Consider the following 274,549-nt stretch of genomic DNA (forward strand, 5'->3'; position numbering starts at 1 on the left):
ACTGATCTCCTTTGAATCACACCATGTCAGCTTCAAGCAGCACGCCATATCAATAAAGCCTCAATGTAATTTCTTATTGGATCAACGTCCCTGTCATTAGTTTTTGCTTGTTTATTCCATGGACCACAGAGGATTGCTTTGCAGCTTAAAGGTAACATTGACTGAGATTCCTGTTGAAAAGTACCAGACAGAAAGGCAATGTCCACTTCAAGCTCAGCTCCAGTGCTGAAATACGTAAGAATTACAACATGAAAATAGGCATTTTGTCTAACTGTCTTTAATATACTACACGAAGAAACAGTTTGAATAAAGTTTGCCATCCTGCTGCCATTTCTCTTTATCCACATATCCTCACGAATGAAGTATTAATATCGCTTATACTCTGATCACTAACACTGAAAGTAGTTCCATGAGCTCATGATTCTTTGTGTGAAAAACTTGCTTTTCATCCTCAGTTTTATCATATTGCTCCAGATGTCCAATCCCACATTCCCAAACCATGTAACTAATCTGCTTCTACCAAGTTGTTCCATCATTTTGTAATTTTCAATTGCCTCTGTCGCTTTAATGAGACATTATATAATGGACAATGTTACAGATGTTAGCTACTAAATTTGGAACAGAGCTATTGCTGGAGGCTACTTCGCCTTTCATGTTTCATCCTTTCCCTGTTCACCTCCCTCTAACCCCTCCCCACCCATTTGATGTTGCTCCAACCCATACCCATCTCCATTTATCCCATCCCATCATTCCCTTCTGCTGTTACCTCTTCAATCTGTGTACCAACCTGTAAGGTGATTTAACTGCTTCTATTCTTTCTTTCCAACAAGATTTTGGAATGGTATTTTTTTCAAGCAATCAGATATGTCTCACTTTGTCAACTCTTTTTCAGGTCACTGTTAAAAAACATGGAAATTCGAACGATGACCAGGATTGTCAATAATGCTAGCACCATAAGAGATTCCCACATAAAACTTAATTGGACCAGCCTTGTAAATACTGTGGCTCCAAGAATAAGTCAGAGGCTGGGAATTCTGAGATGAGTAACTCAAATCCTGTCCACCATTTACAAAGCACAAGTCAGTATGACTCTCTACGTGCAGTTCCAACACATTCATGAGGTTTGACACCATTCAGGAAAATGCTGCCCACGTAGTTGACACCACATCCACCACCTTCAACAGTCTCTCACCCCCAACCCCTGATGTACAGATGCAGCAGTATGTACTAAATACTAAGGTGGACTGCAGTAACTCACTGAGGCTCCTTTCAGATTCTACCATATCCATTACCTCAACCACCCAGAGGACAAGGGCAGCAGCTACATGGGAATGCCACCACGTGCAAGTTCCCCTCCACCACTCACCATCCTGCCTTTTAACTAGATCACCACTTCTTCACTGATGTTGAGTCAACATCCTGAAGCTCCGTCTTGAAGCTTCCAAGATGGCGGTGGGAGCTCTCCAAGATGGCGGCGGGAGCTTTCCAAGATGGCAGCAGCAGAGTAGCCTGGGGCTCGTCTGCTCCTTTCTTCCGTGCAGTTTTCTTTTTTACATTTTCTCAATATGATCTTTTCTTTAACCTTTTTGTCCACTTTGGGGGGCTTGGTTGCGGTGGCAGCATTGGTGACGGCAGTAGTGTGGGCTCAGAGTGGGACCATGGTGGCAGTAGCGTCAGCAATGGGATGGTTACCTTTGCTCCAGCAACAGTGACGTTAGTGAGTCCAGAGCAGGCAGTGGCTGCAGCAGTGGCATCTGCAGGTGGAGGAGGTTCCAGGGCCTGGCCAATTTCCAGCATCAGAGAGTCATAGAGTCATACAGCATGGTAACAGTCCCTTTGGTCAAACCCCCCCATGCCGAACATAATCACGAACTAAACTGGACCTATCTGCCTGCGCCTGTACAATGTCCCTCCAAACCTTTCCTATTCATGTATTTATGCAAATGTCTTTTAAATGTTGTAATTGCATACACATTCACCACTTCTGTTAGGAAGTTCATTCCACACATGAACCACCCTCTGTAAAAAGTTTGCTTCTTATATCTTTTTTAAATCTCTCTCCTCTCACCTTAAAAATGTACCCCCAATCTTGAAATTCCCCAATCCTAGGGAAAAGTCAACTACCATCAACTCTATCTATACCTTTCACTGTTTTATAAATTTCTATTGGATCACCTCTCAACATCCTACACTCCAGTTAAAAAACAGTCCAAGCAAATCCAATCTTTCTTTATACTCAAATCTTCCATTACCAGCAACATCCTGGTAAATCTCTTCTGAACCAACTCCAGCTTGATAAATTCCTTCCTATAACCGGGCAACCAGAACTGGACCAGAAAAGACCTCACCAATGTTTTGTACAACCTCAACATGATTTCCAAGTCCTGTACTCAAAAGACTGAGCAATGAAGGCAAGCTTGACAAATGCCTTTTTAACCATCCTGATTATATGTGATGCAAACTTGAATAAATTATGTACCTGAACCCCAAGGTCCCTCTGTTCTACAACACTACCCAATTGTATCGGCCCTATCTTTGTTTTATCATAATGCAACACCTCGCATTTATCAAGATGGAATTCCATTTGCTGTTTTGCTGTCCATTGACCCACTTGATCAAGGTCCCTTTCTAAACTTTTAAAACTTAAGGAGGGAGAGCCAGAAGCTGTTTGGATAGATCTGTACATTCCTTTTGCTTTCATTTCTATTTCTTTAATTTCTGCCTTTTATGTTGTATTCTAAAATAGCGCCGGGGTGTGGTGAGTTTTCATCCTTTTCACTGTGTGCCTGTATTCCTGTACTCGGGCACCTGTGACAATAAAAACCCTAACACACTGAAATAGATTATCTGCTGTTTGTGAGAGGTTGCTGTACAGAAATTGACTGCTGCAAAGTTTCTGTATCACAATTGTGACTACAATTCAAAGGCCATTTCGTTGCTCATAAAACTTTCTCGATCATTCTATACTCATGAAAGGTGTGATTTCACTGCTAGTTTTCTTGCTATCTCTAACAAGCAAGACAAAATGTATATATGTGTGAAGTAAAATAAAGAGATGATGCAGGTAAAATTTTTTTATTTCAAAAATATACTTTATTCATAAAAATATTTTGATGATCTGTACAATTGGTCATGCCATACATACGTAAACATTCCATTTCTTTGCATACAGAGATAGAGTAATCATTCATACATGTAGGTCTGTACGTTTACTATCCATACATTCAGCTGAGGCGTCAGTGGAGCCCACTTACTGTGTGGGCCCCTTGTTCTTAGGCAGGCAGACGCTACACGGTGGTCTTTCCCCACCGCGCCTTGGCGGCAACTGCCCCGAGCTTCAGTGCGTCCCTCAACACGTAGTCCTGGACCTTGGAATGTGCCAGTCCGCAACACTCAGTCGGGGTCAACTCCTTCAGCTGCAAGATCAACAGGCTTCGGACAGACCAAAGGGCGACTTTCACCGAGTTGATGATCCTCCAGGCACAGTCGATGTTTGTCTCGGTGTGCGTTCCAGGGAACAGACCGTACAGCATGGAGTCCCGCGTGACAGCGCTGCTTGGGACGAACCTCGACAAACCCCATTGCATTCGTCTCCAGACTTCCTTTGCGTAGGCACATTCCAGAAGGAGGTGTGTGACAGTCTCGTCCCCCCCGCAGCCGCTTCGGGGGCAGTGTGCGGTGCGGCAGAGAGTCCGGGCCTGCATAAAGGATCTCACAGGCAGAGCCGTTCTCACCAGCCAAGCCATGTCTTGTGCTTGTTGGCACCCTGACCAAACCTGTGCTTGCAGGAAGATCGCTGAGAGTCTCGCACTCCTCAGGGATACGATCGCCCATGTGCAGGACAGGAGCTTGGACACGTGCCTCATCAGCCTGGACCAGGAGAAAGCCTTTGACAGGATATCACATACGCATATGAGAGATGTTCTCTCCAAAATGGGCTTTGGGGAGGGAATCTGTAATTGGATCAGACTGCTCTACACCAACTTTGTCAGTGCAGTCTCAATCAATGGGTAGGAATGAGATAGCTTCCCAGTCAGATCTGGAGTCAGGCAGGGCTGCCCTCTCTCTCCTGCCTTGTTTGTGTGCTGCATACAGCCATTTGCCGAGTCCATCAGGAAGGATGCGAGCCTGAGAGGGCTGACTATTCCTGGCAGCAGGGGGCCTGTCTGTACATGGACGATGTCGTTATTTTCTGCTCGGATCCGCTGTCCGTGCGCAGATTCATGTGCATCTGTGACCAGTTCTAACGGGCCTCGGGCCAAGGTCAACCGAGGCAAGTGCGAGGCTATGCTCTTTGGGAACTGGGCCGACCCCCACCCTCGATCCCCTTCACCGTCAGGACTGACCACCTGAAGGTGCTGGGTATTTGGTTCGGAGGGGCTGGGGCATGCACCAAGTCTTGGGGGGAGCGTATCAAGAAAGTGAGGCAGAAACTAGGCAGATGGAAGCTACGGTTGCTGTCCATCGTGGGTAAAAACCTAGTCATCAGGTGTGAGGCACTGTCAGTGTTGTTATATGTGGCACAGGTCTGGCCTAATCCCAGAACCTGTGCTGCCGCAGTCACCCGGGCCATCTTCCATTTTATATGGAGATCAAAGATGGCCAGGGTCCGAAGGGACTTGATGTACAAAGCTCTGGGCAACGGGGGACAAAACACACCAAATGCTACCCTCACCCTGATGGCCACCTTTGTGTATGGCTGCATCAAGCTGTGAGTGGATCCCCGGTACGCAAACACCAAGTGTCACTACGTACTGAGGTTCTACCTGTCCCCGGTGTTGCGAAGGATGGGCCTGGCCTCGCTGCCGCGGAATGCTCAGTAGTTGGTCCGTTCCGTATCACCTGTCCTTCGTGGAGAAGTTTATGAAGAAAAACACCTTTGAACACAAGTGGATCATGAAGTGGTCAGCACGTAGTGTCCTTGAGACCCTTCGGGAAAAGGAGAGGGCGGATCCTGTTGAGCGGTTCCCTGGGCAGACTGTCAAAGCCATTTGGATGATGCATGTAAATTTGATTCAACAAAATGAAAAGTTATCGAAAAGCAATACAAGGAAGATGGAAGAATCTTGCTTCCTATTTTGTTCTATTACCTTTAAATATGTGGTGACTAAAACATCTTGCATTGTAGCTCAGGCACACCACAAGAAACAGGACAAATCCTCGCTGGCCCAATTATTACAATGGCCTGCTCATATTGCTGGTTTGGTCTCTGCAAGACCACACAGCTCCTAACCTCATTACACCTTGTTCCAAGCATGAACAAATGAGCTGAGTTCCAGAGATGAAGTAAAAGTGACTGCCCTTGATGTCAAGACATTATTGAACTAAGCAAAACTGAAGTCAATGAAAATCAGGAGGGAAACTGGTTGGAGTCATACCTCATGCATAGGAAAATGGTTGAGGTTGGTGGAGGTCAGTCATCTCAACTCCAGGACAACTCTACAGTTCCTCAAGGAAGTGACGTGGGCCCAACTATCTTCAGCTGCTTCATCAATGACCTTCCCTCCATTATAAGGTCAGAAGTAGGAAAGTTCGACGATGATTGCACAATGTTCAGCAGCATTTGTGACTCCTCAGATACTGAAGCAGTCCATGTTCAAATGGAATAAGACATGGGCAATATTAAGATTTGAGCTGACAAGTGGCATGTACCACTTACCATCCTGACTTGGAAATGCATCACCATTTCTTCACTGTTGCTGGGTAAAAATCCTGGAACTCCTCCCTAACGACATTGTGGGTTCACCTACAATGGTACAATGCCAAATAGATCACTGCCATTCAACAAGACAGCTCACCACCACTTTCTCAAGGGCAAGTAGGGATTGGCAATAAATGCTGGCCCAGCCATTGAAGCCCAGATTCCCTGAATGAATCAAAAATACCCTGGGCCAGATGGGCTGCATCCCAGAGTTGAAAGTAATGGTGATTGTCATTCTGAATTCTATATATTCGGGAAAGTAACAAATGTAACTCCGGATTTGAAAGGGAAGGACAGACAAAAATAGAAAAATGTCAAACTAACAGGTCTGTAGAGTCATAGAGTCATACAACACGGAAATAGGCCCTTCGGTCCAACTCATCCATGCTGACCAGGTTTCCCTAACTGAACTAGCCCCATTTGCTTGTGTTTGGCCCATATCCCTTTAAACCTTTCCTACCCATGTACCTGTCCAAATGTCTTTTAAATGTTGTAATTTTACCCACCTCTACCACTTTCTCTGGCAGCTCACTCCATGTACACACTATCTTCTGGGTGAAAGACACTAGAAGATGATAAAGAATGTGGCAACTGCACACATAAATATTAATGATACGACTGGGCAGAGGTCACAGGATAAGGTCCCACACAAGACGCTAATAAAGATAACTCGTGGGATTAGATAGTGAGTATGGAAAGAGAATTGGTTAACAGACAGAAAGCAGAGCGCAGGAATAAATAGATTGTTCTCAGGATGGCAGGCTGTTGCCAGTGGGGTGCTGCAATGTTCAGTGTTCAGGTCTCTTGTATTCACAGTCAAGATAAATGATTTGGCTGTGGGGGTTAGTTGTTATTTATGTTCCCTGTAATTGTTATTCTGCTGCACCTTGTCTTCCAGAAGTCAATGCAAAATCTCCACCTTAGAGGAAATGTTGGTTGCAATATTACCTAACTTTCTAATACCACAAAACTAGGTGGGAATGTAATTTGTGAGGAGATTGCAAGAAGATTGTGAGGGCTTGAAGAAGAGTTTTATTTTATAATGTTCTGTAGTAGCATTCTGAAGAAGAAGCATACCAGATTTGAAACGTTAATTCTGCTTCTGTCTCTACAGATCTACTGAGTTTCTCCAGCATTCTTTGTGTATGTTTCAGATTTCAAGCAAATGTGGCACAGAGGAACCTTGATTATCTGGCATTCGATTACCCGGCAAGATCGCAAGGTCCCATTGCTTGGCTAAACTATGTTACCCGGCCTTTGATTGTCCGAACATTCTATTATCTGACAAAATGCTCCCTGCCTGTGTCTTTGGGATAATTGAGGTTCCTCTGTATTTTATCTTTGTCTGACAGTATGTATGCAAGTTGTTATCACCGGTGACGGTGGAGATTATCTGTGCATATCAGGATACGTAGTGATGTTGCTGCATGCATGAACACAATAATCAGAAAAGTATGCAACAAATATTTAGTAGTTATAACGGGATATTTACATTTTCACAGATGTGGAGAAACAGGCAGTTCACATTGTAAAGACAGCAATTTGTTAGATTGTATCAAGGACTTTTTTTAATGGCGACAATGAGCTGGGTTTTGCAAGAGTCAGGCACTTCTTATCGCATCCTATTGGTTAGAACTGTTCAGCTCAAAACTAGTTTGTGTTGCACCTTGCTCGAAATGTGAGCTGATATTGTGTGGTAAGGACAATGGGACATCTGGAGATACATATTCCCTTAACCAGTGCAATCTATTGAATCAGGAGAAAATCTTTGCTTTGATTTGATTTATTGTAGTCACATGTACCTCAGTACAGTGAAAAGTTTTGTTTTGCTAGTGGTACAAGCAGATTATAGCAAACAAGGATAGGGTGCTTAGACAGAGCAAGGCACACATGGCTACAACTGTATAGGAGGAGGTGCACAAAGAACAATCAACATTAGCAAGATCAACATTATTTGAAATTAGAGAGTCCACTCAGCAGTTTAATAACAGCAGGGAAGAAGCAGTTCTTGAACCTGTTAGTGAACGTGTTCAAGCTTCTGCATCTTCTCCCTGATAGAAGAGGTTGGAAGAGAGCATTACCAGGGTGGGAGGGGTCTTTTCCGTGGCAATGAGAAGTGTAAATGGAGTCCATGGATGGGAGGTTGGCTTCCGTGATCGTCTGGGCTGTGCACACAACCTTCTGTAGTTTCCTACAATCCTGGGCAGAGCAGTTGCAGTACAAGGCCATTATGCACCCAGATAGACTGCTTTCTATGGTGCATCTGTAAAACTTAGTGAAGTTCCTCATGGACATTTGGAATGGTTGAGGAGGAAGCTGAATAAGATCCAAATCAGGAGTGCAAACAGAAATAAATAGGATAAGAAAGATTGAATTAAGTGACAAAGAAAAGAAACTAAAAAGAAAAGTCAGAAAAATCTCAAATTTAAAACTTGACATGTTTAAAAATCTCTGCATACAACTGAACAGCTAAGTTAATTCACTCCCACTGTTGTAGATTTTTGTCTTTTTGGACCAGCAAGTTGACCAACATTGCATTAGCTATTGTTTAAAAGGTGCTACACTGTCAATTACCAGACCAATCTTTCTGTGGAAAGTTTTTTGGGAAATTAATATGCGAATCCTGCAAACTATTGAAAGCAATTTTGAAGCTAATGGCAAGATATTGTCTTGCACATTCTGAAGATCCGCAACTCATTAAATATCTTTAAACTCTTCAATTTGTTGGATGATTTGCATATAAATGATGGTGTGTATCATGAATCCAAATACTTTAGGGTAAACAAGGGAACAGGCTATAGTCAATTTAATGATAAGCCAAGACAATAGGATAAAGGGGAAAACATTTTTCAAACCGTGAGCATGACATCGTAACAAATTGAGAGAGAGCTGGGAGTGTCAAAAACGAAGGTTTGAAATTTAAGGACAATATTGGAGGTGAGAGAGTGCTTTAACTAAGATCAATGGGTTAACCAATAGACAGCAATTGGTGGCATTCAATTGGTGCAACACATTGTAGATAGACCTAAAAAATCTAAAAACTCCACTTGTACAGGTAAGTAACTGTGGTCACCGAGTGCGGTTAAGAGACATTATCAAGCTAACAGAAAAGGATCACACACACACTCAAAAAAAAACAAAGGTAATCCAGCAGACTGGGAGACATATAAAAATAACAGAGTGACACAAAGAAAGCATTAAGTGTTTCAAAACGGAACAGAGAAAAACTTGCAAGAGATGATATCAAGGCTGAATGACCGACCAATTGGATAAATTTGTACTGATCAGAGAATTAATATGGAATGTAAAGGGTACATCATTCCTGCATAATTAGTTACAATTTAGTGATGAAGTCACTAATATGGTGGATAAAGGAAAGGATGTGACAGCATTATGACAATGCAACAACTGGACTAGTAATCTAGACATCTAGACCAGTAATCTGGATACAAGAAGTCAGAAGCCACTTGTTGTCAACGGCAAAAATTACTTGCTAACGAATCTGATTGTTCACCGAAAAAATTTCATGTCACTGGTCATGAGCTCTGTGGGTCATACGGTTATAGAGTCATAGAGATGCACAGCACAGAAACAGACCCTTCGGTCCAATTCGTCCATGCTGACCAGATATCCTAACCTAATCTAGTCCCATTTGCCAGCACTTGGCCCATATCCCTCTAAATCCTTCCTATTCATATACCCATCCAGATGGTTTTTAAATGCTGTAATTGTATCAGCCTCCACCACTTCCTCTAGCAGCTCATTCCATACAACACTCTGAAAATGTTACCCCTTAGGTCCCTTTCAAATGTTTCCCCTCTCACCCTAAACCTATGCCCTCTAGTTCTGGACTCCCCGATCCCAGGGAAAAGACTTTGCCTATTTACCCATCCATGCCCCTCATGATTTTATAAACCTCTATCAGGTCACCCCTCAGCCTCCGACGCTCCAAGGAAAACAGCCCCAGCCTATTCAGCCTCTCCCTAGAGCTCAAATCCTTCAAACCTGGCAACGTTCTTGTAAATCTTTCCTGAACCCTTTCAAGTTTCACAACATCCTTCCAATAAAAGGGAGATCAGAATTGGCATTTATCTGTTCTTGTGCTGTGAGCTCTCCCGCACAGCTTCCTCCAAGGTCAGCTGTGAATTTTGCTGTTTGTTAATTTTCCCAGACGAACTCCAATGTCCAGAGATATATGAACTCAAACAGCAAAGGCAGTAACTGTGCAGATTCACTGCTGTGTCAGTTAGCAGTGCAGGCTTCTTTCTCTCGCTCCCTCCCTGACCACCTGGTTGCTACCTTTTGTCTGTCTTCCTGCTTTTAAAAGTGTCATTGTTTGGATCTTTTTTCTCCAAAGTTTCAAAACAATTCAACAGTTTATAAAACAGTAATTGCTGCTCCCAGAATTCGAGGAAATCACCTCCAACATCTAAAATACTTCAAAAAAGGAGCAGCTCTTACAGCGGCAATTTTTTCTCATCCTCCATCTTGGTCTTTGCGGTCCTAGAATCTGATGAAGCAACGCTCCGAAAGCTAGTGCTTTCAAATAAACCTGCTGGACTATAACCTGGTGTTGTGTGATTTTTAACTTTGTCCACCCAGTCCAACACCGGCTCCCCCACAACATTTCTTGAGGGAAGTCTTGTTTTTTAGATTAGATTCCCTACAGTGTGGAAATAGATTCTTCGGCCCAACCAGTCCACACCGACCCTCCAAAGAGTAACCCTCTCAGTCCCATTTCCCTCTGACTAATGCACCTAACACTACGGGCAATTTAGCATGACCAATTCACCTGACCTGCACAACTTTGGACTGTGGGAGCACCCAAAGGAAACCCATGCAGACACAAGTAGAATGTGCAAACTCCACACAGACAGTTGCCCGAGGCTGGAATTGATCCTGTTCTCCTGGTGCTGTGAGGCAACAGTCTTCAGGGAGTCTTTGAAATACTTCCTTCTCCTCCTCTCATTTAAGGGTCTTCCTTGAGCTGGGCAAAGAAGATTTCCTTTGGCATTTGGAACTCAGGTATCCTGAGCACACGGTCTGTCTGGAGTTGGTTTCAGTTGATCATGACCCTGATGCTGATTAGCTGCTTCAAGGACGCTGATGTTAGTCACTGTAGGCTACTGGGAAAGTTAAAGTCAGTTAATTAAATAAATTCCAAATATTCTTTTGAAAAGTAGAATCTGTCTTGTGAGCCATATTTGTCATTAAAATCCATTTTGGCTTGTAATTGGCCTTTAGGGAATGAATCCTGCCACATTTACTCAATGGGTATGTACAAGAATTCAGAGAGCATTGGGGCACAAGACACTCACTTATATCCCAAGCACCTTCTTAAGGGGAAAGTGGTGATGGACAATAAACATGGCTCTTGCACAATAAATGCTGTACTCACCCGTCACATCACCTCCCATGATTGAACAAAATCAAAAATGCAAAGGGATTTAATAACAACATAATCATGAGGGCAAAACTGGCAAATGAAGCTCAAGGTAAGAAAATGTGAGGTTGTTCACTTTTGATCTGAAGAAGATCAATCAGGGTATTTTCTAAATGATAAGGAATTGGATGTAGGTTCGCTCGCTGAGCTGAAAGATTCATTTCCAGACGTTTCATACCTTACTAGGTAACATCTTCAGTGGACTTTATGCAAAGCAATGCTGAAATTTCCTGCTTTCTATTGAAATGTTTGGGTTTCTTTGGGTTGGTGATGTCATTTCCTTTGGTGATGTTATTTCCTATGATGAAGTCACTTCCTGCTCTTTTTCTCAGGGGGTGGTAGATGGGATCTAACTCGATGTGTTTGTTGATAGAGTTCTGGTTGGAATGCCATGCTTCTAGGAATTCTTGTGCATGTCTTTGTTTGGCTTGTCCTACGATGGATGTATTGTTCCAGTCAAAGTGGTGCCCTTCCTCATCCGTACATGAAGATACTAGTGAGAGAGGGTCATGCCTTTTTGTGGCTAGTTGGTGTTCATATATCCTGGTGGCTAGTTTTCTTGGGAGAAGTAGAGGAGGGGAGCAGCGAGGAGGGGGTTTAGCAGGGTGCGAGTTCACCAGATTGATCTTGGGATGCTTAATTAACGGGTTAAGTTTGCATCAACTTGATATCTCGAATAGTAAAAGGGTTCAATGGGGTAGTGCAAACAGAAACTATTATCGGTGAGTTCTAAATATAGAAACATCACCTTAAAATTACAGTTAAGCCATTCAGAGATGATGAACTCAGATAATTGGAATAACAGTTCAATATAGGACCAAATGAGTATGGTTTGATCCCCTTTCTGACTCAGGATAACAAGTGGCTTGTCTCCTTGCTCTATCCTGTACCACGATCACAGTGGAGGCCATGATTCAGTGATCTGGAATCGTCAAGGACGCTATCTGGAGAAGCAGTCCTTTTCCCACAAAGGGAATTAGAAATCTGGATCCCTTCCTCTTAAAAAGCTGTGAAAACTGGGATAATTAAGGTCTAATTGTGTTCAGTAAACGGAGTGAGTAAAGGCAGGTAAAACTGGCTCTGTGGATCCCTTCGTTGTCTTGCTGTCATTTTTTTCTCATTCTGTTGTCACATCTCTGGAGCAGTGAAGCACGCCAAATCCAAAAACATGTTAAAAGTATCAAGCTGCTTCTGTTGTTAGCCTTTAGGGCACTGCCAAAAGGTAGCAATCCCTCTTCTCTCTCCTTGCTTTCATCACTTTTCCCTTCTGATTTTCCTTCTCTTCCTTTTGCTCTCTGGAGTGTCTTATTAAATGAGAAAAAAGATTAGAAGCAGCAGATTCATCGCTGACCTATGCCACAAATTGAACTGGGTTGAAAGGAATTGCTCCTTATTTCCTGATGAAGGTCAGTTCTGATGAATGTTTTCTGCACAACACAACATGACCTTTCCACTTGACAGACGCAGGAGGACATGCACTGTCGTTCCAGTTATTGTTTTTTCTCAATCGTCAATTTTCTTTTCTCTTTTGATGTCCTTTAACAATCTCAGATTTAATTTACCTGGGCAGGACAGATGGTCAGGCTGCTCAGTTATTGGAATGATTTGATCGTACTAGTTGGAAGGTCCCGTATGTCACTGGATGTGTTACATGTTAAGCTGAGGTAGATTTCTCTATCATTGTGACAGCTTATTTCATAGGGAGCTATCTCATTTTAAATGAGCAGTCTGTTTATCACAAACCCATTCACATAGCATATTGTAGCAGCCGTTTTCATTGAGATATAGACATGTGCTCTGCAATTAGCTGAAATCCACTTTAAACTGTGATGTCGATAAAGTGTTGCGGCAGATGTTACGAATGTAAATTGCGATCTTAATATTTGATTTGTAGCAACCTGCTCTGCTGAGATGGTCAACTCTCTAACACAGTGTTTAATTTATTTTACAATGCATTATTTTCCCCCCACCAACTTTCTCCTTCCACTTCCCTCTAAATTTACTGAGCAACAATTCATCAAGGTGATTGCAACTGATGATGTCCTTATCTTGACCTAACCTCCAAAGACATTAGATTGCAATCTGCAGTAGGAATCTGGAATGTTGTTCTTTTCACTCCTTAAAGGAGGGAGCTGACACCAGTAGTGGGCCTCACAGGCCCAGGTAAGAAAACCTAACACAGGCACTGTGCAAAGAATGGAACCACATACTAGGATCATAGTGGTATTATTACTGGACTAGTAATCCAGAGATCCAACTAATACATGGCTTTAAATCCAACTACAATAGGTAGTGGTATTTGAATTCAACAATATCTGGACTTGAAAGTCTAATGACAAACAGGAAAACATTGTCAATTATCAAAGATAAACCCATCTGATTCACTCATGTCCTTAGGGAAGGAAGTTTGATGTCCTTACTTGGTTTAGCCCACACGTGACTCCAGGTCCACAGTTTACCATCTCTCTGAAATGTGAGAAAGTGAGAACTGCAGATGCTGGACATCAAAGTCAAAAAGCACAGCCTGTCAGACAGCATCCGAAGAGGAGGAGAGTCGACGTTTCAGGCATAGGGTCTTGATCAGGAGTGTGGGAGGCAGTGGAAAAAGGGGCTGAGAGATAAATAGGAGGTGGGGGTGGGGCTGGGGGGGTGGAAGGTAGCTGGGAACATGATAGGTAGATGTGGGTAGGGGTGATGATGATAGCTCAGAGCAGAGCATGCAGTGGATAGGTGGGAAGGAAGATGGACAGGTAGGACAGGTCAAGAGGGTGGTGCTGAGTTGAGGGATTGGATCTGGGCTGAGGTGGGGAGGGGGGAGAGGAGACGCATAAACAGGTGAAATCGACATTGATGCTATGTGATTGGAGGGTCCCAAGGTGGAAGGTGAGGCGTTCTTCCTCCAGGCGTCGGGTGGCTAGGATTTGCCAGTGGAGGAGGCCCAGAACTTATCCTCTGAAATGGCTTAGCAAGCCTTTCAGTTATATCAAACTGCTATAAAGTCTCAGCAGGAATGAAACCCAACAGATCACCTAACATTGAGCACTGGAAATGACAATGGACCAACATCCAATAGATTGTGGCAGATTAAGAAGCAGCTCCTCAACACCTTTTCTTAACGAATTTATGATGAGCAATAACAAATTGGGATAGAGACATAAGCCTCAAAATGCAGTGGGATGGGAATTCTGCTCACTCTCCAAGGTCTCTCAAAGACTGATCCAGAATCTGTATTGGGTTGGTACCACTGGTGCATCCACTGCATGAGCTGAGTGGGAATGAATGAATGCCCAGCCAGCAAAGTCCATAAATGAAAAGCAGGTTTGGTTCACTTTCAAACCAGACAGTGGACTTAACAATGGAGCCAGGAGGATATTTCTGATTAAATATCTCAAAGGAACAATGGTGAGTAAAGTTGCATGGACTGGAGTTATTTTGAACCCCACCTGGTCCTCACCTTCCACCCTACCAACCTTCGCATAAACCGCATCTTCCGCCGACATTTCCGCCACCTCCAAACGGACCCCACCACCAGGGATATATTTCCCTCCCCACCCCTTTCCACTTTCTGCAAAGACCGTTTCCTCCGTGACTACCTGGTCAGGTCCATGCCCCCCAACAACCCACCCTCCCTTCCAGGCACCTTCCCCTGCCACCGCAGGAATTGCAAAACCTGCACCCACACCTCCTCCCTCACCTCCATCCAAGGCCCTAATGGAGCCTTCCACATCCATCAAAGTTTTACCTGCACATCCACCAATGTCATTTATCGTATCCATTGCTCGCGATGTGGTCTCCTCTACATTGGGGAGACTGGACGCCTCCCAGCAGAGCGCTTTAGGGAACATCTCCAGGACACCGGCACCAATCAACCCCACCGTCCTGTGGCCCAACATTTCAACTCCCCCTCCCACTCAGCTGAGGACATGGAGGTCCTGGGCCACCTTCACCGGCGCTCCCTCATCACCTGATGCCTGGAGGAAGAATGCCTCATCTTCCGCCTCGGAACACTTCAACCCCAAGGCATCAATGTGGACTTGACCAGTTTCCTCATTTCTCCTCCCCACACCTTACCCCAGTTCCAACCTTCCAGCTCAGCACCATCCCCATGACCTGTCCTATCTGCCTATTTTCCTTCCCACCTATCCACTCCACCCTCCTCTCTGACCTATCACCTTCATCCCCACCCCCATTCACCTATTATACTCTATGCCACTTTCTCCCCACCCCCACTCATTTATCTCTCCACCCTGCAGGCTTCTTGCCTCTATTCCTGATGAAGGGCTTTTGCCCAAAACGTCGATTTTCCTGCTCCTTGGATGCTGCCTGACCTGCTGTGCTTTTCCAGTATCACTCTAATCCAGACCTGGAGGTACTTTCAGTACAAGAATAAATGGGGACTCCACTCCGACAAGTGGCAATTAATCCAAGAGGAATTTGGAAAGGAGTCAATTATCATTGATGTATCAACATTCTGTTTCAACAACTCCTCTGAGGAACAACAAATTGGATGTAACAAGGCCAGAACATTCATTCCCACTGACTCAGCTCATGCAGTGAGTGCACCAGTGGTGCCTACCCACTACATACCTTGTATTAATCTGTGGGAGAGTGAGCAGAATTCCCATCCCACTGCATTTTGAGGCTCATGTCTCTATTCTAGTCTGTTATTTGCAGATAGAAATCATGACCATAACTCGTTTATGCTTTTCTTTTGCTATTTGCAATGAAACTATAATCAAGTATATTACCACATTTCAGATTTGGGTTCGTTAACATACAGAGAAAATCGCTCCCCTCATCCATGATTAAAAGGTGAAATCAAGATTGTCAAGAGAAGTGTTTTTGAAAATGAATGAGTGCAATGGTCTGTAACTGAAAATTGGTCTATTATTACATAGTTACCTAACAGGAGTATTGACCAAACATTATGAATCATAACTATGGTAACGACATTCATAAATAGTGTTTTTATTTATGTAATGAAACATTCCGAGATGCTTCACATGCATCTTTGCACTATAAAACAAAACAACAATGACAGCAGAGCATTACTCTTGGATGCCACAATGGTTAGTGCTAGGACCAGAGAATTCAAAATCAATAGAACTGATTTAAATTTGGGGACATTGTCATACTTCTAAATATACTAATGTCACAAAACTGGGTGTATTTGAGGCCCTCTCAAGGCACATGGTAGTGTCCCTACCTCTGGACTGAGATACTCGAGGTTAAGTCGCACCTTCTCCAGAAGTGTATAATAATATCTCTGAACATGTTGATTAGAAAAGTATCAGGTAATGTTTAACAGTGAGCAACAGGAGATGAGGTTGATTATGCTAATTAAGCAGCTGGGCATCATGGTCGAGTAGTTAAGGTGACGGATTTGAAATCCATTTGGGTCCCTCCATGTCAGTGTGAATCTTGCTGACTGCGGTTGTATATATGTGGAGCTTTTGTGATGTAGTGGTAGTGTCCCTCCCTACCTCTGACCAAGAACGTCTAAGTTCAAATCCCACTTGTCATAACATGTCTGAACAGGTTGATTAAAATACCTACCACAGTTTGATGCCAAGTTCATTGATGCATGTTTTGAGTACAATATGTCGGGTTCTTGTAGCACAGTGGTAGTGTTCTTACTTCTGAGCCAGGAGGCCTGGGTTCAATTTGCACTGGCTCAGGAGATGTGACATATCATGTTTGCACTGATTGATTTTAAAATATCTACATGTAAAGTAGTTGTGGAACATGGGATGTACGTTATGAGGACAATGCAGCAAGATTTCAGGAAGACTTGGATGGCTAAGTCATTGAGCTGGAACATAGCAAATAGAATATAATGTCAAGTTATTCAGATTGGGAGAGAAAATAGACACTTCTTACATGATGAGAGGCTGGGAAGTGCAGGTGATCTTGTTGGTGAATCTTTCAAAGTTAGCATGTGGGTGCAGCAAGCAATCAGAAAGATAGATAGTATGTTGGCCTTCATTAGAATGGCAATGAAGAATAGAACTTGCTTGCGGTGTATAGAGCCTTGGTGAAATCTTGCTTAAGTCTTGAGTATAGTTTTGATCATTTTATCTAAGAAAGGATTTACATAGCGTCATAGAGATGTACAGCATGAAAACATACCCTTTGGCCCAACCCGTCCATGCTGACCAAATATCCCAATCCAATCTAGTCCCACCTGCCAGTACCCAGCCCATATCCCTCCAAACCCTTCCTATTCATATATCCATCCAATTGCCTCTCAAATGTTTCAATTGTACCAGCCTCCACCACTTCCTCTGGCAGCTCATTCTATACACGTACCACCCTCTGTGTGAAAAAGTTAATGGAAATGAGATGCTTTGTTGAGAGAGAAAGAGTGAGAACACTGACCACAGTGAGAAGTGAGCTGCAGAAACAGTTGGGAAATATCAGCAGGTCTGTGGACAGAAAACAGAATTAACATTCGGGTCCAGTGACTCTCCTTCAGATTTTGCGGAGTGAAAATCAACGAGCACTTAGTGAAAATGGGAACACACATGAACGATGAAGGTGTCCTGTGTTGTTTGACTTAGGAAGGCGGAGGGTGGGCAAGTGCACAGGGAGCAGAGGAGGTACCTGCCTTTAGCAGCCAGCCGGTAACAGCGAGCTGGCCTCTGATAGGCTGGTGCTGCCGGGGAGGCAGTTCCCCGAGCAGCGGCGGAGAAGTGACTGGAGCCGGCTGCTTCCAATCCTTCCCCGGACAGCGCCGGAGGAACCCAGCGTGGCGAGCTCTGCAATAACCCCCCCCCCTGCTCTCCCCGGCTGAGCTCTCAGCAACTCTCAGCACAATGAACGGTGAGTGCACGGCTCCCTCTTTAATCCAGTTTCTCTCCCCCCCCCGGTTAACAAAAGACAATGTCTTGGGAACACTTTCTCCAATGTGTAGCAGCTTCGCTGCAAGTGGGAGATTTAAGTTGCTCCTAAGTTTAGCGGCGAAACTCTGACTGAGGAACGGCTGCAAAGCTGTGATAGGTGGAAGGCGTTAAGAGGTGTGAAATATATGCACAGATATTCAGGGAGGGAATCAGACCCGTTTGCAGGGGTTGTAAGTTGCACGCACATTTACCCCTGCTGAATGTGTGCATTTTACCCAAAAAAAAAATCGTTGCTGTGATGGAGACAAGGAAATGCAAAGATTGGATGCAGCAGGTAATGCATGGTTTATTTCTAATGTGGTTGTCAAATGTATATGAGGTGAAGTTTGGCTAAATGCCTCGGTGATGTAAGCGGCTTGTGTACGTGATATGATTTAAAGGACTCTCAACTTCTTCATTGCCATTTCGGGAAGGGGAGGGGTTGACTGCACTGCACCAGTAACACCGCTGGCTTGAAAGGAAAAAAAAAGCTTGAGTTTGTCTTTTTTTTTCCATATCAATCGTTCCTGAAGATTGTTCTGTTGTTGCAGCAATTGTTATTGCTTTGGGCTGATCCTCCTCCAGTTTTGTAAATATATAAACCAGAGGTTACATCAGGTAACAGCAGTAATTTACTACTCTTCTCTCTCTCCCCCCCCCCCCCCCCTTTGGGAATTAAACTAAACTAAGGAAATTAAGCTGTCTCTTTGATAGTAAAATAAAGTTGGGACTGTGACCATTTCCTCGTCTCCTTACCGGTTTTGATGTGCCTGAAATGTTGATTTATTGGGAGGGGCTGCAGGTTTGGAGTGACGTGAGTTTGGCGGCTGTCAAATCCGACAGCGAAGTCAGCCGACCGTGTGGAATCATTTTTCAGGAGGAAAAGAAATCTAGGGCAAGATTTATTTTCAAAATAGAAATTTAGTTAATTCATGGAATGTGGGTTGTCTTTGGCAAGTTTATTACCCATTTCCCCCAGAATGGGGTGCTCTACTTTAGAAAGTAGCCAAGGATGGAATATTATAGGGAGGTCTCTCAGTGATGTGGGCTAATGGTAGGAACAGGCAAGAAGTCCTTTCTGATGCGAGGAGCAACTCGTTGCATGTTTTGGTTATGATTTGGAGATGCCGGTGTTGGACTGGGGTGGACAAAGTTTAAAAACCACACAATACCAGGTTATAGTCCAACAGGTTTAATTGAAAGCACTAGCTTTTGGAGAGCAGTAGCCAGTGCTTCCAATTAAACCTGTTGGACCATAACCTGGTGTTGTGAGTTTTAACTTTGTACATTTTTAATCATCCTTTTAAGACACGCAGGGAGGGACGTGAACAGAAATCTTCTGGCTGAGAGGTAGGGACACTACCACTTCACCACAAGACCATACCTAAACTACAGTATGGGGAGGTGACTGTCTAATGGTATTATTGTGGGACTGCTAATGCAGAGACCCAGAGAATGTTCTGTAGATGTGGGTTGGAATCCCGCCATGGCAGATGGTGGAATTTGAAATCAGTAAAAATGTGGAATTAAGCATCTAATGATGATCATGAATCAATTGTCAGAAAAGCCCATCTGATTCACTAATGTTCTTTAGGGAAGGAAATCTGCCATCTTTACCTGGTCTGGCTTACATGTAACTCCAAACCTGCAGCAATACGTTTGACTGTTAACTGCCCTCTGGGCAACTAGGGATGGGCAATAAATGCTGTCCTAGCCAATGACACCCTCATCTGTGAATGAGTATTGAAAAACATTACTGTGGTGCCATTTGAACTCATGTCCCCACAGCATCGCTTCATCTTTATGAATGGTGAGGTGGGTTTCTCACTGTCAGCAGTGAGCTGCTAATTCAGTCAACTTATTGCTTGTTAGACACCTTGTTGATGGTCCAATTCACCTCATTATTAATCATTGTTCTATCCTACCAAAATTGCCAAGCAAGGCACATATTAAGCAATCTCAACATGGAAATCAGAACAGATACCTGGTGAGCTCAGCTAGCCGCTTCCTCTGATCATCCTCCATGTTGGACACTTGGCACCAATATCTTGGCAAGAACCATCTGCATCAGCTATGTCCATAGACATTTGCATCTGCTATCAGCTGGTCTCTAAGAATCCTCATGGCTCATCATCAGTTCACTTTTACACTTCAATCATCAGTTATTGTTGTAATGCTCCAGCAATGACACTGACTGCACAGGGACGTGCACCCAGCTTATGGACTGGACCAGGCAGCATTTTCAGATATAGTGCTGTTTATGTGCTCACTCTCGCTGAGTTTGCACTTCCCTGCTTTGCATTGTCTAGCCTTGCCTTTCTGAATCCACAACTCTGACTTAGCCAAAACCAAAAGCTGCAAGGTTCAATATTAAACGTTCAGCAGATCAGTGTGGGTCTGGAGTCTTCCTGAATAACAGCATAGACTCCCTTCTGTACATAACATTAGTGAACCAGATGGGTTTTGACAATCCAATAATTTTATGGTTACCAATATTGATATTGACTTTTTAAAATTCTGAATTTTTAATGGTTGAATTGATGTTCCTAGTTATGGTGGGATTTAAACTCATGTCTCTTGGGTCATTAATGAAGGTTTACTCAGGAGCATAACCAGTCCTCCAAGTTCATATTGTAGTTTCTTCAGTGAAAATTGAAATTGTGGAACTTTCTCACGCAAGTCCACATTTGTCAAGGATTATTTAAGGTGTAAAATTGATTTCTTTTGACAAATAGGTAATGGCTGGGCGAATATATTTCAACTGCATTCTTGCCTTTGGTGTCACTTTGACTTGGCACATAATGTGTTCTACATATTGACAATCTCTGTTACTGTTGAAGTGTGAACATTCAGCTACTGAGGAACATCTTATTTTTTAATGTCAAGGAAATCAGTGAGATAGGAATATTCAGTAAAATTGGAGACAGACAATGGTATGTCTGGTTTGAGCAGTGTTTACTTTCAACTCATACTTGAGAGAGTTGAGGAATAGAAATTGTTTAGGTGGAAAATGCAAGAGGATTATGATGTCTTAAAATATTTGCTTTGGACACTAAAAGTTTTGACGTGTGGCTGAGATCATTGGTTACTTAGACCTTATAGTTTTCATGGCCAACTGACACTGAAATATCTGCCATGGATTTCATTTGCTTTCCTCTCCTCTACCCCCTCCAACCAGCCCTTCATCGGGATGCTACCTGGCCTGCTGTGCTTTTCCAGTGCCACACGTTTTGACTCTGATCTCCAGCATCTGCAGTCCTCACTTTCTCCACATAAGTCTTCCCCCAACCTTCTTCATCAAATCTCATCAGTTCAATTTTCTACCCTACTCTCACTTGTGCACTTATCTAGCTTCCCTTTAAAGGCTTGTGTTCCAATTGCCTGAACTGCTCTGGGTAGTAGCACATTTCAAATTCTAACCACTGTCTAGGTGAAGAAGTTTCATCTGAATTTCTTACTGAATTTGAGTGTTTCCTCTTATAAGAGAATCTCAAAAATCCAGAATTTTTGAGACCACTACCCATGCAAGTAGAAGGTCGTTAATGACTAAATCTGTTTGAATAGTTCCTTTGTACTTGATATCATATTGCTCATTGCACATTACATTGATACTTCTCTACATATATTACCAACGTTATAACGATCCGTAGTCAAGTTATCTTCTATATTGCTTTCCAGTTTTGGGGCTTTCTGTTTTAAAACTGCCATATGTGACATGATTGCTTTCATGGTTTTAAATCTTCTTTTCTCATTCTTTTTTTGTGTATACTGATTTATATAACAACTTATAGCCAGCCGACTACTTCATCTAACCCTATCAGTCCCCTTATTTCTATCTCCTTTTGAATGTTTATTTACATCACCCAAAATGCTTTTGTGCTCTGTCTCCACTACTTTGTGTTAGCAAATTCCAATATTTTCACATTGAGTAAACCTGTATGCCCAGTTGAATCTATAAACAGCTTTCTGATACTTATGATCCCTAGTATGCTCTCTCCCTACAAGTGGAAACATTTTCTGTACATCTACTCTATTTATGACTTATAAGAGCCCCTATTTTGTCACCTCACAGCTGCCTGTTTTCTCGAAGACTATCATGAAAAGCATACCATTTACATTATGGTATTGTTCCTGTGTATCATTTTTGTATCTTTTGTATTCACTATCTCTATATCCTTGTAAAGTAAGATGGGAGTGCTGGATAGAATATCAAGTGCTGTCTAACAAAGGTTTCGTACAATTTTAACATCACTTCTTTGGTTCCTATCTAGAGGGTTAGAATGTAACAAAGGCAGTGCTGGTTTCCTTTCTAATTTATTGCCTTATTAATCTGCACTGTTACTTTTGTGTATTGATATTCCAGATTCATTTCTCAAACACCCCATCCAGGCTGTCATTTTCCACACAGCATGTGGCCTCCTTACATTTATAACAGAAATAAACTACTCTCAGTTATCTATGTGGAAATTAATTTACCAATAACGTAGCTGTTCTCCAAGCTTATTTATAACTTTATACATTCTATTACAACCATATTTTCTCTTAAATATATGCCCCAATTTGAAGTCATTGACAAATTTTCGGTCTTGATCCCAAAGACCAAATCATTAAATTTGAACAATGGTGATCCCAGTACCAATTCCCATTTATACAGAAGCTATTTTTAGTCTCTTGGCCTTTTATTTTGTGTTGAAGCAAGCTTGCCATCAATTCTGCTATGTGCCTCTGACTACAAGTGCACTGGCCATTATAAGATGGTGCATAGTAGACTCATAACTAATGCTTTTTGAACACATTTGAAGTTTCAATCTCTCCCCCGTCAACTTGTTCTGTTTTTACTTTGAATAATTCAATAAGGTTGGCCGAGAATGATCATCCCCTTCAAATCCACATTGTTTACTTCATTTTGGATTTTCTATTTTCTGTTATGTGTTTGACATTCCTACCGTTGGCACTAATCGTTTGATGATTTCCTGAAAGTTTTCCTATTTTTAAATATTGGAACCTCCATTAGCTGAACAGCTTTACAAATGAATTACTTAATTTGTCTTATTCCTGGCATCTAAACCAGCATTTATAGCATGTCCCAAGTTGCCCTTGAGAAGGTGATGGTGAACAACTTTCTTGAACCCCTGCAATCAACATAGATCCACAATGCCATTAGGGAGGGATTTCCAGGATTTTGACCTAATGACCGTGAACAGTGATGATATATTTCCAAGCCAGGGTGGTGGATGGCTTGGAGGGAAACTTTTACGTGGTGGTGTTCCCATGTATCTGCTGCCCTTGTCCTTCTAGTAATGGTCATGCATTTGGAAGGTGTTGTCTAAGGAGCTTCAGTGAATTTCTGTAGTGCATCTTATGGATGGTATACACTGCTGCTACCGAGGGTCAGTGGTGGAGGATTGGATGTTTATGGATTGTTGCCAATCAAGTCATGTGTTGGTGTCCTCGATGGTGGTAAGGTTCTTGTGTTGTTAGAACTGCACTTATCCAGGCAAGTAGTCCTTCATACTTCTGACTGTGTTTTGGAGATGGTGGACAGGCTTTGGGGAGTCAGGAGGTGAGTTAATTGCTGTAAGAGTCCTAAGACTCTGACCTGCTCTTGTAGCCACTGTGCGTATAGTTGTTCATTTTCAGTTTCTGGTCATTAACAACCCCTGAGAAGTTGGGGGGTTGATTCAATTATGGCATTGCCATCACTGAAGACAAGGGGAGGGTGGTAGTTAGGTTGTCTGTTATTGAGATGGTCATTGCCTGGCATTTGTGTGGCGTGAATGTTACTTCTCACTTGTCAGCTTAAGTCTGGATATTATCGAGATGTTGCACTTAAGCATGAACTGCTTCAGTATCTGAGGAATCATGAATGGTGCTGAACATTGCACAATCATCACTGAACAACCCTATTTCAAACCTAATGGAGGGAAGGTCATTGATGAAACAGCTAAAGATAGTTGGTCCTCCGGCACTATCCTGAGGAACTCCTGCAGAGATGTCCTGGAGATGAGAGAGAGTCATAGAGACGTACAGCACGGAAACAGGCCTTCTGTCCAATCCGTCCGTGCTGACCAGATATCTCAACCCAATCTAGTCCCAACTGCCAGCACCAGCCCATAGCCCTCCAAACCCTTCCTATTCATATACCCATCCAAATGCCTTTTAAATGCTGTAATTATACCAGCCTCCACCACTTCCTCTGGCAGCTCATTCCATACACGCATCACCCTCTGCGTGGATAAAAAAGCTGCCCCTTAGGTCCTTTTTATATTTTTCCCCTCTCACCCGAAACCTATGCCCTCTAGTTTTGGACTCGTCCACCCCAGGGAAAAGAATTTGTCTATTTATCCTATCCGTGTTCCTCATGATTTTTTAAACCTCTATAAGGTCACTCCTCAGCCTCCGATGCTCCAGGGAAAACAGCCCTAGCCTATTCAGCCTCTCCCTATAGCTCAAATCCTCCAACCCTGGCAACATCCTTGTAAATCTTTTCTGAACCCTTTCAAGTTTCACAACATCTTTCCAATAGGAAGGAGACCAGAATTGCGCACAATATTCCAAAAGTGGTCTAACCAATGTCCCATACAGCCACAACATGACATCCCAACTCTTGTACTCAATACTCTGACCAATAAAGGCGAACATACCAAACGCCATCTTCACTATCCTATCTACCTGCGACTCTACTTTCAAGGAGCTGCACTCCAAGGTCTCTTTGTTCAGCAATAGTCCCTCGGACATTACCATTAAATGCATAAGTCCTGCTAAAATTTGCTTTCCCAAAATACAACATTTATGTAAATTAAACTCCATCTGATCAAGATCTTATGACTGACCTCGAATAACCATAACTGGCTTCCTATCTCTCAAGTCTCCAATCAGCAGTGAGTTTTCCCCATGATACCCACTGATTCCAGTTTTGTTTCTTGATGCCACACTTGATCAAAGGGTCAGTCACTTTCTCCTCACCTCTGGAATTCTGCTCTTTTGTCCCTGTTTGAACCAAGGCTGTAATGACGTCAGGAGCTGAGTGGCGGAACCCAAGCTGGGCGCCACTGAGCAGGTGCTGCTGGATGGCATTGTTGATTATATTCTATTACTTTACTGATGATCGACAATAGACTGGGGCAGTAATTGGCTGGTTTGGATTTGTCCTGCTTTTTGTGTAAGGACATACCTGGGAAAATTTCCATTCTGTTGGGCAAATGCCACTGCTGTAACTGTACTGGAAGAGCTGGATTAGGGGAGCAGCACATTCTGGAGCACAAGTCTTCAGCACTATTGCTGGAATGTTGTCAGAGCCCATAGTCTTTGCAGTATCCAGTGTCTCCAACCATTTCTTGACATCACATACAGTGAGTGAATTGGCTGAAAACTGGTAACTGATTTGGGGACATCTGGAGGAGGCCAGAATTCTTCAGCCTTGTCTTTACTCTGAAGTGTTGGGCTGTTCCATTATCGAGGATGGGTATATTTGTGGAACCACCTCCTCCAGTGACTGTTTCCAGATTCCAATTATTGAAATAAACTCACAGAAAAATTCCTTTACGTTTATTAAATCAAGAATTAAAGTGCAGGGGATTGCTTTAGTACTCCACACAGAAATAATCAGGAAATTAAAGATGACAACAGGTGATGAGATTAAAGAATCATAGAATCCTGACAGTGTGGGAATCAGGCCATTTGGCCCATCAAGTCCACATCGACCCATTGAAGAGCATCCCACCCAGACTCAGTAGCCTTCCCTATCCCTGTAGCCCTGCATTTCCCACGGCTAAGCCATGTAGCCTGTACCTCCCTGGACACTGTGCAGTTTAGCATGGCCAATCCACCTTCTCTGTCTGTCTCTCTCAACATTGGCAAAACTAAAGAACTGATCATTGACTTCAGAAAGAAAGGAGGAGAACATGTCCAATCTACAACAATGGAGTGGAGGGTGAGAGGCTGGAGAGCGTCCTGTTCCTCAGAGTGACGATAACCAACAACATATCCTGGCCTTCCCACATAGATGAAACAGTCAAGAAGCTACAACAACCTCTCTGAAATTTCCTGAGCTGCCCAAGGAAGCAAACTTTTACAGATACCCATTTGAAATCCAGGTGCATAGCAGCTGCGGTGTCCAGGACTGTACAAAACTACAGAAGGTTGTGTGCACAGCCCAGACCATCAGGGAAGCCACCCTTCCATCCATGGACTCCATTTACACGGCTTGAGCTGTAGAAAGGCTGCCAACATCATCAAAGACTGATCACACCCAGTAATGTTCTCCGACTACCTGCTCGATCAGGCTGAAGATACAGAAGTCTAGATTAGAGTGATGCTGGAAAAGCACAGCAGGTCAGGCAGCATCCAAGGAGCTTCATTCCTGATGAAGGGCTTTTGCCTGAAACATGGATTTTTTTTTTTTTTTATATTTTTTTTCTGCTCCTCAGATGCTGCCTGACCTGCTGTGCTTTTCCAGCACCACTCTGCTCTCCAGCATCTGCAGTCCTCACTTTTGCCGAGAAGATATCGAAGCTTGAACACAAGCACCAGCCATTCTTCCCTCTCATTAGACTGATGTATGGACTCTCTAACTTCTAATAATGCTGATCTTGCTAATGTTGATCTTGCCTGGCGCACACACTGTGCGATGTAACCTGTATGCTTCTAAGTTTTTTTTTTCCACCCTATGCTCTGTACGTTCGTGCTTACTATGATCTGCCTGTACTGCTCGTAAACAGAGCTTTTCGCTGTACTTAAGTACATGTAACAATAAATCAATCAAATTGAATCAAACCAAATCAGAGCATCCAGAGGAAACCCACACAGACACTGGGAGAATGTGCAAATGTCACAGAGTCGCTCGAGACTGGAACTGAACCCAGGTTCTGTGAGGCAGCAGTGCTAGCCACCGAGTCACCTCCAGCCACTGTGCCACACCTGGATAGGTTATAAATTACACGTTTAGATAAATCGATTAGTTTAGGTGAATGGCAATGTCCTGAGGTTTTCAGTCTACAATAATAGTTTCCTCAATGAGCTGGGCCCATTAGTTTCCCGTCTCGTCGACAAAGCGTAGGCTCCTTTCCAGCTGGTGACTTGGAGACAGAGATCGACGTTCTGGGATGGACTGCCAACTCTACCTGAAGTCCTGCTCTCCCTCTGACGATCAAACAGCAACTGATTGAGAATCCCTGAATTGTATATTGAAACAATTCAGCAAGCTCAGGTCTGTCATATGACATTGCCAGGTATTTCAGCCTGTCACTCTGTGCTAAGTGGGGGGTCATTAAGCTACAGACCTTTACCCATCTCTCTGTCCCACCCAACTAATCGTCTTAGCACCCATTTTAGCATGATGGATGTTGATGTTATGAAGAAGGGTCACTGGGCCTGAAACGTTAACTCTGCTTTCTCTCTACAGATGCTGCCAGATCTGAGCTTTTCCAGCAATTTCTCTTATTGTTCGTGAGTGTTGATGTTCTCCTGTGCCCAGAATTGACTGGAGGTTGACACCTCATCTCCAAGTTCTATGTCTTGCTTTAGCTGGAATGCAATGGGTTCAGAAGTTTCTGGAAAGGTGATCATGTGATCAGCTTCAGCCATTTTATGAGTTTGGCACGGGTTAACATTTTTAAAGGAAACAGGAATTAAACATAGAAATGGAGAAGAAGGTACAGTATTCTTTGGGAGTTCTCTTCAACCCTGTTGGCCACGACACATCAAAGAAATAACTTTTATATTTACTTAGCGCCTAATTGTGCGGCAACTTTAAATTGTGGTCGATGGTGTCAAGCAGGTAAAGCAGCAAGGTTCTACAGATAGAAAATTAATGAGTGTTATGTAATAACATCTCTGAACAGGTTGAGAAAATATCTACAATTATTGACGGTAACAGTTGGAGAATGAGTGTTGTCCTAGACTACAGACAAAACTCTTGAACATGGGCACTGCCACATCCCCCTGAGTAGATAGCTGAAAGCTTGGAGGAAGGCCGCACCTGAGTGATAGTAGCTTTCCCTCCCCCAACAAAAACATTGAGGCGGAACATGGAACATTATAGCGCAGAACTGGCCTTTTGGCCCTCGATGTTGCACCGACCTGTGAACTATTCTCAGCTTGTCCCCCTACACTATCCCATCATCATCCATATGCTTATCCAAGGATTGTTTAAATCTCCCTAGTGTGACTGAGTTAACTACATTGGCAGGTAGGGCATTTCACGCCCTTACCACTCTCTGCATAAAGAACCTGCCTCTGACATCAGTCTGAAATCTATCAGCCCTCAATTTGTAGTTCTGCTCTCTCGTACAAACTGACATCATCATCCTAGGAAAAAGACTTTCACTGTCTACCCTATCTAATCCTCTGATCATCTTGTATGTCTCTATCAAATGCCGTCTTAGCCACCGCCTTTCCAATGAGAACAGACCCAAGTCTCTCAGCCTTTCCTCATAAGACCTTCCCTCCAGACCAGGCAACATCCTGGTAAATCTCCTCTGCACCTTTTCCAATGCTTCCACATCCTTCCAGAAATATAGTGACCAGAACTGTACACAATATTCCAAGTGCGGCCGCGCTAGCATTTTCTATAGTTACAGCATGATATTGCGGCTCCGGAACTCAATCCCTCTACCAATGAAACCTAATACACCGTATGCCTTCTGAACACCACTATCAAACTGGGTGGCAACTTTCAGAGATCTATGTACATGGACTCCAAGATCCCTCTGCACATCCACACTACCAAGACTCTTTCCATTGAGCCAGTACTCTGCCTTCCTGTTATTCTTCCCAAAGTGCATCATCTCTCAGCCACCTCTCAGCCCAATTCTGCAGTTTATCCAAGTCCCCCTGCAACCTGTAACATTCTTCCAAACTGTCCACTACTCCACCGACTTTAGTGTCATCTGCAAATTTACTAATCCATCCACCTATGCCTGCGTCTAAGTCACTTATAAAAATAACAAACAGCAGTGGTCCCAAAACAGATCCATGTGGCACACCACTAGTAACAGGACTCCAGGCTGAATATTTTATATCAACCTCCACTCGCTGCCTTCTTTCAGAAAGCCAGTTTCTAATCCAAACTGCTAAATCACCCTCAATTCCATGTCTCGATTGCATTTTCTCCATCAGCCTACCATGTGGAACCTTATCAAAGTCCATGTACACCACATCAACTGCCCTACCCTCATCTACATGCTTGGTCACCTTCTCAAAAAACTCAATGAGGCTTGTGAGACATAACCTGCCCTTGATGAAACCATGTTGACTATCTGAAATCAAATTGTTGCTTGCTAGATGATTATAAATCTTATCTCTTATCTTATAAATCTTTCCAAAACCTTGTCTACAACAGAACATTGTGCAAAGCAACAAGTTTTATTATGTAATGACTCCAGTAGATGCTCAAATTCATCATCATCATTTGATTCAGAGAATAGAAGAATGCCAAGAGGTGAGGTAGATATCTACTTACAGGATGTAAATCCTATAAAAGCCAATCCTACACCAATTTCCTTTCTTTTGGTTTGGTTCATAGAATCCCTACATTGCGGAAACAGGCCATTCAGCCCATCAAATCCACACCAACCCCTAAAGAGCACCCAGACTCACTAACTTACCCTGTGCCTGTATCCCTGTATTTCCCATGGCTAATCCACCTAGCCTGCACATCTTTGGACTGTGGGAGGAAATGGGAGGACCAGGAAGAAACCCATGCAAACACCGGGAGAACATGCAAACTCCACACAGACAGTTGCCCGAGGCTGGACTTGAACCTGGGTCCATAGTGCTGTAAGGGAGCAGTGCTAATTATTGAGCCACCTGCTCTGAGGTCGTACCTTGAATGTTAATCCGTCAGATGCTGCTTTACTTTTCAGTGTGCACTTTTGGTATTTTCCAATATCTATATCATTACAATCAACCCTGTATTGCCACTTCTGATCAGAGCTGAGAGCAACATAACTACAGAAACTCAAAAATTATTACAGAACAGCAAGAGATAAATATATAATTTTAAACCATCATTAACTTGCTACAATGCGCAAGTTCAGTAGTAAGACTGAAATATATTCAGAACCAGTTCAGGAATGTTTGTGTGGGTGATAGAATTGTTTGACCACTAATACAGTAATAGACTGTGCATTTGGGTTTGAAACAACTTACTCATTTTCCAATAATGCAGAATAAAGTGCATTCTTTATTTTGCTCTTAAATGGCCCTTCAAATGTAAATTCCTTCGATAAGATCCATATCTAATTCCTCCTTGAAAACATGCAATGTTTGTCCTCAGCCACCTTCTATGGCAGAGAATTCCACAGGCTGCACACTGTCCGGCTCAAGAAGTTTCTCCTCGTCTGAGACCTAACTGGACACCTATATCCTTCAAGCAGTTCTGGACTCAGCCACCATCAGAAATATCCTTCCTGCATTTACCCTAATCAGAATTTTAGAGACCCCTCCACCATCACTCTTCCAACCACTAGTGACAGTAGTCCTAACTGATTCAGTCTTGCTTCATAAGTCATTCCTGCTATCCCAGGAATCAATCTGGTAAACCTTTGTCACACTCCTTCTATAGCCAGAACATCCGTCCACACATAAGGAGACCAAACTGCACAATCTTCCAGATGGTGTCTCACCAATGCCCTGTCAAAGATAAAGTTGCCACGGTCTTGCGCTTTCATTCAAGAGAGAGACAGTTCGTGGTGGTTTAACCAGAGAGTATCTATGCCTTTGAGATAGAGTCTGTTTTGGCAACTTCAGCTGATGCAAGAATTGAAGCCACACTGGCATCACGCTGCATTGCAAACTAGCTGTCCAGCCAACTGAGCTAATGAAAACTATACAATTGCAGCAAGACATCGCTGCTCCTGTACTCCAATCCTGTTGCTACGAAGGCCAGCACACCATTTACCTTCTTTACCACCCTGCTACACCATGCTTACTTTCAGCGACTGGTCTACAAGAACACACAGATCTCATTGCACCTCCCCTTTCCCTGTCTATCGCCATTCAATTTTTGTTCCCAAAGTGGAAAACCTCATATTTATCATTGTTCTAATCCAGCTGCTTTGCATTTGTCTGTACACTCAAGTTTTCCGAAATGTTCCCTACTTTTAATTCTTTGGGCTCTGATTCATTCCCAGTTTGTGTTCTTCCTTTGTCTGTCTATTTTTATGTATTGGGTTAGATAGGAGTCCTATACAGAGGAACCTCAAGTATCTGAATGAGATGGGCGGGCATTATTTCATTCGGGTAATTGATTATTCGGTTAATTGATTCAAAGCCTCTCCTGCAGCTTGGAGTTTTCCATTAAGTCTGTTCCCCGTTCAGGAGACCAGGTAGCAGCACACAGTGCATGAAACCCCCCCCCCCTCGGTCCAACACCCCGGCCCTCCAAAATGGCCACCCTCCCACCCGCCTCCAACCCTGTCCAACACTACCCCTATCCCTGTGTGCCCTTCCATCCACCTCCATCCCCACACCCTCTCCGGGGCAGTCGGACTAGACACTAACAGCAAAACTGCTGCAGTTGCTGCCTTTTGTGGGGGGGGGGGGGGGGGTCTCCAAATAGCGCATGTGCACGCACACACTCCTACACACACACCCTCACTCACGCAGATCCTCACAGACACTCATAAACCCCCCACCACCACCCCCCCGACATGCAAACATACACTTATAACTTTGTGGGGTCAATTTGTACTTGTAGAATTACATTTCACTTTACTCAAAAACTGCACGAATCCATGTAAGATTCTGTAAATCCATTTGTTAGATTAGAATCAGTATGGTTAAAAACAATGACTGCAGATGCTGGAAACCAGATTCTGGATCAGTGGTGCTGGAAGAGCACAGCAGTTCAGGCAGCATCCAAGGAGCTTCGAAATCGACATTTCGGGCAAAAGTCCTTCATCAGGAATAAAGGCAGTGAGCCTGAAGCATGGAGAGATAAGCTAGAGGAGGATGGGGGTGGGGAGAAAGTAGCATAGAGTACAATGGGTGAGTGGGGGAGGGGATGAAGGTGATAGGTCAGGGAGGAGAGGGTGGAGTGGATAGGTGGAAAAGGAGATAGGCAGGTCAGACAAGTCCGGACAAGTCATGGGGACAGTGCTGAGCTGACAGTTTGGAACTCGGGTGAGGTGGGGTAAGGGGAAATGAGGAAACTGTTGAAGTCCACATTGATGCCCTGGGGTTGAAGTGTTCCAAGGCGGAAGATGAGGCGTTCTTCCTCCAGACGTCTGGTGGGGAGAGAGCGGCGGTGAAGGAGGCCCAGGACCTCCATGTCCTCGGCAGAGTGGGAGGGGGAGTTGAAACCTTGGGCCACAGGACGGTGTGGTTGATTGGTGCGGGTGTCCCAGAGATGTTCCCTAAAGCGCTCGGCTAGGAGGCGCCCAGTCTCCCCAATTGTTAAAGTTCACTTAAGAATGTAACTTTTATAAAAGGTTTTGCGATTTACATATAAAAGAACTAAAACCAACATGGTCATTCTAAAAACATGAGAGACTTAACAAACAATCTAGGTCTTTTTCAATATTTAATTTCAGTTACGTCACTGTAAACTTTTGCTATAAATTCTGTCTTACAAGCTTATTCTCCACAAACACCTAATGAAGGAGCTGCGCTCCGAAAGCTAGTGCTTACAAATAAATCTGTTGGGCTATAGCCAGGTGTTGTGATTTTTAACTTTCTACCATTTGGTGTGAGCATTAAATATCACCTAAATTGAAAAGTCCTTAATCTCAGCCTTGTCCATGTCAAAGCTAAACTAAACACGAGAGACAGACATATTCTCCTAGAGCGTGGCAATAGACCCTTTGGTCCAACCAGTGTATGCTGACCATAGTCTCAAGGTAAACTACTCCCACCTGCCTGTGTGTGGTCCATGTCTGCTTTCTACACTCAATCTTTTCAATTCTATACTTATTTTTGTCCTTTAGGGAAGGAAACCGCTGTCCTTACCTGGTCTGGCCTATATCTGACTTTAGACCCGCAGCAATGTGGTTCACTCTTAATTGTCCTCTGAGCGATTAGGAATGGGACTCAATGCTAGTCGAAGCAGTGATACCCACATCCTATGAAATAATAAAGAAAAGAGCAAAGTTCTGTGGATACTGGTGTTCTAAATAAGAGAAAGTCCTGTAGAGGCACAGTCGATCTGGCATTATTGGCAGAGAGAGAAATGGAGTTACATTTTGACTCAAGTATCACTTCTTCAGAACTGCTGCCACTCTTTTTCTTTGTTAAGGATTTTGGATTTCAAAACCTTAGAACACAGAACATGAGAGCACATACAGGCCCTTCAGCCCTCAATGTTGCGCCCATCTAACCTACACTATTCCATTTTCATCCATATGTCTATCCAATAACCATTTAAATGCCCTTAAAAGTGGCAAGTTTACTACTGTTGCAGGTAGCGTAGTCCACACCCCGACTACTCTGAGTAAAGAAACTACCTCTGACATCTGTCCTATATCTATCACCTCTCAATTTAAAGCTATGCCCCCTCGTGCTAGCCACCGCCATCTGAGGAAAAAGGCTCTCCTTGTCCACCCTGTCTAACCCTCTGATTATCTTATGTCTCAATTAAATTGCCTCTCAACCTTCTTCTTTCTAATGAAACCAGCCTCATGTACCTCGGCCTTTCCTCCTAAGACCTTCCCTCCATACCTGGTAGCATCCTAGTAAATTTCCTCTGAACCCTTTCCAAAGCTTCCATATCCTTCCTATAATGTGGTGACTAGAACTGTACGGAATACTCCAAATGTGGCTGCACCAGAGTTTTGTACAGCTATAGCATGATCTCATGGTTCTGAAACTCAATCCCTCATACTAATATATGCCTTCTTAACAACCCTATCAACCTGACTGGCAACTTTCAAGGATCTGTGTACCTGGACACCGAGATCTCTCTGCTCATCTACACTACCAAGAATCTTGCCATTAGCCCAGTAATCTTTATTCCTGTTGCTCCTTCCAAAGTGAATCACCTCACACTTTCCCACACTAAACTCCATTTGTCACCTCTCATCCCAGCTCTGCACCTTATCTATGTATCTCTGTAACCTGCAACATCCTTCAGTACTATCCACAACTCCACCGACCTTAGTGTCATCCGCAAATTTACTAAGCCATCCTTCTATGCCCTCATCCAGGTCATTTATAAAAATGACAAGTAACAGTGGTCCCAAAGCAGATCCTTGCGGTACACCACTTCTGGGCAGCACGGTGGCACAGTGGTTAGCACTGGTGCCTCGCAGCGCCAGAGACCTGGGTTCAATTCCCGCCTCAGGCGACTGACTGTGTGGAGTTTGCACGTTCTCCCCGTGTCTGCGTGGGTTTCCTCCGGGTGCTCCGGTTTCCTCCCACAGTCCAAAGATGTGCAGGTCAGGTGAATTGGCCATGCTAAATTGCCCGTAGTTTTAGGTAAGGGGCAAATGTAGGGGTATGGGTGGGTTGCGCTTCGGCGGGTCGGTGTGGACTTGTTGGGCCGAAGGGCCTGTTTCCACACTGTAAGTAATCTTAAAAAAAAAAAACCACTAGTAGCTGAACTCTAGGATGAATATTTCCCATCAACCTCCACCCTCTGTCTTCTTTCATCTAGCCAATTTCTGATCCATATCACCCTCAATCCCATGTCACCGTAATTTGTGCAATAGCTTATTGTGGGAAACCTTACCAAATAACTTAGTGAAATCCATATACACCACATCAACCGCTTTACCCTTATGCACCTGTTTGGTCACCATCTCAAAGAAGATTTTAAAGGATTGGTAGCAAAATGCTCTCGCCCATTAGCCTCATTGCTGCTGTGCATCAAGGTGAGCTTTAGATATGCTTTCTAGCATTTTTTTGTTTTCTACTGGGTTACTGGCTATTTGAGAATTGTGTGAAAAAGGACCTGGTAGGTGAGGCACTTAAGCCTTCCAGGTAAAAACAATGACTGCAGATGCTGGAAACCAGATTCTGGATCAGTGGTGCTGGAAGAGCACATCAGTTCAGGCAGCATCCAACGAGCAGCGAAATCGACGTTTCGGGCAAAAGCCCTTCATCAGAACTGCTGTGCTCTTCCAGCACCACTGATCCAGACTTTAAGCCTTCCAGGCAGTCCATGGAAGTTGATTTTGAAGGTGTTTTGTCTGGATGTTATTGAAGCCAGCTTTGAGAAAGTCACTAGCCTTTGTCCAATTAAATCTGGATGATGTAGGCTAATTATGTCATCTTTATATCTACACTTTGGCACTCGAGCTATGTCACAGATAATATAAGTTATCAACGATATGTTTGTAGTAAAAATATTTGTAAACAGTGCAGTGACCCGATTCAGAAGCAGTGTTTATGTTGTTTAGTTGCTCCTGAAAATCCAGCCTGGATTTAATTATGTATGTCCAGAGGGGTTTAATTAGCTGATATCTGCAATGTTACAAAGCTGCTGTTTTTGGCAGTCTAGTTAATGTATTCCTGAGACTGTACCACAGAGTGGTCATCCTCATTGAACTGCTAATAAATGCAGGGACTGAAAACTGAATAAGTTTGATTGGTCATGAGCAAATATGGGCCTAAAATCTATCTCAAAGTAACTCTTCGAGGGATACCACATACTTAAGGGTAGATTTTACCAAATTCTGCTTCTGGGGTGGGCTTCCAAACACAGCCAGCAGCAATCATAACACCAGGTATTTGTGTGGGATGCTTGGCACATTGTGTGCAGGTCCAAAAACACACCAGGAACTATATGCACATAGCAGACCTGAGTGTGCATGCCACAACTCACCCCTCTGCCCAGACCTGTGTTTGCTTCAGTGCAATCATATACTCATTTGTCTCTTGGAAAACTACAGTCTGTCCAACAAGAGGCTCAGAGTATAGGAGTGACATTGTAGTGATATTCTTCCCACCATTGGAGTCACCAATCCAGGAGGAATGCTGCTTGGATTGTGCTGGCAGGTGCTGTCCAGACTATGGTTAGCATTGGGTGCAAGTGAGGCCTGCAGATGCTAGAGACTAGAGTGGAGAGTGTAGTACTGGAAAAGCGCAGCAGGTCAGGCAGCATCCGAGGAGCAGGAAAATCGACGTTTAGGGCAAAAGCCCTTCATCAGGAATCATGTTAGCATTGCCTGCTTTCTTCTTCCTAGGAATATCATACAAAAGGAGAAACAAACAGCTAATGGAGAGGAGTATCGCATGGAAGATATCGAAAAGGATAAAAGCAGAGGTGTATAATTATGAGAGGCTTAGATAGGGTGGATAGTCAGAGGCTCTTTCCCAGTGAAAATGTGGAATACTAGGGGACATAGGTTTAAGATGAGAGAGAGAGAGTTTAAAGAAGATATGCAAGGCAAGAATAAAAGGTTGATTAAGGTAGGAATAGGGCCAGTCAAAGACAGAAGTGGGAAGTTGAGTGTGGACACTGTAGAGATTGGAGAGGTGCTAAATGAACATTTCTCGTCGATGTTCACTCAGGAAAAGGACAATATTGTGGAAGAGAAGAATGAGGTACAAGATATTAGACTAGAAAGGATCGAGGTTAGTTTTGCACAGGTGTTATCAATTCTAGAAGGAGTGAAAGTAGACAAGTCCCCTGGGCCAGGTGGGATTTATCCGAGGATTCTCTGGGAAGCTAGGGAGGAGATAGCAGAGCTGTTGGCTTTGATATTTGAGTCATCATTGTCTACAGGTTTAGTACCTGCAGACTGGAGAATTGCAAATGTTGTGGCATTGTTCAAGAAGAGCAGCAGAGATGACCCAGGTAATTATAGACCAGTGAGCCTTACTGCTGTTGCAGGAAAGGTTTTGGAAAGGATTATATGAGATAAGATGTATAATCATCTAGCAAGCAACAATTTGATTTCAGATAGTCAACGTGGTTTCGTCAAGGGCAGGTCGTGTCTCACAAACCTCATTGAGTTTTTTGAGAAGGTGACCAAGCATGTAGATGAGGGTAGGGCAGTTGATGTGGTATACATGGACTTCAGTAAAGCCTTTGATAAGGTTCCACATTGTAGGCTGATGGAGAAAATGCAGAGGAATGGAATTGAGGGTGATTTAGCAGTTTGGATTAGAAACTGTCTTTCTGGAAGAAGGCAGCAAGTGATGGTTGATGGAAAATATTCAGTCTGGAGTCCAGTTACTAGTGGTGTGCCACAAGGATTTGTTTTGGGACCACTGCTGTTTGTCACTTTTATAAATGACTTAGATGCAGTCATAGGTGGATGGATTAGTTAATTTGCAGATGACATTAAAGTCGATGGAGTAGTGGACAGTTTGGAAGAATGTTACAGGTTGCAGGGGGACTTGGATAAACTGCAGAATTGGGTTGGGAGGTGGCAAATGGAGTTCACTGCAGCTAAATGTAAGGTGATGCACTTTGGGAAGAATAACAGGAAGGCAGAGTACTGGGTCAATGGAAAGATTCTTGGTAGTGTGGATGTGCAGAGGGATCTTGGAGTCCATCTGCATAGATCCCTGAAAGTTGCCACCCAGGTGGATAGTGCTGTTAAGAAGGCATACGGTATGTTAAGCTTCATTGGTAGAGGGATTGAGTTCTGGAGCCGCAATATCATGCTGCAACTATACAAAACACTGGTGTGGCCACACTTGGAATATTGTGTACAGTTCTGGTCGCCCCATTACAGGAAGGATGTGGAAGCATTGGAAAAGGTGCAGAGGAGATTTACTAGGATGTTGCCTGGTCTGGAGGGAAGGTCTTATGAGGAAAGGCTGAGAGACTTGGGTCTGTTCTCATTGGAAAGAAGAAGGCTAAGGGGGGATTTGATAGAGACATACAAGATGATCAGAGGATTAGATAGGGTAGACAGTGAAATACTTTTTTCTAGGATGATGACATCAGCTTGTACGAGAGAGCATAACTTCAAATTGAGGGGTGATAGATTTAAGACCAATATCAGAGGAAAGTTCTTTACGCAGAGAGTGGTAAGGGCGTGGAATGCCCTACCTGCTAATGTTGTCAACTCAGCCACATTAGGGAGACTTAAACAATCCTTAGATAAGCACGTGGATGATTTGGGGATGGTGTAGGGGGACAAGCTGAGAATGGTTCACAGGTTGGCACAACATCGAGGGCCGAAGGGCCTGTTCTGCGCTGTGTTGTTCTCTGTTCTAAAAATTTTTTTAAAAGGATGGTAGGTGCCTGGAATGCACAGCCAGGAGGGGTGGTAGAAACAGATATGATAGCGACATTTCAGAGGCTTTTAGACAGACACATGAGCAGGCAGGGGATAGAGGAATGTGGGCTATGTGCAGCCAGGTGGCATCATGGTCAACACAGACATAGTGGGCCAAAGGGGCTGTTCCTATGCTGTGTTGTTCTACATTCTGTATTCTAAGGTCTGTGATATCCATGCAGTCAGTGTTGCCAGGAAAACAGGAACTGAAAACTACATCCAAGAAAAGACACCACCTCCCACCTACAGTACCATCTTTTATCACATTCTCAGCCTCAAAGTAGTGGTTGCTTCACAAACACCATATTCACTGATGATGTGCTAAATTGGCAATTTGCTTTTTGCTGCTGAGCTTATAATCTTCCTACAGCTATGCTTTCCCTTGGTAACCAAAACCTCATTTGTAGATGTATTCCTTCCTGACAGATTGCTCAGGGTGTGGAGTGCTTTGGAGGCCGTGATATCATTGAGTCTTAATCTTCTGAATTATAGTTACCTGGTCTGTTCTTATTCCCTTCCTGCCACTTCATGCAGCTTTGGCATAATAATGAAGGTATTTTCTTCAAGAAACATGTTTGCAGCCAAAGGATGAATTGCAATGTGACTTCCATTGAAAATTTCATAATTACACTAAGATGTCAGGTTAACATGGTTCAAATATGTGATAATCATACAATAACAGAAATAGACTAGCAAATTCAAAAGGTAACAGCGTGGTTGGGATATTTATAAGAAGAAATCTTGAATAAAGTTATATTAAAATTACAGATCAATACAACATCCCATGTTATAGATAATTACATGCATATAAATGTCATGATTTTAAGTATTTCACTGAGGACCCAAAAGTCTTATGAGGTTGGATATAGTTATACCTCATAGAGGTTTATAAACTCATGAGCATCCTGGATAGGGTGAATAGCCAAGGTTTTTTCCTTGAGGTGGGGGGAGTCCAAAACTAGAGGGCGTAGGTTTAGGGTGAGAAGAAAAAGATTTAAAAGGGACCTAAGGGGCAATGTTTTCACACAGAGGGTGGTACGTGTATGGGATGAGCTGCCAGAGGAAGTGGTGGAGGCTGGTACAATTGCAACATTTAAAAGGAATCTGGATGAGTATATGAATAGGAAGGGTTCACGGAGATATGGCAAACTGCTGGCAAATGAGATTAGATTAATTTAGGATTTCTGATTGTCATAGGCGGGTTGGAGTAAAAGGTTTGTTTCCGTGCTGTACAGCTCTATGACTTTTGAGAAGTCTTGACTTCACTGGGCTTGATGGTGGTAATCCGTTCTGAAATTGAGTAGTCTGCCTAGACGAGTTAGTTCAAGTGCTAATTCTTGTTTGTGTGGTTTAAAATGTTGAGGCTTTCACCACTGTCAGGGTGTAATTGCTTAACATTATAGCAAGGGGTGCCTGTTCCTGTCCACTCAGGTCCACCAGCGTGGCATTCCATTCAGGAGCATTTACCTGCATAATGTTTACATGCCATGGTATCTGACTCTGTCAGCAAAGATGTGAGCAATCCATAGGACAGAAATCTCTTGTACTTTGAACTTAGTCAATTTCTTAACTACATCAGAATGATCAACAATGCCAGACATCTTTGAAAATATTGTTGTACTAAGGTTGAGGTTGTGCACAGCTTGTTGGTGTTTCTGCAAAAGGATGTTCACAGCCTTGATCAGACAGTGGGCTGTCAATCATCCTGACAGGCAAATAGGCCTTTGATGTCTGATAATCACTTAGTTGTAGGCTGCTGCACAGTCTTAGCTCAGTGACCAGTCAGGATGATGGGATGGCATTGTCCTTTGTTGTTGATTGTTGCTTTGGGCTGGATTTGCCAGTTGCTTGCTTCATTTGACATGGAACACTGGCTAGCTATGACTCCCCTGAAGTCTTGTTTTATCACTGAATGCTGGCTTAATAACAAATCAGTTGAATCCTTTTCAATCAATGGGTTTCTTCGTTTCTCAGTGTTGCTGTGCTCAAGAAGTGTAATATTGTGCTAGTACAGCATTCAGGAACTTGCATAATCAGCAACTCAATCCTGCCTCACTCAACAACCCTATACATTTCTACCAGATCTATGAGGGAGTCTGGATCCATCTCCCCCCATTAGCCCCGATATGTCTCGGGAATTATTTGCATGCACTCAGCCCCTAGTAACACGAAGGAATCTGAATTAATAGAGAACCTGATCAATATAAATCAGTGAAATTCAATTTCACCACCCAGAAGATGGGTGATTTCAGTCAAGTGATTGGTGACCTGGTAGGTAGCAATGTGAGCTGTCAACAGTTAGTGGATTAACCTTATGAGATAAGTAGCATCTATCACTCCTATCTGAAGGATGTTGTGAAACTTGGAACGGTTCAGAAAAGATTTACAAGGATGTTGCCAGGGTTGCAGGATTTGAGCTACAGGGAGAGGCTGAATAGGCTGGGGCTGTTTTCCCTGGAGTATTGGAGGCTGAGAGGTGATCTTATAGAGGTTTACAAAATCATGAGGGGCATGGATAGGATAAATACACAAGGTCTTTTCCCAGGGGCGGGGGAGCCCAGAACTAGAAGGCATACGTTTAGGGTGAGAGGGGAAAGATATAAAAGGTACTAAGGGGCAATGTTTTCATGCAGAGGATGGTACGTGTATGGAATGAGCTGCCAGACGAAGTGGTGGAGGCTGGTGCAATTGCAATGTTTAAAAGACATCTGAATAGGTATATGAATAGGAAGGGTTTAGAGGGATATGGGCTGGGTGCTGGCAGGTGGGACTAGATTGGGTTGGGATATCTGGTCGGGCATGGACGAGTTGGACCGAAGGGTCTGTTTCTGTCCTGTACATCTCTATGACTCTATGACTGTGATTCTCAAACTTTACACCTCCCTCTAGTTATGACAACTAACACAAAACTTACCTTCAAACATGCCTAAATGTTATACTTTTGTTTAGATAACCCATTGTTGAGTCCTTTCATTGATTTTTAATTCTTTATTCATTGCTCTCCCCCTGTTCTGTACCTCACTTGGGCTGCTTGTAATAACATGTGTTTAAAACACTTATTACTGGCTGCTGGGAATCATTGGATTTATGAGGCAGTGACAAGTTATTTTGTTGATAAATGAAGTGAGTTGCCTTCGATGCTTTAGCAGTGTTATTGAAAGCCTCATCCAGTTTGAATTATGTCACTTCTTGTCTACGTTTTCATTCGATGCATGGACTGGTCCTTAGCTCGGGTGGGGAGTGACATCTAAACCTGCAACTGGTTCATTTCTCAGCGGCACAGAATCAATATGCAGACACAACATTCCAAACCCGTCAATCAGCTGAAAACCACCACAGCCAATGTAAGGAGTAACTCCTCTGGTATTGGGGCGTTTGTATTGCAATAAACTGCTTCCACTTAATCTGGCTAGAATTGTTAGCATTGTGCAAGCAGCCATCCCACTACAAATTCAATCCAATTTTTACATTGAGCAGACTATGGCTCAGTTCCCAAACCTGTGCTGGTGTCCTGCTGCCCTTCAGTCTGCTTCCAGGTCAGTTGGAATAATGTGCAAATCTCAATGTGTTGTTACTAGCGCACCACCTTGGAAACATAATCAGACTTAATTTAAATAGAACAGCCCTGTTTCTTGAACAAAACTGAATAAATTGCTGCAGCAAGACACTCTTGCTTTTATTCCTGATGAAGGGCTTTTGCCCGAAACGTCGATTTTGCTGCTCGTCTGATGCTGCCTGAATTGCTGTGCTCTTCCAGCACCACTGATCCAGAATCTGGTTTCCAGCATCTGCAGTCATTGTTTTTAACTCTTTCTTCTGTGTTTGTCCAAGTTCAAAGGGGGAGGGTGGTTGCTGGACAGATTACAATTCCGTTAATGCAGTGTATTCACTGGCAGCCCCTAAGGAACTGATAGTCAATATGACAGGTTGACGACTGTATCTCTCCCCACAGGTGCTGCATTTCTTGTTTTTTTTTCAGAATTCCAGTGTTCACAGCATTTTACTTTTATCTGAAACGTGTCTGATTCAGTTTTCCAGTCAGTGCGATGGTATCGAACATGATGTCCCCATTATTCTAACTAGCCTGAAGGCAGATTCAAGGGAAGTGGGACCAAAGCAGATCAGGGGATTTGTACCTAATTTGTTATCAATACCAAATCGCTTTATACAAGATGATCTTTATAAATCTGAGCCCTTCAAAGAATTAGGAAGCATTAACACAAACTGCACAGTTAAGGTCTCTAAAAGTCAAACATAAGTGGTACTCAAACAGAACATTTGCCTGGTGTTAGGGACAACAGCAGATTAATCACCCACATAAATTGAAATATTGACGCTGATTTTCAGATGGGCTGCGGTACAAATTTCCATTGATTTATCGATTAAGCAACAGAAAAACAATTGCCATAATTATTGACGAAATTGTTGTAGTCCATTACTGATTCAGTCACCATTAATAGCCAACAAAACCGATAGGTGATGTATTGACCATCACAAATCTGTTAGGTCCTAAGCTTCAGACCAAACTACAACAGTTACTGCTGTGTTACTATTGTAAGACTAGTCTGAGATTGCAGTACCTGGTTTATGCACCACAAACGAAAGGTGCAGGATCAGACTGTCGTTTTATTAATTGTAAAGGGACCAAACTTATTAAGAAACCCCTTAATATTACTGATTAGTTTTATATCACATATTAGAGATGTTGAACTCAACTTGCTTCACCTTCCAACTCCAATTACAATCTCACCCCTTTTTAGGTAGAACAACATTTTATTTCTCCACCTTCAGACATTTTGCATCAGTTCCTTTAGTCAAGCCATTTGAGTCCAGTGACAAGACTGACATTGAACTTGTGGTGTGGAAAACTGCTCACTTGTATTCAGTGTATAGGGTTGTTAAGAAGGCATACAGTATGTTAGCTTTTATTGTTAGAGGGACTGAGTTTCGGAACTGAGGTTATGCTGCAGCTGTACAAAACTCTGGTACGGCCACATTTGGAGTATTGCATTATAGGAAGGATGTGGAAGCTTTGGAAAGGGTTCAGAGGAGATTTACTAGGATGTTGTCTGGTGTGGGAGGGAAGGTCTAACGAGGAAAGGCTGAGGGTCTTGAGGCTGTTTTTGTTAGAAGAAAGTTGAGAGATGATTTAATTGAGACATATAAGATAATCAGAGGATTAGGTCGGTTGGACAGTGTGAGCCTTTTTCCTCAGATGGTGATGGCTAGCATGAGGGGACATAGTTTTAAATTGAAGGGTAATAGATATAGGACAGATGTGGGATGTAGTTTCTTTACTCAGAGTAGTAAGGGCGTGGAACGCACTGCCTGCAACTGTAGTAGACTTGCCAACTCTAAGTGCATTCAAACGGTCATTGGATAGGCACATGGACAAGAATGGAATAGTGTAGGTTAGGTGGGCTTCAGATTGGTTCCATGGGTCGGCGCAACATCGAGGGCCAAAGGGCCTGTATTGCCCTGCAATGTTCTCTGGTCAAATCTAATTCCAACCATTGCCGCCCCAGGAGTCTACCGCAATCGTTACCAAAGTCATGGAAAGTTTCATTGGCACCAAGAAGGTAGGATTGAAGCATGAGCAGAGATTGGGTCAACTTAGCCAGTTCTCACAGGAGTGCAAGGAGACTGAGAAGGTATCTCATTGAATCTTATAAAATTCTAACAGGGCTGGACAGATTGAAAGCAAGGATGATATTGCCCACTATCTGGGGTCTGGAATAAGGGATTCCTTTTCTTAGAATATAGGTTAGGGCATTTTGGACTGAGATGAGGAGAAATTGCTTATCTCCAAGGGTGGTGAACCTATGGACCTCTCTACCACATAAGACAGTGGAGGCCAAGTCACTGAATATATTTACGAAATAAATAGATTTCTATCGGGAAAAGGAAATTGGAAAAGAGAAGGAGATACAGGTTCAACCAAGATCATGTTGAATGGGAGAACTCACTCAATGGCTAACTCTTGCTCTTTGTGTTTTCATCAAGTAGCACTTGCTCAGCAAGAGCCTGCTCCATGATGCTCAGTTTGGGTTCCACCAGGGCCACTCAGCTCCTGACCTCATTACAGCTTTGGAGAATACATGGACAACAGAGCTGAATTCCAAAGGTGAGGTGAAAATAATTGCCCCAGTCGTGAAGGCAACATTTGATCAAGTGTAGTACACAAAGAGTCCTAGCAAAAGTGTAGACGATGGAAATTGGGGGAGAATCTGTGCAGGTTGCTGGGGTCCTACCAGAATTGAGAACACAAGGGCACAGATTAAAGTTAATTTGCAAAGAAGCAATGGCATTATGAGGCTGAATGCAGTGCTTGAAGAGTGTGGTGGATGCAATTTTATTGGAGGCATTCATGAGGGAGTTATTGAATATTAGCAAGGTATTTAGAATAATCCTGTAGCTTTGTGGTAATTATCAATGAAATCATCAATTTCTCTGAGGATTAACTGAATGTAAATCCATTCCCCACCTCCCCACCCCAGCCAATACAACTCCCAACTGGCTGTTGTGGTGAGGTTTGAACTTGTGGCTAATGGACATTAATTTGAGCTTCTGGATTGCTAAAGTAAAGCGGAGTGTGGATGCTGGAGATCTGAAACAAACAAAAAGGAGGTGTTGCTGGAGAAACTCCGCAATTAACTTGAAACATTAACTCTGCTTCTCTCTCCATAGAATTTGCCAGACCTGCTGAGTTTCTGCAGCAGTTTCTGATTTTGTTCGCTCACCTGCAAACATCATAACGCTGCTCCTTGGGATTATCTTGGCAGCTACAGCACAAAGTCACTTTCATCCTAAGCTTGTGTGGTAGAGATCCCAACTGTGTTTTTGTAGAACTTGAAACATATTTTGAACATTACAAGAAGATACAGTGTTGAATTTTGCATAAGGTGACATTTTCTACTGCTGGAATCTGTCCATAAGGCTTACAATCAACAGAGCAGTGAGTGTTATGCTGAACCAATGTGGACAAAGGGACAGTCTGTCTGAAAGAATGTGTGTATCAAGAAGGTTTTATTGAGCTAATGTCTGGGATCTATGCTGTTGTATATTTTACATCTCAGAGCTGTGCATTGATTTTTACTTGTCCCACTGGATTTATTGTGTTTCAAAATGTTTACTGCATTTCTTTTACTATTCTCTCATGGGACACAGGAATAATAACCTGGGCCAGCATATAGTGCCCTTAAGGAAGTAGTGGTGACCTCCCTTCTTGGATTGCTTCTGTCCACAGGCTATAGGTAGAACACAGGGAGGGAGGGAGTTCCAGGATTTTGACCCAGTGATGGTGAAGGAACAGCGATATATTTCCAAGTTAGGATGGCAAGTGGCTTGGAGGGGAACTTGCAGGTGGTAATGCTCCCATGTATCTTTGCTGCTCTTGTCCTTCTAGATGGAAGTGGTCGTGGGTTTGGAAGGCGCTGTCTGAACTTTGGTGGACTTCTGCAGTGCAACTTGGAGATTGTACACGCTGCTACTGCATGTTGGTGATGGAGGGAGTGGATGCTTGTGGATGTGGTGCCAATCAACTGGGCTGTTTTGTCCTGGATGATGTTGAGCTTCTTTAGTGTTGTTGGAGCTGCACCCATCCAGAACAAGGGGGAAATATTCCATCACGCTCCTGACTTGTGCCTGTAGATTTGGAGAGTCCGGAGGTGAGTTACTCGCTGCAGTATTCCTAGCTTCTGACTGGCTCTTGTCCAACAACCACAGCCATTTAAAATAAAACAAAGAACTCTGGATGTTGGAGATCTGAAGCAAAAGCAGAACTTGCTAGTGAAACTCAGCAGGTCTGGCAGCATCTGTGGAACGAAAACAGAGTTAACATTTCGAGTCCAGAAGGGTCACTGGGCCCGAAACATTAACTCTGCTTTTTGTTCATGGATGCTACCAGACCTGCTGAATTTCTCCAGCAATTTCCATTTCTAAACAGCATCCACCTTCCTATGTGCCAAGCAAGTCTCAAACGTCCAGCTTAATGGCTTTAATTTTCCTCCGTCCAAACCTGGGCTTAACCACTCAAACATAGTGAACACCAACAGACTTGCATAATCAAAGACAGAACAACTGATCACTACAGAAGGACCAAGAAACGGTAATGTGATCCAACAAATCCATTCCTTCTTCAGCTACTTTGGCATTGCAAGCAGCCTGTATTATAACAAATCAAACTCCATAAACTGCTGAGGAATGTTTGTACAGGGTTTGACTCTGCTGCCTTCTTTTCCACACACACTGAAAACTTCTGAAGATCATTAACTTAGTGCTTTTTTAACTGGCTGTCTTTCTTGGCATGGAATTTCATGAGGCGCATGACTGTGCAAGTTGGCCAGCACATAACACCAAAACCAAATAATGTTTAATCTCTAAACAGACCAGTTTGATTTTATGATCTTCCACAGATTGGCTGGTTTTCTTACACTGGATCACAGGTGATTCTTCCTGAAGTATCCACGAGGTGACCTGTGTTCTATTTCATTCCTTAGATGGTCAACTAGGTTGATCTTGTGCAAGGTCCGTTTGGCCTACATGTGGTATATCTGAGGCCAGCATTCCTATAAGTGCCCTTTGAAATTGTAGTGTTCCACACAGTAACAAGAGTTAGGCTATCCCCCTCCCATACTGTTCTGTTTGTAAAATCTTCGGTAGTGTTCTGTTTTAACTTGTGATTAATCACTCTACCTTAATTAGTTTATAGTTTTTGATTGTTACTTTTTGGTTAGACCCTCACCATGTGGCTCTTACACCTATCATGTTATTTCAGCCATTTGGTTTGTCTCCAGCACCATCTTGTTTTTGATTTTTTTTTCTCTCATTATCTCTCTGCCTTCATTAATTGGATCATGGTTATCCCTTCACTTGCTATTCAGCTGTTGACACTTTTCTCACCATCTGACACTCTTGATCACCTGCACTTGTTATTCAGCCTGTTGACTCTCCACTCACACCATTTGTACTTATCTGTTGATACTCTTAATTACCTGGAATTATCTTGCCATTCTCTCCCTGCCTATATATTCTGCGCCTGTGCGCCTCCTTCCACTTCACCTGGTCAAAGACCGGCACTCCAAATCCTGTTGGACTATAACCTGGTGTCGTGTGACTTCTGACTTTGTCGGCCCTAGTCCAACACCGGCATCTCCACATCATCCCCTCCCACCTCATCAAGCCTGATCTGTGATTAGTTCAGATTGTAGCTGATCTTGATCTTAACTCTCTTTGATCCCTCTATGTCCCCAGAGCATTAAGCTGGACCTTTGATCCCCGAACAGCATTTGACTTTTGCAAAGGATTTCCGAACTTGGTATGAAAATCCATGCTGACTCCAGCACACGCAAGGACATCACTGAATGAAAGACAACAAAATTGAGTGTTTAATGTAAATCTTTGACCCCATCAGCCTGGATTTTGTGCTCAAGATAGAGGTAACTTGGATATGAAACATCCAGTGTACTAAACAGTTTCTTCATAGTCTGCGCTGTTTACTGTACCGTTCTTACCAAAGACTGCTGACTGTGTGTGTGTGTGTGTGTGTGTGTGTAAACACACTATGCTTTGCAAACCTTGTAGTGTACGGAGCTCGAAGCTGTGACCCACAATCAGTTCACATATTCCATCCAGTTTAAAAATTGATTTCTGATCTTCCAGAATACAGAGGCGTCAGCCATGAAAAACAACAGGTCGTCTACCACCAAAAGGTAAGTGTTCTCTTTACAGCTGAATAGATCTGTACTGACTTTCAGTTGGAGTTATTCAGGCACAGCAGATAGTGTCATGTGCTTGAACAGACCTGTCCTTTCCTTGGAACACTGAACAATTTTTAATTTCTTTTGAGCCGTTTATGTAAATCAGACCTGCTGAACACATTTGTTTGACTGTGGGCAACAAGGTTCTGGTTTCTAAGAATGAGCTGGGCTCGGTAGATCCAGTATCAATCAGCAACATTCGGGCAATAGTGATAATTATGTCATAAAGTTTAGGTTGTCCATTGAGAATAGAACGGGCAATCCAGCAACAACTGCTTTCCTGATGAAGGGCTTATGCCCAAAACATTGATTCTCCTGCTCCTCGGACGGTGCCTGACCGGCTGTGTTTTTCCAGCACCACACTCTTCGACTGCAACAACGACAGTCAAGGTAGGTTCCTGCAAAGGTTGAAAGCTGGAGCAAACAAATCAAGAATTCCCTGCCAAAGGAGACAGACGTTAAAATGATACTCATTGGATTTCAGAAGAATAAGGGTGATCTTATAGAAACATGTAAAATTATGAAGGGAATCGATGAGATAGAAGTGGGGAGGTTGTTTCTACTGGTGGGTGAAACTACAAATAGAGGGCATAGCCCCCAAATTAGGGGGAGCCGGTTTAGGACTGAGTTGAGGAGGAACTTCTTCACCCAGAGGGTTGCGAATCTGGAATTCCCTGCCCACTGAAGCAGTTGAGGCTGCTTCATTGAATGTTTTTAGAACAAATATTTTTGAACAGTAAGGGGATTAAGAGTTACGGTGAGAGAGTGGGTAGGTGGAGCTGAGTCCACAAAAAATGGGGGTTTAGATTAGAGTGGTGCTGGAAAAGCACAGCAGGTCAGGCAGCATCCAAAGAGCAGGAAAATCAACGTTTCATGCAAAAGCCCTTCATCAGGAATGAAGGCAGGGACCCTCCGGGGTGGAGAGATAAATGGGAGGGGGGGTGGGGCTGGGGAGAAGGTAGCTGAGAGTGCGATAGGTGGATGGAGGTGGGGATGAAGGTGATAGGTCAGAGAGGAGGGTGGAGTGGATAGATGGGAAGGGAGATTGGCAGGTAGGACAGGTCATGAAGATGGTGCTGAGCTTGAAGGTTGAAACTGGGATAAGAGGAAATGAGGAAACTGGTGAAGTCCACATTGATGCCCTGGGGTTGAAGTGTTCCGAGGCGGAAAATGAGGGGTTCTTTCTCCAGGTGTCGGGTGGTGAGGGAGCGGCGGTGGAGGTGGTCCAGGACCTCCATGTCCTTGGCAGAGTGGGAGGGGGAGTTGAAATGTTGGGCCACAGGGCAGTGTGGTTGATTGGTGCGGGTGTCCCAGCGATGTTCCCTAAAGCGCTCTGCTAGGAGGCGTCCAGTCTCCCTAACGTAGAGGAGACCACATTGGGAGCAACGGATACAATAAATGACATTGGTGGATGTGCAGGTGAAACTTTAATTGATATGGAAGGCTGCTCTGGAGCCTTGGATGGAGGTGAGGGGGGAGGTGTGGGTGCAGGTTTTGCAGGTGGCAAAGGAAGGTACCAGGAGGGGAAGGTGGGTTATTGGAGGGTGTGAACCTGACCAGGTAGTCACGGAGGGAACGGTCTTTGCGGAAAGGGGTGGGGAGGGAAATATATCCCTGGTGGTGGGGTCCATTTAGAGGTGGCGGAAATGTCGGCGGATGATGCGGTTTATGCGAAGGTGGGTAGGGTGGAAGGTGAGGACCAGGGGGGTTCTGTCCTTGTTACGGTTGGAGGGGTGGGGTTTGAGGGCGGAGGGGCAAGATGTGGATGAGATGCGTTGGAGGGCATCTTTAACCACGTGGGAAGGGAAGTTGCGGTCTTTAAAGAAGGAGGCCATCTGGTGTGTTCTGTGGTGGAACTGGAACTAGTCCTGGGAGCAGATACGGCAGAGGCGGAGGAATTGGGAATACAGGATAGCATTTTTGTGGGAGGTAGGGTGGGAAGAGGTGTAATCCAAGTAGCTGTGGGAGTCGGTGGGTTTTTAAAAAAGGTCAATGTCAAGTCGGTCATCATTGATGGACATAGGTCCATGAAGGGGAGGGAGGTGTCAGAGATGGTCCAGGTGAATTTAAGGTCGGAGTGGAATTGGTGTTGGTGAATTGATGAACTGCTCAATCTCCTCTTGGAAGCATGAGGTGGTTCTGATGCAGTCATCAATGTAGCGGAGGAAGAGGTGGGGAGTGGTGCCGGTGTAACTATGGAAGATGGACTGTTCTATGTAGCCGACAAAGAGACCGGCATAGCTGGGGCCCATGCGGGTGCCCATGGCTACCCCTTTGGTCTGGAGGAAGTGGGAGGAATAGAAGGAGAAATTGTTAAGGGTGAGGACCAGTTCAGCCAAATGAATGAGTGCGTCGGTGGAAGGGTACTGTTGGGGATGTCGGGAGAGGAAGAAATGGAGGGCTTGGAGGCCCTGGTCATGGCGGATGGAGGTGTAGTGGGATTGAATGTCCATGGTGAAAATGGGGCCAGGGAAATAGAAGTCTTGGAGGTGGAGGGCGTGGGTGTCTCGAATGTATGTGGGGAATTCCTGGACTAGGGGGGGATAGGATAGTATCGAGGTAGGTGGAGATGAGTTTGGGGCAGGAGCAGGCTGAGACAACGGGTTGGCCGGGGTGATCAGGCTTGTGGATCTTGGGAAGGAGGTAGAACCGGGCAGTGCGGGGTTCCTGGACTACGAGGTTGGAAGCTGTGGGTGGGAGATCTCCTGAGGTGATGAGGTTCTGTATGGTCTGGGCGATGTTGGTTTGGTGATGGGGGAGTGGGGTCATGGTCGAGGGGGTGGTAGGAGGAGGTGTCTTCAAGTTGGCGTCTGGCTTCAGCGGTGTAGAGGTCAGTACGCCAAACTACCACCGCACCACCTTTATCGGCTGGTTTGATGGTGAGGTTGGGATTGGAGCAGAGGGAGTGGAGGGCTGTGTGTTGTGAGGGTGAGAGGTTGGAGTGGGGGAGGGGGGTAGACAGGTTGCGGTGGTTAATTTCTTGACGGCAGTTGGAAATTGAGATTGAGGGCGGGTAATAGGCCAGCGCGGGGTGTCCAGGTGGATGGAGTGTGTTGGCAAGAAGATCAGCCATGATCTTATTGAATGGCGGAGCAGGCTCGAGGGCTGGATGGCCTCCTGCTGCTGTGCTTATCATCTTATGATGCATAAAAATGATGCTTGTGACAGTCTTAAGATAATAGACAATAGGTGCAGGAGTAGGCCATTCTGCCCTTCGAGCCTGCACCACTATTCAATATGATCATGGACCATCATCCTTAATCAGTATCCTGTTCCTGCCTTAACTCCATAACCCTTGATTCCACTTTCCTTGAGAGCTCTATCCAACTCTTTCTTAAATGAATCTAGAGACTGAGCCTCCACTGCCCTCTGGGGCGGAGCATTCCACACAGCCACCACTCTCTGGGTGAAGAAGTTTCTCCTCATCTCTGTCCTAAATGGTCTACCCCGTATTTTTAAGCTGTGTCCTCTGGTTTGGCACTCACCCATCAGCGGAAACATGTCTCCTGCCTCCAGAGTGTCCAATCCTTTCATAATCTTATGTCTCAATCAGATCCCCTCTCAGTCTTCTAAACTCAAGGGTATACAAGCCCAGTCGCTCCAGCCTTTCAGCATAAGGTAGTCCCGCCATTCCAGGAATTGACCTCGTGAACCTATGCTGTATTCCCTCAATAGCCAGAATATCTTTCCTCAAATTTGGAGACCAGAACTGCATACAATACTCCAGGTGTGGTCCAGAATGAGACCCAATATAAACTCCCAAGGGAATTTGGAAGAAGCATATAAGAGAAGCAAAGAGAGTGAGAAGAGACTGGCTAACATAAAATCATGGAGAGATGTAGAAATCATTAAAAGGCTCATTAAAAAGGAGAACTGTAGTCAATTAGGAACCAGAAAGGAGACTTGCGCATGCAAAGCACTTCGACACGCAAAGGGTCATGTAGGCTTGGAACACTCTTCCAAAAGTGGCAGTGGATGCTGGATCAGTTGTTAATTTTAAATCTGAGATAGATACATTTTTGTTAATCAAAGGTACTAAAGGATATAGGCCAGGGGATATGGAGTTAGGCCACAGATCAGCCATTGAATGGTGGAATAGACATGAAGGGCTGAATGGCCTACTCCTGTTCCTGTGTTCCTATAAGAAGTGGACGTGAAATTAATACTTTGCTGAGGCAAAGATTAGATTAGATTAGATTAGATTACGTTACAGTGTGGAAACAGGCCCTTCGGCCCAACAAGTCCACACCGACCCGCCGAAGCGCAACCCACCCATTCCCCTACATTTACCCCTTACCTATCACTACAGGCAATTTAGCATGGCCAATTCACCTAACCTGCACATTTTTGGACTGTGGGAGGAAACCCACGCAGACACGGGGAGAATTTGCAAACTCCACACAGTCAGTCGCCTGAGGCGGGAATTGAACCCGGGTCTCTGGCGCTGTGAGGCAGCAGTGCTAACCACTGTGCCACCGTGCTGCCCACGATCCTGCCTAGGTCATAGCCTGATTGGTTAGATCCACATCCACAAATATCCACTCCCACTGCCACTGACACTGAGTAGCAGCAATATGTACCATCTAGAAAATACAATTCATCAAGGCTCCTTGGACAGCACTTCCAAACACGGCCACTACCATCTTGAAGGATAAGGACAGCAGATAAGGACACCACCTGCAAGTTCCTCTCCAAGCCACCTTACGAATGAATTTTTAAAAAGTAGGTCCGACCTTCAACTATAAAATTAATGAGGAAGGTATATTGCATAGATTTTCTGTACTTAGTGGACAAAGTACCAGGACTGGATGAGAATGCTGTGAGAATGGAAGCTGTCAAGGCACTGGCCATAATATTTTAATCCTCCTTAGACAGAGTGGTGGCGCTAGAGAGCTGGAGAATTGCAACTGCTCCACGCTCCTTCAACAAAAAATAAAGCTCCACGACTCCAGGCTAATCCGTTCAATGCCATGGTGAGGAACCTTCTAGAAAAAAATAGTTTGGGACAAAGTTAATAATTATTGAGAAAATGTGTCATTTTAAAAAGAAAAAGCATGGAGTTGTGAGGCCAAACTGTGTTTAACTAACTTGCTTGTGTCTTTTTGATGAGATAATAGTGAGGGTTGATGAAAGTTTGCTATTGGTATTTGTGTACCTGGACATCCAAAAAACATTTGATAAAGTGCTGCACAATAGACTTGGGAACAAAGTTAGTGCTTATGGAATAAAAAGGATCAAAGTTAGCTGAGTGACAGGAAATTACAGCCTGAATTTTCATAGTATCTCGCCATCTTTGCAAAAATGGTCTGGAGGCCATTGGAATCCAGAAGCTGCGTCCATAAATCTGGCAGCAGACATTTTCGAGGGTAGGGGCCAGAGGGAAATATGGGAGAAAGAGGGTGCATTCCAAATTGTACTTGCGTGGTTCACAGAGGGCCACTGCTGTATAAAACATAAGCTATTCCCAATCCATTAGCTTGAAGTGGGGAACCTAACATGCACAGATTAGACCGGATAGAAGCATATCTACAAGGAGTTGCTTAAAATCATAGAATCCCTACAGCATGGAAGCAGGCCATTCAGCCCATCAAGCCCTCACTGACCCTCCAAAGAGCATCCATCCTGTGCCGCCCCCACCCCCACCCCCACCCCCAACCATCCTATCCGCATAACCCCACATTTCCCATGGCTAACCCACCTAGCCTGCACATCACTGGACATTGTGGCAATTTTGCATGGCCAATCCGCTTAGCCTGGACATGTTCAGAATAGGGGAGAAAATCAGAGCACCATGTGGGCATGGGTAGAACAGGCAAACTCCACACAGACAGTCGCCCAACGGTGGAATTGAACTCTGCACTGTGAGGCAGCAGTTCTAATTCACTGCCACCATCCCACGCATTGTGCTTAGATAGGTGTGTTATGCTTTTGGAGAGGTAAAGTATACTTTTGATGACCTTTTGAAATTATTATAACTAGACATGAATGTGTATATAAAGAGGAGAAATACATTGGATCTGTTAATGGGAGTTGTCAAAGGGAACTGTCAAGTCATTCAAAACTCAAATGCTTTAAATATGTGAAAGCAAAAATCATTTTAACACTGTTTAAAATAAAATCAGTGCTTGCTGTTTCGCTGTATCTAATGCTCAAGGATTATTGATGCTGGGTGACTGCTGCATGACTGACTTTAAAAGTTACAGTGGAGTCCCTTTCAGTTCATAGTTTGATGGACAGTTCCAAATAGTTGGAAACTTAAATTCCAATATGAAAACCAAATGGTGGAGAAACCCCAGGTCTGCCAGCATCTGTGGAGAGGGAAACAGAGTTCACATTTTGAGATTGCTTGGAATCTTCTCTAGAACTCTGAAACTTGGTTTTTCCCGCAGCAGCTTCAGTGTTTGTTTCATATTTCCAGAATCCAACGTATTTTGCTTTTATATGAATTCCAATGCTTTTTAAAAAAATTGAATCAGAAGGATTATATTGACTGTTATGTTCCCTGTTTCAAGGTAATGAAAATTAGACATGACTGGAGATAACTTTTATTTTGTATGGACACCATGGAGTGAAAATTCAAGCTAGGGTAGCAATTTGGTATTTTAGTTTTTTTTAAACAGAGGGCGATTAATACTGGAATTCCCTAGGGATCAGCGTGAGGACCTCTATCATCTTCATATGTATGATGGTCTGCAGAACACAAATTCAAAATGTGCAGATCGCATAAATTTTGGAAATATTGTAAACTCTGAGGAAGATAATGTCAACATTCAAAAGGTCATAGACAGGTTGGTAGAATGGGCAGAGAAGTGTGAAGTGGTTCATTTTTGTGGGAGATTGCAGAGGGAAAAGGTTTGTATGTGTTTGAGAGGGAGCAGAAAAGTTTCAGAAGAATGGTTTCAGGGATGTGGAATATCAAAACGTTGGCAAAGTGGGAAGAGTTGAGAACCACAAGGCACAGATTTAAGGCAAACACATCAATAGTGACCTGAGGAGAGATGTTTTCACACAGCTACTGCTCAGCACGGTGTAATGCTTGAGAGAATGGTGAAGGCAGGATTCGTTGAGGCTTTCAGTGGTGATTTGTGGCATTGGGCTGAATTTTCCAAGTTACTCACAACTCTAGCCAGCTGACTTCTCCCTGCCGTTCTATGTCACGGCTTCCAGTGACCTTTGAAAATGGTTCCGGGTTAAGCTGACCTTTCCAAGTGTGAGGTCATCAGCAAGGTCCAACATGGCAACTCCTTATTCCTTCACCCTCCAGGCATCCTGTTAGTTATGATCGCTTCTGTTGAATTGAATATGAGTAGGAGTTAGCTTGACCTCTTGAGCCTGCTTCGCTATTCAATGTGATCATGGCTGATCATTGAGCTAAATACTCTAATCACACCCTCCCCATATATCTTGATCTCTAGTCATAAGAGTTATATCTACATCCTTATTGAAAACACAGCATGTTTTGGCCTCAGTGGCAGTGTATTCCACAAGCTCACCACTAGGTGAAGAAATTCTCCTCACCTCAGTCCCTTATCACTAAACAATGACTCCTGGACTCCTCCAGAATCAAGACCATCCCTCCTATATCTAGCCTGTCTAGTCCTGTCACAATTTTATTGGTTTCTGAGGGCCACCAGATTCTTTTAAACCACAGCGAATACAATCCTAACCAACTCAATCTCTCCTCAAACGTCAGGCCTGTCATCCCAGGCATCAGTTTGGCAAACCTTTGCTTCACTCCTTCTATATTAAAATCAGATAAGGAGACCAAAACTGCACACCAAATTCCAGGTTTGGCCTCACCAATGTCCTGCATAATTACAGCAAGGTATCCTTGTTCCTGGACTCAAATTCTCTCGCTGTGACAATCCGTTTACCTTCTTTACTGATGAAGGGCTCCGGCCTGAAATGCCAATTTTTTTCCTGCTCCTTGGATGCTGCCTGACCGGCTGTGCTTTTCCAGCAACACACACTCGACTCTGATCTCCAGCATCTGCAGACCTCACTTTTTCCATACCTCCTTTTACTGCCTGCTGCGCCTACATGCTTACTTTCTGTCTCTAGTACATAAGGACACCCAGGTCTTGTTGAAGATTCCTGCTTCTCAAGATAACAACCATTCAAACAATCCCCTGCCGCCTTAATTTTGCTACCAAAGTGGATAACCTCACATGTATTCACATCGTACTTCATCTACTTGCCCATTCACTGAGCCTGTCCAAATCACACTGCGACATCTCTGCATCCTCCTCACACCTCACCCTTCCACCCAGTTTTGTGTCACCTGCCTTGAGATATTACATTTAGTTCTCTCGTCATTAATCATTGTGAATAGCTGGGATCCAGTGACCGGTGCCTGCGGTACATCATGAGTCACTGCCTACCAATCAAAAAAGACCCATTTGTTTTTACTCTTTGTTTCCTGCCTGATAACAATTCTCTATCCATCTCAATATACCACCCCAAACCCAGTGCTTTAATTTCTTATGTGGGACAGAACAGCAACTCTCAGAAGCTTTGACAACTAACTAGAAGCTCATCTTCCGCCTCGGAACACTTCAACCCCAGGGCATCAATGTGGACTTCAACAGTTTCCTCATTTCCCCTTCCCCCTCCTAACCCTAGTTCCAAACTTCCAGCTCAGCACTGTCCCCATGACTTGTCCGGACTTGTCCTACCTGCCTATCTCCTTTTCCACCTATCCACTCCACCATCTCCTCCCTGACCTATCACCTTCATCCCCTCCCCCACTTACCCATTGTACTCTATGCTACTCTCTCCCCACCCCCACCCTCCTCTAGCTTATCTCTCCACACTTCAGGCTCACTGCCTTTATTCCTGATGAAGGGCTTTTGCCCGAAACATCGATTTCGAAGCTCCTTGGATGCTGCCTGAACTGCTGTGCTCTTCCAGCACCACTAATCCAGCAATCTTTCTTTAGCCTTCTCCGCTTTAACTACTTTGTTCTAACGTACAGCAAGAGGTCTTTGTTCCTCTTCCTGTGTGCTGTGTCAAGGTGTGAAAATTCACTTGGTTTCAGTTGCTTTCTGCTCTAATTGTTTCCCCGCAGCACCAGACCACGTGGGTTTGCGCTGCTCCTGGGAATTCAATTATTTGAATTGAAATGTTGTGCAGGAATACAGGGAAAAGGCAGGATGTTGGCATTAAGTAATAGCGGGGGCTCAAAGTCTCCTGCAACATAACAATTCTGGGATTCTCTGGTAAGTGTTGTGGGAAAAAATATCGGGGCACGGGGACACTTTGCAGAGAGGATGGTGGCATCTATCAGCTTGTTGTTTTCACTATTTAATATTTTGATAATTTAAAAGAGTACGTAGCTTCAATTCCATTCCTAAAGGGGTGCTGTACTATTAGAAAGGACACCTCTCAAGTTCCACATCCAAGCAATGCCTTGTTGGCCCACCTAGTTGGATAGAAGAACAATCCCATTATACCATTTTGAACAAGGAATTAAGAAGAAGAAAATATATCAATACAATGAGAAACAAATTATACCTGAAACAAATTATCTGGTTATTATCAAATTGTTTTTAATAGGAGCTTGCTATGTGCAAATTGGCTGTTGTACTTCCCATATTACAGTCACCACCCTTTTAAGGTATTAAATTCTCTATAAGACTCTTTGAGATTCTGAGAGGTTGTACCCACACTCAATACTCCCTTTTCTAGAGGTACATTTCGACAAATATATTTTTTAAAAACCCAGAAAAACATATTGGAGTGAAATATTTCAGATGCAATCTAACAGCTTACCAGTTTACTCTGCATCCTTAAAAATATGAGGTTGTTTTAGATTTCTGCTTGCCCTGGAAATGCTACCAGCAAGTGTTGTCCATCTTGGAGATGGCAGTAGGCCTTCTGTTGCAGTTCCGGTGCTGTAATGGTCAGGGAATCTCTGGATTTCTTTCACCCAGTAAAGAGAAAGGAGGTGTAATTACATCTCCATATTGGAGTGGTTTATCTCCGAGGAAGATCACCGGCAATACCGTGTTTACTCTCTGTGGCCACCACGTTTCTGAGGTGACAACAGTGAGTTTACTTCAGAAAGGACCTCTTTAGTTATAAATTATTTTGAGAGACCCTGAGGTCATGAATGAATGCAAGTAATTCAAGCCACCTTCTCTAAGTCAGAGGGATATTAGAGCAAGTTGTCCAGATAATAACTTAGGAAATCTATCTGCGTTCAGCTCTTTGCTTTAATCTGTTTAGTCAACTTGATCTATAACATTCATGCATTGCCTTTTACATGCCAATTATTGTGAGCCTTTGTGTTCTGAATAATGAATAGAAAACAAAATGGGCAATTTGACAGCTGATGTGAAATGGTTAACTTTGCAAAACTTCACTTTCTATTATTGATTGTTTAAGAGAAGATAAAATAACATGACAAAATAAACTGACCTTAGCACATCTGTGTCCTTCGTGAGCAATAGAAAAATACTTTATTAATATAGTTCTGATGTAACATGCTCTAACTCTGCTTGAGGACAAGTAATCTTTGAACTATTATCATAAACACAGAGTTTTATAAGATTTTAATGTGCTGAAATGCACCTTTTAATTGCAATGAAAACCAAGAATTCATGGTAAATGTCTCTTAACAGACTTACGCATTTAATCCAGTTACATTAGGGAGAGACATTCAAACAGAAACCTACTGAAATGTGATGATCTTTGAACTAGGAGCAGCAAGGAAATGTTTTAATACTTTAAAATAGTTGTAAAGGGCTTCAAAAAGTTTGTATCACCTATAAAAGCATCTATTAAATATTTTGGATAATAGGAAACATTGATCCATGACCCTTGAACCTAAAATTAGGACCAACAGGAGAGAAGTTAAAATATGGAGGTACTATAGCAGACAAATGAGAGCTGGTGTCAGAAAGCAATCAGTGCAGAGATGCAGACAGAAGAGTATGTATGATTTATAGTTCAGACTGTGTATTAACTCATGTTAAATCTAACCAGAAAGCTCAGAGGGGGGAGTTTGGAGTGTTTTTCCATAGATTCCTGAAGGCAGCACAGAGGTTAACAGTAGTTCAGAAGACACATGAGAGACTTACCTTTATCAGTCATGACATGGATTATAAGAGGAGGGAGGTCATATTGGAGCTGTGCAGGACTTTGTTTGTTTAGGCCATAGTTGGAGCACTGTGTGCAGTTCTGGTCACTGCAATATAGGAGCGATGTGATAGCACTGGAGAGGATGCAGAGGGGATTCACCAGGATGTTACCTGGCCTGGAGCAGTTTTGATATGAAGAAACGGTGCAAGATACTTCAAACATTTCATTAATGCTAAAGAATAAGGGGAGGAATTAAATACCATCACATCACCGAAGAACGTGTGGGGCTCAAGGTAGGTAAATTCCCTGATGCTGATGATTTGGAGATGCCAGTGTTGGACTGGGGTATACAAAGTTACAAATCACACAACACCAGGTTATAGTCCAACAGGTTTATTTGAAGCACTAGCTTTTGGAGCGCTGCTCCTTCATCAGGTGGATGAAGGAGCAGCGCTCTGAAAGCTAGTGCTTCCAATTAAACCTGTTGGACTATAACCTGGTGTTGTGTGGTTTGTAACCTGATGCCGATGGTTTGCATCCTAAGATCATAGAAGAAGTAGTTACAGAGGTAGTGGATGCAATTTTCTGAAAATCGATGGATTATGGAGAATTCCAAAGGATTGGGAAAACTGTTAATGTGACACTGCCATTCATAAAGGGAGGGAAGCAAAAAGCGGGTTTCCATAGACTGATTGGCATAACATCCATTGTTGGAAAAGTCTTGGAATCAATTATTAAGGAAGTAAGAGCAGAACAGGTTGTAACGCAGTGTCAGTATGGCCTCATGAAAGGAAAATTGCATCTGACTAATTTATTCGAGTTTTTTTGAAGAAGACTCCGGCAGAGTGGATAGAGGGGGACCAATAGATATTTGTGTTCAGATTTGCAGAATGTATTCGACAAAGTATCTCTCAAAAGTCAGAAGAGCTTACGGTGTTGGAAGTAGCACAAGGAGTGAGAATTGGCTAATGGGCAGGAAGCAGTGAGTGGTGGTTTAAAAGGGGATGTGAGGGAATTAATTTTACCCAGAGGTTGGTGGGAATTTGGAATGCACTGTCTGGGAGAGTAGTTGAGGTGGGAAATCTCACATTTAACAAGTACTTGTATGAGCACTTAGTGTTGTAACACTCAAGGCTAGGGCCTAATGCTGGAAGATGGGACTAGTGTAGATTTAAAGTAGTTTTTGTTAGTGCAGACTTAAAGTCATAGAGATGTACAGTACGGAAACAGGCCCTTTGTTCCAACTTGTTCATGCCAACCAGATATCCCAAATAACCACCTGTCAGCACCCGGCCCATAAAGCTACAAAACCCTCTTATTCCTATGCCTTTCCAGATGCCTTTTAAATGTTGCAATTGTACTAGCCTTCACCACTTCCTCTGGCAGCCCATTCCGCGTATGCACCACCCACTGTGTGGCCAAAGGCCCTCTTCTGAGCTGTGTGGTTCAATGATTCTGACTCATGATTAAATAAAAGATATCAAATTTGAAATTTTATTCTGATTTCATCAGGGGTGGGGTGATTCATAGGGAAATTTGGTTATTTTAGGAAATACTAAATATAGGTTTGTATGTCTGTCTACTAAACTTGGAGCACTCTGTTCATTCTTTAGGATCCTCGATGCATCCATTTAATTACATAGCTGTAAAAGAATTCTTATACATGTCCTGAAAAGAAGTAAGTGGGTTGATGAATCTTTGAAATGAAGCCTAGTTTCCAACTGGAGTAAATTAGTCAGGAAGGTAATCCAATGCATTAAAATAAATTCTTTTCTCTCTCATCTTATTGGTTAAATCTGTGTCCTCTGGTTACACATCCTGCCATCACTGAAAACATTTTCTCACCATTTATTGAGTTGAAATGCTTCATAAATTTGAACAGCTTTATTAAATCTACCCTTGACGTTCTCTTTGATACTTGCGTAACTGAAATCCTTCAGTGCTTTCACCAAACTAGCACATTTTCTTCGTGTCCACCAAAGCCTTTAGGTTAGACCAGGGAAACCCAGTGGATGTGGTCTATCTCGACTTCCAAAAGGCCTTTGATAAGGTGCCACACGGGAGGCTGCTGAGTAAGGTGAGGGCCCATGGTGTTCGAGGTGAGCTACTGGCATGGATTGAGGATTGGCTGTCTGACAGAAGGCAAAGAGTTGGGATAAAAGGTTCTTTTTTGGAATGGCAGCCGGTGACAAGCGGTGTCCCACAGAGTTCAGTGTTAGGGCTGCAGCTGTTAACGTTATATATTAATGATCTGGATGAAGGGACTGGGGGCATTCTAGCGAAGTTTGCCGATGATACGAAGATAGGTGGACAGGCAGGTAGCACTGAGGAGGTGGGAAGGCTGCAGAAGGATCTAGACAGTTTGGGAGAGTGGTCCAGGAAATGGCTGATGAAGTTCAATGTGAGCAAATGCGGGGTCTTGCACTTTGGAAAAAAGAATACAAGCATGGACTACTTTCTAAACGGTGAGAAAATTCATAAAGCCAAAGTACAAAGGGATCTGGGAGTGCTAGTCGAGGATTCTCTAAAGGTAAACATGCAGGTTGAATCCGTGATTAAGAAAGCGAATGCAATGTTGTCTATCTCAAGAGGGTTGGAATATAAAAGCACCGTTGTGTTACTGAGACTTTATAAAGCTCTGGTTAGGCCCCATTTGGAGTACTGTGTCCAGTTTGGGTCCCCACACCTCAGGAAGGACATACTGGCACTGGAGCGTGTCCAGCGGAGATTCACACGGATGATCCCTGGAATGGAAGGTCTAACATACGAGGAACGGCTGAGGATCCTGGCATTGAACTCATTGGAGTTTAGAAGGCTAAGGGGAGATCTAATAGAAACTTACAAGATAATACATGGCTTGGAAAGGGTGAACGCTAAGAAATTGTTCCCATTAGGTGAGGATCCGTGGACACAGCCTTAGAAATAGAGGGGGTCAATTCAGAACAGAAATGCGGAGACGTTTCTTCAGCCAGAGAGTGGTGGGCCTGTGGAATTCATTACCGCGGAGTGCAGTGGAGGCCGGGACGCTAAATGTCTTCAAGGCAGAGATTGATAAATTCTTGATGTCGCAAGGAATTAAGGGCTACGGGGAGAATGCAGGTAAGTGGAGTTGAAATGCCCATCAGCCTGAACACGCACCAGTCAGTTTCGTAACAGTTTCTACCCTACTGTTGTTAGAATACTGAATGGACTCACAAACTCTTAACATTCGCCTGTACCTGTGTTTTTTGTTTTTGCCGCTGTTTTCCTATTATTTACTATCTATGCTACTTAACTCTGTGACCTGCCTGTATTGCTCGCAAGACAAAGCTTTTCACTGTGCCTCGGTACATGTGACAATAAATTCAATTCAATTCAATACCTGTACATGTCCGCATGTTCCCTCTCACTGGTCAGGGAGCAGAGGGGGGAAGATACTTGCCAATGCTGGTAGGCACCAAGTGCAAAACAAACCTCCAGGTTTAGCACAATTGGGGATTAGATGCAATCTTCCTGGGAGCTATAGGTATGGACTCCTGACATACGTTTCCAATATTGAACTGGTGTAGGAGATCTGGAGGAAGAGGATGTGACCTCCTTGTAACTACGGTGGGTGAGGATGCCATTTGCTGATGCCCTCCGGCGAGGGGGTGGAGTCCCGTGTATCTCCATCCACACTCCATCACAAGTGGCAGCATCGGAAGATGAGCCAGGACCCCATCGGATGACTCCGAGCCAGGACCCAGCTGATGGATGTCCAGTGGTGGAGGAGGTGTGGGACCCGTGCAGTGTGACCATCTCCAGGCAACAGAAAAGGATCGTATTGTCAGGATCCTGGGGGACGATGTCCGAGGAGCAGTGAGGGTGAAGTGTATGGACAGGGAGAGATTAACTTTTTAAAGCTGATTTAGGAATATCAACTTAATATTAATTTGTTCAGTATTTTACCATTTGAAGCACTTATTCAGTCATTTATTGATGAGCGCCAGACTGTGGCAACATTATCCACTTCTCATGTACCTAGGTGCGAATGCACATTGCTAACGTTGTGACCCACTGGGAAGATGGATGGGTAGTATTTGTGTGAGCGGGGCTGGCTTATGCTATGGAAGAGAATTTGCAGGCATAGGGTCATATCTCTCCCTTGTCCTTCTCTGTGGTAAAGGTGATCCCAAAGCTCACTCCAGGGGTGCACATTCTTAACATGATGCACTGGTTTAAAACCTCATGGACAGTGTGGAGTAGTGCAACTAATTCCTCTTGTATCCTTGGCAATCTAGCTACATCATGAGCTGAAACTTATTATTATTATTATTATTATTATTATTATTATTATTCCACTCGTTTTTCTTGATGGAATCTTGCTGTGCTTGGTTTACTTACTGCATTTTATCTACAGCGATACATAGTTCATTTTGTTGTTTGTGAAATATCCAGGGATTGGTTGGAATAGATAATGTTCCATTAGTTTGTTCAATTTGCATAAGGGATCTGTGGCTTGACCTCTTTACAGCCAGGCGAAAGTGAGGACTGCAGATGCTGCAGATCAGAGTCCAGATTAGAGTGGTGCTGGAAAAGCACAGTAGGTCAGGCAGCATCTGAGGAGCAGGAAAATTGACGTTTTGGGCAGGAGCCCTTCATCAAGAGTTCAATCAGAATTTCCTGATGAAGGGCTCCTGCTCGAAACGTTGATTTTCCTGCTCCTCGGATGCTGCCTGACCTGCTGTGCTTTTCCAGCACTACTCTAGTCTTGACTCTTTGACCGCTGATATTGCGTGGCTGTAAAGTACTGTCATGACATTTTGTTCAGGCTTAAGGTGTACTTTTCTGACATTGTGTTCCTACTGGGGAATCTCATTCCTTGGGAGTTCACGATAGAAACCCGTGCATGGGTTGCAATTTAATTGTACGTAAGATGGTGTGAACAGGGACTTGTGTTTCTGATCTGCTCAGATTCACCGCTGACACTAACAAATCCAAAAAACCAGTCAAACTGGACTCAAAATTCTAACTCTGTTCCTCTCTCCACAGATGCTGCCAAACCTGCTGAGTTTCACCAGTACTTTCTGTTTTCATTCCAGATATCCAGCAGCTGCAGCATTTTGCTTTTATTTAAGTCAGAAAATGCCGATTTGAATCCTCCGTGTGGACGATAGGCGAGTTTCATCCTGCTTCCTAAACTGGCATTTAAGGAAGTGGGCAGATCAGTTTTTCCTGAAGGAGTTGCCGCTTTGCCCCGAGCTTATTGTTAAAGGGCCTCGTGTCTGCTTTTTGGGATTGTGTGAAAATCATGGGAAAGCATTTCCACAACCTGTCTGCTTTCACAGATCGACTGAAATCAACTGTTTTCAAGAAGGAGCTGGGTATTGTTCTTAGGGCTAAAAGGATCAAAGAGAATGGGGAGAAAGCGGGAACAGGGTCTTGGGTTACATAATCAGTCGTGATCATCATGAATGACAGAGCAGGCTCAAAGGGCTGAATGGCCTACTCCTCTTCCTAGTTTCTATGATTCACTTTAATATGCACACATTCTGCAGTAATCCAAATAAATGATAATCGGAAGGAAATAGTCATAACAAGCAGCGTGTCCATACCAAGCCCAGCATGGAGATAAAGAGGTGATTAATGATGATAGGCCTGTCTCAATGTTCAGTGTCAATGTACATTTCCTTCTATTTGTGAATAAAAATGTTTTTCAAGAAGGGCTCACATGATACCAGATTTGGTCATGTCCTGGATCTTTGAAAGAACTGCAATAATTTAATCTTCTTGAGCATTTTCTTTAGCTCTGTAATATCATTTTAACTGAAATTAAACTTCTTACAGTTCACCTGGAAAGACAGTATTCATTGATTGTGACAAAATGCACACACTGTATTTTTGAATGTGTCCTGGATTAGAGTGTTGTTCGATAGGAGAGAGAGTAGTCTACCCTGACTCTTGCTTTTTAACGTCAAGTTTACACCAAGTCCGGATTAACCCCTTCCACCAGAAGCAGTTCTGAAGACTACGTCATGCCTCCAAAGTGTAATGCTGATCTTTTCTCCTCAACTTGGTTTTGTTTGCCAGTCACTCAATTATTCTTCTGTTCCTGAGCCACTCTGACATGTCAGAACCTAACGGGACTTGGGGCAGGCTTTATGCTGAGGTACGTGACATTGACTTGCTAGCTGTCTGGGATTGCCCTTTAACCTTCAGGATTCAAAGCTGAAAATCCAGGACTTTAATGCAAGGAGCCCAAGATAAAAGAGGCAATGTGTTGTTTGAAAACGAAATAAATTCTCGCAATAATTTTGTTAGTTGGTTAGAAAAGTGAATCAGGGGGAGAAATGGCTGTTTGATTGGCAGTCTGGTGGTTGGGTTGGAGTGGGAGTGGTGTGAAGTGTGGGTCTGGATGTTCCGGAGGGGAGAGGGGGTGGGGTGGGCTAGATGGAGGCAAATGGTCACGTAACCTGTTGGGTGGCCTGGACATCAAACTATCTGGACTGAGAGGGGTTGATAACCTGTCTATCCATTTCCGTAGGGGACTTGGAGTGCAAATTGATGGGAAGCCCTGATGTCATGATAATGTCACTGGACTAGTAACCCAGAAATCCAACTAACTCTCCGAGGGCATGGGTTCAAATCCTTAGCTGACAGCTGGTGAAATTTGAATTCACGAAGTGTCTGGAATAAAACAAAGAAGATTAGTGTAATGGCGACTGTGTAATCATTGCCAGTTGTATGAAATCCCATCTGGCTCACTAGTTCCCTTTTGGGGAAAGAAATCTGCCATCCTTACCTGGTCCAGCCTCCATGTGACTCCAAACCCATAGCAATGCAGTTGACTGTGAAGTGCCCTCTGGGCAATTATGGGTGGGCAATAAATGCTGGTCTGGCCAGCGATGTCCACGTCCCTTGGAAGAACAGAGAGAGAATGTCCTCTAGTGGCTACACTTCCAAACCACTTCACTGCTTTGTTGTGTATTTTTGGGGCATTTGTGAAAGGTGTGAGAGGAAGACAACAACATTATCCAGACTACTATCTCCAAAGGCCTCACACTGATTCAACGCTCACTTTGTAGCGATTGTGAATGTGTACTTAGAATGGACCACGATAAAAATGAACCTTCTGAATAAATTTTAAACCAACTTATTTATATGTGTCATGGCTCACTCCTGGGACTGGTGGGCCTTCAATCTGGGTCTTCCATCTCGGAGGCAGGGATGGTAACACTCTGCCACAAAATTGTAAACTGATATTTACAGGCCTAAGGCCTGCTCTCAGCTGTCCTTAGAGAGGTGGGTTGCTCGCCCAGTTGGAGATGTACCACGCCAGGCCTGCTCTGCTTCAATTTGCTCCTAATGGCAAGAAAGGGGCAGCCAACAGTTGACAGTCCACCCTTGGCCTGTTGTTTAGGTTGACATGTGACTAATTAAAAAGAAAACCAACCCTGTTCAGTCAAAAGAATGCTTTGTGAGCTCTCTCCTCCTCTGCTGATAAAAATGAGATCAAGAAAGCCATTTCTTCTTTCTAAAACAATTAAACCTCAATCTGTTGAGTGGCCATGTGACCTCATTGCTGTGAGAAAGAAGGATGCAAAGTCTTTCACACATTGTTAAATTCCAAGTTGCTGTCCCCAAACTTAGATCCAGTTTAGAGTCATAGAGATGTACAGCACAGACACAGATCCTTCGCTCCAACTCGTCCACGCCGACCAGATATCCTAAGTTAATCTAGTCCTATTTGCCAGCACTTGGTCCATATCCGTCTAAACCCTTCCTATTCACATACCCATCTAGATGCCTTTTAAATGTTGCAATTGTACCACTTCCTCTGGCAGCTCATTCCATACACGTACCACCCTCTGCATGAAAACATTGCCCCCTAGGTCCCTTTTAAATCTTTCCCCTCTCACATTGAACCTATGCCCTCTAGTTCCGGACTTCCACCACCCCAGGGAAAAGACTTTGTCAATTCATCCTATCCATGTCCCTCGTGATTTTATAACCTATAAGGTTACCCCTCAGTCTCTGGAACTCCAGGGAAAATAGCCCCAGCCTATTCAGCCTCACCCTGTAGCTCAGACCCTCCAACCCTGGCAATATACTTGTAAATCTTTTCTGAACCCTCTCAAGTTTAACAACATCCTTCCTATAGGAGGGAGACCAGAATTGCAGAAAGTATTCTAATAGTGGCCTAACCAATGTCCTGTACAGCCGCAATATGACCTCCCAACTCCTATACTCAATGCACTAACCAATAAAGGCAACCATACTAAACACCTACTTCACTATCCTATTGACATACAACTCCACTTTAAATTATGAACCTGCACTCTAAGGTCTCTTTCTTCAGCAACACTCCCCAGGACCTTCCTCTTAAGGAAGAATTTCCCCTCATTTCAGTGTGAATGGACAACCACTTATCCTTCGAATGTGGGCTGGATTCTCTGTGTTGCAAAGACTGTGTGTGCCTTTGAAAATGGCGTACCAGTCCCTGTAAGATGGAAGGCCGGCAGTGTAAGATAAGGCAGCCGCTCAGTTAGAATTTAATGCCCAAAGCCTGATGCTACAACCTTTGGGCTGACATACAGTGAAATGAGTGGCCATTCTGAACAGGGGTGATTGTTAATGACAGGGAAGAAGCAACAAAAAAAAGTAAGAGATTTCTAAAAGGGCGGCACAATGGTTAACACTGCTGCCTCACAGTGCCAGAGATCCGGGTTCAATTCCCGCCTCAGGCAACTGTTTGTGTGGAATTTGCACATTTCTCCCCATGTCTGTGTGGGTTTCCTCTGGGTGCTCTGGTTTCCTCCCACAGTCCAGGTGGAGGTTAGGTGAATTGGCCATGCTAAATTGCCCGTAGTGTTAGGTGAAGGGGTAAACGTAGGGGAATGGGTCCTCAGAACTGCCGAGCAGAAACTGATCGCCAAGTTCCTTACTCATGATTATGGCCTCAACTGTGATCTTGTGTCCATGTTGTGCTATGTGTAACCCCCACCACACTACTGTATCTGTAAAATCTTCCTTACTGTCCTGTTTTGACACCACCACCTTGATAACTTGTTATGATCTCTCTAATTTGTACAGTTTTGGAATGCAACTCTTATATCGTCATATTATTCCAGTCATTTGGTTTGTCTCCAAGCACCACATTATTTTTAATTTTTTGAAATTATCTCTCTGCCTCATTTAATCAGATTATCGGTCATCCCCTCACTTGTTGTTCAACTGTTGACACTTTACTCACATCGTCTGACACTTTTGATCACCTGCAAAGACTTATTATTCAACATTCCACTCACACCATTTGTATGATCTTTTCAACTCTCCGCCTATAAATTCTGTCTGTGTGTTTCTCTCTCACTTCACCTAATAAAGGGGCTTCGCTCAAAAAGCTTGTGATTTCAAATAATTCTGTTGAACTATAACCTGGTGTCATGTGACTTCTGACTTTGTCAACCCAAGTCCAACACTGGCACCTCCATGTCATAAATTGTAGTGTGTTGAGGTTCAAGCACTTGCCACTGTGGCACAACACTTGTGACATCCTACAGGACCCACTTATTCCTCCTTTCTGTTTCCTGTTAGCAAGCTAATCTGCTATCTGTGCAAAATGTTACCCCCTACCTCATGAGTTTCTATTTTCTGCAATAACTTTTGCTGTAGTGCCTTATCAAATGCCTTCTGGAACTCAAATACAATACTGTATATCCACAGGTTCCCCTATTATCTACAACACAAGTTGAACTCCAATAAACTAGTTAAATATGATTTCCCTTTGACAAACTATGTTGACTCTACCTGATTACCTTGAAGTTACCTAAGGGTGCTGTTATAAAATCTTTACGAGCTTCTGACATTTTTCCTGTGACACATGTTAAGCTAACTGACCTGTAATTTTCCATTTTCTGTCTCACTTTTTGAATCAAAGCTATATTTGTGATTTTCCAATCAAAAGGAACCTTCCCAAAAACTAACGAGTCATGGAAAATTAAAAACAATACATCAGTTCTCTCATTAGTAACTTCTGTTTAAGACTCTAGCATGAAATCCATCAAGATCTGGCAACCTGTCAACTTGTAGTTCCAACAACTTACTGAGTACTACCTCCCTGGTCATTGCAATTTTCTTGAGTTCCTTCCTACTTTTCATTTCCTGATTTGCAGCTATTTCCAGGCTGCTGCTTGTATTCTCTCTAGCAACGATTGATGCAGAATATTTGCTCAGTCCATCTGCTATTCATCCTCCATTGCAAATTCCCTAAACTTATTTCCATTAGAGCCAACACATTACCTTGTTAAATATTTTTAAAATAACTGAAGAAATTTCTCCTATAAGCTTTTATATTTTCTCTCATCCTCTAGTTGTTAATAAGATTGTTAAAACATTGGTTTCAATTTTCCACAACTTGTTAAATTTGGGGAAGTTTCCCTTAGATTGGAAAATAGCTAAGGAAACTCATTCTCTAATTTTTGGCACTTTACCATTCTTTTAGTAATCGTTTGCTTTCTTTATATTCAGTCTAATGTTTTGATCTGCCACCTATATTGCACACTGGGGCAGCACAGTGGCTCAGTGGTTAGCGCTGCTGCCTCTCAGCACAAGCGACCTGGGTTCAATTCCAACTTCTGGTGACAGTTTATGTGGCGTTTGGACATTCTTCCCCCTGTCTGTGTGGGTTTCCTCCACAATCCAAAGATGTGCAGGTTAGTCCAAAGATTGCTAAATTGCCCATTGTGTCCAGGGATTTGTAGGCTAGGTGGATTAGCCATTCGAAATGCTGGGTTATGGGGATAGAGGAGGGGTATGTGTCTAGGAGTAATGCTCTTTGGAGGGTCAGTGTGGACTCGATGGGCCGAATGGCTTGCTTCCACATTGTAGGGGTTCTATGATTATGTGTCTTTTCTTTGAATTTGATACTATCTTTGACTTTCTTAGCTAACCACAGATGATGGGTCCGTCCCTTAGAATTTTTGGAATTTTGCACTTTCTAAAATATCCCCTTAAATGTTTGTGATTGCACCTCAAGTGACCTATCACTTAACCGAAATTGCCAGTTCACTTTCACTAGCTCTGCTTACATGCTCTCAAAATTGCCCTAGTTTAAATTCAAAATAATGGTTTAATCGACCCACACTTCTGTCCCTTAAACTGTATGTAAAATTCAATCATACTGTTTTCACGGAGGTTAGTCATTAATCCCATCTCACTGGTGAAAACCAAGTCTAGTATAGCATGCTCTCTATAATAAAATAAAGCAAACAACTGCAGATCCTGAAAATCTGAAACAAAAACAGAAATCGTTGGCAAAACTCAGTAGAAGAGTTAGCGTTTTAAGGTCATGCTGCAGCTGTACAAAACTCTGGTGCGGCCACACTTGAAGTATTGCGTACAGTTCTGGTCACCGCATTATAGGAAAGATGTGGAAGCTTTGGAAAGGGTTCAGAGGAGATTTACCAGGATGTTGCCTGGTATGGAGGGAAGGTCTTAAGAGGAAGGGCTGAGGGACTTCAGGTTGTTTTCGTTAGAAAGAAGAAGGTTGAGAGGTGACTTAATTAAGACATACAAGATAATCAGAGAGTTAGATAGGGTGGACAATGAGAGCCTTTTTCCTCAGGTGGTGATGGCTGGCATGTGGGGACATAGCTTTAAATTGAGGAGTGATAGATTATAGGACAGATGTCAGAGGAAGTTTCTTTGTTCAGAGTAGTAGGGGTGTGGCACGGCCTGACTGCAACAATAATAGACTCACCAACTTTAAGAGTATTTAAATGGGCATTGATAGACATATGGATGAAAATGGAATAGTGTAGGTTAGACGAACTTCAGATTGGTATGACAGGTCGGCGCAACATCGAGGGCCGAAAGGCCTGTACTGAGCTGTAATGTTCTATGTTCTATGATCTAAGTACAATGACTCTTCATCAGAACTGATAGGAGCTCAAAAACCATGGTATTTATGCTGATGACGAGGTTGGGGGAATAAGGGAAAATGGGTGGAATCAGAACCCAGAAAGATATGAAACAGGTAAACAAAGGGATTGTAGCCTGCTCTGTGGTTGGTGCCATAACATGCTGGTCTAAGAAACTGTCCTGAAAACATTTTCAATGAATTCCTCATCCAGATGACTTTTTCCCAATCTAAATTTTCCATATTGCCTGGGATTCAAAATGCCTTTGAGACACTTCTTAAAACCTGCCTCTTTGACCCCGCTTTCTGAATATCTCTTTATCTGACTCATATTCTTTGTAAAGCTTTGGGATTTTTTTTAGTGCACAAAAGTGATTATATCACTGCAAATTGTTCTGTCATTGATACAGCATAATGTAGATTCCAAATTCAGTGTTACATTCCAAGAAAGGACAGACTCACGTTGTAATGAAAACGTCTTGACGTCCAATACTTGCGCAGTCTTTCAGCACATTAGCTTGTGGGAGGTCCTGGATTCAGCATGGGAACAAGCTCTGGTGTGTGACTTCCTTTATCAGTGGTGTGGAGGTGCCGGTGTTGGACTAAGTTAAAAATCACACAACACCATGTTCTGAAAGAGCAGCGCTCTGAAAGCTAGTACTACCACCTGAACCTGTTGGACTATAACCTGGTGTTGTGATTTTTAACTTTGTCCTCTTATCAGATTAGCTGTGAAGTCAGGATCTTGTGGTGCACTGATAGTGTGGTTCTGAGTTAAAGGCCCGAGTTCAAGTACCACCTGCATCTGAGGTGTATTGGCACACTTCTGGACAGAGTGATTAAAGTAGCTGTAAAACATTATTTCCTATATTTAATGTATTAGACAAGGTGATGTTTCAAATGAGTACTGGGGGAACGCAAACTATTGGAGATGCTACTTTCAGGTAGGATAACTATGAACACTATTGGATTATTTCCATTGTGTTGTACAGTGATTGTTATAGTGTCGGCACACAGAGCAGCCATTTTGTATGCAGCAAGATCCCTCAAACAGCTATAAGTAGCTATTATAAGTTTGAAGCACCATTCTAAATTATGTGTTGAGCACAGGATGGTGGTCTTGAACCCACAGCCTAATTGCTGAAAGAGCTGTACTGAGACAAACATTTTAAAACGATTTTCCTTTGTTAAAATAGTCACAAAAATACTTTGGCTGCTGCTATGTTTATCTTTCCAAGTCAGGAGGTGAGTGTCTTGGGGATGGGACTGATGACTTCCACTTGCTCCAAGCCAGCATCCCCCAACCAGATTTGGAAATATATGGCTGGGTCAAAAATCCTGCAATTCACTCCCCAGTGTCATTGTGGACACAAAGGCAGCTCACCACCACCCCCTCAAGGGCAACTAGGGGTGAGTAGTAAATGCTGACCCAGCCAGCAATGCCCACATCCCGTGAAAACACTTTTCGAAAAGTACTTTAGGTCATTAGTGGTATAATGAAGTAGCGACTATTGTAGTTAAGTGTCGTGATGTGCCCTGACCAACAGGAGATCCATCCAAATAAGTGGAGAAAGTGTCGATGAATGTAGGTGGAGTGCTTGACCACTCTGAAAAGCATTGGCACCAGCTGGGGCATTGTGAAGGTTCTGACAATTCACTTGTCTCCTCTGTGTAAAGACAGCCAGAGACCGAGGGCTGTGGGCACTGTATGTGCAGACTGCCTTCCAGCAGCATTTCAGCCATTTTATATTCATCACAGGCTGGCCACCTGGGTTGTAGTCAAAGAGCCCACACAATGTGTTTTATTTTCCTCTCGTCGAGCCCACTATTGTGGACCACTTGGATGTGATCCTCCAGCTAACAGGGATGTTAGTGCTGAGAGATTGCTCCATTCAGTTATAGGTTTGTAGAGTGCTGGTATCAACCAGGTCACACTCAATGCAGCAGCAAACTGCTCCAAACTGACCTTACTACCAAAAGCTCGCCATTCGTTAACCTTGTTTCTACTGTTATAACTAGTAGTGCAGTTAGTTCCTGACGTTATTAAATGGCGATATCATCGTTTCTGTGCCTCGTCATATGAAGACCCTCGGGCTCAGTGAGTTGAATAGAGTCAGGTGTGGTGAACTGAAATAACCCTGAAAAAGGGTTCCACCCAAAACGTTCACTTCTTCACCACCTGATGCTGCCTTGGCTGTGTTCTTCCAGCCTCCTGCATGTCTACCTTGAAATACTGTAACTATAAGCCAACCTCCTATCCATGTAAGAGAATGATTTGCTATAACTATGAACCTTCCCCTTCTTTATAAATCATTCTCTATACATTACAGCCAGCTAAAATGGGTACAGGGAAACATCTCATCACTGAGTTATGTTTGGCAAGGGCCCATTTCCCCATGGTCCTTCCACATTGCCAGTGAATATGAAACTTTAAGAAGCGATCTGCCTGGCACATTCTGTTCAGTGAAATCCCAACATTGAGGAAATGGAAATAAATCCTCTGACAATTATGTCCACATTGGCGAGTGGCATGAATGATTGTGGGAGTATGGTTTTAACTGGCTAGAACGCTTAGCCAACATCCAGCATAAGTCCTCCAAATAAATATTGGGAAGACTAATTCCATTGTTTCCAATGCTCATTCCCAAAGCCTGATCCATATTGACTGACTCCACCACTCTCCCAGGCCCCCAGTCTGAGGTGAGGCTAGTCTGTACAATGACAGAAAACTTCGAACACCTCCTTTGGCTCTGTCTTTATAGAACAGGACACAAGTATGTTAGGGAACCAAGTGACCAGTGAGAGGGCAGAACTGAAGGAAACCAGTATTCTTGAGAAAATGGTGCTGGGAAAATTGATGAGTTAAAACTGACGAATCGTAAAGACGTGATAATCTACATTCCAGAGTGCTAAAGGATATAATGGATGCATTGATGGTCATCTTCCAAAATTCTACAGATTGGTGTGAAATTTAAGAAAGCTGGAAGAGAAAAACAGAACAGCGTTACAAACTAGTTTGTCTGATATCAGCAGTGAGGAAAATGCGAGAGTCCATTGTAAAAGGAGTGATTAAAAACAATGACTGCAGATGCTGGAAACCAGATTCTGGATTAGAAGGGTGCTGGAAAAGCACAGCAGTTCAGGCAGCATCCGAGGAGCAGGAAAATCGACGTTTTGGGCAAAAGTGCTTCATCAGAAATAGAGGCAGACTGCCTGAAGGGTGGAGAGATAAATGAGAGGGGGATGGGGGTGTGGAGAAAGTAGCATAGAGTACAATAGGTGAGTGGGGGTGGGGATGAAGGTGATAGGTCAGGGAGGAGGGTGAGGGAGGGTAGCAAAGAGTACAATGAGTGAATGGGGGTGGGATGAAGGTGATAGGTCAGAAAGGAGGGTGGAGTGGATAGGTGGAAAAGAAGATAGGTAGGACAAGTCATGTGGACAGTGCTGAGCTGGAAGTTTGGAACTGGGGTGAGGTGGGGGGAGGGGAAATGAGGAAACTGGTGAAGTCCACATTGATGCCTGGGGTTGAAGTGTTCTGAGGCGGAAGATGAGGCGTTCTTCCTCCAGGCATCGGATGATGAGGGAGCGGCAGTGAAGGAGGCCCAGGACCTCCATGTCCTCGGCAGAGTGGGAGGGGGAGTTGAAATGGTGGGCCACAGGGCAGTGTGGTTGATTGGTGCGGGTATCTCAGAGATGTTCCCTAAAGCGCTCTGCTAGGAGGCGTCCAGTCTCCCCAATGTAGAGGAGACCACATTGGGAGCAACAGATACAATAAATGATATTGGTGGATGTGCAGGTAAAACTTTGATGGATGTGGAAGGCTCCTTTGGGGCCTTGGATGGAGGTGAGGGAGGAGGTGTGGGCACAGGTTTTGCAATTCCTGCGGTGGCAGGGGAAAGTGCCAGGATGGGAGGGTGTGTTGTTGGGGGGCATGGACCTGACCAGGTAGTCACGGAGGGAACTGTCCTTGCGGAAGGCGGAAAGGGGTGGGGGGGGAAATATATCCCTGGTGGAGGGGTCCGTTTGGAGGTGGTGGAAATGTCGGCAGATGATTTGGTTTATGCGAAGGTTGGTAGGGTGGAAGGTGAGCACCAGGGGCGTTCTGTCCTTGTTACGGTTGGAGGGGTGGGGTCTGAGGGCGGAGGTGCGGGATGTGAGATGCGTTGGAGGGCATCTTTAACCAAGTGGGAAGGGAAATTGCAGTCGCTAATGGAGGAGGCCATCTGTTGTGTTCTGTGGTGGAACTAGTCCTCCTGGGAGCAGATACTGCAGAGGTGGAGGAATTGGGAATACGGGATGGCATTTTTGCAGGAGGTAGGGTGGGAAGAGGTGTAATCCAGGTAACTGTGGGAGTCGGTGGGTTTGTAAAAAATGTCGGTGTCAAGTCGGTCGTGATTAATGGAGATGGAGAGGTCCAGGAAGGGGAGGGAAACTGGTGAAGTCCACATTGATGCCTGGGGTTGAAGTGTTCTGAGGCGGAAGATGAGGCGTTCTTCCTCCAGGCATCAGATGATGAGGGAGCGGCAGTGAAGGAGGCCCAGGACCTCCATGTCCTTGGCAGATGGTCCAGATAAATTTAAGGTCAGGGTGGAATGTGTTGGTGAAGTTGATGAATTGCTCAACCTCCTCGTGGGAGCAAAAGGTGGTGCCAATGCAGCCATCAATGTAGCGGAGAAAGAGGTGGGGAGGGGTGCTTGTGTAACTATGGAAGATGGACTGTTCTATGTAGCCAACAAAGAAACAGGCATAGCTGGGGCCCATACGGGTGCCCATGGCTACCCTTTGGTCGGGAAGTGATAGCAGTAAAAGGAGTGATAGCAGAATATTTAGAAAGCATTAATAGAAATGGGCAAAGCCAGCATGAGCAAATGAAATGCAAATCATCTTGAACCAATCTAATGGAGTTTTTGGAGGTTGTAACTAGTAGAATTGATTAGGGAGAACCAGTGGATGAGGAGTATTTAGATTTTCAGAAGGCTTTTCGTAACATCTCTCACAAGGTTAATGGGGAAAATTAATGTGGAATAGGGGTAATATATTTGTATGGATTGTGATTTGCCTGACAGATAGGAAACAGAGCAGGAATAAATGAGTCTGATTTACAGACTGTGACTAAAGGGCTGCTGTGTGCATCAGTGTTGGTCCCCAGCTATTCACAATACAGGTAGTTCTCCATTAACATCGTCATTGTGTTCCAGCAAAACCTTGCTGAATAGAAATAATGGGGCCTATGGGAAAGCTGGGATTAGGGGCAGACCAGCAACAAAAAAAACTCTCAATCGCTCAAAAATCACCCAAAAGTCTAACACAAAGTTTGGCACTGCCTAATCATATTTATTGACAAAACAAAAATAAATTTAACACAGTATATTTAAAAAAATATAAGAAAGTTGCTCTCTGTACTCTAGCTCTCACAGAAAGCTGCTCTGACTGTAGCTTACATCGGCATATGTGCAGGACTGAGCTGACATTGGCACATGTGCAGGACAGCACAAAGACTGATGCTGACATTGTGCATGTGCAGAACAAAGCTGACATCAGCACATGTGCAGGATGGAGCTGACATCAGCACATGTGGAGAACAAAGCACACGAACCGATTCCCGCTGGAATCACACTATTGCGAACGGAGGTAAGCCTTCTCCAAAATACCACTCCCTAATTTTTCAGTGACATTACAGCCAAATCGAGCTTCTGAAACACATGTTATCCCAGAATGACCTGTATATGTAAATGAGCTGGTTGAGGGAACTAATTGCACCATTTTCAGGTTTGCTGATGACACAAAACTGTGTGAGATTGAGTTATGAAGAGGATGCAAGGAGGCTTCATGGTGATTTAGACAAGTTGAGTAAGTAGATAAAGACATGGCAGATGTAATACAATGTGGTTAAATATGAAGTTATACATTTCAGTGTAAATGTAAATAAATGACACATAGGGAAGTGTGGATGTACAAAGGGATGTCAGTGTCCTCATACGCCAGTCAGTGAAAGTAAACAGGCGGGTGCAGCAAGCAATTAGGAAGGCAAATGATATATTGACTTTCATTGCAAAAGAACTGGAGTCATTGAGTTGTACAGCATAGAAACAGATCCTTCGATCCAACTAGCCCACACCAACCATGTTCCCAGACCAAACTAGTTCCACTTCCGTTTGGCCCATCTCACTCCAAACCTTTCCAATTCTTCCACCACTTCCTCTGGCAGTTCATTCTACTCTCTGTGGAAAGAAAAAAAGATGCCCCTCGGGTCCTTTTTAAATCTTTCTCCTCTCGCCCTAAACATACGCCCCCTGGTTTTGAAATCTCCCACCCTTAGGAAAAGGCCCTTACCTTATCTATGCCCTTCATGATCTTATAAACATCTATAGGTCACCCCTCAACCTCCTACGTTTCAATGTAAAATGTCCCAGCAAATCCTGTCTATCTTTATTACTCCAACCTTTCATTTCAAGCAAGCTCCTAGGTACTTCTTACAGACGTTATGTAGGGCCTTGGTGAGACCACTAGGAATATGGATTAGAGTGGAAAAGCACAGCAGGTCAGGCAACATTCGAGGAACAGGAAAATCGATGTTTCGGGCAAAAGCCCTTCATCAGGAATATTCCTGCTCCTTGGATGCTGCCTGACCTGCTGTGCTTTTCCAGCACCACTCTAATCTAGACTCTGGTTTCCAGCATCTGCAGTCCTTGTTTTTACCACACTAGGAGTATTGTGTGTAGGTCTGATCTCCCAACCTAAGAAGGGATATTCTTGCCATAAAGCAGTCCAGTGGTGGATTGTTAGGCTGATGCTGGGGTTGGCAGGACTGTCCTGTGAGGAGAGATTGTTTTGACTGGGCCTTTATTCAGTAGAGATTAGACAGAAAGAGGGACTCTGATTGGAGTGTAAAACATTTTAATAGGTTGGACAGACCAGATGCAGAGAGGATGTTTACTCTGTGGAGTCTAGACCCAGGGGACACAGTCTCAGGATACAGGGTAGGCCGTTTCACACTGAGATAAGAAAACAATTCTTCACTTAATGAGTAGTGAGTCTGTGCAATTCTCTATCACAGAAGACTGTGGGAGCCAAGTCACTGAATATATTCAAGAAAGAGATTACATAGAACACTATAGCGCAGTTACAGGCCCTTTGGCCCTCGATGTTGCGCCGCCTGTCATACTAATCTGAAGCCTATCCCATCTACACTATTCCATTTACGTCCATATGCCTGTCCAATGATGACTTAAATGCACTTAAACTTGGCGATTCTACTACCATTGCAGGCAAAGCATTCCATACCTTTACTACTCTCTGAGTAAGGAAACTACCTTTGACATCTGTCTTCTACCTATCTCCCCTCACTTTAAAGTTGTGTCCCCTCGTGTTTGCCATTCCCATACTTGGAAAAAGGCTCTCTCTGTCCACCCTATCTAACCCTCTGATTATCTTGTATATCTCTATTACGTCACCTCTCAACATTTTCTCTCTAACGAGAACAGCCTTAAAGCCCTCAGCCTTTCCTCGTAAGACATTCCTACCATACCAGGCAACATCCTAGTAAATCTCCTCTGCACCCTTTCCAAAGCTTCCACATCCTTCTTATAATGCGGTGACCAGAACTGTACACAATACTCCAAGTGTGGCCGTACCAGAGCTTTGTACAGCTGCAGCATCACCTCCTGGTTCCGGAACTCAATCCCTCGATTGATAATGTTTTAGATTTTAAAAGTATTAAAGGGTATCAGGAGAAAGCAGGAATATGACGCTGAGAAACACAACCATATTGAATGACAGAGCAGGCTCAAAGGGCTGAATGGCCTACTTCTCCTCGTAGTTTTTGACACTTTTTAAAATTGACCTCTTTTAAAGGCCAGCTAACATACTAACCACATCGGAGGGTAGATCTGAATCCAGCTGTGATACCTGCAGCCCAGTATAATACCTGCATAATTGAGACCAGCACCAACCCACTGATTCTAGCCCACCTCACCATACTGTGGACAATAAATTAATTTTGATTTGCAAATTAAAATAAATGAGAGCAAGTTGATACCTGTATGTTCAATGAATGTTTGATAACATCAGTGATGTTGATGGCTATCTCCGTATCATTTTCAAAATATGAAAAATAGACAGGTTCTTCATCATTCCTTTTGATTAAATCAAAGCCTAGGGTGAACAGAATACAGCTAACATTCCAATCATCTGCACAATAGGCCCTGCTTACACAGACTCACTTCACCCATTGTTAGTAGATTTATGAAGACTGGTGAAAAGTTGTTCTTTGTTAGAAGAATGAAGGAGGAGCTTTCTGGCTCTGAATTCTAAAAGGATTTAAGTGTTCCATTGCGATGAGTGAGGGAGGTATGTATGATTACTGTAAATGCACAGAGCAACCTTAATTATTAACTAACTCAATGGAATTGCTTGGCAGACAACAGTGACAGCTATTCAGCATGTTATATTTATTCCACTTGAACTTGTTTCTTTTTGTGTTAGGTTTTGTACAAAATAAACACAAATGTTGTTATCCACTTCCCATCAATACGGGCTTGAAGAGATTTAAATGAGTAACTTTGATGCCTATTGGCAACATGTCTTGTTGTTGTCTTTGTTTTATAGAGGTCATTTAACCCACTTCACTAAGCTCTGAGCAGGGAGGCGTAGGAAAGCAGTAGATCATTTCCACAGGGTATGGATGCATTTAAGGGAGAGTAAGATAAACACGCAAGACAAGAGTCTCAGTGCAGCTGGATGAAGAGGGGTGGGAGGAAGTTAGTCTGGCCTGTTGAGCTGAATGGCATCTTGCTGTACTGTAAAATGTTTCTAAGTATCTCTGTCTTGCACCACTGCTTAAATTCTTAAGAATGTTCGAACATTTCATTGCAATGGATATATCTGGAGGACAGTAATAATGGGAGAAGTTTTCAACATGTCTGTTTTAGCTGGCACATGTCGATGAAACCTCTTTAATTGGAGCTAAGATAGACGCAATCAACTTTCACATCCTCATTCCAATATTTGATATGTAGAGCACTGTATATGTTGACTGCTGTACTAATAGGAGAAAGTGAGGACTGCAGATGCTGGAGATCAGAGCTGAAAAATGTGTTGCTGGAAAAGCGCAGCAGGTCAGGCAGCATCCAAGGAGCAGGAGAATCGACGTTTCGGGCATCCAATATATCAGTCAGACACTCTTCATATGTTCACGTCTCCTCGGGCCTCAGAGCAAGGCCATTTCTGACCACTCATTGTCCTGTGGTAGATATTGCATGCTTTGTGAGGGAGTTTTGATAGAAGTGATTCGCTGTCTGAAAGTTCAGATGGTCCTGTAACTGTGTTGCAGAAAATCATAAGAAATGGGAGCAAGAATGGGTCATTCAGCCCTTCAACAACACCCTGCTGTTCACCAAGTCTTCTATTTCACTTTCACATGCTGCACTATCCCCAAATGCCTGAATTTCCTTTGCACACAAAATCGATCATCTTCTCTCTCAAATATACCCAATGACTGAGTAACCACGGCTGGCTATGAAAGAGAATTCTGAAGATTCACAACCACTTAAATGAAGAAATTTTTCTTAACTCAATTACATAAATAATTTAATTATTTAAAACAGGGAGGCAGAGAGAAAGCCAGTAATTATAGACCAGTCAGCCTGACATTGGTAGTGGGGAAAATGATAGAATCCATTATAAAATATTTAATAACAGAACACTTGGAAACAGTGACAGGATTGGACAGAGTCAGCATGAATTTACGAAAGGACAATTATGTTTAACAAATCAATTACAATCCTTTGAGGATATAACGGTTAAAGTTGGTAAGGGAGAGCCAATCGGTGTGGTTCATGTGGACTTTCTGAAGCTTTTGATAAGATCCCGTCTAAGGGAGTAACGTATAAAATTAAAACATGTGGAATTGAGGCTAGTGTACTGACATAGACAGACAGCAAACAGAACAGGAATAAATGGATCTTCTTCTGAGTGGTAGGCAGTGACTAGTGGCACACCACAGGGATGCTTGGACCCAGCTCTTTGCAATATGTATTAATGATTCAGGTGAGGGAACTAAATGTGATGTTTCCAAATTTGCAGCTGACACAAAGCTGGGTGGGCGGGTGAACTATGAGGAGGATGCAGAGATATTTCAGTGTGATTTAGACAAGCTGAGGGAGTGAGAAAATGCATAGCAAACGAAGTACAATGTGGATAAATGCAAGGTGACTCATTTTGGTTGCAAAAACAGGAAGGCAATTAATTATCTGAATGACAATGATTGAGAAAGGGAGATGTGCAACAAGACCTTGGTGTCTCCATACACCAGTCGCTGAAAGTGAGCATACAGGTGCAGCAGGCATTAAGAAAGTAAATGGCATCTTGGCTTTCATAGTGAGAGGGTTCAAATACAGGAGCTGGAGTATCTTGAGGCAATTGTATCGGGCCTTGGTGAGACCACATCTGGAGTACTTGGTCTCCTTATCTGAGGAAGGATATTCTGGATATGGGGATAATGAAACCAAGGTTTACCACATTGATGATAGGACTGATGTAAGAAGAGAGAGTATATTAATTTGAACTACATTCACTGGAGTTCAGAAGAATAAGGAGGGATCTCTTAGAAACCTATACAGTAGCAAACAGGCAATAGCCAAGTGGTATTATCGCCAGACTATCAAACCAGAGATGCAGTGTTCTGGGGATGTGAGTTTGAATCCTGCCATGGCAGCTGGTGGAATTTGAATTAAATAACAATCTGGTAATTAAAGTCTAATACTGACTGCAAATCAGTTGCTAATTGTTAGGAAAAACCCATCTAGCTCACTAACACCCTTCAGGGAAGGAAATCTACCATCCTTACCTGGTCTGGCTCCATGTGACACCAGACCCACATGTGGTTGACTCTTAACTATTGCAAATGGCTGGATCACAAGTAAAATAGTGCTGAAGACAAGCTTTTGACCAAGCTGAATGTCAGTCACCTTTAACTGGTGCATCCTCCATAGCAATGCCTCTGCCAGTGTCATCCCATTTCCCACCTCTGTTAAAGCAAAATGCTCAGAGACACAGTATAGTTTTACCTCCTTCATCTTTATTCAGGGCCCTGGATGGAGACGGATCAATTGCCCACGTGTACAGGGACATGAGTTCACGGTCTTCTCTGGAAGAGCAGTTTCTTAATGAACTATATAGTAATTTTACAGGGAGAAGCATCCAGACAAGGCAACATACATATTAATTGGGTGACTATTACAATCAACGAGTATCAATAGCAGAGATCAAGCTCTTTACTGTTATACAATGAATGTTCTTAACCTTGTCAACTGGATTCATACAATGGATACTTTTCCCCTTGTTAGCTGACCTTGCATACTGAACGCTTCAAATATTGTTAAATAGCTCTACATAATGACTGCTTTTCCACCTTGTTAACCCATTACCCTTGCCTTCAGCACCCCATTGTTAACTGTAAGTTCTTATCTGATCTGAGTCATGCTTAGCTGAACCTCTTGTTTCACAAAACTCAGAACTTAACTCTTTCCCTGTCCGATACACATTCTCACCAGAGTTCACTTACCAACTATTGTCTTCTCATACAGTATAAATGTTGTTTTCTATTCACTTTGGTATTCTTGCGAAATGTCCTGATGAGTGCAAGATAAAAAAGTTTTGACAACATGTGCCTTTATCAGCAATACTCCAATTCTGTTTGTTCCAATGACTACAAGTTACTGCAGAATAGAGATAAGCATTCATTCCAAACATTATTTTGCATCAAGATTCATAAACTATGGCAGGCAAAATAACATAGAAAGGAAGATATTAGATACAGTCATCAGAATCTGCTTTAGCCTTACGTTGTTCATCTAGGCTTTTCCAACATGGCTTTCTCTGTGACTCTTATATGACTCCTGGTCTCTTCACTTAGCGATGTTCACAGGTTGGTGTGTGCAAGGTTTCCTGGTTTTTCATTGTGAAACCATTTCTTCACCATATATGGCAGATTGTGTCTGTCACCTTTTCATATCCTTCCTTTTGGTTGGGTTGGCAGGCTGGTGAATGAACTCCAAGAGCACTCCCTGCAAAAATGCCAGATGTTTGCTTGGCCTTTCCAGTTTAGATTTTTAACCAGCGAGTTTGGTGAACGAAACAGTTTGCCTGTCCAAGGGATCCTTTCTTGATTGTTAAATTTGTGAATATCACGGTTGTACCTGAGAGCAAGTTGATCAGTTCCCAGTAGAAGTCACACTACCGACTGATTCTTGCTGCAGGTAATGATGTTGTGTGTCAGGAAGTAAAATTTGCTCCATTTGTCGCCGATAAGAACAGCACATAGGGATTCACCAGCTCTTGTCTACAACTTGTCCAAGTAAGAAAAGAAATACTGCACTTCTGCAAAAGTTAAAGATTATGTTAAGGTATCCTTGTGTCATCATAACAGTGTGAGGATAATGTTAATAAACGCATTTGGAAGCTGCTGAGCAAAGTGGAATCCTTTCCCTGGGAAATGGTCTGTGAGCTGGTGCAAATTGCACTTTGAAATAAAATGCCTTATTGACCCCAGCCCTCAAGTGTGCTGCATTTCTCCCTGACATGTGTTTAATGGTACCAGTTCTCATCTCCTGAGGCAATTATTTTGATATTTGATGTACATGTGGCACCAACATACGTGTGAAAAACGGCTAAAGTAGTTAACTTATAGCAGCTTCCAAAGATTGATCCCGTTGAAGAATTGCAGAACTCATCCATGGTGTGCAGAAGTGAGGTAGGATTCCTTTTGTATACCAGCAGGAAATTGTCTAGAAGTTTTGTTTTGATGTTCAATGTTATAGGGTCTCTGCCCGCTGCATTGTCAAAAATGTAGAGACATATGTCAAGGATTGAGAAGATCAGGCAGAACATTCAACCTATAGGTGGGTGAGCCTACTTCACATGTTGGTGCTTTTTGAGTGACGGTAGCATCTCGCCGAAGTGATTTAATTTGATGACTAACTACAGCTTGGGGCAGTGCTGTCTGCTCCTGATACTTTCCAGCAAAGCTATAATTAGACCATTAAGTTTATTGTGTTCATTCAATTTGCATCTGGCATTGTTTGTACTGAGCATTCCAGCTGTGTTCAGATTCCCCAGGGAAGAAAGCCTTTCTGTGTTGTATGCCCACACAAATGCATTCCCGGTATTTCACTTTTAAAACTTCTTACCATTTTAAGTTGAGTAATTAAAAGAAGCGAGCATTTTGATTTCTCTGTTCATTGTGTGGGTGTCATTGTGGAATCAGTGTTTATTGCTGATGCCTAATTGCCCCTGAGTGGGGTAACTGAGCTGTACCCCTGTAATATTGTGGTGTTGATTATTCATAATGAGGTAAGGAAGGGAGTTCATTTTAAATATTTTGAATATTTTAAGTTTTGAAATATTTAGGGAGGTGGGCACCTCCTGTTAGGCCATCGCTTATTGCCCATCTCTCATTTCCCAAAGTGCAGTTGAGTGCATCACCCACATTGCAGTGGGTCTGGAGTCACACGTAGGCCAGACCAGGTGAGGATTACAGCTTCCCTTCCCCCTAAAGGATCTTAGTGAACCAGACTGTTTTTTTAAAGATGATTAATGCTGGTTACATGGTCACCATTAGACTAGAGTTTCATTCCAGATTTTAACTGAATTCTCATTTCACTCCCTGCCGTAGTGGGATTTGAACCTGCCCGCGGAGCATTACAGACTCTCAGCTGCTTACAGCACAGAAGAAGGCCATTCAGCCCACCATGTCCAAATCAGTCCACAAAGTTCTGAATCACACTAATCCCGTTTTCCACCTCTTTACCTGCAGCCCTGGAGATTATGACAATGCAAGTGAACACTTAAATACTGCTTAAATGTTATTGAGAATTTCTGACTCAACCAGTCTTTCAGTGAGTGCTAGGCTTCCACCCCCTCTGGGTGATTTGACTTGATTTGATTTGTTATTGCCACGTGTACTGAGGTACAGTGAAAAGTTGTTGTGCTATTTAGGCAGATCATACCATATATCTGGGTAATGCAACAGATCCAGAATATAGTGTTACAGCTATGGAGAAGGTGCAGGGAGAGATTGTGGGAGAAGCCGATCTTGAATCTATTGGTACGTGTTTTCAAATTTTTTAATCTTCTGCCCAATGGAAGAGGGTGGGAGAGTACAGCCGGGGTGGGAAGAGTCCTTCATTATTTTGGTTGCTTTCCCGAGACAGTGGGAAATACGGACGGACCCAATGGATGGAAGGCTGGTTTTTGTGATGATCTGGGATGCATTCACAACTCTGATTTTTTGCGGTCTTGGGCAGAGCAATTGCCGTACCAAGTGATGCATCTAGATAGAATGCTTTCTATGGTGCTTCTATTAAAACTGGTTAGAGTCCTTGTGGACATGCACAATTTCCTTAGCCTTCTGAGGAAGTAGAGGCCTTGTTGTGCATTTTACGCTGTTGCATTGATGTGGGTGGACCAGGATGGATCGTTGGTGATCGTTACTCCAAGGAAGTTGACTCTCATGACCATCTCCACCTCAGCTCCAATGATACAGAGGCAAGTCCTCCACTCAGCTTCCTGAAGTCAATGACCAGATCCTTCATTTTGCTGACATTAATGGTGACTTTATGCGGTGCTCTCTCTCTTAATGACTCTGTCTCGTCATTGTTTGAGATTTGATTTACTATGGTGGTGTTGTCAGCAAACATGAAAGTATTTGTCCTGAACTTTCTTTGAAGCCTTCTGCCACTTGCCTTAAATCTATGGTACTTGGTTTTTGACCACTCCAGGAGTAGGCCATTCAGCCCCTGGAACTTGTTCCACCATTTAATGAGTTCATGGTTGATCTGTGGCCTAATTCCATATATATGCCTTTGACCTATATCCCTTAATACATTTACTTATCAAAACTGTAGCAATCTCAGAATCAAAATTAACAAATTTAAAATTCCAAACCTCTACCATCCTCTGTTATGCAGAAGTACTCCCTGACATCTCTCCTGAATTGTCTGTCCTTAACCTTTAGACCATAATCCCGCCCCACAACACCCTCCCAAGTTTGAGACTTTCCATCAGTAGAAATAGTTTATCTTTATCTACCCTTCCTTTGCTGGTACTATCTTGAAGACTGATCAAATTATCCCTTAACCTTCTAAATTCTATAAAAATGTGCCTTATTTGTATAGTCTGACCTCGTAACTTGATCTCTGAAACTCAAACAGGGGAAAAGAAGCCCTGACTGATGAAGGGCTCTGAAATGTTGATTTTCTCACTGCTCGGATGCTGCCTAACCTGCTGTGCTTTTCCAGCAAATACACTCAACTCTGAAGATCAGATATCATTCTTGTAACCCTACTTTATATTCCCTTCAAGGCAATTATATCCTTTCTAACATGGTACTCAGATCTGCTGACAGTGCTCCAAGTGGCATCTAACTAAGCTTTGTATAACTTCAGCATTACTTCTCCATCCTCATACTCAAGTCCTCTAAATCCACTATTGTATTGAGTTATTTCCTATTCACACTATCTCTGCCTCGGATAACCTTATGCATATCTCTTGAGTCCCTCTCGACCTACACTGCGCCATGAAAGACAATCCTAGTCTTTCCAATTATTACTTATATCTCTGATCCTCCAGCCCAGGCAGCATCCTGGTAAATCTCCTCTGTACCTCGTCACACTCCTAGATAGCTCCTCCAAAAATTCAATCAAACTTGTCAAATATGACCTTCCCTCAACAAATCCATGTGGACTATCCCTGATAAATCTGTGTCCTTCCAAGTGCAGATATATTCTGTCTCTCAGAATTCTTTCTAACAGTTTTCCCACCACTGAGGTTAGACTGACTGACTTGTAATTACCAGTTCTATTCCTTCCACAATTTTTGTTTTAGTATTAGGACAGCATTAACAGTCTTCCAGTCCTCTGGGACCTGAGGCCAGAGGGGATTGGAAAATTACTGCCATGTCCTCTCTGTCTCCGTCAACAGCTTCATATACAGAGGAACCTTGATTATCTGGCATTTGACTATCTGAATTTAGGATTATCCAAACAAGATCGCAAGGCGCCAATGCTTGGCTAAACTGTGTTATTCAGCATTCCATTATCTGAACATTCGATTATCCAAACAAAATACTCCCTGCCCTTGTTGTTCGGATAATCGAGGTTCCTCTGTACATCTCATGTGGGCCTGCAGATTTATCTACTTTTAGGGCTGGTAAACCCATCAGTACCTCTTCTGTCTCTGTGAAAATATCTTCCAATATTTCACACAGTCCTCCAGCCTGATGTCTGTACCTGCATTATCCTTTTCCATCTAAAGTTTTTATTGAGAATTGTGCTTCCATCTGCTGGATCCACACAAAATGAATGATTGATTTATTGTCACATATATCTGGGGAGATACAGTGTAAGGTGTTCTGGCATCACAATCTGGTACCATTTTAAGGTATAAAAGTACTTAGGTAGAGTTCACCTTCATCGGCTGGGGCCCCAGTGTGGCTCCAGGACTTACACAAGGTCTCTGCAAGGTTGCTGCTCTAGGCCTACCACAGCAGGAGTACCCGCCCTGCCATCACCGCAGCTGTAGCCTCACTCCCAATTCCTGGAGTGCACGCATTAGGCCTGCGAAGCTAGGACTGCCCACTCTGGTCACCGCAGACACAGCTCCAGCCTCCCCGTGACATCAGGAAGATGAAGAATAAAAACAAAAGAAACAATGAAAAGGATAGAGAAAAGAAAGAAAGGAATAGATGGTCCTACAGTGCTGGTGCAGCCATCTTCAATTTTTCTCTATGGTTTCGAATGCGTTCTATTCTTCCACAGTTATTCTCCTGCTCTGTATATATTTAAAAACCCCTTTGAGTTTTCCTTTATTCTATTCACTTCTTAGCACTCTCTTAACTTTCCAATTTATTTTTTGAACTTTCTTTTGTATTCCTGTAGACAGTCTGCTCTATTGAGATCTTGGTATCTGTTATAAGTTTCTATTTTTTTTTCTGAATGTTAACCTTTATCGTTCTTGGCATCCATGTTCTCTAGTCTTGGTCCAATCCTCTGTCTTTATGGGATTATTTTTGAAATGTATTTTCTCCCTGAATGCCTCCCACTGGTCTGACAGATTTAATTCCAAGTAACTGTTCCTTGTTCGCTAGGGACAAATGTTATCTTGTGTCAGAAAATTACTCTTTCCCCAGTTTAGAACTTTAATTCCTGGCACATCCTTATCCTTTTCTATAATTGTTCTAAATCCAACTGAGTTATGGCCTGTTCACTGTCTCCAAAATGTTCCCTTACTGATGCACCTCCTGCCTCTCAGGCTCAGTCAGTGGCGACCTCCGTCTGTAGCTCCAAGCCTAGAGCTTGACTTGCTCCAGCTGGTGGCATCTCCTCATAGAGTCATAGAGATGTACAGCATGGAAACAGACCCTTTGGTCCATGTAAAAACATGGACTGCAGATGCTGGAAACCAGATTCTACATTAGAGTGGTGCTGGAAAAGCACAGCAGTTCAGGCAGAACCCGTCCATGCTGACCAGATATCCCAACCCAATCTAGTCCCACCTACCAGCACCCGGCCCATATCCCTCCAAACCCTTCCTATTCATATACCCATCCAAATGCCTCTTAAATGTTGCAATTGTCCCAGCTCCACTGCTTCGTCTGGCACCTCATTCCATACATGTACCACCCTCTGTGAGAAAAAGTTGCCCCTTAGGTCTCTTTTATATCTTTCCCCTCTCACCCTAAACCTAAGCCCTCTTGTTCTGGATTCCCCGACCCCAGGGAAAAGACTTTGCCTATTTACCCTATCCATGCCCCTCATAATTTTGTAAACCTCTATAAGGTCACCCCTCAGTCTCCAGCAATCCAGGGAAAACAGCCCCAGCCTGTTCAGCCTCTCCCTGTAGCTCAGATCCTTCAACCCTGGTAACATCCTTGTAAATCTTTTCTGAACCCTTTTAAGCTTCACAACAATGATCCCACATTGCAAAACAAAGAATAAATATGACCAGAGGATCAGGATCTTGTTGACGGCACTAGAGAACGCTGACCTTACAATAAGCGGGAAAGGAACCATTGTCCAAGAACAAGGCATTGGCGGTAGATCCAAGGAAGGATAGAGTCATCAGTGAGTTTCTGGCATCAACATGCATAAGGCCTGCACAATGCTTCTTATGCATGGTAATCAAGTGGTAAACTTTATTGCCAAGTTAGCCTGCCCCACTCAACCCATAGAAGAGAACTTGAGGAAAAGGCCAACGATTCATGTCAGGAACAGACAGCAGTTTTTCAAATTTTTAAAGGGTGGCTACTTTTCACTCATATTTTAATGCTTGATAATCCAGGCCAACTCAGTTAGTAGCTTCAGATACATCACCCACAGAACTAGACGAAGTGTTTATTCAAATTCAAACTGACGGAACATGAAACCTAGTTAAAATAAATTCCAGAGCTTTGCTGGGCACTGCACACAGGCACACAGCCATAGAGAAGGAAGTGTTAGCAGTAACATGAAGATGTGAAAGGTTTGCAGTCTATTTTACGGGACTTAAGTTCCACAAAGTTCCTTCCCTTAGGTTCATTCGAGCCACTTGTATGTTTCTTCTCAGTGTACTGTGTAAATGAATAGGAAGTGCTAATTTAACAAGACATGTTCCCAAACTTATAATCTGTTATTTATATATACACTGATCTATACTGGCTGTTCGACTTGGGCATAAATTTACTTTTTCTTGTGAGCAACTGTACTAGACCTGGACCTTGTGCTAAATCAACAATAAATTGTCATCAGTTTAGTTTCTGACAAGTTCAGTAAACTTTTTAACTGAATGCAAGTTTAAAAAGACACATTGAAATCAGAGTAAAATTGTACTTATATGCCAGTGTATTTATTTTTCAAATCAAAGACTTATTCAAATTTTGAATCTTACATAGAATACAACTCCACACATTAGTCATTAGCTACTTAAGGTCAAAGAATTATTCATTCATTCATCAGCCAACCTGAGTACAAAATATTAAATGCCCTGGCATTGAATTGGTCTTTCAGACAATTTCATCCAACTCCATGAAAGAAGTTTGGTTTTGTGCTGTTTCATTACTTAACAGATTAACATTTTCAGTGTTCACATCCCTTCACTAGATGCCTTAGCTGTTTAAGAAATTTGAGGCTAACATAATTATAGGTATTCTGTGATTGACCAACTTGTTGTTGTTATGGTCCTTCTGGTTTATATCATAAATGGCTGATATTCAGATTGATTACCTTTAGAATTTACTGAGGCAATTAAAATTGACTCCTTGAACAAAAGAGAAAATATGTATTCTGTTGCCTGATTATTTGCAATAGTTGATGGTTGTACAGTGTGTGAAATGGAGTGAACAGAATGTACACTAGTTTTTCATAGTTGGCATTTGATATAGATTTCTGAGTATTAGCAACATCGGTAATGGCATCTCAGGAGATTAATCTCATTAACCATCTAAGGCCATGCAGAGACTTACAAAAAATACTCAAGCCTCCTAAGGAATGAAACTGTTTGTATGATATTGATCAAAACTGATGGCCCCAATCGTGCTGCTTTATAAATTTAGCACAGTGTGTACTCAAGTCCATTGTTGGCTGCAATTTATTAAAAGGCCGTTGTCTTAAAAAATGGACTTTTCCCAATGATTTACTTTAATAGTTATAGGATTATAGGAATTAAAATCTGATCTAACTTCCAGGTAAATATTTAACAAATCCCCATCCCAACCCCTTGACACCATACCGACATTCAAACCCATTCCATTGGAGCTGACCTAACTCCCATCCCCACCCTTCCTCCCTCTTGACCTGACTCCCCATGACCTGATCAGAAGATCTGGCCTAATATTTGTGCTCCTAAACCCACTGTGATACTGTCACCTGCACTAGGAGAAGGGACAGCTGTTGTGTTACTCGCCTGCGTTGTCACTTGTCCTGCTGAATGATTCACGGTGGCCCACCAACTTTGAGAATGGATATACATTGACAGCTAATGTGCAGAAACAGCTCATCAGAGTTCACTGGCAGCTTTAGCCCACTGACATCATCATTCATTCAGCCCCTGGAACCTGAGCTTAATTGTCATTTGGAAAGCAGTTAACAAGACCTATCCATGGTCACATAAGGAAACATAGAAAATAGGTGCAGATGTAGGCCAAGCAGATCTTTGAACCTGCTGTTTGACCTTATTCTCCTGTCATGTGTAGCTGAGTTGTGAATATTTGTGGGATGTGGGCGTCGCTGGCAGGCAGCATTTATTGCCCACCCTAGGTGCCCTTGAGCAGGTGGAGAAGATACCACATGACCAGAGGCAGGGGTGACTAGGGATCAGCTAAGTCATGGGATTTATTTAATTTAGATTTTACATTTATTCCCTTGCTTCCATTTTCTGGGATGAGATGAGGGATGGGAATTTTTCCTGTTGCAATCAGTCCACGACTTTTACTTTGGTGAAGTTAAGATCTGATTGAGGTGAAAGGTCAGAGAGCAGGAGGTTAACACCAGCACTGACATGCCTGAGTCAGTTATAGCACAGGCCACAAGACCAGCTCCCACTTGTTCACCTCCAGGCATTTGTAAGCAAGCCAGAAACATTTGGTATTATTCAAGCCAATGAATAGCTTGATTTAATGACCGCCAATAAATGATGTAAGACCCAGCAAGATTCTCTCATTGGAAATCACCATCATTTCTTTGGTATTCACAGTGCAATTTATTTTGATGCAACTTACTAAAGTTCAGAACAAAATATTGTGAGTATTGCTGACTTTATGTTTGCCAATGAGTTGGAAGCAAGACTGGGACTAATGACAGACTGACAGCAGATAAGGTCTGTTTCCAAGTTGAGTCTATTTAAAACAGAATTCACCACAGAATCACAGAATTGTTACGTTGTGTCTGCACTTGCTCTCCATCGAGCATTGTGGCTTAGTGTCACTCTGCTTTTTTCCAGAGTCCTATGCACTGTTTCTGTTTAAATAACCATCTGTTGCCCTGTTGAATATCCCATTTGAATCTGCCACCAGCAGTGCATTCCAGATCCAAACTACTATCTGTGTGAAACGGATTTTCTTACATCACTCATTGTGTGAAAATATTTTTCTTGCATACACTATTTACAAACCTGATTGTAAATATTTACAAATTCACATTTACAAACCTGTGCCCTGTCATTACCCTTTTATGACTGGCAACAGTCTCCACCTGTCTATCCTATTTAGACCACCATTTTGAAAAGTTCAATCAGATCTCGCCTCAGACCTTCTTCCTTCGAGAAAAATAGTCCCAGACTCTCCATTCTGTTCTCATTGCTGAAGTTCTCAATCCTGGAGCCATCTTTGTCAATCTCTTCTGTACTCTTTCCAGTGCATTCACATTTCTTAGAATGAGGCCTAACAAGTGTCTTCTATAAGTGCAACATCATCTCTTTGCTCTTGTATTCTATTTTCCTACTAATAAAGCTGAGGATTTTTCCTGCTATATTAACCTCAGTCTCTACCTCACTTACTCTCCTGCTCCTCGCATACTGCCTGACTGGCTGTGCTTTTCCAGCAGCACACTCTTTGACTCTCACTCTCTACCTATCTTGCCACCTTCAGTGATCTATGCATCTGTACAACCAGGTTCCTCTAAAGTGTTGGGCTAGCTATTTTCCATTGTCTGTTCATGGTTTTCATACCAAAATGAGAACCCAGCAGGTATGGTTAGTAAGTTTGCAGATGACACCAAGTTTGGTGGTGTAGTGGACAGTGAAGAAAGTTATCTGGGAATGCAGTGAGATCTTAATCAACTGGGTCAGTGGGTTGAGGAATGGCAGATGGAGTTTAACTTAGATAAATGCAAGGTGATGCATTTTGGTAAGGCAAATCAGGGCAGGACTTACACAGTCAATGGCAGGGCCCTGGGCTGTGTTATAGAACAAAGAGATCTAGGGATAGGAGTTAATGGCTCCTTGAAAATGGAGTCTCTGGTAGACAAGGCAGTGAAGAAGGCTTTCATTGGTTAGAGCATTGAGTGTAAGAGATGGGATCGAGGGTGTGGTACTGGAAAAGCACAACAGGTCAGGCAGCACTGAGGAGCAGGAGAATCAACATTTTGGGCATAAGCCCTTCATCAGGAATCTGATGGATGTTGGGATATTTTATTGCAGCCGTGCAAGACATTGGTGTGGCCACATTTGGAGTACAGCGTGCAATTCTGGTCTGGTCACTCTACTATAGATCGGATATTACTAAACTAGAAAGAATGGAGAAAAGATTTACTAGGATGCTACATGGACTGGAAGGTTTGAGTTATAAGGAGAGGTTGGATAGGAGGAGATGTTTTTCCCTGGAAGGTAGGGGACTGAGGGATAACCTTGTCGAGGTATAAAATAGTATGAAAGGCATAGTTAAGGTAGATAGCCAACAGCTTTTCCCCGTGGTAGGGGAGTCTAAAACTAGAGGACACAGGTTTAAGGTGAGAATGGAGAGATCCAAAAGAGTACAGAGGGTAATTTTTTCAGACCAAGTGGTGAGTGTCTGGAACAGGCTGCTAGAGGTAGTAGTGGAAGTGAGTGCAGTCTTATGATTTAAGAAACATTTAGACAGGTACATGGATGAGATAGGTATAGAGAGATATGGACCAAACACAAGCAAACAGGACGAGATTAAACTGTGAAAACTGGGTGGCAAGTTGGGCTGAAGGGCCTGTTTCCTTGCTGCAGAGCTCTATGACGCTATATATCACATCACACTTCACTGAATTGAACTTCAGCTGCCATTTATCTGCCCACTTTACCAACTTGTGTCCCACTCGTTTTGAAGTTCTATACTGTCTTCCTCACAGTTTCCAGTGTATCTAATTTTCATATCATATACAAACTTTTGAAATTATTCACTGCACACCAAGATCCAGGTCAATATATATCAGGAAAAGCTAGAGTCCATATACACCACTACCAATCTTCATTCAATCGAAAAATATCCATCAACATTACTTTCTGTTTCCTATTACTCAGCCAATTTTGTATCTGTGTTGCTACTGTTCCTTTTATACATTCCTGATGAAGGGCTTATGCCCAAAACATCCACTCTCCTGCTCCTCGGATGCCACCTGACCTGCTGTGCTTTTCCAGTGCCACACTTTTTGACTCGAGAACTTTCCTCACAAGTTTGTTGCATGACACTGTATAGAATGAGTATGAGAGAGATGAGTCCACAACCTCCATGTCACATTTCAGCAGAGCCTATTGCTTATTGTCATGTTTAGGAATGCAACTATTTTCTAAAACCATTCTCGAAATGATGGTAATAAACCCATCTCTATAGTCAGTCAGCTAATGTTACTTCAGGTAGTGAACAAAATAGGGTGCAGCATGATGGATAACATTCTAACGGATACACTTTCTCCCCAACAATTCATATTCCATCAAAATCGAAAGAATGGATTTGGGTCATTCACTCAGGAACCATGGCATATGGTCGCTAACCTCCAAACTATTTATATGTTAATCAGATCAACGTGACGGGGTTGTGAATGGTGAGAGTTTTTTTGTGTATTTGGGCCAAGGCTTTCTTATTCCTGCTGGTTAATGTTCAACTGCAGGAATGCACAAAAGGTTAAAGATTGTCAAAGGACTAGGCATCGAGAGGGAACTATTCTAAATCACTTTGATTATCTGAAAGGTCACTTTTGTATTTGCATAAATTTCTGACATGAGAAATGAAAGTGATTAATGGGTTCGAGTGCAGGTAGGACATGCTAAATCCTGTTTTGTAAGCCTTTGCTGTTATGTTCTTGTTAGTGCGTCGATCTTCTTTGCTGAGTATCCCTTATCGAGGACAAGGAATGTGTGTATCAGCTAAAAACTGACCCAACTGAATACAATTATACAACATTGTGTCTACAGTCTCAGATATTTGAGGCTGCAGTCTGTTCTAAGATTTCCAGTAACAGGTAAATCATGATTTATAGTGTTACATGAAGCCTACAAATTGGATTACTATTGACACAAATAAATCTGTTTTTTCTTGTATAACTGCTTTTAGGATAGAACATTTTGTTATTGTTTGTGTCTTGGATTTAGCATTTAACTTTGAAGGGCCTTAGTTTCTGCAAAATGTTTTCTGACGAGTTTTTCTGTCAGGCTGGGATACTTTATCTTCGCCAATGGCTTGTTTGCGAAATGTTAAGGATGTTTTTCTGTGGCTGTGTTGGGTGTGCTTTCGATGTGGATAGACCAGGATAGATCGTTGGTGAAATTTACTTGTAGGAACTTGAAGCTCTTGACCACTATGACTATTTATCAGAACTGAAGAGGTAGAAAAATGTTTTTGTTATAAATAGAAGTAAAAGGCAGGGAGGAGCATGAGGAATAAAAGGCGAGATCAGCAGACGGTTAGAAGGCGAGGGGATTAGAGATCACAGGTATCACAGAACAAAAAGCAAAGAGGATGGTCATGGTTATGGAGAAGAGTGCGAGGTGCTGAATGGGAGCTCAAAATGAGGAGTGGGGGGACATTGTGGCAGACTGTTTCACCCCTCCCCCCTGCCAGGACACCTGATGGAACCTGGCTGCATTTTGCTCGAGGGTACTGGGTTAGGAATGCTTACATATGGCGAGTGAGCTGCCGACTTTGGAGCCTCCCGCCCTCTGCGTGGGAATGAGCTCTGAGAGGGAGTGGGCTGGTCACCTGACACAATGTCCCTCCCCCCCCCCCATTGGCCAAATTCACCCACTGGGGGCACGTAATGTCTCAGCTTTGGTCTTACTAGCATAATTGACTCTATAAATATGGCTTAACCGTGCCATAAGCTAAGTCAAGAAAAACAGGTACTCAGAGAGTTTGGGGGTGTTGGGGAATGTCAAAATAGAGGACAGCATTCCTCCTCTGACATTGTTGAACTTGATGTTGAGTCTGGAAGGCTGTAAAGTGTCAGATTTGTAATTGAGGTACAATCCCTGCAGCTTGTACTGGCCTTCACTGGAACACTGCAGCAGAGAGCATGATGGGACAGTAAGCAACTGGAAAGTCAGACATACTGGCAGACAGAGCAGAGACGGTCTGCAAGGTGGTCACTCAGTCTGGGTTTGCTCTTCCCAGTGCAGAAGAGGCGGTGATGTAAGCAGTGAATACAGTAGACTAAATAAAAAACAGAAAGAACTGCAGATGCTGTAAATCAGAAACAAAAACAGAAGTTGCTGGAAAAGCTCAGCAGGTCTGGCAGAATCTGTGAAGAGAAATCAGAGTTAATGTTTTGGATCGAGTGACCCTTCCTCAGAACTTCCAGTTCATTAAACTCAAAACAGATGCTGCCAGACTTGCTGAGCTTTTCCAGCAACCTCTGTTTTTATTTCTGGAATACACTAGACAAGATTGACAAAAATAACAGCCGTATACTGCCTCAGCTAGAAGGCATGATTCGGAGATGACAGTGTTGGACTGGGGTGTACAAAGTTAGAAATCACACAACACCAGGTTATAGTCCAACAGGTTTAATTAGAAGTACACTAGCTTTCGGAGCGACACTCCTTCATCAGGTGGTTGTGGCGGACACAATTGTAAGACACAGAATTTATAGCAAAAGTTTACAGTGTGATGTAGCTGAAATTATACATTGAAAAATACCTTGATTGTTTGTTGAGTCTTTCATCTGTTCAACCACCTGATGAAGGAGCGGCACTCCGAAAGCTAGTGCTTCCAATGAAACCTGTTGGACTATAACCTGGTATAGTGTGATTTTTTTAACTTTTCAGCTGGAAGGAGTGCTGTGCCATTGGGTGGAAAAGCATAAGACACAGGAGCTGAAGTAGGCCATCATCGAGCCTGTTCCACCAATCAAATCCAATCATGGCTGATGGGATAATCCTCAACTTCACATTCCTTCCTTTTCCCAACAATCTTTGATCCCTTAGTGACAATGAGAAGGGAGTGAGGGTTAAAGGTTTATTGCATGGGAAGGAGAGGCTTTGTGACCTCTGTCAATGGTAACGTGGCAGCAAAGTAGAAAGTAAATGCTTTACTGGCTGTGCCTGGTTGTGCCTCATCAGCTCAGAGTGTGAGACAGCAATGGGTTCTTCAGTAAATAAGAAACTGGTATTTTTAGCATCTCCCACGTGTTAAGTCACTCATTTTCTCACCTTTCTTATTGTTGGTCTGGCTTGAGAAAGCACTAAATGAGGTTGTTTGACATGTTTAACCTTGTTTGTTTACATAGTGACTACTTCCATTGACACAACACTAAAAGTTAATGAACAGCCTGTCACGGTAGCACTAAATGTGTTGAGAATTACCAACCATCAGTGGGAATTCTCACAAGAAATTTGTGAGGTTTTTTAAAAAAATGTTTACGTTTAAGACTCTTTTTTTACCTCATCCGTTCCCTGAATCAAAAGTGAAACAATAGTCCGTGAAAGATTACAGATTTTAAAGGGACATTGGCTAAAAGAATCAAAAAACTTTGAGACTTTGAAACACGTTGAGAACTTTAAACACAATTTAGGATGCTGTTGTGTGACTCCATCAAAGATGTTAGTCGGTAGCTGTCCTCCTACTCCAAACAGTTTACATTTCTGCCAAACAATTTTATTTCGTTTAATGTAATACCCCTTTAAAATCTGTGAAAACACACCTTAAATAAGTAAACCATTGCTTATCTCAATTCCAAATCAGTACCTTGAGTTTCATATTTACTTTAATAGATAGGGTGAACAGTGCAGTTATTATTTAATCAGATTATGTTAGTGCTCAGAGACTAAAGCACAATGAGGACACATTCTCAGGGTTGTGACTATAATCACTCGTCCTTTCAGAGTTATTTATATTGTATTGAAGGTCACAGTGAACCCTGGTCAGACCCGTCTTTTACTGCACTATTTTTATCCCAGTGCCTCCTTCCTTCTCCCACTCCTGCCCACCCCGAGAGTTACATAACAATGTGAATGAGTGTCTTGCAATAGACTTTTGCAGCTGATCACTAGAACACTATTTCACTATGGTGGAGGTGTCAGTGTATAAACACAACGCTGTATTCACAATGAAGCTATTATGTTTAGAATTATTTGGGCTATCAGATTCAATGTTAACAATTTTGCTTGTTAGTGGCGTGTGATGAAATTTAATAAATTTGAGGAAGTGATGGCCTTATGGTATTATCACTGGACTGTTAATGCAGAGACCCAGGTAATGTTCTGGGGGCCTGGAGCGGCCCAGTGTCTCAGTGGTTAGCACTGCTGCGTCACAGCACCAGGGATACATGTTCGATTCCACCCTCTGGTGACTGCCTGTGTGGAGTTTGCACATTGCCCCTGTGTCTGCATGGGTTTCCTCCCACAGTCCGAAGATGTGCAGGCGAGGTGGATTAGCCAGGGGGAATACAGGTTTAGAGGGATGGGGTGGGGGATGGATCTGGGTAGGATGCTCTTCGGAGGGTTGGTGTGGACTTGATGGCCAAATGGCCACACTGTGGAAATTCTATGAAATCCCTCCTTGGCAGATGGCGGATTTTGAACTCAATAAAAATGACCATTAATCAGTTGCCAATTGTTGGAAAAACTATAGGGTTCACTAATATCCTTTAGGGAATGAAACTGCCATCCTTACCTGGTCTGGCCTACATGTGATTCCAGACCCACAGCAATGTGGTTGACTCTTAACTGCCCTCTGGGATAATTAGGGATGGGTAATAAATGCTGGATTCTGGATTGGCGGTGCTGGAAGAGCACAGCAGTTCAGGCAGCATCCAAGGAGCTTCGAAATCGACGTTTCGGGCAAAATCCCTTCATCAGGAATAAAGGCAGTGAGCCTGAAGCGTGGAGAGATAAGCTAGAGGAGGGTGGGGGTGGGGAGAAAGTAGCATAGAGTACAATGGGTGAGTGGGGGAGGGGATGAAGGTGATAGGTCAGGGAGGAGAGGGTGGAGTGGGTAGGTTTAAAAGGAGATAGGCAGGTAGGACAAGTCCGGACAAGTCATGGGGACAGTGCTGAGCTGGAAGTTTAGAACTAGGGTGAGGTGGGGGAAGGGGAAATGAGGAAACTGTTGAAGTCGACATTGATGCCCTGGGGTTGAAGTGTTCCGAGGCGGAAGATGAGGCGTTCTTCCTTCAGGCGTCTGGTGGTGAGGGATCGGCGGTGAAGGAGGCCCAGGACCTCCATGTCCTCGGCAGAGTGGGAAGGGGAGTTGAAATGTTGGGCCACGGGGTGGTGTGGTTGATTGGTGCGGGTGTCCCGGAGATGTTCCCTAAAGCGCTCTGCTAGGAGGCGCCCAGTCTCCCCAATGTAGAGGAGACCGCATCGGGAGCAATGGATACAATAAATGATATTAGTGGATGTGCAAGTAAAACTTAAACTGGCCTAGCCAGTGACACCCCGTGAATGAATAGATAAAATTATCACCTTCTAAGTTAGGCTGCTACAGACTGGGCTGAGCTTTACCAGAAATCGGCTAAGTGTCAATTTCAGGGAGTTTCACTTCATGAGCCGTAGTGAGTTTTCTCACACATTTCTCCACTGCTCGCCTCTATGGTGCTGCTTTCATGCTTTCTTGTACTCACCAGAAGCAGAGGTAGTCACTACTGCCAGGACCTTACAGGGATTTCTTCCAATAGTACCATATTTAAGTCTTGCTGTGCATCAGGTCAATTGCTGCTAATGAAGAATAGCTGTGGTGTATGGGAACTGAAGAAGAAAAGCTTCTAAAGGTGATGGTGACAAGGAGGATACACCCTAGTGGAAATAAAATGTCACATTGGCAAATATTTTATTTTACATCTTCACCAACTGATCAACTCTCATTGTAACAGCAACTACATGAATCAGACTACGCAGGCTGCTGGCCTTACCACTATCCCATATTAGAACACTGAGGGAGTCCTAATGCCTGGCACTGCCTAACACCTTGTCATTGTTTAAAGTGGGGGCATTGCATCCTGGAAAGCCTTCAAACTGGTGAAAATGTGAACCTTGTTTTGAACAGCGGCAAAAGTAAAGAAGAAAACAAATCAAAAAAAAATCTGCATTTGGTCTGGAAATGAATAGAGGCTGCTCCTTTGTCTTGTAAATAAATGATGAGTCAGTGACAAAATAAATCACTGAGAAGGAAGCTTGTGAAAATTTCAGTCAAGGAATGTTTTTCCTTTATGCACTTGTGCATTCAAGTGTTAGAAAGGCTGGCTGTTAGAAAGGCTGAAAGTTGGTAATTCACCAGAACCTGATCAGATGCATCTGAGAGAAGTAAGGTGGAAATTATGGAAGAACTGGCTGTAATTTTCCAATCCTCCTTGTGTACAGGCCTGGGGACTGGAGAATTGCAAATATTACTCCCTGTTCGAGCAACGTTACAAGGATAAGATCAGCAAGCCATTCAATTTAATCTTGGTGGGGGTGAGGAAGCTTTTTAAAGTAGTATTCCTGGATAAAACAGCCTCATAGACAAATGTTGCTTAATTGAGGAAGGCTTGGCTATATTTGTTTTATGCTGTAGATGTGGTACACATTGTCTTCCTAAAGGAACCTTGCAGGGGCCACAAAACAGGTTTGTCAACAAAGTCAAATCCTTTGCTGTGAAAGAGTGACAGGAAAGCTATGAGGTTGGCTAAGTGTCAGGAAACTGAACATGGTGGGGAGTGCGTTGCAGGGAATTTAGGAGAACAAGAAGAGACTTTTTTGAAACAAGTCTTTTTACTGAGGATTTACTGTTGCAGATAGAAGATTGTCAAAGGATTCAGCAGGATATAGATACATGGCAGAGAGATGGCAGGGGGAGTTTAATCTGGACAAATGCGAGGTGATGCATTTTGGAAGATCACCTTCAGGTGCAAATTGTACAGTAAATGTCTTAGGAGCATTGACACACAGAGAGATTCGGCTGTACAGATCCACAGATCCTTAAACGTGCCAACACAGGTGGATAAGGTGGTCAAGAAGGCATGCTTGCCTTTATTGGCCAGAACATCGAATATAAAATTTGGCATGTTATGTTATAGCTGTACAAAGCTTTAGTTCAGCCATATTTGGAACATTGCATGCAGTTCTGGTTGCCACACTAGCAGAAGGGCTTGGATGCTTTGGAGAGGGTGCAGAGAAGGGTTGCCAGGGTGTTGCCTGGTCTGGAGGGTTTTAGTTACAAGGAGAGGTTGGATAAACTCTGATTGTTTTCACTGGAAAAATGGAGGCTGAGGGGTGACCTGACAGAGGTCTACAAAATTATGAGAGGCATAGATAGGGTGGATAGTCAGAAGATTTTTCCCAGGGTGGAACGGTCAACTACAAGAGAGCTCAAGATCAAGGTAAGAGGAGGAAAGCTTAAGGGAGAAGTGCAGGGAAAAGAGGGTGGTAGGTGCCTGGAATGCACTGCCAGTGGAGGTGGTGGAAGAAGGCACGTTACCAATGTCTTTATAGACACATGAATGGGAGGCAAACGGAGAGATAGAAACTGCGTATGGGCAATATGCAGTGGGTCTAAATAAGGAGCAGGAATCGGCAGGCTGAAGGGCCTATTCCTTTGCTGTATTGTTCTTTGTTCTTCAAAACATGAAAGATTCTTATGAGGCTTGACAGTGCGGGCACAGAAAGATTACTTCCTCTGGTCTAGGACCAGAGGGTTTAATCTCAGACTAAAGGGTCACATATTTAAGGCAGAGATGAGGAGGAATTTCTTTCTCTGAGGGAAGTAAATATGTGAAATTCTTTACTACAGGGGTCTGCTGAGTTGTCATTAAGTATGTTCAAGGCTGCGATAGACAGATTTTTAATCAGTAAAAGGAATCTAGGGTATTGGGGAAAAGACAGGAAACTGGAGTTGAGGATTATTAGATTAGCCATAATCTAATTTGAATGGTAAAGCAGACTTGATGGACCAAATGGCCTACTTCTGCTGCTTATGATCTTAATTGAGATGTTTAAGGTGCCTTTAGAAACAGAGAGAGAAAGCCTGGTCTTATTTCTTCCTATTATGGCTGAAGGGATTTATTAAACAGAGACATTTGTGTCACCATTAACTGAGCTGCTTCCAAAAATGCAAGAAAAGGAGGAAGAGGACAAAGTGAATGTTTGATTCAGATGGTGTGCAGATAAAACTGGAAATCAAATTGGTAGTTAATGAACTTTTATTGCTGGGTCATACCTTTTCTGAATCAAAACGTGTGGTGCTGGAAAAGCACAGCTGGTCAGGCAGCATCCATGGAGCAGGAGAGTCGATGTTTCGGGCAAAAGGAATGTGGAAGTGGCCCAAGGGGGCTGAGAATTGAATGGGAGAGGGCTGGGGCAAAGGGAGTTAGGACTGTGGTAGGTGAATGAAGGTAGGGGAGGTGGTAATGGTGATAGGTTAGAGTGGATGGTGGAACGGATAGATGGGAAAGAAGATGGAGAGGTAGGACAGTTCAAAAAGGCGGTGCCGAGATAGAAGGTTGGATCTGGGACGAGGTGGGGCGAGGGGAGATGATGAAACTGGTGAAATCGACATTTATCCCATGTGGCTGGAGGGTCCCAAGGCGGAAGATGAGCTATTCTTCCTCCAGTGGCTCGGATTTGGTGGTAGAGGAGGCCCAGGACTTCCATGAGGAGTTGAAGTGATCGCGCACTCTACATTGGGGAGACAGGATGTGAACCATACCTCCTTTAAAGTAGATAAGAAGGAGTTACAGCTAACCCTGGGGCATGTCTAATATGTCACTGGAACATGGAACCTGAAACAAAAGAGGCTGAAGCAAGGCAAGTCTGTGAAGAAGGCCCGAGATACAATGGTACTCACTGTTTTCTCTCTCTGAACCAGGCACAGTCAAAGGCTCTGCCAGAATTTGTATGATATAAGGGCAGGAACCCCCTCCCAGGCCCAGTGTGATTCTACAGGCAGTAGCTGGCGGGGGTCCTGCTCTGAATGCCTTGTGTTTTGACGCAAGGAACTGTCCTATTGTCTGGCTGCTCTCAGGCCTTGGGCTCTGGTTAGTGTCCCCAAGTGGCTGCATCAGGCTGGCCTGGCTGGTTTCCAGCCAATCCTTGCCACCCATGACCACTGTGGTCACTCAGGTCATCTAGCCCACTACCAGAGTGTGACTCTGCGCCAGGCCGAGGCTCCCTAAAGGTGAGACAGCTCAGCAAATGAGAGGTCAGCAGGAGGCTGAAACCTGGCTGTAGTAGCAGCACAGACCAGCTGAAGGCCGTGCAGCTTGGCCTCTGGAGACTGGAGATATCATCAGCATAAAGGACTGTCAGTTCACTGGGCAGCGCATCAGAAAAACACAGGCAACTGTGAACGTGAAACTAGATACTGGGATCCTTCTGATGGGAGATTTGCTCGAGCTGTTCAGGAGGATTTAAACCAGATTGGCAGGTGGGTGAGAACCAAAGCTATGGATTGGATGATGGACTAGGTAGTAAACAACCAGATACAGCATACAGAGAGTCAGTGAGAAGGGATAGGCACTTGATAAGCCAAAGATGCAGTCAGTGTATGAAGTATGCAAGAAGTATCAGGAATAAAGGTGATGAACTCAGAGAATGGATCAGTACTTGGAACTATGATATTGTGGCCACTGCAGAGACGTTGGATGTTCTGGGATTTAGATGTTTCAAAAGGAATATGGTGGAGGTAGGGGTTGGGGTTTGGGGGGGGTGGTGGTGAGGGTAAGAGAGCTGGAGGAGTGGCATTGCTAATCAGGGATAGTATCTCAGCTGCAGAAAAGGGGATCGTCAAAGAGGGTTTATGTACAGAGTCAATATGGGCGGAGTTAGAAACAGTAAAGGAGCAGTCACTTCATTGGGAGTTTTCTACAGCAACAGAGACATGAGGAGCAGATTAGGAGGCAGATTTTGGAAAGGTGCAGCGGTAACAGGGTTTTTGTCATGGGTGACTTTAACTTCCCTAATATTGATTAGAACCTACTTAGTTCAAATAGTTTGGATGGAGCAGTTTTAGTCAGGTGTGTCCAGGAAAAATTCCTGACTCAATATATAGATAGGCCGACTAGAGTGGAGGCCATATTGGATTTAGTGCTTGGCAGTGAACCATGCCAGGTGTCCGATCTCTGTGGGAGGGCATTTCAGTGATAATGATCACAACTCCCTGACATTTACTATACTCATGGAGAGGGATAGGAGCGGATGGTATGGGAAATTAATTAATTGGGGAGGGAGAATTACAATGCTATTAGGCAGGAACTGGCGCTCCTCAATCGGGAACAGATGTTCTCAGGGAAATGCACAACAGAAATGTGGAGGTTGTTTTGGAAGCACCTGCTGATGGTGCTAGGCAGGTTTGTCCCACTGAGACAGGAAAGGGATGGTAGGTTGAAAGAACCTTGGGTGAAAAGGAATGTGGAACATCTAATCATGAGGAAGAAGGAAGCTTGCTTACGGTTAGGGAGATTCAGATCAGACAGGGCTTTAGAGGTTTACAAGGTAGCCAGGAAGAAACTGAATAATGGGCTTAGGAGAATTAGAAGGGGGCATGGAAAAGCTTTAGTGGATAGGATTAAGGAAAACCCTAGGGCATTCTACACTTTGGTGAGGAATAAGAGTGAAGGTAGTGCCAATCCAGGGATAGTGGAGGGTACTTGTGCCTGGAGTCAGAGGAAATAGGGGAGGTCCTTACTGAATACTTTACTACAGTATTCACTACTGAGAGGGACCTTGATGTTTCTGAGGACAGAGTGAAACAGACTGATAAACTGGAATAGGTTGATGTTAGGAAGGAGGATGTGCTAAACATTTTGAAAAACGTATGGATAGATAAGTCCCCTTGACCAGACGGGATATATCCAAGGTTACAACAGGGTAACCTGTTGCACCTTTAGCGATGATCTTTGCCTCCTCATTTCTAATGGAGTAGTACCAGATGATTGGAGGGTGGCAAATGTTATTCCCTTGTTCAAGAAAGGGCATAGGGATAACACTGGGAACTATAGACAAGTCAGTCTTCGGTCAGTGCTGGGCAATTTATTGGAGAGAATTCTGAGAGACAGGATTTATGATTACTTGAAAAATCATAGTTTGATTAGAAACAGTCAGCTTAGCTTTATGAGGGGCAGATTATGCCTCACAAACCTTATTGAAATCTTTGAGGATGTGACAAAACACATTGATGAAAATAGAGCAGTGGATGTTGTGTACATGGATTTTAGCAAGGTGTTTGATAGGGTTCGAGGAGAAAGTGAGGACTGCAGATGCTGGAGATCAGAGCTGAAAATGTGTTGCTGGAAAAGAGCAGCAGGTCAGGCAGCATCCAAGGAACAGGAGAATCAACGTTTCGGGCATGAGCCCTTCTTCAGGAAAGATAGGGTTCCCCATATAAGGAGGCATGGGATACAAGGAAATGTGGCTGTCTGGATACAGAATTGGCTGGCCCATAAACGACAGAGGGTTGTAGTAGATGGAAAATATTCAGCCTGGAGTGGTGTTCCTCAAGAATGTGTCCTGGGACCTCTGCTCTTTGTGATTTTTATAAATGACTTGGATGAGGAAGTGTAAGGGTGGGTTAGTGAGTTTGCTGTTGACACAAAGGTTGGTGGAGTTGTGGATAGTGTGGAGAGCTGTTGAAGATTGCAACGAGACGTTGACAGGATGCAGAGCTGGGCTGAGAAGTGGCAAATGGAGTTCAACCTGGATAAGTGTGAAGTGATTCATTTTGGATGGTCAAATCTGAATGCAGAGTACAGGGTGAAAGCCAGGATTCTTGGCAGTGTGGAGGAACAGTGGAATTTTGTGGTCCTTGTTCATAGATCCCTCAAAGTTTGCCACCTAAGTTGATAGGGTTGTTAAGAAGGCATATGGCTTTCATTAGCAGGGGGATTGAATTTAAGAGCCGTGAGGTTATGCTGTGGCTTTATAGAGCCCTGGTTAGACCGCACTTGGAATATTGTGTTCCGTTCTGATCGCCTCATTATAGGAAGGATTTGGAGGCTTTAGAGAGGGTCCAGTGAAGATAAGATTAGATTCCCTACAGTGTGGAAAAAGGCCCTTTCCCAACCAGTCCACACCAACCCTCCGAAGAGTAACCCACCCAGCCCCATTTCCCTCTGACTGATGCATCTAACACTGTGGGCAATTTAGCTCAGCCAATTCACCTGACCTGCACATCTTTAGATTGTGGGTTGAAACCCACGCAGACACAGGGAGAACATGCAAACTCCACACAGACAGTCGCCCGAGGCTGGAATTGAACCTGTGACCCTGGTGCTGTGAGGCAGCAGTGTTAACCACTGAGCACCATGCTGCCCACCAGGGTGCTGCCTGGACTGGAGGGCATGTTTTTTTAAGAAAGGTTGAGGGAGCTAGGGCTTTTCTCTTTGGAGCAAAGGAGGATAAGAGTGACTTGATAGAAGTGTACAAGATGATGAGAGGAATAGGTAGGGTGGATAGTCAAAGACATTTTCCCCATGGCGGAAATGTCTAGCACAAGGGGGCTTAATTTTAAGGTGATTGGAGGAAATTTTGGGGGAGATGTCAGAGGTCGGTTCTTTACACAGAGAGTGGTGGGTGCGTGAAATGCACTGTTGGCAGTCGTAGTAGAGTTAGATACATTAGGGACATTTAAGCGATAGGCACATGGAAGATAGTACAATGAAGGGTATGTAGGTTAGTCTGACCTTTGAGTAAGATTAAAGGTCAGCACAAAATTGGGGGGTGAAAGGCCTGTACTGTTCTATGTTCTTAATGCAGGTCCAGTAATAACTTGACCATCGTGCTAAATCAGAAATTGAGACCATGGCCTGCAGTCCTTTCAAATCCCTTACTTTGTCCTCTAGCCTCTCAATGCAGTGCATTTCATCTCCACTTTATCATGCTCAATGGGGTCTGAATGGCCTACTCCTATTCCTCTGTTCCTCTATTCAGATCTCCATCTCGTTTGATAGCTACACCTTCAGTTGTCTAGGCCCCGTGCTCTTTCTCTAAACCAATGCTGGAGATCTGAAATAAAAACAGAAAGAGCTGCAGATCTTCAGCAGGATTGGGAGCTCGCTATTTGCCTCTCTATTAGGTCATCTCACCCAACATCTCCTGATGTGATTCTGTGTTATGTATTGCTTTAAAATACTTTTGCGAAGCATTTTGAGGTATTTTGTTACATCAAATACATTATTTAGATGTAAGTTGTTGTTGAGTTGCCAATTAGCTTTTATTGCAATTAAATTAAAATGACTGAAGGAGTCACATGACAGATTACTGTAACATGGAGAAATGCTCCAGCAGTGGCATGGTGATAACATCTCTGGGCTAGGACCCCAGCGGCTAAGAATAATGTTTGAGAGGTAAGAGTTCAAATCTCACCACAGTCCTGTTGATACAAATATCCCCCGCTTTATGCCTCTTTGCAGTTCCTGTTTTCCTATAAATCCAAAGAGGATTTATGCTTTTATGAAAAACGACAAAATTTTTGCCACATAAATCATGCATCTTCGCATTACGCCATTTTCCATTTACGAAAGGTTTCCTGGGAAAGCTCCACTTTCGGATAGCGAGGGGTATCTGTGTTAGAGTTTGATTAATAATTCTTTTAGTATCATTATTGGTTGTCATCATGAAAGAAAAATCTGGTTCACTTCTATCCTTCGGAGATTGACTCCCAACTACTCTCTGAGATAAGCTGAGCATGCCACTCCATTTAAGACAAGTAGGAATGGCCAAAAAAAATGCAGGCTTTGCCAGTGAGGTCCACATGGCATAAAACAAAAAAAAAATCATAAAATCTCATTTGAGAGAAAAATTCTCCTGTTTCAAAGCAGAAGAAAAATCTTTTTTTGTGTGTGGAGAATCAAATTATGTGGATTCAATTAAATACCTATTAAGGCAGAGCTCGTGAACAGTAATTATATGTTCCCAACCTTTAATTTGTAATGTAAATGAAAGAGGCAGAACATTACTCATACTTTCTATGTTTGAAAATCTGTGCCACCATTTAATATTTTCTCTATTCTGACAATAAAATTAACCTGATAATTTTGGTTTGAATTATCGCGGTGTACGGATTAGATATTTAATTATTTTATCTTTTCAAGGCCTCTCACAGGAATGTTATTTTTTTAATAAAAACGCAATTTAAGATAAATGTTGTGAAGCAAAATGCATAAATAGGAATAATTCAGTGAGTTGGACTGACTCGATCTGCCTGAATATATTTAGAGAGTCCAGCTGGCATTCTGTACTTTCCGCATCGATGCTGTGATCTGCTCAGGTAATGCTAGGAGCTGCCAATGGCCTTGCTCAGGGATCTGAGTCTAAACTCTGGGCTCCCATTTCTGCAGCACAGAGGCTCTGACAGAATTCTTAACGAGAAACTCTTGCTGCTTGGAGAAGATTTCTAACTAACCATAGTTCACGGTTTCAGATAATTGGCAAAAACTACCAGAGGACTGATGTAGAGGATTGGTTTTACGTAGCGAGCTGTTACAATGTGGAATGCACTCAATCTTGCTGCACTCAGACCCCATGCTTCTAATCTTGCCACTTGCCCCTCAATGGCCAAGATCACCCACTCCACCTCCTATCCAGCTGCTATATAGTCTGATAGGATGATGCAGTCCATTCCTCCACACGGCCCAGAAATAGGTAGGAAGACCCAATTAGTGAGACTGCCACTAAGGCTGGAAGCTTATTAAAGTCCGAGTGAAGTGGGCTACGGCAGGAATTGTTGATGAGAAGTCCAACAAGGCCTGTTTCAATGTTGGCAGCAGATTGCTCCACCTTTTATACCTCTTCCAAGTGGTGAGGCACGTTTCTTGCTTCATAGTGGCGAGTTACCAAGTAAAGGAGATTATAGCTCATTAAGTGCATTGTTAATGGCACAACCCCACCTTGTTAATATCCAGCTTCATATCTCACCAAACAGACCAACAATCTCAATGTTGAGAACTAACTGGAAACCAGAGCAGTTAGGTGGAAACCAAAGTGGATACTTGGAAACCAGAGCAGATACCTGACAGATTCAGTTCACCACTTGCTCCAAATGACCTCCATGATGAATATGACCATACAGCATGTGAGGGCATGACCCATGAGCATAGACTGCCTGCACACCTTGTCTCAAATATGGGCATCTAGCACTTGGCAATCCCTCACGACCATCATGGCTCCTCTCTGATACACTAGCGGTCCACTCTGGAAGCACAGAGTTGCAATGATGCACCAGCAATTAGCTGCTCCAGGGCACTTTATTCACAGGGACAGGGATCCAATAGCAGAATTAGAATAGGCTCCATTTCAAGGCACCTTGTTTGCTGTCCTAATGCCCACTCTCTTAGTACCTACCTACCTGCATGCTTGCACCATCCATGCCTTGTGCTAATTAGTGCAGACGTACAAAGCAGGCAATTTTATCAGGGGGGCCATACATCTTGCGACATCAACCTCAAAGCTGCAACATGTGTTATTAGCTTCCACAGCTAACACACGGCATGGGCAGCAAGCAGGGGGCTGTGTCTCACTGTCTCGGGGAGCAGTCCTCACCAAAGTCCGTGGAGACACGCACCAGTGGAGGGTGCCAACACTGTAGGCTCAGCACAGCCTCAGATACCAGTCCAGGGGACACAGTCTGATGTCTGCACATAAGAAAGATTACAACCACTTGTCTGGGGTCCGACAATGTGGTGTTTGGAAAGTTTGCTTCAGGGTTGTGCTGTGGTCAGTCCGTTGGGTCTATCCACAGAAACAGAGGGGAAAGAGGTTAGGATTAGGAGGGTAAGGTCAAGGGAGAGTTAGCAAGTTATTCTTCAGGACTGGGGCTTGCTGGGAGGTGAAAACTGTGAAGTGTGTCTGCAAGGCCAGGATAAAGTACAGCATGGATAGCAAGGCAGCCATACAAGAGGTGGTTTGTCCGCAGACAAAACTGCCTGGCTTCAAGGTGAACACACTGTACGACCCCAATTGGCAGAGTGACCTTGTCTGCCAAGGCCTGGGAGAAAGGTGGGCAGGGACAGGCTCATGGAGATGGGTTGGGTGGGAACCTGGAGAGGTGTGAAGCCTATGGGCGCCACAGGAAGGGGATCTGATTGTTGGGATCTCATTAACATATAGCAGCGGAACTTGAAATGATTGGCCGATGAGTGCTCACTGCCTCCTTCCATTGTGCTGGAGAGTGAAAGTGCACACTGGGGAAGGAAATGGCTGTAACACACTCAGAACAAGGTGGGGTGGAGGTAAGTGATTCAAGCTGTGCAAGACCCACTGACATGAGGGCTTTTAAGTGGGAAGTGCGTTGCACACAGATCCAGGAGACAGGCCTGCGGGGTCCCTAATCCCTGGTCACCCTCATATATCTCCCCACTGAGTACTCAGAAAGTTCTTACCTAAGATGACACTGACCAACCCCCTCACACCAACAGTTGAGGCTGGGGAAGAAGACGGATGATGTAGGTGGGTGGCAAAGGCATTAGCAGGACCCATTGGCCTCGAAGAATCTTGTTGCTCAGGCTTCCAGATGATTCCAGCAGATTTCCTGAATGTCACTGATGCATGGTCCACCCTGGGTCTAAACCAGAATGTGTAGCTTCACGCTGGAACAAGGTCATTTGGGGCTACAACAAAAATGTAAGCTGAAAGCAGTGCACTGCAACAACTCACAGGGCTCCTCTGACAGCACCTTCCAAACCTGGGAAACTTGATGGCATTGAAATAAATATTTGTGTGGTTTAATAGTCTAGAACCCCCAGCCTCGAAGAATCTTGTTGCTCAGGCTTGAATTGGGTTTGAATTCGAGGGCAAATTCAATAAAAACCCAAAGTTAAATTAGCCAGTCTAATAGCAACTGTGTAACCACTGCCAGTTGTCATAAAATTCCATCTGGTCCTTTGGTGAAGCAAATCTGCTATTCATATCTGGACTGGCTGACGTGTGACTCTTAATTATACTCCGTACATTAAAAATCGATCCAGTGGAAACCAAATTCATGAATGAATAAAGCAGAAAAAATTGTAAACAATTAAAGGGGCATGTAGAAACACTGATGCTTTCTTTGTACGTTGTCTTAACTTGCCTTTCAGATGCTGTGTTAAGAAGCTGTTGTAACATCTGCACCTTTGCAGCTTTTGTGATGGCAGTGGTGGGAAATTTCCCTGGGTAACTTCAGGTTCAAAGACAATGTGAATCGTCGAGAAACACAATAACCCATTGAGTAGTGTGGATAAAGAAGAATGGCCCATAGCATAAAGTTAACTAAAAATTAGGGAAGCTGAAAAATGTGATGCTGGAAAAACATAGCAGGCCAGGCAGCATCTGAGGAGCAGGAGAATCGACGTTTCGGGCATAAACCCTTCTTCAGGAATGCTCATTCCTGAAGAAGGACTTATGCCCGAAACATCAATTCTCCTGCTCCTCGGATGCTGCCTGGCCTGCTGTGTTTTTCCAGCATCACATTTTTCAACTCTAGTCTCCAACATCTGCAGTCCTCACTTTCTCCTAAAAATTAGGGAAGTAAGTTTTGAATTACTAACTGGGTTTAAAAAGCCTTCAGATTGTAGGGGGAAATGGGGGGAAACAAACAGTTGAAGTCCCTGGTAAAGAAAGAGTCAAGCAAGAGACAGTTGGTGGATTGTGCTGACTGCACAATGAGGATTCATTGGGAATGAAGATCTGGACACTGGAGATCTGAAACAAAAATAGAAAGTGTTGGAGAAAATCAATAGGTCTATGGCAGAAAAAACAAATTTAATATTTCCAGTCCAGTGACTGGAATCTTTCCAGCAATGTTCGTTTTTGTTTTAGATATTCGTTATTTCTACTTGTGCTACAGAGTCTAACTTTGATTCTCTGATGGCAAACAGCCTCACAACTTGCTAGCTGTGTGGTCCATTTTATTTGTTTTTCGTTGATATCATTGAATAATGTCTGACTGGCATAGACATCAGTGAATTTATTCCCCATATGTTACATTGTCACACCCGAACTGCACCAGCTACATCAGCACCACATAATATCACATGTGAGATACAATGCATCACCATTAACATTTCCCATATTAGATTTAATTTGAATGATGTGATGTATCTTTCAATGAGTAATTAAATTGGGTTTAACCCTGACATGAGACAAATTATTGCTGAGCTAATTTCTGCTAAGGTGTGTTCATCTAATGGAAAATTAACCAGTTTTGAAAACAGTTGCTAAGTGCTTTGCAAGCCGTGATTGCAGCTCTTGCTATGGCAGCCCAGCTAATGGAATCTCACTTAAATAGTACCTGATATCAGAGGAAAGTACTTTGCTCTGTTGGACCTGATCTCCAACAGAGAGTAACCTTTTAAAATCATTCTCAAGTCTCGTTGGAATATATCCAAGGAACTGCATCTTGATTTTAGCCAGCTTGGATGTAAAGCCAAACAATTCCAGACAGGAGACTTGGCCACCTAATTATCACCCTGACAAAATTAAAAGTGGTAGAAACACAAAATAAATTGGACGTGATCCGATAAATTGTTGAATTTATCCTTCAGTTTGGATACACTGGTTCTGCTTTCTGCTTTAAATAAAAAGGAGCTTTGTTTAATCTAAAATTTGATGCACTCTCTTAAAGGAAAGTAATAACAGCAGACTAAACTTTTAGAATTAGGGCTTATCCTTGTTTGACCAGGAGCCAATATAAGACAGCAAGTACAGTCGTGATAGATGAATAGGACCTGGGTTAATCTGGACATGGGTAGCAGAGCTTTCAAGTTTACCGAAGGTAGAGTGTATGAGGCTAGACAGGGGTCCGTTGGAATAGACAATGATCCACATTTGGTATAGATTCAAACTAAGGAAGCTACAAATGCTGGACTTGCAGGAATGCAGATACCTAGAAGATTGTATGTTTTCGGAAAGCAAAATAAACAAAGCATTTGCATTTATACAGCACTGACAATGTCCTAAGAGTGCCCCAAAGCACATTATTCTCAATGGAATAATTTTGAAGTATAGTCAGTGATGGAAAGTGCAGCAACCAATTTTCATGTAGCAAGTTCAACCAGAAATGTGATACTCTCCAGAGACTCAGTTTGTTCTTAACTTAATTCGAGGATAAATATTGATCAGCATACTGTGGAACATGCCCATTCTCTTCTTCAAAATAACGATGTGCAATTTTTCAGTCTACCTGAAAGGACAGCCAGCATATCTAATAACCCTGTATACCTTCATGTTGCACTGGAGTATTTCACCCCTTTGTGTTTAGGAAGTCTCAGCTTAGAGCTGCCGAACAATCAATAGGAAGGTCAATGACCTTTTAGGTCTTCCAGTAGGCCTTGGGGACCCATAAAGGAGACCTTCCCATTTGCCTGAGAAAATGTGAGAGAATCAATTTTGGCAGGAAGAATGGAAAAGCAGAATATTCTTCGAAAGGAGAGATAATGTAGAATGCTACCGAGGAATCTAGGTGCCCGATGTGTGAATCAGAAAATGTTAACGTGAAAGCAACTAATGAGGAACACAAATGAAAATTGACCTTTTTTTGCAAGGAAGATGAATTATAAAAGTGGAGAAGCCTTGATAAACTCTGCACAGCACTAGTAAGGAGAAAGTGAGGACTGCAGATGCTGGAGATCCTGATGAAGGGCTTATACTCGAAACATCGATTCTCTTGCTCCTTGGATGCAGTCTGACCTGTGCTTTACCAGTTCCACCCTCTTGATACAGCACTGGTAAGCCCTCATGAAGGGTACTGAGTACAGTTTTGCTTTCCTTCTTTATGAAGGGATATAATTCCATTGGAGGAAGATTAAGGAATGTTCACAAGGTGGAACAAGGTCCTGAGATGAAAGATTATCGTATGTAGAAGGGTTGAACAGCTTGGGTCTAAATCCATTGGCATTCGGAAGAATGAGAGGTGAGCTCGCTGAAATGTAAGATTCTGTGGGAGCTTAACAAAATCGATGCTGTGAGAGTATTAGTCTTTATGGAGGGATCGAGAACTGGGGGGAATTGTCTGAGTAAATGAATAAATGATTTATTGTCACGTGTATTTTGAAGCTACAGTGAAAAGTGTTTTATCGTCACAATCCGCTGCCATTCTGAGATACAGTGGGATAAAAAGAAATCACTGAAATAAGAGTTTGTCTTTTGTTCAAATCACATTGGGGTTTCGAGCACGGCTTCAGGACTCTGTAAGATGTAGGATCTTGCATTTAGGGTGAGGACAAGTTTCTACTCTCAGGGGGCCTTAAAACTCGAACATTCTTTGCCCCAGAAAGCAGTGGGAGCTGAGTTGAGTTTATTTAAGACAGAGTCAAACAGATTGTGATCTGCAAGAGAATTGAAAGTTATGGAGGACAGGCAGGAATGGAGTTGAGGCCCTAATCAGACCTGCCATGATTTTATTGATCACTGAGGCAGGATTGAGGGACTGTATGGCCTCTACTGCTCCTGATTTTATTTTTGCCAATGTTATGAAGGAGTGATAGCACATTGCAGACAGCAATTTCTGGATTTTTATGTTTTCCACTGGTTGCAAGCTGTTACCTTATTTACACATAAATTGGGTGGTTGTGGGTAACCTCGCTGTCATTTTCAAAACAAATGCTCTGGGACATGAATTCGAACGGCACAATGGAAAATGGTGAAATTTGAACTCAATACAAAAGGACAAACTGAGAAACAAAGCTAGCCTAATGGTAATCGCTGTCATGAAAAACTCACCGGTTTCATTAATGTCCTTTAGGGAAGGGAATCTGCCATCCTCATCTGATGTGGTCTACACGTGACTCCAGATCCCCTTTGTTGCTGACTCTGAACAGCCTGCAGGGTAATTAGGGGATGGGTAATAAAATGCTAGCCTAGACAGTGATGCCCGTAATCCCATAAAAGAATAAAAAAAAGACAAGGGCATTACATACAACTTGGACAATATCTAATACTCCAGCTATGGTCGAACAAATGTACAAGATAATTCTGGGTGCCATGCTAGAGAAAGATGTGAATGCATTGGAGGGAGTGCAGGAATGGTTCCAGGATGAGAAACCTCAGTCACTGGGATAGATTGAAGAAGTGGAGAGGAGAAGACTGAGGGGAGATTTGATTGAGGTTTTCAAAATCATGAGTAGACTGGATAGAGTAGACAGTGAGGAGTTGCTCCTGTTTTGAAAAGATAAAAGAATGAGAGGCACCGATTTAAAATGATGTGCAAACAAAGCAAGGTTGACGTGCAGAAGAAGGCTTTTCACACAGTGAGTGGTTAAGAGTATGAAATGCACTGACTGGAAATGTGATAGAGGCAGGTTCAGTTAAGACATTCAAAAGGTCACTGGATAATTATTTGGATATTTAAAATTCATTTGTGGGATGTGGGCATCACTGGCTGGCCAGCATTTATTGCCTGTCCTTAGTTGCCCTTATCGAGACAGTGCAGCAAGTGAATGGGGCTTGCTTGACCATTTCAGAGGGCAGTTGAGAATCAACCACATTGCTGTGTCTGGAGTCACATGTAGCCCAGACCAGGTGAGGATGGCAGATATCCTTCCCTGAAGGATATTAATAACCCAGATAGGTTTGTCCGACAATTAACAATGGTTTCATGGTCATCGGTAGATTCTTAATTCCAGATATATTTTTAATTGAATTCAAATTCCACCATCTGCCGTAGCAGGATTTGAACCTGGGTCCCCAGAACTTTAGCTGAGTTTCTGGATTAATGATCTAGCAATAATACCACGAGGTGATTGCCTCCTCATCGAAATGGTCTACAAGAATGTGAGGAAAGGGCAGGAGATTGGCACGAGATAGTAGAACTGGTGCAGGCACGATGGACCAAGTGGCTTTCTTCCAGGTCATAACAATTCCGTGATGTTCGATGTTCCCGACTATAATAACCTATGCTATAGTGTCTCTGACTTAGAGGAAAAATCTGCTCATCTGGTTACTTGTAGACCACATCATCTGGCACCAATGAATAAACAGCTTTCACTGTTCTAATCAAGACTTGCAGCCTTCTCAGCCTTCAGTGCTAAGCAGATGTCAAAACGTTTGATTTGAGTTTGAGTAAGAAACCACCATGTGTTCAGCTTGAAAATATTGATAACTTCTGCTTAGCAGCCAGTACAAATGTATCCTTTATTGTAATTTTTGTCAAGTTCACACAGGAAGCTGCTTTTGCAGTGCTAGCATTTTGGAATCTCCAAAAATTACAGGTAAGGAAAGGTAGAAAAATAACACTGTCTCAGCAACTTCTCAGTGCAGTAACCTTCAGGCAGCAACATTTTATTTCTGTAATATTTCATACTTCTGTAATATGGCCTACCACAAAAATCAGTGCTGGGTTCCATTCTAATTGATGATGTATATAACCAATATAGATGAGAGTGTGGTTGGGTGTTAAGTAAGTTTTTGGATGACACAAAGACTGGCTGGGAGTTGACAGCGAGAGAGAGGTTACAGGAGGATATAAATAGATTGGTCAGATGGACAGATCAGTGGAATTTAACCCTCCCAAGTGTGAGATGATGTACTTTGGAAGAAGTAACAAGAGTATTCAATGAATGGCAGGGCACGGTCAGCTAAGAGGAATAGAGGGATCTTGGGGTGTTTGTCTGGAGATCCTTGAAGGCAGCAGGACTGGATAATAAGGTAATTAAGAAGGCATATGGAACACTTTCCTTTAATAGTCATTGCATAGATTGTAAGAGGAGGAAGGTTACACTGGAATTGTAAAGGACTTTCGTTGGACCACAGCTGTGTGCAGTTCTATTCTGTGTACTATAAGAAGGATACACTTGCACTGGCAGGGGTACAGAAGAGATTCACCAGGATGCTACCTGAGATAAGCATTTCAATTATGAAGAGATACTGGATAAGCTCAAGTTGTTTTCTTTGGAGCAGAGGTGGATGATGGGGGAACCTGATAGAAGTGTTTAAGATTGAGTGGCAGGGACAGCATGGATGGAAGGCATCTGTTCCCCTTAGTTAAAGTCAATAACAAGCACGCATAATCTTAATGTGAAAGTTAAGATTTGTGGAAAAGGAATTTCAGCCAGAGGGCAGTGGGGATCTGGAATACACTGCCTGGGTAGGTAGTTGAGGAGAGAAATCTCACAACCTTTAAAAACTTTCTTGGATGAGCACCTGCAATGTCATAACTCTGAAGGCTATGGACCTTGTGCTGGAAGGTGGGATAGATATAGCTTTGGCAGTACAGACCTGATGGACCAAAGGGCCTCTTCTCTGCTACGTGATTCTGCGAATTTATAATACATGCGAAAACTGGACTGATTGGTTGACAATGCCAACTGTGATTGATCAAAGTGCTGTCATGGAGAATGTACCAGAATGTTTTGTTTTTATGTATAAGGTGTCGAAATTGGACAGCATGTCTCCTTTATTCCAGTAATAGTCACATTCTGTGCTACCAAGCAATTATTTCTGATTATAATAACATCATGTTTTAACTAGAAGCTGACAAATAAAAGTGGTTAGTGCAGAAATTTGCTTTTCACTCTTATTGGCTGATACTAGATCTGACCTCTGGAGTAAATGGTTTTTAACATAATCATATTTATAGGTACAAAGTGGGCGGCACGGTGGCACAGTGGTTAGCACTGCTGTCTCACAGTGCCAGAGACCCGGGTTCAATTCCCGCCTCAGGTGACTGACTGTGTGGAGTTTGCACATTCTCCCCGTATCTGCGTGGGTTTCTTCCGGGTGCTCCGGTTTCCTCCCACAGTCCAAAAATGTGCAGGTCAGGTGAATTGGCCATGCTAAATTGCCCGTAGTGTTAGGTAAGGGGTAAATGTAGGGGTATGGGTGGGTTGCGCTTCGGCGGGTTGGTGTGGACTTGTTGGGCCGAAGGGCCTGTTTCCACACTGTAAGTAATCTAATCTAAAAAAAAATGTGAACTTAAAATTCCACAGGATATAAAGCACAGGAACGAGACCATTTGTCCCAACCAGTCCATGCTAGCTTCCCCGTTCCACTCATTTAAATTTAACATTGTGAACCTCTTCATGTTTTCTTATACTCCTCTAACTCACTCTAAGATGCATCTGTATAATTTATTTCAACCACTATGGTAACAGGTTCCATCATCTTAGTTATTCTGTGGTAAAGAGTTTTCTTCTGAATGAGCTAGTGAGTCGTAGTCATACTATCAACCTGATTAAAGTAATCTATTAGAAACAGAATGATTCACTGAAACAGTCTCAGATGATAGTCTCAATCTCATTGTGATAAACAAGGTGAAATCCACACTAGAATTACTCTAGCATCATGATGCGAACTGAATATCTTAATCCTCATTCACAGGAATGTAGGGACAGGACATTCAGCCCCTCTAGGCTGTCACCATTCAGTTAGCTCAGAGTTGTTTCTTACCTGATGCCAAATAACGTGAAGAAAAAAGGCCATGCTGATAAGCCCTGCATGTTGTAGCCACGTTGATGAGGCTTGTCATGTTGTATTGCTAACTGAGAGCCTGAAGTCACAATTCAACAATCAGAGTGGGGGCGACATAGAAACTTAGTAAATTAACTCTCCCTCAAATAAACTAGCCTTGATTGTCAGTTTGTAACATTTCCAATTCTCTCTCCCTCTCATGCCGGATTAAATATCTGTTTCTCACTGAAGCATTCAAATCTGAACACCCTGCTCTTTAAATGGTGGTATTCATCATTTAGTTTTGCTTTTAAACCCAGATCTTCCATCTGTTCGGAACCACCATTCTGTATGTGACCAGGAGCTTTCAGTGTAGTCCTATGTTGCACAACCTAGACTTAAAAAGTTCTCTATGCATTCTGAAAGAGTATTCTCATTGTTTCCATGTAATCATATAGCACGAAAGGAAACCATTACTTTGTTAGAGAAATGCAAAATAAAGTGAGCATCATTTCTGACACAGTGGTGTCAAGTACAAATAGCAACTCATTTTTAAGCAATGTAGATGACACTCATGTTGGCTCGCTATGAGGGCTCTGTTGAAAATGTGGCTCATTGTCATATGATGCTTAACCCTGAGCTCCTTACTCAGCACTTTTTTTGTTAGTGGTGATTTGCGGTCATATTCAACTCTAAAGGACACAGTGAGGAGGCAGATTCCTAGTCTATCTCAGCTAGAATGGGAATCGATGCCATCCTCTTTGCTATATTCTGAAACACGTGCCAGCCAGCCAGCTGTCTGAGTTACCCTATTCTCACTGTCACAATGTGTGTTAGATTGGAATAGAACCATTACAGTGTGGAAACAAGCCATTCAGCCCAACGAGTCCACACTGACCATCCAAAGAGTATCCCACCCAGACTCACCCACCCCACTCCCAACCTCCCCATCCCTGTAACCCTGCATGGACTCATGACTTAACCAACCCAACCACCCTGTCGCTCAACACTTCAACTCCCCCTCCCACTCCACCAAGGATATGCAGGTCTTTGGACTCCTCCATCGCCAGACCACAACAACACAACGGTTGGAGGAAGAGCGCCTCATCTTCCACCTAGGAACCCTCCAACAACAAGGGATGAACTCGGATTTCACCAGTTTCCTCATTTCCCCTCCCCCCACCTTGTCTCAGTCAAATCCATCGAACTCAGCACCGCCTTCCTAACCTGCAATCTTTTTCCTGACCTCTCCGCCCCCACCCCAGTCTCACCTATCACCCTCACCTTGACCTCTTTCCACCTATCGCATTTCTGACGCCCCTCCCCCAAAGTCCCTCCTCCCTACCTTTTATGTTAGCCTGCTGGACAAACATTCCTCATTCCTGAAGAAGGGCTTATGCCCGAAATGTCGATTCTCCTGTTCCCTGGATGCTGCCTGACCTGCTGTGCTTTTCCAGCAACACATTTTCAGCTCTGATCTCCAGCATCTGCAGTCCTCACTTTCTCCTCATGACTTATCCGCCTAACGTACACATCCCTGGACACTATGGGCAATTTCCCATGGCCAATTGGCCTGCACATCTTTGGACTGTGGGAGGAAACCAGAGCACCTAGAGGACACCCACGCAGACACAGGGAGAATGTGCAAACTCCACACAGACAGTCACCCAAGGTTGTGAGGTAGCGATGCTAACCACTGAGCTACAGTGCCACCCTTATATATACTGATGGGCAGTGTAGAAATTAAAAAAATACCTAATGGTTTCCAACTGGCCTTGTTCTTCAGTATTGAATAAGGAATTCTGACCCATTCATTCTTTTTGTATTTAGTTGATCGCTGATAGCTTTACTCATGTGTATTGGTGTCTGGGTTAAAGTTGTAATGCTAAGCTATTAAGGTCTGGCTTGACATTTATGGCATCTTGTAAAACCTTTGCCCCTAAGGAGAGACCACATTAACAATGAAAATACAAGCCATTCGGCTGTGAAGGATGCTAAATGCTGACTTTGCCTTCTGAGTCCATGCATCCCATGAGGTAATAAAAACAAGATGATGGTGGGAGTAAAAAAGTAATTGAGCAGAATGTAATTTCAGGTTGGATGTGGAATTTCACTCAAGTTGAAATTTGTGCTGTAAGAATTTGGGAGAGAGTTTGGGAAAAATCAAACCAGACGTAACAACGATGTGGTTGAGAGAGATAGTAGTCCTGGATTTGCGAGAGTTGGCGATACTGCAGCGGTGGAAACAGACGGTCTTGGTGCGGAATAGTAAATCTTTGCAAGTCGCACAGGATAAAGAGTTTACTGCGTGATTGATATCCAGAAATTCCAGGAAATTTACAATTCCAAAATTTGAAGTTACAGTAAATCCCTTACCATTTCCTAAAAAAACTCAGACACTATTGCCAGTCTTACATCATGAGGAATTGCTTTCACTCAATGAACCATATTTCCTATCCCCACCTTATTATTGGCTCCATTATTAACAAAACAGGCCCAGCATTCTCTTTGCTTTGCTGCCTGGCAAAGTATTTGAAGTGCACATGAAATCTTAGAAAACCTCTCGCATTGCAATTTCCAGTTAACTCTCTGTGAGTGAGATTGACCATTAATGCAGAATTGTGGGAAATTGTGCGCTGTGTCAATTGTAAACCTGACTAGAACTGCCCTAATTGCAATTACTTAAAATCTCTTTCATCTTCATTGGGTGGAAATTACAATCGCATGAGCTTTTGACGTGAATTGAGCTGGAGACTTGAAAGTCAAGTGTTGTAGCTCAGTACATCACCCAGATCCCAACCCATTCCACTCTCTACATTCAAAGAGGCCACATACCATTGTTAATCCATTCCCTGGGACAAAAGCAGACTCATGTCTGAACAAACCATATTTCAGGCCGTAATAACCTTTGATTACTGTTTGTGTTGCTATCTGCTTGTTCTAGTTGCACCAATATTACACCTATTCACTGATAAGGCACAACATGAGTCTTGTCTTATCTACATTCAGCAGCTGTGTTTTATATTTCTTTTGCATTATTATATCAGTGAACAAAATCTATTCCTTTGAATGTGCTTTATTATATCGTACTCCACTACCAAAGTATTGACTACAAATGATACCTTGAGAAACCTATGGTTACCAACACCATTGACACTGCAATGTAAATATTATGCATCAACAGAGTACTTGCATTCACTGACTGCACAAAGGAGCCACTCCCCAAATAAAAGCAGTAAATCAGAATGGGATTGATCCTAACATTAAAGTTCATTCGGAACTACATGATTGCCTTTTAGTTGCTCGTGTGATGACATAATGCCAACTCGCTCGACTCTCCCTGTTCTGGATCTGTGATGGCGTTATCCAAATGGATCCAACTCACATCCCCATGACCTCCACTGTGGGCTGGGCAGGGAGATAGGGCCTGGCACTGTGCCAGCAGAAAGGAGCTCCGTACTGTTGTCATCAATTCCACAGAATCATGTAAGTTTTACAATTCAGAAGCCCATTGTGCCTGCATCAGCTCATTAAATGAGTATCATTACCTAACCAAGAATCATAGATTACTACAGTGCAGAAGAAGGCCATTTGGCCTATCAAGCCTGCACTGGCTCTCTTATCCAGTCTGGCTCTATTAGCTAGTGCCAATCTCTTGCCTTCAGTCTCAAAGAGACCTTGGAGTGCAGGTTCATAGCTCCTTGAAAGTAGAATTGCAGATAGATAGGATAGTGAAGAAGGCGTTTGGTATGTTATCCTTTATTGGTCAGAATATTGAGTACAGGAGTTGGGAGGTCATGTTGTGGCTGTACAGGACATTGGTTAGGCCACTATTGGAAAATTGCGTGCAATTCTGGTCTCCAGAAAGGATTCAGAAAAGATTTACAAGGATGTTGCCAGAGTTGGACGATTTGAGAGGCCGAACAGGCTGGGGCTGTTTTCCCCTGGAGTGTCAGAGGCTGAGGGGTGACCTTATAGAGGTTTATAAAATCATGGGGGGGCATGGCTAGGATAAATAGACAAAGTCTTTTCCTTGGGGTGGGGGAGTCCAGAACTAGAGGGCATAGGTTTAGGGTGAGAGGGGAAAGATAAAAAGGACATAAGGGTTAACTTTTTCACACAGAGGGTGGTGTGTGTATGGAATGAGCTGCCAGAGGAAGTGATGGAAGCTGATATAATTACAGCTTTTAAAAGGCATCTGGCTGGGTATAAGAATAGGAAGGGTTTAGAGGGATATGATTCTGGATTAGTGGTGCTGGAAGAGCACAGCAGTTCAGGCAGCATCCGAGGACAGGCAAAACCTGCTGCCTGAACTGCTGTGCTCTTCCAGCACCACTAATCCAGAATCTGGTTTCCAGCATCTGCAGTCATTGTTTTTACCTTAGAAGGATATGAGTCAAGTGCTGGCAAATGGGACTAGGTTAGGTTTGGATATCTGGTCGGCATGGACGAGTTGGACCGAAGGGTCTGTTTCCATGCTGTACATCTCTGATTCTTACCATTTGATCAAGCCTGGTTTCCACTTACTGCAGAAACATGCACTTTTACATATACGATGCAGCTGAGGACTATGGATAATAATGGTAGGTAAGGACAGCAGATTTCCTTCCCTAAAGGATCCTAGGGTATTTTATAAGAGTCAATGATAGATTCATGGTCACCATTATTGGTAACAGGTACCTAATAAGTTTAGCTTTCAAGTCCAGAATTAGTTTCTTGAATTAAATTCTACCAGCTGCCATACTGGCAGGGCCCTCAGGAATTCCAGTCCAGAAACCTTACTAGTGTGCCACAATCTCCCCTGCTTTGAAGCAACTTAATAGAATTACATAGAAATAACAGGACAGAGACAGGCCCTTTGGCCTATCAGGTGCATGCTGGTATTTCAGTTTCATCTGTACCTCTTCCCATGCCTCTCCATCTGATACTGTCAGTGTGACATCACAAAAGGTTTCTTCACCTTCTTGGGCAGCTCCTTGAGATTGAGGTTGACTTGTATCGTTCCAGATCTTAAGAGCTTTTGTGGCACAGTTTTGGTGTTTGTACGTCTGTGCTGGGAGGCCTGGGTCCAAGTCCCACCTGCTCTAGAGGTGCGTTTGTACCATCTCTGAACAGATAAATTAGAAAATATCGCCATTCCGGTTCTCCCATAGCATCTGAAACAGGTGGATGAAAGGTGCCAGTGTGTGATTTATCTTAATATGGAGAGTTTATTACATGCCATAGTCATGATGGAACAGGACCTCAATCCAAAGGCAAAGTTTGAGAGGCTTGGAGGTCAGAATCTGAGGTGAAACTTTAGCCTGGTGTGTGTGTGTGATAATATATTAGTGCTTAACCCTCTAGTGTACTTTGGGATTTATGTAAAAACCCACAGAGTTCACAAATCATTATTTAGGAAAGACTATCTGTATCCTCAGCCAGTCTGACCCATGTGTGACTTCATGATCAATGCAATAAAGCTCTCTGAAATGGTACAGCAAACCAAAGGAGAATTGAATACAAAAATAGGGAGATAATGCTTCAGTTATAAAGGGAATTGGTGAGACCACATCTGCAGTACTGTGTACAGTATTTGTCACCTTGTTTCAGAACAAAAGTCTAAATGCATTGGAAGCAATTGACAGATGGTTTATTGGACCATTACCTGCAATGTCTTTATGAAGGAAGGTTGGACAGGCTCAGCTTGTATCCACGGGAGCTTCGAAGAGTAAGAGGTGACCTATTTAAAATGTATAAGTCTGGGAACGGAAGGTGTACAGAGGGTGGATCCTTTTGTGGAAGAGTCCAGAACTTGGGTCACTGCTTAAATGTCAGCTGTTGACCACTAAAAACTGAAATGAGGCATTTTGTTTTTCTCAGAGGGTCATGGGCCTGTGGAATGGTCTCCCTGAAGCAGAGTTATAAGGCTGAAGTGGATAGTTTAAAAAGGGCTGAAAAGGTTATTAGGGGCAGGGAATGCAAATTTCAAGCTTACATTCAGATCAGCCGCCATTTTATGGAATAGTGGGGCAGACTGAAGGGGCTGAATGGCCTATAGCTGCTCAGGTGTTCTTTTCCACCCATTTTGTATCCAATGGGATATTAATTCATCCCTGCCCTATAATTCTTTTTGCCACTGAAGAATGGTTAGTTGAGGATGTTAGTTGAATTGGCCATTTTGTATGTGAGCCCAAGGTATCAGGGCACCGTTCAACCGCAGAAAGCTTTGAGCCAAACTATATCCCGTTCATATACATGTGCTTCCAAGAGTGACTAGCTGGATCAGGAGGGGGGAGAAACAAACACAGAAACATAGAGAATTGGTGCAGGCGTCGGCCATTCGGCCCTTCGAGCCTGCACCACCTTTCAATCTGATCATGGCTGATCATACAATCTCAGTATCACATTCCTGCTTTCTCTCCATACCCCTTAATCCCTTTAGCTGCAAGGGACATGACCAGCTCCCTCTTGAATATATCTGTTGGAGAGAATTCCACAAGTTCACAACTCTCTGAGTGAAGAAATTCTTCCACATCTCAGTCCTGAATGGCTTGTCCCTATTCTTACACTGAGCCCTAGTCCTGGACTTCCCAACATTGGGATCATTCTTCCCACATCTAACCTGTCCAGTCCCATCTGGATTTTATATGTTTATATGAGATCCCCCTCATTCTTCTAAATCCAGCGAGTACAAGCCTAGTCAATCCAGTATTTTCCCATCTGTCAAGCCTGCCATCCCGGGAATCAGTCTGGTGAACCTTCACTGGACTCCCTCAATAACAAGAATGTCCTTCCTCAGACTAGGAGACTAAAACTACACACAATACTCAAGATATGGCCTTACCAAGGCCCTGTATAACTGCGGAGAAAGTGAGGTCTGCAGATGCTGGAGATCAGAGCTGAAAATGTGTTGCTGGAAAAGCGCAGCAGGTCAGGCAGCATCCAGGGAACAGGAGAATCGACGTTTCGGGCATTCCTGAAGAAGGGCTTATGCCCGAAACGTCGATTCTCCTGTTCCCTGGATGCTGCCTGACCTGCTGCGCTTTTCCAGCAACACATTTTCAACCCTGTATAACTGCAGCAAGACATCTCTACTCCGAACCTCAAGTCCTCTCATTCTGAAGGAGAGCATGCCATTAGCTTTCCTCACTGCTTGCTGCACCTGCATGCAACTTGGGACTGTGCCTGATTCTTTTCGTTCCCATCTTTCACTGTCTAATCAACCGAAACATGCCAATTAGGGGAGGCGACAGCCTGGCTTGATAATCCAGAGACCCTGGTGATGTCCTGGGGACCCAGATTTGAATCCTGCCAAGGCAGATGGTGGGATTTGAGTTCAATAAATATCTGGATTTAGGATTCCAATGATGACTGGATTTAGGATTCCAATTGTCGATTGTTGGAAAAACCCATCTGGCTCACTAATGTCCTTTAGGGAAGGAATACGCAGGCATTACCTGGTCTGGCCTACATGTGACTCCAGACCCACAGAAATGTGATTGACCCTGACTCTGAACTGCCCCCTGGGCATTAGGAATGGGCAATAAATGCTGGCCTAGCCAGTGACACCCACATCCTGTGAATGAATGAAAGAGAGCAGTTATCAAACTCCTGCTCCAATTGGGACCAGTCCACTTTGTAAAGGTAGCAGGTCAGTCTTTGGGTCAAATAGCACTGTGCAATAGCACACTATGGGCTTTGCGATAGCTACAGTCTCTAAAACCGGGCTTTGCGATAGCTACAGTCAATTACCTACGAAAGGCCCAAATAATGCAGTTTCTGCCTGATTTAGCACTGCTTCCAGCTTATACATAATTGAAACCTGCTTATCAGTAAAACAGATCCTTGAATTTCTTCTGGACTGTATAAATCACTTCCAGATAGATGTTAGGACCATGCAGTACAACAATGATTCAGTGTCACTGCCAAGAAATCACTTTATAAAAGGTCCTTCTGTGTCAGGCTGGTTGTTTGGACTCGTGCCCTCAGCTGCCAAACTGAAGCAGTCCGAATTAAAGCAAAATGCCAAAGGTTTTAATTCAATAATTTACGCGTGGTGCCAACTCCCATCACCCTGGCACAGGCAGTTCCAACATTTCAGCACTTCACTGTTCAGGCCTCTTGGTGCCAGGAACCCGCAGGTGACAACAGCAACACTCTCCATTTATGTAGCTCCTTTTATAGACTGAAACAGCCAAGGTAATTGGTAGGAACATTAATCAAGCAAAACTCAATACTGAGCCACGTCATGAGATGTGACCAAAAGCTAGTCAAAGAGTTGTGTTTTAGGGCGCCTTTGTTCCGATATTGTTGAGGCACAAAGTTGAGATGTGTCCTTTATTTTGCCTCTGGTTTTTGTCTTTGTGAAGCCGATAACTGATCTGCATTGCACAGTTTAAAAAGTACAGCAGGGAAGGAGCTACAACAAGGCTCGATGGTTTTAATACCCTCTCAAACTAAAAAGGTGGAAAAGGGATGGGTTTAAAGACAATCGCAAACTGGAAGAGAATGAGAATAAAAATCAGATTCAAGTTTGGTGGAAGTCAGAACCACAAGAAAGGTGAACTGCACTCCCTGAGGGTTGATGTGCACACATTGGGAAGAGTGCAGGAGGTCAGGCACAGTGCCAGAATGTTAAGCTGGGGCTGATCCACAGCAATGTAGGAATCAGGCCTTCGGACTGAGTGTCTGACAATGCTGTCAATAGTTCACTCAGGAGGAAGGGGTTTGAATGGCAAGTCTGAAAGGAGATTGCACTTTCTTCCTTTCAAAGAAGTAGCCTCTCCAAACTGACGACTAATCCTCTTTCTGCTTGTGTCCTTCCCCTGGAGAAGCAAAACAAAAGATAATTGGGTATATCACAGAGGCATCAGGCTTCCTGGAAGCTGAGTTTGAATTCCAGCTGCGACTGGCAATGAACTCAGCTGGCCCCTTGCAGGAGCATTGACAGATCCAGGTCAAGTTGCTCACATTGCTGCCCTCTTCAACAGCAGACAGCAGGTTAAGTGCAAGGGGGAAGCTGCAATGCTTCATCTGTGTTTATGTACAAGTGCAATCAAATTTGAATCATGCCTGTACTCTCCTTTCTTTAGTGCCCTTTAAGGTATTTAAAAACCTATTTTCTGCCATTTCCAAGGACGCTCATTTGTCAGGTTGGAGGTACTTCACAATCATTTGGAGAGACAGCTTTCCTGCTGATGAAAATGATGCTTGGAGTTCATTCACCAGAAGTGCTTTGATAAGTGCTGTATGAGTGAGATCTTTCACTGGCTGATTTAAAGGTTCAGTGATAGAATGGCTGTTACTGACAGAAGGGAAACAGAAGAGGAATGTGCCATGATTGCATGTTTGTTCCTTTTAGATATTTTTAATTAATCTGTTCAGACATGTGATGGACACACCTCTGGAGCAGGTGGGACTTAAGCCCAAGCCTTTCTGGCCTGGAGGTAGGGACATTACCACTATGCCAGGAGATTGCTACCCTTTGTTTCCTTTAATACTTAGGTAGATATACCATGTCTCACATCTTCACCCTTTTTAAACATAAGTACAATCAAAGTTGCTATCTGTGTCCTAAGTTCCACAAAATCCCATTAACCCATCATATTTGTGATCAATGATGACATTAGCTTTCAATCTGGAAATGCCTCAAAATTAAACCCCCCTTTTCTAATTTCAACTCCCTTTTGGCCTTGCCCTTCTCTCTCGCTGTAACTTGCTTCAGCTCCACAGACACTCTCCAAGAGCTTTGCACGCCTCCAGCACTCTTGTGCATTTCCAGTTTTCTTTGCTTCATCATTGGTGGCTGGGATTTTAGTTGCCAGAAATTTGGTCTCCTCGCCTCTTGACATCCTGCCCTCTGCTTCCTTGACCCGACATTCATTAAAACCTTTATACGTTTTTACACACCTACGTTTTTTTGACTTCCGACAACTTTTTTTTTCTGAATGACGCTCTTGTGAAATTAAGACGTTTAGCTACGTTGAAAGTGTTATAGGAATAGAATTTATTTATTTGTTGTTGCGGGTCCTGCTACCATATTTACTGATGTAGCTGGACTTGAAGCCCCTTTACAATGTGAATGTGGCAGTGTTGAAGAGCTACACAGCACAAAGTGACCTGTAAAACAGTTGAAATATTACTACGCTCCTTCCTGTTCTTCTCTCCTGTAATGAGAAATGCCAAAGATGTGTGCTGTTGTGAGCTGTTTAATTCTCCTGCAGTGAAACTAATTAAGCATTAGCTTTATTTCTTAAATGTTCCAGATGCTGCTTCATTTAACTTTTTCAGTAAAAGTGTGTTTTCTACCAACGGCACAAGCTGCTCATAAAATTGGATGGTTCCAAAACAATCTGCAATTGCTTTGAAGCAATATCTGCTTAAAGCTGACTGACTCTTCAGAGCATACCAACTTTCTGAGACATTGGGTTCATTTTCACTTTGGTAGGAAAGGGATAATGGAAATCAGGAATTTTCTGCCCTAGAAGATATTGAGGTTTGGTCATTGAAACTTTAAAATCTGAGACTGAAAGGTGTTTGTAATTCAGGGAGACAGAATATGGGTCGATGGGAGTTCACAGAATTACAGAATTGTTATGGTATAGAAGGAATCCTTGCAGCCCATTGTTTCTGCACTGACTCTCCAAAAGAACACCATGACTTAGTGCCTATCTGTCATATCCATGCACATTGTTTCTTTCTAAATAACCATCTTGAATGCCTTCAGCCTGCCTCCACCTCACATCCAGAAAGTGTGTACCATAGCCGAACCACGAACTGTGGGATTAAGGTAGCTAAGATGCAGATCAGTGAAGGGATGACCCTTTTGAACTGAGATGAGGAGGAGTTCCCTTTGCCAGAGGGTGGCGAATCTGTGGAACTCATTGCTGTAGAGGCCAAGTCATTGAGTGACTTTAAGACAGAGATAGATAGAGTCATAGAGATGTACAGTACAGAAACAGACCCTTCGGTCCAACTTGTCCATGCCGACCAGATATCCCAACCCAATCTAGTCCCACCTGCCAGCACCTGGCCCATATCCCTCCAAACCCTTCCTATTCATATACCCATCCAGATGCCTTATAAATTAGGCTTTGGATTGTTGAGGGGATCAAGGACTATGAGAGGAAGTGGTTGGGAAATATAATTAGCCATGATCGAATGGTGGAGTAGATTCGATGGGCTCAATGGGCTTCTATAACTTATGGAGTGCTGTAATAAACTCAAGGGGCAGACTAGCCTGTTTCCATTCCCATGTTCAGAAAAGTTTTATTTCTTACATTCACACCTGACCAGCCCACCTATATGGTCTGAAATGTTTCCTCCTCACTATTTACCACACCACTGATTTTCATGCTAGCTGCAAGCTTGCTGACCATTCCTCCTATATTTATGATTGTTAATGATCATATATAGATCATTAATGTTCTTTACAAATAGCAAAGGATCCAGCACCAAACTGAATACAGGCTTCCAGACACAATCAACAATGCCATTAAGCCAATTTTGGATCCAATTTGCCAATTGCCTTGGTTCCCATGGGCTCTTACCTTCTTGTCCAACCTCCCAAGCGACACCTTGCCAAATGTTTTACTAAAGTCCATGTCAATTGCACACACAACTAGTTACTTCATCTGAAAACTCAGCCAAACCTGTCTCCCCCTGACTAAGTAATGCTGGCTATCATGATTTCTCCTTGCTCCTCCAAATGAAGATTAAATTCTGTCCCTCAGAAGTTTTTCCAATAGTTACCCTACCTCTAACTGGCTTGTGATTCCCTGATTTATCCTGACCACACTGTTGAATAATGGACCCACAATAGCTGTTCACCAGTCCTCTGGCACCTCGCTTGTGTCCAGAAATGATTTGAAATCTAATGTTAGGGTTTTTGCAATCTCCCCCCTGGCCTCCACAGCAGCCTGGGATAGACATTGTCTTGGCCTGGGGTCTTATCCAATTTTAAGCCCTCAGTACTGTTAATACCTGCTCTGCTGCAGTGCTAATTTGTTCAAGTGCATCACATGATTTCTATACTTACACCATTCTACTCTATCATGAACACAGATATGATGCACTCATTTAAAATCTCACCAATGTCTTCCAGCTCCACACACACTTGCCACTTTAGCCTCTAATGGACCCTCTTCTTGATCTGATCCTCCTGATCCTAATCTACTGAAAAGTACCTTTTGCTTTCCTAATGTAATTTTTACACAATTCCTGCACTTTCTATGGTCCACCTTGGCCTCCTGCTGAAGAGGATGATGTTTTTCCATCACTTTGTAATGACCAAGAATGAATCGGATCAGATTGGATTTGTCCATTTCCTGTTCCTGCAAATATGTAAAATTGCATTTAACATTAATTATATTACACATAGCAGACTGTTTTTATGACAATGAACATGAACAATTGAAGACTCTCTAAATATAATTTAGTTTGAATATAATATACATCTTGATCTGTCTCATCACTCAGTCTACTACTTTTTGAACCATGATATTTTGCATGTCGGATATGATCTCAGGTTGTTATGATACGTGACCTCAGGCTTTTATGAAAAGAATTAAAAAGGGCATTTAAAGTGCTGTTAGTCTACTCCTTGTGATTTTCTACTGGTGTCAAAAGAGGCATCTAACCCACTGTATAAGAAATTGAAAAAAACATGACTCTGATTGTCCCACAGAGCATGGTGTCAGAAAGCATTTAGGTGCAAAAGAACCTGGTTTTGTTTATTTTTGTCACCTCCTCCCTTAGAAATAGCCTAGCAAAGAGGATGATGGATGCCATTTTGAAATACCATTGCTACCAAAGGGGTGGCCATCTCTGATGTTGTTGCCCAGATGCAAACCTGTGACTGCGAGACAGCATCCTCAGATAGGGGCATAATTTATGAGCGGCACGGTGGCACAGTGGTTAGCACTGCTGCCTCACAGCGCTAGAGACCCGGGTTCAATTCCCACCTCAGGCGACTCTCTGTGTGGAGTTTGCACATTCTCCCCGTGTCTGTGTGGGTTTCCTCTGGGTGCTCCGGTTTCCTCCCACAATCCAAAAATGTGCAGGTTAGGTGAATTGGCCATGCTAAATTGCCCGTAGAGTTAGGTGAAGGGGTAAATGTAGGGGAATGAGTCTGGGGGGGTTACGCTTTGGCGGGTCGGTGTGGACTTGTTGGGCCGAATGGCCTGTTTCCACCCTGTAAGTAATCTAATAATTAAACACCTTAAAACAACCCACTTTGATAAGAATGTAAGGCCTTGAAAGGGACAGGGAGCAGAAGTCCAAACTGAGAGCTGTGGTTATCAGATGGGAACAATTAAATCCACTAGGACAGTCCAGAAAACCTTCTCTTCTCAGAGAATGCAGAGGATCTGGGAGTCAGCACCATATGGAATCAAGACAGATTACATTGGTTCATTGAAAGTGTGAGGTAGGAGCCTTTTGTAGAACAACATAGCATTGGCCTATAGAGTCCAATGATAATGTCTCCTGTGGAAGGAGTACAATTTAATTCATTAGGTTTAATTAATTTAATTGTTGAGTAATCTTCTGGGACTGCTCCACAGTGATCTTCTGACAAACTTATCGTGGCATTATTAAACCGTGGAGGGAGATCAGGGTGGAATTTTTCACCATTTATAGTTTACTTTTTCCAGTTGATGTAAACACAACCATGGCTCGAGAAATCAACACTGGAGCTCTTTGTGTTTTAGGGGCATAACTAATGAGTTGGCAAAGAGAGGTCTCCAGGGACTTTCATGCTGGGCACAGGTGATAGAAGGTGTTAAAAGGAATGTGAGAGTTAAAGTCGCTGTGTGTTTCTTGTTTTGCTGTTTGCACTTTGGTAGGAGAATGACCCATCCCTATCTTTAGACTTTCTGATGAGCTATCCGAAAGGGTGGGTGAGGATTGACTGTTGATGTGTGGTGTGGCATGGATTTAAAGGGTTATCTGATCGAGTGCCATACAGAAGGTGAAGCAGCAAAGCTGAAGCTCATGCTATGAATACACAGCTGCCTGAGTGACAGAACACAAAATTTTACTCGTGTTAACCCCACCGTCCTGATTTATTAATCGATGAAGAGTCCACCCAGGAAATAAATGCGGCCCCGCTGACAGCTGACAGTTGATTGGCTGAGAATAGCCTGGAGGCAGGATTTCTGCCCCTCCCAGAGACAAAGCCATGCATTGGGGAGTTGCAGCCAGTTTGATGGTCGGCAGTCACAGCAGTGCCATGGAGGAACGGTGGCCACTGTTGGGACTGCAAGCAATCGCCATGGCGCCTGTCATTAAGGTCCAGTACCAAGGAAAGTGGGGGACTTTCGACAGACCTGGCCTCAAAGGCCCCAATGAAGGAGAGAGGATGACGGTGGTGGGGGAGGGGTGGCTGTGGAGGGTTTTCTTGGGATTCCCCAATGGGTGCAGCAAAGACATTTTGCTCTCAGCAGTCACCCCCGACCATGATGTTCCCATTAATTGGCTGAATAAGGGGTTCAGTGGGCCCAGTGATGTGGTGTGGCCATGCACTGGATTTTACAAAGCACTCCCCTTCAAGCATACTACCAGAGAAGCATAAAACAGACCAAAATGGTGAACATTGTTTTTCAGGTTGGCAGCAGATATATAATGGGATTGCCCATGACGCAATACCGGGATCTATAATATCTCTTGCTATAGTATAGTAATCAATAAGACTTGGGTATAGGGCACAATGTGCAGAACAACAAAGAAGGATAGTGGTAGATTTCACATGAGCTAGTTAGATGGACAGACAACTGAACTGTAGAGAAGGGAAGTGTGGAGTGTCACATTTTCACCCAGAGGATGGTACGCATTGGACGGAAGGGTCTGTTTCTGTCCTGTACATCGCTATGACTCTATTAAGTTAAATTTGGCATGTGGGCTGCCAGTTTTGGTACCGAACAACACCCCCTCCCCAGTGTCTTTTCTGAGTGAGCTGAGGGGTGTGTGGGCATGTATTGACTAGCCCCGACCTACTTTACATCCCCTTCCCACTGAAACAACCAATGAGGGATATTTAAAAGTCAGCTCTTTGTGTCCAAACCTGAGCATCACGTTTTAGAAAGGATGAGAAGGCATTGGAGAGGGTCGCGAGGAGATTTATGAGAATGGTTCCAGGGTCTTCAGTTACTTGAATAGACTGGTGACATTGTGATTGTCTTCCTGAAGGGAAGGCGATGCTCTGTTGGTATTATTGCTTGATGATTGATCCAAAAAACTGAACTAATGTTCTGGGCACCAGGGTCCGAATCCCGCGACGGCAGATGGTGGAATTTGAATCCAATATAAAAAAAATCTGGATTAAGAATCCACAGATGACTATGAAACCATTGTCGATTGTTGGAAAAATCCATCTGGTTCACTATTGACCTTCAGGGAAGGAAACTGCCATCCTTATCTGGTCAGGTCTATATGTAACTCCAGACACAGCAACGTGGTTGACTCTCTTAAGCACTCTCTGAAATGGTCTATTTAGCCACTCAGTTGTATGAATCTCTTCGAAGTCTCTGCAAAGAAATGAAACCGGACAGATCACCTGGCATCCACATAGGCACTGGAAAAGACAATGGCAAAAACAGCCCTGACCACCCTGCACAGTCCTCCTCACTAAAATCTGGGGCCTAATGCCAAAATTAGTCTCACAGACTAGTCAAGCAACAACCTGTAGTCATTCTCATACCTAACAGACAGACAGACTGTCCCAGACACCATGATCACCTTCTCTGGATATGTCCTGTCCCAGCATATATTCAGGACCGAGTTGCTTTGGGATCCTCAATATTGACTCCGTACCCCATGAAGTCTCAAAGCATCAGGTTAAACATGGGCAAGGAAACCTCCTCCTGCTGATTACTACATACTGTCCTCCCTGTGCTGATGGATCAGTGCTACTCCATGTTGAACAATACTTAGAGGAAGCACTGAGGGTGACAAGGGCATAAAGTGTACTCTGGGTGGGGGTTTTCAATATCCATTACCAAGAGTGACTCGGCAGTAGTATACAGATCGAGCTGATCAGCTCCTAAAGGACATAGCTGCTAAACTGGGTCTGTGGCAGGTGGTGAGGGAACCATCAAGAGGGAAAGATAAAGTTGACCACATTCTTAGTAATCTGTCGGCTACAGATGCATCTGTCCATGACAGTATCAGTAAGAGCGACCACTGCACAGTCCTTGTGGAGACTAAATCTCCTCTTCACGTTGAGAATACCCTCCATTCTGTTGCGTGGTATTATCATTGTGGTAAATGGGACAGACTTCAAACAGACCAAACAACTAAAGACTGGGTGTCCATGAGGCGCTGTGGGCATCAACAGCAACAGAATTGTACTCCAGCAGAATCTGTAACCTCATGACCCATCATATCCCCCACTCAACCGTTACCATCAAGCCAGGGGGTCAACCCTGGTTCAATGGAGAACACAGGAGGGTATGCCAGGAGCAGCACCAGGCATACCTGAGGATGAGGTGTCAACCTAGTGAAGCCATCAAACCGTATTACTTGTATCCCAAACAGCATACGCAGCAAGTGATAGACAGAACTAAGTGATCCTACAACCAAAAGATCAGATCTAAGCTCTGCAGTCTGCCACAACCAGTCCTGAATGCTGGTGGATGATTAAACAACTCACTGGAGGAAGAATATCCCCATCCTCAATGATGAAAAAACCCAGCACATCAGATAAGGCTGAGGCATTCGCAGCAATCTTCAGCCGGAAGTGCCAAGTGGATGATACATCTTGGCCTGCCCCAGTTGTCTCCAGCATCACAGATATCAGTCTTCAGCCAATTTGATTCACTCCATGTGATATCAAGAAACAGATAGAGACACTGGATACTGCAAAGGTTGCATGCCCTGACAACATTCCGGCAATAGTACTGAAGACGTGTGCTTCAGAACCTGCCGCTCCCCTAGCCCAGCTGATCCAGTACAGTTACAACACTGGCACCTACCCGATAACATGGAATGTTGCCCAGTATACTCAGTACACAAAAAGCAGGACGAATCCATCCCGACCAATTATCACCCCATCAGTCTACTCTCAATCATAAGGAAAGTGATGGAAGGTGTCAACGGTGCTATCAAGCTGTTTAGCCTGCTCAGGTAATGAATGAATGCGTGAATGAATTTAAATGAATGATTTTATTGCCGTGTGTGTTTTACAGTGAAAAATATAGTGAAAACTTCCACCCCATTGTCATGATCAGGTGCAATTTTGAATAGTTTAAGAATAATTCTTTTAGAAAATTATAGCTTAAACAGTGTCCATAACATTTCCACCGTTGGTTCGTCACCGCGAACGCTGGACCCAACCAACGTCGAAGTTGCCGATCCTCAGATGCCACCTTTCGCTGCTGGGCCTACCCTCCCCATCATTGCTTCCACCGATGTAGCAGCTGATACCTGCTCCCATGCTTGGCCCTCAGCCAGCTGCCTCCTCACTGCTGTCTACCAGGGTCCTGTTCCGGGCTGATCAATCGAATCACCACCGTCTACCAGGGTCCCGCTCCGGGATCAACAATTACCCCACCACTGTCTACCATGGCCCTGCTTTATATTCACCAATCACCTCACCACCATCTACCAGTGTCCCGCTCCGGGATCACCAATCACCTCACCACCGTCTACCATGGTCCTGCTCCAGGATCACCAATCAACTCACCACTGTCTACCAGGATCCTGTTGTGTGATCACCAATCACCTCACCACAGTCTAACAGGGTCCTGCTCTACGGTCACCAATCACGCTCCCACTGTCTACCAGGGTCCTGCTCCGGGATCACCAATCACCTCATCACCATCTACCAGGATCCCGCTCTACGCTCACCAATCACCTCACCACCATCTATCAGGGTCCCGTTCCAGGATCACCAATCGCCTCATCATTGTCCACCAGGGTCCCACTCCGGGATCACCAATCACCTCATCATTGTCTACTAGGGTCCTGCTTCGGGATCACCAATCACCTCACCACCGTCTACCAGGGTCCCACTCTACGCTCACCAATTACCTCACCACCATCTTCCAGGGTCCCGCTCCAGGATCACCAATCGCCTCACCACCATCTACCAGGTTCCCGTCCGGGGATCACCAATCGCCTTGCTGGGATTTGAAAGTTTGAGGTCTTCTCGCTGGGATTTGAACAGTTTGAGGTCTTCTCGCTGGGATTTGAACAGTTTGAAGTCTCCTCACTGGGATTTGAACAGTTTGAGGTCTTCTCACTGGGATTTGAACAGTTTGAGGGTTCCTTGCTGGGTTTTGAGCAGTTTGGGGGGTTCCTTGCTGGGATTTGAACAGTTTGAGGGGATTCCTCGCTGGGATTTGAACAGTTTGAGGTCTTCTCACTGGGATTTGAACAGTTTGAGGTCTTCTCGCTGGGTTTTGAGCAGTTTGGGGGTTCCTGACTGGGATTTGAACAGTTTGAGGATTCCTTGCTGGGATGTGAACAGTTTGAGGGTTCCTTGCCAGGTTTTGAACAGTTTGGGGGTTCCTGACTGGGATTTTAACAGTTTGAGGATTCCTTGCTGGGATTTGAGCAGTTTGAGGATTCCTTGCTGGGTTTTGAACAGTTTGAGGGTTCCTTGCTGGGTTTTGAATAGTTTGGGGGTTCCTTGCCGGGTTTTGAGCAGTTTGAGGGTTCGTTGCTGGGTTTTGAACAGTTTGAGGGTTCCTTGCCGGATTTTGAGCAGTTTGAGGTCTCCTCACTGGGATATGAACAGTTTGAGGGTTCCTTGCCGGGTTTTGATCAGTTTGAGGGTTCCTTGCTGGGTTTTGAGCAGTTTGGGGGTTCCTGACTGGGATTTGAACAGTTTGAGGTCTTCTCGCTGGGATTTGAACAGTTTGAGGTCTCCTCGCTGGGTTTTGAGCAGTTTGGGGGTTCCTGACTGGGATTTGAACAGTTTGAGGATTCCTTAGTGGGATTTGAATAGTTTGAGGTCTCCTCGCTGGGTTTTGAGCAGTTTGGAGGTTCCTCACTGGGATTTGAACAGTTTGAGGTCTTCTCGCTGGGATTTGAACAGTTTGGGGGTTCCTTGCCAGGATTTGAACAGTTTGAGGTCTTCTCGCTGGGTTTTGAGCAGTTTGGGGGTTCCTTGCTGGGATTTGAACAGTTTGAGGTCTCCTTGCTGGGATTTGAACAGTTTGGGGGTTCCTTGCTGGGATTTGAACAGTTTGAGGTCTCCTTGCTGGGTTTTAAGCAGTTTGGGGGTTCCTCGCTGGGATTTGGACAGTTTGAGGTCTCTTTGCTGGGATTTGAACAGTTTGGGGATTCCCTGCTGGGATTTGAACAGTTTGAGGTCTCCTCGCTGGGTTTTGAGCAGTTTGGAGGTTCCTTGCTGGGATTTGAACAGTTTGAGGTCTCCTTGCTGGGTTTTGAGCAGTTTGGGGGTTCCTTGCTGGGATTTGGACAGTTTGAGGTCTCCTTGCTGGGTTTTGAGCAGTTTGGGGGTTCCTTGCTGGGATTTGAACAGTTTGAGGTCTTCTCGCTGGGATTTGAAAAGTTTGGGGGGTCCTTGCCGGGATTTGAACAGTTTGGGGGTTCCTTGCTGGGATTTGAACAGTTTGAGGTCTCTTTGCTGGGTTTTGAGCAGTTTGGGGGTTCCTTGCTGGGATTTGAACAGTTTGAGGTCTCCTTGCTGGGATTTGAACAGTTTGGGGGTTCCTTGCTGGGATTTGAACAGTTTGAGGTCTCCTTGCTGGGTTTTGAGCAGTTTGGGGGTTCCTTGCCGGGATTTGAACAGTTTGAGGGGGTTCCTCGCTGGGATTTGAACAGTTTGGCGGTTCCTCGCTGGGATTTGAACAGTTTGAGGTCTCCTTGCTGGGATTTGAACAGTTTGGCGGTTCCTGGCTGGGATTTGGACAGTTTGAGGGTTCCTCACTGGGATTTGAACAGTTTGGGGATTCCCTGCTGGGATTTGAACAGCCATTCATCTTGAGCCTATTCTGCCATCCAGTGAGATTGTGATTGATCTGAACAACTCAGACCATATAAAACAACTCATTGAGATTTGGACTGAATTGTAGCCCTGTTTCTTTGCTTCATATCTCTCTGTATGCACCTACCCTTTGCTTGCAAACAGCATTTGCTGGAATTATTGCTGTGAAATCAATCATGACTTATAAACACAACAGCAATACTTTTTGGAACAAATACCTCAATCACTTATCTTGATTACAAATTGAACTAAAATCATTCCTCTTTATTCCAATATAAGGAAGAGTTTAACAGGGTCAAATTCTCCATTACAGTGAGCAATAATCTTTCACAAAACCACCCACATGATTTTTGGTTCAGTTAACATTTGATCAAACTCTGGTAGTGAGGGTAGCACAGTGGTGAGCACTGCTGCCTCACAGCACCAGAGACCCGGGTTCAATTCCCCGCCTCAGGCAGCTGTCAGTGTGGAGTTTGCACATTCTCCCCGTGTCTGCATGGGTTTGCTCCGGTTTCCTCCCGCAGTCCAAAAATGTGCAGGTTAGGTGAATTGGTCATGCTAAATTGCCCATAGTATTAGGTGAAGGGGTAAATGTAGGGGAATGGGTCTGGGTGGATTGCTCTTCGGAGGGTCGGTGTGAATTTGTTGGGCCGAAGGGCCTGTTTCTACATTGTAAGTAATCTAATCTAAAAAATTGTTCCTCACCCTCCTGCAACCTGATCAAAGGGCCATTGGCTAGAATCTCTGGGCCATTCTGTCAAACAAATTGAGGGTATGTGGGGGCATTAGACACAAAGTTGAGAGTGTGTTGCTGGAAAAGTACAGCAGGTCAGGCAGCATCTGAGGAGCAGGAAAATAGACGTTTTGGGCCAGAGCCCTTTCTGATGAAGAACAATTGAATCAAAACAGCTGAGAAGTAAGTGAAGGGGATTGATTTAATTAGTTACAGAGATAATTACAAGAACATTAAAAATAAGATGGTGCTGGAGACAAACCAAATGACTGGAATAACATGCTAGGTATAAGAGTCGCATGCTGAGGGCCTAACCAAGGTAACAAGTAATCTAAAACTGTACAAACTAATTAAGGTAGAGAGATCATGACAATTTGTCAAGGTGATGGTGTCAAAACCGGACAGTAAGGAAGATTTTACAGATACAGAACAGTGTAGTGGGGGTTACATGTAGTGCAACATGAATCCAAGATCATGGTTGACACTGTCTTCATGATAAGGAACTTGGCTATCAGTGTCTGTTCGGCGATTCTGAGTTGTTGTGTATCTCAAAGGCCGCCTTGGAGAATGTTTACCAGAAGATCGCAGATTGAATGTCCTTGACCACTGAAGTGTTCCCCAACTGGGAGGGAACATTCCAGTCTGGTGATTGTTGCGCGGTGTCCATTCATTCATTGTCATAATATCTGCATGGTCTTGCCAATATACCATACCTCGGGGCATCCTTGCCTGCAGTGGATGAGATAGACAACACTGGCCGAGTCACATGAGCACCTGCCATGTATGTCGTGGGTGGTGTTCCCATGTGTAATGGTACTATACTTGTCGACACTCTGACATGTCTTGCAAAGGTTGCCATGGTAGGATTGAGTGGGTGTCATGAGCAATGTTCTCCTGAAGGCAGGGTAGTTTCCTGTGAACAGTGTTCTGTTTAAGATTTGGCAGTTGTTTGAAGGTGAGAAGTGCGTGCGTAGGGATGATCTTGGTGAGATTTTTGTTGTCATCAATTTTATGTTGAAGGCTATGAAGAACATGGCATAGCTTCTCTGCTCTGGCAAAGTATTAGATGATGAAGGGTACTCTATCGGTCATGTCCTGTGTCTGTCTTCTGAGGAGATCATTGCAGTTTTGTGCTGTGGCACATTTGGCACTGATGACTGATGGGTTGAGCATTGTATCTGGTTCTTATGAGGGTATGTTTCAGCATCTGTAGGTGTCCATCGCATTCCTCCTCGTCTGAGCAGATCTTGTGTACACTCCGGGCTTGTCCAAGGGGATGGCTTCTTCAACATGTTTAGCATGGAAGATAGTGAAGTGCAGCATTATGAGGTTATCTGTAGGCTTGTGATAGAGTAAGGTACTGATGTGTCCGTCCTCGAAGGAGATGTGTGTATCTAAGAATGAGACTGACTCTAAAGAGTGGTCTATGGTAAGTCTGATGGTGTGATAAAACCTGTTGACATTGTTGTGAAGTTGTTTCAGTGATTCCTCGCCATGAATCCAGAGGAAGAAAATGTCATCAATGTATCTGGTGTATAAGTGTTGTTCGGAATTCCTGTGCAGCAAAGAAGTCTTGCTCGAACTTGTGCATGAAACTATTGAAGTACTGGGATGTAAATGTTATCCCTATGGCTGTTCTGTGTGTCTGGATGAAGAACTGGTTGTCGAAGGTGAAGTCATGGATGAAGAGAATGAGTTGTAGGATGGTGTCTGGAGATTGGCAGTTGTTGGTATTGAGTACTGAGGATGTTGCAGTGATGCTGTCTTCATGGGGGATGCTGGTGTAGAGTGCCAAAATGTCCACTATCACGATGAATGTTCCTGGTTTGACTGGTCCATGGGTGCTGAGTTTCTCTAAAACATCTGTAGTGTTACAACAGATCTGCCCATTGATATCTCTGCCTATAAATGCTGTACTTTTCTTCACTTCACCTGATGAAGAGCCAGCTATGAAAGCTTGTGATTTTTAGATTAGATTACATTACAGTGTGGAAACAGGCCCTTCGGTTCAACAAGTCCACACCGACCCGCCGAAGCGCAACCCACCCATACCCCTACATTTACCCCTTACCTAACACTACGGGCAATTTAGTATGGCCAATTCACCTGGCCCTGCACATCTTTGGACTGTGGGAGGAAACCGGAGCACCCGGAGGAAACCCACGCAGACACGGGGAGAACGTGCAAACTCCACACAGTTAGTCGCCTTAGTAAACATGTTGGACTGTAATCTAGGGTCGTGTGACTTCTGAATTTATTCACCCCAGTCTAACACTGGCACCTCCACATCAGATCGAAAAATGAAAACTTAGACCAAATAATTCAGTTTCTTCCTCCAGAGATGCTTCCTGACTTACTCAGTGTTCCCCAAAAGTTCCCCATTCTTGTTTCTGTTTCCTGCATCCACGATATTTTGGTTTTATTTTACAGGAAACAAAAGCACTCTGTTTGTGTTCAAACAGAAAATACAATTCCACTTTGTTTCTCCAAACTTGAAAGCACTTTCTCACCATCAGCCTGACACTGCTGTCTTTTTTCAGTTTCCCCCATGGGAGCTGCACCCATTCCTAGTTGCCCTTGAGAAGGTAGTGGTGAGCTGTCTTCGTGAACTGCAACAGTTCTTTGGTGCAGCTATAGCCACAATGCTGTACCACAGGACCGTTGGGAGACTGGGCGATTGAATATAGTCAAGACTGACTTAGATTGATTTTTGATCAGAGGAGGCAGGAGTTACTGGGGGACAGGCAGAGAAATGGAATTAAAACCACAACAGACTAGCCATCATTGTATTGACGAGCGGAAAGGGTTCCTGGGGTGGACTGGCCTTTCATTCTGGTGTATTGTGCTAGTGTGATACCAATAACAATGTCAATTCCGCATGTCAAGTGGTTATAATGCTGAGCATTGTGAACCAGTGAAGACGAGGGTTGGTATGTAAACCTATCTCAGTGCAGGCACTTTGCATCTGCAGTCATTGTTTTTACCACTAAGAAGAGCTGTGCAATTGGTGGTGAAACTTGAGCAGATCAGTTCCCCAGTGACGGAGCTGTTTGAAAGGAGAGCAGAAACAGGCTGTCACCAAGTCTCTCTTGGACGTTACTGCCTTCAATGGAAACCAGGGCTTTTTTTTCAGTTAAATCTGAATGCACTGTAATCCTTCCTGATCCTGATCGACGAGCAGGGTGACGGAACAGCGTAATATAGGGTTGGAGTTTTGTTTTTAAACACAACTTGAAGTGGGGATCCCACGAGTGAGTGCAGCGACAGTAGTAAACAGGGCTGCTGGATGCAGATGAGGGTGGGGAGGAGAGCCAATAGCGTGAGGGTGAGCGCATCGACATGGAGAGAGCGGGCCAATGGGAGAGTATGAGGGCGGGGCTGGGGCGCTTGGGCTGTGTGTGTCCAGGTGAGTTTCTGTTCTCAGTGCGGGAGCCGGTGCTGGCAAAGGGCAGCGCTGGGCTCAGGCTGAGACTGACACACAGACACAGAGTGGCACTGAGGGTGGGAGAGCGCTGCTCAAATTGACCGCCTGCCTCACACTCCGCGAAGATGTTGCAGGTACCGCTCCTCTATAATGTGATTTCTAATCTAAATCATTGTTTGGAGCAGATTTTTAAACTCACCACTCAGATTAACATTGGCTTTATTGTATGGATTGGCAGTCTATTGCGGATCGTATCTACTGTATGCATTTTTGCTTTTCTTTGAACATTTCTGATACCTTCCGCTTGCCTTGCTCATTTCATAATCATATTTTTTAAAAAAATAATTGATTGTCTCATCGCTGGTTTTCGGGAGGTGCAAAGCACTGCTGCAGAAAGCTGCAGGAATTTTAAAAAATCCTGACAGACTGACCTAGGGGCAATGTGACACCAATACCCTTCAGATAGGGAGGACAAGCAGAATGCAAAAGCTGCAACCGACGACAAATCTGAAGACTAATTTTCATAGGAAGATATGGAGTATATTAGGATTTTAAAAGTTTAGTGTCTTATGTTTTAATAAAAAGGTTGCGAATAAGGACAGCGATCTGAAAATGAAGCTAGAATCCAGCCGTAAAATCTGTGCTGGAATTGATGTTCCAACAGTGTTCACATTTGTAATATTGACGACGTGCATTTAAATAGCACCCCAGAATGTCCCAAAACGCTGTGCAGCCAGTAGGGTCTTTTGAAACATACTCGTTGTTGTAATGTAGAATATGCAATCACCAGCGCAAATGCAACTAGCTCCCACAAACAGCAAATATCAAATAATATTTTTGATGATATCATAAAAACAGAGTGCTGTCGATGCTGGAGATCAAAAATTAAAAAGACAAAAATTGTTGTTAGGCCGGTGCACAGCATCTGTGGAGAGAGAAACCGGGTTAATGTTTTGCGTCTACTGTGACCCTTCTGGACGATTGTGGGGATTGAGTGGCTATGTGAACTTGAAGTGGAAAATCAGCCACGTATTGAATGGCAGAGCCTGCTTAAGGGGGCTGATTGGCCCAGTCTTGCTCCTATTGAATATGCTGTCTTGTAACCCACAAATGTTTCACTCAGAGCTTGAGAGTGTTACTTATAGCTGAACTTTGACCCCTGTCTCAGGGGTCAATATTGTCAAATGACTGCTACAGGCAAAGGATATAAATGTGCCTGAGAATCAGTACTTACTGTGGATTTATAGTTGCTGAAGTGAATTCTGTAGCTGGTGAGGTATCTTCCTTTGAATGCACAATGGCCTGGTTGCCCCAGTTGGTTGGGTTCCATGGGATAGTGATGAGCAGTGAGTCAGAGTAATGGCTAATATTTCAAACAAACGGCATCCAACTCTCCTGTCATCAAGAATGATTTGTTTCTATTACGAGGCTTACTTGCATTGGTACACCTGTCAATGTATTTGTATTGTGGTCATAAATGTGATGATGATAATGTAGTGTGCAGCAAGTTAAGTTACTTTATTATTGATTCATTTGATTTATTTATTGCCCTGCGTATCTTGTTACAAAGTACGGTGAAAATTGTTGACAGAACTGCTCAATGGGAGGTGCTTAGTGTGTCTCAGCTATATGGTCAAGTTTATTTTTAGCAAATCAGAGTAAGCAACTAAGGATAGGAGAGATTGAAAACAAAACCAAACAGTGCAGTTTGCACCTGCTGGCTGTTGGTCCTGTTGCTGCTATCCATCATCTTCACCAAAGAGGGACTTCAGACTGAAAAGCAAATCTTCAATTCCTGAATCCTCTGGGAATATCTGGGAAGGTTTGCAACCCTATCCAGGACTGAATTCAATTCGGCCAATGATTTGAACTGAAGTAAACTGCTAAAATCCATCTGTGTCTTCTTCCTTTGTTGCTGCCGAGTATATTCTGCATTATTTCACATCTGGAAGGGTACTATTTGCTTTGACACAGTTGTCGTGGTGATGCCTGTGGTAACAGATAGGATCTGAGATGATGAGGCTGCAGGAGCAAGCAGGAGAATGTTGAGTTGGATGGGGGAATAGGGTTTTGGGGCTTTGGCAGCCACCAGGTGGAGAGAGGAGACTGAGAGAGTGGCCAGGAATCCAGGGAGGAGGCTGTGTTTCTGCAGTGGAGCCTTTACTGTCAGCAGAGGCTGTTTACTGAGCAATGGGGTTGCAGGAGCTGAATAATGATTTCAGATCCTTCAGCTGGGTGGCAGCTTCCCCTTCAAGCCCAATGATGTAACTAGTTTGTATTTCTAGAGATGGACCCCTATCCCAACCCAGAATCTGAATTTCAGGTTGAGTAGGTTAGTTGCATTTGCCTGATATTGAATTTCTTGCTCAATTTACTCTTGAACCTTAGACTCTGTTTATGGAAAAGAGAGGTGAAGGGAGAGGTACAATAAGATTGATGGCTAATTCACCAACACCCACATGCCATCATCCCGATGTTAAAATTGTCCTTACTGGGTTAGTACCAAAGGTGGGATTTGCACTCTCTTTCAGTCTGTATGGCACCATTGGATCATTAGGAGAGAGAGTCACCAGAGCATGATATTCTGTTCACCACCTTTCATTGTATTTCTCCCTCTAATGACGTTGAGGTCTTTGTTCTGATCAACTGCTTTGTAAACACCAAACAGCAGTCAACACCAGTGGTAGTGTCCCTGCCTCTATGCTAGGAGATCTGGGTTCAACTCCCACTTACTCCAGAGGTGTTTCATTACATCTCTAATCAGCCTGATTAGGAAAAAATACACAAACCATCCACCGTGAGACCTTGCTAGACCTGTGTGGTAATTCAAGATACAGTATTATATGCCTGGGTATGTGCTCACACCAATGTTTAGCAAGGTGTTCTATCCTTAAATGACATGGCATAGTCCAGCCAGATTGAACAACTGTTCCTGCAGATTAAATTCGGTTTTGTTGCATTTTCACTGAAACAACCTGAATATTCAATTATTTTGCTGATTGGATCCTTACAACCAGTACAGTAAAGAAAAGCTCACACTTGTCCAATAAGCATTAACTTTAATCAGTGTTTACACAGCAAAGGTACCATAGTTACAGAGAGCTGCTGTCTCTTTTGAGGGTTCTGACTGGTGGTGTTTTACCCTGAGGGGGAGGGGTGGGGTTCAGAAGACAGGGCCTTCATGGTAACCTCCGCTTATGGGTGGCACGGTGGCTTGTGGTTAGCACTGTAGTCTCACAGCTCCAGGGTCCCAGGTTCGATTCCAGCCTCAGGTGACTGTCTGTATAGAGTTTGCACATTCTCCCCGTGTCTGCATGGGTTTCCTCTGGGTGCTCCAGTTTCCTCCCACAGTCCAAAGATGTGCAGGTCAGGTAATTGGCCATGCTAAATTGCCCATAGCGTTTAGGGATGTGTGGGTTAGGTGCATCATTCAGGGGAAATGTAGGGGAATGGATCTGGGAGGGTTACTCATCAGAGGGTCAGTGAGGACTTGTTGGGGCCAATGTTCTTTTCCACACTGTGGGGTTTCTGTGATTCAGCTGGGGATGTGGGAATTGAACCTGCATGTTGGCGTCACTCTGCATCACCATCTAGCTAACCAGCCCAAATAATTTTGAGTCACCCTGATCAGAGATGTTATTGCACACCTCTTAAGCAAGTGAGACTTGAACCCAGGTCACCTGGCTCAGAGATAGGGACACTACACAGCACCACAAGAGCCCCCTGCTAACAAGTCCAAACAATACAGCATGATTGATAATGTATGTCATGCTTTTTAATTTATCACTTTGAATAATTCCTGTTACTATCACCATTACTGGCAGACTGACTGATAACCACTAGTATCACCCGAATGGTATAGAGTTCTGATATTTGCTCAGACTCAATAAAAAGACTCTTAAGTGGATGTTTTTCCAATTTATTTTTTAGTTGTGGGCCTCACTGGAAAGGTCAGTATTTATTGCCAATTTCTAATTTCCCTTCAGAAGGTGATGGCTTTTTTTTCCCCCTGGAATGGCTACATCCATGTGGTGAAGATACTTCCACATTGCTGCTCACATTAGGAAATTCTTGGGTTTCGACCCAATGATGAAATTGGAATGATTTTCCATATTTTATGAGGGCATAGTAGAAACATTTCACACCCAGTTACGTTGTTAGGGATATGCTAGTGACGACATTGGGTTGAGTTCTAGAGAATCTGGTGTTTCGCTGCAGCAGAAAGACAAAAGCTGATTCATTGCAATGTAAAAGCTGGAAGTTCCCCATCCCTTCTATTATGGCAGTCCTTATTCCACAGTAACTGCTCAGTTTTCTGGCTACTGACAATGGCTAGATTCCTGTTCCCTCTTCAGAATGTAAGGAGCATTTCTTGCGCTACTTTAAAAGGAAGGCTCATTGTATAAACTGTATTGCTGTTGCTGCTCATGTTTCATCCACCTTGTCCTGACTTCAGTCATTTGATTTTCAGAGTTACTTTTTTTCAGGAATAATGCTGTTCCTGCTATTATATGAGCTGTTTGCATGAGATCTTAGTCTCAATCTTGGCTTTGTGATGATTTGCCAGAGCAGTGAGCAAAGTGACAATAGTATTGAGAAAAAAGAATACATTAGAAATAAGGTCGATTGAAATTGATGGTGTCACACTGGAACAAATAGATCAAATTATCTATTGAGGACAAATGATGTAGAAATTGGAAGAAGGATGGAGATGGCCAAAAGTAATTTTATGAAAATGAAGGTTCTGTTAATAAGATAACTCAAGCTTGTAAAATAAACAAAAAGCTCAGAGGTGCTATATTCTATTTACTTGAGCCTGTATGTCTCAGAGACCTTACACTAAGTAAAGATCTATGAAAGAAAAGAGAGGCATTTGAAAGCAGATGCTAAGGTGTATTCTAAGAATTTCATATCACAGAATATAGAGAACATTAGACAAATGAGGTCTTTGCGATTACAGGAGGAAAGTGATATCCAGAAAATGTCCATATTTCACCATTGAACTCACGGAAAAACAATCTCTTCTAGAAGACAAAGAGAGGGGCAGCTGAAAGATGGATTGTGATGGAGCAGTTCGATGGTGGATGTCACAGAGCAATTATATATAAGCTGCAGTACATGTGTGAGGATAGCATAAGACGTATGACTCTGGTATACTTTGACAGCAGATCCCCTGGCCAGAGCAGTTACATATAGTAGAAGAACAAGCAGAATTCGGGAATCCTCATCCGTGAATCACAAGAAGCTAACATCCAAGTTCGGCGGGTAATAGGGAAGACAGATGGAATGTAGCCCTGTATTTTAGATTAGATTAGATTCCCTACAGTGTGGAAACAGGCCCTTCGGCCCAACAAGTTCACACCAACCCTCTGAAGAGTAACCCACCCAGACCCATTTCCCTCTGACTGATGCACCTAACACTACAGGCAATTTAGCATGGCCAATTCACCTGACCTGCACATCTTTGGACTGTGGGAGGAAACCCACACAGACACGGGGAGAATGTGCAAACTCCACACAGACAGTTGCCCAAGGCTGGAATCGAACCTGGGACCCTGGTGCTGTGAGGCAGCAGTGCTAACTACTGAGCCCATTTCCAAGGGAATAGAGTATAAAAATAGGGAGTCAAAAAGTGTGGTGCTGGAAAAGCACAGTCAGTCAGGCAGCAAATGAGGAGTAAGAGGGTCGACATTTCGAGCATAAGCTGAATTCCTGTTGAAGAGCTTATGCTCGAAACGTCGACTCTCCTGCACCTTGGATGCTGCATGATCAGCTGTGCTTTTCCAGCACCACACTTTTTGACTGATCTTTATTGCCTGCAGTCCTCACTTTCTCCTACAAAAATAGGGAGGTTTTGCTAAAACTACACAAGGCATGAATCAGACCACAGCTGGAATATTGCCAACAGTTTTGGGTCCCTTATGTAAGGAAAGATATGCTGGCAACGGAGGCGGTCCAGAGAAGGTTCACTAGGCCAATACCAAGTTTGGAGGGACTGTCTTATAAGGAGAGGTTGCACAGATTGGACCTGTACTCACTGAAATGTAGAAGAATGACAAGTGACATTATTGAAACATTCTGGGTTTTTGAAACATGCTCTTGCTCACCTCACGACTCGAGTATGGACAAATCCCCAGCTGACAGTGAAGGCAAAGATGTCAGTCTACAAGTCTGCGTCACAAGCACACTGCTGTAAGACAGTGAAATGTGGACTACATATTACCAGACAGGAGATAAGACCTTCCACTTGAGGAGTATCTGCCGTATCCTGGGCATATCTTGGCAAGACAGAGTGTCCAACACAGCAGTCCTATCTCGCATTGGTCTTCTCAGCATGTACACTATACTCAGGCAGTGGAGATGGCGTTGGCTGGGCCACGTCCACCGCATGAAGGATGGATACATCCCAAAGGATATCCTCCATGGAGAGCTTGCATCCGGGAAAGACCCACCGGGTGTCCTCAGCTGCACTACGAGGACATCTGCATGAGGGACGTGAAGGCCTTTGGTGCTGTTACGGAGTCCTGGGAAAGGCTTGCAGCTGACCGCACGAGATAGAGAAGTACCCTGAACCAATATCTCAAAACAGGGCAAAATAGGCCCTGATGAAGGGCTTTTGCCTGAAACGACGATTCTCCTGCTCCTCGGATGCTGCCTGACCTGCTGTGCTTTTCCCGCCCCACACTCTTGTCTCTAATCTCCAACATCTGCAGTCCTCACTTTCTCCTAGGGGAAAAGAAGCGGATGAGCGCTGCAGCAGACAAGCGGGCTCGAAGGAAGGAGTGCAGCAGCTCTAGCAGATCAACGACCACATACAGGTGTGACCCCTGCAACCAGGACTGTCACTCCAGCATTAGTCTCTTCATTCACAAGCAACATTGCTTCAGGGAAGCAGAAAGGCAGAACAACGAGGATGTAACCCATGGACAGCCATGACCGAAAGGGGCCTCACACACTCGCTCACAGGGTTTTTAGAGGACTCACAGGGCAGATGAGGAAAGATTGTTGCTCCTTGAGGGAGAGACTTGGACCATAAGACCATAAGACATAGGAGCAGAAGTAAGGCCATTCGGCCCATCGAGTCCACTCCGGCATTCAATCATGGCTGATGGGCATTTCAACTCCACTTACCCGCATTCTCCCCGTAGCCCTTAATTCCTTGTGACATCAAGAATTTATCAATTTCTGCCTTGAAGACATTTAGCGTCCCAGCCTCCACTGCACTCTGCAGCAATGAATTCCACAGGCCCACCACTCTCTGGCTGAAGAAATGTCTCCGCATTTCTGTTCTGAATTTACCCCCTCTAATTCTAAGGCTGTGTCCACGGCTCCTAGTCTCCTCGCCTAACGGAAACAATTTCCTAGCATCCACCCTTTCTAAGCCATGTATTATCTTGTAAGTTTCTATTAGATCTCCCCTTAATCTTCTAAACTCCAATGAATACAATCCCAGGATCCTCAGCCGTTCCTCGTATGTTAGACCTACCATTCCAGGGATCATCCGTGTAAATCTCCGCTGGACATGCTCCAGTGCCAGTATGTCCTTCCTGAGGTGTGGGGACCAAAACTGGACACAGTATTCCAAATGAGGCCTAACCAGAGCTTTATAAAGTCTCAGTAGCACAACAGTGCTTTTATATTCCAACCCTCTTGAGATAAATGACAACATTGCATTCGCTTTCTTAATCACGGACTCAACCTGCATGTTTACCTTTAGAGAATCCTCAACCAGCACTCCTAGATCCCTCTGTACTTTGGCTTTACGAATTTTCTCACCGTTTAGAAAGTAATCCATGCTTCTATTCTTTTTCCCAAAGTGCAAGACCTCGCATTTGCTCACATTGAATTCCATCAACCATTTCCTGGACCACTCTCCCAAACTGTCTAGATCCTTCTGCAGCCTCCCCACTTCCTCAGTACTACCTGCCTGTCCACCTAACTTTGTATCGTCGGCAAACTTCGCTAGAATGCCCCCAGTCCCTTCATCCAGATCATTAATATATAATGTGAACAGCTACGCCCCCAACACTGAACCCTGCGGGACACCGCTTGTCACCGGCTGCCATTCCAAAAAAGAACCTTTTATCCCAACTCGCTGCCTTCTGTCAGACAGCCAATCCTCAATCCATACCAGTAGCTCACCTCGAACACCACGGGCCCTCACCTTGCTCAGCAGCCTCCCATGTGGCACTTATCAAAGGCCTTTTGGAAGTCTAGGTGGACCACATCCACTGGGTTTCCCCGGTCTAACCTACTTGTCACCTCTTCAAAGAACTCCAACAGGTTTGTCAGGCACGACCTCCCCTTACTAAATCCATGTTGACTTGTTCTAATCCGATCCTGCTCTTCCAAGAATTTAGAAACCTCATCCTTAACGATGGATTCTAGAATTTTACCAACAACCGAGGTTAGGCTATAATTTTCCATCTTTTGCCTTGATCCTTTCTTGAACAAAGGGGTTACAACAGCGATCTTCCAATCATCCGGACTTTCCCTGACTCCAGTGACTTTTGAAAGATCTCAACCAATGACTCCGCTATTTCCTCAGCCACCTCCCTCAGAACTCTAGGATGTAGCCCATTGGGGCCAGGAGATTTATCAATTTTAAGACCTTTTAGCTTTTCTAGCACTTTCTCTTTTGTAATGGCAACCATACTCAACTCAGCCCCCTGACTCCCTTTAATTGTTGGGATATTACTCATGTCTTCCACTGTGAAGACTGACGCAAAGTACTTATTAAGTTCTCCTGCTATTTCCTTATCTCCCATCACTAGGCTTCCAGCATCAGTTTGAAGTGGCCCAATGTCTACTTTTGCCTGTCATTTGTTTCTTATGTTTTGAAAGAAACTTTTACTATCATTTCTAATATTACTGGCTAGCCTGCCTTCATATTTGATCCTCTCCTTCCTTATTTCTCTCTTTGTTATCCTTTGTTTGTAGTCTTCCCAATCTTCTGTTTTCCCAGTGCTCTTGGCTCTAGGATCTCTCTTTGATAGATTTCCTGACTTCTTTTGTCAGCCATGGCTATCTAAGCCCTCCCCGGATAATCTTTCTCTTCTTGGGGATGAACCTCTGTACAGTGTCCTCAATTTTACCCACAAACTCCCGCCATTTTTGCTCTACTGTCTTCCCTGCTAGGCTCTGCTTCCAGTCGATTTTCGTCAATTCCTCTCTCATGCCCTCATAGTTACCTTTATTTAACTGTAACACCATTACATCCGATTTTGCCTTCTCTCTTTCAAACTGCAGACTGAACTCTACCATATTATGATCGCTGCTTCCTAAGTGTTCCCTTACTTTAAGATTTTTTATAAAGTCTGGTTCATTACATAGCACTAGGTCCAGAATAGCCTGCTCCCTTGTGGGCTCCATGACAAGCTGTTCCAAAAAGCCATCCTGTAAGCATTCCATGAATTCCCTTTCTTTGGATCCACTGGCAACATTAATTACCCAGTCCACCTGCAAATTGAAGTCTCCCATGATCACCGTGACCTTGCCTTTCTGACATGCCTTCTCTATTTCCCGGTACATGTTGCGCCCCTGGTTCTGACCACTGTTAGGAGGTCTGTACATAACTCCCACTATGGTTTTTTTGCCTTTGTGGTTCCTCAATTCCACCCACACAGACTCCACATCATCCGACGCTATGTCATTCAGCACCATAGATTTAATTTTGTTCTTAACTAACAAGGCAACCCCGCCCCCTCTGCCCACCTCCCTGTCTTTTCGATAAGTTGAAAACCCTTGGATGTTTAACTGCCAGTCCTGACCCCCCTGTAACCACGTCTCTGTGATGCCTACCACATCATAATCATTCACGATGATCTGTGCCATTAGTTCGTCTGCATAATGCAGAAGGCATAATCTCAGAATAAAAGGTTGCATATTTAAGACAGAGATGAGGAATTTCTTCTCTCAGAGGGTTATGAATCTGTGGAATTCTTTACTACAGAGGGCCATCGAGGCTGGGTCTTTATTTATATTCGTGGATTTGTGGAGATCAAGGGTAATAGGGAAAAGGCAGGGAAGTGGAGTCAAGGATTATCAGATCAGCCATGATCTCAGTGAGTGGTGGAGCAGGCTTAATGGGCTGAATGGCCTGCTTCTGCTCCAATGTCTTTTGCTCCTATGGTCTTCAATAGTTAGGCATGGTCACTTAGCCAACCTCCACCCCATGTCTGTTCCACCTTTCACTGAGATTATGGCTAATTTGTAAACTAACAACACCTATCACCTTGTTACACCTTAATGCCTTTGCTGAGCGCAAATCTATCATGCTCCATTTCAAAAGTCTTAACAATGGATCCGGTGAGCTTAAATTGGTTTCAGAGCAGCAAAACTAGCGAGGGACAAAAGAAAAATTACACTATGCGCCTGCTTCTGATTGCAAGGCCACAAGATTCCCCAGATTTGATAGAGGTTGACCAGAGGGAATGAGACTCATTTATTCCAGAAAGGACAGAGAGACAGAGAAAACAGTTAGCTTAAGATTTAATGCAGCTAAAATTTTAGAAGCTACTATTGAAAGGCACTTGGATAATTTCAAGGTAGAACCAATGTGGTTTTATAAAAGGGGACATTGTATTTAACCAACTTAATTATGTTATTTGAAGAAATTAGCATCTGCTGTAGATAAAAGGGTGGATGTATCACCTTTAAATTTCCAGGTGGCATTTGTTAAGGTGCCACAACAAAGGTTACTGCGGAAAACAAAGGCGTATGGTATCCAGGGTGATATATGGGTGCAGATAAAAGCTTGGCCAGCCAATAGGAAACAAAGCATAGGCATAAGTAGGCAATTTTCTGGCTGGCAAGATATAAGTGGAGTGTCACAGAAATCAGTGCTGGAGCGTTTTTACAATTTGTACAATTTACTTGGATGAAGGGGTTAAAGGTATTATTGCTAAATTTGCATACGATATAAAAGCAGGTCAAAAAGTAAGTTGTGAAGGAGCCCTAACAAGACTACAATGGGGTATAGACAGATTACATGAGTGGGTAACGATGTGGAAAATGGATATATTACGGGATAATGTGAAATTGTCCAGTTTGGCAGGAAAAATAAAAAGAACATTTTTAAATGGTGGAAGATCTGAGGTGCCGATAGATTTGGGCATCTTAGTGCATCTTTTGCAAAAGATTAGAATGTAAGTATGGTAAGTAATATAGAAGGCTAGGAGAATATTAGAGTTAATTGCAAAGAGAATTGAACATAAAAGTAGAGAAGTTGTGAGTCAGATCTGTAGATCACTGATGAGACTGTATCTGGAGTATTGTGCACATACAGGTACACAGTCCTTTATCCAAAATCCAAAAAGCTCCGAAATCCGAGATTTTTTCGTGGAGTGTGGAGCGTCATTTTGGCATGTGAACAGGTGACCCAAGTCCACACCCACATGAACCACTTCACTCAGATGTGACATGGTGGTGTGGCCTAGCACTGGCAGGCGTTAATTCTGTCTTAGCACTTGTACTATTCACACATGCATCTGTTGTTAGGTAATTTTTTAAAAATTCGCTATGAAAATGTCATTTATTCTGAAATCTGAAGAATTCCTAATTGCGAGAAACAACTGGCCCCAAGGATTTCAGATAAAGGATTGTGTACCTGTATTGGTCTCCTTATTTAAGGAAGGCTATAAATACATTGAAGGTAGTTCAGAGAAGGTTTACTAGAATAATACCAGGAATGGGTAGATTGTTTTATGAGGTGAAATTGGACAGACTAGGTTTGTGAACATATTCTCTGAATGGATGGTGAGTCTTTGGAAATTTCTTCCTGAAAAGGTGGGGGAGGTAGAGTCCTTGAAAATTGTTAAGACAAAAGTAGATAGTCATTCCACCCCTTGCTTATCAATAATCTCTCAGGGATAGGCAGAAATGTGGATTTGAAGTTACAATCAGGTTAGCCGTGATCTTACTGAATGGTGGAACAAGCTCAATAGGCCAAGTGGTCTCCTGCTACTCTTAATTCATATGTATGTTTGAGTACTGGATACAGGCTGGCATCTGTGGGTTGAGCAGAGAACAATGTCAGTGGTCTCTCAATGTCTAGGTTAACACATGCTATCAGGTGACAAATACTGCAACACTCCCAGAAGAAAGAAAATGCCATAAATCGAGAAGAGTCAGTTTGTGTGAGTGGGAACATGGTAGGGAATGACATGAGGGTGGATAAACTTCAGCAGGGCCAATTCTGGCATTTGAAACTTTGGAAGAGTCACATTCCCTTTGTGTTGTTGCTCTAGTGCAATAACCAGTATGGTACGCTGGTGCAAAAACAGAAATTGCTGGAAAAGCTCAGCGGGTCTGGCAGCATTGGCGGAGAGAAAGCAGAGTTCGTGTTTGGGGTCCAGTGACCTTTCCTCAGAACTGGTGTTCTGTTCTGTGCTAGGAACACCTTCTTACGGTTAGTAAGCAAGCTGCCTGAGTGAAAAGTCTCTCTTCTAGTTAAACACAATTTCCGAGCCCTGATGTGCATGCTTTGTAGCTCTGCTCTCATGTAAGTCACTTTGAGTCCTTTACTTAAACAAGTACTTAAATTTTAGCCTCACTAATGGCTAAACCAGAAAGGCATCATTGCATTGCTCATCCTTGGAATTGACCACAGTTAGATCCATTATTACAGCAGCTTCATAAATCAGCTACTCTGTATATAGATAGGTTGCTGTGCAAATGACATTGGCTGCATGTTTGGGCAGCCTAGGTGGTAACTAAATGTTTTACTGCTGTCACACTAAGATATTCCACCAATATGCTGCCCCAAAATAGTAACATGTTGTAAACGGGAGGGATATGCAATTAGTTACAGAAGTTAGGGAAGGAAATTCGAGTCTCCAAGAATATGCAAGTATACTTTGGCTTGTGGGGTGACTCATTTCGGATATTTTGATTCGCCAACAATAGATTGAAAATTAAGTGTGTAGAAAACGATGCCAGGCTGTGCTGCCTTTTACTTGTAAGACATTTGCAAGCTGTGAGTACGCTTACATGTGAGAAAGTTCCCAATGAAATCCTACCTTAAAGATAAAGTCAGCAATGCATGAAAGTCTCATGACATCTATCCAGGGTGGCACACACACGCTGATTTTGTTGACTGTGTTTCTTTTGGGGGGGTGGGGGGGGGCTGCTTGTTTGGTAGCAGTTTCTCTTGTTTAACCTGATGACATGAGAGCTCATGTGGAAGCTTGGGAATAGCAGGGGGCAGTGTGGTGAGGGTGAGTGTGCAATGAGGGGTTAGGAGGCGTTGTAGAGAAGCTGGTGGTGAAGGTAAGAAAATAAGGGGCCTAAAAGGCCAGTGTCAGTCCTGTTGAAATGGAGGAGCTTGCATTGTGACAATTATTGCTGTTGCATGTGCCCTCCGATAATATCCTTCACAGCATGCTGAGTGTCAGCTGAATCTGAAGGTTCAGTCACTTCCCACCAAGTGGGCAGGGCAACTCTGGACACTATCAGAAATATTTAATAGAGAATTAACCAAATCAAAAGCGCAATATTACTTCTTCCACATCAAAGAAATGTCCCAAAGACCCCTGTAACCATCAAAGTGTGCCAACCATGAGGTATGATGACACAAGGACAGGTAGGAAGGTTAGTTGTGAAGAGTACATAAGTTACAAAGAGAGGTTGATAGGTTGAGTGAGTGGACATAAATCTGTTAAATGGAGTCTCGTGTGGGACAATGAGAAATTCTCTATTCAGCAGGATAAATAAAAAGGAAGCATATTGACAGAATGGTGACAGATTGCAGATCTCAGGTGCAGAGGGATCTAGTGTCCTTGTGCATGAATTGTAAAGGTTAGTATACTAATCCACCAAGTAATTAGGAAAGTTATTAGAATGCTGCATTTATTGCGATGGGAAATTGGATATAAAAATGGGAGGTTATACTTAAGTTTAATAGGGTGCCAGTGAGGGGACTGTTGATACTGTATCTGGAGTACTGTGTACAGGATTGGCTTTCTCTATTTAAGGAAGGGTGTAAATGCACTTCAGAGAAGGTTTATTAGACTAATTCCTAGAATAAATGGGTTGATTTACAAGAAATATATTTAGGCTGGTCAGTATCCACTGGAGGGAAAAGTAAGAGGTCACTTGATTGAACTACATAGGATCCTGAGGTTTTCTTAGAGTATGTGGGAATCTAGAAGACGTGGTCATAGTTTTAAAGTAAGGGATCGCCCATGTCAGACTGAAATAAGGAGAACATTTTTCTCAATAGGCCTGTGAGTCATTTAACTCTCTTCCTCAAAAAGCAGTGGAACCAAAGTCCTTGAATATTTTTAAGACAGATGGAGATAAATTCTTGATAAACGAGGAGGTGAATGGTGGCTAGGAATGTAGAATATTGAATGGCCTCGTGCTGACTATACAAAGTCACTTTCTTTATCCTGTCTGTGTTGATTATACCTGCATTGCAGCCTCACTGATTATTCTCATTATCTCTCGATCTCATCTCCCTTTCAAATCACCTATATTTGTCTTTTGACCTCATTTATGGAATTAGGAGAAAGTGAGGACTGCAGATGCTGGAGATCAGAGCTGAAAAATGTGTTGCTGGAAAAGTGCAGCAGGTCAGGCAGCATCCAAGGAGCAGGAGAATCAACGTTTCGGGCATAAGCCCTTCTTCAGGAAGAAGGGCTTATGCCCGAAACGTCGATTCTCCTGCTCCTCGGATGCTTTCTGACCTGCTGCGTTTTTCCAGCAACACATTTTTCAGCATATGGAACTCCTTGGTAACTGCTTGTACATTTCCATAACTGACCCACTAAATGAGACAGATTCCCCCTCTTCTCTGTTTGTCTCCTAACTTCCTAATTGTGAGCTTAGCCCTGCTATTTGACCTCCTTTATCACGCCAAATGCATTGCTCGGACTAACTTTGGCAATGACCTTTGTTCTCTCGAAAACATTCTCTTCAAAGTCCTCGTGATGAAAAAGCCCAGCTTGTCCTTGCACAGATGTAAACTCCTGTGGGTTGGGAATCTGAAATAAAACAGCAAATACTCAGCAGTATCTGCAAGCTAACCAGGATCAGAGTTATTATTTTAGGTAGCTATTGCTCCATGCCCAAAGGTTCCAGACCTAACATAAGAGGCTGGATTAGAAGTCTTTTTAATCAACCAGTCAGTCACATTATGACACGTCTCTTGAGCAGGTAGGATCTGAACCCAGGCTTTCTGACCCAGAGGTAGGGGCACTACCACTGCACCACAAGTAGAGACCTCTTGGGCTGGATGATATGCTGAGGCCAACCTCCCTGCAGCCCAGTGTAAGTGTTACAGTGCCTCTTCCTGGCTGGCTCATACTTTAATTAATTTTTCACCCCTTTAATGTGTGTGACTTGGGATATCTGTCAGGCTTCAGAAGGATTTCCTATTTACAAAGCTCGCAGTCGGAGGTCAGCAGCTCTGTGCTGCTCCAGGATCGGTGGACACTGCCAGTACTGCAGGTGGTCCACAGGGAAGTGTAGCCAGATGCTTGAAAAACGGAGGGAAGTCCAGGATCTTGTTGCGTGGACTCTCCCACAGGGGAAACAATCTTTCTACATCTACCCTGTCAAGCTCTCTAAGAAACTTGTATGTTTCAATAAGGGTGACTTCTCTTTCTTCTCATTTCTAATGAGAAATTCCCAAGATAGGTGTGTTATTGATTGTTAAGGGGTTCAATGTTTACTTGGAGAACACAAGAGAATGGGGTTGAGAAACATAACATGATTGAATGGCAGAAGGTTATTGTTCAAAGGTGGGGAGGAACAAGTGTCCAAAGGGACCAGGGTGTCCTTGTTCATGAGTCACTGATAGCCAGCATGCAGGAGCAACTATCACTAAAGAAGGCTATTGGTATGTTGGCCTTTATTGCAAAGGGATTTGAATACAGGAATAATGAGTTATGTAGCAGCTTGGTGAAACCTCATTGAGTGTATTGTGACCAGTTTGCTCCTGTTATTTAATGGTTTTCTCCACAGGGAGAGTGCAGCAGAGGATCACCAAATCACTGTGATTGATTTCCAGAGTCTAATGAGTCAAGAATACGAACATAGCACAGGAAAGCAGTGTTGGGGTAGTTGATCAATCATGATCTAATTGAACAGTAGAGCTAGCTTGATGGCCTGCTCCTGTTCCCATGTTCCTATGATTGTGTACCTCACACAAAATTCATTCAGTGTTTAGCATTTTGGGAAATAAACTACACAAATGCAAATTCTTTCTTTCAAACAGACATGGTAAAGGATGCCCCTCTCAGTAAAGGACCTGATCAGGTGTATCCTAGAACTCTGTGGGAAGCTAGGGAAGTGATTCCTGGGTCCCTTGTTGAGATATTTGTATCATCGGTAGTCACAGGTGAGGTGCCGGAAGACTGGAGGTTGGCTAACATGATGCCACTCTTTAAGAAGGGCGGTAAAGACAAGCCAGGGAACTATAGACCAGTGAGCCTGACATCGATGGTGGGCAAGTTGTTGGAGGGAATCCTGAGGGACAGGATGTACATGTATTTGGAAAGGCAAGGACTGATTAGGGATAGTCAACATGGCTTTGTGAGTGGGAAATCATGTCTCACAAACTTGATTGAGTTTTTTGAAGAAGTAACAAAGAGGATTGATGAGGACAGAGTAGTAGAGGTGATCTTATTGACTTCATTAAGGCGTTCAACAAGGTTCCTCATGGGAGACTGGTTAGCAAGGTTAGATCTCATGGAATACAGGGAGAACTAGCCATTTGAATACAGAACTGGCTCAAATGTAGAAGTTAAGTGGTGGTAGAGGATTGTTTTTCAGACTGGAGGCCTGTGACCAGTGGAGTGCCACAAGGATCGATGTTGGGTCCACTACTTTTTGTCATTTATATAAATGGTTTGGATGTGAACATAGGAAGTATAGTTAGTAAGTTTGCAGATGACACCAAAATTGGAGGTGTAATGGACAACGAAGAAGGTTACCTCAGATTACAATGGCGTCCTGATCAGATGGGCCAATGGCTGAGAAGATTAGATTAGATTACAGTGTGGAAACAGGCCCTTCAGCCCAACAAGTCCACACCGACCCACCGAAGCGCAACCCACCCATACCCCTACATTTACCCCTTACCTAACACCACGGGCAATTTAGCATGGCCAATTCACCTGACCTGCACATCTTTGGACTGTGGGAGAAAACCGGAGCACCCGGAGGAAACCCACGCAGACACGGGGAGAACGTGCAAACTCCACACAGTCAGTCGCCTGAGGCGGGAATTGAACCCGGGCCTCTGGCGCTGTGAGGCAGCAGTGCTAACCACTGTGCCACCGTGCCGCCCATAAAAGAGGCAGATGGCAGATGGAGTTTAATTTAGATAAATGCGAGGTGCTGCATTTTGAGAAAGCAAATCTTAGCAGGACTTATACACTTAATGGTAAGGTCCTAGGGAGTGATGCTGAAGAAAGAGACCTTGGAGTGCAGGTTCATAGTTCCTTGAAAGTGGACTCGCAGGTAGATAGGATAGTGAAGAAGGCATTTGGAATGCTTTTCTTTATTAGTCAGAGCATTGGAAATAGGAGTTGGAGGTCATGTTGCAGCTGTACAGGACAATGGTTAAGCCACTTTTAGAATATTGCATGCAGTTCTGGTCTCCTTCCTATCGGAAATGATTTACAAGAATGTTTCCAGCGTTGGAGGATTTGAGGGAGAGATTGAATACGCTGAAGCTGTTTTCCCTGGAGTGTCGGAGGCTGAGGGGTGACCTTATAGAGGTTTATAAAATAATGAGGGTCATGGATAGGATAAATAGTCAAGGTCTCTTCCCTGGAGTGGAGGCATCTAGAACTAGAGAGCATAGGGTTAGGTTGAGAGGGAAAAGATATAAAAGCGACCTAAGTGGCAATGTTTTCATACAGAGGGTAGTATATGCATGGCATGAGCTGCCAGAGGAAGTGGTGGAGGCTGGTACAATTACAGCATTTAAAAGGCAACTGGATGGGTTTATGAATCCGAAGGGTTTAGAGTGTTATGAGCCAAGTGCTGGCAAATGGAACTAGATTAGTTTGGGATATCTGGTCGGCATGGACGAGTTGGACTGAAGGGTCTGTTTCCATGCTATACATCTCTATGACTGTGATTACCAACAGTTGAGTGTCAAATGTTTGTGTTTCTTTTCTTATGATGACTGGTTCCCTTTAAGAGAAAAACTGGGTGTAATTGTGAATGCAGATGGGAGAGCTATCTCTCCATTGAACGTTTTTACATGGGTTGCTAGAGAGCCAGCACAAATAGACAGTCGAGCACTATTGACAGCTTTGACATATGTGCTGCAGTGTCCTTTAACCACTCCAAGGTTTTGCGTGTGTTTGTGTATTTGTGTGTGCGTGTGTGTGTGTATGCATATATGTGCATGTATCTGTGTTTGTGTATATATATATATGTATGTTTGTGTGTGTGTGTGTGTATCTGTGTGTATATTTGTTTGTGTCTCTGTGTATGCCTATGTATGCATATATATTTCTGTGTATATATATTTGTGTGTGCACGTGTGTCTGTATATTGTGTGTGTCTGTGTATATTTTTGTCTTTGTGTATGTGTGTGTGTGTTCATATATCTTCCTGCATTGCAGTTTGCCACTTGTACAATGCAAAGGTTAGCAGGTTGTGAGAAAATCCTTCTAGAGTAAACTCCCCAAGTTTCTTCATTACAAGGATGAATTCCAAAGTTGAGCAGTGCTTGCCAGCTTCCCAGGAATCTAATTTTCCAGTCTAACCCTAAAGATACCTAAAGGTGAGCTGCATTTTGGTTTTCGTTTGTCATATACTTTTTAAAATAGTTTTGTTACCCAAGAGCTGAAATTACAGCTGCCAGTTGGTAAAGAGATACATCTTTATTACTGGCTTCAAGAACATTAATGATGTTGTCCACTGGTGTGTGGAGTTCTGTGTGTAGATGCTGCAGCTTGTGTGGTTTCCCCCTGGCTAACCTCTGATAGGTACTTAGGAACTCTCTCTCCAGCCCTCAGTCTCACTAATCAATAAGATCACAGCTAATCAACATCTGAACATTTCATTTACCGTCATGGTGCTGTAACCCCTCATCCCCTCACCCAATAAAACTCTGCAAATCCCTGAAGTCTTGAGTTCAATAGGTAGCAAACCTGCAAGTGATTTGTTTCTGCAATTTTTTCAAGAACAAAATTTGATGGGAAAAAATTCCCTGCTTAAAATTTGTATTGAGGTGGCACCTTTTTATTGTGGTTCGTTCATCCCAAGATGCTTCAGTGATGTTATCAAAGAAATAATTGGCACCAAGCCCCATACTGATATGTTTCAGCGGGTGATTAAAACGCTGAGTCAAAGGAGTGTGTGAGAACCAGAGGAAGGTTCTGTATGGATCTTTCAGAGTTTGGGCCCTGGGAGTAGAAGCCTCACCACTGAGTAGACATCACAGAAAGTAAGGCCTGCCCATCCCTATACCCAAACCACTAGAAGGAATAGTAAACTGGAGCAGAGCGTTGTTTGTGATTCTGCTGTTTCTCACAGCTCTGTGATTGAGAGCAGCCTCTCCAGTGCAGTACTGAGGGAGCACTGCAAGGTCACAGGTGCCACCTGACAGATGAACCTGGAAACCAGTCCTTGTCTGCTCTCTGAACTCATCAGAGATATTGCACAACGTTCATTGGCAGAAAAGTGAAGCTCTCCCTGCTACCCTGGCCAATCTTTACCCCTCAAACTATATTGTGAGAAGGATATTATCACACAGTACATTACACATTGTTGATTAGAACAAAAAGGACAAAGAACATTACAGCACAGGAACAGGCCCTCCAGCTCTCCAAGCCTGCGCCAATCCAGATCCTCTATCAAACATTGTAGGGCTTCAGCCTTCTTGTGCTTTAGAGGTCATAAAATGTCGATACAAAGGTTCTTAATATTCCTGTTTTCCTTATATAAACTGCAAAAAGCAGTCCTGTTGCCCTGACTCCAAAGTCAAACTCACATTGGTGGATTTCTGATGCTGTTGGCAAGCCAGAGGAATCAAGGGAGATAATTTGGGAAGCTGACATGTCAACATGGTTTTCTCATAGCCCCAACTAGGAAGCCCAAAATACAGCCTTTATTTTGTCACATCACTCCGAAACATCAGCATGCATTCAAGTTCCATTAGACTCTATGAATTGCAACAACTGGCTTCATTTAGACTTAACACAATGGCAGAAACAGCCATGTTGACCCTCATTAACATCTCTGGGCTAGTGCCAGAATTGGGAGAGTTGTCTCACAGACCAGTCAAACAACAGCAACCATTTGACATGGTTATACTCACAAAATCATACCTTACAGAGAATGTCCCAGACATCACCATCACCATCCCTGGATATGTCGTATTCCACAGGCAGGTCAGACCCAGTAGAGGTGGCAACACAATGGTATACATTCAGGAGGGAGTTGCCCTGAGAATCCTGAGAATCATGGCTTTAGGTTAAACATGAGCAAGGAAATCTCCTGCTGATCACCACATACCAACCTTCGGTACTCCTCCATATTGAACAACACTTAGACTGGATTTTATTTGATTTAGTATTCATCACATGTACCGAGATACAGTGAAAAGTATTGCTTTGCGAACTAACCAGACAAGCCATACCTTACATATGTATATCAGGGTTATTGAATAGAATGCAGAATATAGTGTTACAGCTACTGAAATGGAGCAGTGTATCAATTCTAATACACGAGAGGTCTGTTCATTAGTCTGATAACAGCAGGGAAGAAGCTGTTCTTAAATCTGTTGGTATGTGTTTTCAAACTTTTGTATCTCCTGCTGAATGGAAGAGGGTGGAAGAGAGTATAACAAGAGTGGGATTGGTCTATGATTATGTTGGTTGCTTTCCCAGGCAGCGGGAAGTGTAAATGGAGCTAATGGATGGGAGGCTAGTTTTCATAATGGACTGGGCTGCGTTCACAACTCACTGTAATTTCTTGCGGTCTTGGGCAGAGCCGTTGCCGTACCAAGCTGTGATACATCTGGATAGGATGCCTTCTATGGTGTATCTATAAAAATTGGTAAGAGTCCTTGTGGACATGCCCAATTTCCTTAGCCTTCTGAGGAAGTAGAGGCATTGGTGTGCTTTCTTGACTGTCATGTCAATGTGAATGGGCCGGGTCATAGTTACTCCTCGGAACCGGAAGTTCTCAACTACCTCCATCTCAGCACCATTGCTACAAAGATGCCACTAAGCTATCTATCGCTTTCTAGTATTCTATCCTGTTGTTATTTGAGATTCAACCTGCTATGGTGGTGCCATCAGCAAATTTGTAAACGTATGGTAAGGGGCTGAATATGCAGCCATGTAGAGCTCCAGTGTTGAGGATTATTGTGGAGGAGATGTTGTCGCCTGTCCTTACTGATTGCGGTCTGTGGGTCAGGAAGTCGAGGATTCAGTTGAGAGCTAGGTCTCAAAGTTTGGTTGGAATTATGGTGTTGAAGGTGAAGCTAAAGTCAATAGACAGGAGTCTAACATGGGTGTCCATGTTAACCAGATGTTGCAGAGTTGAGTGTAGGACTAGGGAGATGGCATCTGTTGTATGACCTTTATGACGGGAGGTGAATTGAGGTGGATCAAGGTAATCTGGAGTAAATACAGAGGCTGATGAGGGTACTCTGGCTGGGGGATTTCATTGTCTACTAGCAAGAATGGCTCAGCACCACCAGCACGTCCCCTGCAAGCCAATCACTATCCTGACTTGGAAACATATTGCCGTTCCTTTGCTATGCCTGGGTCAAAATTCTGAAATTCCATACCTAGGGACACTATGGGTCTACCGACAGCATAAGGAGTGTGGCAGTTCAAGAAGGCAGCTTACTACCACCTTCTCAAGGGCACTGAGGAATGGGAAATAAATACTGGAGCATCCAGTGCTGCCTACCACCTACATGTGAATTAAAAATAAGAGCAAATGTTTCAGTATTACAAAATATAACCTCTTAATATTAACAAGAACTAGTACCTGTATACTGTCACAGTGTTTAGTGAAATGTCTTGAGGTGCTTCACAGGAGCATTATGTTGGCTATTGGAGCAGTCACCAAAAACTTGATGACGTTTTTATGGGTTTTTATGAGCATGGTTAAAGGAGGAAGAGAGGTCAAAAGGTGGAAAGGTGTAGTCAGGGAATTTTGATCATTGTAATAAGAGATGAATTATTATTGAAGCTGGGAAAGAAATGCTTGCTTTTGTGATGAAATTCTGGTTTCAGTATGAGCTCATTGTGCGGGTGTTTTAGGGATTCGATCCTGAGTCATGGCCCTCTGGCTATCACTCAGGCTCCAATATATTGTCTATGGAATGTACACATGGGAAGTTTCTGCTAACTTTATGTTATGCATGTTTCCCATTCTTAGAAGTATTGTTTTATAATCAGGTAGTGAAATGTGTGAGTAATGGTGGTAACAGAGCATGATTTTTCTGTCACACTCAGCAGCTCTTTGACTGGTGGGACCATACTTACCTCTTTATCAGCACCAATAATAAAAATCAAAACTGGTTGTTGTTCTGCTGCTGTTTGTGGGATCTTGCTTTGATTAAATTGGCTGCTGTAATGGAGTATCCAAATGCCTCATCCTTGCCACCATTCGCTGAGTCAAAACCCTGGAATTCCCTCCCAAATGATTCAGCACCTGGACTGCAGCGGTTCAAGAAGGCATCTCACCATCATCTCCCCAAGGGCAGTAAATGCTGGCCCAGCCAGGCCCATGAATTTTTAATAAAAAACATTCTTGTAAACATTTTCTGCATCCTCTTCAGAACATTCAAATCCTGCCAATAGCATAACACACAGAACGTCGACACAATACTCCAGCTGAGGTCTTACCAGTGTCCAATGGATGTTCATTGTGAACCTGATGATCTATGCCTCTATTTATGAAATCTAGAATTCTGAATGCTTCATTGACAGTTCTTGACCATTCATACCATCTTTAAGGACTTGTGCACAGGTACACCCACATCCGCCTGCTCCTCTCTGTAGTTCAGAATAGAACTCTTTATATTATACTGCCTTTCTATGATCAATGCATCAACTCCCACTTCTCTGCACAGAACTTCATCCACCACCTATCTGCCCACTCCACCAATGTGGCAATGTCTTTCTGAAGCTCTATATTGTCCTCCTCACAGCTTATAATTCTTCCAAGTTTTACATCATTCACAAGCTTTGAAATTGTCCCTACACCTTAAGTTCCATGATATATATCAGAGCGGAAATGGAGCTGAATCTAGGGGTGGAGCTCTGGAGGTGATATCACAACTCAAAACATGACTTGGGCTTGGCTGCTCAAGAACCAGGTTTGCAGACTGAGTGAGTAGGATCTGGAGAGAGATAAGCTACTTTTTGTCGTTGTAGTTTGCTAGGTATAGAGCGCGGGAGAGACCTGAGTTTAGTGATGAGTGTTTAAGATTATGTAATCAGTTCCTGGATTATTGTCTATAATTGATAATGTTTATAAAGGCAGGAGAACTGGGCCCTGTAGATAGCGTCTCCTGCAATATGTAGGAAATCTAGGACCTTTCCAAAGTCTATGCTGACTATATTTGCACCAAGCGTGGTCAGCTACAGCTCCTGCAGCTCCGCATGGAGTGCCTGCAGCTGCTGATGGACTCACTATGGAGCATACATGAGACTGAGAATTTCATTGATAGTACGTTTAGTGAACTGGTCACACCACCAGGAAGAGTTACACAGACAGAGAAGAGTTGAGTGAACCCCAGGAAGATGAGTAAGCGCGGACAGGCAGTGCAGGATTCCCCTGTGGCCATTTCCTCTCCAGCAGGTATACCATTCTGGATTCTGTTGTGGGCAGGATGGACCTCTTGGGAACAGCCAGATCAGTGGCACCATGACTGGCTCGGTTTTACAGCAGTAACGGTGGAAATGTAGGTGAACAGTAGTGATAGGGGACTCTATAGTCAGGGGGACTGATAGGCTTTTATGTGGCTGCAAGTGAGACTCCAGGTGGTGTGTTAGTTCCCTGGTGCTAGGTCAAGGATGTCTCTGAGCAGGCACAGGATATTCTGAAGGGGGATGGTGGGCACCCAGATATTGGTATCAACAAATTTGGCAGAAAGAGAGATGGTTCCTGGAAAGTGAGTTCAAGGAGTTAGGTAGGAAGTTGAAAAGCACGACCTCTAATGTTATCATCTTGGGAAACTATCCTGGACTACATGACAGTGAGGCTAGGTATAGGAAGATAGTTTAGTTAAATACGTGGCTAAAGAGCTGGTGTAGGAAAGAAGTTTGCAGGTATGTGAATCCTTGAGAGATGGTCTGGGCAGGTGGGACCTGTACAAGAAGGATAGCTTGTATCTTTATAAGGATGGCTTATAGAGGAGCACTAATATACTGGCAGGGAGGTTTGCTAGTATTCTGTAGCTTTACTGCAATCATTTTCCATTTATTCAGCTCCTCTATTTTACATCCAAACTGCACAACCTTCACATTTCCCATGTTATATTCCATCTGCCAAGGTTTTGTCCACTCCTTTAACCTGTCTATGTACCTCTTCAGACTCTGTCATCCTTACCGCTTGCCTTCCAATTGATTTTTGTCACTGACTGACTTGGCTATATTACATTACTTTCCTAATCTAAGTCATTCATTTATATTCCAAATAATTGTGGCCCGGCCCAATAATTTGGGACAGCATTGTGGCTCAGTGGTTAGCACTGTTGTGTATAGCACCAGGGACCCAGGTTCGATTCCAGCCACAGGTGACTGTCGGTGTGGAGTTTGCACATTCTCCATGTCCCTGTAGGGGTTTCCTCCCGCTGTTCCAGTTTCCTCCCCCAGTCTGAAGATGTTCAGCTCAGGTGGACTAGCCATGCTAAATTGCCCCGTAGTGCCCAGGAACGTGCAAACTAGGTGCATTAGCCATGGGAAGGATTATAGGAATAGGATAAGGGGTGGATCTGGGTGGGATAATCTTGGGAGGGTTGGTATGGACTCTATGGGCCAAATGACCTGTTTCCACACTGTAGGGATTCTGTGATCCCTGTAGCACTCCACTGGTTATAGATTACCATCCTGAAAAATACCCTCTTCTGTCTTCTATTAGTTATACAACCCTCTTGCCATGTCTTTATACTACCTCCAACACTCTCCGATCTTATTGCATAGCTCAACGTGTGGTCCTTATTAAACACCTTTTGAAAATCCAAATATATTACGTCCACTAATTCCCCTTTATCTATCCTGCCTGATAACTCCTCATGGAATTCTAGTAAATTTATCATTGTCTGATTTCCCATTCATGAAGTCATGCTGACTCTGTTTAATTATTTTATGTATTTTTGAACAGTCTGTGATTAAATCCTTTATTGGTCAGTGCATTGAGTATAGGAGTTGGGAGGTCATGTTGCAGCTGTATAGGATATTGGTTAGGCCACTAATTCTGAGTTCAGTTCTGGACTCCCTGCTATACGAAAGATGTTGTGAAACTTAAAAGGATTCAGAAAAGATTTACACGATGTTGCCAGGGTTGGAGGACTTGAGCTATAGGGAGAGTCTGAATAGGCTGGGGCTGTTTTCCCTGGACCGTCAGAGGCTGATGGGTGACCTTGTGGAGGTTTATAAAATCATGAAGGGCATGGATAGAGTAAATAGATATATCTTCTCCAAAATTGCATAGCCAAGGTCTTTTCCCTGGTTGGGGGAGTCCAAAACGAGAGGATTTAACGTGAAAAGGAAAAGATTTAAAAGGGACCTAAGAGTCAACCCCTTTACACAGAGGGTGGTGCATGTATGGAATGAGCTGCCAGAGGAAGTGGTGGAGACAGGTACAATTACACCATAAAAGGCATCTGGATGAGTATATGAATAGGAAGGGTTTGGAGGGATATAGGCCAAGTGCTAGCAAATGGGACTAGATTAGGTTAGGATATCTGGTCGGCATGGACAAGTTGGACTGAAGGGTCTATTTCCGTGCTGTAAAACTCTATGACTCTATAATATGCTCTAACATTTTCCCAACAACAAATATAATTATAATTACATATATTTTTCCTTCTTCCCTTTTCAAATGATGGTATTACATTGACAGTTTTCTAATCCTCTTAGAAAACACAAAAAAAGGGCCATTGTGCTGCTCTCTCATTAAAGAGAGACGACTGGAGCTGGTCTAACCTGAGGGTCACCACGCCTCAGGTGAGGGAAGAGATTGGGAAGGAGAGTCATTCATGGTAACACAGCTGGTGTGGGAATTGAACCCATGCTTTTGGTATTACTTGGCATTGAGCTCACCCCAGGAAAATGCAGTTCTGTGTTAGTTACTTGGAATGGTCAAAGGAATTGAGTCTACACCTCAGCAGGTTTTAGATTAGATTAGATTACAGTGTGGAAACAGGCCCTTCGGCCCAACAAGTCCACACTGACCTGCCGAGGCGCAACCCAGCCATACCCCTACATTTACCCCTTACCTAACACTACAGGCAATTTAGCATGACCAATTCACCTGACCCGCACATCTTTGGACTGTGGGAGGAAACCGGAGCACCCGGAGGAGACCCATGCAGACACGGGGAGAACGTGCAAACTCCACACAGTCAGTCGCCTGAGGCGGGAATTGAACCCAGGTCTCTGGCGCTGTGAGGCAGCAGTGTTAACCACTGTGCCACCGTGCCGCCCACCAGTTATTAAGCCCTTTAACAGAAGGTCTGTAACACAGCCTTCATCTTGTGTGGTATGCTGAGTAATTGTAATCTTGAGGACACTGTTTTAAGCAAACCAGGAGATCAGGGAACAAGGGTTTTGCTCTTTGCTTTTTTTTGTTTATTTAAAAATGAATGGAGATTGGGAAAGCCTATTTCTTTGTTTCCATAGTTCCCCTTTCAATTGGCCACTTTACTGGTCTGCCTTATGAATAGAGGGGTAGCTCTTCTAATGCTGGGTTATCAACCTCGAAACATTCACTCTGTTTCTCTCTCCACGGCAACTGCCAGACCTGCTGAGTATTTCCAGAATTTGTTTTGTTTTTATTTCGGTTCCTGCCATCCACCATTTTCTGTTTTTAATAAGATCACGAAACAAGTTGCCATTGACATCTCTGATGTTATTTGGAATAAAACTATGACAAAACCAGTCTGACGAGAGACTCATTTCCTGTCTGTGAATGCCCCAAATTTCCAAGTTAAACCAAGACAATTTGTTCCTTGTCAGTCAGATATGATAAAAAAAAGGCAAGACACTCAACATCTTTCTGAAGTTTGACTTTGATAGGTTGGATGCAAACAACAAAAAAGAGCAATGTTTTTATTTTGCCGAAATAGCAACAGGTTCAACCTGTTTCTGAGCTATCAGCTCCTGCGGTGAATAATGTAAATGTGATGGTGTGTGCTTAAGTGGCTACACAATGAGCCTTTTTCTGTAAGGATGGAGAACAGCATCGATGTTCTATTGTTGTAGCAACTCAGCCTCATTAATAGATGGAGAAGGTGCTGTAAACAGCCAACTTAGAGAAAAATAACAGAAGAAAGCAAAGAGGGTTCACAATGAAACAATTACAGAGAATGCTGGGGAAACTCAGCGAGTCTGGTAGCATTTGTGGAGAGAGAAAAACCATCAGAAGTCACATGACACCAGGTTATAATCCAACAGGTTCTTTTTGAACTCGCAAGCTTTCAGAGCGCTGCTCCTTCAGGTCAAGCGACGATGAGGCTGCGAAAGCTTGTGATTTCACATAAACCTGTTGGACTACAACCTGATGCTGTGTGACTTCTGACTTTGTCCACCCCAGTCCAACACCGGCACCTCCACATCACATCTACCATCGATGAGAGAAACAGAGGTAATGTTCTGAGTTTGATATGACTGTTCAGACAGTGTATAATGTTTCTGTCAAAACCGGCCGATATTACAGATGAGAAGTAACGGAAGTGAACCAAAGAGCATTTGACGTATTTCCCTTGACTTTTTGCTGTTTGTGGGACTTTGCTGTGTGCAAATTGAAGAACCCATTTCCAACATTAATAAGTTGCACATTGTAAAGTCCTACTTGTTGCAAAGCACTTTGAGAAATCCCAAAGTTATGGAAAGCACTATCTATATTCTATTCCCTTTCTGAACAAAACTTTATCAACCTTCATCTTTTTCTGTTCCTCCCTGTATATGGGCAGCCTTTTGGAAGCTGTGGCCCAATTGGTAGCACTCTCAGCTCTTGAGCCAGAGTATTGTGCTCTCACGGCCTACTCCAGAAACTTGGGACACGATGTCCAAAGCTCACTGAGGGAGTGCTGCACTATCTGGAGTGTCTTTCAGTTGAATCTGTAAACCGAGGTACATCTGCTTCTCGTTGTCAGCAATAAACGCAGCATCATCAATGTCTTCTTCTGGTCTAGTGAGACCAGACACAGCCTGGGTGACCGCTTTGGGATCTGTCCATAGAGTGACCCAGACTTTCCAGCTGCTTGCTATTTCAGTAAACCACCTTGCTCCCGTGCTACCATGTCCAACCTCAGCCTGCTTCAATATTCCAATGAAGAACAACATAAGATTGGGGAACAACACCTCATTTCCCACTTGAGTACTTTACACTCTCTCGGGCCTTGATATTGTCTTCAACATCATCAGAATGTGACCTCTGACCTTCATTTTTATGCATCCACCCCCACCTCGCTACGCTTCCCAGGCTGTGTTTTATTTATGATTTGTGGATTTTGTTCTCAGGAGACTGGAGTCATCTTCTATTTAATTTGCATCCAATGTATTTCTCTATCTCTCGCTTACCATCATTAGCAACCCATTCTTCTTTTGGAGGGGGGGAGTTCCTCACTATCTGTTCCACTCACTCTTCCTCCTGCTTTATCAACAGCATACAAACCATCACTTTCCAAACCCTTTCAGTTCACAGGAAGAGTCATTTCAGACTAAACATGAACCCTGTTTCTTTCTCCACAGCTGAAGTTGCTGAGTTTTTCCAGCACTTTGCTTTGCAGCCTGGACTCTTGGGTGAATGTGAGAGATCCAGTGAGAGTGTTTGTGAAAAACCAGGAGAACTCGTCCTGATGTCCTGACTCATATTCAACTCTCAACCAAGAGTCCCAAGGCAGAATATTTGATCATTTTTACATTGGGATTTGTGGGAATCCATTGTGCACAAATTGTCATTTTCCGATATTACAACAGTGACTAGAAGTCAAGAAGTACTTCATCTGCAGTCACACCTGCAGTTTGGGAATGACCTGAGGTTGTGAAAGTCAGTATATAAATGCAATTCATTCTTTGGAAAAAAATTCTGCTACTCTTTGCAAATTCTTACTTCTCTGGTGACTAGGATTTTAGGATTTTAATCCCTGGTTCATTATTTCCCCAGCAGAGGAAATCTACGTTTTAGTGTGAAAAATTGCCCAGTTATGTCCTGTACACAAAAGCAGGACAAATGCAACTCGGCCAATTACTGCCCCATCAGTCTACTCTCTATCATCAGTAAAGTGATGGAAGGTGTCATCAGCAGTGCTATCAAGCAACACCTGCTCAGCAACAACCTGCTCAGTGACACCTGGTTTGGGTTCTGCCAGGGCCACTCCATTCCTGACCTCATTACAACCTGTTTCAAACATAGACAAAATTCCAGAGTTGAAGTGAGAGTGACAGCCCTTGACATCAAGGCTGCATTTGACCGAGTGTGGCATCAAAGAGCCCTGGCAAAACTGGAATCAATGGGTATCAGGGCAAATTCTATGCTGGTTGGAGTCATACCTGGCACATATGGAAGTGATTGTGGTTGTAGGAGGTCAGCCATCTCCGCTCCAGGCCAACTCTACAGGAGTTCCTCAGCATAGTGTCCTAGGCCCAACCAGCTTCAACTGCTTCATTAATGACCTTCCATCTATTATAAGATCAGATGTGGGGATGTTTGCTGATCGTTGCGCAATGTTCAGCACTATTCGTGACTCTTCAGATACCGAAGCAGTCCATGTTCAAATACAACAAGATCCGGACTGTATCCAAGCTTAAATTGACAAATAGGAAATATTATTTAGAGTCATAGAGTCACAGAGATGTACAGCATGGAAACAGACCCTTCGGTACAACTCGTCCTCACCGACCAGATATCCTGACCCAATCTAGTCCAACCTGCCAGCACCTGGCCCATATCCCTCCAAACCCTTCCTATTCATATACCCATTCAAATGCCTTTTAAATGTTGCAATTGAACCAGCCTCCACCACTTCCTCTGGCAGCTCATTCCATACATGTACCACCCTCTGTGTGAAAAGGTTGCCTCTTAGGTCTCTTTTATATCTTTCCCCTCTCACCTTAAATCTATGCCCTCTCGTTCTGGACTCCCCACCCCAGGGAAAAGACTTTGTCTATTTATCCTATCCATGCCCCTCATTATTTTATAAACCTCTATAAGGTCACCCCTCAGCCTCCGATGTTCCAGGGAAAACAACTCTCCCTATAGCTCAAATCCCCCAACCCTGCCAACATTCTTGTAAATCTTTTCTGAACCCTTTCAGGGTTCACAATATCTTTCCGATAGGATGGAGACCAGAATTGCACGCGATATTCTATGTATAGTGTCCTATACAGCCGCAACATGACCTCCCAACTCCTGTACTCAATACTCTGACCAATAAAGGAAAGCATACCAAATGCCTTCTTCACTATCCTATCTACCCGCGACTCCACTTTCAAGGCGCTATAAACCTGCACTCCAAGGTCTCTTTCGTTCAGCAACACTCCCTAGGACCTTGCCATTAAGTGTATAAGTCCTGCTAAGATTTGCTTTCCCAAAATGCAGCACCTTGTATTTATGTAAATTAAACTCCATCTGCCACTTCTCAGCCCATTGGCCCATCCGATCAAGATCCCATTGTAATCTGAGGTAACCTTCTTCACTGTCCACTACACCTCCAGTTTTGGTGTCATCTGCAAATTTACTAACTATACGTCTTATGCTCCCATCCAAATCATTTATATAAGTGATGAAAAGTAGTGGACCCAGCACCGCTCCTTGTGGCATTCCACTGGTCACAGGCCTCCAGTCTGAAAAACAACCCTCCACCGCCACCCTCTGTCTTCTACCTTTGAGACCGTTCTGTATCCAAATGGCTAGTTCTCCCTGTATTCCATGAGATCTAACCTTGTTTATCAGTCTCCCATGGGCAACCTTGTCGAATGCCTTACTGAAGTCTATATAGATCACATCTACCGCTCTGCCCTCATCAATCCTCTTTGTTACTTCTTCAAAAAAACTCAATCAAGTTTATGAGACATGATTTACCACGCACAAAGCCATGTTGACTATTCCTAATCAGTCCTTGCCTTTCCAAATACATGTACATCCTGTCCCTCAGGATTCCCTCCAACAACTTGCCTACCACTGATGTTAGGCTCACTGATCTATAGTTCCCTGGCTTGTCCTTACCACCTTTCTTAAATAGTGACACCTCATTAACCTCTAGTCTTCCGGCACCTCACATGTGACTATCGATGATACAAATATTTCAGTAAGAGGCCCAGCAATTACTTCCCTAGCTTCCCACAGAGTTCTAGGGTACATCTGATCAGGTCCTGGGGATTTATCCACCTTTACCCGTTTCAAGACATCCAGCACTTCTTCCTTTGTAATATGGACATTTTTCAAGATGTCACCGTCTATTTCCCTACATTCTATATCTTCCATGTCTTTTTCCACAGTAAATACTGATGCAAAATACTCGTTTAGTACCTGCCCCATCTCCTGCGGCTTCACACAAAGGACACCTTGCTGATTTTTGAGGGGTCCTATTCTCTCCCTCGTTACCCTTTGTCCTTAATGTATTTGCAAAAACCCTGTGTATTCTCCTTAACTGTATTTGCCAAAGCTATCTCATGTCCCCTTTTTGCCCTCCTGATTTCTCTCTTAAGTATACTCCTACTTCCTTTATACTCTTCTAAGGATTCACTCGACATATGCTTCCTTCTTTTTCTTAATCAAACCCTCTATTTCTTTAGTCATCCAGCATTCCCTATACCTACTAACCTTTCCTTTCACCCTAACAGGAACATACTTTCTCTGGATTCTCGTTATCTCATTTCTGAAGGCTTCCCATTTTCCAGCCGTCCCTTTACCTGTGGACGTCTGCGCTTGTGCCACACAAATGCCAGGCAATGACCATCTCCAAGAAGAGACAATCTTAACACTGCCCCTTAACATTCAATAGTGTTACCTTCACTGAATCCTCACTATCAACATCCTGAGGGTTATAATTGATCAGAAACTCAACTGGACTCACCACATAAACATAGTGGCTACAAGACCAGATCAGAGGCTAGGAATACTGCAGCGAATAAATCACCTCCTGACCCCCTTTTGCCTGGATCAGTGCAACTCCAATAACACTCAAGGAGCTTGACACCATCCAGGACAAAGCAGCCATTTGGTTAGCACTACATCCATAAGCATCCACTCCCTCCACCACTGATGCTCAGTAGCAGCAATGTGTACTGTCTGCAAGATGCTACTGCAGAAATTCTCCAAAGACCCTCAGACAGCACCTTCCAAACCAAGGACCACTTCCATCTAAAAGAACAAGGGCAGCAGATACATAGGAGCAGCAGCACCTTTATGTTCCCCTCCAAGCCACTCACCATCTTGATGTGGAGGTGCAGGTGTTGGACTGGGATGGACAAAAGCAGAAATCACATGACAACAGGTTATAGTCCAATAGGAGCAGTGCTCCGAAAGCTTGAGTTCAAACAAACCTGTTGGATTATAACCTGCTGTCATGTGACTTCTAACTTTACTCACCATCCTGACTTGGAAATGTATCACTGTTCCCTCAGTGTCACTGGATCAAATCCTGGAATTCCCTCCCTAAGAGAGTTGTGGGTCAACCCACAGCAGGTGGACTACAGCGGTTCAAGAAGGTAGTTCACCACCACCTTCTCAAGGGCAACTAGGGACGGGCAATAAATGCTGGCCCAGCCAGCGACACCCACATCCCACAAAAAAATAACTTAAAAAAAGGAAATGGTTTCTGATTATTTACCATGTCCAACCGATTTATCATTTTAAATGCCAACATGAGATACTGTCTAACCATCTGCTCCACAGTAATTGGTCAGCAAGGACCATGTGGTCTAAGCATCTGAAGAGCAGGAGAATCGACATTTGGAGCATAAACCCTTCATTAGGAAGATTCCTGCTCCTCGGATGCTGTCTGACCTGCTGTGCTTTTCCAGTACTACACTCTCGACTCTGATCTCTGGCATCTGCAGTCCTCACTTTCTCTTAGTTTTTATCTTCACTTGCCTTTTTGCCAGTAGAGACGTTGCGCTCTATTTTACATGGGCTTGTGTTTTCCCTTCCTTTTCTGAGTTTTCAAGCAAGCATGTAGATACCTCAGCACTGCCAAAGTATAGGCCTCCGTTTATGTGCTCAATAATATTCCCAAATGAATAGTTGCAAAAATACTTCTGCTGATTTTACAAGGATACAGGAAGGTCAATGCACAAGTTCTGCTTGTCGGAATGACAAGACTTTAACTTTCAAATTACACTGTACTGCATTTGAGTCATATGATCCTCAGTCCGTGGAATCGAGCTGTCCATTTACTTTCATTATTCTCTGTTATTTTAAAAAGCCAAGTTTATGGGTTTTACTTCCATCCCTGTTACTACCCAGAAATTATATTTCCTAAGAGCTCTCTGTTCAAAGGAATTTTCCCTGACCCCACTCTCTTTTCTATTTCAGAATAATCCTCCATTTATTGCTTACATTTTCAGAGTTAGCAACAGGTGGAACTCAATTTTCTCCCTTTGCTTTATGAAACTTTTATCGATTTGAATGGCTCTATCCAATGTCCTCATGATCAGTACCTCAAAGCTCCAGCCTCTCTACAATGCAATAATAAGTGTCTTATTCCTGTATCCACGATGTTTGCTGATTGTTTGTTTAATGAAGGCATCAATCTGTTTATGTTAACACGACCATAATTCTATTCGTTTTAAAATAGTGATGGAAAAGGATAGACCAGATCTAAAAGTTGAAGTTCTAAATTGGAGAAAGGCTAATTTTGACGGTATTAGGCAAGAACTTTCAAAAGCTGATTGGAGGCAGATGTTCATAGGTAAAGGGACGGCTGGAAAATGGGAAGCCTTCAGAAATGAGATAACAAGAATCCAAAGAAAGTATATTCCTGTCAGGGTGAAAGGAAAGGCTGGTAGGTACAGGGAATGCTGGATGACTAAAGAAATTGAGGGTTTGGTTAAGAAAAAGAAGGAAGCATATGTCAGGTATTGACAGGATAGATCGAGTGAATCCTTTGAAGAGTATAAAGAAAGTAGGAGTATACTTAAGAGAGAAATCAGGAGGGCAAAACGGGGACATGAGATAGCATTGGCAAATAGAATTAAGGAGAATCCAAAGGGTTTTTACAAATATATTAAGGACAAAAGGGTAACTAGGTTCAGAATAGGGCCCCTCAAAGATCAGCAAGGCAACCTTTGTGTGGGGCCACAGAAAATGGGGAAGATACTAAATGAATATTTTGCATCAGTATTTACTGTGGAAAAGATATGGAAGATATAGACTGGAGAGAAATAGATGGTGACATCTTGCAAAATGTCCAGATTACAGAGGAGGAAGTGCTGGATGTCTTGAAACGGTTAAAGGTGGATAAATCCCCAGGACCTGATCAGGTGTACCCAAGAACTCTGTGGGAAGCTAGAGAAGTGATTGCTGGGCCTCTTGCTGAGATATTAGTATCATCGGTAGTCACAGGTGAGGTGCCGGAAGACTGGAGGTTGGCAAATGTGGTGCCACTGTTTAAGAAGGGTGGTAAAGACAAGCCAGGGAACTATAGACCAGTGAGCCTGACCTCGGTGATGGGCAATTTGTTGGAGGGAATCCTGAGGGACATGATGTACATGTATTTGGAAAGGCAAGGACTGATTAGGGATAGTCAACATGGCTTTGTGCGTGTGAAATCATGTCTCACAAACTTGATTGAGTTTTTTGAAGAAGTAACAAAGAAGATTGATGAGGGCAGAGTTGTAGATGTGACCTATATGGACTTCAGTAAGGCGTTCGACAAGGTTCCCCAAGGGAGACTGATTAGCAAGGTTAGATCTCATGGAATACAGGGAGAACTAGCCATTTGAATACAGAATGGTCTCAAAGGTAGAAGACAGAGGGTGGTGGTGGTGGAGGGTTGTTTTTCAGACTGGAGGCCTGTGACCAGTGGAGTGCCACAAGGATCAGTGGTGGGCCCTCTACTTTTTGTCATTTACATAAATGATTTGGATGCGAGCATAAGAGGTACAGTTAGTAAGTTTAGTAAGTAAGAACAAAGAGACCTTAGAGTGCAGGTTCATAGCTCCTTGAAAGTGGAGTCGCAGGTAGATAGGGTAGTGAAGAAGGCATTTGGTATGCTTTCCTTTATTGGTCAGAGTATTGAGTACAGGAGTTGGGAGGTCATGTTGCGGCCGTGCAGGATATTGGTTTGGCCACTGTTGGAATATTGCGTGCAATTCTGGTCTCCATCCTATCGGAAAGATGTTGTGAAACTTGAAAGGGTTCAGAAAAGATTTACAAGAATGTTGCCGGGGTTGGAGGATCTGAGCTGGGAGAGGCTGAACAGGCTGGGGCTGTTTTCCCTGGAACGTCGGAGGCTGAGGGGTGACCTTTATAGAGGTTTACAAAATTATGAGGGGCATGGATAGGATAAATAGACAAAGTCTTTTCCCTAGGGTCAGGGAGTCCAGAACTAGAGGGCATAGGTTTAGGGTCAGAGGAGAAAGATATAAAAGAGACCTAAAGGGCAAGTTTTCCACACAGAGGGTGGTGTGTGTATGGAATGAGCTGCCAGAGGATGTGGTGGAGGCCGGTACAATTGCAACATTTAAGAGGCATTTGGATGGATATATGAATCGGAAGGGTTTGGAGGGATATGTGCCAGGTGCTGGCAAGTGGGACTAGATTGAGTTGGGATATCTGGTTGGCATGGGTGGGTTGGACCGAAGGGTCTGTTTCCATACTGTACATCTCTATGACTCTAAGAGAGAAAGAATGCTTTGAGTTTGGATGGTGCTCATCATCAACACTAGATGTCCCAGAGCACATTTGAAATGTAGTGACAGCTCAAAAGACAAAGGATGTTCATTAAGCTCTTTAAGCATCTCGCACTAGTTAATTCCAAGATCATTTATACCTACCATTTTATTGATACCTCCTTCCCCTATCCCAAACCTACACAGTTTTTGATTATAATGAATAAAAACAAAAAAAGTAAAAGTCAATATTCCAAGTCCATTGGGTCTTATTCAGAACTGTTGGCACACTCATGTTGGACTTGGAACATTAATTGTTTTTCTCTCTCTGCAAATTCTGCCAGACCTGCTGGGTTTCTCCAGGATTCTTCCTGTTTTACTTCAAATCTCCAGTGTCCCCAGTACTTAGCTTTTGTTTCACCCTGTTGATTGTGACTGGGACATCGCTGATTCCTTTGCTTTCATAGTGGGTCAGGTCACTTTGACCAAATAAAGTGGCTGGCACACAAAGATAACCGGGCCTTGTAGGTACCTGACCTCACATGCCACTTGTCAGCTTAGCAAAAAAAAGCAGGCAATAGTGTAACCAGCTTCGACATGCCTGAGGACCTTGTTCCTCCTCATTCGATGTTACTTTCATGTTGGTGAGGAGGCACTAGGCCTTCCTGTTTCACGGATCATGATTTTGCCTGTGGAAAGAGTCGCAAGCATACATTTAGGAATTTGGAATTTCGCTGCACTGTATGATCTTGTCCAGTGGGTTTGTGCTTTAAACAGCAGGAGGAACGGACTAAAGTAAGAAAGCATGGAATGAGAATCAACCATTTGATCCATCAGAATCCATTCTTTCCACTGACTCCTACAATCTAACCTGTCACTGACTTCAACCCTGAGCATTTCATCTCTGAAGAAAAGGCTGTCCAAACTCTCTCCCTGTTCCAATTATATCTAGTCCGACATTAATCATTCGTGACTAGTTGCTTTTCTTGGCATGACATTGAATCTAGCAACTGAGGAATCATGTTCTACAAAGCACTCAGTCATCTCAAGTTCCTTAAATGCTTACAAGTCATTGGTCTATCCCCTGACCATATGTTCGGTGACTGAGCTCTGTTTTGTTTTAAGAGGTGTTAATCAGCCAAGTATTAGCTGCTTCATTGGGAGTGCATTCCACATTCTTGTTCTTTAGCAAGAACACTTGCTCAAGTCTGATACTTCTCCAGAATCTGTGGATGCAACCACAGATATGTAGTTATCGCTAAAAGGCCTGAGGAAAGTGCACGTCTGTATTGGAGCAGAAAGAGAGAGATTCCATAATAGTATTCTATATTATGAACAGTCCTGTGATGATAAATGGACTGATTTCACCATTTGCTGAAAATGTGTTGCTGGAAAAGCGCAGCAGGTCAGGCAGCATCCAGGGAACAGGAGAATCGACGTTTCGGGCATAAGCCCTTCTTCAGGAGGGCTTATGCCCGAAACGTCGATTCTCCTGTTCCCTGGATGCTGCCTGACCTGCGCTTTTCCAGCAACACATTTTCAGCTCTGATCTCCAGCATCTGCAGACCTCACTTTCTCCTCAATGATTTCACCATTTAACGGGCGTTAGGAGTCAGTTTTGTTTCTGGAGGGATGAAGAGAAAACTCAGAAGTTAATTTTTCACAAAATAGGTTATTGCACTCCAGGAGAAATAATTGAAATTTAATAGGATTCACTTCCAATTATTGGTGAATGGAGAATCTGAGGTTGGTAAGAGTTGTAATGGAATGGCTCAAGGAGATGATAAACTAAGATGTGGCTAAGATCAAGTTCAGGTTGGGAAAGAAGAAATACAAAAAAAAAATTACAGATTGTGAAATTTATATTACATTAAAAGAATTGTATTAATAATGAATTCTGCTCTTGTGAAGGGAGGGGCATCAATCCTGTTCTGCTTATTTTGTCCTTTTTTTCCCACCTTTACTGCCTATGGTCCAGCTGCCAAGTCCCGAACTCTGGAATTCTCTCCCTAAACATAGCTGCATCTCAACTGCTAACCCCTCTGTAAGACGCGAGTTAGAACCTCCCTCTTTGACTAAGCTTTTGTTCACCTGACCTAGTATCTCTCTACCAGGTTGAATTTCCTAAATCTTATCTTTACTGCTGGATCCATTCAACCAGCCGATGTGGCTCAGTAATTACCAATCAGTAATTACATTCACATGAGGTACTGGCAACAGAGGTGCTGTACAAATGCAACTTGTTGTTAGAGATGTGGTTGTGAGAGTGATGAGTTCATCAGACTGAACTCTGAACATTCGGGAGACTGACCAGAGATTTTCTGTGATCTTTGGGAAGTGAGAGAGGGAATTGCAGAGGCCCCAGTAGATATACTTTGGGGCTCTATTGAATGTGGAAGTGTGCCAAAGAAATGGATCACCACTAATGGACATCTATATTTAAGGAGGGAGAGTGTTACTGCTGGTAATTAAGGGCTAGTTAGTTTAATATCTTTGGTAGTAAATAAGTTGGATACAAAGCAATTGGGATTGGCAACTGACCCCAATACCAGGATGAGTAGACAAAGTTAAAAATCACACAGAGATTCAACATCAGCTATAGCCCTTACTGACCCATCCTTTGGAGAAGCCGGTGTTAGACTGGTGTGTACAAAGTTAAAAATCATACAACACCAGGTTATAGTCCAACAGGTTTATTTGGAAGCACTAGCTTTCGAAGCGCTGCTCTTTCTTCAGGTAGCTAGTGCTTCCAAATAAACCTGTTGGACTATAACCTGGTGTTGTGTGATTTTTAACTTTGTCCATGCCAGTCCAACACCGGCTTCTCCAAAGGATGGGTCGGTAAGGTCTATAGCTGATGTTGAATCTCAGGCCTGGTTTAGATATGGGCAATGAATAGGCCTAACCAGACACTCTCTGATGAATTGGCATTGAATTTCAGAGAGGAGTGTAGCTAACAGTGGCCTTTTGGTGATCAGGAATGGGAAGGAACTGAGACAGGCCAGCAGGAGGGAAGATGGTTCGGTGAAGAAGGTGTTGGTTTGCAGATCAAGCTGAAACCAACAAAAATCTTTCAGCTCCAAAACCAAGCTTCTCTTTTTAAAAAAGACAGTACCTTTTTCTGATGCCCACCTCCAGTTTGGCCTCTTTAAAATGGCAGTGGTTTCTCAAAAGGATTTGATTTCCTGCTGTAACTCCAATATATAACCTGGAATATTGCAATCTGGAACACTTTACTTCAGGATGTCACCGAGAGAGTCTGTAATATATGTTAAAATGGAATGAGGTATGGATTCGAAAACAAAGACAGGATGTGGAAAAAAGTGCAAGGTAGAGTTCAGGCAAAATTAGTCAGACTGCTGCCTTCTGTATTCACAGTATCACCGAAATATTATAGCATAGGATGAGATCATTCAGACCATCACGTCTGTACTGATATCCAACGAGGGCAGCACGGTGGCTCAGCAGTTAACATTGCTGCCTCACAGCGCAAGGGACCCGAGTTTGATTCCAGTTGTGGGCGACTGTCTGCGTGGAGTTTGCGCATTCTCCCTGTATCTGTGTGGGTTTCCTTCAGGTGCTCTGGTTTCCTCCCATGGTCCAAAAATGTGCAGGTTCGGGTGGATTGGCCATGCCAAATTGCCCGGAGTGTCCGGGATTTTGTAGGTTAAGTGGATTAACCATGGAGAATGCAGGATTATAAGGTAGGGTCTGGCTGGGATGCTCTTTGGAGGCTCAATGTGGGCTCTATGTGCCAGTTGACCTCTCCCTGCAATGCAGGGATTCTATGAATGGGCAATATGTCTTAGTGCTTGCTTCTGCCTTTTTTCCTTGTCCCCTTCCAATCACTCTTATACTGTGACTCTGTTTATAGACCAAATGAAGGAGATTATAATTAGAACCTGGAGTAGTATCATTCAAGAAGTGTGATCAGAGATTTGAGTTTACTGCTTTAACTTTCCGGATCATTGCAAGGAGCTTTGTTATGCAGTGTGATAGGTACAAGGTTTGGAGTGGGGCTTGCAAACTGATTTGTTTAAAATCAAACCGCACTGTCAGGTTGGGGAAGCTAGAAGCAGCACCTGTTATTTGTACAGAGAGAGCATATTCAGCAGGGAGATGGAGGGGAAAATATGAGTGATGCAATTGCTTTGGAAGCAGATGCTTTGTAAAATCCCACAGGAAATTTTAAGAAAGAGAACCTTGATGTTTTATTTCAAATAGAAACATTACACACAGATAAAATACACAGTGGAAAAGTTTCCGTCAATCTGTTGACTGTCTTCGTGTTTGTTGATGGATCTTTTGATTGTCACATAAGTACATGACAGCACGATGTGCTTCAACGCTACTAGTTTGTTATTCTGAAGCACTCTACTTGGTGATTGCCGTGTTCCAAATGTTGCTTTCGGTGTCCTACAATCTCTCAGTTCTCTGTGTACAGACAGTTCACCAGCCCCTGCTCTGAAACGTTTACTCTTTAAGGTGTCAGCTGGGGCTCAGCTGATGTACTCTCCCTTCTGAATCACGAGGTTCTCAGTTCAAGTCCAGCTCCAGGTGAAGAGATGAATAGAAAGAAAATCAAAGTTAGATATTCATCAAAAGACTCATCAAAATTCATGAGCTCCCAGAATCAGTTCTGTGCTTTTTATTTTCAACTTATAAGTAACCACAACTTGAAGAAAGGAGAACAAAATGAGGAAATAATTGGAGCATGCTTTAAAAAAAACGTAAGTCAACCATGATTGAAAACATCACTATGAAAACGTCACTATCGTAATTGGTGAGGGATGTACCTGAGTTCAGAGTTCACCCTTTCTTGAAAGTGGCATAGAATCAGCTGCTGAGTTACTCGGTTACTGTCTAAATACCACATGTCCACTTTTGTTAGATCCAATCGCTAAGCTAGATGAGCAGCAGCCTGTATATATACAGATATTCTGGCTTCACAGAAACGTAATCAGGCTAAAACTGAGAGTGGATTAAAGGCAGAGACTTTTGGACAAGTGATTAAAAGCTTGGATGAAAATGTAATTTTTAAAGAGTCCATTAATTTGAAGCATTCAAGCATGGTGAAGCAGCCCCCAGGCTTTGAGAGGGAACTGCAAATCCAGCCCTTGATACCAATGGAGCCCAGGTTTTCGTGGCTTTACTAAGAGCAGTAAACACTGGGTCTGGGGCTTAGCCCTCTTTACCAAACCCAATATGTTACTGCATTCTGGTGGGCCCCTAGCAACAAAGTAGTGCCTGGTTAATCAGTACTTAGATGTAAAACATGTCCTATTTATATCAATGGCTTGGAGAAACAGATAGAGTATATGGTTTCTATGTTGGCTGAAGATATGGAGGTAAGAAATTGTGAAGAGGTCAGAAGGAATCTGCAATGTGTTTTTAGATAGGTTAAACAAATAGGCACACATTTGGCAGCTGGGGTATAGTGTGCGAAAACGCAAACTTTTGTCCACTATGGCAGGAAGAATAGAAAAGCAGCATATTATTTAAGAAAAGAGAGAATGCAGAACACTGAGATGCAGAGGGATCTAAGCGTCCTGTTATGTGAATTACCCCAGGTTGCAGCAAATGTTCAACAAGTTAAATGGTATGTTGTTAGTACTTACCCCATATAAAAGTGTTGGAATGTAAATGTAGAGATGTTTAACTGTAGTGCACCATGACTTGTCACCAATGGATAAAGTACAGACCTAATGCATATGCAAACTGGGGTCAAGCAAGGCTGTGCCACTGCACCAACGCTATTCATTATCTTCCTCATTGCAACAATGCACTTCTCCATCCCCATGAAGCTCATTGCTGAAGGGCGACTGCTCGACAGGACACACAGGAAACTATTCAGCCTGTATCTCCACCAGTCCAGAATCAGGACCACCCCTCATCAGACTGCTGCACACAGGTACACTTGTTTGTGCACACACTCGGAGGCCAAGATCCAAACCATTATCTGTGCATTCATAGCGATTAAGCCTTAGGCTGAATGCTGGAAGACAAATATGCACCACCAATAATGAAAATAGAAAATGCTGGAGAAACTCAGCATGTCTGGCAGCATCTGTGGACAGAGAAACAGAGTTAATTCCACTTCTTCAGAAAACCACTACTTTTAATATTACATTAAATTTGCAATCTTGTTGATTAGATTCCCTACAGAGTGAAAACGGGCCATTTGGCCCCACCAGTCCACTCCGACCCTCCGAAGAGTGACACACCCAGACCCATTCCCCTCTGACTAATGCATCTGACATTATCGGCAATTTAGCATGGCCAATCCGCCTGACCTGCACATCTTTGGACTGTGGAAGGCAACTGGAGCACCCAGAGGAAACCCACACAGACACGGAGAGAATGTGTAATCTCCACACTGACAGTTGCCCAGGGCTGGAATCGAACGTGGTCCCTGGTGCTGTGAGGCAGCAGTGCCAATCACTGAGCCACCATGCCAATCACTGAGCCACCATGCCAATCACTGAGCCACCATGCCAGCAATCTGATTCCACCACACAGCACAGCTCCCTTGACGATTGCACAGCAAGCCTCTGGATAACATGAATCTATTGCCATACATTGGAAGACTTCTCTCGATGAGGGGAACACATTGAATGGAAGCTGATGGTTCACAAACCAGTAATCAGCTCTCCCATGTGCGCCAGTAACACGGACAATGCATAGCAGATATCTCCAATCCCTTATGATGCCTGTGCAGAATTCTCCAAATCCAGCTTTAGAATAGGTGCTCCATTATCAGTGCCCTCCGTTATCAGGCCAACGTGCCCAGTTTCAAGGCACAGCTTCGGGGCAAGAAGCAGCCCTAGGCAGGTTACATCATTCAGATACCTGACACCAGATTCTGAGCATTGTCATGGCACATGGTCACCAGGAGGGCAGAGGTAGCACTTTACAGGACGTCCTCAAAGCTTCCCTGAGAAAATACAGCATTAGGAACAACTTGTGGGATCTCTTGTCCAAGACCACCCAAACCGGAGAAGAGCATCCATGCTGGTGAATTTTGAACTTCTCTGACAAGCCCAGATGGAGGCCAAGCACAGACACTGCAAAAACCTGAGCATCTCACCCACCCACTTCAACAACAAGCACCAACTGCCCAACTTTGGCAGGGTGTGCTGTGCCAGTATTGAACCATTCACCTCCTTAGCACCCACAACTCCACATTGGAGGAAAGTCATCCTTAATCAATAAGGATTACCTCCCAAGAAGATGACCATCTATTTCTGACACCACACCTGGAGTACTTTGTACTGTTTTCATCTCCTTCTTTAGGGAAGTAGTAGCAACTCCAAGAATGCTCACTTGCCTGGGACTTTTGTGATGTTTCCCTTGGGAGGAAAGGTTGGATAGGCTGGGCCTGTATCTGTTGGAGTTTAGAAGAATGTGACACAATTTTACTCAAACATACAAGAACCTGAGGGGACTTGACAGAGTAGATACAGAAAGGATATTTCCACTTGTGAGAGAAACTATGGCTACGGGTTTAAAAATAAGTGGCCTCCCATTTATGACAGAGATTAAGTTCATTTTTCTTTTCTGCAATTGGTCAGCATTCAGAACTCCCTCCCCAAGGAACAGTGCAGGCAGACTCATCGAATATCTTTAGGGCATTGATTACTTGAGAAGCAAGGGAGTTGAGGGGTATTGAAAGTAGGTAGGGAAGTGAAGATGAAGTCATAAACAACTTCCCCATCACCTCATTAAACAGTGGAGTAGCATTGAGGATCTAATGGCCTGTTATGGCTCCTAATTTGTTTGTTGATATAAAAGTTAAACTTTTGCCTCTCTCCTATCTGATGTTGTGCATTCCATTTCCATTTAGGGCAGGAGTAGGCCATTCAGCCCCTTGTGCCTGTTCCATCATTTTAGACACCTTTCACACCTCACCTTTAATTGGGAGGAGATGACAGTGTGATGGTTGTGTCACCGGGTTAGTAATCCAGCAATGATTCTCACATCATTCTGGTTTTACACTTAGTTGGAGAAGTTGCTTCTGAATTGCAGAGTAGAATTATTGGTGACTGCAGGAGAGGTTGAGTGGTTTGAGAGATTAGAAGAGTGAGATACAGCCTTGTTGTACAGCGTTTGTTACAGGGCATGACAGGATGGAATTGGGAGGGTTTTTTCCCTTTGAGGGAGAATCTGGGACCAGAGGGTCACACATTTAGACAGAGATCAGGAGGAGTATCTTCTCTCAGACGGCAGTGAATCTGTGGAATTCCTTACCACAAAGGGACATCATGGTTAGGTCATTAAGTTATTCAAGGCTGAGGCAGATGGATTTTAAATCAGTCAGGGAATCGAGGGTTATGGGGAAAAGGCAGGAAAATGGAGTTGAGGATTGTTGGATCAGCCATGATCTCATTGAATAGCAGAGCAGACTCGGTGGGCTGAACGGCCTACTTCTGATCCTGTATTTTGTGGTCTGATGATTTAATGCTCTGGGGAGAGCGGTTCGTGTCTCACAATAGTAACTCTTGGAAGTTAAATTCAATGAATAAAATCTGGAATTGAGAGCTCAGTGATGATATTCATGCCAACAATTGTTTTAAAACCTCCATCTGATTCACTAGTGCCCTTTAAAGGAAGGCAGGCTGCCATTCTTACCCAGACTGACATACACGTGACTCCAGACCCTCAGCAATGTGGTGGACTCTGAAGTCCCCTCTGAAATGGCCTTAGCAAATCACCCAATACAACCTGGAAAAGGGATGAGAAAATGACAGGTGAGTAGGTTACACTATTCACTGTGGAGTGCTGGGGTTGGAGTTATACAGTGGGTGTGTAGGGGAGTCACCGCAAGTAGGTTTCCGTGCTCATTCGCAAAACTTCAGGATCCTTGCTGACCATAGAACAAAGGTCTCCAGTGTTCAACTCTCCAACCCCCCCGGCCACTATCCCATTTTGATCATCACAAAGTGGATGTAGTATTGGCATCAGCCATCATTTCGCTGGTAATGTTACAGAATGGAGGAGGAGCTGGCTGGCAATACCCCTGTCCTCCCTGTGTGTTTGAAAATGTGGCATTTGAAAATTTCCTTTCATACTTTTAACCACTGAGTCCAGTCATGACAAACCAGGAAACTGCCTCAGAGCTAAAGACATTCCAGCATCTTTTGTTAATCAGAATAGAATGATAGAATCCCCACAGTGTGGAAGCATGCCATTTGGCCTATCGGGTCCACACTGACTCTGCAAAGAGCATTCCTCCCAGACCAACCCATCCCTGTAACCCTGCATATTCCATGGCCAATCCACTTAGCCTGCACAGCCCAGGACACTGTGGGCCGTTTAGCAAGGCCAATCCACCTAGCCTGAACAGCCCAGGACACTATGGGCCATTTAGCATGGCCAATCCACCCTAACCTACACCTCTTTAGACTGTGGAGGGAAACTGGAGCAACCAGAGGAAACCCATGCAGACACAGGGAGAACATGCAAACTCCACACAGTTGCCCACTGCCATTATACTCGCTCAGAAGTCTCATGACACCAGGTTATAGTCCAACAAGATTCACCCGATGAAGGAGCAGTGCTCCTAGAGCTTGTGATTTCAAATAAATCTGGTGTTGTCTGACCTTTGACCTTGTCCACCCAGTCCAACACCGGCACCTTCAAATCATAACATTCACTTCCATTAAGAGAGAAAAAAATCATTTTAGGTGTCTGTAGCTGTCCCCTAAATTGTTTGTTTAAACCTCTGTTTTAAATAATTCACCAACAATTCAGCTTTCCTGATCCTATCCCAGGGTAAAGGTCAGCAGAGCCAGTACAGGTATGATGGGCCAAGTGGCCTCCTGCACTGTAATGAGGACAGGCCTGTTTGAAGAGGCAGTCTGATTGATGCAGCCCACAGTATTCATGCCATTCAAGGCCTGGAAATGTGCATTGTGCCGTGGCTGCAATTGGAGGTCACAGCACAGCGAATGTTAGACCACATGCTGTACGGGAGTGAATCACTGTCAGGAAGAATCAGACCAGGGCTGTCCACCCAGTGAGGAGAGGGGTTAGGGGCGTATGTCCGATCTGACCTGAGGTTTGCAGTCACCGTACCCCTTCCGTTCCCCAAGACTTTGTTGAACTGTCAACCGTTCTGTGTGGCTGTGGGCACTTACTGGTTTCTCTTCACCTTTCAGTGTCACTGACCGATGTCACTCCACTTCTGCTGAGGCAACATGGCAAAACTGCAAATGCTTTCGACGACCAGTGAGGCCGGTTACCACGGCTACGAGGTGTACCCTGCATTCTCCCCCCGATCCGCTGACCCAGGCTACACCCAGGCCGTGATGGGAAGTGTTGGCAGTGGCGTGGCAAACGAGCAGGAGTTTGCGATGAAATGCGTGAACGGCAATAATCGAGCAGGGCACAGCCAGATCGCTGGGCGGCAGCACGAGGGACTGAGGAACGGCTACACTTCCCGGGAATTCTCCAAACGCTACTCGGCCGACGACCAGGGCTACAAGCCCGAGAAGGTGTCTAATTCCTTGTACATTAACGGGGAGCATCGCATAGGCGACCGGACAAAAACAGACGTGACCAATAACAACGAGAGGAACCTGCCCCCCCAGTACAAGGAGCCGAGCAATCCACCAAAGATACTGCCCGTATCCGGCAAACTGGAACAGGTAACAACGCAGGGTGGGACCTGACTAACACGAGCAAGACCAGCCTAATGCAACGCTTCTGACAAAAAGAGGCTAGACTCCATCAGAACAGACTCTCTCCCACACCCTCCACTACCCTGCCCCCCCTCAAAATGAGCCATCAGTCCACTTGAGGACTTCTTTGTTTAGCACACTTTTCCAAACCCGAAGCAGGAACGCCGTGGCTGCGCTCACTCAAATTCCCTTTAATATTGTTTAATTATTTCTTGTTGAGGGCAACCGTGTAATGATTTTGAATCCTTAACGATTTGTGAAGACATTGTATCAACCACAGAGTGTGAGCTTGGAGTCACATCTCGGTCAGATATCTCTGAACCGAAGGGTTCCTGCAGCATTCCATTGACTTTCGTGATTATTTTAATGCATTTAGCATGTTCTTGTCAGTCTTATTGAACTCGATTTCATAATCGGGATTCTAAATGCATATAACTTTCAGGTCTTTATCCCAATACTACGATCACTGTATTGCTAAAGATCAACAACAGTTTGCACTTACCCAGTGTTTTTGAACCTGTCGTAGCTCATCGATGCCAGAATTTGACACGGAGCCGGTTGATACCCGGACTGAGTAGGTTGTTTTATTGGAAAGGTTGGACAATCTGGGCTTGTTATTGTTGGAGTTTAATAAAACTGAGGGGTGATTTGATTGACGTGTATAAGATCCTAAACAGTCTTGACAAGATGGATTTAAAAACAATGTTTCCTCTCATGGGTAACTCCTAAATTAGGGGACAGTGTTGTAAATTTTAAAAAATAACATTGAGGACATAGACGAGGAGAATTTATTTTCTCTCTGTCTCTGAAGGCAATTGTGGCAAGGCAGTGTCAATGTGAAGGTGGGACCTTGTCTCCACAAGGACTGTGCAGTGGTCTCTCTCACTCACTGATACCAATCTGCTGGCTGCAGATGTAAGGATGAGGTCAAGTACATTTTACCCTCGTGTTGGTTTCCTCACGACTTGCTGCAGATCCAGTCTAACAGCCATGTCCTTGAGGATGTGGACATAGCAGTTCAAGAAAGCAGCTCAATATGACTTTCTCAAAGACAGTTAGGGATCGGCAAGAAGTGTTGGCCCAGCCAGAGAAGGTCACATCCCACGAATGAATTTAACAAAAAAAGCACTCAACTAATTGGTCAGTCATGGTTCTGCTGAGCCACATTTGGTGATGGATGTTGAAGTTCCCTGCCCAGTGTACATTCTGCACTTTAATAGCTTCAGTGTTTCCTCCTAGTGATGCTCATCGTACTGACATCAGCCAGGATAGGGGTGCAGAAGGTATGTGGTGGTCAACAGGAAGTTTCCTTACTCATGTTTGGCCTGATGCCATAAGACTTCAATATTGAGGACTCGCAGGGCAACTCTGTCCTGACTGAATACTGCTGTGCAGCCACCTCTACTGTCTGTCCTGCTGGTGGGACAGAGCATATCCAGGAGTGTTGATGGTGGTGTCTGGGACATTGCCTGAAATGGGAATTTAAAATTTCTGTTCAACGCAGGAAAGAGCTGTTGTTTTGTTTGTGGGATCCTCCTATTATTATGTGCTTGAGGTCAAATATTTATTCAGTAATTTATCTTCGAGAGCATATGTTGTCAAGTGTGCAAAGCTTAAGCAAGTCTGTTTTCGTGCTGTTAAGCCACACATTGAGAGGCAGGTGTAAAGCAAAAAGAAATGAGAACAAGTGGCAAGAATCCTTCAGTAGTCGGGTGGCCAGGGATGGGATCTGTGCTAAGTCACTAAATATGAGATGAACCTGAACCCATCATTCACCTTTTCTTGGATCAGGAGCCATTTTCACTGTGGCTAATTCCTGAATGCCAACGTTAAATTAATATTGGAATGTGGGCAACTGAACAACAACTTGCATTTGTAAAGTATCTTCAACATGCCAAGGGTTTCTCACAGGTGTGGAATGAGACAAAATTTGACAAACGGCCAAAGAGAGAGAGATATCGAGTGAATCCTTAGAAGAGTATAAAGGAAGTAGGAGTATACTTAAGAGGGAAATCAGGAGGGCAAAACGGGGACATGAGATAGCTTTGGCAAATAGAATTAAGGAGAATCCAAAGGGTTTTTACAAATATATTAGGGACAAAAGGGTAACTAGAGAGAGAATAGGGCCCCTCAAAGATCAGCAAGGTGACCTTTGTGTGGAGCCACAGAAAATGGAGATACTAAATGAATATTTTGCATCAGTATTTACTGTGGAAAAGGATATGGACGATTTAGACTGTAGGGAAATAGATGGTGACACCTTGCAAAATGTCCAGATTACAGAGGAGGAAGTGCTGGATGTCTTGAAATGGTTAAAGGTGGATAAATCCCCAGTACCTGATCAGGTGTACCAGAAAACTCTGTGGGAAACTAGAGAAGTGATTGCTGAGCCTCTTGCTGAGATATTTGTATCATCGATAGTCGCAGGTGAGGTGCCGGAAGACTGGAGGTTGGCAAACGTGGTGCCACTGTTTAAGAAGGGTGGTAAAGACAAGCCAGGGAACTATAGACCAGTGAGCCTGACCTCAGTGGTGGGCAAGTTGTTGGAGGGAATCCTGAGGGACAGGATGTACATGTATTTGGAAAGGCAAGGACTGATTTGGGATAGTCAACACGGCTTTGTGCATGGGAAATCATGTCTCACAAACTTGATTGAGTTTTTTGAAGAAGTAACAAAGAAGATTGATGATGGCAGAGTAGTAGATGTGATCTATATGGACTTCAGTAAGGCGTTCAACAAGGTTCCCCATGGGATACTGATTAGCAAGGTTAGATCTCACGGAATACAGGGAGAACTAGCCATTTGGATACAGAACTGGCTCAAAGGTAGATGGAGGGTTGTTTTTCAGACTGGAGGCCTGTGATCACAAGGATCGGTGGTGGGCCCTCTAATTTTTTGTCATTTACATAAATGATTTGGATGCAAGCAGAAGAGGGACAGTTAGTAAGTTTGCAGATGACACCCAAAATTAGAGGTGTAGTGGACAGCGAAGAGGGTTACCTCAGATTACAACAGGATCTGGACCAGATGGGCCAATGGGCTGAGAAGTGGCAGATGGAGTTTAATTCAGATAAATGCGAGGTGCTGCATTTTGGGAAAGCAAATTTAGCAGAACTTACACACTTAATGGTAAGGTCCTAGGGAGTGTTGCTGAACAAAGAGACCTTGGAGTGCAGGTTCATAGCTCCTTGAAAGTGGAATCGCAGGTAGATAGGATAGTGAAGAAGGCATTTGGTATGCTTTCCTTTATTGGTCAGAGTATTGAGTACAGGCATTGGGAGGTCATGTTGCAGCTGTACAGGATATTGCTTAGGCCACTGTTGGAATATTACATGCAATTCTGGTCTCCTTCCTATTGGAAAGATGTTGTGAAACTTGAAAGGGTTCAGAAAAGATTTACAAGGATGTTGCCGGGGTTGAAGGATCTGAGCTACAGGGAGAGGCTGAACAGGCTGGGGCTGTTTTCCCTGGAGCATCGGAGGCTGAGGGGTGACCTTATAGAGGTTTACAAAATTGAGGGGCATGGTTAGGATAAATAGACAAAGTCTTTTCCCTGTGGTCAGGGAGTCCAGAACTAGAGGACATAGGTTTAGGGTGAGAGGGGAAAGATATAAAAGAGACCTAAGGGGCAACCTTTTCTCACAGAGGGTGGTACGTGTATGGAATGAGCTGCCAGAGGATGTGGTGGAGGCTGGTACAATTGCAACATTTAAAAGGCATTTGGATGGGTATATGAATCGGAAGGGTTTGGAGGGATATGGGCCTGGTGCTGGCAGGTGAGACTAGATTGAGTTGGGATATCTGGTCGGCATGGATGGGTTGGACCGAAGGGTCTGTTTCCATGCTGTACATCTGTATGACTCTATGACTGTAAGTGGCCAAAAGCAAGGTCAGAGGTAGGTCTATCGCATGGAGCAGAGAGACACCGAGGAGTTTAGGAAGGACCTCCCAGGGTTATGCGACTATAGGCTGAAGATCCCCTTGGCATTAGTTGGTAAAGGTTGCCAGGGGCACAAGACTAGAATGGGAGGCATTTGGAGCTCTCAAAGGGTTTTAAGGCTGGAGGAAATTCGAGGTAAGGAAGAATTTGAACATGAGGGTGCAAATTTTAATGTTGAGATGTACAATGACTGGGAGCCAGTACAGACCAATGTGTATCCAAAAATACAAAATAGGTATCTAATCCTTTCTGGATTAGTTTATTTCTTTGGCTAAATGTTTCTATGCTCCCAATAGTTTGGGTGTCACTGATGTGTTTGTTGTCTGCTCTTATATCCCAAGTGAACTAAATATCCTCCTGACTCCTTTCTCAAAAATGTATTCACCAACCCAGCATCAGGTGTAACATTTGGAAGTTTGTAGCATATGTTCCTGTTTTAGTCAAAGCTCAAGCTCATCATCTTAATTCCTGCTGGATGCTGGTCAACATATCATGTCCTCTAACTGTCTGCCTAAGGTTAAAAATCACACAACACCAGGTTATAGTCCAACGGGTTTAATTGGAAGCACTAGCTTTTGGAGCGCTCTGAAACTTGTTGGACTATAACCTGGTGTTGTGTGATTTTTTAACTTTGTACACCCCAGTCCAAAACCGTCATCTCCAAATCATGTCTGCCTAAGGTTCAAGGTCCTCCGCCTCCACCGTATCTGCACCCAGGAGGACCAGTTCCACCACAGAACACACCAGAACACACTCCTTCTTTAGAGACCGCAATTTCCCTTCCCACCTGGTTAAAGATGCTCTCCAAAGCATCTCGTCCACATCCCGCACCTCCGCCCTCAGACCGTAACAAGGACAGAATGCTCCTCGTGCTCACCTTCCACCCTACCAACCTTCGCATAAACCTAATCATCCGCCGACATTTCCGCTACCTCCAAAAAGACCCCACCACCAGGGATATAATTCCCTCCCCACCCCTTTCCGCCTTCCACAAAGACCGTTCCCTCCGTGACCGTTCCCTCCGTCAGGTCCACGCCCCCCTACAACCCACTCTCCCATCCTGGCACCTTCCCCTGCCACCGCAGGAATTGAAAAACCTGCGCCCACACCTCCTCCCTCACCTCCATCCAAGGCCCTAAAGGAGCCTTCCACATCCATCAAAGTTCCACATCCACCAATATCGTTTATTGTATCCGTTGCTCCCGATGCGGTCTCCTCTACATTGGGGAGACTGGGCGCCTCCTAGCAGAGCGCTTTAGGGAACATCTCCGAGACACCCACATCAATCAACCACACCGCTCTGTGGCCCAACATTTCAACTCCCCCTCCCACTCTGCTGAGGACATGGAGGTCCTGGGCCTCCTTCACCGCCGCTCCCTCACCACCCGATGCCTGGAGGAAGAACGCCTCATCTTCCACCTCGGAACACTTCAACCCCAGGGCATCAATGTGGACTTCAACAGTTTCCTCATTTCCCCTTCCCCCACCTCACCCTAGTTCCAAACTTCCAGCTTAGCACTGTCCCCATGACTTGTCCTACCTGCCTATCTTCTTTTCTACCTATCCACTCCACCTTCCTCCCTGACCCATCACCTTCATCCCCTCCCCCACTCACCTATTATACTCTACGCTACTTTCTCCCCACCCCCACCCTCCTCTAGCTTATCTCTCCACCCTTCAGGTTCTCTGCCTTTATTCCTGATGAAGGGCTTTTGCCCGAAACGTTGATTTTACTGCTCCTCGGATGCTGCCTGAACTGCTGTCCTCTTCCAGCACCACTAATCCAAAATCCATGCCTTAGGTTCAAGTTAAGTCATGTGTAGGAATCTTGCTTCTTAAAAGTCAGATTATGACCACTGCTGCTATGAATAGAGACCGGATTTTGTAACTCAGAGTTCTAAATGCTGAATGATTGCAGAGGAACAGTGTTAGTATTTCGGCGGTCCACAGTCCTTTTATGTTTTCCTTTGAAACCCTGAGTGTTGGTGCCTGGAGGGGAAATGAGCTCTATCAATGCTGTCACAAAGGGTCCCTTTATAGCTCCATGGCACTTAAAAACAAGTCCACGTTGAAAGCAAATTGTGTTCATTCAGCTCAAAGATTGAACTGAGGTGTGATTTCCTGTAATCTCACCTGAGTCAGAATACGATCCTTTGCTTGACCCTCACTTCCTCTAATTTGACATTATTTCCAAGCACTAGTCTAAGTTGGAAGGTACTGACTGCATTTAGACATCAGCAGTTTTTATTTGAGATTTTATTGAATTCCAATTTCACTTGCCGTGGTGGTATTTGAGAATGTTAGCTTGGGAATCCAGATTACTAGTTCAGTGATTTTGCCAGAATGCCGAAGCCTCTCCTTTTGCTGCTTCTAAGTTGCTTGCTAGGCTCTCTGAGAGGGGAGCTGGAGTCACTTACACATACACACACCAGGCTGGGTAAGGGTGGCACTATTCCTTTCTGAACGGACGTTAGTGGAGCACTTGAGTTTTTAACAACAATTCCATATTTTCTGCAGAAGGGAAGAATGAAGTCCTTTAATGGGAAGTGGATGAAGCAGAATTAGAAACCAGTTAAAGGTTCATCATTACTGTCATATTCCGCTATTGCACTTCACATACAGAGTTTGGCCACAGATCAGCCATGATCTCAATGAGTGGTGATCGAAGCGCGAGGGGCTGAATGGCCTACTTCTGTTTGTGTTCAAGGTTAAAAGATTAATCTCCTGCCCCCTGCTACAAGCAAACCATGGGAAAAATCATAGTTGCATTAAAAATTGTGTTTTTCTTCCTGTTTTTTTCAAACATAAAAGCCGTTTTATTGGTTACGTTAATATTGGAGATGGAGTTAAAAAGGTTGTTTGACCTGCTGGGAGGTCACATGATTCAAGGACCTGGAAAACATATATGGAAAGTTGGGAGTGATAATGAATCATCGGTTTTTCCAGCTTCCCTGTAAGAATGCTGAACAAACTCGTCCAAAAGCTACACAAAGGGCTGTGTTAATTTAGCTGTTTTATTATTAGACAATGAAAGTACGCAGCCCACATTATGTATGGAATGCAGCAATTGCAATACATCTCACCAGACAAGTTTGACAGCATGTATAGCATAGTCTGGAAGTGGTTATTAATTGCTGATATGCCAGTGCATGCAAATTTGCCAATTGTTCAGTATTTGTGGATGGATTTACAGTTTGACGTGGCGGTTGGTCTAACCACTGGAACCAGAGGCTGGTTCCTATGGTAAACATACTGATAGTAATGCCTCTAACTCTCGAGAAACAATGCAGTGGGTTGCAGAAAACAAAGAGTAGCTCCTGTAAGACATCAATGATGCCATCAATCGAAATAGTCTGAAAAAGCAGAGACAGGAACTAAGACCACAGGTGTCAAAGGTCCTTCAGTCTACCGTGTATAGGGAACAGACTGACTTGTAGGGTGCAATTAAGGAGATCAGATAAAATAATTCCATGCACAAACTGACAACTCTCTGCCTCACTTTCCTCCTTTTATAAACCTTCTTTCTCCAAGCTTCCTGTCATCTGGCATTGCGGAATGCTGTCAGACTTTGTTTGATGACTTTCCTGTGTCTAAGGCTTTTGCTGTGCAAAAGGTGCTATCTAAATGAAATGTTTTTTGTTGTCATTTGCACACTGGGGCAATTGTATCTGAATAAGTCTTTATTTGCTCTGTCAAGCGGGTGCGACGTAACTGGGTGTGAGGGTGAGCCAGTGATAGGAAAAGCAGGAATAGATTAGCAAAGCAGAGGTGACAGGGGAGTTTATAAACTAACCTCTTTGTGTGGTAAATGATGGATGGGCAGCAGTGCTGGTGGGAACACTCCATCCAATTTTTATACCCCACCCGAACCTTGCTCACATTTGTCGTCAATGAACAGTCTCATTGTGCAAGGTGTAAGACAGACATTCCACACAAACCTGTGGGTTTCCCACCCAGCATGTGTGCTGGAAGTTAATCCCATATGTTTCTGGCAGTCTGCAAAAGCTGCCTACTGTGTGTAGGGAAGTAACTGCAGAGCTGATAAATTCAGCAGTGAAGCCTAACAATAAGTCCATCACTGTTTGAAATGAAGCAGATCTTTGGAAGAATTCCAGGTTTGTGTTAAACGAAACGATATTAATTCTTGCAAACCAATGTACAGTTTAATTAATTAATCAGGTGCCACTGTAATTAACTAACTAGTTTGGATAAGTGATGTTCAGGTAGAGACATCCAATTTTAATTGTAGCCAATGCATCACCCTCAGTGCTTTTCCATAAGGGAATAATGAGGGAATTCCTATCAACAGAGCATTTACATTAAATCTGGTCACCAGAGATCTTCAGAAACTGGCATTCTGATCTATCATGCTAATGGATTATTTGGCAGAGAAGAAATATTTGCATTGTCAAAGCACCAAATGTGATCACATTCCAATGAACCTCTGGTCACTGAAGTACTTGTGTAGTGTAGTGTCAAAGTGATGAAGGGCTTTTGCCCGAAACGTCGATTTTCCTGCTCCTCGGATGCTGCCTGACCTGCTGTGCTTTTCCAGCACCACTCTGATCTAGACTCTGGTTTCCAGCATCTGCAGTCCTTGTTTTTACCTACTAGAGTAGTGTAGCCACCGTTGTGATATCAGCACATGGTAGCCACTTTGTCCACAATAAGCTCCTGCAGAAAGCAGTGTAATTTTTAATTTACTCATGGGATATGGGCATCACTGGCTGGACCAGCATGTTATCACCACCCACCATAAAACGGTCAATTGCTCCCAGACTTGTCCAGAGCCATGGTAAGCTAGGAATAGATAAGAAGACAATTTTTCGACAGAAAATACGGTGCACAAAGGTTAGATCCTTCGATATGGAAGGTTGGTATTAAATTTCATTGCAAGCTGTTCATGAAATACTAAAGCTAATTGATTCTGCGAACTGAATTTGATGGCTGAAATTTAAATTGATTTGAGAATTCCAAGTGCCATGTTAAGTGCCTGTTCAGTCTCAGTCAAAGCAAGAAGCTCATCGACAATTGTAAATTTGATCATCAGGACTGTTTTTTTTAAATCATCAGATATTTTCTATCAAATGGATGGAAGTAGCACCATCTCCTGGGAGATTTTATAACATATTTAGCTGGGACTGGAACTACTGATGGAGGGCATTAATTTCTGAAACAGCAATAAAAACAGACTGGATCAGAGAGTCATATCTACAAAACAGGACTTCACTCCTTAATCACAAAAATTCAGTGTTAGCCTGGATTAAGTTCTCGAACCTTGAGTAGTAGCCTCTGAGTCAGAGAGCTATCGGCAGGCAAGTGAGTGCTGAGGTGCCATCTTTCAAACATGTTTTTAAACCAGTCAATGCCTCCACCTCACAGGGTCCTAAAACATCCTACGTGGTTAATCTTTATCCCTCAATCAGCATCACAAAAATAAACAGATCATCTGGTCACTATTATATTGCTGTTTCTGGGACCTTGTTTGGTGCTGATTGACTGCTGTGCTTCCAACATTTCAACATGTTCCACGTTGACTGTAAAATAAATGCCAACTTGAGATTGTGACCAGCCCTATATAAATGTAAGTTGTGTCTTTTTTATGTCTTCAATCAGTGCCATTCACATCCCCGAGGAGTGACGTAGTATAACACTTTACAAAGTACCTCAATTACATTAAACAAGGAATACAATCAACTAAACAAACAGAAGTTCATCACAGAACTAAAACTTGTTACTGCCCCTAGCTCACTTCAGCATTTTGGAGACCCTCTTGCTCTGTATGAAATCCACATTCACCTGCTTGTACCTGAAAAGAGCTCGCTAACTGGCATAGCCACCATGTCTTCGGCCGAGAGGTAGCTGTAGTTATTTTGGCATTGAGGAATCCTCGACTGTCAGCACCAGCCCAGCATATTTGTGATGGCAAGTCATACAGCACGGAAACAGACCCTTTGGTCTAACTTGACCAAACATATATCTTATCTGGACTAGTCCCATTTGCCTGCATTTGGCCCATATCCCTCTAAACCTTTCATATCTGTGTACCTGTCCAAATGTCTTTTAAATGTTGTAACTGTACCAGCTCCACCATTTCATCCGGCAGCTCATGCTATATACGAGCCAATCTCTGTGCGAATAAGTTGCCCCTTAGGTCCCTTTTAAATCTTTCTCCTCTCACCTTAAAATTAAGCCTTCTAATTTTGAACTCCCCTACCCTAGGAAAAGACCTTTGCTATTCACCTTATCTATGCCTCTCATGATTTTATAAACCTCTATATGGTCACCCCTCAAACTCTCATGCCCCAGTCAAAAAGGTCCCAGTCTCTCCTAATAACTCAAACCCTTCAGACTCTGTAACATCCTTCTAAATGGTTTCTGAACCCTCTCCAGTTTAGTAAAACCCGTCCTATGGTAGGGCAGCCAGAACTGTCCACTCTACTCCAAAAGTGGCTTCACCAACGTCCTGTACAACTTCAACATGATGTCCTAACTCCTGTACACAATGGTCTGAGCAATGAAGCCAAACATGCTAAATACCTTCTTTGTGGCAGCTGTAATGCACAGGAGACTTCTTTATGTGTGAAATGCACATTAAGGATGTGAGTAAAACAGCTATTTCAGATGAAGCTTTGATGTAAAGGGCAGGTTCATTCATTCGATCTAGCACTACCCGAAGTGACCGTTCAGCCCATCATCCCTGTGTCAACTCATTGAAAACTAGACCTTTGCTCTTTCCCCACAGCCCTGCAAATCCTCCCGTTTCAAACTTTTGAAAGTTTTTGTTGAAACCTGTATAGTCACTCTTTCAGGTAGTATGTTCAAGATCATAACTTGCTATGATTTAAAAAAAAGGTCCTCATCTCCTGACTGGGTTTTTTGCAAAGAGTTTTTAATCTTTATTTTTAAACGTTTGCTCTCAAGCTGTGGTCATTGTTGTCAAGGCCAGTATTTTGTTGTCAGTCCCTCAGTGTCTAATGGTCAATTGCTGCCTTCAATTGCTCTAGTCAACAGGGTGGTAGCTACCACTGCAGTGCCCTGAGGGGGGGGGGTAGTTCTGGCATTTTGACCCAATGACAGTGAAGGAGCAGAGATATATTTCCTAGTCAGGATGCTGAGTGACTTAGAGGGGAACTTGCAAGCGCTGGTGTTCCCAAGTATCTTGGCCTTCTAGATGGAAGTGATCATGGGTTTGGAAGATGCTGTTGGAGATGATTTAGTGAAATTCTGCATCTTGTAGATGGTGCTCACTACGGCCACTGTGCTGCAGTTACAGCTTAAATCATAAGATTCCTCATCCACTATAGGGATAATCATTGTCCTTCCCATCCCATGGGATGGTTTGAGCTGTTGTTTGTTGATGTGTCTAAACCGTTCCTAAGAAATCTTTCCATTCATGGTTTGAAAAGTATGGTGGGGTAAGTAGGACATTTTCCTTGTAAAGCCTGGGCTTCAGTTAAAGTGTGAAGTAGAGCAGAATCCCAAACGGGGTCCAACCTGAAACTGGGGTAAAGTGGAATCTCTGTCTTCTGATCCTTCCTGACTCAAGGCATACATTCACTCTGCATATCTACTCCAGGAGTTTACAGTAATGTAAAGGCAGTCCTCCTGCATGATGATACTAGAAGTGTATGGTTAACATGATAGTGCAGTGAGGAGCCTGTCGCTTTGATATTTCTCTCCATTGGAGGTTACATTTGCCAATTTTTGTCCCTGACAATGAGACTGCACACCCGCAATGCAATGCACAAAAATAACCTTACGGTATAAAGGCTAAAGAAACACCCGTGATGATTGACCATGATGGGTTCAAGGTGAATGGATTCATTCAGTGATAGAAAGTAACAATGTCTCTAATCTTCCTCTACAGAACAGTGAGTCATTGATTCGACCCTCTGCATTCAAGCCTGTTGTCCCCAAAAACTTCCACTCTATGCAGAACCTCTGCCCACCACAAAGCAATGGAATAATAGACAGTAGGAAAAGCCTTAATGCCCATCATATCAGTAGCAGCAGCCCTTCAGCTGGGAGAGTCGGACTGGAAAAGGCAGGTCACAGCAGGACTATAAACCACGGAGGTGGAATGTCCGATTCTGGCCGTAACTCACTGACCAGCCTTCCCACGTACGGAACGGGCTACAGCCAACACATCGGGCCAATGAGTGCTTCGACAAGCCACATAAACCGTCTAGGAACCTCGTATGGAGAGAGGGGAATGCTGGGCTATAATGGAATATCTACCTCCGATAGTGGACGGTCTTCCAGCAAAAGCGTGGCCTCTTTCAACAAACTCAATCACCTGCAGGAAACGCTAACCTATCACTCACCATCGAACGACGATATCATTCAGGACCTTGAAGACCGGCTGTGGGAGAAGGAACAGGAAGTTCTCCAAATGAGAAGAAGCCTCGACAAGAGCGAGGCGGCCATAGTGCAAGTCTTTGAGGAGAAGCAGAAAATATGGGAGCGTGAGATGGAGGACCTGAAGCAGAATTATGCCAACAAGCTCCAGCAGGTGTCCAAGAAGGCCCAGAGAGCTCAACAGGCCTTACAGCTTCAAATCTTCAAACTCCAACAAGAGAAGAAGAAACTGCAGGAGGATATTGGGCAGCTGTTGCAGCAGAGAGAAGACCTGGAGAAAAAATGTATGACTTTTAAGAAAGAGCAGTCTGAACTTCTGCCCAAACTTGAAGAGACCAAATGGGAGGTAAGGTGCAGTTATCTTGAAATTCCTTTGACGTTGTTAATGATTTCTCATTATATGTTCATGTACTCTGATTGATGCCCTCACTGAGGGCCATCCATGCCTGAAAGTGCCATTGACTGAGTGACTGCAGGTGCTTTACTTTCTGAATTCTCCTGATATAAAGGTAATAACTGAGAATGATTGACCCTAGTTTTTTTTATCCACTTGTGGGACATGGACGTCACTGGCTGGCTAGCATTTATTGCCCATTGCTAGTAGCGATTGATACAATTGAGAGGCTTGCTGGGCCATTTCAGAGGGCAGTTGAGAGTTGACCACGTTGCTGTGGGTCTGGAGTCATAAGTAGGCCAGACCAGGTAAGGACAGCAGTTTCCTTCTCTGAAGGATGTTAGTGAGCCAGATGGGTTTTTCCACGAAACACTGGTTTCATGGCCATCAGTGGATTCTTAATTCCAGGTATTTTTATTGAATTCAATTTCTACCATCTGCAGTGGTGGGATTCAAACCTGGGAGCCCAGGACATTAACTGAGTTTTTAGATTAATAGTCTAGAGTTAGTAGCTTCCCCATTACCTCTAACTAGTGCACTGTTTCATCTTCTAGCAGGCTACACAATGCAATAAACTAGAGAGTGGCTGCTATCAGTGTAAGTATGAGATTCGTACAGTTCCATGCTCCATAAGATTGGTGTTGTTGGTAACTGCATTATGAAGACTCAATCCATTTGCTCATCGCATGAGATTGATGCTGAAATAGGCCAGCAAAGCCATCCAGCAAGACAAACTCTTCCTTGATTAGATCAGTACCCTCATTATATATTATGTCAACTCATGGATAGGCCTAAACCCACCAGCTTTGGGAAAGTGCCCACCTCCCTCTGATGACTGTGGGCGGGACAGCTATCTCAAAGTTGCAGCAGCAGATGAAACTAGCTGTTTCATTCCTGTCGCAACAGGAGTGGGGTTCACCAATAACAGGACCCTAGCATCAGGTGCCAACCACACCAATCAGAAATTTAATATTTAATTTTCAAGGGTTGTTATTTTGGTGCATAACGGAGTGACTATTCACAGTGAATGGACATAAAATGGGAAATCAGTGTGGAAGCAAGCCATTCAGCCTATTGAGTCCACACCAACCCCTCCAAAAGGCATTCCACTGAGATCTGTCCCTCCCTTACCCTGTAACCCTACATTTTCCTATGGCTAATCCACCAAACCTGCACACTATGGGACAATTTTGCATGGCTGATCCATCTAACCTCCACATCTTTGGACTGTGGGAGGAAACTGGAGCAGGACTTATACACTTAATGGTAAGGTCCGAGAGAGTGTTGCTGAACATAGAGACCTTGGAGTGCAGGTTTATAGCTCCTTGCAAGTGGAGTCGCAGGTAGGTAGGATAGTGAAGAAGGCGTTTGCCCCAACCCCCCCCTCCCCCTCTCTCCCACCCCCTCTCCCCCCCTCCCCCTGTCCCCCCTCCCTCCCCCCCCACCCCCTCCCCCTCCCTCTAGGCCACTGTTGGAATATTGCAAGCAATTCTGGTCTCCTTCCTATCGAAAAGATGTCGTGAAACTTGAAGGGTTCAGAAAAGATTTGCGGGGATGTTGCCGGGGTTGGAGGATTGAGGCTATAGGGAGAGGCTGAACAGGCTGGGGCTGTTTTCCCTGGAGTGTCGGAGGCTGAGGGGTGATCTTTTCGAGATTTATAAAATTATGAGGGGCATTGTTAGGGTAAGTAGGCAGAGTCCAGAACTAGAGGGCATAGGTTTAGGGTGACAGGGGAAAGATATAAAAGAGACCTAAGGGGCAATGTTTTCACGCAGAGGTTGGTATGGGTATGGAATGAGCTGCCAGAGGATGTGGTGGAGGCTGTTACAGTTGCAACATTTAAAAGGCATTTGGATGGGTATATGAATAGGAAGGATTGGAGGGATATGGGCTGGGTTCTGGCAGGTGGGACTAGATGGGGTTGGGATATCTGGGTTGATATGGATGGGTTGGACCGAAGGGTCTGTTCCATGCTGTACATCTCTATGACTCTATGACCTGGAAGAAACCCGCACAGACACAGGGAGAATACGCAAACTCCACACAGTCAGTTGCCCGAGGCTGAAACTGAACCCAGGTCCCTGGTGCTGTGAGGCAGCAGTGCTAACCACTGAGTCACTGTGCCTCCTATAAGTCATTACAAACTCAATGAGAATCAGACCTCAATCAGATTTTTCCTCATTTTTCTACACTTAAAATAACCCAAAGTTAGAAAAGTACAGTACAGAGTTTAGAGAAAAAAATTACTGGGCAATATTATTGAAGATTCTGAAGGGAATTGATAGGATAGACACTGAGAGATCATTTCCTTGGTCAGGGCATGTAATTTTGGGAGCATGTTTTCATGATAAGGGGCCAAACACTTAGGACTGAAGTGAAGAGAAATTACTTCATTCAAAGGGTTGTGAATCCTTGGAATCTATCACTGAATATATTTAAACATGGAATAGACAGAATTTTAGTCTCTTGGGTATCAGGGACAAGTGGAGTGGATAGGGATATAGAGTTAAAGATCAAGATAATCTATGATCATATTGACCAGAGCTCATGACTTGGCAAGCATGGTACAACACAGAAAGAGCTCATTCAGTCCATAGTGCCTGTACTGTCTCCTTGAAAGAACTATCTAATACATCGCACTGCCTCATTCTTTTAGGTTAAGGGATAGTTCAGTAAAATGCAGTGACAGACACTTAAAGGGATATTTCAACAGGATATTTCATGATCCATGGTTAATTGAAAGGGTTATTTATTATTTATACACAATTTGAATATTGCTGAAAAAACACCTTTTTTGCAGTGTACTGTGATTGGGAGACCATAGCCATAGGGAGTGTACAGTTAATGAGGATTGACAGTTCCAGGTTTTGTTTAAATTTTAAACTAAGCAGGATTGACTTGGATTGGTCAGGGCATTGCCTCGAGAAATCAACCAACGAATGGCTGTCATACATTGTGTTCACTTGAAACAGGTGTATGACATGCAAGTATGCTTTCTGTCAGCAGAAAACAGGGATCTGTGTATTAATTTTTAGAGCTTCCAGGATATACGTGTGTCACACTGTAAGCCCAATTGGCAGCCTGAAATTGGTTTTCAACTTGATTGTAATTATTCACAGACTCAGGATTATCCAACTGCAGAATTACATCTAATGTTAGTCATAGCTACAAATTTAGCAAGGATGGGCCAGTTGGGTATAGTCAGTACCTTGCTTGATGCAAACTGTTCTAACCAATTAGAGTCAACCTGCCTCATTTAAAATCATCATTAATTGATGCATTCTCCATTGCGATATCTCCACCAATCAGTTCATTTGCCAACCAATCAGCACTCTCTCTTCATGCAGTATGAATGTCCATTTTCCTCTTGAAGGGATATTCTGGAAAATGTCCTGAAGAGTACAAGCTAAAAAGCCTCGACAAGATCAGCTGTACAAAAAGCATGTTACCGGGCAAAGTTGGGTGGCAGTTTAGGAGATTGGACTAAATATAAAATACAGCAAAGATTGATAAAAAGATTTAATGAGGAAGGACAGTCTAACATGAGAAAAAAGCTAACCAGAAATATCAAAACAGGCATTAAAAATGCTTCAGATATTTAAAAAGTAAAAGAGTTAATAAAGTGAAGTTTGGACCTATACAAAGTGAATAGCGACTAAATAAGGAAAATTAAGGAGATGACAAATTAATGAATCAGGTAGCTTAGATTGGTTTTCACGACAGAACCTATAAGGAATCTTCCAAGCATAGCTGTAAATCAGGAACTAGAAGGGAAAGAGAACCTCAGGAGTGATACAATCACCAGGGAAGTGGGACTGAGCAAACTGTTGGAGTTACATTCTGAGCAAGTCCTCAGTCTGATTCACTTCATTCCTAGGGTCTTAAAGGAAGGGGCTAGTGAGATAGTTAATGCAATGAGATTATTTTTGTAAAATTCCCTCTTTTTCTGGAATGACCACCTTAGAACGTAGAAAAAGAGCAGTACAGCACAGGAACAGGCCCTTCAGCTCACCACGTCCGTGCTTACCACGATGCCATTCTAAACTGTATCCCTGTATTCCCTGCCTGTTCATATGTCTGGTCTAAATGCCTGTTAAGCATTGCTATCATGTCTGATTTGACGTCCAGGCTGCACTTGTCCAAGGCGTCCCAACAAAAGTTGTAAATGGGAATCGGGGAAGGGGGAAAGCTTTCAACTGATTGGAGTCATACCTGGTATCAAAGGAAGATAGTAATGTTTGTCCGAGGTGAGCCATCTCAGCACATCACTGCAGGAGTTGCTCAGGGTAGTGAGGGAAATTTGGGGAATTGTAGTGGAGCTATGCTAGTGGATGTAGCTGTACATCGAGTGCAAGACTGATAAGGTGACGCTTTCAGAGAGATTTGTTCTATCTTGCTTCTCTTGAAAGGAAGTGTTGTGAACCTGGCGCTGAGCGGTCTGCTCTGTGCACAGCAGTTCAGCTAGCTTTGGTTTTTATTCAAGTAGACAGAAGAAGCAAGAGTGGATGGAGTCAGACTCGCACAGACCCAGGGCTTCCAGGTTTTGCTTTCAGTTGGTGAAGCTAGGATTGTGAAAGAAGGCACAGCCCTCTCTCTCTGCTGCTGCAAAAGCTTACGTTCTTTCCTTACTGCTGGCTTCATGTTTTCGACTTCTCCTTTCAATTTGCCTTTGCCAAGCGTTTCTATGTAAGGCCTTCGACAAAGTTCTGCATGGCAGACTGGTTAGTAAGGTTAGATCACGTGCAATCCGGGCGGGGGGGGGAGGGATCTAGCCAATTGGAGCACAAAATTGGCTTGAAGGTAGGAGACAGGAAATAGTGGTGGACGACCGGACGCCTGTGACCAAAGGTGTGCCACAAGAATCGGTACTGGGTCCACTGCTTTTCGTCATTTATAGAAATGATTTGGATTGAAATTAGGAGGTATGGTCAGTAAGTTTGCAGATGATACCAAAATTGCTGTGGTGGGACAGTGAAGAAGGTTTCTTCAGAGGGGTATGGATAAGTTAAATAGACAAATTCTTTTCTCTGGGGTGGGGGAGTCCAAAACTAGAGGGTATAGATTTAAGATGAGAGGGGAAAGATTTAAAAGGGACCCGCGGGGCAACATTTTCATACAGAGGATGATGCATATATGGAATGAGCTGCCAGAGGAAGTGGTAGAAGCAGATATAGTTACAACATTTGGACAGGTATATGGTTAGGAAAGGTTTAGAAGGATATGGGCCAAATTCAGGCAAATGGGACTAGTTCAGTTTAGGAAACCTGGTCAGCATGGACAAGTTATAGAGTCATAGAGTCATAGAGTATAGAGATGTACAGCACGGAAACAGATCCTTCGGTCCAACCTGTCCGTGCCGACCAGATATCCCAACCCAATCTAGTCCCTCCTGCCAGCACCCGGCCCATATCCCTCCAAACCCTTCCTATTCTTATACCCATCCAAATGCCTCTTAAATGTTGCAGTTGTACCAGCCTCCACCACTTCCTCTGGCAGCTCATTCCGTACATATACCACCCTCTGAGTGAAAAAGTTGCCCCTTTTATACCTTTCCCCTCTCACCCTAAACCTATGCTCTCTAGTTCTGAACTCCCCCACCCCAGGGAAAAGACTTTGTCTATTTATCCTATCCATGCCCCTCAGGATTTTATAAACCTCTATAAGGTCACCCCTCAGCCTCTGACGCTCCAGGAAAAACAGCCCCAGCCTGTTCAGCCTCTCCCTATAGGTCAAATCCTCCAACCCTGGCAACATCCTTATAAATGTTTTCTGAACCCTTTCAAGGTTCACAATATCTTTCCGATAGGAAGGAGACCAGAATTGCATGCAATATTCCAACAGTGGTCTAACCAATGTCCTGTATTGGGCTGGAAAAGTGCTTGTTTCGTGCTGCATGACTCTCTGACTCTCTACTAGGGGTCACTAGTTCAAAGTGAGAGAGGGGAAAAACTTAGGGGAGATATGTGTGGAAAGTTCTTTACGCAGAGGGTGGTGGATGCCTGGAATGTGTTACCTGCAGAGGTGGTAGGGGCAGGAACGATAGCGTCGTTAAAGATGTATTTAGATAGATACATGAATGGGCAGGGAGCAAAGGGATACAGATCCTTAGAAATTGGCGGCAGGTTTATAGAGAGGAATTGGATCGGAGCATGCTTGGCGGGCCAAAGGACCTGTTTCTGTGCTGCAATGTTCTTTGTTCTTCTAGGTAACTATTGGCATGGGTAGAACTCTGGCTCGCCAACAGGAAACAACGTTTGCACTTGAACGGGTCATTTTCTGATTGGCCAGGTCTAATGTGTGGTCAGAGTGACAGATCAGTTCTGGGGGCTCACCTTTTTTTAATTGATATCAGTAACTTGGATGAAGGGATGGAAGGCATGGTTCCTAAATTTGGTCATGCCACAAAGATGGGTAGAAAAGTAAACTTTGAAGAGGACAGAGGGAAAGCTACAGAGAATGACTAAGTGAGTGAACATCGATCTGTTAAATGGAGTATAATGTGGGAAAATATGATATGTCAGCAGGAAGAGTCTAAAAGAAGGGAGTTTATGCTTCAGTGAAATGGAGTATTGGTGAGACCATATCTGGAACACTGTGTACAGTGTTGGTACACTTATTTAAGGAAGGACATAAGTGTATTGGCAGAAGTGCTGAGGAGGTTTACTGGACTACTTCTGAGGTACAGTTGGGCAAGCTGCGTCCCCAGGAACTTTGAAGATAACTCGATTCAACATACAACACCCTGAGGGATTTTGACATGGTGGTTGTGAAGAGGATGTTTCCTCTTGCTGGACAATCTAAAACTAGTGGTCGCTGTTTGAAAATAAAAAGTTGCCTATTTGAGACAGCGATGAGGAGAGGTTTTCTTTTCTTTTCGATTAGATTAGTTTACTTACAGTGTGGAAACAGGCCCTTCGGCCCAACAAGTCCACACTGACCCTCCGAAGAGCAACCCACCCAGACACGTTCCCCTACACTTGGCAATTTAGCATGGCCAATTCATCTAGCCTGCACATTTTTGGACTGTGGGAGGAAACTGGAGCACCCCCACGCAGACACGGGGAGAATGTGCAAACTCCACACAGACAGTTGCCTGAGGCAGGAATTGAACCCGGGTCTCTGCTGCTGTGAGGCAGCAGTGCTAACCATTGTGCCATGCGAGGATCATGTGTCTTTTGAAACTGTATCCCACAGAAGGTCTCAGAAAAGAGTCCTTGACCATTTTAAAGGCAGAGGTAGATAGTCTCTTGATATGCAAGGCAGGGGGCAAAAGATTATTGGGGTAGGGGTGAATGAGCAGTAATCGGATCATCTGTGATCTTACAGAATGATGAAGCAGGCCCGAGGGGCTGAGTGGCCTAAATAAGTGTCCCCGTTTATATGTTCGCTCATAGCCCAAGAAATCTTTCCATTTCTGATATTTATCTGATTTCCTTTTGAAAGTTTAAATTTGTTTCCAACAAGCAATGCATTCCAGATGATACCTTCTCCTTCACACTTCCATTGTGAACACCACCCAGGCAGGAGTGATTTATATAGGGACAGGCCCCCCTGTACCTTTCAATATGATGCTGCCTGATTCCCCACTTCAGGGCAAGGTGTGGAGGCTGGGGTTCAGCTCACTCTGTTGTTTAAATGACCAGACTGTAGTTCAGAATGAAGCTAAGAGGGTGGATTCAGTCATTGTTCTGACTGTGGTAGCTCTGCCTCCTCACCATACCAAATTCTTGTGGAGTGGTAACCCTCAAATCATTCATAACCATTCATCTCTCTGTAATGGAGAGAGAGATCATAAATCATAGAAATCATACAATCCCTACAATGTGGAAGCAGACCATCGGCCCATCGAGTCCACACCGACCCTCTGAAGAATATCCCCCCAGGCCCACCCCTCTACCCTAGCTCTGTAACCCTGCATTTCCAATGGCTAATCCACCAAGCCTTTGGACACCCTGGGTAATTTAACATGGTCAATCCACCTAACCTGCACATCCTTGGATTGTGGGAGGAAACTGGAGCACCTAGAGAAAACTTACGCAGACACAAGGAGAATGTGCAAACCCCACACAGTCATTTGCCCGAGTTGGGAATTGAACCTGGGACCCTGGTGCTACCATGCAACTCCTGATAATAGAACCTTTAAACATAATGTAACAAATAATCTGTGATCCTTTTAGTTTACCTTATTCCCCTGACTCAAAATAACAACAAATTTCCAATTTATATAACAATCAAAGTCAAGGCATTTCACATGAGGGTTGTGATGCAAAATTCAATACCAAGCCATCTCAGGCAATATTAAGATATGTGACAAAAGTTTTGATTGAGGGAGGGGGCTCTGGTGGTGTAGGGTTGAACATCTGAGAGGCAGAGAGGTGTAGGGAGCAAATTCAAGATCTCTGGGTCCACACAGGTACAGGCACAGCTGTCAAAGGTGGAGCTAAAATAGGCCAGCGTGGGATGAGTATAGATATCACTGAGGACTCGCTGGAGGAGTTTGCAGGGATAGGGAATGGGAAAGTTGTGGAGGCATTGGCAAACAAGGATGGGGATGTTTATAAGATTGAGGTATTGCCCGGACTGCTGTTCTCACATGTTCTGTATTTGTCTGGTAGGTGTGTCAGAAAGCCGGTGAGATCTCCTTAATGAAGCAGCAGATGAAAGATTCCCAAGCTGACATGGCCCAGAAACTGAATGAGATGGTGGCTCTAAGGACACAGCTGAAAGAGGCAACATCAGCGTTGAGGGCCAAAGAGGAGCAGGTCCTCGTTCTGAAGGACTCTGTCAACGCCAAGGGCATTGAGCTGGAAGTGTGCGAGAATGAGCTGCAGAGAAAAACCAGTGAGGCTCAGCTCCTGCGGGAAAAGCTAGGCCAGAACGAAGCAGAGATTTGCGGATTAAAGCAGGCGCTGGCCTCCAGGGCTAACCAGAGCTGGGACAGCCAGGAAGCAGTGGAGGAGCCCAGGGAGGAGGTGGCCTGTGAGAGCGACGAGGCGAAAATGCAGCGGCAGAACGAGGATGCGGTCAAAGCGCTGAAGAAGCAGATCGAGAGGCTGCAGGGAGAGCTGAGGCTGGAGAGACAGCAGCATGAGCAGCAGGTGGCGCAGTTCGAGGAGGAGAGGCAGACGTGGCAGGATGAGAAGGAGAAAGTCATCAAATACCAGAAGCAGCTGCAGCTGAACTATGTGGAAATGTACCAGAAGAACCAGGCGCTGGAAAGCAAACTGGGCGAGATAAGCACAAAGGCTGGTTCACCCACCGCCGACGAAATCAAGCAATGGACACCATCGAGACTCGAACGGATTGAATCCACTGAAATATAATTTGTGATGCTGACTGTACTTTATGTTGATATACAAAGTGGGACTATTGCCATGTTCTGTCTCAACCTATTTGTCTGTTTAATTCACAGGCATCCGGTAGCTTGTTTCCGTTTTAATGCAACGTTGAGGTTGAACACCAGAAATTTAGCCTTCCTTTTCTTTGAAATTGGTTGTGGATTAAGTCAAATGCTGTTCTCCCTCCCCCAACACCTACCCAACCATCCTTTGCAGTAAAACCTCATTATGGTTCAGTTTCTGTTCCACATTGTCTGCTGACATGGATTAGAGGGGTCAGGCTACCTCTGGACCACTCCATCTTGGTTTGTACCAGTGTTCCTGGTGGCATATACCAGTGCAGTCATTTCCCTGCTTGGCACTCTGCCAGTGTTGAGGTCGGAATCTCACATTCTGTCACAATAAAACAAAAGAATGTGGATAGCAGAAAGCTGACAAGCTGCTCCTTGGGCAGATAGCGTTCAATCCATCTGGCAGTGAATCACTCCTGCCCCTGCTGGTCTTCCCCTTTCGTTCAGTCCTCCAGCAGCTCATCACACTTTCACATCCACTTACTGTGCAGTCGTTTAATAATCAGTTCATTCTCTAACATCTTCTAACCCTGGTAAAAGAACCATGAAACTTTAACTCAGTTTTCCTCCTGCTCAGATGTTGCAGCTTGCACTTCTGAACTTTTCTAAACTGTTTCTGTTTTTATATGATGAATTTCAGTCAGGTCTTCCAGTGACTTGTAGACCAGAAACATTGTTGAGGCCCTAAAGTGGTCAATTAATAGACACTGACAGGCACACTTCACTTGCTGCTGGTATTTTACCAACAATGCAAGGAGACCCATGCCATGTTACCAGGCCGCTGGGTAAACCTGTTCCTGTGAGCTTATGGTTGATGGGGGTGGGGTGGGGGAGTCCCTCAAGTTCCAGCAGTGCCCTCATCTTTTGTCCCCACTCCCCGGCCTCTCAATTGTGGCTCACCATCCCCCTTAGGCCTACCTGACAGGTCTGGGCAAAACTGTCTTTGTCTTGCTTCCATGGGGGACTTGCTGCAGTCCCAGCTCTGGCCACCACTGCTGGTGGCGCTGCTTTGACTGGAGAACTGCTGGGAATCTGCTATGTCCATAGCTGTTGGGACAGCCTCCAAGATGGGATGGTGGAGGCTACATCTTGAAATCAGTGATGTTTATAACTAAGCCATTCCTTCTTGGCCCCCTAGAGATGTGCTCACTCCACACCACCCCCACCCTAGGTCCCAACTGGGAGGGGAGGGGTGGGTGCAAAGCCATCAGCTCCATGGAGACTTGCAGCCAACGACAGAGGGCCTCACACTCAGCTCGTATCACGGAATGTCTCACTTCTGGATGGTCTCACTTTCTATTGTCATGTCTGACCACGGCAGACCAATGAAGTTAGAGATCAGCTATGATCGAATTGAATTGTGAAATGGGCCCAAAGTGCCAATTAGCTGACTCCAGTGCTCCCTGAGCACAGTGGCTGGGGCATGCATCCTGGGCCCACGTGCAGCCAGTCAGGAAATGAAGAGGCAGCTTGAGATGACATGGATCTTCTACCTGTAGCACTTTCTGTGTGAATGACCCCTTGCACACTGCAGCGGGGAAGTGCAGCAACTACCTGTACAATGCATTCCATTTCTGTGAAGGTGACACAGTGTGTCATAGAACCAGATACAGCACATTGCTCCACAGTGAGGTGGCACATCCATCAGTTTCCCATCTTGTGAATGCTGCCATGGAGACTTTAGATTTCAGTCAATGAAAGCTGTTCAATTAATCCTGGAGCTCACGCCTTCATTTAGAACGTCAAGACAAATTTCAGATCGAAGCATCAAGCTACAGTGTACTTTGCAAATACTACCATGTTGTGCATTAACAATCTCTGAGGCTTTAACCATTCAGTTTCCTGTGTCCTGTTTAGTTCTTCTGTATGTTTCCTATGAAAAGTTGCTTACTAAAGATCTTCATCCTGATTTTGACACTTCAATCCTAATTTCTGCCTTTCAATACATCTCACCAAACCTTTACCTTCCAGAAACAAATCTAATTATCTCCTCAGCCCTATGGCCATCTGCTTCAATGGCCTTCACTGGGAGGTTTCTCACCAAGTCTGTTCCCCCTCTGAGTAGAAAGGAACAAAGTTCCTGCTGTCATTCCTTCCTTCTAAGTTCTCCCTCTACCATGATGAAGAATTTCACTGGATCAGTTTTGTTCACAACTCTTGCTATGTTGAAAGGTCAATACCAAATTTCATATCAGAGTTAAAAAGTCCAAACCATTTTTCCAAATACAAAAGCCTTAATTTTTTTTCCAAAATGTAAAAATGTGCATGCAAGTCTTATAAAAAAGGATCAGCTTTAGTCCCAATGTCCTGCCTTTTCTTCATATCCTTTTTTAAAAATTTTGCCGTCTCTAAATATACACAGAAAAACATAGAAATTAATTCTTACTTCAGTTATATTTTACTCTATATTACATGAGAGATAAAAGTGTTTGAGTAAAATCTGGAGATAACAGCATATCTGATAATCTCTCAGACAGGAAAACAATATCACCTGTGCCTCAAACACATAACCAGCAGGTTTACCTGGCTTTGTAGAATGATATTAGAATTGTGAAACTTAACCCAGGCTGTTCTAAATTGAGTGGAGCCCTAAACTTTAGTAGTTTTCTCTCATCTCTTCAATTTCCCCTCTCAGAATTCTTCGTGGTAAAAGAGAATTGATCAGAATCACCCAACCTTTTAATGGAGAATTAATCTGGGAAATGTATAGCATGGGAAGAGGCCATTCAGCCTATCGCACCTATGCTGACGTTAAAGACAGGGAAGGAGTTAAGAAGCAAAGAATTGTGGTTCAATGATATGCATTCAATTTGTATTACGGTACCAGCAAGAACAAAAAAATGAAACCCTATCATTTAAAAACTGTGCATCACTACATCAGCCTTCAGAGAATCACTGGCTAATCACTGTTATTGTATTATCCACTTGAACAATGAATTTTCCATTAATTTGTTCATTTGTAAATATTGAGTCGAGCTTGTGTAGTTTCGTGTAACTACGTGTGCCTGTGCTGTGTTTAAAGGTAAACATTATCCATTCTAAAGTTACATGAATTCTAAGGATTTCCTGTACAACTAGACAATGCAAATTCTCAGTTGCTGCACATCTTTCTCCCAGCACTGTGTAACAGTTAATTTAATGCATCACCAGGTAACAGTGATCCTTACCTGGTAGAACTTAATAAGGTCATTGAAGAAACTGTTGGATTTATAAGACATAAAGTACAATTTGTAGGTGTGTGACTAAACATTTAAAGCTGTACAACGTCACCAATCACTCTTGTTTTTGCTTTACCTAATTCCCTCCTAAAGCAATGGGTAAGATGCTATGAATAGGGAATGCTACAAGATCAAGAATGGTTGTGAAGGTTGTGTGCACGTTGGCGGGTGCTTGAATGTAGTGGTGGGCTTTGCATTATATCTGATACACTGTGACTTGTTTTAAAATTGCGATTTTCCTATTTGTTGTCATGCCAGTGGGTCACAGAACAGGTACAGAGCCTGAAATTCTAAACAGACCTATTTTGCGCATCGAAGTGGGGAGAGCCAGAATCTGTCCCACACTGTGGGACTGGGGTAACTTGAACACTCAGGACTGGGGCCCATGTATCTTTAATGGTGTTCTGTTCGATGTCCAATGCAATCCATTTTCAACATATGCGGAATGTACCTATGAGACCTCACTGGAACACTTGCAGGAAGTTAGACCCAGGGTTTATGGTGAATGTTTGCTGGTGAGTTTACACACATAATGTGAACTATAAAAAGAGGTAGGCCAAACAAACCAGTGAACCTGCTCTATTATAGAATCCCTACAGTGTGGAATCAGGTCTTCAGCCCAACAAGTCCACACTGACCCTCCGAAGAGTAACCCACCCAGACCCATTCCCTTACCCTATTAACCGTCATTTCCCCTGACTAATGCATCTAACCTATACATCCCTGAACACATGGGCAATTTAGCATGGCCAGTTCACCTGACCTGCACATCTTTTGGTTTGTGGGAGGAAACCGGAGCACCCAGAGGAAACCCATGCAGACTCAGGGAGAATGTGCAAACTCCACACAGTCGGCTGAGGCTGGAATCAAACCCGGGTCCCTGGTGCTGTGAGGCAGCAGTGCTAACCACTGAGCCACCCATGATTCAGTAAAATCATAACCAAACATTTACATTGACCCCACTCTTCCCCTTGACCCATATCTCTTGATTCCCTTAATGGTCACAAATCTGTCAATTTTAGTCAAGAATCTGCTCATTGATTGAGCATCTACAGCTCTTAGGTCTGAGAATTCCAAACACTCATCATCCTCTCAATGAAGAAATTTCTCCTCATCCTCATTTTAAACGGCTCCATTTTTATCCTGAAGCATGAGCCCTCGTTCCTAACTTTGTGACCAAGCAAAGCAGCCTCTCAACAATTTCCTGACTCATTCACAGGATGTGTGCATGGCTGGTTAGGCCAGCATTACTGCCCATTCCTAATTATCCAGAGGACAGTTAATAGTCAACCACATTGCTGTGGAGCTGGAGTTGTATGGAGGCCAGATCAGGTAAGAACTGTAATCTCCTTTGCTAAAGGGCATTCATGAACCAGATGGGTTTTTTCCGACAGTCATCATTAAACTCTTAATTCCAGATCTTTAAATTGAATACAAGTTCTCCCATCTGCCACAACAGGATTCGAACCTGGGTCCCCAGAACATCGCCAGGGTCTCTGTATTAATAGTCGAGTGATAATACTACTAAGCTATTGCCTCTACAGACCACTAACAAATTTATCAACTTTATAGGCTTCAATTAGGTAATCTCTCATTCTTCTAAATTGCTGAGAATATAGAGCTATTCTACTTAATTTCTCCCTGTTGGACAGAATTCGTATCCCAGGCACTGATCTTTGTTGTTCTCCCTTTTGAGCAAATCTTTCTTCAGTAAGGAGAGCAGAATGATGGACATTACTGAAGTGTGGTCTTACTGAAGCCATGATATAGTTTATCTGCCACTACCTTGAGCAGTTGTTGATCTTTGCAGCCTTGTTATGTCATCCACATCACCCGCCTTTCCACCTAGCTCTGTCTCTCCAGCAAACATGAATGCTCTACACTCTATCCTCTTGATGCAGATTTTAAAAAGCTGAGGTCTAAGCATGGATCCCAGCATGAATTATACCCTGACATCCTGCAGATGGTCCCTTTACACCTGCTAATTTCTTTCCAATAGGCAAATCTCATTTTGGTAGTTCACGGATCCTGTCTCACTTTGGGATAACGTTATGAGTAGTTAGCTGGCAATTCACTTTACAGCATTCGAAGCTGACACAATGTCCAATTGTTTCTGCAACTCTGTATATGTTCTGTGCCTATTAGTAAACCTTATTTTCTAAAGTATTGATTGTTGACTCTATGGTAAGTTACATAAAAGAAAAAAAACAGTGGACTATCCATACTGCAAGTATGTTTCTGGATTCTTTTGGGTTCTCCCTCTTGAATTATCTTGAGCACTTTAGTTTATACCAAAGTTTATTTAGTTATGTCAACATGTAAAAAGAACTGTTTTTCCCCATTGATGCCTCAGAGCCATTTGTTTCAAACATTAGGAATCTAGAGGACCCTTTGAGCCATGTGCACATGCATAAGATGTTCTGTACTTCAGAAAACTTAGCTTTGGCTGTCGACCTGGATGTGAGTGTGGCTACATTGCCAGTTTTGCACTCACCCAAAACAGCTTTGGGTGAAAATCGATGCCAGTAAAACCCGGAAAGCGACTACTGCCTGTGAACCATAAGACTTACGTTCTTAAAACCCACTTAAGTTTACATTGGGTGCCACTCAAACCTATGGCACTGCCAGTGCTGAACTTGAAGTCTACCTTCCCAGAGGGGAGAATATTTTGTAACGACACAGCCAGAGTAGTCATCTTAGAAACAAAGCAATAAGCATATAATGGCACACTTGTAAAAATACTATTTATTAGCCGGCAGTGTCTACTTTTACAGTAAATCCCTCAGCATAGATCTTACAAAGTTGCTCTGTGATTGTTTTGCCATTTTGTCCAGAATTGACTGCTGTATTTTTTAGATATCTATGGTTAGGAGGAGCTGCATGAGGATCAATGAGCTGTGATGTATAGTGAAACAACTTTTCATTTGGAAACTGATGAAGAAACACTTTTCAGTCAATATTCTTCCAGTGGGTAATGACATTTAGGTGATCAAATCAAGGTCCCACACAACAAAACATAGAGATAAACTTGTTCAGCAGGAGCTGTTAGAATAATTGTTGCTGGAAAGTTTGTTATTTCTCCCATGGTGTTTTGGTACAAACTATGTCAAAACTCAGGAGAGATATTTGGAACGTGGTGAGTGTGAATCTAGTTAAAAAGCTAATGCTTAAATTTAAAGACATGTGGCAACGGATGAGGGTTCCAATCTGCTATAACACATAATTGATCAGATGCAGGTTTGTCCCCTCAATTTCCTCATGTGATTGGTGACATTGGAAGGTAGCTGCCTTCCCACAGAATAATAAAGCACTGAAGCAGGCCATTCAGCCCATTGTGGCTGTGCTGACACTTTTAAAGGATTATCCAATTAGCCTAAATACCCTGCCCGTTCCCCAAAACCCTTCATTTTCTTTTCACCTGGTATGCACTTTCCCAACTCCCTTTTTCCAAAATACTATTGAATCCGGGACCACTTCCTCGTCAGGCTATCTCCACCTAAGGAAACAACTCATTGATTAAACAAAACTTCCTCAGACTCTCCCTTCTGAGTCTTTTGCCAACGTTCTTCAATCTGTGTCCTCTGTTTATTGGCCCTTGCTTGTGGAAACAGTTTCTCTTTAAATTGTATAATAACACTCATCCTAATTTTAAACATCCCTCTTCAAAACAAAAGGGCAAGTTTAAGGAACAGCTTCCCGGCCACTATTGGACTGTGAGCGGGACAGAATTTTAGTTTGAAGCAGGGACGATTGAAAAGAGAGAAGTAAAAATGTGTACACAATGAAACCATCCTCAATCATATGTGTGGTAAACATTACCATGACAGCTGACATGTTGTGGAGCCAGTCGATCTTGCTGTGTGAAATTAAAGCAGAACAAAATGGTTTTATTGAAAAGCAGTTATCCAGTTTCAAATATTCCTCCTGATTTCTTTTTTGTTGTATATGAGCTTGACGCGCCTTTGAGAGTACTCCTCCAGAGGTCACATTTACAAAAATGTCATGTTTTAATTTTCTGAACGTTGACTTATCTGTATAATATATTAAATTAAAAGTTGATTCTTTTGTATCATAAAATACTCTTGTATACTGTTCATGAATTAAATTTTAAAACAATAAACGTGAACATATAATAGTTCTTCCCAGTGTCTTGATGATTTCCCACTCTTCACCTTTAGTTAATGTCAGAATTCAAGCAGAAAGTGGCTATAGTGATCGATGCACATCGTCAGAAAAGCACATGTATACAGGACCTTGGGTATCATCTACAGGACACTGTTGAGCTGAGAATATCCTTTGCTGAAAATGTGTTGCTGGAAAAGCGCAGCAGGTCAGGCAGCATCCAAGGAGCAGGAAAATCGACGTTTCGGGCATGAGCCCTTCCTGAAGAAGCTGCCTGACCTGCTGTGCTTTTCCAGCACTGATCTCCAGCATCTGCAGTCCTCACTTTCTCCTGAGAATATCCTTTGGTGTATTCAGGATGAACATCTGGCCAGGATCCTATTTGTAGCGATTTGAGGCTATTTGAATCCTAAAGGTGAGGTGGCAAACAGGGAATCAGTGAGCTTGGGTTGACTGATGCCAACAGTGTTAATTTCAAAGTCCAAATGTCCCTGCTCTTTCCCCATGTCTTTCACATATTTAAACAATTCTCTACTCTGACAGGTGCTTGTTCTGAAAAGTGGAACACAATGTATGCAGATCAGTGAGCTCGGTGAGGGGGGGATGGTGACAGTGAACAGAAGCTGGTGTAAGTCAAGATGTATACACAAAACACTAGCCACCGGAGGAGCACGAATAGACCACCAAGACTGGTTTGTCCAGCAATACAATATTGTAGGTCAAGGATTCAGTTCCATTTTCCATATTCCTCAGATAAAAGCAAATTATTGGAAATCTGGAACCATCACAGACAATGCTGGAGAAACTCAGCAAGTATGGCAGTGTCTGTGGGGAGAGAAACAGAGTGTCAGAACAAAGAACCATTGTCATTAGCAACTCATTTGTCTTTTGCATTAGACTTCAATGCAGTTGGCCCTCCTCTATCTCTGTTGAAAGTATAAAACATGCCTGGTTTCCAACAGCTTTCCAATTTCAAGCACTCACTGTGTTTTCGCCATCAGCACTGCCATCCCTCTGCCACTGTTTCACTGCTGTCTACACCAGACCCAACCAACATCGAAGTCGCACATCCTCAGGCGCCATCTTTGCCACTGGGCCGATTCTCCATCATCACCAGCGCCGGACCCAAACAATAGAGAGGTGTATTAGAGACATTAATGAAACACAGACATGTGAGTATTAAAGCAGTAAAAGTCAATGGAATGCATGAAAATAGCAAAGAAACAGAAGCTGCAGCAAAGCACAGTTAATTCACAAGCTTCCAAATGAGAAGAAATGCATGGAGTCCCATTTTCCATTCCAGGCATTTACATCAGGAGTGTATGAGCATGCAGCTGCTCCCACTCACCTTTAACATTTCATTGTGTGGCTAAAATAATGAAATTGACCTTTGATGGTTCCTGACACTTCCACCTTATTTGTGCCGTGGAGCTGAAGTGTTGATCAAAGAAGCAAAAGGAAAAACATATTCATTAAAAAAGGGAACCATTGTGATTTGGAAAATTGTAAGTTCCAGAGAAACAGTAAAGGCAGGACACAGGTTGAAATCAAACACTAGAACTGGGATCCACAAGGCATTGGGAATTATCAGTATTTTTATACATATATACTGTACTGTTCTGATAATATACAGTGAATTATCCAAATAACACATATGAAAGGACACATTGAAAGGTTTATTTACTTGGAATCTCATCTGAATAAAACATGTGGAGACGTATGTCCATCCAAATTCCAAGATATTAGTTACAGTCATGAGATAGGGACAAAGAAAATCAAATCAGATCTTCAACAATTAAATTGCTTTTTGTGGCTATTATGCATTGATTTAATTGAAATGGCTAGACTGTTGTTTCTCAATAGCGGGCTCCTGCCCGAAACGTCAATTTTCCTGCTCCTCAGATGCTGCCTGACCTGCTGTGCGTTTCCAGCACCACTCTAATCTTGACTCTGATCTCCAGCATCTGCAGTCCTCACTTTCGCCTTGTTGTTTCTCAATAACCAAATCATCATCTTCAAATGTGAAGCAATGGAGGAAAACAGAGCTGTGATTGCAGAAATGAATTGCTAACGGTTGGAGAGAGATTTGGTTTTCTGGACCAAATGAATTATTTTCCAGTACTTTAGTTTGAAACACTGATATTTATATTAGTGGAGGTTGGCAATATCATCACAATACAGCATATACCACCACAGTGATTTTTCAACAAATCAATAAACTCACTACCTAACAGGACAAATGAATAAGAGCCTGTTACTTCATGGAGATGTAGATGTCCATCAAAGATTCTTTTCGTAAATGTTAAGATACAGTCAGGATTGGTGTGTAGTTTCATCACATGTATATGTGCGCGCCTGCGCTGAGCAGTTTTCTGTGGTGATTAGCCTTCCCCGAATTTAGTACTTTCACCCGAGAGCTACACTTATTCTTATCTATCAGTAACTTAAACCTTACAGACTTATGGGCCCTGATCCCGAAATGCACCCCCACTGAAACTACAATCACCTAGCTGGGCTCATTATCCAATACCAGGTCTAGTGTGGCCCCTTCCCTAGTCGGGAACTGTCCTGGACACACACATCAGCTCCCCATGCCCCATCCAAACCCCTGGCATTAAGCAGGTCCCAGTCAAAATCAGGGAAGTTAAAATCACTCACTGCAACAACTCTCTTGTGTTTACATTTTCCATAATCTGTATTCATATCTGTACCTGAATCACCTGTTAGCTGTTGAGAGGTGTGTAATCCAATCCCATTAAAGTGATTGCACCCTTCTTATTCCTGAGCTGTACCCATATGACCACTATGGATGAGCCCTCCAAGGTGTTCTCCCACCACACAACTGTGATAGTCTCCCTAATCAGTAACATAACTCCCCATTCCCTTTACATCCCTCTCATCATGCCTGAGACATCTAAATCCTGGCATGTTAAGCTGCCAGTCTAGTCCTTCTCTCAACCAAGTCATTGTTATAGCTAAAGAGCAAGTCGGGCAGCATCTGAGGAGGAGAAAAGTCAATGTTTCAGGCATTTGCCCTTCATCAGGAATGTGGAGGGGGAAGGGCTGCAGGGATGGTAGGTGGGAAGGCAATAGGTGGATGCAGGTGATTGTGATAGGTCGATCAGGAGGATGGAGTGGATAGGTGGAAAGGAAGATGAACAGATGGGACAGGTCAAGAGGGTGGTACCGAGTTGGAGGGTTGGATCTAGGATGAGATGTGGGGGCGGGGAGGGGAGATGACCGGCTACAGGAAGGTCAGAGTCTTGCTTGCGCATAGACCGGAGGTGTTCCACAAAGCGGTCACCCAGTCTGTGTTTGGTTTCTCCAAAGTAAAGTAGCTCGGTCAATCCTGCTCTTTATTTCTAACAAACTACAACTACAAAAAGTAAGTTCTTTAACACTCTCTCTATTCACTCACTCTCAATTCCTTAGTCAAATTCAAATTTCCTCATCTCACAGTGGGGCTCTGAACTTATATCCTGCATGAGAGAGAGAGAAGTGGGTTCTTTGCCGAGAGTGATTTGTGTGTGTTTGTATGGAATGTTTGGATTACACTACAAAGACTTTCAGAGCCCTCAGTTTAACAAATAAAAGCTGCGCACAAAACCATAGTCTGAGAAACGTTTATAAATCACTCACTCGCCCAGGCACCAGCTGATATAATCTAGCCAATCAGGAACGACACCCTGTGGGAGAGAGGTATCGAGGCTTTGCAGAGCCTGCAGAGGCGATGGACGAGAACTTGGCCAGTGATGAGGTTCCTTGGTTACAAGGAAAGTCTCTTTTTTTGTTGGAGCACGAAGGATTCCGGGATATTTAACAGGGGCGTTCAAAATCATGATGTGTTTTGATGGAATATGTGAGGAGAAATGGTTTCTGGAGGAGACAGATTGAAAGGAGGTAGGAAAATAACTAGAGGAGTAATGTGGGGAAACCATTTCCTACTGTGAATTCTTGTAATTGTAGAAATCACTGCCTGAACGGTGATTGAATCAGATTCAACGATAACTCTTAAAAGGGAAATTGGATAAATATTTGGAGGGGAAAAAATAACTTAAAGGCTGTTGTGAAACTTCATGGCAGTGAAACAGAGAAACATAGAAAATAGAAAAAGGAATAAGCCATTTAGGCCTTGAGCCTGCTCCACCATTCAATATGATCATGGCTAACCTTTCAACTCAATATCCTGTTTCCATTCCATTTTTCTCCTGTTGATTCCTTTAGCTCTAAAAAAAATTCAAACTCCTTCTTGAAACATAGAGGTAATTGTTTGACTCTTTCAAAGGACTGGCACATGGCAATGGGCTGAATGATATCCTGCCATGCTATGCCACTCTCGGATTCTGTCTCTCCCAGTTATTCTCAGAAGAGTGCAATGGATTGTTACATCCTCCTGCAGGGAGCTTTGCTTAACCCCCCCCCCCCCTCTCCCCCCCCCCCCCCCCCCCTCTCCCCCCCCCCCCCCCCCCTCTCCCCCCCCCCCCCCCCTCCTCCTCCCCCCTCCTCCCCCCTCCTCCTCCCCCCTCCTCCCCCCTCCTCCTCCCCCCTCCTCCTCCTCCCCTCTTCCCCCCCCCCCCCCCCCCCTCCTCCTCCCCCCCGCCGGCTAACAGCACATCACTCTCAAAGCAGAGTATTACAGTCTCAAAATAGATTACAAACTCAGTACTCGCCTGGGACTCGAACCCATGACCTCAGTGGTGAGAGTGCCAGCAAGACTGACACCTTGGAGTGTGGAAAAGGTGGAGGATTAATAATGCATTTCAGCAAGAAAGTGGATCCTTACCTCAATGCACTCCATTTTAGGAGCATTAAACTAACTTGTCCCTGAAGTGAACTTGGCCAATTTCACAGTCTCATGCCTTATGTGCTGGAGACATTCATGTCAGATTGCTGCATTGCCAGACATTCTCTGCAGCTGTCTCCCCAGTCCTATGTCAAACACATGCACACTTTCCCAAGCTCCCTGATTCCCCAAGCTGATACATATTTTAGTGTATATTTCTAGCATTAGCCACTGAAGACAAGTATTTGCTGTGCAGCCATTGACAGTTACGCTTTGTGACAATAACATAAGACTTTCCACCAGCACTGCAGAGTTAACTTTCACTTCTGCAAGGGGAAGAAATTCCAAATGTTGGAAATTTGAATCATAACCAGAACATTCCACAGAAACCTGACAGCACAAAAACAGGCTATTTAGAGTCATAGTCATTGAGTCACATAGAATGAAAACAGACCATTCGGCCCATTTCATCAATTGAAATGGTTTCCTGAATTGAACTAATCCTATTTGCCTGCATTTGGCACATATCACTCTAACTTGAAAAGTGTGGTGCTGGAAAAGCACAGCAGGTCAGGCAGCATTGGAGGAGCAGGAGAGTTGATGTTTCGGGCAAAGCTCTTCATCATATCCCTCTAAATCTTTCCTATCCATGTACCTGTCCTATTGCCTTTTAAATGTTGTAATTGTACCAGCCTCCACCACTTCCTCTGGCAGCTCATATACTCACCACCCTGTGTGAAAAAGTTGCCCCTCAGGACCCTTTTAAATCTTTCCCCCCTCACCTTAAACCAATGCCCTCGAGTTTTTGCCTGCCCTGGGGAAAAGGCCTTGGCTATTCACCTTACCCATGGCCCTCCTGATTTTAAAAAACTCTATAAGGTCACTCCTTATGCTCCAGGCTATCAGGCCTCTTCTTACACCTCAGTAAGATCTTGGAAAACGTTTTTGCACCCTTTCCAGTTTAATAACATCTTTTCTACAGCTGGGCAACCAGAATTGTATGCAGTACTCCAAATATGTCCATATCAATGTCTTGTACAGCTGTAACATGATGTCCCAACTTCTGTACTCAATGACCTGACTGAAGAAGACAAGTGTGCCAAATGCCTTCTTCACCACCCTGTTTACTTGTGACACAACTTTCAAGGAACTACGTATTTGCACCCCAGGCATCTCAGTTCAGCAACACTTCATAAAGCCCCACTATTAACTGTAAAAGTCCTGCCCTGATTTGCCTAAACAAAATGCAACACTTCACATTTATATGAATTAAACTCCATATGTCATTCCTTGGTCCATTGGCCCAGTTTATATAAATGACAAACAAGACTGGACCCAGCACCAATCCTTGCAGCACACCGCTGGTCACAGGCCTCCAGTCTGAACAACAATCCTGTACCACCACCATCTGTCTTCCACCATCGAGTAAATTTTGTATCCTATTGGCTAACTCTTCCTGGATCCCATCTTACTAAACAGTTTACTTTGCAGAACCTTGTTGAAGGCCTTGCTAAAGTCCATTACACAATGTCCATCGCTTTGTCTTCATCTGTCACCTCTTCAAAAAAACTCAGTCAAGTTTGTGAGACATGATTTCCTACACACAAAGCCATGTTGCTCATCTCGAATCAGGCCTTGCCTTTCCAAATGCATGTAGATCCTGTCCAGGCCTTTCTTGGAATACTGCATTCAATTCTGGTCTCCCTGCTGTAGAAGAGATGTGGTGAAACTTAAAAGGGTTCAGAAAAGATTTACAAGGATGTTGCCAGGGTTGGAGAGTCTGAGCTATAGGGAGAGGCTGAACAGGCTGAGGCTGTTTTCCTGGAGTGTTGGAGACCTTATATAGGTTTAAAATCATGAGGTGCATGGATAGGGTGAATAATCAAGGTTTTCTTCCCAGTAGAGGGCATAGGTTTAAGGCGAGAGGGGAAAGATTTAAAAGGGACTTAAAGGGCAACATTTTCATGCAAAGGGTGGTGCATGCATGGAATGAGCTGCCAGAAGAAGTGGTGGAGGCTGGTACAACTACAAAATTTAAAAGGCATCTGGATGGGTACATGAATAGGAAGGATTTAGAGGGATATGGGTCAAATGCTAGCAAATAGGTCAAGATTAATTTAGGATATCTGGTTGGCATGGATGGGTTGAACTGGAGGGTCTATTTCTATGCTGTACATCTCTATGACTCTCAGAATCCTTTCTAACAACTTAGCCATCACTGACATCAGGCTCACTGGTCTGTAGTTCCCTTTTCCTTGCAGCCTTTTTAAAATAGTGGCACTATACTAGCCACTCTCCAGTCTTCCGGCACCTCACCTACAGCAGTTGCCAATGCAACAATTTCTGTTAGGGACCCCGCAATCTCTTCCCTAGCTTCCTACAATGTCCTTGGATACACTCGATCAGGTCCTGAGTTAGCCCAAGGGGTCCACACTGGTGTTTCTGCTCCACAGTACATTACTTAACGTGAAATGAAAACAGAAAGTTCTGGAAATACTCAGTAGATTGGGCAGTATCAATGGAAAGAGAAACAAGAGTTAACATTTCAGGTCAATGACCTTTCTTCAAAATGAAATATTTTCAGCATTTTCTGATTTTATTTCAGATTTCCAGCATGAATAACATTTTGATTTTTGCATTCCACACCGAAGCTGATGTGCGTAGTTTTACATTCATTTTCTCATCTAGCTTCCTCTTAAACAGATGGATATGCTTCTTCTTGTCTAGCCTATAAATTCCTCAATCTAACTACTCTGTTTTGATATATCTTTGATAATGTGATGTGACTGGCTGAATCAGCATTTACTGCCCATTCCTTTATGGTCTTTTAGTAACCATTTTCTCTTTACAGCATCTCGTCTTGGAATCCCCCACAAGAGGAATTTTCTGTCCACCTTTGAAAACAAGCAGAATAAGGGCTTAGATTTCAATGTAGTTCTCTGGAGAATGGTTACATTGACCTCTGCCTACAATGTGACACTCCCTCGCAAAATGAAATGAGGCAACTATAGGCTGATGAGCCTAACATCTATTGTTGGAAAAATGTTAGAATCAATTATAAAGCAAGTGATATCAGAACATTTGTAAAATCATAATCTAATCAAGCAACTGAAAGGGTTCAGAAAAAATTTACAAGGATGTTGCCAGGGTTGGAGGATTTGAGCTATCGGGAGAGGTTGAATAGGCTGGGGCTGTATTCCCTGCAGTGTCAGAGGCTGAGGGGTGACCTTATAGAGGTTTATAAAATCATGAGGGGCATGGATAGGATAAATAGATAAGGTCTTTTCCCTGGGGTGGGGGAGTCCAGAACGAGAGGGCATAGGTTTAGAGTGAGAGAGAAAAGATATAAAAGAGACCTAAGAGACAACTTTTTCACTCAGAGGGCGGTACATGTACAGAATGAGCTGCCAGAGGAAGTGGTGGAGGCTGGTACAATTGCAACATTTAAAAGGCATCTGGATGGGTATATGAATAGGAAGGATTTGGAGGGATATGGGCCAGATGCTGGCAGGTGGGACTAGATTGAGATGGGATATCTGGTCGGTGAGGACGGGTTGGACCAAAGGGCCTGTTTCCCTGCTGTACATCTCTATGGCTCTATGACCAAGCAGAGTTGACATGGCGTCTGACTAACTTATTGGAGTTTTTCGAGGAAGCCTCAACTAGAGTGGATAGAGGAGATCCAGTAGGTGTGTTGTATTTAGACTTTCAGAAGGTGTTTGGCAAGTTACCTCACAAGTAGGAAATTCAGGATACAGGGTAGAGGGGGTGGTCTGAGTGGGATGCTGTTCAGGGAGCATGTGGACACGATGGGCCAACAGCCTGCTTCAATACTGTAGGAATTCTATGATTCCATGAAAGGTTAAACCTATGGTGCTGGAGGTAGCATATCGGCATGGATTGTGAATTGGCTAGTGAGCAGGAAACAGCAAATGGGGAGAAGAGATTCTTTTTCAGTTTGGTGACCTGTGACCAGTGGGGGTTACGCAGGGATCAGTGCTGGGACTGCAACTATTTACAATATGTACTCATGACTTGGAAGAAGGAATTGAAAGTACTGTAGCCAAATTTGCAGATTGCACAAAAATAGGTGAAAAGGGAAAGTCATTTTGGAAGGGAGAATGGAAGAACCGAGTACTATTTAAATGGAGAAAAAATGAATGGAAAGGCTAATGGAATGTTGGCCTTTATTTCAAGGGAGTTGGAGCATGAGATTAGGGAAGTCTTACTGCAACCGTATAAGATGCTTGTGGGATTCAATGGAAGCCCACAGAACAAGAAAGGGTTAAATTGGACCTTAATCAGATCAGAGAAAACATAATGTGACTTGATTAGATCAGGGATGAGTTCTTAGCAGATTCTTACAGTACAAAGAATAGCAGTTTTATATTGTTAAATGGGCAACTGATTATAAAGGGAACATGAGACCTTTACGATGGTTGAAGCACTGAACTGAACAGCAGGGGGTAACCGCAGAGATCAGTTTCAAGTGCCACTGCTATAGAAATTGACATTGCTATAAAAATTAATATTGCTATAGAAATTGACATTACTACAAACTGAACAAATACAGTTACACTCAAAACCACAGAAATACAAGGGTATAAGAATGTGAGCTGTGATTGGACCAGAGCAGCTGCCTTATAACATCTGTGAAACTGTCACGTCTTTACAGCAGTTGTACCATCTATTTAACTGCCACACTTTAGAATTAGATTCCCTACAGTGTGGAAACATGTCCTTTGGCCCAACAAGTCCACAGCAACCCTCTGAAGAATAACCCACCCAGATCCATTCCCCTACCTTTACCCCTGACTAATAACCTACACTATGGGCAATTTAGCATGGCCAATTCACTTAACCTGCACATCTTTAGACTGTGGGAGGAAACTCACGCAGACACAGGGAGAATGTGCAAACTCCATAGATAGTTACTCGAAGCTGGAATCGAACCCGGGTCGCTGGCGCTGTGAGGCAGCAGTGCTAGCTGCCGTGCCACCCTAAATAAACTTCTGCAATAAAATTTAAAGAAGACATTGTGTAGTTCCAGTGCTTGATTATTCTTATAATCGGAGAAAACAAATACCCAACAGTGTTGGTGAGACTAGTGCTGTGGGCTGGTTTGTCACTTTTTTAAGACATGATATCATTTCACTGGAGACAATTCAGACAAGGAAGATCCCGAGTGTGGACGGATTATCTTATGAACAAAGAGATAAACAGGTTGGGACTCTACTCATTGGAGTATGAAAGAATGAGAGATGATCTCAATGAAACATCTAGGATTCTTCAGGGGTTTGACAGGGTAAATGCTGAGAAGACGTTACCCCTCCTGGGAGAATCTCGGACCAGGGGCACAGTCTCAAAATACTTTAAGACTGAGATGATGACTATTCTCAGAGAATAGTCTTTAGAATGCTTTGCCGCTGACAGGTGTGAGGTCAGGGTCCTTATGTATATTTAAGATTGAGATAGATAGATTCATGATCAGTCGGGGAATCAAGGGTTATGGGGAAAGTGTGGACGTGAGGATAAGCCATGATCCTATTGAATAATTGGACACACTTGACAGACCGAATAGCCAACTCCCGTTTCTTTTCCTTATGGTCTTACAGCCTAAATTTTCCTTCTTCCCCAATGTTGAGAGATTTTCACATTTTCTGTCTCTTATCTTTACAAGTCTTTCCATTTGTCTAACGTTGAAAGGATTCAACATAAGCTTGAGGAACAGCATCCCAGTCTCGTATTTCCGTAAACTCAATACTGAGTACTCTGTCCTCATTTTGATTCCTTTTCTCTCAAACCTCAGTCTAATCTTGTTTTTCTGGTTTCTGTAGACAGACGGTAGCTGTTTACACATCTCTGGACATCTTGTTTTACTTGTCCCACTCCTTTTGTTTCTGACTTTGCAATTTGTCTGTGATTTAATGTCACCCATCATCCACCCTATCAAAGAACGAAGAATACAACTAACCCACATTCTCACTCTTAGCTTTTACTATCTCTTCTTCAGCATTCCTGGCTTACTATCCATAATCTCTTGTTTACCTCCCATATTGTTACCTACCATGTGTTTCATATCTGTCTCTCTCTGAGCTCCATCCCCAGTTATCTGCTCACCTCTCCCCTTCCCACCTGCCTCGCCCACTTTAGCTTCAGCATAAATACTAGCTTTTCCTAGTTATTAACAGTTCCGAGGAAAAGTCACTGAACTTGAAACATTAAGTCCTTCTACCCACAAATGATGCCAGATCTGCTGAAAATTTCCAGCAATTTCAGTTTTACTATCAAAGTACTTCCATCTTTGATAGGATTTGAGTATCTGAGTAAGGATGTCTTGCTGCAGTTATATAAGGCTTTGCTGAGGCCACACTTCGAGTATTGTGTGCAGTTTTGGTCTCCTAGTCTGAGGAAGGACATTCTTGTTCTTGAGGGAGTCCAGCGAAGGTTCACCAGACTGATTCCCGGGATGGCAGGGCTGACAAATGAGGAAAGACTGGATCTACAGGGCTTGCAACTGGCTGGAATTTAGAAGAATGAAGAGGAATCTCATCAAAACATATAAAATCCAGATGGGACTGGACAGGTTAGATGCAGGAAGAATGTTCCCAATGTTGGGATGTCTAGAACTCAGGCTCACAGTCTAAGAATAAGGGGTAAGCCATTCAGGACTGATTGATGAAGAATTCCTTCACTCAGAGAGCTGTGAACTAGTGGAATATTCTCCAACAGGAAGCTGTTGGAGCCAGTTCATTAGATGTATTTAAGAGGAAGCTGGACATGGCTCTTGCAGCTAAAGGGATCATGGCGTATGGAGAGAGGGCGGAAATGGGATATTGAGATTGCATGATTAGCCAGAATGGTGGTGCAGGCTTGAAGGGCTGAATGGCCTACTCCTGCACCTATTCTCTATGTTTCTGTGTTTCCAATCTCCCCCAGTTCACCTGATTAAATGTTTGTAGCTTTTCCCAGTTCTGATGAAGGGGCACGACCTGAAAAATTGGTCTGAATTAGACAAGGTCATGGAACCCTTGTGCCCCAGATGAAAAGGCAGGATGGGTCTGCCAAGGGGAATATCAGCTGTCCCACAGCCAAGTGGCCATTAACAGATTTCCACACCTCAGGGACAGGAGTGCCACCTGCGAGGTGCCAACCGCTCAGAGACCAGCTTCTCTCCAGCACAAGATAAGGTTATGGTCACTGAATCATGAGTGTGTGGGTATCTCACCAAGCTTCAGGCTGGCACACCCCAGTCTGATTTAACTGGCTCCCACACTGGGGTTTTGACAGGCCATGGACGGAAGGCAACACGGCAGATGATAAAATCTTCATGGATGCTTCAATGGGCAAAAAGTGCCTGTAAAGTTGTCCCCCCCCCCCCCCCCCCACTCCGACCGGAAGCCCATGTCGGGAAGACTGCCTACTGAGTGTGGACTTTCCCTGCCGCTGGTTAATCCTGGCAGTGGCTGTACGAAGTAGGCATTAAGTGACCACTCAAGCAGTTTAATTGGTCCCACTGGAGGGAAGGTGGGCTGCTTGTGCCACCCTGCTACCTCATGTAAAACTGGGGTGGGACGGGGAAGGCAGATTCGCAGCTGGCAGTGATAGAGGGGGCCGGTGACTGGATTGAACAAGCCCCTCACCTTTAAATCCCTTCAGCAGGGGACTGTTAAACCCAGTTTGGTAACTCAGATCCTCTCAGCATGGCTTGCACCTCACCAGATGTAGTTTGCTGGCACTGCGCCAGGAATGGTAGACTATTGCTCATTTTGTCAATTTGCAGAGAAAATGTACGTTTTAAGATTCCGATTCAAAGCCAAAAATTGGATGAGGTCAGTTTATTTCAAGTAATTTCCCACTTTTTTTGTGCTGTTGAAGAGCTGTAGCCAGGCTGTCGGGCGGCTGTGAGATTATAAGCGAAAGGCCGAATCAAGGCTTGTTAGTCCATAAGCCAAAACTTGGCGATTACGTTACTGTGACAGCTACTGCAGTTACAACACAAATTTCTAATGTAATAAATCAAGGTACATCTGCACAGACAAACAGGGATTGGAGTCTGGGGATCCTGCACCCACACACTATTTAATCTCTGTGACTTGTCAGTGTTGTTTACTTTCTCTGGTTTGATGTGGACTTACCTTGAAACAACAACCCAGGCCTGATTCTACTACAGTGACAGACAAGTGTCAAAACAAACCCATTTCCACCATGCAGAGCTTCAATCTTGTTGGTTTCAGAGAGGGAATCTAAACATTCCTGTTACATTCTGTACAATCACTTGCACCTTTCCTTAAAAACTGGCTAAACTTTGTTCTTATCGGAATGACATCAGTTCTGGAAAGCACTGCATGGTGTTGTTGAAGTTGCTCAGCATCAAACTCTGCCCTTGATAAGCCAACTTACCTCCCTGGTTCGTGCTGAATTGTCTTCTCTATCAGCACTACAATGTGGAAGCAGGCCATTCAGTCCATCAAGTCCACACCTGCCCTCTGAAGAGTATCCCACCCAGAACCACCCCCTCTATCCTATTCTGGTACCCTGCATTTCCCATTAGTAACCCATCTAGCCTGCACATCCCTGCACATTATGGACAATTCACAATGGCACGGTGGCTCCATGTCACCTAAGGCCAGACCAGGATGGGCATGGTGGCTCAGTGGTTAGTACTGCTGCCTGACAGTGCCAGAGACCTGGGTTCAATTCCATCCTCTAGCAACTATCAGCGAGGAGTTTGCATATTCTCCATCGTGTCTGCATAGGTTTGCTCCGGGTGCTCCAGTTTCCTCCCACAATCCAAAGATATGAAGGTTAGGTGAATTGGCCATGCTGAATTGCCCATTGTGTTCACGGATGTATTAGTTAGGGGTAAATGTAGAATAATTGGGTGGGGGAATGGATTTGGGTGGGTTGGTGTGGACGTATTGGGCCGAAGGGCATGTTTCCACACTATAGGGATTCTATGATTCTGTCTTTTCTGCCTGACAATCCAATTTCTATCACTGGCCTCAAACATTGCATCTCACCCGTTCTCTGCAATAAGTCACCAGATCATTTCAATCTCTTCTCAGCTCCTTTGCTTTACAGATTCTCCTGTAAGTCTTCACTTACCCCTTTGGAACAAGTTGTTAATAAATACTCCAAACATTGATCTCAAGAGTTGCATCTCATTGATATTTAGTCATTGTTCCTTTCTTTTTGATGTTGCCAAGTTTGTGTAAGACCAGGCTCACACCTGACCTGTAGACTCTTCCTTTTAGTTTCAGTGAAAGAAGCATAGAAAACAGCAGCAAGAGTAGACAATACAGCTCTTCAAAGCACTTCAAAATATCTTTCTATCACATAACACTCCATTGCATTTCTTCCAATTACTCCAACCAGAGTTTATCCATTTGCTATTTTTCATTTTCATTCTCCTGTCTTCACTATCTATGGATAAAAATCCTGGAACTTCCATTGTAAAAGCCCCCTGAGTATTCTACACCAAATGGGCTGCAGCAGTTCAAGGACATGGCTCCCCACCACCTTCTCAAGGACAATTGCAATTGGATACCAAATGCTGACCTTGTCAGAACTATAACTGCATATTTAATAAGCAACGTGTTCCATGGACATAGTTTGAATTTAACTGTAACATCTTAGTCCAAAGCTCAGAACAAGATACATTGATGGAAAGTAATTTCAGTTCAATTATATGAATTTATCAGCAGTCAGGGTGTTGGGCAATAACTCACAGTGTCTGATGTTCTTGCATAAGAATCTGGGTGGTCACATGGAGGCCTGGTTTTCCTGAGTGCAGCTGATATCCCAGGGCAAATATGGAGTGAGATTTTAAACAGCCCCAAGGTTTCTTATTTGTATGTAAAGGATCTAATGCCAATTTCAGCCATTGGCTTGGAATGAGCAGTTGAGTTTTCTTTCCCAATATGGTGGTAGGCACAATTCTAGCTCATAAATGGCTATGTAACAGGCATTTGAAATCACAGAAGTGAACAAGGAAATTAAATAAAACTTAATGAGAATTCTCAAAGCACTTTTAACACCTCAACAATGTTATCTTTGTATTACTGACATTTTAGTAATGCAAGTCATTCATAAAGTAATAAATGAGCAACAAAAGCTGAACTGTAATATAAGAGCCACGGACTGAAAGGCAGGCTGGCCTCATTATAAATGGATAGTTTATTTCCTTATAATGTTCATGTATAGAAGCTTGCCTAAATTTTCAAAACTGAAGTAGCGAAACCTAGTAGCAAACCCCTAAAAAGGTTTTCCAGGTTTTCTATTGTTCTCTCTGGGTTGGAATATTGAAGGGAATACATTCTATCATTGTGTTCTAAAATTTATAGAGACTCTTCGAAATTCCGTGGTGAGAAAAAGATCAAATAAAGACAATCTGATAATGGAAGGACAACTCCAAAGTTGGTCATGGAAAAGCAAAAGCTTCATGAAGTACAAACTTTATACCTACGAACTATGTTGAAGATAATGGGGAAAGAATATTTAGCTGAAGTAATTAAAATGCATCCAGGACTGAGTTTAACATAGTTAAAAATCACACAACACCAGGTTATAGTCCAACAGGTTTAATTGGAAGCACACTAGCTTTCGGAGCGTCACTCCTTCATCGAGTGGTAGTGGAGGGCTCAATCCTAACACGCAGAATTTATTGCAAAGATGTAACTGAAATGATATATTGAAAAATTGATTGTCTGTTAAGCCTTTCATCTGTTGGAATACCATGATAGTTTCACTTCTTTCATGTGTAAATCACAAAATCTTTTTTTAAAAAGTTGCATTCTCGGGTTAGCTGTGAACAATGGTGATAGCTAGACAATATGTTGAAGGTGTTAGCCCCCTGTGTTCTCTGTCTATGGCATGATGTTTAGATTGATTCTAATCTAAAAAGTGAGATAATGGAGTTTTGCATGAATTCATGCAGTTTTTTAGCTCAGAGTTCTACATGAATGCATGCAGTTTTTGAGCAAAGTACAATGTTTAACATACATTAGTAAATTCAATTGATGAAGATGTTTAGAACAGCATTGAATGAAGCTACTCCAAGACCTTGGGCTCTGCTCCCCATTCTGAAATTAGATCTTGGACTTCCTGACCTGTAGACCGCAATCAGTAAGAATAGGCAACAACACCTCCTACACAATAATCCTCAACACCAGTGCTCCACAAGGCAGCATACTCAGCCTCTTACAGCTTCTTATACACTCACCACTGTGTGACCAAATTCATTTCTAATTCCATTTACAAATTTGCTGATGACACCACTGTGGTGGGCCGGATCTCAAACATTGACGAGATAAAGTACAGGAAAGAGATAGAGACGTCAGTGGTGGTGTAAAGACAACAATCTCTCCCTCAATGTCATCAAAATGAAGAAGCTGGTTATTGGCTCCAGGAAGTGGAGTGGAAGACACGCCCCTTTCTGTGGCAATGGTGCTAAGATGGAGCTGGTTGAAAATTTCAAGTTCTTAGGAGTAAATATCACCAACGATCTATCCTGGTCCATCCACATTGATACTACAGTCAAGAGAGCACGCCAAGGCCTCCACTTCCTCAGAAGGCTAAGGAAATTAGGCCTGTCCATGATTACTCCTACCAATTTTATAGATACACCATAGAAAGCATCCTATTCAGATGTATCACAGCTTGGTCCGACAACGGCTCTGCCCGAGACCACAAGAAATTACAGAGAGTTGTGAACGCAGTCCATTCCATCACGAAGACCAGCCTTTCATCTGTTGGCTCCATCTAGATTTCCCATTGCCTCAGGAAAGCAAGCAACATAATCAAAGACCCCTCCCACCCCGGTTATACTCTTTTCCATCCTCTTCCCTTGGGCAGGGGATAATGGTGTTGAAAGTGGAGACGTAGTCAATGAGCAAGAATCTGACTTAGGTGTCCTTGTTGTCCAGATGTTCCAGGGATGAGTGCAGGGCTAGGGATGTGGCATTCGCTGTGGACCTGCTATGTTGGTAGGCAAATGGAAGGGGATCGAAGCAGGCTGGGAGACTAGAGTTGATGTGGGCCATGAGAGTGCAATACATAGATGAAAGTAGGGGGTAATGGTGATAAGTCAGAGCGGAGAGTGGAGCAGAGAAGTGGGAAGGAAGATGGACAGGTAGGACTGGCCATGAGGATAAGGACCATGTGCAGGCAGATGGGAATGGTTTATAATGGCATCATGGTCAGCAGAAACATGGTAGGCCGAAGGGCCTGTTCCTGTGCTACGCTGATTTATGTTTGATGTTTTACTTAGCCAGATAGTGGAGCCAAAGGTTGGCAACAAAATCATTTGCTGAACAACAGACCACCTTCAAAGAGGAGATGATTCGAGTGCAAACAACATATATTCACTCAAGAGGAAATGTTAGAGTAAACAAATGCAGTTCTCCCTGGATAACAGAGGAGATAACAATTAAGTTAAAGAAGAAAAATGGGATCGAAACGGGATTTATACTTGAGACCAAAATGGGATTTGTACTTAGAGGCAAGAGGCATAGCTGAGGTATCAAATTAATATATTTCATCTGTTTAGAGGTAGATAATGCCCAGGCAATGATGACCGAGGAGCAAACTCAGATTATTGTTACATAGCCAGTGTTACATTAGAACTGCATCTCTTACAACTATCCAAGGTATTCATACAAGTAAAAGCAAAATGCAGTGGGTGTTGCAGATTGGAAATAAAAACAGAGTGTGCTGGAGAAACTCAGTAGGTGTGGCAGCATCTGCAAATTGATGTTGTGAGGTCCAATGATTCTTCTTTGGAGCTGCTGGTCACGCAGATTGAATGCAAGACATGATTACTTTAGAAAAGACAGGCATCCTTACAGCTAGATATAGTTAACAGAGCAAGGCATTAGAAAACCTAAATCTAATGAAAATTACGTGGTTTTGGTGTAACAAATATCAAGACTAACTTTCTAACTTTTTCTCAGAGTGAAGGACTCAATTACTAAGGGTCACGAGTTCAAAGTGAGAGGGGAAAAGTTTAGGGGGGAAATATATGGGAAGTTCTTTATTCAGAGGGTGATGAGTGCCTGGAATGTGTCGCCAGCAGAGGTGGTAGGGGCAGGAACGATAGCATCATTTAAGATGATGTATTTGGACAGATAGATGAATGGGCAGGGAGCAAAGGGATATAGATCCTTAGAAAATGGGCGGCAGGTTTAAGTAGAGGACCTGGATCAGCGCAGGCTTGGAGGGCCGAAGGGCCTGTTTGTGTGCTGTAATGTTCTACATTCTATGTTCTTTGTTTAAGACAAAGAAGCTGTTTAGTGATCTCACTCAGCAAATGTACACAGAAAATCAAACTGGAGTATTTAAAATATAGTTAAGATAAAAATTCATTAATATAACTCCCAAATTAATAGTATATTAGGCAACAATTGGTGGTGCTAGCCCACATCTTGTAAGGAATAAAGAACAAACTAGTTTGAAAGAAAGCTGTTATTTTCATATCCTGAGGAATTATGGATTTACCTGTGAGGAATGTGGACAGTTTGATACAGATTAAATGAGAAACTCACAGAAAAGCTCATTGCCACTTCAGGAGGACTCTCTGGGTTCAACTTTCAACGCTCTCCCAGGTACCTAATGAGTGTTGCTGATTGGTCACCAGGACAAGAAACTGTCCGGTTATCATTGCCATAGAAACCGGGTGGCTGTTCTGCTGCACAAGCTTCCCACAAGATGAAATTCAAATTGGTTTGTAAAGAACAGACTGAAAAATCCTTCCACAGAAAGTAATTGGGCCCGAGGAGGTTACAAGGACTTTATTAAATTCAGCATTCGACGCATCACTGAGAAAATCTTTCAAGTTTATTCTTCTGAGACGGGAGAGTCAGCTCGAACAAGCTCCTCTGCCATCAGCTGACTATCCTGTCACGGCAGTGGGAGCTGGCCTGGTTGATATTGCTGGCACCTCATGGCATCTGTCACCTCTGCTGGCATGTACCCCAGGGAAAGGGGAGCTTCACGTTGTTTGCTGCCACCAATCCTCCTTTACTTACACTGAGTCTAGGGTACATCAAGTGATCAATGGTAAAGGTCAGACTACTGTAGAGACTTTACAGAAGAGGCACTTGCTTTCGGCAAAAAGCTGGCTTATTGCATTATAGCCATAAGTACAATGACAGAGTTGCTCAGGTATAATTACAAGAACTTTCAAGAGCTAAAGAGTGTAGATCTGCTCCTTGCAAAGGCTAGTGTAGAACTCTTTGTCTTCATCAATGCTGTGTTTGACATTATCAGATGGGGTGGAATTACTCAACATGAACTCTTTCAGAGTCAGTAACTTAGACAACTACATCCAGTCATATAGTACTGGATTTCCCATACTGCTGGACACAAATTATCATAGAATTATAGAATCCTACAATGTGGAAACAAGCCATTTGGCCCATTGAGTCCACACTGACCGTCCAAAGAGCATTCCATCCAGATTCAACCCTATCCTCTTGTCAGTTCTGATGAAGAATCATTGACTTGAAACATTAGAGCATAGAACATAGAACAGTATGGCATAGTACTGTTCGGTCCTCGATGTTCTGCCGACCTTTGATCCTACCCTAAGATCAAAGTGGCCCACATACCCTTCATTGCACTATCATGCATGTGTCTATCCAAGAGTCACTTTAATGTCCCTAATGTATCTGACCCTACCACCACTGCTGGCAGTGCATTCTATGCACCCACCACTCTCTGTGTAAAGAACCGACCTCTGACATCTCCCCTAAACCTGCCTCTAATCACCTTAAAATTATGCCCCCTCACGATAGCCATTTCTGCCCTGGGAAAAAGTCTCAGACTATTCGCTCTATCCATGCCTCTTATCATCTTGTACATCTCTATCAAGTCACCTCTCACCTTTCTTCACTCCAAAGAGAAAAGCCTCCCTCAACCATTAGACATGCCCTCCAGTCCAGGAAGCATCCTGGTAAATCTCCTCTGCACCCTCTCTAAAGCTTCTACATCCTTCCTGTAATGAGGTGACCAGAACTGAACACAATATTCCAAGTGTGGTCTAACCAGGGCTCTATAGAGCTGCAACATAGCCTTGCGGATCTTAAACTCAATCCCCCTGCTAATAAAAGCCAACACACCAGATACCTTCTTAACAACCTTATCAACTTAGGTGGCAACTTTGAGAGATCTATGGTCATGGACCCCAAGATCTCTCTGTTCCCCCACACTGCCAAGAATCCTGCCTTTAACCGTATATCTGCATTCAGATACAATCCTCCAAAATGAATCATTTCACACTTTTCCAGGTTAAACTCCATCTGCCACTTATCAGCCCAATTCTGCATCCTAAAAGCGCAGCAGGTCAGCAGCATCCAAGGAGCAGGAGAATCGACGTTTCAGGCATGAGCCCTTCTTCGGCTCATGCCCGAAACGTCGATTCTCTTGCTCCTTGGATGCTGACTGACCTGCTGCGCTTTTCCAGCAAGACATTTTCAGCTTTGATCTCCAGCATCTGCAGTCCTCACTTTCTCCCTCAGTTCTGCATCCTGTCAATGTCCCATTGCAACCTACAACAGTCCTCCACACTATTCACAATTCCATCAACCTTTGTGTCATCGGCAGACATATTAGCCTACCCTTCCATTTCCTCATCCAAGTTAGAAAGAGCAGAGTCCCAGAACAGATCCCTGCGGAACACCACTGGTTACTGAGCTCCAGGCTGAATACTTTCCATCTACTACCACCCTCTGTCTTCTATGGACCAGCCAATTCTGTATCCAGACAGCCAATTTTCCCAGTATCCCATGCCTCCTTACTTTCTGAATGAGCCTACCATGGGGACTCGTATCAAACGCCTTGCTAAAATCCATGTACACCACATCCACTGCTCTACCTTCATCAATATGCTTTGTCACATCCTCAATAATTCAATAAGCCTTGTGAGGTATGACCTGCCCCTCACAAAGCCATCCTGACTATCTCTAATCCAGCTGTCTTTTCCCAAGTAATTATAATTCCTGTCTCTCAGAAATCTTTCCAATAATTTGCCCATCACAGACATAAGATTAACTGGTCTGTAATTCCTAGGATTATCCCTATTCCCTTTCTGAACAAGGGAATAACAGTTTCCACCCTCCAATCATCTGGCACGACTCCAGTGGACAGTGAGGATGTAAAGATCATTGCAAAGGTGCGGCAATCTCTTCCTTCGCTTCCTGTAGTAACCTTGGCTATATCCATCTGGCCCAACCTTGGCCACATCTGTCTGGCCCAGGGGACTTATCTATCCTTTTGTTTTCCAAAATTTCAACATATTCTCCTTCTTAACGTCAACATGTTCAAGCATATCAGTCTGTTTCACATTGTCCTAACAATTGACAAGGTCCATCTCAGTAGTGAATACTGAAGCAAAATATTCACTAAGGACCTCCCCTACTTCCTTCGACTCGAGGCGCAAGTTCCCTCCACTATCCCGGATCAGCCCTTCCCTCACTCTGGCCCTCCTCTTGTTCCTCATATAAGTGTAGGGTTTTCCTTAATCCTACCTGCTGAAGCTTTCTCATGCCTCCTTCTTGCTCTCCTAAGTCCATTCTTGAGTTCCTTCCTGGCTCCCTTGAAACCCTGTCTGATCCTTGCCTCTTCAACATTGAGTCAGTTTCCTTCTTCCTCTTGACGAGATGCTCCACATCCCTTGTCACCCAAGGTTCCTTCCCTTCTTTGCCTCTGTTTTACCTGCATTAATTTTGTTTTCTTTTCACTGATGCTGCCAGACGTGCTCGCCAGCAATTTCTGTTTTTGTGCCAGCCTTTGTTGGCATGCTTTGTGTTGCCTTTAGATTGTAAATGGAAGTTCATATCTGGACGTAGGCATGCATGAGGTCTTCTCCTTCATGGACAATAACAAGCTGAGAGCTGTGCAATGGGAATGGAACCTGATAATATTAATGAAAAGGGCATTCGTGAAGAAGGTATTTTCAGATGGGGTAAAATGAGTGGCTTGCAGGTGAGGGAGCAACTAGGATGAGAGAACAGGGTTGTTTATGCAAGGGAGTGTCAGCCATGCCAGTGATCTGCTATTGAGAGTGTGATTTTGTGGCTACTATGCTTTTAAATTGGCGGCAAAGGGTTTCATCAAATTGCCACAGTCCTCCAGTACACAGTGGCCTTTCACAGGCACTGGGTGCATGCCCTTCAGCAGATATCCAGTCGGTGCTGAGTTGTTCTGGGAGTGGTGCAAGATGGAGTTGGATTTGGTCATGAGAGGTGCATGGGGCAGGATAGGTAGTTTATGAGGAGGAAAAACTAGAAGAACAAAAGCAGAAATTGCTGAACAAGCTCAGCAGGTCTTGCCCTGTTCTCTCTGCAGGCACCATATGTAAATCCCAGCTGTCAAGCACTTCAAACTCTTTAAGCCAGGAACTGCTCTTCATACTCTGCTGCTGCATCACTTCTGTCCATGAGTTCAGTTGACACTCAAATTCGGTGGAACAGATCTGGAAGTGCTGTGTAGGCTGATGGCGGTTAGGGGTTGTGGCATCCATGCTCTTGTGGATCGGTGAAGAAGGTCACAGTACAAGACCCAATCAGACTGGACCCAGACAATGGCCCAGGTCAGCACTAATCCATGTAACAAGAGAAATGCACAGCAGTTCCACAAGGAGGCAGATGATTGTCCACCCTCCACAAGGCTAAATGCCACCATCCTCTCACTCTCCGATAACTCATTCTCTCAAGGTCATCATTATTCATCTCATAGTTGCCACTGCACACACCTCCCACCAAGGTTCATGGTCTATAACTCTCACTACTGCTTGTAGTATCCCACTCAACATCTCCAACCACCTCATCCTCCCAAACTACCAAACCCTTCCTCCCCTCTCTGCTTCATACTCACTCATTCACTTGGGACACTTCACCGCCCCTTGTGATCCTGCTCTAACACCAACAGCCCTTCCATCCATTTTCACCTCCCTAAATCTCTCATAGGAAGACAGAATGTCACAGTATAGGGCAAGAGGACCAAAATGAGTAGCTAGGGTCCCCAATAGAAGAACTTGAAGTATCTTTTTTGATACTTTTCTGCACTGGCAAGGCTTTCTCCTCCAGCCTCTACATCCTCCGTTTATGTAAGCACATGATCACTTGTGAGTGCACACTCCTCAAGAGGCAAAATTTCTTTCATATGTCTTTAATAAGGGAGGACCAACTCATCCAAGGATGTGGATCTTGAGCTGGGGCCTTCTCTTGAGATGAGGAGAAATGTCTTCCCTGAAATCATGGTGAACCTATGGAATTCTCTACCACAGAAAGCTATCGAGGCCAAAACATTTCACGATTCCAAGAAGGAGTTTGGTATACCATTTGGGGTTAAAGGGATTAAAAGATATGTGGAAAAGTGGGAAAGGGCTATTGAATTGGAAGATCAACTATGATTTTAATGAATGGTGGAGCAGGCTCAAACAGTAGAAAGTCCCACTCCTGCTCCTATTTTCTATGTTTTAATGATGGGTGATGGCCAGTGCTGAATTACCATCTAGTAACATGGAGACATAAGGATATGGATAGGTTGAGTGAGTGGGCAAAATTCTGGCAGATGGACTATAGTATGGGGACGTGGGAAGTCATTCACTTTGACAGGTGCAATAACAGAGTGGGGTATCAGCAAAATGGAGAATGAGGCACAGAGGGACCTAGATGTTATTACGCAGGTACAGCACGTAATCAGGATGCTAGCATTTATTACTAGAGGAATTGAACATAAATGTAACGATCAAAATCAGAAATTGCTGGAAAAACTCAACAGGTTAAGTTCTGAGGAAGGGTCACTGGACCTGAAATGGGACCTGAAACGTTAACTCTGTTTGCTCTCCACAGCTCCTGCCTGACCTGCTGAGTTTTTCCAGCAATCTTTGATTTTGTTTGTGATTTCCAGCATCCACAGTACTTTGTGTTTTTTTTAAATAGGAATGTTATGCTTCAGGTTTACAGGGCATTTGTGAGACCACACCTCAAATACCAAGCATATATTTGGTCTCCTTATTTAAGTAAAGATGCATATGCAATGGAATGAGTTCAGAAGATGTTTACTAACTTGATATCCAGAATGAGTGATTTTACGAGAAAAGTTGGACATTCTGGGATTGTTTCCATTGGAGTTTAGAAGTGTGAGGGATGACTTAACTGAAGTGGATGAGATCCTGAATGGTTTTTAAGACGGTGGATGTGGAATGGCCATTTCCTCTAATCCAGGACTAGTGAGTACTGATTTAAAATTGGAGGTTCCCCTTTCAGGATACAGATGAGAATTGTTTTTTCTCATTCTGAGGTTGTGCAGCTTTGGGACTCCATGCTTCAGAAAGTGGTGGAGGTGGGTCATTGAATAATTTTCAGACAGAAGGAGATAGATGCTTGTTAGACAACGGAATCACCAGTTTGATGAGTATGTGGAATTTGAAGCACAAATAGATCAGCCATGATCTCACACTGAATGGCTCGTGGCATCAAATAGGGATCTACTTCTGCCCTTGTTTTGTATGTTGGTATGTAACTCCCAAGTGCAACTCAATGCAGGAGCAGCACGTTCGATACTGACAGACAGCTTGCCATTGTTGAAGTCTGAGAGAGTCGGACACATAAAACTTGAGCTAGAATATTGTGCACTGTTCTGGTGGCCACACTATCACCAGCGTATCAATGCACTAAAAAAGTTGCAGAAAAGATTCACTACAATGTTGCAAGGGGGACTAGGTAGGCTAGGGGCTGTTTCCTTAAAGCATAGAAGATCTGACTGAGATTTACAAAGCTCTAAGGGCTATGGACAGGGCAGACTGGTAGGAGCCGTTCCCCTTAGTAGAGAGGTCTGTAATAGGGTCACGGTTTTAAAGTAAGGAGCAGGTTTAGAAGGGATTTGAGGAAAGTGATGTGTTACCCAGAGGTGGGTATTTAGAACTCACTTCCAAAAAGCGTGGTAGTGGCAGGAACCCTCTAGATATTTAAGAAGTATTTAGAAGATCACTTGAAACATTATAACATATAAGTTTACGGACCAAGTGCTGGAAAATGAGATTAGAGTGTACAAATGTTTGATGACTGGTGTGGACACACTGGGCCACTTTCCATGCTGTAGAAACTCTTTGACTCCATGACACAAGATAAAGCAAAATGGTGCACCCATGAGTTGCCATGACTGTTGCAACTTCACATTCCTCTCCAGGCCATACACCACTCTGACCAGGAACTATATCTACGTTCAATAAAAACCAAAAGAACTGCAGATGCTGTAAATCAGAAACACAAGCAGATATTGGTGGAAAAGCTCAGCAGGTCTGGCAGCATCCATGAAGAGAAATCAGATCGAGTGATCCTTCCTCAGATCTGAGGTTGAGAGATGACCATATAGAGGTTTATAATACCATGAGGGGCATAAATAAAGTGAATAGCAAAGGTCTTTTCCCTAGGTTAGGGGAGTTCAAAACTAGAGCGTATAATTTTAAGGTGAGAGGAGAAAGATTTAAAACGGACACACACGGGATCATTCGTAAGGCTTCTATATCCTTCTCGTTGAACTTTGATAATATTTGGACATATTTAAACAGATCCCCACCAGGTCTTTGACTATAATAGGATTGCTCTGCATCACTGTCCACATTACTACTTCTACCTTTCACTTCTACCTCTGCCATTTTAATTTGACTTTGAGTTTTCAGTTCCAGTCTCCAAAGTTCAAACTCACTTTTTCCCCTCTTTCTTCTGCGAGGGTCTTCCTTACCTTTTATTTTTGTTCTGCCAGGGCGATTCTTTGCTCTTCTGTTTCCTCTGCTAGAACTATTCTCTCTTTCTGATTTTCTTCTGCTTCCAATCTTCATTCAAGCAGGTTCATTTCCTTTTCACGTTCAAGCTGCTTCATTTCCAATAATTTGAATGGGATTCCTGGCAATTGCAGACCCTATTTAAACCAACTGAAGGTAATAAAATGAATAAACACCAACACTCACCACTCACTGCCATTGAATCCAATAATCCTAAACCCAAATTAGAATTAAAGATTTTTATCCTGACAAGCGCCCCCAGTTTGTCATGGGTAGAACAAACCCCCTCAAAATATATTAGGACAATAGCCTAAACCCTAACTTTTCTTAAAGGTAAGGTAAGGTGTTGCATTCCAGATCCAATTTGATTGGTCAAACTGCTTGACTTTAAGCAAAACTCACTTTATTTTTACACTGCAGTTAAAATATAGACAAAATAAAAGAATTGGCTTAATTGTAACTATTGAAATGCTTAACAAAATAATATATAAATTAACTACTACTAATTAACAGTTCAAATATAGTAACATGATGTAATCACGCGCTTGGCAAAGGGAAATTCAGTAAAATTGCTTGTCTCACATGTAATTCTAGCAGCAGAAAGAAAATCCAGCTTTTAGCTTCAACAAAGAGAGGAATAACAGCTTCCACATCTGTCTTGAAGACCCCAGAAACTGCTACTGAAGGCTAAGACTAAAACTTTTGCTTCTGTGGGAACTTGTTCCCACCCATTCAGGCTACATCTGTTGCTCCAACTTGAATTAAAAAAAAAAGTGCCTCACAATCTGTTTACTTCATTTGCTTTGGAGCAGACTTCTGTCTCAACTTTTCTTCATTAAATAAGGACAAAATACTTCTCTTAAAGCCATATTATTGTCACAGCTCATAGAGTTAGGTACAAGTAAATAGCTATGGAACTTGTATCCCAGTGCTTTCCAAAGAAGAGGAATATTTCTATTTGATCCAGATGCATGTTAAAAGAGAATTTGGAATCAAACATATACAGGTACACAGTGTGCTTAATTAAATGTGTATTAGTCATAGAATCATAGAGTCATACAGCATAGAAACCTACTCTTTACCCACTATGTAAATGCCAACCAAACTACACTAGTCCCATTTACTTGCATTTGTTCCATAGCCTACAATGATCTGGCATGTTAAGAGCTCATCCAGGCATTTCTTAAATGTTGCAAGACTACCACCTCCCTCATCCTCTTGGGCAGCACATCCCATATTTCTTTCACCCTCTCAGTGATCTTTTTTTCTCCGATCTCCTACAAACCAGTTGCTCCTCACTTTAAATATGTGCCCTCTGCCGTGGGGAAAATTCTAACAATCTACCCTGACAATGCCTCTCATAATTTTGTATATCTCAATCAGATCCTCTGTCAGCCTCCTCTGGTCCAAGAAAAACAAACCCAGCCTATCCACTCTCTCAATATAACTCAGATTTTCCATCCCAGGCAATATCCTGGTGAAAATCAAAAGAACTGTGGATGCTGTAAATCAGAAACAAAAACAGAAATTGCTGGAAAAGCTCAGCAGATCTGGTAGCATCTGTGGAGAGAAATCAAAGTAGCTAACAATGAGTTGTGTATAGTAGTGTCAAAAAGTGCCACGCTGGAAAAGCACAGTCAGTCAGACAGCATCCGAGGAGCAGGAGAGTCGACGTTTTAAGGATAAGCTCTTCATCAGGAATGCAAACTATATGATAACAAGGCCTGGTGTGTGGGGAGGGAGGAAATAAATGGACAGACGTTAGACTTGCTCTGGTTGTAGTGGAAGATGCCGTGAGACTGTTGGTGGTGGGGGGGGCTGGGGTTTATGGGAATGAAGGAAGAGTAGACCAGAGTGTCTCATTCAACTCCAGCTCCTCCATTTGGCCAAACTTGTCTTCACCCTGAACAACATCTCTTTTAACACCTCTCAGTTTCTTCAGGTCAGAGGGGTGGCCATGGGTAAGGTGTGGAACATTCCTTGTTCAAGTCCTATTCTAGCCCGCAAGCACAACTCTTTCTCTGATATAACGATGATATCATCAGTACTGCTTCTCTCTCATGTCCGGAATTAGAAGAGTTTATCAATGTCGCTTCCAATTTCCACTCAGTTTTCATCTTCACCTGGTCCATCTCCAACTCCTCCCTTCCCCTCTTCAACATCTATTTCCATTTCTGAGGATAGACTGATAACTAATATCCACTACAAACTCACTGACTCCCACAATTACCTGGACTATTCATCCTCGTATCCTGCTTCCCCCAGTTCCTCTGTTTCAATTGTTCCGATGATGCCAACTTCGAAAAGGGAGCCTCTGAAATATCCACCAGCTTCCTCAACCAAGGATTCCCCAGCACTTTTATTGGCATGGCCTTCAACCGGGATCCAACCCATCTCCTGCACTTCAGCCCTCACTCCATCTCTTCCCTCCCGCAATAGCGATAAGGTGCCCCTTGTCCTCACCGACCATCCCACCATCATTCACATCCAGAAGATCATCAGCTGTCATTTCCACCATCTCCAGCAAGATGCCACCATCACATATTCCCCTCACCTCCTTTGTCAGCCTTCTGCAGGGACCATTCCCTCTTAGACATCCTAGTCTATTCTTCCTTCACTCCCAACATCATCCCACAGTCTCACGGCACCTTCTGCTGCAACCACAGAAGGTGTAATACCTGCCCATTTACCTCCATACTCCTCAGTATCCAAGGGCCCAAGACTCCTTCCAGGGGAAGCAGCACTTTACCTGCACTGCACTCAATCTAGTCTACTGCATTCGCTGCTCACAATGTGGTCTCCACTACATTGGGGAAAAAAGTAAAGACTGGGCAACCGCTTCACAGAACACTTGCATTCTATCTGCAAAAACAACCCCTGAGCTTCTAGTTGCCTGCCACTTTAACACACTACCCTGTTTCCTGACCAACATCCCTGTCAGGTTTGCTGCAGTGCTCCAGTGAATCTCAACGCAAGCTGGAAGAACAGCATCTCATTTCCTTCTTGGGAACACTGCAGCCTTCCAGACTCAATACCAAATTCAATAACGTTAGGGCTTGAACTCTCCCATATCCTTATCCCAAACCCTCACACACCAGGCCTTGGTATCACATAGTCTGCTATTACACACAACACATCGGTAGCCACTAACAATCTCCATTAATTGTTAGTCACTCTCCTAGCCAGGTTGCTATTCACTTCATTACCTGTCCAACTGTTCTTCTCTCTCATTGGGCTCTATCCCCACCTATCATTTACACCTTGCCCCCTCTCCCGCCACCATATCATTTTCTTAGCTACCATCAGTTCTGAGGAAGGGTCACTTGACCCATAAAATTAACTGATTTCTCTCCACATACACTGGCTGACCTGCTAAGGTTTTTCAGCAAGCTCTAGTTTTATTTAACCTCCAGGTGAATCTCCTTTGCACCCTCTCCAGTGCAACCATGTCTTTCCAGTAGTGTGGTGGCCAGAGCTGCATGCATTATTCCATCAGTGCCTTCATCAACTTTTTATAAATTTGTAATAAGACTTCCTTGTTCCTATATTCTACACCCTAATCAATGAAGACACGCATCTGGTATGCCTTCTTCATCAGGCAGTCCACCTCTGCTGCCACTTTCAGGGATCTAGGGACTTGTATATCAAGGTCCCTTTGGTCCTTAGTACTTGTTATTTGTGAGGGCAGTGTGAAACAGGTTGATACACTCAAACATGTTGATGTCATGAAGGAGGATATGCTGGAAATTTTGAAAAACGTAGGGATAGGTAATTCCCCTGGGCCAGATGGAATTTACCCAAGGTTATTATGGGAAGCAAGGGAAGAGATTGCTGCGCTTTTGGCGATGATCTTTGCATCCTCACTGTCCACTGGATTATTGCCAGATGGTTGGAAGGTGGCAAATGTTATTCCCTTGTTCAAGAAAGGTAACAGGGATAACCCTGGGAATTACAGACCAGTCAGTCTTATGTCTGTGGTGGGCAAATTATTGGAGAGGATCCTAAGAGACAGGATTTATGATTATTTGGAAATGCATAGAGTCATACAGTCATAGAGTCATAGAGATGTACAGCAAGGAAACCGACCCTTCGGTCCAACCTGTCCATGCCAATCCAATCTAGTCCCACCTGCCAGCACCCGGCCCATATCTCTCCAAACCTTCCTATTCATACACCCATCTAGATGCCTTTTAAATGTTGCAATTGTACCAGCCTCCATGACTTTGTCTGGCAGCTCATTCCATACACGTACCACCGTCTGTGTGAAAAAGTTGCCACTTAGGTCTCTGTTATATCTTTCCCCTCTCACCCTAAACCTATGCCCTATAGTTCTGGACTCCCTCACCCCAGGGTAAAGACTTTGTCTATTTATCCTATCCATGCCCCTCATGATTTTGTAAACCTCTATAAGATCACCTCTCAGCCTCCAACACTCCAGGGAAAACAGCCCCAGCCTGTTCAGACTCTCCCTGTAGCTCAAATCCTGCAACCCTGGCAACATCCTTGTAAATCTTTCCTGAACCCTTTCAAGTTTCACAACATCTTTCCAATAGGTTGTAGACCAGAATTGCATGCAATATTCCAAAGTGGCCTAGCCAATGTCCTGTACTCAATACTCTGACCAATAAAGGAAAGCATACCAAATGCCTTCTTCACTATCCTATCTACCTGCAACTCCACTTTCAAGGAGCTATGAACCTGCACTCCAAGGTCTCTTTGTTCAGCAACATTCCTTAGGACCTTACCATTAAGTGTATAAGTCCTGCTCAGATTTGCTTTCCCAAAATGCAGCACCTTGCATTTATCTAAATTAAAGTCCATCTGTCACTTCTCAGCCCATTGGCCAATCTGATCAAGATCCCGTTGTAATCTGAGGTAACTTTTTTCGCTGTCCACTACACCTCCAATTTTAATGTCATCTGCAAACTTACTAACTGTACCTCTTTTGCTCACATTCAAATTATTTATATAAATGACAAAAAGTAGAGGGCCCAGCACCGATCCTTGTGGCACTCCACTGGTCACAGGCCTCCAGTCTGAAAAACAACCTTCCACCACCTTGATTACAGGTAGTCAGCATGGCTTTGTGAGGGGCAGGTAATGCCTCACAAGCCTGATTGAGTTATTTGAGGATGTGACAAAAGACATTGATTAAGGTCGAACAGTGGATGTGATGTGTATGGACTTTAACAAGGCATTTGATAAGATTCTCTATGGTAGGCTCATTCAGAACATCAGGAGGGATGGGATAGAGGAAAATCTCGTGGTCTGGATACAGAATTGACTGGCCCATAGAAGACAGGGGGTAGTAGTAGATGAAAAGTGTTCAGCCTAGAGCTTGGGGACCAGTGGTGTTCTGCAGGGATCTGTTCTGGGACCTCTGCTCTTTCTGATTTTTATAAATATCTTGGATGAGAAAGTGGAAGGGTGGGTTAGTACGTTTGCCAATGGCACGAAGGTTGGTGGAGTTGTGGGTAGTAGGGAAGGTTATTGTAAGTTGCAATGGGACATTGACTGGATATAGAGCTGGGCTGAGAAATGGCAGATGGAGTTCAACCTGGAAAATTGTGATTCATTTTGGAAGGATGAATTTGAATGCAGAATATAGTGTTAAAGGCAGGATTCGTAGCAGTGTGGAGGAACAGAGGGATCTTGGGGTTCACATCCATAGGTTCCTCAAAGTTGCCACCCAAGTTGATAGGGTTGTGAAGAAGGCATCTGGTGTGTTAGCTTTCATTAGCAGGGGGATTGAGTTTGAGAGCCACGAGGTTATATTGCAGCTCTATAAAGCCCGAGTTAGACCACACTTGGAATATTGTGTTCAGTTCTGGTCGCCCCATTATAGGAAAGATGTGGAAACTTTAGAGAGGAGATTTAGCAGGATGCTACGGTCTGAAGGGCATGTTTGATGAAGAAAGGTTGAGGGATGCTAGGGTTTTCCTCATTGGAGTGAAGACAGATGAGAGGTGACTTGTAGAGGTGTACAAAATGATGAGAGGCATAGAAGGAGTGGATAGCCAGAGACTTTCTCCCCCAGGGAAGAAATGGTTATCACGAGGGGGCATAATTTTAAGGTGATTGGGGGAAGGTTTCCGGGAGATCTCAGAGGTAGGTTCTTTACACAGAGATGGTGGGTGCTTGGAATGCACTGCCAACTGTGGTAGCAGAGTCAGATACATTTGAGACATTTAAGCGACTCTTGGATAGGCACATAGATGATAGCAAAATGAAGGTTACGTAGGTCAGTCTGATCTTAGAGTAGGACAAATGGTCGGCATAACACGGAGGGCTGAAGGGCCAGTACTATGGTGTTCTATGTTCTATGTTTTACTCCCTAGGGACCTAACATTTATTGTATGCCCTTCTCTTATTTGACCTTGAAACATGCATCACCTCACACTTATCAGTATTAAGTTCTGCCATTGCTCTGCTCAATTTACCAGCAGATCGGTAGCAAACTGTAGCGTGAGACCTTCCGCCTCACTATCAAGAAAACCCCCAGTTTTCATGTGATCTGCAAACCTATTGATTAGATCTTCTACATTCACATTTGTGCCATTAATGTACATTAACAAACAGGAAGGGTCCTAGCACCAACACCCGTGGTACACTACTAGTCAGAGACTTCCAATTACAAAAACATCCCTCCACCATCACCATCCGCCTCCCCCCCACCTCCCCTCCCCCCCGCCTCGTATTCATAAATCAATTTCGGATCCAGTTTGTCATCTTTCTCTGGATTCCATGGTTCTTAACTTTTGGACCAGTCTTCCATTTAGGACCTTGGCTAAGGCCTTATTGAAATCCATAGGCAAAAGTGAGGACTGCAGATGCTGGAAACCAGAGTTTACATCAGAATGGTGCTGGAAAAGCACAGCAGGTCAGGCAACATCCCAGGAGCAAAAGCCCTTCATCAGGGATGGAGGCAGGGAGCCTCCAGGGTGGAGAGATAAAGGGGGGGGGGGGGGACCTGGGGAGAAGGTAGCAAAAAGTACGATGGGTGGGTGGGGTGGGGATGGAGGTGATAGGTCAGAGAGAAGGATGGAGCGGATAGGTGGGAAGGGAGATTGGCAAGTAGGACAAGTCATGAGGACAGTGCTGAGCTGGAAGGTTGGAACTAGATAAAAGTGACGACTGCAGGGTAAGGTGGGGGAAGGGGAAATGAGGAAACTGGTGAAATCCACATTGATGCCCTGGGGTTGAAGTGTTCCGAGGCAGAAGATGAGGCGTTCTTCCTCCAGGCATCGGGTGGTGAGGGAGCGGCGGTGAAGGAGGCCTAGGACCTCCATGTCCTCGTCAGAGTGGGAGGGGAAGTTGAAATGTTGGGCCATGGTGTGGTGGGGTTGTTTGGTGCAGGTGTCCCAGAGATGTTCCCTGAAACGCTCTTCTAGGAGGCGTCCAGTCTCCCCAATGTAGAGGAGACCACATCGGGAGCAACGGATATAATAAATGATATTGGTGGATGTGCAGGTGAAACTTTGATGGATGTGGAATGCTCCTTTGGGACCTTGGATGGAGGTGAGGGGGGAGGTGTGGGCGCAGGTTTTGCAATTCCTGTGGTGGCAGGGGAAGGTGCCAGGACAGGAGAGTGGGTTGTCGGGCGGCCTGTACCTGACCAGGTAGTCACGGAGGGAACGGTCTTTGCGGAAGGCGGAAAGGGGTGGGAAGGGAAATATATCCCTGCTGGTGGCAGAATGCAGGTGGTGGAAATATATCCCTGTTTGGAGGTGGCGGAAATGTCGGCGGATGATTTGGTTTATGCGAAGGTTGGTAGGGTGGAAGGTGAGCACCAGGTGGGTTCTGTCCTTGTTACGGTTGGAGGGGTGGGGTCTGAGGGCGGAGGTGCGGGATGTGGGTGAGATGCATTGGAGGGCATCTTTAACCAGGTGGGAAGGGAAATTGCAATCTCTAAAGAAGGAGGCCATCTGGTGTGTTCTGTGGTGGAACTGGTCCTCCTGGGAGCAAATACGGAGGAGGTGGAGGAATTGGGAATATGGGATGGCAATTTTGCAGGAGGTAGGGTGGGAAGGGGTGTAATCCAGGTAGCTGTGGGATTCAGTGGGTTTGTAAAAAATGTCAGTGTCAAGTCGGTCATCATTGCTGGAGATGGAGAGGTCCAGGAAGGGGAGGGAGGTGTCAGAGATGGTCGAGGTGAATTTAAGGTCGGGGTGGAATGTGTTGGTGAAGTTGATGAATTGCTCAACCTCCTCGCGGGAGCACGAGGTGGAGCCGATGCAGTCATCAATGTAGCCGAGGAAGAGGTGGGGAGTGGTGGTGGGGAGTGGTGCCGGTGTAAACTACCGAAAATGGACTGACAAAGAGACAGGCATAGCTGGAGCCCATACGGGTGCCCATGGCTACCCCTTTGGTCTGGAGGAAGTGGGAGGATTCAAAGGAGAAATTGTTAAGGGTGAGGACCAGTTCAGCTAAACGAATGAGAGTGTCAGTGGAAGGGTACTGTTGGGGACGTCGGGAGAGGAAGAAACGGAGGGCTTGGAGGTCCTGGTCATTGCGGATGGAGGTGTAGAGGGATTGGATATCCATGGTGAAGATGAGGCATTGGGGGCCGGAGAAACGGAAGTCTTGGAGGAGGTGGAGGGTGTGGGTGGTGTCTCGACTGTTTGCGGGGAGTTCCTGGACTAGGGGGGATAGGACAGTATCGCGGTAGGTGGAGATGAGTTCAGTGGGACAGGAGCAGGTTGAGACAATGGGTCGGCCGGTGTGGTCAGGCTTGTGGATTTTGGGAAGGAGGTAGAATTTGGTGGTGCAGGGTTCCCCGACTACGAGGTTGGAAACTGTGGGTGGGAGATCTCCTGAGGTAATGAGGTTGTGTATGGTCTGGGAGATGACGGTTTGGTGATGGGGTTAGGGTCATGGTTGAGGGGGTGGTAGGAGGAGGTGTCTTCAGAGTTGGCGTCTGGCTTCAGCGATGTAGAGGTCAGTGCACCAAACTATCACTGCACCCCCTTTATCCACTGGCTTGATGGTGAGGTTGGGATTGGAGCAGAGGGAATGAAGAGCTGCGCGTTGTGAGGGTGAGAGGTTGGGGGAGGGGGAGACAGGTTGAGGCGGTTAATGACTCAGCTGCAGTTGGAAATGAAGAGGTCGAGGGCGGGTAATAGGCCAACACGGGGTGTCCAGGTGGATGGAGTGTTTTGGAGGTGGGCAAAGGGGCCTTGGAAGGTGGGCGGGAATCCTGATTGTAAAAGTAAGATCGGAGGCGGAGGCGGTGGAAGAAGTGTTCGACGTCACGGCGTGTATTAAATTCATTGATGCGTGGGAGGAGGGGTATAAAGGTAAGGCCTTTACTGAGGACTGATCGTTCGTACTCAGCGAGGGGAATGTCTGGAGGGATGGTGAAAACTTGGCAGGACTGGGAGCTGGGATCTGGTGTAGCTGGGAGTGGGGGCAGAGCCTGTAACTGGAGTGGCTGTGGTGGTAGGGGGAATGGGGGTGGAGTCATGAGCAGGGGGCATGTTCCCCTCAGGGTTCTGGGGAGCGGGGATGGTGACAGTGGGATCTGTGGGGGGCCTGTCGGCAGAATGCAGGTGAGTGGCATTGGTAGTGGCGGAAGTGGTGGCGAACATGGCAGTGGGGGGGGGGGGGGGGGGGGGGGGAGGGAGCAGAACTGTATCAACTGCATTACTCTCATCAATATAATTAAACACCTTTTCAAACTTCAATACACCCACCAGGGCCCCAGCAATCTCCCCCCTTGCCTCCCGTAGCAGCCTGGGAGATATCTCACCAGGCCCCGGGGTTTATGCAGCTTTATGTCTGCTAAAACATCTAATGCCTCCTCTTTATTAATCTTAATATCCAATTGATTCCCCTATCTTTCTACAATGTCTTTCTCCAGATGAGAAATATTTATTTAAGACCTCATCCACATCCTCTGGCTCCATGCACAGATTGCCCCTTTGGTCTCTAATAGGTCCCACCCTTTCCCTGATAATCCTCTTATTGTTAACATAGTTATAAAATACCTTGGTTTTCCTTAATCCTTTCTGTGGCTCCGCATCACTCTCCTAATTTATTTTTAAAGGAACCTCCTAAGCTGTCTATACTCCTGTTTTCAATGAGCTGTATCTGACATGTGCTTCCTTCTTTTTCCTTATCATACTCTTGATATTGTCTTGACATTCAGGGTTCCCTGGACTTGCTGCTCTTGCCCATCACGTTTAGAGAGCACATTGGCCTGAATTTTCATCATACGACTTTTAAAACACTCCCACTTTCTAATTTTAAATTTATCTGCAAGGAGCCTCTCTTCATCTACATATGCCAGATCCAGTCCAATGATATTGAAATTGACCTTCCCCCAGTTTAGACACAACTTCTGCACTATCCTTATCTCTTTCCACAATGACACTGTCAGAGTTATGGTTACTATTCCCAAAACGTTCACTCACAAACTTCAACCACTGGACTGGCTTCATTCTCTAGCATTAGATCTATCACTGTCCCATCTCTAGTAGCACTATCTTTATGACTGCATGAATGTAACATTATGCATGCAGATATGACTTGAAAAAGAGACATCCATCACAGATTTTTATATATAGTGAAAATTGAGTCTATCTATAATATACATGAAGGTCATCTTGTTTAAGTGCTTCCTTTTCCTCCCATCAATCAATTATGGCAGTGCTAGTTTACACAGCTTCTGTATTTAAAAAAAAATCTAAGTAATTGAATATGAATGCAGAAAAGGAAAGGAGAGAGTCAGAGGTAGCAGCAATGAATATAATGGGGCACAGTTATGATTAACACACAAAGTCACCAGCCACAGGAGGAACTATTCTTAGACTGCAAGGTAATGAATTAGGTCATTTTCCGTTTTACATTTAATCAGAGAGTTCTTATTTTACTGAACTTTATTACACTGCTAATACTAAATTAAGACACTTAATTTAGTTACAATCACTTTGGAGAGGGGCAAAGCTAATAATTAAATTTACCAGAAGCCCGCCAATGAAGAAAGTATCAACAGGATTTCACATTTCGTAACTCTCACTTTAATTTACAGCAGAGTCATAGGTCATTACTATATTTTGGGAAAAGATATTTACCTTTATATCATGCCAAACTAGAATTCTGCAGTTCAGCTACTGGTGATGTTTCCTTGTAGTTGGCTCTTTCCAGAATTATTCAGAAATTGCTGCAATGGTTTTTCTTATGATGACTAACATAGACTGGACATCATTTTAACTTCACCCAGCAACCAGCTGAAAATGCACATCGGCAATGGTGCAGCTACATCAACATTGCTTCAGAGACCCCATGAACTGCTTTCCAATGGCAGCAAATTATAGCAAAATAAGTATTTTCACATCAGGAGCTGAAGGAGAAACAAAGAGGCGGTGGAAATAAATGTTTTGGAATAAGAGTGAGAAAAATGTGACTGACAGGCTGTGTAAGAAAAAAAATTATACCAGCTGAAGAAGAGGTGAATGTCATCAATTTGTTTTTGGGAAGTGTTGTATTTGTCCTTGAGAAGCAATGAGTACAAGTGGCAGGATAGGAATGTCAAATATTAATAAAATCCTGAGCTATGAAGAATTCAACCAGCTTGATCAGCACAATCAGGAACTGTGGAACTATTTTCAGCAGAACAATGAGACAAGTCAAAGACCAAGATCTGACTAATACACCTTCTACCATCCCGGTAATCAGATGCAACAACAATAACGGAGTTATTAGTTAGTCATAGAAATTAATCAATATCAATTACCCGACAACAGACTCAGACCGGCACAAGGAAAACTTCAGGAATCGAACATTTTGGGAGCCAAAGGGGAGATGGTAATGTGGTCATTTTATTGGACAAGTAATCCTGACACCTAAGCTAATGTTCTCATGTTATGGGTTTGTATCTCACCATGACAACTGGTGGAATTTAAATTAAATTAATCTGAATTGAAAGTTAGTCTTAGTAAATGTGAAAAATGAAATTTTGTTGTAAAAACCCAACTGGGTTTACCAATGTCATGGTTTACAAATTCCATACTATCCAATAATTTCTTGGTGAATAGTGCTTTTACTATATAGCCCCTGTTCATGGCTAATGATTACCTCATCAGCAATCCTCGAGTGGATATTAATTAAACTGTACCACTGAATGGATTATTCATCTTTGCACTGAGCAAGAAACCAGAGAAATATCTTGATCTCATTCACTCGCCTTGAGATTGATCACAGGTCGTAGCGCATTACACATTACACAATAGCATTCTTTTAAAAAAAAGCATTCAAGCTCTCAAGGTAGATGTCAAGCAGTGCAGTATTTAAATAGTGTGAGACATTTTCTGAGACTTAGTCCTTGGTTCATTAAATCTAGAGCTAAATTCAGATGGTTCTCTGACACAACTTTTCTTTTTTGTTTGTTTGCAATAAAAGGCAGAGTTACATGAACCTGTGGAGATTCAAGGGTTTTAAAGGCATTTTTTATCATCAGCTTTATTTAAAAGTACTGCTCCAAAAATTGTTACAAGCTTTCTAAAATGGTCTTCATTTTTATAGACTCATCAAGATCAAGGCAATACAAGTGAATATCTAATTAGTGGTTAAATGTTACCAGAGTTTCTGACACAATCACCCCTTCAGGCATTGAGTTCCAGGCTTCCATCCCTCTAGGATGAAAACAATTCTCAACTTTCACTTTGCCTTCTACCTCTTAAATCTATAGCCCCAGGTTATTATATAAACTTCCCTACAGTGTGGAAACAGGCCCTTCGGCCCAACAAGTCCACACCGACCCTCTGAAGAGTAACCCACTCAGACCCATTTCCCTCTGACTAATGCACCTAACACTATGGGCAATTTGGTATGGTCAATTCACCTGACCTGCACATCTTTGTGACTGTGGGAAGAAACCGGAGCACACGGAGGAAACCCACACAAACACGGGGAGAATATGCAAACTCCACACAGGCAGTCACCTGAGGCTGGAATTGATCTGGCGCTGTGAGGCAGCAGTGCTAACCACTGAGCCACCGTGCCGCCCACAATTGCTATTGGAAAAAAGTTCTTTACTTTCCACTCTAAATATGCACCTCATTCATTTTTTATCAGGACTCCTCTTGATCTTTGCTGCTGTAAGTAAAATAACCCCTGCCTGTCTAATCTTTCTTCTCAACTCAGACCCTCCAGTCCAGGAAACAGCCTGGTAAATCTTCCCTGCACCCTCTCTCTCTCGTGCAGTCACATCCTTCCTAAAGCATGGTGACCACAATGGCATACAGTAGTCTGGTGTGGCTTAACCAGAGTTTCACAAGTTCCAGCATAGCCTCCCTGCTCTTGTATTCTATACCTCAGCTAATAAAGACAATTAGCCCATATGCTTTTGTAACCTGCTCTGCTGCTTTCAAGGATATACACAGTAAGGTCCCTCTGATATTCAGTTCTTTCTAGGGTCCTACCAGTCATAGTGTAGTCCCTTGCTTTGTTAGCTTCCTCTGTACATTACTTCACACTTTTCAGGTTGAATGCCATTTGCAACTGCTAAGCAATCTCTTGTTATCCTCCTGCAGCTTATGAATGTTGTCTCCATGATTTACCACCCCGCCAATTTTCATGTTATCCAAGAACTTTTTGATCACACCCCCTACATTTGAGTCCAAATCATTGTCTTGGATCCTATGGGCTCTTACTTTCTTGACTTAGCTATTATAACTGCCTTAACAAACTCAGTCCTAAATTCTGTGTATTACTCACTCAACAATCCTCAAAATATTGCATCAAATTTGTCAAACATGAGCTTCCCTTAACAAGTCCATGCTGACTATCCCTGATTAATTTTCCAAGTACAGATATATTCTGTCCCTTGCAATTCCTTCCAGCAACTTCTGCAAATTGAGATTAGACCGGTTAACCTGCAATTTCCTGGTTTATTCCTTACTTCTTTTTTGAAATAATGAACATTGGTAATTCTCCAGTCCTCTGGCACCTCACCTGTGGTCAGACCTGATGTAAAAGTTACTGCCAAGGTCCCTGATATCAGCTTCTCCTGTAGCATGGGGGATACGTCTCTCCTGGCCTGTGGGTGTAGAGAAATCAAACCAAAATGACAACCTTGCATTAAACTGAGAACCAGAAATATTAATGACACACATCGACCAATGGATCTTTCCTGTATTTTCTGTTCAGGTTAACAACATCACAGAGCTTTTGATGTTCAGAGAGCTCAGTGTGTACTCATAGAAGGAAGATTTTTTAAAAATTTGCAGAAGCATCAAACAATTAAACAGGCAAATAGTGTGCTGGCCTTTATTGCAAGGAGGTTGGAGTGCAAGAACACGAAAAGTGTGCTGCCATTGTATAGTGTTTTGGTGAGACCTGGAGTACTATGCACATTTTTGGTGTCCACATCCATGGAAGCATATTATTCTGCCCAGGTAAAGAGGAATGGATTGATTCCTTTGTTTACAATCTCTACAGTTGACTGCAACAAAAATTTATGTTCTTCTTAGCTTGAAGCCACACCTCTCTGTCAAAAAATAAAATTCCCCAATGTCTATCATAATACTAAGGAGTCAATAACCATTTTTTTCTTGAGTGAAAGAAAAGGCAATTTCATTAATTGTGGACAGAGAAAAGGAGTTAACTTTTCAAGTCCAGTGACTCTTTTTCAGATCCTTCTTCTGAAGAAGAGTCACTGGAATCAAAGGGTTTACTCTGCTTTCTCTCCAAACAAGCTGTTAGACCTGCTGTGTTTCTCCAGCAATTTCTGCTTTTGATCCAGATTTCCAGCATCTGCAGTTCTTTATTTTATTTTAGTGAACTAGATGGGTTAGCATGACAATGAATGATCATTATCATTACTAAGAATTACTAAGAATATCCTCTAACCTTAAAGACCAGGAATGCATGAGGTAAGCGTTTCTCCTTTCTTACTTTGTGATAAGGGGACTAGCAGGGATTGCAGTGTAGGGAGAGGAATGTTCCTCCTGCATGATGTTTGAGGTAAGGGACGCCATTAGTGTCCCATCCAAGTAGATCTGTAGGAAGTGCACCCAACTCTCGCTCCTCCAAGCCTGTGTTAGGGAACTGGAGCAGGAGCTGGATGAACTTCAGATCATCCGGGAGGCAGAGGTTGTGATAGATAAGAGTTACAGAGAAGTAGTTACTCCTAGGCACGAAGAAAGCTGGGTGACTGTTCGAAAGGGGGTAAAAACAATCAATGTAGGAATCCCCTGTGGTTGTTCCCCTGAAAAACATGTATACCATCTTGGATACTGTTGGGGGTGAATGATTTACCAGGGGTATGCAGTGGGGCCCAGGTCTCTAGCACAGAGTCTATCCCTGTTGCACAGAAGGGAAGGAGGGAAAGGAGGAGAGTGTTAGTCATTGGGGACTCAATAGTTAGAGGCTCAGATAGAAGGTTTGTAGGGAACGGATGAGACTCGCGGTTGGTGTGTTGCCTCCCAGGTGCCAGGGTCCGTGATGTCTCGGATCGTATCTTTGGGGTCCTGAAGGGAGAGGGTGACCAGCTTCAAGTCGTTGTCCATGTAGGTACCAACGACATAGGTAGAAAGAGGGATAGGGATGTAAGGCAGGATTTCAGGGAGCTAGGGTGGAAGCTGAGAGCTAGAACAAACAGAGTTGTTATCTCTGGATTGTTACCCATGCCACGTGATAGCAAGGCAAGGAATAGGGAGAGGTATCAGCTGAACACGTGGCTGTAAGGATGGTGCAAGAGGGAGGGTTTCAGGTACTTGGATAATTGGGGCTCATTCTGGGGAAGGTGGGACCAGTACAAACAGGACGGTCTTCACATGAAGCAGAGAAGTACTAATATCCTGGGTGGGAAATTTGCTGGTGCTATTTAGGTGGGTTTAAACTAGCTCACCAGAGGGATGGGAACCAGAGGTGTAGTTGCAGTGCACAGGAGGATGAGAGTAGGGAGGGCATGGACAGGATTTCAGGGTCACAGGAGTGTGCTGGCAGACAGCAAGTTGGTTTGAAGTGTGTCTACTTCAACGTCAGAAGTATCCGAAATAAAGTAGGTGAGCTTGCAGGGATAGGTACATGCCACAGGTCAAGAGTTATCGATGGGGCAAGGGCAATTATAATGCAATTAGACAAGAATTATGATGCATATAATGGGGTAGCAAAATGCAGGGGATGCAGACAATGGAAATGTGGAGCTGATTTAAGGAACAGATATTGCGTGCCCTTGATAGGTATGTCCCTGTCAGGCAGGGAGGAAGTGATAAGGTAAGAGACCCGTGGTTTACTACAGAAATTGCATCTCTTGTTAAGCGGAAGAAGGAGGCTTATGTATTGATGAGGCAAGATGGTTCAGATGAGGCGATGGAAGGATTTAAAGAGAGAGTTAAGAAGAGCAAAGAGAGGACACGAACAGTCTTTAGAAAATAGAATAAAGGAGAACCCTAAAGCTTTCTATAGGTATGTGAAGAATAAAAGGATGACTAGGGTCGGAATAGGGCCAGTCAAAGATAAAAGTAGGAAGTTGAGTGTGGACCCTGTGGAGATCGGAGAGGTGCTAAACGAATATTTCTCATTGGTTTTCACTCAGGAAAAGGAGAACATTGTAGAGGAGAAGAATGAGATATGAGATATTAGACTAGAAAGGTTAGTTACAAAGAGGTGTTATCAATTCTAGAAGGAGTGAAATTAGACAAGTCCCCTGGACCGGATGGGATTTATCCAAGGATTCTCTGGGAAGCTAGGGAGGAGATAGCAGAACCTTTGGCTTTGATATTTGAGACATCATTGTCTACAGGTTTAGTACCAGAGGACTGGAGAATTGCAAATGTTGTGCCCTTGTTCAAGAAGGGCAGCAGAGATGATCCAGGTAATTATAGACCAGTGAGCCTTACTTCTGTTATAGGAAAGGTTTTGGAAAGGATTATAAGAGATAAGATTTATAATTATCTAGCAAGCAACAATTTGATTTCAGATAGTCAACGTGGTTTCATCAAGGGCAGGTCGTGTCTCATAAACCTCATTGAGTTTTTTGAGAAGGTGACCAAGCATGTAGATGAGGGTAGGGCAGTTGACATGGTATACATGGACTTCAGTAAAGCTTTTGATAAGGTTCCACATGGTAGGCTGATGGAGAAAATGCAGAGGAATGGAATTGAGGGTGATTTAGCAGTTTGGATTAGAAACTGGCTTTCTGAAAGAAGGCAGCGAGTGGTGGTTGATGGAAAATATTCAGCCTGGAGTCCTGTTACTAGTGGTGTGCCACAAGGACCAGTTTTGGGACCAATGCTGTTTGTCACTTTTCTAAATGACTTAGACACAGGCATAGGTGGATGGATTTGTTAATTTGCAGACGACACTAAAGTTGGTGGAGTAATGGACAGTTTGGAAGAATGTTACAGGTTGTTGGGGGACATAGATAAACTGCAGAATTGGGCTGAGAGATGGCAAGTGGAGTTCAATGCAGCTAATTGTGAGGTTACACACTTTGGGAGGAATAACAGGAAGGCAGCGTACTGGGTCAATGGAAAGATTCTTGGTAGTGTGGATGTGCAGAGGGATCTTGAAGTCCATGTACATAGATCCCTGAAAGTTGCCACCCAGGTGGATAGTGCTGTGAAGAAGGCATACGGTGTGTTAGGTTTCATTGGTAGAGGGATTGAGTTCCGGAGCCACAATATCATGCTGCAACTATACAAAATGCTAGTGCGGCTGCACTTGGAACATTGTGTACAGTTCTGGTCACCATATTTTGGGAAGGATGTGGAAGCATTGGAAAAGGTGCAGAGGAAATTTACCAGGATGTTGCGTGGTCTGGAGGGAAAGTCTTACGAGGAAAGGCTGAGAGATTTGGGTCTGTTCTCATTGGAATGAAGAAGGCTAAGGGGTGATTTGATAGAGAATACAAGATGATCAGAGGATTAGATAGGGTACATAGTGAAAGTCTTTTTCCTAGGATGATGACGTCAGCTTGTATGAGGGGGCATAACTACAAATTGAGGGGTGATAGATTTAATTCAGATGTCAGAGGCAGGTTCTTTATGCAGAGAGTGGTAAGGGCGTAGAATACCCTACCTGCCAATGTAGTTAACTCAGCCACATTAGGGAGATTTAAACAATCCTTGGATTAGCACATGGATGATGATGGGATAGTGTAGGGGGATGAGCTGAGAATAGTTCACAGGTCAACGCAACAGTGAGGGACGAAGGGCCTTTTCTGTGCTGTATTGTTTTATGTTCTATACTCCAGAATCATTTGTTAAACGAAAATCCCATTAGATTCAATGATTAGTTTTGAGTGCATGTATTTGAACAGCATCGCATCCTTCTGGTGAGATGGCGGCAGAATAGGACGCTCCAGGCAGAAGTGGTCCTCTCCGTCTGTTCTTTTTCTTTTTTAGTTCTACCTCTTTTCCTCCCTTCTGCGGATTTCTTCTCCTCTCTGTCTTCTTGAACTTTCGGCGTCGGACAGCTGACCCCAGCCCCTGAAGCAGGATTGGTGGCCCAATACATGGACACCAGCGCCCCCTTATCGATTGTAGAGGCAGTGGCCCAGTGTGGGAGCATGGCAACAGCCAACAGTCAGGCCATGTGGAGGCCGCTTGTGATGGCCTGCTGCAGACAGCCCTTAGAGAGAGAGAGACTGTGATGTTTGTCTTTTAAACTTTGCATCAACTGGATTCATTCCTCTCATCCAGCAACCAGGTTGCACCATTTACCTGTGCTTGTCTATCTCACCACTCCACCTCTCTCCCCACCCAAAACCCTCCCCCACGCTCCCCCACCCCCACCACCCCACTATCTGCAGCTCCCCTTACACCCACACCCAGTCATGATGAAGGGTTACACACAAAACGTTGACTTCTCCTGATGCTGCCTGGCTTGCAGTGTTCTTCCAGCATCCTGCTTGGATTCTAGCATCAACAGTTTTTTTTGTCTCTTGTCATTCTGACCTATGGTTACACTGTGTATAGCTGTAATGTTACTTCTTTTCCTTCATGTCCCTATTCTGTAACTAAGGAGTGTACCCAGATACTCTGTACCTAAGATTGTGCCATGTGTTGGTGACATTGTTGAACTGTAACTAATCTACAACTGTACAAAAGTATAAGGGTCATCAATAGAGTAAATAGGGAGAAGCTTTTCCCCTTAGTAGAAGGAGCTATAACCATGGGGCATAAATTTAAGGCCAAAACTTGGAGGTATCAAGGGGATTTATGCAGAGAATCATCAGGGAATAGTGAGTATCTGGAAGTCACTACCTGAAAGGGTGGTAGAGGCAGGAACCATCCCAACCTTTAAGAAATGTTTTGGTGATCACTTTAAGTGCCATGGCTTACAAGGCTTATGGGCCAAGGGCTGGAAAATGGCATTATAGTAGATAGGTACTAATGATGAAAGGGGGTCAAAATGCTATGACTATGATTCTATAACTCAATCATTATAAGTGATCTGGAGCAGATGGCAAATGCACAGATAACAATGGAGAGTCCATGTGGAAGGATGCTTAAAAGCTCTGCTCAGCTTGGCACAACTAATAAACCTTGGGGGCTTTCTGATCAACAGGATACCACAGAATCGGCAGCAGAGAGTGTTTGATACAGTACCAGACAATGCAGTTGCATTCTACACAAGCGCAGAGAGTTAGGTGGACTCTGGCTCAAACAGGCCTTTTCAATAATCTCTCCATCAGAGATAGAATAGCCTCCTGCACAGAGCATCGAACAGGGGTACACTGCTGTTTGCCATTGGTTTCTACATTATGAAGTACAGCCAAAATAGGATGAATGAGAACTAATCCTTTGCTATTCACAGCCCCACACATTTACAGCAATATATTCTCCAGCTCATTGCTAGTAAATAAAAAGGCCAGAGAGCCATGAAAGGAATGACTGTGGAAGGGGAGATAGAGCTGAGAATATGGCTTGAAATGCTTCCAATCCTCCAATTGCCCCCAGCTCCATCCTACTTAGTATCTTACCCACTGTCAACCTGTCAACCTGTCAATCTTTTGTGTCTGCTCCTGTGCAGAAGGTGTAGTCTTACATGGGTCCTTCACAGACTCCAAAATCCTGAGTATGTTGGTCAAAAGCAATCAGTACAGAGGAATGAGCAGTCTGCTTCTAGCTCTACTAAAACCACAGTGCCTGCAGTATACAGATGTGCTGGGAAAAGAAAGATTAAAACTTGTTGTTGCCAAAGGGAATGTATGTGTTAGATTGTTGAGATTCTACAAGGCATTTAACAACACATTTGTTCGAGGATTAAGATTTTGCTTTCTCTCTGAGTAAATATTGTTCTTTTACACGACTTTTCTGCTTGCTCATTTTCTTTTGGGTTGGCAAGTGGCCTTTTCACAAGTGAATGATGGGAAGGAGGGAACTGATTTTGTGAAATGGGGAGTTCTGAAATGGTGTATCGATAATTTGTAGGACTGTGTGTTTGATATCAGCACTGGGTGGACTGCGGATGGACTGTGTAACTTACAGGTGCCAGTTGTCAGTTCCATGCAGCTTGGTGAAGCCTCATGGGAAGCTGCCCTTACTGCTGGCAGAGTTCACATAATTTCCAGCATGAACAATCTGTCTTATCCATTTGGGTGCCACCAACTGTGAGATCCTGCAGAGTCCTGGTACGATCCAATGGAAAAGAGAACAAGGCCCACATTCTCTCTGAGAGATCAACTGACAGCGTATCTTGGTGCAACAGTCTGAAAATGTCTGTCAACACCTAATTAAAGGATTGGACACCCTGGAGGCAGGAAACATGTTTCTGTTGATGGGTGAGTCCCGAACCAGAGGACACAGCTTAAAAATAAGAGGTAGGCCATTTAGGACAGAGATGAGGAGAAACTTCTTCACCCAGAGAGTGGTGGGTGTGTGGAATGCTCTGCCCCAAAAGGCAGCGGAGGCCCAGTCTCTGGATTCGTTTAAGAAAGAGTTGGATAGAGCTCTCAAGGATAGTGGAATCAATGGTTATGGGGATAAGGCAGGAACAGGATACTGATTGAGAATGATCAGCCATGATCACAATGAATGGTGGTGCAGGCTCGAAGGGCAGAATGGCCTACTCCTGCACCTATTGTCTATTGTCTAATACCAGGCCAAGAGCCTCCTCAGACACTGGAGGAAGTTTTTGAGGAAGCTTATCCTCTGTCAGTAGATCCTGTGTACCTCCTCACAAATGCTCTGCCAATCCCTTCTCTTCTGTGTAGCTGCAGGTCTCACAGACTCATAGAATCCTTACAGTGTGGAAACAGGCCATTAGGCCCAACAAGTCCACACTGACCCTCTGAAGAGTAACTATTACTCTATTACTCTACATTTGCCCTTGACTAATGCACCTAACCTACACCTCCCTAAACACTCTGGGCAATTTCGCATGGCCAATTCACCTAACCTGCTCATAGACACAGAGGTGTACAGCACGAAACAGCCCCTTTGGTCCAACTCATCCATGCCAACCAGATATCCTAACCTAATCTAGTCCCATTTGCCAGCATTTGGCACATATTCCTCTCAACCCTTCCTATTCATATACCCACCTAGATGCCTTTTAAATGCTGTAATTGTACCACCCTCCACCACTTCCTCTAGAAGCTCATTCCATACATGAACCATCCCCTGAGTGAAAATGTTGCCCTTTAGGTCTCTTTTATATCTTACCTCTCTCACCCTAAACCTATGCCCTCTAGTTCTGGATTCAACACTCCAGGGAAAAGACCTTGTCTATTTGTCCTGTCTATGCCCCTCATGATTTTACAAACCTCTATAAGATCACCCTTCAGCTTCCAGCGCTCCAGGGATAACAGCTCCACCCTATCCAGCCTCTCCCTGTAGCTCAAATCCTCCAACCCTGGCAACATCCTTGTAACTCTTTCTTGATCCCTTTCAAGTTTCACAACATTCTTCTGACAGGAAGGAGACCAGAATTGTACACAATATTCCAAAAGTGGTCTAACCAATGTCCTAGACAGCTGTATCATGACTTCCCAACTTCTATACTCAATACCCTGACCAATAAAGGAAAGCATACCAAACACCTTCTTCACTATCCTATCTACCTGCGACTCCACTTTCAATGAGCTATGAACCTGCACTCCAAGGTCTCTTGTTCAGCAACACTCCTTAGGACCTTACCATTAAGTGTGTAAGTCCTACTCAGATTTGCTTTCCCAAAATGCAGCACCTTGCATTTATCTGAATTAAACTCCATCTGCCACTCCTTAGCCCATTGGCCCATTTCATCAAGATCCTGTTGTAATCTGGGCTAACCTTCTTTGCTGTCCACTACACCTTCAATTTGTGGTGTCATCTGCAAACTTACTAACTAAATCTCCTATGTTTACATCTAAATCATTTATATAAATGATGAAAAGTAGTGGGCCCAGCACCGACCCTTGTGACATATATCACAGGCCTCCAGACTGAAAAACAACCCTCCACCACCACCCTCTGTCTTCTACCTTCAAGCCAGTTCTGTATCCAAATGGCTAGTTCTCCCTGTATTCCTTGAGATCTAACCTTGCTAACCAGTCACCCATGAGAAACCTTGTCAAACGCCTTACTAAAGTCCATCTTGATCACATCCACTGCTCTACCCTCATCAATCCTCTGTGTTACTTCTTCAAAAAACTAAATCAAGTTCATGAGACATGATTTCCCATGCACATAACCAAGCTGACTATTTGTAATTAGTCCTTGCTTTTCCAAATACATGTAAATCCTGTCCCTCAGGATTCCCTCCAACAAATTGCCCATGACCGATGTCAGGCTCAAAGGTCTATAGTTCCGTGGTTTTTCCTCTTAAATAGTGGCACTATGTTAGCCAATCACCTGTCTTCGAGCACCTCACCTGTGCGGATACAAATGTCTCAGCAAGGGGGTCCAAGATTCACTTCTCTAGCTTCCCATAGCGTTCTAGAGTACACTTGACCTGGTCCTAGGGATTTATCCACTTTTATGTGTTTAAAGACATTCAGCACCAACTCCTCTATAATATGGATATTTTTCAAGACATTATCATCGATTTCCTCACATTTTATATCTTCCGTGTCCTTCTCCACAGTAAACACTGATGCAAAACATTTGTTTAGTATCTCCCCCATCTCCTGCGGCTGCACACATAGAGGCTGCCTTGCTGATTTTTGAGGAGCCTTGTTCTCTCCCTCGATACCCTTTTGTCCTTAATGCATTTATAAAACTCTTTGGATTTTCCTTATTTTTATTTGCCAAAGCTATCTCATGTCCCCTTTTTGCCCTCCTGATTTCTCTCTAAAGTATACTCCTACTTCCTTTATACTCTTCTAAGGATTCACTCGATCTATCCTGTCTATACCTTACATATACATCCTTCTTTTTCTTAACCAAACCCTCAATTTCTTTAGTCATCCAGCGTTCCCTGTACCTACCAACCTTTCCTTTCACTCTGACAGGAATATACTGGCTCTGGACTCTCGTTATCTCATTTCTGAAGGCTTCCCATTTTCCAGCCGTCCCTTTACCTGCGAACATCTGCCCCCAGTCAGCTTTTGAAAGTTCTTGCTCAATATCGTAAAAATTAGCCTTCCTCCAGTTTAGAACTTTCAACTTTTCATGAAGGGCTCCTGCCCGAAATGTTGATTTTCCTGCTCCTCGGATGCTGCCTGACTTGCTGTGCTTTTCCAGTACCACTCTAATCGAGACTCTAATCTCCAGCATGTGCAGTCCTCACTTTCATCTAACTTTTAGATCTGGTCTATCCTTTTCCATCACTATTTTAAGACTAATAGAATTATTGTCACTGGCCCCAAAGTGCTCCCCCACTGCCACCTCAGTCACCTGCACTGCTTTATTTCCCATGAGCAGTTCAAGTTTTGCACCTTCTCTAGTAGGAACATCCACATACTGAATCAGGAAATTGTCTTGTACACACTTAACAAATTCCTCTCCATCTAAACCATTAACACTATGGCAGTCCCAGTCTATGTTTGGAAAGTTAAAACCCCTTACCATAACTACCCTATTCCTGCAGATAACTGAAATCTCCTTATAAATTTGTTTCTCAATTTTCCATTGACTATTTGGGGGTCTATAATATAATCCCAATAAGATGATCATCCCTTTCTTATTTCTCAGTTTCATCCATCTAACTTCCCTGGATATATTCCCAGGGATATCTTCTCTAAGTACAGCAGTAATGCTATCCATTATCAAAAACACCACTCCCACTTCTCTCCATTCTATCCTTCCCGTAGCATTTGTATCCTGGAACTTTAAGCTGCCAGTCCTGTCCATCCCTGACCATGTTTCTGTCATTGCTATGATATCCCAATCCCATGTTCCTTACCATGCCCTGAGTTCCTCTGCTTTCCCTGTTAGGCCTCTTGCATTGAAATAAATACAGTTTAATTTAACAGTCCTTTGTTGTTCTTTGCTTTGTTTCTTCCTGCCCTGACTGTTTGACTTGCTCCCTTTTCCGACTGTATCAGTCTCAGACTGATCTCTTTTTTCGGGTCCCACCCCCCTCCTTATGAGTTTAAATCCTCCTGAGCAGCTCAAGCAAATCTCCATGCCAGTATATTATCCCCTTCCAGTTCAAGTCTTTGGATTGTGGGAGGAAACAGGAGCACCCGAAGGAAATCCACGCAGAGAAGGGGAGAATGTGCAAACTTCACACAGACAGTCACGCGAGGCTGGAATCGAACCCTGGGCACTGGCATTGTGAGGTAACAGTGTGAACCGCTGAGCCACCGTGCTGCCCTGTTTGGTTGGTGCAGTGCTGCTGCAGTTCCTGTAGCTTACCACTATTGCTACAGCTCCTGTTAGTACCAGTGCTCCTGTTGCTGCTAGTGCTACTGTCCCTATTACTATCAGTTCTCCTGCTGCTGCCAGTGCAAATGTTACTGTTACTGCCAGTCTTGCTGTTGCTGCACATGTGCCTGCTCCTGCCAGTGCTACTGCTCCTGTTAATGTGGTACCATTATTCCAGAAGTGAGCAAGGAATAAACCAGGAAACTACAGGTCAGTGAGTCTGGCATTAACAAAATCTGAGGTACAGAATTAATCTTCACTTGAAGAGACAAGGATTTATTCGTCAGAATGGCTTTATTGATGGGAGATCATGGCAAATTTGATTGAATTGTTCAAAGAGGCGGCTAAATTTGTGGATGAATGTAGTATAGTTGGTGTTGTCTAAATGGACTGAGACAAACTCTGTGAATCCCTTACATCTTCCTGAAAGGACAGATGGTTCCTCAGTTTAATGTGATTGAAAGACAGAAACCCTGGTCACCAGTTCGTTATGGTCATGGTAGTGGTTTCCAGTTTTATGTTCAGAACTGATTCCACTTCTGTGGTAATTTCTTTGAGAAATCATTGGCCCCTGATTTTTAAAGGGGAGGCTGGGATCAAATGAATAGTAAACCTCGGAAATACGAATTCCCCTGAAGTTTTGCAGAAATTAACTGTAAGGCTGATTTTAATGGTTTGCTCTGGTTTTTCAAGAGGCATAATTGGGCTGACTGACAGGCTTCCTGCATTACAGTGGGGAAAGCCTGTGACTCAAGGCTCAGGGAGGGAAGGAGGGCTTGTGATCATAGGGAAGGGATCTATGATGTGGCAGGAGGAAAGATCGTTGAAGAGGGAGGGAGAGGTAGATTGGAGTAGACAGAGATCACAGGAGATTAAAAGGGATAGTAATAAATTTAGTAATAGTAATAGCAATAGAAGCAGGAGTAGGTCAGTTGACCCATCGAGCCTGTTCCACCATTCATTAAGATCGTGGCTGATCTATCCATCATCTCAGCTCCTCCTACCTGCATTATCTCCATAACTCTTAATTCCCCTACCCTGCAAAAACCCATCCAACTGTGAGCTGAATATATTCAATGAAGCTGCCTCCACTGCTTACTAGACAGAGAATTTCACAGATTCACTATTCTCTGGGAAAAGCAGTTCCTCTTCATCACTGTGCCACGTTAGCACTGTTGCCTCACAGCGCCAGAGACCCGGGTTCAATTCCCACCTCAGGCGACTGTCTGTGTGGAGTTTGCACATTCTCCCCGTGTCTGTGTGGGTTTTCTCCGGGTGCTCTGGTTTCCTCCCACAGTCCAAAAATGTGCAGGTCAGGTGAATTGGCCATGCTAAATTGCCCATAGTGTTAAGTGTAGGGTTTGGTGGTCTGCACTTTGGAGGGTCGATGTGGACTTGTTGGGCCGAAGGGCCTGTTTCCACACTGTAAGTAATCTAATCTAAATCTACTCCCCCTAATCTTGAGGCCATTTCCATTAATTCCAGTCTCACCACCAGCGGAAACAACTTGCCTGCATCTATCTTATTGATCCCTTTCATAATTTTATATATTTCTGTCAGATCCCCTCTCATTCTTCTAAATCCTACTGAGTATATTCCTGGGCAGCTCAACCTTTCATCAAAGGGTAACCCCTCTTCTCCAGAATCAACCTGGTGACCCTCCTTTGCACCATCTCCAAAGCCAGTATATCCGTCCTCAAGAAGGAGACCAGAACTGCGCACAATACTCCAGGTACAGCCTCACCAACACCTTGGACAATTGCAGCAGAACCGCCCTCTCTTAAATTCAATGCCTCTAGCAATGAAAGCTAATATTCCATTTGCCTTCCTGATTACCTGTTGCATCTGCAAATCAACTTTTAGTGATTCATGTATGAGCACTCCTCATTCCTTCTGCACATCAGCATGCTGCAATCTTTCACCATTTACATAATACTCTGACTGACTATTTTACTTCTAAAGTGGATGACCTCACATTTACTACATTGTACTCCATCTGCCAGACCCTTGCCCACTTACTTAACCAATCCAAATCTCTTTGCAGACCCTCCACATCCTCTGCACAGTTTGCCTTTCCACTGAATTCAGTGCCATCAGCAAACCTGGATACGTTACACTCAGTCTCCTCTTCCAAATCATTTATACATATCAGGAACAGTTGTGGGCCCAACACCAACCGCTGCGGCACCCCACTCACCACTGATCTCCAACCCAAGGAACATCCATTTATCCCAACCCTCTGCTTTCTATTGGTTAACAAGACCTCTACCCATGCCATTACATTCCCTGCCACTCTATGCATTCTTATCTTATGGATGAGTCTTTCTTGCAGCACCTTATTGGAAATCCAAGTATACAACATCTACCTATTCCCCTCTATCTACTGCACATCCTCAAAGAATGCCAGTAAGTTTGTCACATACGATTTTCCCTTCCTGAATCCATGCTGCACCTGCCTGATGTAACTCTTTCCATCCAGATGTCTCATTGTTTCTTTTTTAATGATAGCCTCCAGCATTTTCCCAACTACAGACGTTAAGCTAACTGGCCTATAGTTACCTGCCTTTTTCCTGCACCCTTTTTAAACAGGGGCATGACATTCACTGTCTTCCAGTCCACCGGGACCTGCTTGGAGTCCAGTGAATTTTGGTAAATTACCACTAATGCATCTATGATAACTTCTGCCATTTCTTTCAGCACCCTGGGATGCATTCCATCAGGACCAGGGGACTTAGCTACCTTTAGACCCTCAAGTTTGCTCAGCACTACCCCTTTAGTGATAACAATTGAATTGGCGTCCTCACCTCCCATTCTTTGACATGTTAGACCCATCTTCTACTGGGAAGACTGACACTAAATTGTTATTCAAGACTTTGGCCATTTCAGCACTACCCAATATTAATTCACCTGTCTCATCCTGCAAGGGACCGACGTCCACTTTAGGAACCCTATTCCATTTTATATATTTAATAAAATCTTTTCCTACCTGTTTTTATATTTTGTGCTAGTTTGCATTCATAATCTACCTTTCCATTCTTTATTGCTTGCTTTGTGGTTCTTTGTTGCTTTTTAAAATTTTCCCAATCGCCCTGTTCCCTACTACTCTTGGCTACTTTGTAAGCCTGGGCTTTTAATTGGAAGGCTTCCTTTATTTCCTTGGTTATCCACTGCTGGCAATTCCAACCCTTGCTATTCTTGTTTTTGACTGAAATATACTTTCCTTGAGCATTGTGAAAAATCTCTTTGAAAGTCCTCCACTTTCCACCATGTAACTTATGTTCCCGGTCTAATTTAGCCAACTCCTTCCTCATCTCATTATAATCTCCCTTGTGCAAGATGTCAGGAGGCGAAGCTTGTAGGATCTGATTGAAACTGTCCTTCTCCTCTTGACCCATGAGCGATGATACAACCACACTCATTTTATAAATTCAGTATTTCTCACCTCCTTTTATTGCCAGGTTCCCTGGAGCTGGAGCCTCACAGAAATCAGCAATAAAATGTTTATAAAAATGGAAAGACTCTATAACTTTAAAACTTTCATCAACCGAGGTACAGGAGTTTGATCTCCCTGTCTCTGTCTCATCTCCATTAACATCTGAATTGGGTGGATTAGAAACGTTTCAAATTCTCACCTGACCCAAATCCACCCAAACTGGAGTGAAAATTAACATGGAAGTTTCTTCATGCATGTACCGATAATGAAAGTCTGGCCCTGCATAGACCGTCAAAAAATAAATCCTAAATCATGTGCCCAGTGATCCAGGCTGAAGATGATACTGCACACGTCAGATCGCAGAATGAAACCCAGTTTGATAGATGATATTATTGTTCTCGTTATTTAATTAAATGGTGGTCCTACATATTCACATGAAGCTGCAGATTTTCTTTAATAACAGGACAGAAGTTTAATGCTCAAAAGGGAAAACAAAACTATTGAGATGTAGACTACAATTAAAAAGATCTTAAACCATAAAAAATCTCAAGCAAAATGACGTTTTCAACCTATTTCCCAACACCATTAGTTTACAGCGAATCAATCCTGAGAAATTACATCCCATCTCTCAATTCCTTAGGGTTGCACTGACCTGGAAAACCCCTGACAGATTCTTTGCAGTGGACCATGGGGGCAATTCAATGAATCTTTTCCAAATCTGCTCACAACAACTTTTCCTAACTCTGATTTGGAGGTGCCGGTGTTGGACTGGGGTGTACAAAGTTAAAAATGACACATCACCAGGATATACTCCAACAGGTTTAATATCCACAACCACCTGATGAAGGAGCTGCACTCTGAAAGATATTGCTTCCAAATAAACCTGTTGGACTATAACCCGGTGTTCTGTGATTTTTAACTTTCCTAACTCTGTGAGCTTAGGTTTTCTCAGTTCTAATAACTTTCAGATTTCTAACCATTTCCTGGTTTGGAAGTTTCGTAAATTACCCTTCTGCTGAGGTGACTGTAATTTCCCTGAATGTCCTATATTTCCATAATGAGGGACATTCAACTTGTTTCCAGCCCTAATCAGGTCTCCTCCAAACTGCCTGAGAGACCTTTAATCTCTGGGTTTTTAAAAGTAAAATCAATCCTCGTTTACTCTGAGCTAATGGGCCTTCTATGTTTACTCAATTCGTCATAAACCATCACATTTTAAGTAATTAACACTTCAGTGATCTACCACCACTTGCTTTCTGCATAATACTGGATTAAGTCACTCTTGCCGAAGGACTCTCTAACCTTGACTTTCTTAAAGGAAACCCTCCATAAAAGTAACCATATGCAACGATTTTGAAATTTGAACTCCAAAAGCGATACTGCACATATAAATTGTACACCTTCATCACACTCATCTGCCATGATCCTTCTGATCTTCTTTTACCTCCATGACTGACAAACACAAAATAGATAACACAGTTGGAATAAAGATTAGTGTAAGAGCATCTTTATAAAGCTTATTGCAGAGCCCAGTGTGTCATAATTATGAGTGTGAAGTTTCCACTCATCTTTGCATCCAATTTATGGCCTGTTAGATAAACTAGTGCTTGTTTGGGTGTGTGCAAATTTTCATCATCTCCCCTAATATTTTCAGAAAACATTTGTCAGATTTCTAAGTGTTCCTATAGCCAATTCTATCAAAACAGGTAATCTTGGGCAGCCAGATATGGCTATATGACAACAAAATCATAGACATCCTTATCTTTAATCATCATGCTGATGAACTTTATCAACAGACAGTTCAACTAAATATTTAACAGTAAATCTTGTTAATCTTTCTCACAATGATAAATGTTGGCATCAATCAATTTTTCATTCTGACAACCCAAAGACACAATTTATTCTCAGGATTTATAACTCTATTAAAACCAAAGAGCAATAGACTCGTGATTATGACACACCAGCACCCTCTAGTGCCTCATTCTCAGTTCACGGCACTCATAGTTCTTATCAAGGCAACATTTACACTGCACACAGGTACAATCTGGGGCTGAACCAGAGTGGAAAAATACTTCAAAATTAAATACAAATAAACAATGTCCTTCCCTACAGCCTGATACTTCTACCTTTCTCTATGAGTGGGGCTGCCCTGTATTAGAACACCTACATTTAATAATGATTAGAAAACTGAAAGAGTTGTGGGTGCTGGAAATCAGAAACAAATACAGAAATTGCTGGAAAAGCTCAGCAGGTCTGGCAGCTATGGAGAAAATCAGAGTTAATGCTTTGGGTCCAGGGGCCTTTCTTCAGAACTGATGGGAGCTGGGAAAAGGTTGTTTTTTATGCAGAAGATGGGATGGGGGGAAGGGGAGAAGGAGTAAATGATCAGTGGAAATGGAGCCCATTGAGCGACAGAGCAGTTGGACAGATAAAGGAG

General features: G+C 43.6%; 1 protein-coding gene across 6 annotated transcripts; it reads left to right on the plus strand.

Annotated features, from left to right (window-relative positions):
* The first annotated feature begins 17,893 nt into the window (after positions 1-17,893).
* Positions 17,894-218,384, plus strand: lzts3a (leucine zipper, putative tumor suppressor family member 3a). Of its 6 annotated transcripts, XM_087991383.1 has the most exons (5): positions 17,894-17,966; positions 44,203-44,320; positions 188,402-188,890; positions 200,735-201,571; positions 210,235-218,384. In XM_087991383.1, the coding sequence occupies exons 3-5, from the start codon at positions 188,441-188,443 to the stop codon at positions 210,940-210,942; spliced, it is 1,995 nt and encodes a 664-aa protein (XP_087847509.1). In that variant the 5' UTR covers positions 17,894-17,966; positions 44,203-44,320; positions 188,402-188,440; the 3' UTR covers positions 210,943-218,384. The 6 variants fall into 6 exon arrangements, with proteins under 6 accessions (XP_087847509.1, XP_043558375.2, XP_087847515.1 ...); XM_043702440.2 differs by lacking the exon at positions 44,203-44,320 and having other exon boundaries at positions 17,914-17,966; XM_087991389.1 differs by lacking the exons at positions 17,894-17,966; positions 44,203-44,320 and adding an exon at positions 18,230-18,320.
* Positions 218,385-274,549: the final 56,165 nt, after the last annotated feature.

This window comes from Chiloscyllium plagiosum, unplaced genomic scaffold (genome assembly GCF_037043375.1).
Source record: "Chiloscyllium plagiosum isolate Xiang-an unplaced genomic scaffold, Cpla_swu_hap1 HiC_scaffold_1, whole genome shotgun sequence".
In the NCBI taxonomy this organism is placed as follows: Eukaryota; Metazoa; Chordata; class Chondrichthyes; order Orectolobiformes; family Hemiscylliidae; genus Chiloscyllium; species Chiloscyllium plagiosum.

What these genes read in the sequence shown, in the direction of transcription:
- lzts3a (XM_087991383.1), top strand. Translation starts at nt 188,441, where the DNA reads ATGGCAAAACTGCAAATGCTTTCGACGACCAGTGAGGCCGGTTACCAC. An exon ending in TATCCGGCAAACTGGAACAG is followed by an intron (nt 188,891 to 200,734) that starts GTAACAACGCAG and finishes CTTCCTCTACAG; the next exon opens with AACAGTGAGTCATTGATTCG. An exon ending in TTGAAGAGACCAAATGGGAG is followed by an intron (nt 201,572 to 210,234) that starts GTAAGGTGCAGT and finishes TTTGTCTGGTAG; the next exon opens with GTGTGTCAGAAAGCCGGTGA.